The sequence below is a fragment of the Pangasianodon hypophthalmus genome, chromosome 12, assembly GCF_027358585.1.
Source record: "Pangasianodon hypophthalmus isolate fPanHyp1 chromosome 12, fPanHyp1.pri, whole genome shotgun sequence".
NCBI classification, from domain to species: Eukaryota; Metazoa; Chordata; class Actinopteri; order Siluriformes; family Pangasiidae; genus Pangasianodon; species Pangasianodon hypophthalmus.
In genome coordinates this window covers 7,860,041-8,144,931 of record NC_069721.1, presented here as the reverse complement: position 1 = coordinate 8,144,931, position 284,891 = coordinate 7,860,041, and the positions used below count along the sequence as shown (strand labels likewise).

General features: G+C 40.4%; 7 protein-coding genes across 19 annotated transcripts in view; 3 read left to right on the top strand and 4 right to left on the bottom strand.

The window, feature by feature from the left end:
• The first annotated feature begins 6,372 nt into the window (after positions 1–6,372).
• On the top strand, positions 6,373–9,564 carry LOC113527613 (cytochrome P450 26A1). Of its 2 annotated transcripts, none has more exons than XM_026915599.3 (7): positions 6,373–6,970; positions 7,073–7,297; positions 7,798–8,079; positions 8,173–8,328; positions 8,430–8,564; positions 8,651–8,803; positions 8,934–9,564. In XM_026915599.3, the coding sequence occupies exons 1-7, from the start codon at positions 6,782–6,784 to the stop codon at positions 9,270–9,272; spliced, it is 1,479 nt and encodes a 492-aa protein (XP_026771400.1). In that variant the 5' UTR covers positions 6,373–6,781; the 3' UTR covers positions 9,273–9,564. The 2 variants fall into 2 exon arrangements, with proteins under 2 accessions (XP_026771400.1, XP_026771399.1); XM_026915598.3 differs by having other exon boundaries at positions 6,377–6,970; positions 8,648–8,803; positions 8,934–9,561.
• Positions 9,565–30,381: 20,817 nt separating this feature from the next.
• Positions 30,382–58,430, bottom strand: reep3b (receptor accessory protein 3b). 3 transcript variants are annotated; one of them, XM_026915094.3, is made up of 8 exons: positions 58,050–58,430; positions 45,847–45,919; positions 37,050–37,126; positions 36,632–36,752; positions 35,317–35,430; positions 34,154–34,307; positions 32,349–32,485; positions 30,382–31,263 (listed from the first exon to the last, which is right to left on the bottom strand). In XM_026915094.3, the coding sequence occupies exons 1-8, from the start codon at positions 58,079–58,081 to the stop codon at positions 31,183–31,185; spliced, it is 789 nt and encodes a 262-aa protein (XP_026770895.1). In that variant the 5' UTR covers positions 58,082–58,430; the 3' UTR covers positions 30,382–31,182. The 3 variants fall into 3 exon arrangements, with proteins under 3 accessions (XP_026770895.1, XP_034165255.1, XP_053094683.1); XM_034309364.2 differs by lacking the exon at positions 58,050–58,430 and adding an exon at positions 46,216–46,911; XM_053238708.1 differs by lacking the exon at positions 58,050–58,430 and adding an exon at positions 46,001–46,108.
• Positions 58,431–66,737: 8,307 nt separating this feature from the next.
• jmjd1cb (jumonji domain containing 1Cb) lies at positions 66,738–185,938 on the top strand. 7 transcript variants are annotated; one of them, XM_026915091.3, is made up of 27 exons: positions 66,742–67,159; positions 115,063–115,227; positions 151,839–151,952; positions 159,762–159,867; positions 162,163–162,287; positions 162,411–162,554; positions 163,026–163,067; positions 163,582–163,834; positions 164,499–166,228; positions 166,585–166,757; positions 167,525–169,701; positions 170,966–171,167; positions 172,017–172,231; positions 172,538–172,690; positions 173,361–173,450; positions 173,915–174,039; positions 174,174–174,387; positions 175,058–175,266; positions 175,778–176,056; positions 176,760–176,928; positions 177,048–177,138; positions 177,236–177,366; positions 177,869–177,991; positions 178,945–179,084; positions 180,705–180,881; positions 181,112–181,243; positions 184,915–185,938. In XM_026915091.3, the coding sequence occupies exons 1-27, from the start codon at positions 66,980–66,982 to the stop codon at positions 185,008–185,010; spliced, it is 7,755 nt and encodes a 2,584-aa protein (XP_026770892.3). In that variant the 5' UTR covers positions 66,742–66,979; the 3' UTR covers positions 185,011–185,938. The 7 variants fall into 7 exon arrangements, with proteins under 7 accessions (XP_053094671.1, XP_026770892.3, XP_026770890.3 ...); XM_026915089.3 differs by having other exon boundaries at positions 163,582–163,846; XM_026915090.3 differs by having other exon boundaries at positions 163,023–163,067.
• Positions 185,939–188,240: 2,302 nt separating this feature from the next.
• On the bottom strand, positions 188,241–195,587 carry nrbf2b (nuclear receptor binding factor 2b). Its single transcript, XM_026915712.3, has 4 exons — positions 195,384–195,587; positions 191,842–191,926; positions 191,450–191,490; positions 188,241–190,360 (listed from the first exon to the last, which is right to left on the bottom strand). The coding sequence occupies exons 1-4, from the start codon at positions 195,411–195,413 to the stop codon at positions 189,743–189,745; spliced, it is 774 nt and encodes a 257-aa protein (XP_026771513.3). The 5' UTR covers positions 195,414–195,587; the 3' UTR covers positions 188,241–189,742.
• A 21,773-nt stretch (positions 195,588–217,360) lies between these two features.
• egr2b (early growth response 2b) lies at positions 217,361–228,788 on the top strand. 2 transcript variants are annotated; one of them, XM_034309107.2, is made up of 2 exons: positions 217,361–217,567; positions 225,508–228,788. In XM_034309107.2, exon 2 carries the CDS (start codon positions 225,528–225,530, stop codon positions 226,593–226,595), a length of 1,068 nt encoding a protein of 355 aa, XP_034164998.1. In that variant the 5' UTR covers positions 217,361–217,567; positions 225,508–225,527; the 3' UTR covers positions 226,596–228,788. The 2 variants fall into 2 exon arrangements, with proteins under 2 accessions (XP_034164998.1, XP_026771277.1); XM_026915476.3 differs by lacking the exon at positions 217,361–217,567 and adding an exon at positions 224,390–225,223 and having other exon boundaries at positions 225,508–228,782.
• Positions 228,789–230,270: 1,482 nt separating this feature from the next.
• adoa (2-aminoethanethiol (cysteamine) dioxygenase a) lies at positions 230,271–233,229 on the bottom strand. The gene has a single exon (XM_026914661.3). It carries the CDS (start codon positions 232,948–232,950, stop codon positions 232,195–232,197), a length of 756 nt encoding a protein of 251 aa, XP_026770462.1. The 5' UTR covers positions 232,951–233,229; the 3' UTR covers positions 230,271–232,194.
• Positions 233,230–268,884: 35,655 nt separating this feature from the next.
• Positions 268,885–284,891, bottom strand: part of arid5b (AT-rich interaction domain 5B) — an 85,935-nt gene continuing 69,928 nt past the window's right edge. For all 3 annotated transcript variants that reach the window (XM_026915042.3, XM_053238600.1, XM_053238601.1), the window contains 2 exons: positions 275,056–275,251; positions 268,885–272,480 (listed from right to left, as the gene is read on the bottom strand). In XM_026915042.3, the coding sequence (XP_026770843.1) occupies positions 270,345–272,480; positions 275,056–275,251 (2,332 nt within the window). In that variant the 3' untranslated portion in view covers positions 268,885–270,344. The remainder of the gene's footprint in view (positions 272,481–275,055; positions 275,252–284,891) is intronic.

Below are 284,891 nucleotides of genomic sequence, written 5' to 3'. Positions count from 1 at the left end.
ACAGAAACACAAACCTTTCCCTAAAGTCTCTGCTTACAAAGTGTTAAGCATCCTATAATTGGATAGTTGAAAAATTTAAATGAAATACCTGACAAAAGAGCAGGATCAGCAAGCATTTGTTTAAGAAACTGAAGAGATCATTTCTGAAATAGGATGAAAGCATCATCTAACAGTGATAATGTATTTAAAACTGTGCTGTTTAGAATGCTTTTGGCTGTTGGATCCATTCCTTCATTTTGTTGCATGTTCTTATAAACAAATGTCCCGAAAAGAGTAGGAATATCTGACAGTTTTGAACTTGTGGGGACACTTGGCAGGTCCCGATGAGGAAAACTGCTTTTTTCTTCAGCCTTTATGAAACAAATGTAGTGTAGTGTAAAAAGTTAGGTGTAGGCATAGCATCATTTAGCTGCATTAATAATTCTGTCAGTGGAAAGTCCTTACAACAATAGCAAGACCAGCATGTGTGTGTTCAGACTGTTAGCTCCAAAGTTCATTCCAGTTATAGGTCATATATTATATGTCACCAATATTCCTGGCATTAAAAAAGTGCACTAGTGACCTTAATAATGTTTCTTAATGTTGCATTTGAGCTTTTTTGTTACAAACCGCAAGAAGGAGCGGACACATTATCAGACCTAAACCTTTCCCTAAACTAATAGCCAGTATCTTAAAGGCTTGCGTATGCTCCAGAGCATGCAGGTGGATGTGACAGCTCGAGCACATCGATGAGAGTAGGCCAGGTGGTGTGCACACTCTCAGCGCATATGCACGCTGCTGGGGCTCAGGTAAGCTCTGCAGAGGTAGATTTATTCCACCAAATTCTAGCGATGGTCATTACGATTCACTTTACCGAGTCAGTTCTTTTGAACAGAGAACTGAACTATTGGAGTTTTCACCTCTAAGACCTATACATGTGTGTCAGATCAGATTTCATTCACTCACTCATCCATCTTCAGTAACCACTTTATCCTGATTGAGGTTGTGGTGGATCTGGAGACACTTCTGAAAAACATTGAGTGTGAGGCAGGAATACATCCTGGATGGTACGCCAGTGCAGCACTGTCAGCCCCACAACACACTGCTAAACTCTGTGGTGGAATTTCACAAGAGAAAATGCAAAGCAAGACATATCAGCGCTTGGTCATGCACATACACACACACACACACACACACACACATACATACATGCATACATATGTCAGGCACAGACTCACTGAAACTGGACAGGTGAAGACTGGAAAAAAAACAGATGATTTTTTTTTCCTAATTTTTCACCAAACTGTCCAGTGTGGGTGAGTCTGTGCTCATGATAGCTTCAGATTTCTGTTCTTGGCTGACAGGAGTAGAACCCAATGTGGTCTGCTGTTGTAGTCCATCCACCTCAAGTTTCAATGTTTCGTGCATGCTGATATGCTTTTCTGCTCACCACGGGTGTAAAGAGTGATTATAAGAGTTACTAAATCCTTACTGGCAGCTCGAACCAATCTGGCCATTTTCCTCTGACCTCTCTTATCAAAAGGACATTTCCACCCACAGAACTGTCGCTCACAGTGTTTTTTGTGTGTGTGTGTGTGTGTGTGTGTGTGTTTTTGTTTTTTTGGCTAGAGACTGTTGTGTGTGAAAATCCCAGGAGATTAGCAGTTTCTGAAATACCCAAACCAGCCCATCTGGTACCAACAACCATGCCACGATCAAAGTCACTGAGATCAAACTTTTTTATTCATTCTGATGTTTGATGTGAACATTACCTAAAGCTCTTGACCTGTATCTGCATGATTTTTATTTTTATTGTGCTGCTGCCACATGATTGACTGATTAGATAACTGCATGAATGTGCAGGTGTACAGGCTTTCCTAACAAAGTCGATGGTGAGTGTGTGTGTGTGTGTATGTATATATACTGTATGTATGTATGTATGTTTGTATGTATGTATATATGTAATTAATACACAGGTGAGTCCAAACTTATCTGCAAAAGATCTATGTGGGTGCAGGTTTCCGTTTCAGCCAAGCAGGAGCCACGGACAGTAACTGGAGCTCAGGATCAAATCCCAAAGCCCGGAACTGTGAGACAGTAACACTACCTGCTGCACCACCACACCTCATATGACCCACAGGAGTCTGGCCAAATTATGGGTTACATGGCATTACTCTTGTAACTTTACCCATTCTTAAACTCTGCCCTGATCACAGATCACAGATCATACCACCAAATTCCAAAATGTAGTACACCATATCCCAATCCTGGCCAGCTAGTGAAGTACCAACACCACTTATTCTACTTCTGTCTGTATCAGAGTCTGATTTCAGATACTGACCCGAAACTGACATCCTCTATGAACTCTGAAAGTTTTTGTTGCCGAGTTATGAGAAGTGCTTCAGGACATTTTGTGTCCTGTGCTCATGAACAAGATCCGACTTGTGTCACTCAACATCAACACAACACACATTCACCACATATGACTGTGGATTAAGTTATAAAATATGACAAATCCAGTTAAATACTGATCCAGCTTTTCAGACAGAATCAGCCCCAACACCAGTTCAGATCAGATCAGTACATCCCTATGGCCAGCATTAATCATGTTATAACCAAACAGTCAAGGTGTTAGACACAAGCTACTAAAGACATTAATTCTATAAACTGATCTCATATATATATATATATATATATAAGCTCACTTAATCCATCAAGGTTGCTCCTAACATAATTGAAATATTCTGGTTTTATACTGTACTAACTTATTATTGGAGTTTCAGTTACACTTCATTTTAAACAAGAAATTTATTATAAACAGTTGAAATAAAGTACAGCATCAGGGCACAGAGGAGACCTGGGGGAGGTTACACCTTAAAGACAGTGGCCAGCTGACCCTTTAGTGAACTGTGTGTGTGTGTGTGTGTGTGTGTGTAAAACCCCTCCCTCCCCCTCCAGTATACCGATAAATCAAAGACGCTCGCGCCGCCATTGGCCGCAGATTCAGTAGCTAAGTCGCGCCACGTGTCGCCTCTGAGAGAGAGAGAGAGAGAGAGCAGTGTGTCACACCACAGCCTGTTTATTTTATCATATCATATAATATTACAGTGTGGGAGTGAGAAAGAGCGTGCTGTGATGACTCCTCCTCCTCAACATCATCATCATCATCATTATTATTATTATTGACATTAATTTATTTGACGGTTTAATGAAGTTCATAGAAGTGTGCTTACTTTATAAAACATGCCCATCAGTAGCTCATATGCAATGAAATCAATTGTGACCATTTTTCTTTTTTTTATACTTTTAATGTAGATAGAGAATGCAGGAAGACAATGTAGAGGATTTACAACTTAACAAGTAAAACTCTAAATAACAAACAGGGACAGATTATAGGTGAGAAAATAAAGATCTTGTTTAAAATGACAGAGAGAGAAAGAGAGAGAGAGAGAGAGAGAGAGAGAGAGAGAGAGCAGGATGAATGGTGAAGAGAAGTCACTTTCAGAATCAGAGAAAATCTCCAAAAAATGTTTCCATGCAAGTGAGAAATCTGTTTTAACTCTGAGGATTACTGTAAGTGCTGTCTGCTCCCTTTCTGTGATTAGTGCGAGCGCGCGCGCGTGTGTGTGTGTGTGTGTGTGTAAAGATAATGGAGCTTATTCCCGCCGCTGTTAGTGGCGCTCGCGCTCCGTTATCTGCTCATTTGATGGACTGTGAACTTGGCGAGGCTTGGTGCCGGAGTTCACCCGCATGTCAGGGTCTGTGAGTGCGGGTCAGCAGCGGGTCAGCGGGGGAACGAACAGAGCCAGAGCCCGGGGGAGGAGGAGGGGGAGGAGGAGGAGGAGGAGGGGAGGGGGAGGGAGGGGGTCCGACTCTATCCATACACACACCAATAACATCATACATACAACACACACACACACACATTCACGCACAGCAGTAAAGCAGGACTCAACCCGAGCCACATTCCAACTTATCCACAGATGACGTTAAAGCGCACGAGTCACGTGTCACTCCCGGTAATAAACACTGCATTCACACAGCGCATGAACACTTAGTGCTTGATTAACTCTCACAGTGCGAGTGAATAACTGGACTTCTGTTTCACTGTGGTAGCCTAACTGCTGATTAAACCCAAGAAATAAGTGATAAGTTTGCAACACTCAGGTTCCTGGAAGATCTTCACCCTTCAATCCTCCAAGAAATTGATTAAGGTTCCTATAAGAACTATCAAATATTCCTGCAGGCTAGCTGAGGGATACAGACCTCTCAAATCACCATCACTAATTATTGTTGGGTTCTTTCAGTTATTGTCTGGTTTAACTTGAATTGAATGAGTTTAATCCAAACCTTAATAAAAAAAAAAAGAAGAAAACAGAAGTTGGGCCAATAAATAATAGCAGCTTGCATGATGGAAAGTTCAGGCATAACAAACTCTCTAGTTTCAATGAATAGCCAAGACATTATTTAAATAATGAGTCTAATATTTGAATAGTTGGATTAGGTTTGAGAGGGTGCGTGAAATTTCTTGTAAAGTTAAACAGATCCCTGGGTGCAAAAAAAAAACGAAAACTGATATATAGGTAGTGTAGAGATTTTGCTGTGTAAAACAGAGTGAATAATAACAGATCAGATCACAGTGTCCCAGTCAGGGGCAGATTTAGTGATTTAGTGATTTGGGGGCCCTGGGCAAAATACAGGAATAAGGCCCTATTCATCGATATTTAAATTTTCAGCATATGTTATTAGTATTAATAATTTAACAAAATATATAATTTGCATTTTTAGGGGGCCCTGAAAATGCCCACCTTTGCCTAGTACTAAGTCCGCCCCTGACCTCAGTTGAGCGAGCATACAGCTCATTATCCCATCATGCATTATAATACAATGTAGAAAATCAAGGCAAAATTACTTTGCCTTGTACAGAGCTGCTTCTTTGTCTCCTTATAAAACAGCGAGGAAGTGTTCAAACCTAATGTGCAGCTTAACATTAAGTGTACTTATGCCAATTTCTAGAGAACTGAGCATCTTCTAATCACGCACCGCCTCCCTGTTTTCAATGGAGGGTGTTACACATGAACGGTTCCTAACCTTATCTCCTTTACTGTGTAAATGAACTATACTTGAACTTCAGGTAGTGTGTCTACGGCACACACACAGGGCAAAGGACACTACTTTAAGCATTTCACACGTTGTTATGATTCTGACGAGGAACTATCATTACACAGCTCACAAGTCTGAAGCTTACCAGTATGCATTAAAAAAAGTCAACACTGCAAATGAGTGCCTGATGGTTTAGTATATAGAAGTGTCGCTGAAATGAGTGGTAGCTCCTGCCTAAAACAGAGCACAACATAACATGCATCCTGTGCGTGTAGTCTTCTCCAGAAACAAAGCTCAGGGCTGAATTAGTTCAACTGAAGTCCAGTTGGAGACATTAGAAGACGGTATGAGAGATTACACTTGGGAGTGTAATGTGTACTTGGTGAACTCTGCCACAATGAGGAAAAGGTGAACTACAGGGCAGCAGCAAAGTGCCACCACACATCAAAGAATGAGGAAAGGGGCAAAGCCCTAATGCGTCGCTGTAAACTTTGGAGCCATTCTGTCTCTCCGCTGCCTGTTTTTCCCCCCTCGCGTTATAGCTGTCGTAAAAAAACTAGCCTAATTCCGCATGCTGTGGGTGGTTCTACGTGTTTACTTTTCATGCAGGGCTACCGGTAACCTTGCTTTAGCTCCGTCACTTTTTAAACTGACCCACGGTTGAACCCGCCGCGAGCTATCATATTGGCCGCGTCCCAAACCACACACTCAATGGCATGTCAAAATAACACGCCATAATTGGCCACTATACAAACTGCAGCTAAATTATAACTAAAGATTTAACCTGAATCACATTTACCTGATTGTCTTCTGTTTAAGACGTCCAGATTCCATTCTTTTTATTCATTCATTCATATACTTATTTATACATGAATCCAGGTTAGGCAATGCGCATGGATCACACACCAACAAGTAATTTATTTAATACCACTGTCTGTTTTCACCTTGCACATATAACCACTTCATTCAGACTGTCCTCATAATACCTGATGTTATTCACCCTGGTGGTCTTTCAGTACTGCAATGTTTGCAATGTGTGTGTGCGCAATTGCGCGCAATGGTGTGCCTTTTTTTTATAAAAAAAAATGAAATGAAATAAAATTATGCATGCATTCCATGTTTCATGTGCACCAATATTTTTTCTCTGGAACATCAGTAAAGTTTCTGTACCTATAAAGTGTGTGTGTGTGTGTGTGTGTGTGTATGTAGCACCCATGAAAGATGGAAGAGAGACTTTTAGCAGGAGCTGAACGCGTTGAAATGCGTAATCTGCTGAATGAAGCCTCTCCCTGGCATTTCTGCATGGCACCCGAGCCCGAGTAATGAGTGTAAACTCCGGAATATCGGGAACAAAAGCAACCCGTGGACGCTTTCCTTTGTGCTGAGGAATTAACACCTTTTCAAAGTTAAATCCTCGGATTGTCCCGCTTCTACGGGAGGTGGTATTAAAATGCGCCTTCATAACAAATGGCTGCGAGTTGTCGGAGCGGCTTTTCTGGGTTCGTGGGCGGGGCGAGATGACACCACAATTAAAGATGAACTTTGTGTGAACTAATTTATCTGACCCAAGGTAACGAGGAGGCCGAGACAGGAGGGAATGTGTATAAAAGGCTGCATGTAACCCAGAGAGAGTCAGACACGAGAGAAGACCTGTGCATGCGCTGCTGTTCCTCGGTTGTTTTTTAAAAAGGTGCGCGTCATGGGTCTGTACACTTTGTTGGTAACGTTGCTGTGTACGGTCGTGCTTCCCGTGCTGCTGCTGTTAGCCGCGGTGAAGCTGTGGCAGGTTTTGGTGATCCGAGGACTCGACCCGAGCTGCACGAGCCCCCTTCCCCCGGGCACCATGGGTCTGCCTTTCATTGGAGAGACGCTGCAGCTCATCCTCCAGGTAACGCGAGGCTCCGCGAGATCATGGTTTTCTTTTGAATTCGAGTTGTTTTTAAACGCGATTCTATATCTGATGATCAACATGTGTTCCTTTACTTCACAGAGGAGAAAGTTTCTGCGCATGAAGCGTCAAAAGTATGGCTTCATCTACAAAACGCACCTCTTCGGGAACCCCACGGTGCGCGTCATGGGCGCTGAGAACGTGCGCCAGATCCTGCTCGGGGAGCACAAGCTGGTCGCTGTGCAGTGGCCCGCCTCTGTCAGAACCATCCTCGGCTCAGACACGCTCTCCAACGTGCACGGGTCTCTGCACCGAAACAAGAAAAAGGTAAGCACACGGGGTGCGTCCTAATCCGCGTCCTGGCGCACTAAACGCTATCCACGCAGCACGTCATCAACAGTCGCGGGTTTGTAATGTGTTTGTCCTAAAGCGAATTCTAGTGCACTATATAGTGCGACTAAATAGTAAGTCACTAAATGTGGCGTGTTAACGTGACGCGCTTTTTAGTGTGACAGTATGCGGTTTGAGACGCAGCCTTAAGCTGCAATATCATGTGTCCAAATAAAAGTTGTGCCAACTTGCTTAGTTCTCTTAGCAGATTAGAATTAAATTAAATTAAATTCTTGATTAAATTTGATTTAGAATTAAAATGTCCTTGGGTGAAATAGAGGACAGTGTGTAAACAGTGCACTCTTAACTGTTTACACTCCTGCAAAAGATCTGTCCAACCTGGCAACCCTGATTCTGCTCTGGTTTACACAATCAATCTTAAACTGTGTATCTGAACATTGTGTGTGTGTGTGTGTGTGTGTGTGTGTGTGTTGCAGGCGATCCTGAAGGCTTTCTCTCGGGATGCTCTGGAGCACTACATCCCGCTGATCCAGGAGGAGGTGCGGTGCGCAGTCAGTGACTGGATGGAGCGTGATGCACCTGTGCTCGTGTACCCAGAGATGAAGCGCCTCATGTTCCGCATCGCCATGAGAATCCTTCTGGGCTTTGAACCCGAGCAGATCAAGAGGGACGAGCAAGAGCTTGTGGAGGCTTTTGAGGAAATGATCAAGAACCTCTTCTCTCTCCCAATTGACGTCCCATTCAGCGGCTTATATCGGGTAAATAAGTGAAACACAATAAGTACACAAAAATGCTATAATGCTTAAAATCAATTCTCTTTACAAAAAATCTGATTCTGATTCATTTAACAGGGCCTCAAAGCACGAAATTTTATTCATGCAAAAATTGAGGAGAACATCAGGAAGAAAATCCAAGATGGTGACAATGAGAATGAGCCCAAGTACAAGGATGCTCTTCAGCAGTTGATTGAAAATAGCAGGAGAAGTGATGAGCCACTCAGCATGCAGGTACCTAAAACATTTTCACATTGTGTTTTAGTGTCACAAGGCGGTATATTAAGATCTGTCTAAAATTAGCTTGATCAACAAATCTTCTTTCCTCATCTCAGGCGATGAAGGAGGCAGCAACTGAACTTCTCTTTGGCGGTCACGAGACTACCGCCAGTACAGCAACTTCTCTGGTGATGTTCTTGGGACTGAATCCAGAGGTGATTCAGCGAATCCGAGAGGAGCTCGAAGAGAAGGTAAGGTCGTTAAGTTTGTAGACGACAGTTGAATTTATTGTGAGACATTTGCTGGATGCTAATGAGGGTATTTTTTTTCACAGCAGGAGGTTTCAAGCATGTATTTGCCTGAAAGAGCTCTTAATATGGAGCTGCTGGAACATCTCAAGTACACTGGCTGTGTCATAAAGGAAACCCTCCGAATTAATCCACCTGTGCCTGGGGGATTCCGTGTTGCACTTAAAACCTTCGAACTCAATGTAAGTAGATCTTACTTAAGATGCTAGATTCATTAAAAGTACATTATCAAAAATGCAGTACACATTTCATATGAGACATGATGGACACAAAGGCAATAATAATAATAATAATTTCCTCTTTGTTTTCCAGGGCTACCAGATTCCCAAAGGCTGGAATGTCATTTACAGCATATGTGATACCCATGATGTTGCAGATATCTTCCCACACAAAGAGGAATTCCAGCCAGAGAGATTCATGGCTAAAGGCTTGGAAGACAGTTCCAGGTTTAACTACATCCCCTTTGGAGGAGGAGCCAGGATGTGTGTGGGAAAGGAGTTTGCCAAAATGCTACTCAAGATATTTTTAGTCGAGTTAACACAGCACTGCAACTGGACACTTTTGAACGGACCCCCGACAATGAAAACGGGTCCAACTGTGTATCCTGTGGACAATCTTCCCACAAAGTTCTGCCGTTACGTCAGTAATTAGCGCATTAAATCAGGCATGAACTGTTGGCATGGGAATTGTACAGATATACATGTATATATTTTAATTTTGTTGATGAAATGTAATGTATGATACTTTATATCAAATCTGTATATAATTCCATTCTTTAACTAAGGGCACTACTCTTTTTATGAATCACTGTATTTCTTTGAGGTATATGATGTATATTTGTAATGTAGTTTTATATATATAGATATATATATACATATAGTGTGTTCTACTGAATGCAACTTAATTTAAATTTATGATTTGATGTATGAGCTTTATTTAATAAAACAATGATATTATTGAAAAAAAACGAGAACCTTTGAGAACTGTTTTGCAAATACATAAACACACAGATTTATGGTGAGAAACAAAAATAAAAGTACAATACCAAGTTTGATTGTGGTAGATCACACATAGAGGCTTCCTGTTCTTCTGAGGAAGTCATGTACAAGCTTTTTGCCTCATTGAAACAAGGCTGAATATTAGTCAAATATAAAAGCACCCATATATCTTTTGATATAAATAGGTTTCTCTGACCAACATACCAATTCAAATCTGAGTCTCCACATGCCTGTGGAGCACCACAGTAACAGTCATCAGTCCAAACCCAGACCAATCTCAGCTAAATAACTGTGTGAAATCAACGGAAGCACCACACGGATAATAATCATCCTGGTGTTACATCGGCAACAGTGGCTGTGAAAGAGGTAAAAGAGTGGTGGAGAGTTCACACCAGAGAGGGAAGTTGAAGGAGAAAGGGGAACGATGCATTCACGATATCGCAAGTGCTCGTCAAAAGCCGTATTTTCCACTAAAGAACAATTTCATGTGAATGCTGGGACAGGAGGCGACTTGAATGGAATGATGAAGACCCATTGCTATAGAATAACGAGCTTAACAGCCACCTTGGCCTCTTTTGCAAAAATTCACTAATTACAACATTAAAGGGAAAAAAGAAAGCAGATGAGGAGAAAAACAAGGCTGAATTGAGGCTGTTTGGGCGGACTTGTCTCCCGGCACACAGGGGTCATGTAGAAGAGACTTGTCCTTGTGTGACACTGGGAAAGAGAAGGAGAAAGCGAGGGAGAGAAAGAGAGAGGCCTGGCAGATGCCTGTGTTAGCCATTTCTCTGCCCTGTTCTACGGGCTCCTGATTTACATCCGCCCCACTGCATGGCTGACACCTTTATGTCCAGCCCTCCTATCCGCGCAGGTCCAGGCCCTGTGATAGATGCAGCTGAACTTTTCCTCCTATCACCTTGTAAAGAACCTCCGCCTGGCCCATTGTTTAACATTGAGGGTTGACAACGGAACTTTTTATTCTCAGAGCCATTTTTTGTCTAAATTTGTGAGTATATACCGAATTTATAGCATCTAAATGAAAGACATTTCAGACCCTCTTGTTTTTATGGAGTTCCCCAAGCCTGGGGTCAAGTAAATCAATGTAATTGCAGCTAGACCTGTATTGTAACAATTCCTGTGCTATTTGCACAAAAAGGCTACATTGTAGTTTTGAAAACAGAGTTTGACACAAAAGAAAAGAAAAAAAAAACAACATTCCTGGTAAATCCTTACAGCACTAGAGGTGAATTCTGAAATATATGGTGATGGGTTTTACATATGGCTAGACAACTGTGAAATCCCAGAAAATCTCCCTTTTAAAGTGCACAAGGCAATTTTGTGATTTGAACTCTGCTTGACTCTTGGTCGACAAGCACCTAAAAGATAACACCGTAGTACCACTGCCACTCAAATGTCCCTTGAAACATAAGTAGCTCTAACTAAACTTAACTCCACACTACAATAGACAGGACAGAGAGCAATCCCATTGACAAAGATACAGCTCTCCAGCACCAACGTGAAAATGGCTTTTTCATTACCACAAAAGTCAATGAGAATGTTCCTAACAGCATTTACATGTCTGCTGCACTCTTGCCCTCCTGCCGAATCATATCAGACCTTTTCAGCTCTCATTTGGATTACCTATTAGCGACCCACTGCTATTATTTATAATCAAGAGGGGGCTTTTCACAGGTCCCAAGGGTCAGGAAAAGTTCAGTCATTTACAAAAAGAGGCATGACCTCATGGGCACATTAAATTGTCCATTTCTCAAGAGTTTGAGCTTCTGCGATTCCTGTGTCTGTCTGTTCAGAAACGAATGAGGTTGAAAACGAATGTGAAATGACTCGTAATGCCTGGGGGACATAAGAAGAAAAGAACGTGTGAGACGATGGAAGGCAGTGAAATAGGAGAAAGGCATCATGCTGTAACTGAAAACTACTCAATTCATAATATGTGAAATAATAAAACTCCACAAAAAAACACAAAATAAAAACAGATTCATGTGGCTGGTGGACTGTCATTAAATGATTAAACACACCATAAATTATGAGCTTTATATACATAATATTTTTGTTCTTTTATGGCTATCAAAGTCTGTGAACATCCAAGGTGACGCAGTTCAAGTGTCATCCTTCAAATGGCCCGGCAAGGATATATGGCAGTCAGCTTTCTCAGTTTTCAGTGAAACTGTAGCCTGAATAACTAGCGTGTCACATTTAAGCTCTTAGAATAACAGAGGAAGCCATCAACGATAAAACCAAGCAAGTGAAAACCAATTCCTGAAGCCCTTTGGAATGAAAATGCTATTTCTGCTTGAATACCTCAGCATCACAAGTCCATTTTGAAAGACAAAGATTAATGGCTTGTACCTGTAGCTTGTCAGGTTGAGTCACCTTTGTTCTTGCTGGCTTGTTGGCTTCATGTCTGACCATGTGACCAACGTGGGAAAACACTTAGCTACCAACAGTAGTGACTCAGAAACAACAGTCAGAAAATGTAATGCCAGAAAATGTTCCTTATGAAGCCTCAAATCGTGGCACAGATTTGACAAGGCTAGATTTCCTGGCCTTCTCATCATGAGTGGAGTGAACTAACACTCAAATCTGCAGCACAATCACTGGAGAACTTAGGGCCTCTCTGATTTTTACAATTTTTTAAATAAAATATGGGTGGCACAGTCACATAACAGGTAAAGTTGCCGCCTCACCAGCCCCAGGGTCCCTGAGCTTGGTGTACTGTCCTGAGCTCAGGTCATTGTTGCATGTTCTCCCTGTGTTCTCCAGGTTTCCTTCCACCACCCAAAACCATGCCAGTAGGTGGACTCTCAATGCTAAATTGCCCTGTGTGGAATGTGTGTGTGTGTGTGCATGGTGCCCAGTGATAGACTGGTTTTCTATCCAGGCGTATTCCCATTTTATTTGCAGCATTCCCTGGTTAGGATAAATCAGAATCAGAAAGAGCTTTTATTGCCAAGTGTGCTCACACACATGATAAAGAGCTTAATGATAATAAAGATAAATGAATGCGTGTACTAAGATATTACACAAAATCTTTTTTTTTTCAGAATACAGTGGCCATTTTTGTGTATCAATTGATCAGAACATTAAAATTATTCTTGGTGAACACTCACTTGACCATGGACAACTTTTACTCTGCCAGTCTGTCCAGAATTAATATGGCCAACACTGGTCTGCTTCTGGATGGTCATGTATACGGACAATAGTCATCCCTTCCACACTATATGGCCAAAAGTTCATTGAAGCCCTTTGTGAGCCTTCCCCAAACTGCCACAAAGTTGGAAATACACAATTGTTTAGGATGTATTTGTATGCTGCAGCCCCATGAGCTCCATGAAGTCATGGTTTGCCAAGGCTGGAGTGGAAGAACTGTCCTGTGTCCACAGAGCCCTAACCTCAACCCCACTGAACACCTTTGTGATGAACTGAACTGAACCCTAGGCCTCCTCATCCTACATCAGTGCCTGATCTCACTAATGCTCTTGTGGCTGAATGAGAGCAAATCCCCACAGCCACGCTCCAAAAACTAGTGGAAAGTCTTCGCAGAAGAGTGGAGCTTATTATAACACAAAGGGGGACTAAAACTGGAATGGGATGTCTGCAAACATTTGGCCATATAATGTATATCTTTGAAAAGACGTATTAAGAACTTAAACTCTGACTGAAATCTAGACATCCCATTAACGTCAGCAAAGACACCTTCATGTCTTTTAAATGTCTTTGTGCTCATTGTTATGACGTCTGTTACGAGGACTGCAGTAACTCTTTCATATGAAGCTATTGAAAACTTCAGCATTCAATTACATATAAGTATAACACGATAAAAATAACAATTATCTCTGTCAGATCGTCTTCCCTCTCAAAAAGCTTTTCTTTTCAAAGCAGTTCTAAAACACCCCAAGATATCCAGGCAAGAATTACAGCAACCAATTCCACACGGGTCTGCCAAGGCGAGGCTTAATGACTGGCTTCCTAAGACACCATCTGCTATTGCGGCATTCCAACTGTAATGTCTGCCACGCTTCTGAAGGCAAGTTTAAACGTTTCTCACAGTTCACGACCGACAGTGGCCTCAAGCTGCTCCTCTTGAAGTTAGCCGCTTTCATATGCACCAAACTCCAACCTGGCACGAATGGGAGCAGAAGTACATGACTGTCTTTTCCTCAATACCCAATGCCAATGTTCCCAACAATATCCACGTCAAATACAGTATCTACCTGAATGCTTGCTCAGTACCTGTGCCAAAACCCATTACTGGTAATGATTATAATGAAACCAGAAAGAGTTTGATGAAACTCTTTCTGAAAGTTTCATCAGAAAGAGAAATTCAAGGACAAACAAGCACAGGCTATAAATATATAAACCAAGAAAATATTACGCAGGGTTCAATGATTGAGATACAACTGTAGGCCACATTTATTAATAAGCCTAGTCTTATACCTGCAAATTCAGAGGCATTTCTTTTTCTTATGATTTAATTAAAATGAAATCCAACGATGTCTCTTTCACACAAGGCTCTACAAATATTGCATGAGTCTGAATGCACTATATAATATTTAAGAGGGAACAGTTTATTGTTAATTAAAGAAAGAACTCAAGTGCTGACTCATCTGTGATTAGCTCGGGCTTATGAGTAACACCATATCTTCCAACAGGAATGGTTCATCTGTGCTATTTGAGAAATAGGGTCAAAGAGAGTTCAAACCTGTGAACTTTCATGAACCTTTAAAGTAGCTGGGTGTTTTTGTTTACTCAGAAAGCACGCGTGCTTGGCCTTAGCCGAAAAAAATCTCAATGGCTGGAACAGCAAAGCTCCTCAATGACCTGCTCCATCAGTGCCAAGTAGGCAAAATGTCCTAAACTGTTAAACTCTAAACACTTGATTCAGACTGTAGCACAATGTCACATACCACCAAAAGTTCAAAAGTTCACTGTAGCCATGAACTTTATCAGGACTCATTTGTTTTGCTCAACAAAGTTGGCACATTTCCTCTGATGGCAAGAGGAAGCAAAACATCAAGACATTTATTGTCTGATCTGTGGATATGTAACTTTCAGAACCTTGCATTAGTTTATAATCTACAGAATGCTATAAAGTTGATTTACCCTGGACGGCTACATCCCAATCCACATAATAGTTTACTAAAAGGTATACCTGTTCAACCACTAGTTTGTCATACTCTTTAGTACAGTACTAAGTGTTTTTTTTGGAAGGTTGAGCTCTAACAGTGATGCTGGGTTAGGACTTAGCATTGTCACACATGAGCAGAAAACTGTAAAATAATTGTTTGATTGCAAACTATTGTTCACATGGGTTACTAAATAAAAGAAAAACATAATGATGTGTAACAACCTCCATGTTTGAATAAATGCAAACATTTTTGGTGGGATTTTTTTTTTACTTTACCTTATCATAGACCATGCTCCATTAGATTACATATTACAGTATGATTAGTTAGGATAATAATCAATAATCATGAACCTAATAATCAATAAATACAGGTATACTGTATATTAATATAAATAAACTCCATATAAAATATTATATTAATTTGACATCATGCTACCCTGCATACATACTGTATTTGTAAATCTGAAGATAGAAGTAGCTTTAGGGTTGAAGCCATATTTAAAAGAATGTAACATGAAATGAGATGAAATGCTTATGGACCTGGTCATAAAAGATAACTGTATCTTGAGAGTCATTATGGCAATCATATCTCACATAAGTAAAGCTCATAAATGTACTAAGAATATCAGAACCTTTAGTAACACAAAGCTTCAGAGAAGAAGGTGATATGTTTTGAAATACATATTGCAGGGTTTGTCTTGTGTGCATCTTTCTGACTTGCTCACTCTGCACTGTCAATGTAAGTGCTGTCACTTCATCAATGAGAGTTGGAGTTCAGGTCAGTCAGCCTCATGGAGACTCTCTGCTAATGAGCCCTGAAATAACTGGGGCAGCCTTTGAGGAATCTCCACAGGCAGACTGAGACTGGAGTCTTCACAGCTGAAGAAAGGTGACCCAGCACTGTCTCCCTTCTAATCTCTGCATCAGTGCGGGAAACACCTCCAAACACCCTCCTTTCATTTTAATCCCACATGCTAGGAACATGGGAAAGCCAAAGCCATGTGTATATGGCAATATCGGTACCTTCATTCAAAAATAAATCAAGTGGAGGAAAAAAAAATAAATTGAATTTCTGAAAAATTCAGGAAAGAAAAGTTATAGATATTCATAGAAAAATGATAATATACAGTGTAATAGTTGATGTAGTTCATTACATCATTACAAACTCTTTTATGGGTTTGCTGGAGTGTACTGGGTTTTAAAATTGTTTCACACCTGATCAAAAGTATCGAACTCTCATCGCAAACACCCCCAGTTCCAAAAAACTGTGAAAACTGCTTTGAAAAAGTCAGTATGCTTTATACTTTTGAACTATGCTGCTGTTTCAGTGGTATTGTGTTTACTGCATCGTGTGTAGTCTTGCGTGTAATGCTCTCTTATTTATAAACCCCTGTTTACTTGTACTAATTGTATGTGTGTGGGTACTTTCTTAGAAAAACAGGTTCAATCTAGAAAACTAAAGGGTTTCTCTGTTTGTCTCTCTAGGGGAACCTTTAAAGCAAGACATGAAGATCCCATAAATATCTGAAGAATATATTTCAAAGACTGTATGTATGTGTATATGTATGTACTCACCAACCACTTTAATAGGAACACCTGTACCCCTGCTCATTCATGCAATTATCCAAACAACAATCATGAGACAGCAGTGCAATGCATAAAATCATGCAGATACAGGTCAATGTGCACATCAATGTAGTCTGGTAAACCATGTTCACATACAGTTTTACATTAACATCAAATGGCAATGAAACCTTAACTTTTTGAATCACTCCAAGCGTGCAGGGCAGTGCTGTGTGCGTGTCCACCGGATGCTGATGTTCCTCGATTGTGCTGTTGTTGTGCACTCATCCTTCCCCCTCCTTTCACTCCCTACTCATCTGGCCTGCACATGAACCCGCAGTGACTTTCTCCCCTCTGCTCCCTACCAGCTAAGAGCAAGAGCAGCTGTCTCTGCTGACCCCACTCCTACTTTCCTGCCCTCTTAGGTACAGAATGGAAAGTTACATGTGTAGGTTACATTTGGCCCTATAATATATCTGGTCCAGGAAACTTCAATACTTCATTCTCATCCCACATCACTGCTTACCAGTGGTCATCTTGTTGCTATGTTAAAATGATGATGTAAGACACACCTTCAGTTTTACCTTTTGAATGAATTTAGTGGTCACAGTGTCTGAGAATTATTGTTTGCTTCGTTTTGTATATGAATCAAAGATCTTGACCTTGAAACAGACACACTGAAAAAGAGAAGTGACTGTAATGGACTCTTGTTTGTGGAGAGTGTATTCCTTTCTCATGGGCTGTTTAAAAAGAAGACATGCTTCATTGATGGATCTGACTGCAAAGATACACTGTAATAAATCAAAAGCTCAGGTTAATGGTTTTTGGTATGTGAGAACAGGTAATGGTGCTTCTCAAGAGAGAGATAAAAACTTTTTCCATGTTCGTCAGTTCAAGTCAGTTGTGATGATGGGATTTTGAAAGCAGCAGTGAATAGTGAAGACTTCTACAGTTCACTGGAAGGGCAAAAGCAAGTAGCACGCCTGTGACACACACACATATGCTCAAAGAGTTACCTCTGTATGTCCTCTTACAAATTTCCCACTATGTCCATGAGGAAATGCAGGCTTCTATACAAGAGCAGTCATTATCGTCCGCTCTGATTCCCACAGGGTTCAATTCCACAGCGGAAAGAACGAGTCAGCTGCTTCGTTTATTTCATACGTCCATCATCACTAATAGAAAACACGAACCCTCTGGAAAGACTTACCCCACACTTACTCTTCTTCCTGCTTGCACTATATTGAATGAAACAATGAGTTATGATTTGTAAGCCATAGAGACAATATCAAGCACCGAACTCAGTTAGGACACACACTGCCTGGTATCTGGATGTCATGAGGACGATTTAACACTTTTTTTGACCTCTTTTAACTTATCAGTTGTGTAAAACACTGAGGGCCGATAGATTTACCTTAGACACCTCATCCTTCATCTGGTACATCCGTCAGCAGCAGCAGCAGCCTCTCTCTCGGCCATGTCACTGCTTAATCCTGCCTTTGATTCTGCTCCCAGGGTGAAAAAGCAGATGAGTGAGGTTCTCTCTGGGGTGGATCTCAGGACTGTATATATATACTTACATCTCATAAGTATTTATGATTAATAATCATAGAGGACTTATTAACTTCCAGAGAAAGCGAGAAAAAATAGTGAGGCTGGTGAGTGAGTGGATGTTTACAGCCATTATACTAATAAGCCATTTTCTATAAAGTAACTGAAGATGAATACATGAATTGATTTTACTGTGTAGCATGTCAATGAACTGTATGTTAAATGTGCTATAAGGATATAGCTCACTTAATCTGGCTATAACAAGCAAATAAGTGGTAGGGAGTTCGCATATTTAAATATAGATGACAACATAAGAATGTGTTCAAGTATCCTGTGAAATGAGCTTGAGTTAGTAAAACTGCAGCAGCTTCATGTGCTTTGATGGAATGGCATTCAGCTATTAGGTGGTGATTTTGTGAAGATTTTGTGATTGAACAAGCATACTGTTAGAGGGTTTAATAGTATCTTCAGAAAAGTATTGTTCAAAGAAAATTCAAAAGTAATAAAATTACAGGTACATAGTAGTAGGATTTTTATCTGAAGCAGTATAAAACGAACAAAATTTAAGAATACTGTACATTTAGCATACTACTATGATTATGTAGTATTTACTTAAAGCACTTACAATATATAACAAAACTGCATTAAAGTATACTATATTCATAAAAGGGAGCACTGTTACACTTCTGGCCGAGATTTATTTCTAAAAATCAGTTGTTTTAATAAAATTACATTTGTGATATGCACATAGGCAAAATGTAGACTTGCATTGCTTTTGCCAATTTAATTAATTTGTCTCAAAATACTTAATGGAAAGTTTCAATATAATTTAAGCCAGATCAAACTCTGTTTTTTTCATACTCAGCCCAGAGGTCAGGTTTTAAGGAATTGAATGACTCCAACGTCATAGGTGTGGAGGGCACGGGGCTCAGCAGAGCAGAGGAGTGGGCTCAAGCCATTCTGAGACAGACAGGGACAGATGAGGATAGGGACAGAAAGCCTCACAGCTGGGAAACCAGTCAGGGCCAGGGCTTACTGAGCAGAGTGACTCTGTGTTGACTCTCTGCCTCTCCACTCGGAGCCCTCCTGACCCGAACCTAACCTCTGTGATGCTAATGCTTATTTATGGCCCATTATAGTGCAATGCTTCATCCTCTCTAGTACCACCTTGATTTATGCTAGATTCATCACACCTCACGGCCACTGTCACACCATTCTGACAGGATGTCACACCAAGGAGCTCTTTGAAAACAGTTTTGTCTACGACTGAACAGAAAACAAGACAATCATATTGGTAATGATGACATGACAGATAGATGCTTTTTTTTGTCTCAACAGTGGTTCTCTTGATAAACACATATAGCAATGAAGCTATATTGGGTGCAATACGGAATGTCCTTATAAAAATGTCTTTTAAAAAAGAGGACTAGAAACCAAGGTAAATCAAATTGTGCTGTGATAAGAACAGGGTGTTGTTTAACGACGCAGGAGGCAGAGTCGTGTGAAACGGTACCTGTTAAGTGCCGTCATTAAGCTGGAGTCAAAGAGTCTAGATGGCTGCATTGTGTGCCGCTGGCCTTGTTTCCTGCTAGCTCTGTAGATGTGGATTGTCCTTGGGCCCTTCACAATGATAGGAGTGGGTGGCACGAACAGGACAGGCGAACACAGGAGACAATGGAGAGGTGACGGGGACATACCACTGCTGCAAGTCTGCCACTCCCTGCCATTAAGTCTAGTCATCCAGTCTGTCCAGCTACTGTGGCTGTCTCTCATGTCTTGTTGACTCCTGGCGCGAGGTTTACAGTAGTGAAATGTGGAGATGCCAAACCCACCGTTCACACTTTCAATTAAGGATATATTACGCAGGACGTCACCTCACCTCCTTGTGAAAAGGAGAGACAAAGAGGCAGGATGGCACCTCAGGTCCTTTGAACTGCCGCCCTCCCCTTCGTCTCTGTCACCAGGCTAGTTTGCATTTTACACCAGCGTGAGGGCAGCCTGACACACACACTCAGGTTGTAATGAGGCTCTGTGTGGAGATGGCTGCCTCAGATCTTCAGCCCCTTTGGGAACCATAAAGGTAGTGCGATCAAAGACAGCCTCCCCTCCATAAACACACTTTGATACACTCTTTATGAGCCATGATCTGCAGGATGAACCAGGCGGCTTTAGCCATAATACAGGTCATACCTGTTTAGGCCTCAGAGCTATTGATCAACACCTATGTAACAAAAGCCTTCTTTAGACAGAACAGGTATATTCCAATGTTTTCAAACCCCCTTTATCTCAGAATGAGGCATAGCTAAAGATAAATATTTTCACTTTTACCAATATTTGGGGGTCATAGTTTATCGTAATGTATATATTAAATGAATGATACCTGCACATTGTCTCTGAGTGAACACAAAGTGCATGCTGGAGGTGTGATGGATCATCATTCCACTCTTCCATACCCACTTTCCCTCCTGAGTTGCAGGACCAATTTGTGGCCTGCTTTTCTGAAATTGTGTTTCTTTTGAGACATCCATTAGCTTGTTCTTTCAGCTTGGAGACCTCCCACCCCTGTGTGCTTGGCCATGCATTCATCATCCATTTTCACTTTTGTTAAGGCCATGCATCAAATGATCAATCATAGCCAAGTGTTTGCTTTAGCATTGGCCATCTTTCATTGTCACCATCAAAGGACTGTCTTGTCTTCTTTGTAGGGGTGAGAGAACGAAAGAGGGGTTAAACAAGAAGAGTGCAGAAACCCATCCTGGCAAAAATTGCAAAGATGTTGACTATTTGAGAAGCCAGTTTACCATTGGCGGTGTGACGTGTCTCTGGAGCTCAGGTTTTCTCACCGACCTGCCCTCTGGTTCACCTTAGTGGGCTGCAGAGACTGCCATCCTTCTCCATCTGTCACCGGCAGAGGCGGTCTGTTTTACTGCTGCCCAAGTGGAACACTGCAGGTCCGAGTTCAGCCAGAATTCACAAGGAATGCACTTATACGGCACATACATGGCTGTTGACCTCTATTCTCACTCATCCATACTTTTAAGTGTTTTGTCAGAATAAGTATATAAAAGTCAGAGAATAGGTAGTAATGAAAGCTTCTTAGCACAACAGAGGAGACACAATGTTCTCCTAAATTGGAAACTTTCGTGTATGAGATTGATGTTTTGTAAAGCACAATAAGCACATCTGCACTAAATTCCAATCCTTCAATCTTCCTAAAAAGATTTTAAGGAATAGAAGTGGTTTTAAGGAACCAGTCCAATACCATAAAATATCAACAGAATTTAATGTTCTATTTGCAAGGGGTGAGATGGCACATGAAGTGTAGTGTGATTGATCAGGAGACTCAGAGACAGTAAGCGGAGTCAAGTGGACAAAGAGCTGATAGTGGGATTAGCAGGTGAAGGCTGAGAGGACTGAATGGAGCCGAGATGGCCAGTGATGTTGATAAAGAGACAAGTTCCAACCTGGAGTGACTGCGCTGCTTTGGCTAATATGTACCGTATGTTGGACATTCAGTAAAATGCTTTGAAAGTAAACAGGATTGAGGTTTGGTTTCACTGTTCTGACGGCCTTAATCCAGCAATTAAATGATGAGTTGAATCATATGTTTGAACCTTACAGGACCATCTGATCCCAGGTCACTGAGATGTTTACAAATAAGCACGATTGTCACTTAGTGTGAAATAAATCTCTCAGATTTTGTGGCATGTCTTCCAGGCATGTTAGAATTGAGTTTAAAGAATTCGGGTTTGTGCTGGAGGGGATTGATTATTTGCTTACGGGGTTATAGGGTACTTCTTTCTAGTATACTTTTCAAACGAAGACATTTTCCTGACCCACCTGAATCAAGTGACATTGGATGTACCTCACTGCCAAACCTGGGAAGTCCATTAATATAAAGTGTGAACTATGGATTAACCGAGTGCTGATCAAAAACAACTTTGTCACAATCTGATCCCGAATTAAAAGTACAGATTGTCTCTAATTTTTGCTCTGTTAAAAGTACTGATACTCCTGGAGTTTAGATTTACAGAGTAAGCTGAAACACACCTAAGGTACCAAGCTGGTGACTATGAAACCCTCCCCTAAGCAGGTGATTGAGATACACTATGTCCTCTTAAACCTGAGTGATGCATGGCATAGGTGTTCATAAACTCTATGTCTATGTGAGCATTTTGAACTGCCTTTTCCTTTGGCTCAGGGCTGCCTCTGATATTATGTAAAGCTTAGTCAGCATCTTCACAGTGATTCAGCTGATCCTTTACACATCCCAACATGTATTCCCAAGAGACTTATGCGAGTTTCCCCAAAGGCAAAAGGGGTATTTAAAACCAGGACCACATGGCTTCTGTTCAGCCAAGAGCCCCTTGAGATCTTGTATTGAGTTAAGAAATTTGAGATTTGGGTTTAATTTGAAATTAAGAAATTTGGGTTCCATGAAAATATATAGCAACACCTATCTATTGCTTTAAAGAGGCATTTTTGTGCAGCATGTAGTTTTTCAGGGACCCAAGAACTTTTTTTATGCACAGTACCACTTGGGGAACTTTTGCCTATAATAATTCCTGGGATGTAGTTGCAAGAACATTTTTAGCTCCTCATCCTGTACAGGAATTACTGGTATGGAATTTGTTGTATATTCAGTTTTATATCTGAGATGAAGGGTTCTGTGCTGCTTTTGTTTTTACACTAGTTGTGGGAGTGTACATGTTATGTGGCAGCAGCAAAAAGTCTCAAACCACGCAACATTAAGTTTATCATCATAATTCTACAATAAAATTTCAGACACTGGAAAAGGGAGAGACATTTTCCTTCTTTTTCTTAGCCTTTGCATGGGAAACAAGGTCACCATGGTATATGTGCATTTCTGATGGACAGATATTATCCACTCCATAATGCTCTTTCCCTCTCCCAGTCTTTGCAATAAATCATACAATAGAAATGGTTGTACATCATAGACATACTGTCTGCATTTACACTTTGCCTTGGTGAGTATTTCTAAACCACCCCAATTTGATATTAAAAAAGGGTCCCTGGAGGACTAGGGATTAGGCCTTAGCGCTTTCACCACCGTGGCCCAGGTTCAATTCCTGGCTAGGGAACTGACCCCAGCTACTGGGGTTATACAAGACTGTGCACTCCCAGTGCCAGTCCCAAGCCCGGATAAAACTGGGGAGGGTTGCATCAGGAAGGGTATCCGGTGTAAAAACTGTGCCAAATCAAATATGCGTGCCAATGATCCGCTGTGGTGACCTCTAATGGGAGCAGCCACATTTTCACAACAACAATTTGGCATTAAAAAACACAACCCTGTCATTAACTGTCCTGTTCACTGCTCCTCACTTAAAATGTTCATAGAGTGGGCCAGCATGATTCTTCGCCCCACGATTGTGCAACATCTAGATAGGTGAGCAAATCAATAGATCTTTGGCTAGCAGATAGCAACTTTTTTTAAAAAATTGTTGGTCAATGAAAAGAGGTAATTAGTATTTCAATTGAATTTAAACTGCATGGAGATTAACACTGATGAACAGCTGATATATATAGTGGAGCTCTGCCCAACCTGCCCCTACAGACAAGCCACCACTGATTACCTGCATATTCTAGTGTACTTGGCCAAAAAAGTACAGTTTCTATTTGATTTTGATTCTAACAAAAGCTCTATGTCCATATGTGCAGTGTGATTGGTTCAACTTGTCCTATTTCAAGTTTTGCAGGGAAAGTGTTGTTTTGGTCACTGGAAGAAAGAATGCCTTATCGATATACGAAGCAAAGAGGACATTCAAATGCAATTAGCCACAACACATAAAACCACAAGGTGTGAAAATGCCCTTATTGTTTGCAGTCTACAGAAGTTGAGCCCACTGTGTGGCAGCCGACATTTTTCTCTTAGGCCCCATTCACACATGGCAATAGCATGTGTGCTGGGTGATCAGATTGTAAGTGGACCGCACTAAGTACAGGTGTGAACTGGGGTAAATGCGTCTCAAGTGCATTGTGATCCGTCGCTCAACCCACATTCGGAAGTGGTCTGGGACACATATGGCCACATCACATTTGTAGTGTGAACGCGAATGCATTTTGATGTGTCCTGGACAGCAACGAAGGACCGAATAATTCACTGCCTCGTTGCCCTAGCCGGAAACTAGATAATCATTGTGAGACGGTTTAAAAAATCATGCTGAACGGTAGAGCTCGATGCTGCTAGGGTAATAGATAAAGACAATGGTATAAAAGCAGAGATAAGAGCAGCTGCCTTTCATAGCTTATCTCTCATTCATTTATAAATTTCATTAGCAGACCATACGATTAAAACATTTGAAAGGATCCTCGCTTCTCGGTTGGTCTGCAACACTTCCAGTCTTTTTGAATTTGTTAATAAGTTTGGCAACAGTGTTGTGTGTGATGTGCTTGCCATGTTTCCTGTTAAAGTCCATCACAACCTTGTGACAGCTTCCCCATCCAGCCACGGGAATTTCAATACGTTCTTCTTTTGTCAAGGTAGTCTTAAAGGCTATCTGAAAAAAATGCATATACGGTATGTATGAAACATTTTGGAAGACATTTTGCTAAAAAGTGTTAATTTCCCCTATGTATGGAGACTTTTGGGACACCCTGTAGTGAAAGACAGGTGTAATAAATGTGTGTGACAGCCTTTCTCCAGCGGAAACAATGTATGAAATCCAATCATAAGAAGACGCATTCATAGCCAGAACGGCTATGCGTCTCAGCTGTGATTTGATAATCCAGGACAGCCCACAATGACCATGCCTGCCTCGTACAAACCTTAGGCAGAAGAGAATCATGCCCTAATCGGCATCCATGTGCTTCCTTCCAAACTTGTCAAGCAGGCTCTAAACAGCATCCCTCACCATGAAGCAGGGTTGTGAATGGCAGAAGCTGGTCACAGGACACTTTGTAGCAGAAAACACCACCCACTGGGCTGCAACTACATAAGATCAGTGGGACCTGATGACAATGTCACAGGGATGCAAAGTTAAGTCCCGCCACTAGCCCCCAGCCATTTTTGAGGCTCAGGGTCTTGTCAAGGAAGGGTTCTTAAAAACCCTCACTTTTTTGTATATTAAGGTTGTCAGATGTAGCTCTGTGTAGCTTCAGGTCTGGTTCATGTTGTTGGACCTGTGTAATGCTTATTTTCAAGACCTCATCTCCCAGGAACACAGCTGCTATCTAAAGTTTGCTATCCAAGGGCAAGCATACCTACACCTACCCTTCGTTTCACTCTAGCACCATGGGTATTTTCAAGATGTATGTAAATGGCCTTGTGTCCACTGATGGCCAGTGGAATCAGTATACTGCCATACTTGGATTACTAGCACCTGTGTGCCCCACCATGGAAGAAATATTATTTATTAGTGTAACTGAACCACTATTTGAATAATTAATCTTCCAATGCCTTCCTACAGCCTGAGATACAGCAAGATTGTCACACTGTTGTGATCATTTACAGAATCTTCTTGTTGCACCTGCAGCATTGGACAAGTGACCAGCAGGCCCAGTGGAGGATATTTTCCGCCCATCGGCTTTTGACGTGACTGCCATTGCGGCCTCACCAAGGCTGTGTGTGTTTGGGGGGTGATGGGCTGTTTGAGCAGTGAGATAAGGGGCTTGCATTGTGGGGGTCCACTGACAGGATGCTCCATTACACGGTGTAATTACAACCAGAAGCTGCGTCGAGTGTGAAAGCGACTGATAAGATCAGGTCAAGCGGGCAGGAGTTCAGCTGGAGCGCAGGCCAGGGTGAACAAAACACCTCTGACATGTTTTCGTTGCCCCGGCCATTAAATCGCTGCCCACATGCCTGAAGCAGGCTCACATACAAAAACACACTTACCTACCCCCTTCTAGCCTCTCCAGAGTCATCCTCCTCTGCTGCTAGCATGTACTGTACTCCAGCGTATGGATGTGAGAAAACAGCACAAGTGGGATGGTGCAGTCCAACTGTGCACTCCACACCCACAACACACACCTCTCCTTCTGAGCAGATAAGGTCGGCAAAGGGACAACCACAGGAAACCTCTCAAAGACACACACAAGCAATCTCTCTCCCTCTTTTCTCTGCCTCTCTTTCTCTCTTCTGCCCTCCACTTACCCTTACCCCCCTCCAGCCCTGGCCCAGCGGCACGCGCTGATTCCACAATCAGATTTGTCTGTCTTATTTTGAGGTCCCGACCTCACTGCCTTTGGGAATGTGAACTTTTCTTGTTTATTGGTGGCCATCAGGCCGAGGCTTGCGAAGAACAGCTGTGTGTACACGTGTGTGCGAGTGTGCGAGTAAAATGCCTCCATTTGGCTGGATGTGGATTGCTCCTGTTGAGCAACAAAAGCACGAGGTGCTTGCCATTTCACAGACAGGACGAGAAACCCATCCAAATTTTCACACTTTGCCTAGTACACCTCACACACGCTCGTGAGCTGTCAATCCTAGCATCTTGTTCAGACTCGCTGGCAAAACCAAGACACAGCACAAGTTGGGTAAGAAACATCACCATCTGGACGTCCAGGAAAAAAACCCAAGTGAGAGAAGGGACGAAACAGGGGAGGCCATGCTCGTCTCCTACACCTGTGCCAGGGCCTGCTGAGTTATTTGTTTGCTGCTCGTCCACGGAGAAGGCTGGGAGGAGCAGTGTTTTACAGAAGCTGAGGAGGTGCTCTGTCTGCTGTCGCCGGCCTCGATTTATGACGCATCCTCTTGCTTTGAAGGCCAGCTCTGTTTGCTTAGCCCTCGCTAACTGCTTCGTGTAGCCTGTCTCAGCACATGTTCAATTACAGCCTTTAGTCCACTTCCTCAGAAGGCCATCCTGAGCCATGTAATAGGACTCTGGATCATTTTGTTTAATTCCAGCATTTTAAATACGTTTAACAGTATGTTCACTTCCGCCAAATTCAATTACACTGATGTGGGGCGTAATAAAGAGGTTTATGTCACACTGTGATTGCTGGAGACTGACCTCTACTTGCGCTGAAGTGGCCTGATAACAGGGTGATACAGATAGTATGCTGTGGACTAATGAGAGAAAGAAAGGAGGGATATCACCATCTGCACCTTTCTATAGCAACACACACACAATCTAATGCAGCAACAGGAAGTCTCTGCAAAGTTCAGCCATGGGTCAGCATAGACATCGCTCCTCCCCTTTTAGCCCCCTTCCCCCAATGCACCACACACACGCACACACATCTACACACACTCCCACCCACCTGAGTGGTCTTTGAGGGGTCAGGGGGACTACCAAGGGGGTGTAGGGCAGAAAAAAGGGGACAACTACCATATAATTCAGACAATTAAGGAAACATTTTGTGAGCAGCAGTTGACGGTGCTGTGCGTGTTAAGTGTGTGACTGACCTTCTCCTGAACCCGTTTATGAAGTGTTGTTTTGGTTCCTGGAGTTTGTATGCGTGGCACATGTGTTGCTGTGTACCCAATCATCACCCTTTTCTCTGAATCAGAATGCACAGTTGGTTTTATTGGCCAGGTAAGATTGTCTCAAGAGGAATTTGGTTTGTCAGTTAATGACAATATACAAATTATACTTAAAGTAAATAAAAGGAAATAAATGGTTTACCTAAGGAAATACAACAGTCTATATACAAGAAACAGCGTATAAACAGAACTGTACAATGATATAGTACACATATATGACACAAACTTTTGCCAAATATCACTAGGTGTGCCAACCATTTTTCAAGCAAGATGCTGTAAATGAGGATGGATGAACAAACCAACCAGGTGAAAGTAACTCCTCAGCACTAGTGTTGAACACACACTAGTTTAGGTCTTTTAGGAGTGGTGTTAGCATAGATTAGATGTCTAGGTCCTCGGTGTGTTTTTCTCCTCAAACTGACCCTGCTCTAGAAAAAAAAATCTCTCTACCGTATGATTCCATAGGGTCCCAATGACCTCTCGCTTATAACGGAGTCAAAGCTCGGTCACAGTCCTAACAGACAGAGTGCTTAAACGTGTGTGTGTGTCTGTGTTCAGAGCCTTCATTAACTATTTCAAGAATGTGCTATGAAAACATGCAGGTCTCCTTCTAAAAAAGCAAAGCTGGAAATTGAGTACTTAATGCTCACAGTGTTTTATTGTGAAGGATTTTGTAGAAGAAGATGATCATTGTAAGTCTGGTCTGTGGATTCCAACACTTTTATATCATGTTTACTATTCTTGGTAAATGAATATTATATATGTCCCTAGGCCAAATGACTAATGGTTAATATACTGTAATGCACACAACACCAGGTATAGAGATTTGTTCTTGAGTGGCTTTGTACCAAGGGAATAATAAGTGCTGTTGTAGCACCACCTAGTGGACACAAATTTCGCTGCTATTCTTTTCCACACTTCCACTATATGGCCAAAAGTTTGTGTACACCTGCCCATCACACCCGTAGGTGGTTCTTCTCCAAACTGTTGTCACAAAGCTGGACGCACACAATTGTATAGCTGTCTTTGTATGCTGTAGCATTACAATTTCCCTTCACTGGAACTAAGGAGTCCAAACTTGTTCTAGGATGACAATTCCCCTGTGCACAAAATGAAGCCCGCAAAGACATGGTTTGCCAAGGTTGGTGTTGAAGAACTTGAGTGTCCTACAAAGAGCCCTGACCTCAACCCCACTGAACACCTTTGGGATGAACTGGAAGACCAGCTGCAACCCAGGCCTCCTCACTCGATGATGAACTGGTGACCAGTGGTCTCAAGATACATTCTGGAACCACTGGTCAGATATTAACAGACACTTCCTGAGTAAACATGGCATGTTAAAGCGGGAAAAACACTATAATGTGAAGGCTGGGTTACTCCAGCACCATTAACCTACATAACTCCTAACAGGAGTCAAATGATTTGTGTCTGGTCTCTTTGTGCGTTATGGGCATTGAAGCAGCATATTCCCACACAAGATATGAGCAGAATATTGACACTTCACCGATTTAACTAACTAAAGGGAAATTATGGATCTTAAACAGGTAGAGTCTAAAACAGGTAGAGTCTGCCCTCTAGTGGTCAGAGGAATGAAAGTGGAAGGCCATAGCAAGGTTATGATGTTGACTAAATGAGCAACTCAACATAAAGCTAGGCTATACTGTTAAATCAACTAAGCTAATTTGTAGAATTATGTTATAAAGTGAGGTTTGTAAACAAAAACAATGTGCAAGGAAGCAGATCACAGTTATTTTTAAAGCATATTCAGCAGTATTCATTCTTTTTTTTTTAGAACATCTGTGTGTGTGTTTATAAATTCACTGACAACTTCATGAGGAACACCTGTACCCCTGCTGATTTGTGCATTTCAAATCCAATCAGCCAATCATATCAGCAGCTCAATGCATAAGATCTTGTAGATAAAGGGCAAGAGCTTCAATTTCACATCAGAATGGGGTAAAAATGTGATGGTTGATGGTGCCACATAGGTTGCTTTGAGTATTTCAGAAACTACTGATCTCTTGGCATTTTCATACTAACAGTCTCTGGTGTTTATACAGAATGGTGTGAATGGTAATTATGTGCATAGAAATGCCTTGTTGATGAGAGAAGTCAGAGGAGAATGGCTAGCTTGGAATGAGCAGACAAGCAAGCTATGTTAACTCAAATAACCACTCTATATAGCCATGGTGAGCAGAAAAGCATCTCATAATGCACAACATAGCAAACCTTGACGTGGTTGGGCTACAACAGCAGAAGACCACAACAGGTTCCACTCAGCCAAGAACAGGAATCTGAGGCTACAGGCTCACTGATACCAGACAGTTAAAGATTGTAAAAACATTGCCTGGTCTGCATAAACACATTTATTGACATCTACACTAAAGACATTTTCCCCTTTCAAAATATTCAATTGGTTTGCAGTGACATACTCCTACTAATGTAGAATACAAGAAAAGCCTAATTATTTTGAAAATCCTAATTTAAAGCAGCTGATTTTGTCAAAGATTCTGAAGCTTTTTGCCAGAAAAGTGTACAAAACATACAGACTAGTCAGAGGCTGTAGAAGTACAGACATTGTCAACCCATTTTGTTTCAAGATAACATATTAAAGTACAGTACCTTAAAAATAATACATTTTCATGATTATTTCTGTTTTGCTTCCAAACTTCTAAAGACCCAGAGTAACAGATTGATCCTATATTATTTACCTGCTCACACACAGGGCATGGCTCAGTGAGCTGCGATGGTCAGGAGAATACAGATATCTCAGATGTGCGGTTATTAATCCTCATCAGGCAGCAGCAGCCGTGCGCAGGCCACGGGGAAGCACAGAGGCCCTGCAGACAGATCTTGATGTCAGTCTGCCTCTGAAGCGCAGAGCTAGTGCTGATCTGATGCCTGGATTCTGTTAAATCCCTCCATTAATACTAATCAAATCATGAGCCTCTCCACTGCACAGAGAGCAGCATGACATCTGCTCCACCACTGAGGCGAGATTACACGCTCTTGGCCTTTACAGATTCAGGGCAATGAAGTGTTTTGGAGTCAGTGTTCAACTGCAAACTCACAAAGTTTATTCAGTCACACCAGGACATTAATTTAGAATGGAACATTCAGTTAAGCACATACACACCTTAAACTAGATTTAACCTCCACCAGATGTAGTGGATTACATCACTTTGGTATGAAGTTACAGCATGTGGTCCTTTTCCCAGTCAAGAATACATTCTCCATTGAGATGACATAAAAGTTTTAAATGTGCAAAAACGGTTTTATATAATCCTGGTAAAATCACCAATATTCATAATTACTTTACCGTCTTTATTTTCTTCTTTAATGATAAAGGACACTTTTGGTCTGATCGTATTCAAGTGTGTTGGTATCACAATGATTTAGATAATCAGCAATTGGAAAAATCTATTATTTAAAAAAAAAAAAAAACACACCACACCAAAAGGCAGCATAAGAAACATACAAATGACACTGGAGTATAAAAACCCACCTCCAAAGGAATTCACCTTTAGCTTTGAACACTTTGGAAAACATAGTAAATACAATTTAAAATACTAAAAGCCAAACTGAATATCAAATTCAGAATAGGCCACGCCATACAACAACTTCTACATTATGCACAAAATTTCACTCTACATTTTTTCTTACAATATTCTTGCAAATGTACAAGGTCGCATCGTTTGGGTAAGTCTGGAGTTCAGAAATAAATAGTGTTGATGCTGCATTAAAAACCTACTGGATTTTCGGCATGAAAGATGAAAGAACCCACAGCCGCTAAGAGGAGAGGAGAACATTAACACTCATTAGACTTCTGTAGATAAAGCTCTCCAGGGTCAGTAGTCACTGGTCTGTGCTGGTATACGTCATGGTGTTCAGTGCAGGCCTCCGTCTCCCTTTAATCTTCAGAGATCCATAACGAGGCTGCAACACATACAGGACCATGAGTTACAAACAGTGGTCTTTACTAAAGAAATCAGCGTTGTCCCATTTTATCTGTGATTATAATCTCCACATCCAGACATAACTGACTCTTAAAGCAACCGAAAACTTGTTTTTTAAGACCATAAAATATTTTCTACATTGAACAATGTTTCTTTACATGGTGGTTCTCCAAAAAAGTCACTAGACACAGGATTACACTTTTACCCTCATTATAAAAGCCTGCTTTTATAAATCCAAATGAGAAACACGCCACCTCCTTCCTGTGGCAAACTGCCTGCATCTGGATCCTGGAACCTGGTAAGCTCTTATATTTTATAACAGACACTCGCCTGTCAGTGGCTTCAACCAGAATTGCTTCTTAAAGGAATAATAATAATAAAAATGTGTTTATATGGTACTTTTTCCTGTTGAGTCAAAGTGCTTCACACACGTGTGGTGGTCTGGGGGAAAAAAACCTTCATCTGGTGAAATTTTCTACCATGTGCAGATGTGAACACTGCAGACTTTCCTGTAGTGAAATACATTTCCCCTTTGCATGTATCTCAACCACAAGTTCCACTGAAAACAGCACACTCACTCTCTAAAAAGCAGCTGCTATAGAAATGCTTTAATTTGCATTTAATTTAACATGTGATGTATAAAAATAATAAATGTGACCATGAAAACTATATCTAGCTGGGTATACAGCCTACAGCTGTTCTTTTTCAGCTGCGTGCTTTAAAACTGGCCATCTTTACAGAAAGTAGTCAAGTATAATAATTAAAAAAAAAGTAGAGATGCCAAACTGTACAACCATTAAAAAAAACTATAAATATAAATCGATAAATATTAAATATAAAAGATAACTACAATAACTACAAACAGGTAAGGCTGTAGATTTTCAATCTGGATTGAAAAAAAGGTGAAAAAAAAAACAAAAACAAAACCTTTTATAAAATTTAAAGTGACTTTATAGAAACTGAGTTGTGTATATTTGTTTGTAGTAGAGCTCTGAACATGGCTGGATAGTTTCATTTCTTTTTGCTACACAATCAAATCCAATATCACACTTTTAGCATACGTACATCTTTGCGGAGTTTGGAGCGTGAGACTTTGGTGCTTTGAGATCGCCTGATGCCGCGCTGAGTTAAGGCTTCGTCTTCGGAGAACACAGCCTCACTCTCATCATCACCTCGCTCCTCCTCAGCATCCTCGTAATAATCTGAGGCGGAGAAATACATATGTAGTAGAAAATTTGTTAGTCCAGAATACAGAAATACAGAGAATAAAGTCAACAGGAGTAGTATCTAGAGGCACGGATTAAGAAAGAGCGCGAGAGAGAGAGAGAGAGAGAGAGAGAGCGAGAGAGAGAGAGAGGGAGCCCTTTGTCCTAGTCTCAGACTGTTCCTGGCACAGCTTTCTCCCTGAGTGCAATCAAGACTCTGGAGCACCAGCCTGTGCCAGTGTGCCGTGTGTCAGTCCAGCAAATTCACATCAGTGCAGTCCGGGACACTCCACTCATCTCTCACCATACTGCAAATCCAACAGCAAAGCCCGCAAGCAGGCAGTGAACGTATGGCAGTGTTTGTGTGTCACATTTGACCACATGGGGGCAGAAGAGATACAGCGACTGCCCCAGTCTCGCCTTTGAGCTTCCTTTGTTTGACTGCAGAACCCAACAAATGTTTTCCATTAGTGAACTAGAACAACTTCCTCTGATTATGGTAGACACACTGTCCATTTTACATAGCTATTTTTGCTTTTTGGGTTTAAGCAATACAGAACCTAGTCATGAGATCTGTAATTACTGTGTCTATAAGAATACTTCAGACGTAGCCAAGAGATTATGAGAAACCATCTGCTGACAATACATACCAAGAGATAATGTGTCAGGATGAAAGTAAATACTTCCCTCACATTTAAAACTGCATTATGTTCTATAGTGCTCCATTTTGAGGGCTTTAATCCAATAAGGGGTAGTAGTATTCAGCCCTTAATGGCCACAACACCTCAGGCCTCATATGACTGAGGAATGTGACTAACAGCAAGAAAGGGAGGAGGGAAGAGGATGAGTGCCTGAAGCAAAGAACAAAGAGAGCCACTTGCCACTTTGACGGCATTCCCTCAGCTGACCCCATTCCTTTACAAACACCAAAAACAGGGCTCTTAATGAGTTCTGACTGAATGACACAGCCGCTTTTGTCTTCTCAGTTATCTTTCTGAATGAAGAAAAAAAAAATCCTACAATTAGCGGCTCGCTTCATCAGCAGACAACCTTGGCCATCTCTTTCTGGCGGTGGCATTTTGAAGTGACTCGCTTTATTGTGGCTCCATCGCAGATGAGATGAAAATGACCTGGATGCCAGCGGAATTTCAAATGTGACTAGCACATTAGCATACTGAGATAGAGTGCATTAGGTATTCCGCTCAGACTATGACTCACAGCGCCCCCACCCCCTACCACCGCAAATCCGCACAAAACACCAAGCTTTCCTGCTCTGAATGTGCTGCCTTTGCTTTATTATCCTCTACTGCTTGAGACAAATATGAAATCCATTCTATTTGCTGCAAAGAGCTGGGAGCGGATAACAATGAGCTTGTTGGATGTGGTCAAAATAGCCTCTGCAAGAGCACTGTGGGCTTTTATATTCTGCAGAGAGCGTTCTTCGTCACGCTAGACAAGGCTAGAACTTAGTTAAGCAAGACAGAGTTCATATTTACCACCTACAGAGGTGGCACTAATTAATCCTCAAGGCAGCAGAGAGTAGACCACCAGCATGGGGCAAACAATACCCGGTGCTTTGAACCAGAGAACTAACACTGAGCTGTGTTTGGAGAAGGGCAGGTTAATCATTAAGTCGACATTTACAGTAAGCTGAGATAACAGTACCGGCTCCGTCGTGCTGGGTGGAGGCTATTGCTCTCCTTGCTGGATTGGAGCTGGAGTAGGATGAGTACTGCTCGCTGCCCCCATCATCCTGCGAGATCTGGGTAAGGTCGGCCATGCTGAAACTTCTCAGCTTCTCCGTGATGGCACCCTGGCCCTGAGAATAGCAAACATAATATTAAACATCACACGCTAGCCTTTGCTGAGCACGACATGATTGCACTTTGATCACAAACTCACCAAATAAACATGCATGCATGTGGATGAACATTTCAAACGTTATGACCCAAAGTTTAAATGTGCTACAGAGATGAAGACCCGTTGCTAGTGTAATTATGAGACCACATAAAAGATAGGCTTTACTGTGCAGATGTAGAGTGTGCTATGATGGAGAGATCATTAGTGGTTAACACTGTATGTGTGAACCAGTTTGAAAACTTTACAGAAAAAGAAATACAACAAAGGATTTGTTTAAATGACACATCTTTTCCCATGCTGTAGACTGGATACCATTACCTCCACTGGAGAGAGCAGGAAGGCAGAGTTCCTATAGGACAGTATGTCAGTAAAAGGTGAAGAGAGAGAGATCAAAACAAGGGTTAGGAATCAAAAAGGACAAGATGAACATGGTGAGAAATAAGGATGAAGAAGAAGAAGAGGACAAAGACAAAAACCACCACAATGCTTAAACGAAATGGGAATTATCCCTTTGGGAAAAGCGTCCTGCTCCTTACTGGCACTTCCTCCTCTGTTCAGAAAAAAGTAAACCTGACGTGTGCTACTTTAAATCAAGACGTCAGCTGATTATAGACTGACATGTTTTGTCAGGATTATAGTGGAGATGTTTTCTCCTTACGAATGGATGTCAGTGTGCTTTATTTCAACCCTTTAGGGCCGCTGTGGATATGTATCTTTATGATTTATATTGCAATAAAGGAGCCAAAATGTTATGGAAATAAATATGAGGAAAATAATTCACTGTCTAAAATTCCATGCTAAGAGGCAATCCTACATACATAACTAATATAAACAAAACAGAACAGTGGCCTACAAATATGTACGCCCATAGAAACACCAGATACATTTACACAAATACACCCAGTGACAAGAGCTGTAGCGCACATGAGCGCACACACACCCACATGGTCATGCAGTTCATCACTTGCCTTGACAGCTGCAGAGACAGCTGCGGTAGCTGCTATACTTAGGCCCTGTTTGCCGAAGTGAAGCATTGTTTCATAGCTGCGCTCTTTAGCTTGAACAATGTAGTCATCGATTTCCTTGAAGCAAGACAAAGTGAAGGTTAGAGGTTCATACGAGCAAATTCACAACAAGATAGTAGATAAAATCGGAACATAAATCTTAGGTGTGCTGAAGTGGAATCTTGAAAACTTGAATGCCCTAAAACCTGATTTCAGAAATACCTCTGCAACTCCTACAGTGGATAGTTTTGTTTAGCTGACAATTCAGCATACTGCTACACCTCCATCATAACATATTATACATATATGAACTTGAACATTCTTACTAATATAATCTGTGTAATGTTAAACATTTTATGAATAAAAATAACCTACCAAGGCTTTATATTAAACACAAAGAACATACACTCACAGGCCACTTTAATCCATTAATTATCCAGTCAGCCAATCATGTGGCAGCAATACAATGCATAAAATCATGCAGACTCAGGACAAGATTTTCAGTTAATGTTCACATCAAACATCAGAAAAATGTGATTTCAGTGACTTTCTCAGTGGCTGTGGCATGGTTTTGTTGATGCCAGATGGGCTGGGTTTGAGTATTTCAGAAACTGTTGATCTCCTAGGATTTTAACACACACCAGTCTCTAGAGTTTACACATAATAGTGCGAAAAAACAAAAAACATCCAGTGAGCGACAGTGCTGCAGACAGAACGCCTTACTGATGAAAGATATCAGAGGAGAATGGCCAGATTGGTTTCGAGGTCACAGGAAGGTTAAGTCAAATAACCACTCTTTACAACTGCGGTTAGCAGAAAAGCATCTCAGAACAGACAACACGTCAAACACTGAGGCGGACGAGATACAATAGCGGGAGACCACACTGGGTTCCACTTCTGTCAGTCAAGAACAGGAATCTGAGGCTACAGTGGTCACAGAATCACCAAAACTGGGCAGTTGTGGCCGGTGAGTGTAGTCAAATTGAAAGTTTAAATACAGTGTACTTCTTGCATGTAGAAATTGTTATGGGTTAGCTATCAGTATTAGACTTATGGATTTATGAATAAATAATAAGATGGAAGTATATATTAAAAAATGCCTATAAGGACGAACTCACATTTTGTGTAATTAGTGAAGTTTGAGGCAGAACTACATTAGTGAACACTGTCATCCAAGTTCAAATACTGTTAATATAATGTAATATCTAATGATAATACTAATATAAGAAATATAAGCCATCAGTGGGAGCAATTAAGGTGAATTAAAAAGCACAATTACCCTTTCTTTCGAAGTCAGTAGAGGATGTAGGATCCTTCTGTAGATTACACTGGCTCCTCTAGTGTAGGGAGACACGAGCCAGATCACACAGGCAATCTTTATTTCATAATAGAGGGGAAACCTTCATACACAAAGATACAGAGACACAAATTGCATCCTATTAATCAGATGAAATAATTACACACATTAAAGTGTGTATTCCAACAGACTGATTTCAGTGAACCCAAATTAAAAAGGCAACTTAATTTCATTAAAACAAGATTGTCTTCCTGCATGCCTTGAGCTGGGACGACACCGGCAAGTCCCTAAATCAAAAGACTTGTTTGTTTGGTTTGACACCAATCACGTGCAATCAGGCAAATGAAGCATTAGAGTTAGGCGAGGTTAATAGGTGTGATTAGTGTGCTGTCAGTCTTACCAGGCTACAGTGAGGTCCGCGATGGTTTCCGCTACTGTGTAAAGTGCAAACACGATCCAGTACATCATCCAGCGGACCTGCGTTGAAGAGGAACACACAGAAAAAGGACTTGGGTCTATGAAGAGATTCAGAATGTACATACCCATGTGCAAAAATACATATATACGACCATAAGACCATCTGTAAATGTGTTTTTTTTTTTTTTTCTTTTTTCAGGCACTGTGTTGCACTTGCTGCCTTAATTAAAGGTGCATTAGGTAAGATTAGTCTTTTCCCCACAAAGATTAAGCTTCTAACGGTTAGACGGGGTCGACGTTTGAATGATTCCTGCCCATGTTCAAGAAGCTCCACCCCCAGGATCTACAGTGGCCTGTAGAGTGTCTATAAAATGACTGGCAGTAGGCACATCCAAACACAAACAAGCATTCCACACCGGAAATCCGTTTTCCGAACAGGTTTTCTCAGTGACTTAATACACTTTTGCTAAGACTCAATAAATTGGTTTCTTTTCATGTTCTACATTTCTTCCAGGTTATCTGTATAAGGAAAATATATATACAAAAAAAAACTATTGCACCATTAAATGTTAATGCTATGAAATTTTTCTGTTCACTTTACAAATGAATGCCAATGTGTACAACTGCGTACGTGAAGTCACTAAAGATATGAACTTTGCCTGAACACAGAATTAATTCGTCACATCTCAGAATTGCACCCATCAAAGTAGAAGAGTCCAAGTTTCAGAATATTAAAAACATGGCCTGCTTACAAGCTCCTTTACATTCAGTGTGGGCAAATGCCTAATCACACAGAGTGGCTTCCTAACGCAAATCCAATCACACCTCTCTTCCTGGCACGAGATGGAACACAGTCAAGTGTAACAGAAAATCATTACGGCCGTGACTTTAATTTCCATCCCTGTTTTCGTTCTCTCATTCATTTTCTCTCCGTCCTTGTCATTCCCCCTCAGTGTCTCTCTCACTCTCTCTTTCTCAGTGTGACAGGGCCTGTTTTGTATGCTCTGCCTTGTGCACCTTGTCTCGGCTCGAAGCAGCGGCAGGCTTTCACAGAGCTCCTTAGCATTTCAATTTCAAAAGGTAGCGGAGACGATCATGTGATCCCCCAGCCTTGGGCTGAGCCTCTCCGAAGTATTAGGTGATATTTTCAGCTTGGCTGAACAAAGTAAAATGAATCTATGCGCAGGCCACGTCACTAGTCTGACAGGCGGCATCATATTTAATTGCTGACCTCCTCGTGAACCTGCTCTGGGTTTGAGAATGATCGATGTATTGCATCAGCCCGGGGGAGATCGCTGTTGTGCGGTGGTGACGAATTATCAATTGAAATCAGCTCGCCATCATGCAGGCACATAGAAATGTCTGCTCTCCTTTTCACTGCTAACAGCAACAATAAAAAAATATGACCTCAATTAGGTCAAGTGGTCTCTTTTTTCCTCGTCATAATCCTCCGGACATTCACCAGTCAGCAATTACCCGGCTTTCATTACAGAGGTATGTGAGATGTAAGCAGAAGCAGAGTGTTCTACCTTACAGGAGGGGGAACGTGAGAGAACAGTGCTCAAGAGCTGCAGCTGTGGGCCGCCGTCCAACACAAGCATTCCTTTCCTGTCAAACCCCGCCTGAGGACTCGCACTGACGGCTCCTCTGAAAACCAGGCTTAGAAACAACCTGGTTCTGCAGCTAGCCTGCGCGTACAAACACCACACTCTGTTCAACATGCTTTATGATTGACACAAACAAATGAAAATACATACGCACGAGGAAAACCATAGGTTAAACACTAAAGGCCTGAGCTTCTGTTAAACCGCCTTTAAACTTCGGTAAAAACCAGTAATCTGGCAACTACCCTGTAAAAAAAAGACCCGAGCACAAAGCATAATTTGTCTGGGCTATTTTGGATATGATTTGAAGAGAGTCCCTGAATTACTGGTCTGCCTTTCAGTCTGCTCTCAAAGACAAGCACGACCGCAGTCAGGACGTGTTTGGGGAGTTTAAAAAACTGCTTTTGTGGTAGAATGCTCTTTATTCTGTTTTCCAGTGCCAGTTAAATTCGGCCTACATTTACTGAAATGTACTTTCCATTTGAACACTTAACATTTTAGGGAATGGCATAAACATCTGTAACCTTCAGCTGCACTTCCCCCGTTCTGTTAATTTGCCACTGCTGCATATGACCGGTGAAGTCAGGCAGCTCAAATCAGATTTTATTGTTTTTCTTTTTTTTTTTTTTTTTGGGATATCTGAATTGAGCAGGAGATTTTTTCTTTTTTGCAGTGTGAACAGCAACAGAGTGAAGCCACATTTGTATGTGGTTTTAAATCACTAATCAAATTTGGGGTCATCTGAGTCAAAATGGATTTCATGTGTTTTCTCACTATGCAGTGCATGTCAGATATTTGCAACAAAAACACAGATGAAAACCAAAGTTAAAGGAGGACCATAGACTGTATACATATAAATCACTGGGAAGAATCTCATATAGCTGCAGTTCCCACTGTGAAAGAAGCAGCACACATCACATTCCTTAGTTTTAGTTGGTGTGAACTGAGCTGAACACATGACTACACATCATCCGTGTGGAAAAACCTGAACCACTACAGGTCTGTTAGAAGAATGAATTTCAGCATCCGTATTATATATGCCTCTTACTATGGCAACCAATACACAAGCAAATGTGACAACAGTCCGAACAGACAATCTGTTTTGGTTACTTGTAATCTGCGATGCTCAAAATCAGGAAAAAAAAACCAACAACAAAAATTCAGATTTGTCCTGCTATCTGAACACAGCTCAAGCTTTTCCTCCTACCCTCAGCTTCCTTCACTGCCAAGTGATGTGCTTGAACCACCTGTATATTGTTTAGAGTGGTAACCAAAACAGAAATACACAAAATGAAGAGTGAATCAGAGCATCACTATGAACATTCATATCCAATTTTAAAGCTCATTCAGCAAGACTGAGCAATGCCCCTCGCTGACAACGATCTTGCACAATGTTTTTATGGTGTCCCAGAAAAACCTTGTGGGTGGAAAGAAACTTTTTTAAACATGGACTTTCAGTTTGGCTGTAATTAAGCTCACATGCAGTAGGATCAGAGAGAGGCATAGTTTAGCTCAAAAATCCAGCTTAGCTCAGCACTAAAGTAGCTCTAGGCTATAGAAATAACACAACAACTTGCATAATTTCAACCATTTTTAAAGAAACCTCTGAGCAAACACACATTTGTTTAGGAGAGAAAGCGAAGAGGGATAATGTAGACTAATGCAGTGTTTCGCAAACTGGGAACACGTACCACTAGGGGTAATTAGAGATGATACAAATTGTATTTAGCAAAAAAGGAAAACATTTCAGGGAATTTTTTCTTCATAAAATAATTTATTGCAGTTAAAAGTATTCATATGATCAATTGGATTTAATAGCTTTATAATTAAATGCATATTATTTCCATAGGGGAGAATGTAAATGTGATGTAGGCTTGTATACAATTTAATAGTCTCTACATGATATTTCACTGCTACAACATCCAGGGACTTTGATTACATTACATTACATTACTAGACTTGCCAACTTTTACGCATTTTGAGCAGGAGCTCTGCATTTTTACAATGGAGGAGGCTAGTACGAGTACACAAAAATACACCAAAGGAGCAGCCTTTTTGTCCCCAATAAAAAGGGAGATGAGCAAATAGACATATGAGTCTGGATGACTTGCCCAGACGTTTTGAACCAATATTAACACTGACACTGCCTGGAAGCCTTGTCCACGCCCCCCCTCTCCCCATCTCGCATACTCATAAGTGGAGAATGCTTTGAATTTTTAATATGAAACAAAAATCTATTAGTGCATATTTGACTTAAATAACATCAGATGAAAGAGAAAAGAGGACAGAAATCTGCAACTAAAAGGATTAAATTGGCCTGTCTAACCTAACACTAGACAGCTAATGTTAATGGTGATGATTAGAAATTGATTTAATATTCAGGTTTTTTTTTTGTTTTGTTTTTTTAAACTCTCTTGTGCCGGTCAGCACACGCGTTTCGAGCAACAGTGAAAATTGGCCGTTTGGACATTAGGTAATTTATAAAGGATAATACTGAAAATCTACCGTTTTGTTTCTTTTTAACTGTTTACTGTGCATTTCTGCAGAATCATTTAAAAATCCACCTTCACAACTGCCACTTCCGGCAAGCAGTTCCTGACTGCACAGTATTTTGCCCTCATTTACGGTCATAAAACCTGAAATGGAGGAAATGCTCACATTTCTGTCTTTTTGCAGCCTACCCATTCTGGATAATTTCATCGATTATCATGATTTTTATTTAAAAAAAAGGTAAATTGTAGGAGTGTAACAATACATCATGACTGGATCCATAATTGCGTCAATGTGGATCGTAGAAATATGCGACACACATTGTGTATATAAGCATTCAATTAATTATGCATTGAAATATTTACATAACTCACAAGGACAGACAAGCGTTATACATTATATTGTTACACAACCACATTATAACCATTAAAGAGCTCTTCAGTAGCTTTCAAACAACACCTCAGCTGTGGAAGTCGGGCATTTTAGCCAACTTTGGAGCTCTATTTCTGGTTAAAATGACAACTCAGGCGCTGCTACAGAGCTCATTATGTTTCAATCGATTATTTTCCCAATCAATCAAATTTTTGGGAGAATTTATAAATGCATTTATTTAGTTTTATATGGTGTAGTACACTTTGTTTACAATATTAAACCTATGTTTGTAGCAATTTTTTAAAATCTAGTTTTACACAGACAAAAATGCATAATGTTTTGCACTGCTTATAATTCAGAAATAAAAACGGAGTCTTTTCTGTCATAATTTTTTGTTCAAAATATTCTGAGAATCAAAGTGAATTGTGACCGGAGTGTATCGTTACACCCCTAGTAAATTTCGAGCAGGGAAAAATCGATATCACGCAAGAATAATGAGACATCTTGCTGTGAAAGCGTAAGGAACAAAACGCTTGATACAAACAACAATTCGAGACCAGCTAAAAGGCAAACCAAAGACTTTTTCACAATCAAAACTATCACCCATTTCAAGATGAATACGTAGGAATAGGGTTTGCATGAATCTAACTGTCTCATTTAAAATATATGAATAATAACTAAATTTTCCTTTATGCTTTATGTTCTTTCCCTTGCAATCTGCTAAAGGAGTAGCTGGCTTAAAAGATCAGTGAATGGGTGTAACCAAAAAAGTTTTAGAATCACTGGTCTAATTCACTGGAGGACATCTTCCAGATTTCTGCAATGATATCTCTGGCAAGAGAGACATCAGCAACGAATGAAAAACAATCGAACGAGGTAACTGCTGTGATACAAGGAATATTCCCATAGTGATGGCAACAGCCTCTATATGGCTTCAAAACATAAAGAGATAACACGGGCGCAAAACAAAACCAAACAAACCGAGAACCTGACACCCTCTGGCAATAACTTTCCACAAGAGATTATTTGTGTATATCCAAATCAAACCAGAGAGGCTTGAAAAGTAACATTAACTTCTAGATAGCAATGAGCTGTTTTTAGATGTTGGTGGTTCACAAGAGGCACGCATCAGTACACATCTTTGCTTTACCGCTCCAAGGTGTTTTCACTGTTCCATTAGTAATCAAATTCATGTGTTGTAAAAATGATTCATATTGATGGGAAAAGCTCATGACGGTAGCTTGTGGTCTGTGGCTGCACTGAATCTACTCTCAGCTACAGGAGACTGGTCGGACGATCACTAGCACTTTTCTACCACAGTGTGGTTGAATTCTCTTTCACAATAGCTCAGTCTGTAACACAAATCACAGGTTTATATCAAAGTACTAGTTATAATCTGCTTCAGTGTGGATTATTTTTGCATTTTCACCCATTGTGTGTTATTCCTTACATACCAGCACTCAGCATCAGTTATTACAACATACTGATGTCTATATTCACAGCACAACATGTACGGAACTGTGCTTTTATATATTTTTATATCAGTATAATAATCACAGCAAATAGTATATATAAATAGTATATACAGTATAATAAAACAATTTGATTAAACAAGTTAGAAAAGATGCTCATTTCTCATTCATAAACAGAAAAAAAACGTTCAGAATTACAGCTGCCACTGTTTTGTTACTGGCTTACACACTGATCCTTTCCAGGATTAGGAGGAGAAAAAGCAAAAGAAAGAACCGGAACAGATTTGGATTAAATCACCTGTTACAGACAAAGCCATATGGCTTATTTATTTTTATATATAAAAAATTGTATAGTTGCTAATAATGAAGCCATATTCATTCACAGCAAATGTAAGACTTATTTGTGCTGTATATTTCTTATATAAGTTTTCTGCACATTAAACAAAAAAAAAGAAGATAAGATTTAAATATAAGCACAATAAACCACAACATTAAGATTTAAAGTACAATATAAATTAAATGTAAAATTCAGTTTGCAGTTGGTATTTAGTATATGTACCGAGAATTAACTTAAAATGGCTGACTTTTATAGTCTAATGTGCATGTTAATAGGTTTATTTCTTGTTTGGTACAAAACTATTTTGCTTCCATCAATAAATGTTCGTTATGAAATTGACAGCTTTAGCATTTTAAACTACAATATGATTTACAACTTATCATAAAAGGTGATATGCCATTATATATCAAGACTTATCTTGAAAAATTGTATCATAATACACTTTTCTCAGATATTGAGGATATTGTCAGAATTTCCATAACAACTGCAAACTCTGAGAGAAAGCACTTGATTAGATGTTAGCATTTTGTATTGAATCTTTAAAAGTGTACAATTCAGAAAAGCGCTTGCCCTATTGTCCAGAGGTCGCGAGCTTGAATACAGACGATGCCACAGCCGTCCATGGCCAGGTGTCTAAGAGAGCAAAAGTGGCCGTGCTCTCTGCTTGGGCTGAATAGCAAACCTAGATTTACAGCAATTGTGTATCGTACAGATCTTTATAAATTTTTATCATATCTTCCACTTGTACTAGTTTGATATTAGGATTTGACACATATTTAGCATCAGTACAATATACGGTTAATTAACCCATGCTTCCAACGAGCAGACACACTCGCACCTCGTTTTCTTTTTTACTAGAACTAGAACTTGTGATTTGAATGTGAAACACAGCGGTTTTGTTTCTGGCAAATGAACCAGGATGTTATTTATGATCAGCCATATCACTCCAGCACAGGCGACAATGCTCAGTTATTTCCCTGTAGATGGAAATGGTGATCATCTCCGAATAACCACGTTAATGTATCACTATAGCGTAGTCACACTGAAGTTTGCATGAATGTTCAGATGAGTGTCATGTTATTCATGCTCATTTGTATATATTCAGGAGAGTAGTATACCAGTGATAACATACAAATGTGAGGCAAAAAATGCAAACACATGCATTATTCCATATTTGATGCACGTGCGCTAAAACATCAAAACATATGAAGAGTAGTAATTTAGAGAAAATATTTGCAAAATATGAGAATCCAAAATCTGACTGCTTCAGCAAAATTCAGCTTGTTGTCATTGTGTGTATGTGTGAGTTGAGCCATTGTTTTCTAAAAGCGCTGCCGTGTTTGACATGGTCTGGTTTAGCGTTCCTGTTCAGCACCTGTTCATCTCGCTGGCTTTAAACACACTGAAGACTCCTGACGCAAATCATCAGCACAGTGCGTCAATGTCAATCTGATCTGCGCCTGCAGGCTTCCGCCATCACCCGCCCTCACACATGCATGGGCTTGCATAAAAACACTGCCAGCAAGAAGAACATGTTTCTCACATAAATACTGGTACGAAACAAGCTTCCACTACAAGCTAAAAGTCACCTTAGGGTGCTTTCACACACATTATATAGCCAAAAGTATGTGGACACCTGACCATCATATTCATATTTGCTTGTTCAACATCCCATCCCAGATTTAGTCCCCTTTTACTGTTATAATAACCTCAACTATTCTGGGAAGGCTTTCCACTAGATTTTGGAGCGTGGCTGCGTTTTTTTTTTTTCCTCATTCAGCCACAAGAGCATTAAAGAGGTCAGGTACTGTGTTAAGAGAAGAAGCCTGGGGTGCAGTCAGTGTTCCAGTTCATCCCAAAGGTGTTCAGTGGGGTTGAGGTCAGGGCTGTGCGCAGGACACTGGAGTTTTTCCAATCCAAAGTTGGCACACCATGTCTTCATAGAGCTCGCTTTGTGCACAGCGGCATTGTCATGCTGGAACAGGTTTGCACCCTTTAGTTCCAGTGAAGGGAAACTGTGATGTTACAGCATACGAAGACATTCTGTACAACTGTGTGCTTCCAACTTTGTAGTACGTTTGTAGTTTTGTGAAGGCCCACATACAGGTGTGATGGCCAGGTGTCCACAAACCTTTGGCCACATATAGTGTTGGTTTGAAGTGAATCCTGGTGTTTTTCCCCCCCCATATGTGTAGATTGTTTGTGCAGGTGAGAACACAGCAATCACGCTCTAGCACAGTTCAATTCCAAAGTGATTCAACTCAGAATTGATTAAACTGCAGGACTTGAACAAACATGCTGTGTACTGTGGGTCTGAACAATGAGCGAAAGAGTTTTTAGAGTACGCTTTCAGCCGTACACATCCCCTCAGTCAGCTTTTTTTTTTTTTTTGCCTTTTGGTTCATTTAATTATGTGTAGCGTGAAAACAAACCAACACAAATACCAAACAAAGCAAAACATGTGCTAAAGCAAATCACAATAAGTGACTTGAGGCATTTACTCACATATTCTTTTACGTTTTTGGTTTTCACTGCTTTGTAAGAGTAGTACGCTGGATACAGGGTTCCAAACAGCAGCCTGTGAAGAAAAAAGAAAGAAATATTAGTTTCTTCGCATGACGAATTGCCTGCCAAAAGAACAAGTGATGGTTATGTTTACAATAAGTGATCCTTCCAGCCAGCCGCTCTGTGTGTCCTGTGCTATTGAGAACCACCCACTGAATTTCCTCCCACTGACTGCATTCACAAGATAAACAACGAGCTCCTTTTCACCTCTCTGATGAAAGCAGCTAAAAAAAAACTACATCACACATTGTGGAGTGAGCGGGAGAGAAAAGAAAAAGACAAAGGATCTTGTATAATCATGTAAAATACCTAACATGTAGCATAAGATCCAGCTAATGTCAGCCTGGTGCGGTATGGGTTCAGCTGATCGGAGATCAGCTCCACGGAGAGCAGATGGGCCCGGAGCCAGATTTCCATCTGGAGGCTGCAGCTCTCAGCTGAGTCTCATTTATTGCGTTTCACTTGGCCAAGTTTGCGGCCGAGCCTGCGGAACAATGCGCGGTGGAACCTGCCAGAGAAAGCAGCCCCTCTGCTCCACCCTCCCTCTTAAAGCTCCTCGGCACCATTTAGCAATTATCACACGGTGTGCAGTTTCCCTGCTGCCCCCACAAACCAACTTCTTCTTCTACAGGGATATAACGACAGCTGGACAGGAAATGTTAATTATTACTGTTGGTCTGATACAGAAATTTCTGGTGATAATTACAACAGAAACCCATTATTCATGCTCTCAAGCTGAGTAAACTTACTGGTGTTGTCCTCCGTTAAAACTTGCAAAACACATGGACGACAGAATCGCGGTAATGCCACAAAAGTTACAAGTTACAGCCAAAGAGGAACAAAGAGCGGCATTTAAAATCTGCCACACAAACACACACGCATCAGCTTTTCATTATTAGCATCTATATTTTAGATTTCAATTTCTAAATTTTACTTTAGAACTGTGCAGAACCTCATGAGCTGTTACTCAATACGTGTCTGACTGTCACAGCTGGAAAATCCATCAATCGTTAATCATCAGCATTTTAGCCACATGATCAGTGCATAGCATACACGTGAGGCGGTCTAGCAAAACCCACCAGATGTTGCTGTGGTTAAATAAAATTATATATATATATATGTATGTATGTATGTATGTATGTGTATATATATACACATACATATATATGTATAAACAATTTTCTGCCTACAACATTTTGACGTTTCTATACATACTTTAAGAAATCCAATATATTTTACCTATTTATTTTACTTTCTAACCTTTCTGTCTGCCTGCAAAACCAATTTGGGTTAAGGAGCCACTTTTTAATGAACGAAGTGGTAGACTAAATGCCAGCAGTCTGCTGGAAGATGTCTCGTACCGAACAATACAATACACCGTATCATTACAGCACTACTAGCTAAGCTTGGTTTCCACACACGCTCTGATCAAGTTGTTTGATAGCTACATGGTGTAGCAAATGGACACAAGCCCAAATAATTCAGTTTGTAATCAAATACTGACTGTCAAAATGTCCATGATACTGATACCTATCAAAACAGAGAAGAGAGCTTACACACTCCGTATCAGATGAAAGCGGATAAAGTTTTAAAATGCTTAAAAGACCTTATAGTCAAAGTAAGTATTCATTTTCTATTGCAAAATTAATTCTTTACAATTTGTCAGTGATGCCGTTTTTCCTTAAGTAGATTAGGTTATAAATGTAGAGGTAGGTGGGGTGTCTTTCAATGGAAATGGAATGAAATCTTTAAATGTGATTTTCTTCCTTTTTTGCTTTTGTTAGAACTTTCCTTGTAGCTCAGATCCACACATGCATTAAAGCAGAAACTTGTTTAGAACAGAAGAAAAAGCATAATATCAGCTATCATCCCAGATTCCATCCTGGTGCATCACTATTTTTCCTTGGCACGGATATAAACATTGGACTGAAAAGAAACGAGGGGAGTAAACATGGGGTGAGCAGTAATAACAATGGATCGAATCAATGTGCGGAACATGATGAAAGAGATGAGGCATTTGGGACGGGAGGGCTAAGCTGACAGATGAAAAAAGCCTGGAACACAAAGAGAAAGTCATCACTCTGTGTTCGCTTTAGCTAGGGATCAAGCCTAGACATCTCCTGCCTAATGATGGTGCCCTTAGAAACTTTTGCAGTGCCCCGAGTATAATGTGCTTCAAACGGATTTTGAGTAGTCTCACTAAAGTTTTACTTTCAGGACATGGCTGATTTGAGCAAGGTGGCAGTTGTGTCCTTCCTGCTCAGAGGCAACCTGGATACAGTGGCCTAATGTTAAACTGCTAAACTCTGAGGACTCTGAGTGTGTGCTTGACTCAGCAGCACTGCTACCAGATATAGACCTGGCAGCTCAGCCTGGTCTAAAAACACTGGCCTGTCAGTTATTCATAAAATGACTAGGTGTAATTAGATACAAAAGGACCTCATGAACCTCACCGGTACTTGGCCCATGTGCATTAATTCTGGTGTGTAAGACAATCCGTGTACTCCAATCCCAATTAAACAGTGCAAGCTAAAAATATACATAAATATATATGAACAGGAAATGATGAATATATTATAACATGCTTGTTATAATAACTAGGACATGAATACATGCTTGCGTTTCTGATGAAACGGCTTCACGTTTTCGACTGCTGTAGGCGAAGTTAGCTAGAGACAGCACATGATGAAATAGTAGGACAGGATACAAGAAGACGTGATAACACATTATGAAATAGATGTTTTCCAAACTGCCTACAAGACCTCTTGGCACTTGCTTGAGCGAATGTACCGAGCTCAGATGCGTATAAGGGAAAAAACTTCCCCTCGTCGTCTGTTTCATGGCCCACATCCACAGATCCACCTTGGCAGCGGTTTATTTTGCTGTTGCTATAGAAACAGCAGAGCCGCAGGGTTCCAACAATGGTGTTTGGTTTCCAGTGCGTTCACGCACACACCCCTCTACTTCCAACCTGCAACGCTGCAATTTTAAGGTCCATGTAACTGCTACTTCTTTTAATATGGTTCTTGGGGTTAATAACGAGTATTTTTTCACTCATTCGACCATCGACCTAATCAGCTTTCAATGAGAATTTATTCCACCTGCCTGGCGTCTGAACAAAGGGAGGTTTTAACAACACTTTGCCACCCAAGGATTTTCTGCCATCTCGCAGTTATGCAATGACATGATTAGACTTTTAATTTCATTCTTGTTCACTGCGCACGATCCAAACCGAGCACAGAGTGGTACACTCGTCAGTCGCAGAAGATTTTCGCCTATCTGAAAGAAGTCATTGCAGCTGCAGACGCTGTTCTCTCTTTACATGCATGTTACATGTAAAGGACCAAAAGTATGTGCATGTAAGGAGAAATTAGAGTCAGTGTTACCATAGCAACAAGAATCTTTAGGGTCCTTTCACAGTGTAACATGTATACAGTGCTAGTCAGCTGGATCCCCTCCCCATTGCACTGCCAGTGCTTTACCCCATTGCCAATGTTTTACCCCATGAGGTTCAAAGCTAGCTCATATTTCCTTCAAGACACTTGAACCCAAGCGCTACGTCTTTCCAAACTGCTGCTCATGCTACGCCACAGGGAAGCTGAACACACTCGCGCTCTCAGCCCTCTTCCGCATACGTGAGCTCATAGAAACCCGTGATTAGTTAGTGTGGCTCTGACTGACAGAAGAGAACACAGACCCTGAGAACAGGTTCAATCTTGCTCTCTTGGCAACATCAAGACTTGAACTCATAATGTTAATGACAGGGCAAACATTTCATTCCAGTTATATCACTCGAAACACCAGTTTGTCTCATTTACAGCGTCTTAAATAGTCAATCTCAGCAAAACATAAATCGGATGCCCTTATTTAACACAGGGAAAGCCAAAAATTTTGTGCTGTGTACTATATTTGTTGGTTGCAACCCACCTTCCCCCAATCAAAGCTCATAACCAGTTTTATTATTTACATGAAGGTTAGATGAACAATTCATTAGGTGTAATTAAACACAGATGATGTTACAAAAACATACCTTGGTTTTACAAGAGCATGGAAATGGATCTGTTTAATCACCACAACATTAATTACTGACATTTATCATCTTATACTCATTCTATGCCACAGCAGTAACCATGGGTGGGGCAAAAAACCAACTGCCACAATACCTGCATAATGTCCCAGCTAAAGGGCAACTTCAGCCCAATGTTTAATCTTCCTCACATTCTCATCGTGCTGAGTGATTCACATCATCGTCCTGCTCAATGTTTTTGCTGATTCATTCGTCATCGTTGTGTTCACAGTTAAAACAGTGGGAGAGAACAGGACATAGGAACAAATGTCTTTTCAAAAAATGACATGTCTAGGAATAAAGAAACAGCAGCCTCTAGCTATTTAATTGGAGACAAACCTGTTTGTTGGACATTTACACTAGCAAACCAAAAAAGAACGCTAAATTAGTCATCTCTTATTGAGTCAAAGTTACATGTTGGACAAAGATGAATGAGTTTGCTACACTGAGCCATGTGGGAGCAGCAGCGTGATCGTCAACGTGACAAATTAGTTACAAAATGGCGAAACAACATAAAACGAAACCAATTAAAGTACAGGGTGTCCCAAAAGTCTCCATACAACATTTTTTTTTAGCAAAATGTAACTTTACTTACAAAACATCCTCTACACATCGGATGTTATGCATGTAATCGCATGTCCACTGCAACCTTGCGACAGCTTCCCAATCCAGCCATGAGAATGATTTCAACATATTCTTCTTTTATCATAGGCATTATTAAAGACTATCTGAAAAAAAAAAAATTAATATAAATTAAATATTAAATTAAATTAAAAAGTGTTAATTTCCCCAATGTATGGAGACTAATGGGACACTCTGTACATATAGCCAATGGGGAGAAGAGGGAAAAATACTGGAAGCTGGTTGCGAATCAGCTGCAATCACTAGCGTTAACGTTTAGATGTTGTTTTTCAAACAATAACCCATTAACAAGGTCAAGAAAGCTTGCCTGAAGTCGGGATTATAAACAAACATAAGTTATTAGCTGTAGCTAAGCTCGTGATGAAAATGAAATAAAACTATATAAACTACATGTGCATGTGCTCTGTGGTGAACAGCAGCAAAGATACTTATTGAATTCTAGTTTGACTCCAGACAAGTAAAACTAAGATACATCAGAGAATGACGTTTTGTTGCTCTGCTCTGAAGTCAGACAGCAAGTTATTAAACTTCATAGAGGATCCAAAGCAGGCAAAAAGAAAACAAGACAACAAACTTTATTTTTTTTGTCAATCTTAAAGCTGCAGACAGCATGTTTTCCGGCAGAGATTTAAATCGGCTGACTTGATAGATTCCAATTATCATGATGATCATACTATCATAAATCGTCCCAAGCCTATTATGGCCTGAATTGTGGATGCACTTTCAGTAATTTCTTAGAATACAAAGTGCCTAGAGATTGTGCCAACACACAAATGTGTGGAGTGTCAATCAGTGATCTGTCAATCAGATTGCAAGCTTCAATATTCTGTAGCTTGTGGCCAGAAAAGTGTACAAAAAGATATCACATTTCTTCATGGGCTTTTGAGGTTTTGCTAGCAATATTTCTTTATCTACATTATAAAAACTGTAAATTTCTTACTGTTTTCATCATTTAGAAAGAATGGAGGAAAGGACTGAAATTTAAATAATTTCAACAAAAATAGATTGTAGCATCCAATCTGTTACTTATTTCAGTGATGGTTTTATAAACCACACAGCTGGTGATACTCACAGGCAAGATCTTGAAAAGTGTTACATGATGTTAATACATTGCAATAACAATATTATATTCCCCAGCCCTACAGGAAAGCAAAGAAGGTTCAAGACTTTGCCTACAAGAGTCGCGTCAGGTGAGAATTGAAAAGCAGTGTGGAAATGTTATGGCTTGCCCCGTCGCTTCTGGTGTAAATGGGATTAAGAATTCAGCAACAGACTAAAGACAAAGTATATATGAGCTCATACTTCAGAGCGAGTGGCTGAAGAAGGAGAAATGAGAAACTGAGAACCAAGAAAATGAACGTAGTCCAAACAGAAAGAGTAGCAGATTCTAATCTGAGGAAGAACGAAGGGAAACTGTAGACCAAACAGGATGAGGTGTGCAGAATGGAAAGGAAAAGTCGGTGGCTATGGTGAAACATTTCTATCATGATGTAGGAGTGGTCTCTTCCAGGATGACTCCACCCCCATCCACGCTGCACAAGTTCTCACTGAACGATTTCATCTGGATGGAAATGATGTAACTCATATGCTACGGCCTTCACAGTCACCAGATTTTGGAGCGACCATCATCAAAACACCAACTGAGGAAATTTCTTTGGAAGACTGGTGCTCTACGCTTCAGTACAGTTCCAGAGACGCGTAGAATCTGTGCCATGTTAATTCTGGCAATCCATCTCATCATCTTACTTACTAAGGCACTTTGAGTTTTCCTTTAATTTGTCACATGTCTATAGCTGGGAGGATAAAGTGACAGCACTATAAGGCTACAGCAGACAAAAACAGCACTATAAAAGGACGAATGGAAAAAAAACTACAAACGCAGAAGAAAAGTCATGACTTGCTTTTGCTTCAAGATTGCCAGCATGATTTTAGCAACTTTACAGCCAGGGATCAAGTCTAGACATCTCCCAGCTAATGAGAGACTCCAGCAGTTTCCTAAGTGTAATGTGGCTTATAGTGATTTGGGAGACTCACCAAGCTGCACTTTTAGAGGAGAATCCCACTGAGGTGGCCGAAATTTTCTTACAATACATGATATTAAACTGCATTCATACATACATAAAAATGTGTATTTCATGTTGTTCATTTTTGAAATATCATTTTCCTAAATAACAGGTGTTTTAGTGTGAATAAAGGAAGAAAATAAAATATTATATTGGAAATGTTTTCACACTAGCAAGAGACAAAGGCACATGCAGCCATTTTTCATGGACATGAGCGACACAAAGCCATGATTTCAGCGACATCTGAACCGAGACATTTCACGATTCTAAGCAAATAAGGTATGACATGTCAAAGTGACAAATCCACACATTTGGCTTGATTGATTCCTCGGACCTTACGGCGCTTGTGGTCCCGCATATCTTCAATTCCTCACTCACAACTTTACCAGCAATCAGTTCCCATTAATTGTTTGGCTAACGAAAATGGAAGAAAAACTTATGACCATGGTTTCATCTTATTCTGTAATATATGTGACCTCTCGTTAAATATATGTAGAGATATCAGGAAGAAAAATAAAGCCTGGAAGGTCGTACTGGAAGCAGTAGAGGTCGTTGGTGCCTCTGGTGATTGTAGGTAGCTAGCAGACTTATGCTGCATTTGAGGTGAAGTTGCAACTTGTAATTTCCCTCCTACAAGCGAAAACGCTCCTCAACTTGAAATTTCAACTTTTCAGCTCGGGGTAAACTTTCAACTCCCAGTTCCTTAACCATTTATGGAGTGACATAAAATCAACGTGGCCACACGCACTGTGAAAAGTCCACCTTCTCTACTTTTAAATTAGTTTATAGCAGTATTGGCTTTGGATCAGTTAATATACAGACACAGTACTTGGCTGAATCTATAACACTGACCATACTAGCTGCAGTTTTGAAAAGGTAATCATCAACTTCAGAGTTATAACTAACATTAGCTGGTTGCTAAGCTACACACGATTGTCTGTTGTCCTTGCTGTATTGCAATTTCGGTCCAAAATGTTGCATGAATGTTTGAAGCTCACTATAGTAATACAGTACCAGTATCCACTTAGGTCAGTAAGTGGAAAAAAAAATGCACTTAAAGTAGCTTTTTATTAGGGTTACATACTCTCACGGAGCAAACAAAAGACACTTTTTCGCGGAGACGTTTATTTTTTCCCCACTTTGCATGCTGAGCATCCTGGTGTGGAAAAAGACATTATTACAAATTGCTAATTACCACTTACACAGTACCACTAGCTTGCTTTCTTAATCTGCCAATAAAGCTAGTACGAAGCCTAGCATGTGACATGTAAATCAAACAAAAAATCCTCACACTGATCAGCGTGTTGTTAAATTTGTTTCACTAGTGAGTTTTTGGCACTATATATAGCCAATATCGGTTCCCGTTGGAAATAAAACAATAAAATGATGAACAATGTACAGCTACAAGTGACAAGAGTGACAAGAGACAAACTCTGAGCGAGTGAGCTGCTAGTGTGGACGTAGGTTGATGCTGTTCAAGGCTGAAAGAAAATAGTTACACCGCACACGAGACGGTTTGCTGGAGTAGAATTCTACAGTAATGCGCTCTAAATGTATTTGATGCTTAGCCACACATTATACTTATTATTAAGCTATAAAGGGGAGGCAGAAATACAAGCAGTCCAATGTATTAGTGTCTGACAGCCTCGATGACCTCTCGCAGATATTACGGCTTTAATATACATAATCATCAAATATCAAATGGCGCTATGAGAGGTAAAGAAACCTTCATACGTGCTCTTAGCTCTTAGTCACTGCCCATTAGACGACTTTATAACAAAGCTGTGTGCATGTTCCTCTCTCATATTAGTACATTTTCTCAAGGCCTTGCTCAAACTTGTGTCCAGTGATGGCCTGTGTTATGTCAGTCCCACAACAACAGAACTCGCACGGCTCCTGTTCCAGATAAATAAATGTGTCGCACTTCATCGGTCATTTCCAACGAGACAGACGAGCTCTTCTCCCTGGAGTCGCAGCTCGGGAGGAAACGGATCCTGCCGAGCGAGTTCTTGAAACAATTTCTGCAAAGCAGAATCTTGCAGCGGGCAGCTGAAAAAATACGGCTGGTAGACGGACCTTGGCTTTCTGTTTTAGGTCAACTCCGAGTTTCCTGCTAAGAAAGACTGATGCGCTCCACCCACTCGGCCTAAGCCAGATGGAGCCTTGTAATGAACTAAAGCTACAGCGCCAAAGTGCCTCTGCTCTACATCTGGTTCAGCTCACGAACCTGGACCTGGTTTTTCCCCTAAAAAGGCAAAAGAGTAACAAAGAGAGCATAGACCTACCCGGCTTTACAATTCGAACACACGGCTTTAGCGTAACAAAAATTCTAGGCTATGTCTCAATGGCCAAAGCATTAATATTATGCGAATCCTGCGTGCTAAGTATTTTAACCGAGTAGATGTCCTTAATAAAACTCTTATTATGCAGAGACTGTATGTGAGGAGAGGCTGGAGTTTTCATTACCACAGAGCACAGCACAGACTAAATCAAACCTCCTGTCATATTAACCTGATTTTCTCATCATAATACAATTGCATTTTTGAAATCTGACTCTGAAATCAACCAGCAAATGAACTGTTAGTCTGCTGCAGTCCTAGTAGTCAGCTACATGCAGGAGATGCAGAATTAAATACAAACAAGCATTTGCTCAATAACTTCTGTATAACGCAGTTTCAGAAACAATACTTAAATTGACATATGATTGCCCTGAGGCGACTGGTGCGCATGGCATTTTTCTCAAATTAATCACAAGAAACCGGCTGGACTTAGCATTGCACCACAGGATGCAAAAGGAAGCCAAAAGGTAATACAGACAGCTACAGAGTCAAGTTTGAGATGAGCAGTGCCGAGGCACCTGCACTGATTCAGAGCGGAAACAATGCAATCGGTCCTGTTCTTATTTTGCATTACTGTTTAACCATTGATCGGTAATAGCAGCGTCTGTCAATCACAATGTAAACAGAAATTATTTATGACTAGGCTTGAACAAACCTGTCTATCTAACGTGACGTAAAGATACTGTGGGTTAAAAAAAAAAAGGGCAGTGCAGTGAAACAAAAAAACAAGAAGGTTCCAGAGACTATGTGCGTCACCCTCTAATAGTAGAAGAAGAAGAAAAGGAGAAGGGGAGGAGAAGAAGAAGAAGAAGGAAAAAAAAATGGAGGAAGAAAAGGAGAAGGGGAGGAGAAGAAAAGAAGGAAAAGAGGAAAAGAAGAGGAATACAAAAAGAAATAGAAGAAGCAGAAGAAAAAGAGAAGCAACAACCTCATGTCCCCTAAAAATCCTAAAGCAAACAATTTGTGCTAATAATAATAATAATAATAATAATAAGTAGACAATCAGTAGCCTTGTTGACTGTGTATCCTGGTCCAATTTTAATTTTTACTTTACGTTCTGACAGTTTTACGATGTATATGTCCTAGACATGCCAAATCACTAGATCGGTAGAAAAGTCTTCTACCTGATGTATGGATCCTCGTTATAACATTCTAAACACGATAAACGACAAACGTTACAAAACGTCTCCTCGTAGAGCCCATATGTGTTATTAAAACCATCACTAAAACCTGGAAAGACATGAGAATGGAAAAAGGTTGAACAATTAACACCCATTAACATCCTCGTGTTCACTTCGGATCAATGTGTCTCATTTTAAAGCTTTACTTAAAGTAAGTACGTAGCCTTTATTTAACCAGGATAAAAACACTTTTACAAGAGTGACCTGGCCGAGAAGGCAGCAAAAGACACAAGAACAATTAAGCAAACAAACAACAACAAAATAATAATAAATAAATAAAAACACCAGATGGAAAGAATTAGTAGAAAAAAAAATCAATCAAAAGAAACAGGAAAATACATAGTAAAACAGTCAAGGATCGCAGAAGCAACTTCCAATATGGCTGTACTCAATATTATTTATGTGCATAGACTCGAGCGGCGAAGGCAGCACAGTCAGCTTTAAGAGTTCCTGTAAGTTCCATGTTGTAGAGGGATTAAATCTAAAACCTTAGCTCAGTTCTAACACGCGGAACAACAAGTTGAAAAATGTTCTCTGTGCCAAGATTGTAACGTCCGTTTTTTACAGAAACGATGGATGACAAATAATTAGGTAACAAACCACATATAGATTTATCAATAAAACAGCACCAGTGTGAACGCCGTCGTAAGTCCAGAGGTGGCAGTTCAGCTTTAGCATAAAGAGAACAGTGATGGGTTTTATAATCCCGTTATAAATTATTAAAAGTTTAATTTATAATTATAAAATGATAATCCTATTATGGAACTAGACTCAAAATGTAAAGTTTCAACTTGATGTACGTGGCTCAAATTCTCCTAAACACGAGGAAGGACAGATTTTCTTTCGGTTCATCTGTTGTACTTCAATTTCACTCGATGTTTCCTCGTTGTTTCGCTCGGCGTTATATTACCTCCGTGATTTATTCGCACTCACACACAGTAACCTCAGGCATGAGATGTAGATGTGTGTGTCTTTAGTGTTTCCCAAAAAACAACAACAAAACAAAAAAAAACACAAAGCTGTATTCAAGCTTGATCATTTGAAGTCTGATTTTCTGCCTCAGCTGCTCAGAGTCACTATGAGCCATGAACAGTCCACCTGTTGCCAAGCAACAAACATAACACCAGGGTTAAACCTACACAGGACAGTGTTTAACCTTGTTACCTGTGAACAAACAACAGCTACAACACGAGTTGCCATGACAACATTCATCAGATGACACAGAGTCTTGTGATGACTCGATGCAGCCTTCAACACACCTCACACACACACACACACACATGATGAACAAACTCAAGCACTGAGTCTGTACATGTCTGTGTGTCATTAATCTTACTGCAGGAACCCAAAACACACACACACACACACACACAACAGCACGGTGTTTAGGGTTCAAACTGAACACCTAACCTCACCAGGTCTCTTGACTGAACTCACAGTATTTGTTAAGTAAAACACAGAGCCTATGTAACGCTTAACACACCCAGGTCTGGTTATTTACTTGATGCGTGATGAGACAAGACACAGCCATAAGGCGCAGCCAGCTAGTCAGCTCTCCAGCTAAGCTAACGACCTGCGCACAAAGACTAGCTTTTCTCTCCTTTTCTTAGCTTCTGAGCTAACTGTATCAGGTTATCAGAAAATAAAAGACGTTCAGGGTTTCTATTTTACATGAATAAACTAGCTTTCTGACGCATAAATGAGTAAACATTTGGACCTCCGGGTTTGTACCACCTGAACAGAGATAACTTTCTAAACGGTTTAGCGAAGTTAGCTCGTTAGCAGATAAGATTAGCTACATGCTCAGGTTACAGATCCACCTGCGTTTTAATTTTAAAGTGACACAACTTACACCACGGCCCTCGATATGATCCACGACACCATGTTCCGTCAGGTCGCAGCAGGGCATGAGAAGGCAGATCCGGCCCGGACACACCACACCGCACCACGGCCAGCTAGGCTAGCGCTTAGCTCTTAGCTCTTAGCTAGCACCTACCGCGGTTTAAACTTCTCTAACAAGTTCAGCAGCTAAGACTCAGCTCCTGTGATACATTGTCTTAAAACCGACATTTCATAACCCACTGCCAGTGGAAGAGAACAGTACAGGCTTTGTCAATAACTAATTATTATTGTTTTTTATTTTTTTTTTTACGACTCTTCGAGCTCTTTCTCCGAAGCCGCGACCTAACCGACACCGCTCTGGGTGGAACAGCTCGCGCAGCAAGGTGCGCACATTGACTTCAGAAACAATTTGATTTACTAGACCCCGCCCCTGGCGTTAGGCGATTGGTCAATATATTGTGTTTACATAAATGTCGTACAGCGATTGGTGGAAAGACATGTTCATCAAAAAGCGTCGGTGCGTTTTTTAGCCAGATCAGCGCAGTGCTAATGAGTTCAATTACACGGTTCAAATTTAAACAACTCGTTTAACACTTCTGGCTTATAGAAGGAATATTTTATATTCCTTTTATATAAATGCATACAGTATACAAACTAAATAAACACACGCCAACCATATAGAAACAAAATAAATACATAGAATACTGAAGCAAAATAGACATAGTACAAACAAAATAAACACAAAGCAAATAGAAACAAAATAAAAAATATACCATGAAGAAACAAAATGAACTCATAGCATCTGGAGAGAAGATAAAAACATATCATATAGAAACAAAATAAACACAAATCATCCAGGGGAAAAAAAACATATCATATAGAAATAAAAAACACACACACACACATAGAATACAGAAGAAAAATAGACATAGTACAAACAAACAAAATAAACACAAAGCAAATAGAAACAAAATTAAAAATATACCATAAAGAAATAAAATGAACTCATAGCATCTAGAAACAAAATAAAAACATACCATAAACAAACAAAATAAACACAAAGCAAATAGAGAGAAAATAAAAACATATCATATAGAAACAAAATAAACACAGAGCATATAGAAAAATCTCAACATATAGAACAAAACTAACATATAAGATAAATAAACAAAATAAGCGCAAAGCAAATAAAAACAAAATAAACATATAAAATAAAAACACATACCATATAGAAACATAATAAATGCATACTGTATAAAAACAAAATGAACATATACAATAAAGAAACAAAATGAACATATACGATAAAGAAACAAAATAAGCACAAAGCAAATAAAAACAAAATAAAAATATACCATAAAATATAAAAACAAAATAAACACACAGCATATAGAAAACACACAATGTATAAAAACAGAATATAATAAAGAAACAAAATAAAAACAACATATACAAAGAAATTAAACAAAATAGAACTAAAATAAAAACATAGTATATAGAATCAGAATAAACACATACCAAATGAAAACAAAATAAATACACACCATAAAGAAACAAAATAAACAAATACCATGTGAAAACAAAATAAAAACATAGCATATAGAAATAAATGCATATCATATGGAAACAAAATAAAGACACACCATGAAGAAACAAAATATACACATAGCATATAGAAATAAAATAAAGACATACCATATAGAAACAAAAAACATAAGATATGGAAACAAAATAAAGAGAGAGCATGTATAAATAAAATAAACATAGAATATAGAAACACAAAAGACATATCATATAGAAACAAAAAAACAAAACATATATAGAAACAACAAAGAGATAGCATATAGAAACAAAATAAACACATAACATATAGAAACAAAATAAAACAAAGACCATATAGAAACAAAATAAACACATGCCATGAAGAAACTAAATAATCACATATCATATAGAAACAAAATAAACACATAACATATAGAAACAAAATAAACTGGAAAAAGTCCAGACGATTTCTTTTTTCTAAACTTCAGCTGTGGGTGAGTCTGTGCCCATGACAGCATCAGATTCCTGTTCCTGGCTGACAGAAGTGGAACCTAATGTGGTCTTCTGCTGTTGTAACCCATCCACCTCAAGGTTCATAGTTTTGAGCTGAGATGCTTTTCTGCTCACCACAGTTGTACAGAGTGATTATATGAGTTACTATATACTTCCTGGCAGCCCAAACCAACATGGCCATTTTCCTTTGTCCTTTCTTATCAACGAGGCATGTCCACCCTCAGAACTGTCGCTCACTCAGTGTTTTTTGTTTTTCGCACCATTCTGTGTTAATTCTCTTGTGTGTGAAAATCACAGGAGATCAGCAGTTTCTGAAACACCAAAACCAGCCTATATGGTACCAACACGTCACAATTAAAGTCACAGAGATCACACTTTTCCTAATTCATGTTTGATGTGAACATTACATGAAGCTCTTGACCTGTAGCTGCATGATTTTTTTTCATTGCGCTGCTGCCACACAATTTACTGATTGGATAGCTGCATGAATGTGCAGGTGTATAGGTGTTCCTAATAAAGTGAACGGTGAGTGTAGAAACAAAATAAACACAGCATAAGGAAACAAAATAAAGACACAGCATACAGAAACAAAATAAACACACAGCATACAGAAACCAAATAAAAATTTACAGTATAGAAAAATAAACAAGTACCATATAGAAAGGAAATAAACACACACCATATGCAAACAAAATAAATACACACCATATTCAAACAAATAAACACATTATATTTAAACAAAACATAACATATTCAAACAAAATAAACACACTATATTTAAACAAAACATACCATATTTAAACAAAATAAAACACACACCATATTCGAACGAAATAAAACACACCATATTCAAACAAACAAACACACCATATTTCAAACAAATAAACACACAGCCTGACAGAATACTTTGCCTGCTAAATGGATGCAGCAGGTAATCTGGAGTAGCATCAGGGTGCTGTGGCTCAGAGACGCCTCATTGGAGAGCAGCAGCAGCAGATAGTTGCTCAGTGCACGGCTCGCACAGCTCCACACCATGATAACCTCCGTGCTAGCTCTCTCGGCAGCACCCTCTCTATCAGCTTCTCTGCCTATTGCATGTCCAGATAAATATGCAGGTGATTCCACAGTCCGTGAAGGCTTCATGCTACGAGGGTTCACTATAGAAGTTTCCGAGCTACACAGAACCGCTCAATCCATCAACCTGCTAACCTGGTCCAATGCTGTTTGGGTTCAAGGAGGAGGAGTACGCTATTTCTTATGAGCGTTTCCTCCAGCTATTCCAATGGGCATTCAACCACTGTCCAGAAGGCAAGGAGACTGGAGCGAGTCCCCTCACCTTCAAGCAGGGTAATCTGATTGCTTCTGAGTTCACTCTCAACTTCTGCACATTAGCTGCCGTTATTGCCCCTTATCAAGGGTTGAATGCTAACATGCTCACCAAGCTGGTATGTGTCTGGACCACCTGCTAAGGAAGTAAGGGGAGGTTAAAGTGGAAATGAGCCTTGCCCAGGAACCCCACGCTAAGGCACCACAGCAGGCCCATGAGTGAGCTTCCCCAATCACGAGTCCCTCCAAATCTTTCTCCACAAAATTGTTATGCCAGCACAGATAAGGCACTCAGAGTTTGTATACTATTTCAGCCTTGATTGATTCTGGAGCTGCTGGAAACTTCATTGACCATGCCCTCTCTGTGAAGCTCCAACTGCCTGGGGGTGGTCTGGTCCATCACCCATTGTACCAAGCCATTCACGCTCCACATCAGTGCTCTTCATCAAGAGCAAATCTCTCTCCTTGTCATTGTCACGACCAAGTTCCCCATAGTGTTGGAATTCCCAAGGATGCATGCACACAAACATTAAATCTCCTGGACAGAAAGAAATCACATGCTGGTTATCACATTGTCTCTCCCACTGTCTCAAGGTCCCTTCTGTGTGCGTAGCCTACACCACTGTTGAGAGCCTAAAGCCAAGTCCAAAATGGAAATTTCCCCTGAGAATCATGACTTAAAGGAGGTTTTCAGCAAGACTAAATCCAGTGGGCTTCCACATCACTGCACATATGACTGCGCCATTGAGCCCATGGCAGGTGCCTTGCCCTGCATTTAGCAGACAAGGGGTAAAGAGACCTATGCTATGGATGAATACATCAAGGAGGCCAAGAAACAGGTTCATTCGCCCCTCAACCTCGCCAGCATCCAAAGGCTTCTTTTTGTTGGAGAAGAAAGTGGATGGCCTCTGGCCCTGCATAGATTACCGAGGACTGACTCAAGTCACAGTCAGGAATTTTTATCCTCTGCCACTGGCTCACTCTGCTCTGTGATGACTATGAGAGGCCAAAAGTTCAGATTAGACCTACACAGTGTCTACAACTTGGTGTGCATCTACAGGGGTGGTGAATGGAAATGGCCTTTAGCGCCACCTCTGGTCACTTTAAGTAGAGCGTAATGCCATATGGGCTCTTTTCAGCACCAGCAGTGTTCCAATGTCTCATCAATGACATTCTCCGTGATGTGCTGGGCAAATTCTTCGTAGCATACATTTATGATATCTTGATCTACTTCCCAAGTAAAGAGAAACACATCCAGCACATCTGAAAGGAGAACCAGCTCTATGTTAAATGGGAGAAATGTGAATTTCATGTTTAAAAGATCTCGTTATTTGGATGTATCAGCCAAGAAGTGGTATTTATGGACCCGGACAAGGTCATTAGAAAGTCTTTAGAACGCCATTACTTACTAGTCTGTTCCAACCATTGTTTAAGAGCTACAAAGATTCTTAGGGTTTGTGAGTTTTATAGGAGGTTCATCAGGGTTTTCGGCACCATCGCCTCACCCCTAACCGACCCAAGATGCTTTATTGGAGCCCCATATTGGAGACGGATGTCGATTCCCTGAGCATTGTCTGGTTTTGTTTACTGAGTTTGACTTACGATTTGTGTGCCAGCGTTTTAAACAAAACCTGCACTTGTGTCCGTGTCCCTGCCGCCTGACAACCACATAGAAACAAAATAGACATACTATATCAAATAAAATGCATATCATATGCAAACAAAACATATAGAAACAAAATAAAGACATACTATATAAAATAAAATGCATATCATATGCAAACAAAACACACAGAAACAAAATAACATATAGCATAGAGAAACAAAATAAATTGTATACCAAACAGGAACAAAATAACTGATATCGTATTGTGACTTGTGTGCATTCACATTAATATCCTAGTAGCCATAATTGTATTAGTTTAATTGTATTGCACATACTGTATACATTTTATATTTAAGTTTTTCAGACTCTTGTGTAGATAATTAGAAACATATACTGTATGATTTTCTATTTGATTAAAATACATTTAAGCATTTAAGGAGCACTTTAGGAACACACTTGATTATCAGATATTTGTAAATTGTACTGTAGCTCTACTGTCTTGCTATTATTCATGTGTATTTCCTTCCCTGCTTCTAATTTTCATTCAAACACTACATACACGAGCACTGAATACCTGCAGACAGCCTTGCAATGGAGCATTGTGAATACCCTAGCACACCTTCCATGTTGTAAAAGACCTGTTATTGTGTGTCAACTATTTAATTTCAGTTGAAAAGGCTAATTACACAAGGTGGGAATTCCATGTCCTTTTTTGTTCAAGGTAAAATGCAATTACTTCTTTTCACATAGAGTGTTTAATATTTAAATAGTACCTCATTAAACAGAGGTGCAACTGACAAGGATGTTACAACAGCCACACCTCCGAAGAACTAGATGCATTGTAATACGTGTTGTGAAAATTGAACACTGTTATTTTGCTGCATAGCGTTACTCTGGTGGGAGAAAAAAAAAGGCTGGAATATAAAATGATGTGTTAAATTGCACTGGCCACTTTGTTCTCGTGTTGATTTGCTGTGCTGCTTGCAGCGGAGCGTCTTCATGACCAGACAGGTGCAGTTTAACAGCCGTCTCAGGAGCACTATGATTTGTGATTCTATCAGCAGCAGGCTATCTTTCTCCATCTATTGCTCTGACCTGAAGGAGACACAGGGCTGATTGCCAGTGGACATGCTTTACATACAACAGCACCCCCACTCCCACTTTATTCCAACCGCTGCACAGCCCTTAGGAGCAATAAACCTACAAAGAGAGAATGCACATGTGCACATGACATTATCAAACACTCAAGAAAAATACAATGCATTTAGTTATTTTACCTTTAAGAATATTTTGAATAAATTGCATATAGTCAGGTACAGGATTATTGTTAACCTTGGTAAAGATAGTTAAAATCATTATGAAAAATGTCTTTTAATTTAACACTTTAATTGAAGTAAATTTAAACCCTTACCATAAAAAATAATGTGTCACCATTTTTGCCACCCTTTGTCCAACCCCCAACATAACAGCACTGAATCTTCCCCTATAAAGCTTGATATGATTTGAGAAAACACAGACCTGAATCTGTGGCTGTTTCTCAATACACACTCTCTCTACATCCTCCATGGTCCTTTCCCCTTCAGCTCACCCCACAGGTCTTCAATGGGGTTTAGGTCAGCTGACTGGGATGGCCATGTCAAAAGTGTTATTCTGTTCACTGAACCATTTTAGTGTAGCTTTGGACATATGTTTTGGATCATCATCCTACTGGAATATCCAAATATCTAGTTGTAGGTTCTTGGCAGAGGCTGACAGATTTTTCATTTAAAATCTTCTTGTACTTTATGGAATCCAGGATGTCAAGTATCCTAATAAGGTTCCCAGGGCCTTTGGTGGAAAAACAGCCCCAAAATATCACAAATCCTCCAGCATACTTAACAATAAGGATTAAGTTATTTTCTGTATAACTGTCCCTCTTTATAAGCCAAACCCACTCAGAGTGTTTGTCCCAAAAATCTCTATTTTTGTCTCATCTGAATACAGAACCAGGTTTCACTGAAAGCTCCAGCAGTGTTTAGTGACTCCATGCGCTTACGTTTGGCACTTTTATGCAATATTTTAGTTAGAAACCCTGTGATTAGTATGTGGTATGTAAATAACACATTTATTACATGTATTAATATTTTGTATATATACAACAGTTACCTCGGGTCCACTAATCTGATTGGTTGAGCTGCATTCCAAGAGTGCTTATATTTAGTATAATCACACAGGGACATTTCACTGTGTATATCACTCCACTCATCTAAAATTCCCTTTCCTAGTTTGAACCGTTACTATAGTAGCGTTAGCGACATCATCAGTGGACATGGCAAAAGCAAAAATTTTCAGGAATATAACTTTTGACTTAAAATATGAAAGCTCATCAGATTAGGATGAAAAGGAAGAAGGGACATTAGTTTTACCGGAAGCACCATTAACAGGAATGTACAAATCATTGTGAGCTAGCTAGCTTCTTCTGGATCTAGGAGCAAAAATAAACAAAACATTTGTCCATATTGTGTCTGAAATGTCAGTTACCTGATTTTAATTTCTTGTTATAGAATTGTTATATAAAAGCAAGCTGTGATTACCTCTGTCACTCAGCCGAATCACAGCCATGCTGATATTCAGTATAACTGCATGATTGTGAGTGCGATATTATGTATATACAGTATATATACCGTGTATATATACATACATATATATATATATATATATATATATATATATATATATATATATATATATATATATATATATATATATACACACACACACACACACAGTATATATACAGCACGTTTGCCTTGCACCTCTGGGGTTGGGGGCTCGGTTGTGCCTGTGTGCACGGAGCTTGCATGTTCTCCCTGTGCTTCAGGGGTTTCCTCCGGGTACTCCGGTTTCCTCCCCTAGTCCAAGAACATGCCCTGTAGGCTGATTGGCATCTCTAAATTGTCCATAGTGTGTGAATGAGTGTATGAGTGTGTGTGTACGACTGTGTACTGCGATGGGTTGGCACTCAGTCCAGGGTGCTCCCCCTGCCTTGTGCCCCGAGTCCCCTGGGATAGGCTCCAGGCTCCCTGAGACCCTGTGTAGGATAAGCGGTACAAAAAAAAAAACAAAAAAAAACCACACACACACATATATATATATATATATACACACACACACACACACACACACACACACACACACACACACATACATACATACATATATATATATATATATATATATATATATATATATATATATATATACACACACACACACACACACACACACACACACACACACACACACACACACACACACACACATATATATATATATATATATATATATATATATATATATACACACACACACACACACACACACACACACACACACACACACACACACACATATATATATATATATATATATATATATATATATTTCATGTACTGTGTGAATATGGTTAACAAAAAACAACGACATAGCACTGAGTACTATTTTCAGTAGTCTGTTAATAATAGGTGGTGAGTGCTATCAGTGAGACAGAATAATTGCTGTGCTTTACACCACGTGCTACTGTACTAATTAGTACGCTTAAACAGAGTACGCATCATTAGTTAGAGAATGCCGGTTGCCGTACTGTTTAGGACGGTAGTGTGCGGTGTAGTGCGCGGCGGAGGGATACAGAGTTCCAGGCGGCGGTGATGCGTCTCCAGTGTTCAGTGTCGCGGAGTGAAAGAGCGGCTATTTGCGGGCGGAGGCTGAAAGAAATTTAAATCCCCCCTCCGGGTTGCGGTCGACACGCACACCGACAAGATTCTTGCCTTCGTTTTTTTAAATTTCTTTCTTTTCTTTTTTTTTTTTTCTTTTGTTCTGTTTACCAGTTCTCCCGTAGTCAATGTCCGATCGGTAGGGCGTCGGCGCTGAAGTTTCCGAGGGGTTTTTGGCTCTCTCTGTGTGCCTGAAGGGCCATGGCGGCGGCGGCGGCGGCGGCGGCGGTTATGGAGCCGCGGCCGGAGCTGGTGGGGAAGCGGTTCCTGTGCGTGAGCGGAGAGGCGCCGCCGGAGCTCGCGGAGATCGCGCGCTGGCCGTGGCGTGTCGGGGTTATCCGCGCCGTGAGCCACCGCGACACCGACAATCCCGACCTGACGGTAAGAGCCCGCGGTGCGCTTATTATAACGCGTTATAACTCAAACCACACACCAGCTCTCAGGTTTGACATCTCGACCATTTCTTTCTTTTCTTTTTTTTTTTTTTACGACATTTCTATTGGAAACCTTTTCGTACTGGATGCGCTGCTCAACCCGGCGGTTTGGTCGCTGTCCTCGTGTTTGTGTCGGCATTTTAACGCGATTTTACTTCACGTTTCGTTGAAAAGTTGTCATTTTTCGTGAAAAAACCCCAAAACTAACAAACAAACAAACAAAAATACCGGACCAGACAGACAGTATGTACAGGCTGTATGTAGCTGTTAGCAAAGCAGAAACTAGCCAGCTAGGAAAATTTCTAGCAGATTACAGCAAAAAAAAACAGGCAACATGAACGTTAACCAGTTGTTTCTTAGGTTTATGGTAAATATAGACCAACATTTGGTCGCTCATGAGATGTTTTCATTGTAAAAATGACTCGAGAAAAGCTTTAAATGTGTGTTGAAAGGCAGACTGGCTTCAACAAGTCCAGAGAGGCATGTTTACATTGTGTGAGTTTGTATTTATAAACAACCTGCCAACATACAACTCTGGGTTTTATAGTGCTAACAAAATCAGGACAGACCCTGCAGAGTGTTTCTTCCTCTAATGAATAAATCTCATATCTCCTCTGTGCCTGCAGTTGAGCTGATATTAAACATGTTAGATCATATTTTCCCATTTCTCTTATTTATTTTTTTTTAAAGCGGTTGATTTTCAATAAATCAAGGCAGCTGGGATAAATCTTAGTTGTTTTTTTTTTCTCCCCCAAAATGTAGACATGACCAACGCTTGCTTCTTTTGTTCTCGTCTTTTATTCCATGGTTTATCCCATGGCACTTCAGACTGTAGTGAAATATTTAGATTATTGCTCATTCACCAGCACATATAAAGCTTGTGATGTCACTACAGATTTTGTTCACGCCGAGATAGATATGAGGTGTACGGATAAACATTTCTCCCTCTGCTGTGAGATCGAGGAGAGACAGTCTTCTTGACCTTTCAGGTTCCTTCACAGAGAGACTAGAAATGCGGACAGTCAGGAAGAAGTCCTGGGTCGCAGGCGACAGGGTCGGAGCGCTCATCTGGACAGAGATGAATGGAGCGGACCGTGCCATTGTGTACGCTGGTCTGTGTGTACAGTGTGCTGCTAGTTTGTTTTCAGGGATGTGGCCTGAGGTCAACTGCATTCACGCTAATCAGCAGAAACCGGGCACGGGACCGAATTTTCCATGCTGGACAGCCAAATCGGAGAGGTGCAAATGCACATTCTGGCATCCTGTCCTCTTAAACCTGTGGTATGATTAGAACAGGAGTTGGATATCAGGGGAAAAAATACTTTCATATTGAGGTGTTCATAAATGTGCACTGAATACTGGAAATGCTGGACCATCACAGCTTTTCAGCGTAAACTGCAAAAAAGAGACGACTGCAGCACCACTAGAAAATGATTTTCAAACCCTCAACCACTGTGGAGTTATTTTCTATTCACAGTTTTTATGCGTGAGAAAAGGATGCATGAGTAAACATCTCTCAGGAACAAATTTCAAATCATAGCAATTTGAATTCAAGGCATTGCAGTATTTTTGCATATTACTGAGTCTTTCAATTCCATTCGTCAACTTCTTTAAATCCTGAATCATATTTTTAACATTGATCAGTGTACAGTTCACTCAGTGAAACCACATGCACTAATTCTTTATGCGAGTTTAAAAATATAGCTTATAACCACATTATAACTAATGTATAACTGCAGTAATGACTAGAACCATAAGATATAAGTGTCTCTTCAATGCATCTACATTTTAGGCACCGTTCTAAACAAACTTTCAAGCTCAAAAGAGCTAGTAAACTGTATTTGCACATTTCTTTGCGGTTTATTTGGATTAGTTAGCGGACTGCCTTTGCAAATTTTCCATGTGTGCGATCAAACGATCGATATCTTGGAGGAACTAATTCTCTATGCTAATTAAAATCATAAGGTAAATGAAGAGCACAAAGCCTCAGATTGTAAATATCTGTGCTCGGTCCTCGGTCACAGAGGCAGCAACTGCCGGTTAAGTGCTGGAAGTGGGCATGTGATTTGTGGCTTAAGAAAACAGCCTGTAACACGAGCCCATGGCGGTCATTCCTGTCCCTCCCCCACTGCACCACAACATAAAGACTGCTATGTTCAGGACTTCTCCAACATCCATCTGAATCTGGCCTGCAAGTTAGCCTGCAGAGAGTTCGCTCTTTGTTCATTCGGCTAGTGTACACAAGCTATTCCTTTGATACAGAGCTTCACTTTGGCACTTACGTGCTTATAAGGCTTCTGAGCAGAGTGTCTTGTAAATACCGGTGTCTTCAGAAGGTCTCCCGTCTTAATTACGCCTGAATTACATCGAGCTCATGTAAGCCTTCTCTATTATAAAATAGTAACTCGAGATACGAGCGTTATCAGTGGGAGAGATTTACAGCTGACATGCTTGAATGGTCAAACGTTCAGCGGCTCACATAAGCCTTGACCTTAATGCAAATTCTAATCAAGCTGTAGCTTGTGCAATCAAAGGACAGACGAGTAATGAGTCGAGTGATCAGGAAAACAGCGCCAGAAAGATAATCCATTCAGTCAGTCGCTGTCTTAAAACATCTACAGCCTGGTGTTAGAGCAAATTAGTTTAAGATGATGCTTAACTAACATTTTACATTCAGAGACATTCTCAGTGCTTCTGTAAGAAACTGATTGGTGGAGCAATTCCTTATTCGGACTGGATTAGTTTATCAGCAGAACATCTGTAATTATTCCCCAGCAATCAAACTCTTGCAGCCAGACAGCTATAAAATGACCACAGGAAGAGTGAGTTATTAGTGGGTTGAAACTATGTTTCTATGAACCCAGATGTTTGTGTCACGTGGTCATATGATCATGCTCCATTCACAACATGGCATCCAAGCGCTCAAAGAGGCACTGGAGAAGAGAAGAGACGCTGGCTCTTATTTCAGTTTGGAGCGAACCAAAGATCCAGCACCAGTTTGAAAACACAATTAATAATCACAAAGTAGCAAGAAGCATCCATTTTGCGTTTCACGATTCAGAGTGTTTAATATCTGGGGGAGGGTCTCTGATACACGCTATGAGACTAAACACAGCAATTAGCAGCAGTCAAACATGGTGACACGAGGCGACATCTGCATAAAAAAATCAAGGACACGTGTATCCGGATGAGAATAAAATAATCAGACGACTACTGAGTTTGGTGAAAAACAGAAGGCAATTCGGCCTGTAATTTTCTCAGAGGAGGAAGGAGAAAAACACAGACATTGGTGATCCGGACGGAAATAAAATCACAGAGGAGCACCTGTAAAATAGGAAATTACCCCACAACCTCATGTAAATTTAATCCCATCCAGATAGGGCTTAATATGCAAATTAATATTAATTAATATCTGAGCATATGACAGTGTAGATAAAGAGATTGAAATCCTAGTTTACAGCTAGATTTATAGCTAGTGGTTGGCGGTATGATGGCTGATTCAGTGTTCTGGTTGAAATTCTTGTAAAATAGATGCCTTATAGGAATGTTATACTGGTAAGAAGCCGTGAGAAAAAACAACATATTACACAAAATCCACTCAGAAAGTGATGTAAAAGAGGAAAAGGCAGAACGAGAGAGAACATGATTTCCTAACGCTGTATCCACTCTCGTTACATGTAACAGTGAGCACAGCACAACGTCAATCTGAAAATCACTTGTGCTGTCTCTCTTTCAGTGACTTTTCACTCGTCAGTAATCGAATTCATGTGTTCCAGAAACCAAAATATTGTCAAAATCTATTTGTATTAATGGGAAAAGCTCATGTGTAGTCTCTGCTCTGTAGCTACACTTAAAAGACTGCTGGTAATATTGTTAGCTTAAATAATCACTTTTAACATTGGTTATTAGAACATACACATCAACTAACATGTATGCGTCTGTATTTTTATAAGGATATTATTATAAACAGTGATGCTCAGATTCATTCAGAAATGCGCAGTGTTGGAGCAGCTTCGCTTCACTCTCTCCTGATTAAATAACGGAAGTGTTTCACTCACGAACAGCATGTGTGGAGGAAGTGTTGGCGCCCAGCAAAAACAACACAAAACATCATATTTACTTCTACTTACAAAAATAAAACCGTTTAATTATTTTTATAACCACTGAACAAAGCAGTATTGATGAAATGATAAAGTAGTATTGATCGAGTGTTGGAGTGTTTCGTTAAAAAATCCTAAATGATATTTCCTACTTCATATTTATTTGCATATTACCAAGAAATTGGATTTAAAGGATAGTACAAATGTGTAGTGTAGCTTTGCTTTACTTATACCAAAATATCAGACCGTAAATATGGAGCTTTATAGACATTATACTGTGATTTATACTGCTATCATAATAATCTTAAAATATACAGTGATATAATTTTATGGCTGTATCATGTTCTAGCTATTAGGCATGGCAGGAGAACATGGGGTGTTTTAATAATTTATAGATATTCACAAATTATAAAAGTAACAGTGTAGAGAAGTTTTTGTTTGTAGCTTTTGCGACAGTAAGTCACATTATATAAATTGTAAATGATTTATTAGTTTAATGGTTTAACTAGTTTAATTAACGGTTTAATTAGTTTATTGATTTATTAGTTTAGTTGTTCAAGGGTGCTTTAAATCAGGCATTAAGAGCATTAAGAAGCAAAAACCTTATAATAGATAATATTACATCAAGAATCTCTGCCTAATTATGTTTGTTTTTCTGTGTATCTGTACGAGTGAGAGAAAGGGAGAATATAAACACGTCCTTCAGAATCGTTCCTGCATCGTGAAGAGCGTGACACGCTCAGCGGTTCGAGCCCCATTTCTCCTGTTAGTGCTCAGTGCTGAATGTCAGGATGTCGTCTTCCCCTGGACCGAGGTCTTGTTTTTGCAGTGTGGCTGTCATCCTCAGCTCTTTGCCTGCTGTATGTGTCAACACTATGACTCTGACAGGCCGCTTTTTCCCAGAATTTGACCTGGCTGACCTAGAGTGACCCGCTTCCTGCAGCAGGCCTCTCTCCTGGAAACACCCCGTTTCAGCTGGCTTCTCGCCGGGAACACGGACCTGGAGGGAGGAATTCTGCAGTCAGAGCCGAGAACAATAGCGCAGTCATGTTTGTTCTAGCCAAGTTATTTTCCAGCGGCTTGCTGCACTGGCAGACTGTAGGCTCTAGCTTTTCCAGTTTTACTCAACTTAAAATGCGTCAGAGGATCAGCATAGCCTTTCACCCACTTTTGTTTAATTAAGATAATCAGCTCTTATTCTGTCACTAAAACTCACCAGATTATGCAAATTGGAAGAGGTGAACTGTGGTCTGTCAGTGAGTGAACATGTTTTGTAGTCACGAAGGAAGATCTCCCATTAGGTGCAGCGTGTGCCAGTGGAGAAGGCTTTCATTAAGCACAGGTCTTTCTCCAATGACTGCGTCCCATAGCAACAGCAGCTGAGCCGTATGAATGATGAAGCCGCCGTGTCAAACAGACGTGCGCTTAACCCTCGGAGTGCTGTGATGAAGACGGCAGACTTGTTCGCTGCCACGCTGACACCATCTGTCTTCATACTGCTTCACTTACGCTAACACTGGTTTAAAATGCTGCTTTCACTTGGTTATTTTTTGTTGCAGAAGGACTTAGCGTGTAACAGACATAAACTTTCTCCAGCTCAGTAGATCCAGTAATAAATAAAACAGTAATAGTACGTACAGTAATAAATTAGGGTTAAATGTTGTAGGTTGCATATATTGACCTGTATTGTCTACTCAATACAGTAAAGTTTGTGGTTAACTTTGGTTAACGTGAAGCATTTGAAGGATAAGCTGCTATGTGTAAGCGTAGTTCAGAATATTACCTGTTAACAATTCAATCCCAATGTCTCTAGTTAAAATGCAGTGAAGGCTAACAAGTGCTTCCTCTGAGAAACGTGAAGCCAGCCATCTTTTCGCATCTCTGCTCATGCTGCGTCACATGGCAGCGTGAGACACTCGAGAGGAAAGTGCTATCCGCCCTCTTCTGCATACATGAGCTCACAGACACCCATGATTGGCCAGTGTCGCTGTGATTGACAGGAGAGTGAGAGTGAGAGTATGCCACCCCTTTCACCCAGAGGCCAGTGTTGCTTCCTTGGCTCCAGATGACAGTGACATCGACGGAAAGATAGAATGAACTCTGTTCTGTTGTGTCACTTGAGAACCTATAGATTTTTTCATGTATTTACAGCCCAAACTGTCGGACAGTTGAGCTAGTACTGCTTAGTACTACTTAATACTGCTGTTCACTATTGCGTAACTTACGTTACAATATTGCGTAACTCACGTTACAACTAAGTAAGAATTATGTATATTATGTATAAACCAAAATGTGTTCAGCATACTCTATTCTGTGCAAGCAGTTCCCACAGCGAACAAATTCATACTTACATCTGTCATCTAAATAATGACGTCCACAATTACTGCAATCCATTGTACTTGGAGCTCGGAAATTGTCGGAAAATCGATTTCCCCGAGTTCTGATCTAGAAGTGTTCCACTGTCTCCACTCAGAAGACCATGGATGCCAAGTGCAAGGTCATATTTGTATGGGTACTCTCTGAATTTGACATATAAAGAAGATCTACATGAATTATTTCTTAATAAGTGATTAGAAACAACATCCAAGATAGGTCAACCATCTGTCAAACATCTTTGCTAATCATGTTAGTAAAATGGGGCAGAAATCAACAAGATTATGTCACAATTTTACATTACAGGATGCAAATGATGCAAAAGGAAACCAGTTTACTGTGACTGTTGACTGTGACTCACCATTTTATTTTGACTTCAGGTGTGTTTATGTAATTGGAATTCTGAGTTGAATGACTGTCTCATTGCACTTGTCAGAGATCTGGTTTTTCCGAGTTCAGAGCACAATGGATTGCAGCAGAACTCCTCACTACGTGTGCGGAACTCACCTCTGAATTCAGCTCATGGTGAATATATTTAGCTTATATTATAAGCCTAAGTTATGGATGTCATCATTTAGGTTGATATCAAACCATCTAAAACAAACAGTCGTTTTGTGAAGCAGTAAAGATGGAGGAGATTTATCAGAGCCTTGCTGGTTGACCCCACTGTCTGAGCTGCCATGTTAATGTAACGTGATGCAACATGATAGCAGGAACATCTGTTATACTTAGCAACAGAGTGAAGATCCACACACCGTACTCTGAGTGACTTGAAGGTTGCCAGTCAGCTGAGTATTGCGATCCATGAATCGAATTTATTATTATAATACTATATAATATTATATAGATTATATAATACATACTCTCTATTTATGTCACTCTCTGTGTGTTTTAATGGTTCTTTCCATTCTAACATCACTTTGTACAGTTCCTCTGTTTTTTGGCGGCTCAGCCTAAGACAGCAAATGATGAGCCACGAAACACAAACACCGTTAGTCATTGCTCTCTGGAGGTGGACTGGACATCTGAGCCAGTGCAGACCTCCAGCCCCATCTCTTTGTACTGATCCAGCTCTGCTTTTGTTGAACACAGCCCTAAGCGAAACCAGATGGTTTTCGTTTGGACTGTACTGTATATTCGTTTTCAGCGCATACTTTCACAAATCAAATAAATGGACTGTTACCCCGAGGGCTTCGCTCAAAAGCAGTTTGGCAGAGGCTCAAAATGACTCCTGCGCCCTTTCCTCTCGGAGGTGGCAGCGTCGGTATTCGGCGAGCCTGTCGGAATGTGCCCTTAATTAAATTTGCTCCCAAAACAAGTTAACTCTTGTTACCTTGTGAAGGTAGCAGGGCAACAGGCAGAGCAGAGCAGAGCTCCAGCCTGGATTAAAGTCCTATCTCAGCGTCCTGTATGAAGCGTCACGCTCTCATTGCCCAATTATGTGGGTGGTAACGCTGCATAAATAGTGGCAGGAAATAGAAAGGGAGGCTGTAGTAATCTCGCCGAGCCCCATGTGATACATTTTATTGGCGTTGTCTACATGTATCACGATGAGCTGTCTTCATTTTTCGCACAAGCATCTGCTGAGTTTAGGCGGGAATGCGTGAGAAGCACATCTGGGAAACAAATGAGAGAGAGAGAGAGAGAGAGAGAGCTTGTTTTGTCTCTTTGTCACATTGTCATGGCTGCGTGGCTGTTTAGCAGGATCTCAGAAGGGCTGTCGAGTGCCTCTGTTTAATTCCTTTTGCTGTGCCCGAGGCTAAGAAAGCAACACCAGCGAGCGTGTGACTGAGCCATGGCTGTGCGACACACCTTGAAAGAGAGGCCCAGTGGGAGGCATGTACACGACTGGGAGCTGAAACAGCCTCCACACACACACACACACCCACACACACACACACACACGGTCATGTCTGTATTCTATTCCAGCATGTGAGCTATGTGATGTAGCTGCTGAATTTTGGACCGAGAGAAGACCTCCAGGGAAATTTGAATGCAATTATTCCAAACAGTGGATTGTCTAGGAACGATCTGGGTCTGTTTACCACATCACTGATCTGTCAATAGGACTCTCAAGAAATCTGTATTGAGCTAATGTTAAGAGTGAGATCTGTATTTTCCTTCTTAAAGAAATATTACTGCTAAATAATGTTTTTGTATCGAGATTCATGATAGGTACATTTCTTACAGTTTCCTGTGCTCTGATTGGCTGCGTTTGTGAAACGAGCTTATTCGAACACATGACTTCACTCTTTTGAAGTCCTCGGGGCTTATCTCGCCTAAGGGAGAGTGAATCTATAACACAAGGGCAAGGTTCTGGTGTGAAACACCAGTCTTTGTTTGCCGTTCTATGGGCGCCATTGATTGGTTCCATACAGTGGAAACTTGACCTTCTGCAGATGTTTGAGGTTCTGCCAAGGCGCAGCGTGATCTGCCCACCAGACAGCTTTTTCCTTGTTATGTCGACACACGGATAAAAAAAAAAACCCCTAACCATTGACGTATTCAAATGAGCAGACCGTTAGAGCTGGTTGGAAGAGAAGTGTGAAATGAGCATGGCTGATAGAGGGAATAGACCGCGCTCGCCGAGATTCTCATGCAAATGTTTTTTTTTTCAGCAGAGCACCGAAATGATTTTGAGAGCAAGCATTGCAGTGCACTGCGATTTATGCCTGAAGGAAATGTGTTTGGTGGAGAGGTTTCTTCATTAAACGAACCGCCTCCCAGCGGGCTTCCCAAGGGGTATGAAAATGCTTCAGGTCTCGGTGGAAAAGGCCCAGAAAACAAATGGACTCCAATGAATCACAAATGTGCTTTTTGTTAAAGAAAAACACCAGGATAAAGCAGGCTCATGAATGTCAGCGGTATTTCTGTACACCTAGACAATAAATATAGTATTGTTTTAAAGACTGAACGCACTGTTGGATATTGGTGGCAATGATTTTATGCAGTCCAAAAATTTATGACATTTTCATAAGTATGTAATTAATATTGTATGAATGTGGTAATAACAACGAAACAGAGCTTGTGCAGATTTCTAAAATTCTTGTATAGCAACACAGGCTAGTGATTTATCTTGTGCTGGTTAGCGGTGTCACGGATTGAAATTTCCCCAGTATCACGTGAAACAGTGAAATTTAAAAGAAAGTCTATTACAAAATCTTTGTCTCTTTGCACATTCTTGTAAATGTAACAGAAACCAAAAGGAAATGAAAAGATGAACTCTAATAGTTCTCCATTCTGCAGGATAAGATTTCAGTAGAATTAATATTTTTACTGGTCATTTTTTATAAAAAGTAAAATTCACCGTGTAAAAATTATGACATGACAGATTCAGACGGGTCTAAAATCCCAGAGATACTCGGGTAATAATTGCACTACTCCACCCCTCCATGTAAAACTAATCCGGTCTGAATAGGACTTTGGAAAGCTATTTTTGAGAAGGACATTTCCATAAAATCTCTTTCATTGGGCCTCAAGCTGGATACAAACAAATGTAATTCTGACCGTTCATATGAGCGTGTGCATGAGAAGTTTGGTATACTTGAAAAATCCATCAATTTGGAATAATGTTCATATCCTTCTCCTGCTCCTGAGTGTGTGTAAATTTTTACACGTAAGAAGACGAACTAATGTAAACCTCGACTTGTTCGACTTCAAATCGTATAATTTGCACGCATTACTGCACTTTTATGTCTGGAATATACTGTCGAGTTTAAATTGCTTATTTTTATTACATTTACAGCGTATAGCAGATGTCCTTATCTAGAGCGACTTACAGAAGTGCTTTGAGTCTCCATCAAAAACACATCCTCATGCCAGTTCACTAGGTCAGAGACTCATCGAGACCATCGAGAACATTTTGTGAAACCAGCATTTTATATTATTGGCATTAATTAAAGAATATTAAAAAAAAAATGGCACTGTATAAAGTCTGTCTGTGCAGAGCCGTAAGCTCTAAACAAAAGCTTCAGCTCATTTATTATTATTAATATTATACATTATTATTTTTATTGCCATAAAAGTGAGTCAAAATAACGGCCACTTCTGCCTTTCAGCCTTTACCCCAATCGTTCATGTCGTGCTCCCAGCCCTCTTTGTGCTTGACCTTTTATGGACTTTTGTGGGTGTCACTAAATGCAAGTAAGCTGAGGAATGCACTTTGCACGTGATGCGTGATCAACATACGCACACAAGTATAAAGAAAATCAGCCTTTCCAAAACTTTTGAAAATTCGGTGGAAAAATTTTCAGTTTGCTTTGGCTTGCGCAAATATTTACACACAACTTTTACACACAACTTTAAAAGATTGATAAATGAGGCCCACTGTCAGTATTTATCACGTTGTCATTATAAGATGAACTAGAGGGTGGCTGTAAGGAAAGAAAAAAAGAAAAAGATTTTAATCAGTATTTTGAAAAAGTCAGCAGTGGGGCAACTCTCTGATCGTACACCCTGACTAACCATGACACCGTAACAGCTCCAGTTCTTGTTAATTTCATACTTTAGGAAGATTAATTAAATAGCTTAAACAATAAATACAATCATCAATGATTTATAGCCTCGGCACTTCGTTTACGGTCAGTTTCCTGCCTCATGTTCTCTACATTCTCCATTCTTTACTATTAATGACATGTCTTTTATGTATGAAGACATAATGTACGAACGAGGAAAAGTCCAATCCCGGGATGTAGTGAGAGTGAAAGAGCGAGAGAGTTGTTGGAATCTCTGACTAGGATTCAAACTCACAACCTTCCTGTTCATTAGAGTGAATAAGTATATATTATAAGTACTGTACTGTACTGTATATGTACTAGAATAAGTACTGCGTAAGAGTACAAGCATAAGAGTACAAGAGTAATAGTAACACACACTATCTGCCAGCCGATTAAATGATACGCAAGACCAACATTCTCCTTGGTTTCATCCCGTTTTTTTCCCGAGCAAAATAAACAAATAAAAAAACGGTTTGCTTTTGCTGTGTGGACTTTGTTCACAAGCAGAAAGTAGATAATCAAACAGACTTGGTTATGACATGCCATTCGGAGGCCAGGCAGCCGAGCCAGAGAAACTGGTGCAGGATGTTGTGAATTTTATGTGAATGGAGGTCCCTGAAGGGCAGCTTAATGGGATGGGAGCAGACATGGCTGCCCTGTAGAGGGATTTGGGAATGAACAGTGTACTCTCTGTTTTCGCTTCTACTTTCACCCCAGCCAGGCTGCCAGACCAGGAAAAGGCCACGACTTCTCTCTGTGTGTGTGTGTGCGTGTAGGGCAAAGTGTCTGGATGCATTCAGATACTGCTGGAATTTTCTTTCCTGCAGGTGGTGGTTGGCGGTTGTTCTCTGTGTCAAGCAGAAAAAGAATTCTGTGAAAATATGGAATAAAAAATGGGCCCCATTGTTCTGGAGCGAACACAGCATGTCTTGTTCGCTTCTCCATTGTTGGTATTTCTCAAGCTGAAGCCTTCAAGGAATCAGAGTATATGGACCTAGAAAGCCAGGCCCTAAAAAAAAGTATGAGAGAGTATGAATTAAAGCATGAATCCTGACCAAATACAGGCCACGATTTAACTATAGAAATGGGCAGATATAAAAATGTTGGCTGCCCACAGAGAAAACAGCGAGCAGCCACTGTATGAGTGGTGAGGCTGAGAGTTAAGAAATACGGAGATACACTTTCTCCCTCACTGTGGAAAAACTCATGCAAAACATGAGGAAAATATTGCTTTTTTTTTTTTTTTTGCATAAAATGGCAGAGATGGCTTGTTACAACCCAAGGAACAGTAGAAGACAACTGATATCTAGTATACGAAACAAAATTAGGACACCTGGAAACGGCTTGAGTGCTGTGGTTTGTTTTCGCACGTTGACGTATTTCCTTTTGAAACAGGACGTTAGGGAGGGAGCACGCCGAATGACTTGGCTGATTTCCACAACACCCAATAGTTTTTGAGATGTGCCAAATCTCTCACAGAATCTAAACAAACTCAACAGTAGCTTAGCAAACTGGCTAAATAATTGCAACTTTGTCATGTTCGGTATCCAAGAGCAGAGGTTTCCAACCACCAGACCTTGGGTTGTACATCGCTGTTGGTCAGTACAGAGCTGCAACAGTTCTTCTCTTCCAAAGTGGTATGCTTAATGCATCAGGAAAGACCATTTTAAGTAGTGATCACACTTGATTTTCACTCGATGGAGCGAAGTCTGGTGATTATCCTGGTCCTGGTGTGACGTGTTTCTGGAGTGAAAGATGTTCCATGAGGTTGTGTGACAGCTAGCCTTACCAATCTAGCTAGTTTGTTGTTAGCGTTGTTAGTTCCTCCATGTTGAGTCTTCCAGAAAGACATGACCCCAGTTCTATGCTCTTGTGTTTATTGGCTCATGCTTCCAGATGTGTAGGGTTGAAGTAAATGTAGATGAACTCGATAAAAATCAGAGTACCGAGCAGCAAATCCCTGTTCATGTAGCACATCCTCTTCCATTCTACCGAACATGCTTTTTCACCAGGCGAATCTGATTTGCGTCGCACCCACGTTAATCGATGTGGCATTTTACAACAAACCTGGTGGTATGGTTGATGCGCACACCAAGTATGATTTTACGCTCAAGTTTTATCTGTGCTGCACGTGGAGTCTAGCTAGAAACAATATGGAATACGGTACTCCTGCTGTGTTACGCAGTGCGTGACCAACATCTAAACAGTACATGAGCTACAACCTGTAGGCGTATAATAGCAGCTTCATGACCATTCTAACTGACTCACAGTGTAAGATCTTGTTAAATGAACAGACTTTGTCATCATATACAGTGGTAAAAGATGTTTATAATAATCGAAGGGGCCAGTACAGCACATTATATTCACTATTATATTATTATATGCTATTATAGTTAGTGCAGGAAGGCACAGAAATGAATTCTCCTCTCCCTGTATACTTGATGTGGCTGGAGTAAATTGAAAAGCATTGTGGAGTGGTAAAACGGACATTAGGCTTCTCATGTGGGAGAAGGAAAATAGGACTTCCTTTGAACATGACGCAGTGAATTATAGAGAAACAGACAACTTCCGAACAGCTCCATTCAAGCCGAGATCAAGATTTTGGAAGGGGAATGAGCGCAAAACACAAGCGATGGTTTGGAAAGTGAATTTCGTGCAAGAAGCCGCATGAACTACATGAACGAATGTTTGCTGCTAATGATCTGCTTTTGTAAAATGATATGCTCAGTTTGTTAATGAGTGGGCGGGACAGATCTGTTCTCTAGTGCATCTGATTGGATGCCAAAATTGGACGAGCGAAAATCATTTGTTTTCCCAAAAATGATCAACTGTAATGCATATATACACACACACACACACACACACACACACACACACACACACACATATATATATATATATAATATAAATACATTTTTACAAATCATGCCAAGATACTTGTACAGAAAGCTTAAAAACATCAATGTTTATTTCATTTGCACTTTAATGTTTATTTTCTCAGCGTTCTGTAGTTTATATTGTTTATATCGTGATGCCAACATCTTTAGTTTTGTCGTAGCATGTATGCTTTTTGAGCCCTTGATACAGTGATGAGTTTTTTTTTTTTTAAAGTTATTTTTAATGTTTATGGTTTAATCAGTCATTCCAGTACTGCACACACTGAGTTAAACACTGCTTTAATGGTAGTAAGAAATCCGTACGGCGATGTACGCTGTCATTGTGGTTTCAGTGCCATGTTTAACGCAGCGGCAATAAAGATAAAAATAACTACTGTCAAAACGACTATATCTGAAATTAAGCTGGAAGACAAAACAAATGCGTCCGTTTCCCGCAGTGTTAGTTTGGTACTATGGATGATGTAATATTTTGGGCTTTCTGAAATCCTCATCCTTATGACAACATCTATAAAGATTCTCATCACATCTTCCAAAGAGGAATTATAACCGCTCACCAAATGGTTCAATTTGTTCTTTCCCTAAAGCTTCTAAACGTCCTTTTTGAAATTAAATGTAGGTCTTGGCTTTAGCTGTCTCTCCCCTCCCAGATGAAGATTGAGAGATTTCCATGGCTGTTAGTGCACAGGCGGCTGTGAGGAAGGGGTAAAAAAAAAAAAAAAACAGGAGGATGATATTTTTGTAGGCTTGCTCTGACATCTAGCCAGAGGAGCTCATCTGGAACTTTTGTTTGCTTTTGCAATCCCCAGTCCTCGTCCGGCTGTTCCCCCGAGGTCCTGAAACCGGGGGCCTGCTCCGAGTGTGAGCCAAGCGTGGGCGACCCGCTGAAAAAGCCCGCTGTTCCACAACACCGGGAGTGTAGAGCAGGATAAACTAGAATCCGTGAGAATGAGATCGCAGACTCTACTATACGATTGCGGTCATATCCGACTTACGTACTGAAGGAGAAGAGGTTCAAGTGGGGGTTGCTTTCCTGTAGATGTGTAGGACTGGGGGTAATTTAGAGCGTCTGTGCTCACATATAGAGGCAAGAGGCCTCCTCGGTCTCGAAATGGCCGTAGATCAGGGCTCCCAGGGGCTTCCTGCTCCCACTCCCTCTCTTCCCACCTTTTATACCGCTCTCTTGACCTCTGTATGAAAGATGTTTTCCTCTCCCTTACTTTCCTTCTCAACTGTTTTTATGACTCCTTTCTGTCTCACACTTTTCCTTTTTTTCTTTGTTAGTTAGCTTCCGGGAAGTATATGGTAAATATTTTGGATTTAAGTTTCTAGTAGTCATATGTGTATCTTTTATGACCAGATGTTGTTCGTGAAAGCCACATGTGCTGCTATTTCGTATCACTGTCTCAGTCTCAGCATTTGATTTTGCTATTCACACTGGAAATCTATCCCACTGCCAGCTCTGTGGAAACACCCCACTTTCCCGCATTCACGTCCTCATGGAATGCGACACAGCGATAATGGAATGTTGGATTTTTGTGAGCTGTGCTTGTTGGCTCTGCTTTGCTGGAAAATCCCATCACCGTGCATTAAGCCATGCCTGAGAGGAACGCAGTGACAGCAGGCAGCTTAATACCAGGCTGAGCCTGGACTTCTGCCCGTCTGCGCTACACAGTCGAGATGGAGAGGAGCGTAGTGGCATTGTGTATGCCACAGAACTGAAAGAATCCTCAGAGAGAGAAAAAAAGAGAAGACAATGTGTTTGTGAAGAAATGGTAATGAGAAGTGAAGTGCTCTTTTCCTCTTTTCCTTTCAGGTCATTATTCGCTCCACTCAGACACATTGTTTATAGATTCGCATTGTCCAAGACATCATTTTGTTGATGCACAATCCTCTCTTGACAAAAATAACATGCCACGCCAGCACTATAATCACACCAGAGATTTGTATAATTCATCGGGTTAAGGCACTGGGTGTCCATGGGGATGAAATTGGTTGTTAATCACGTGGGTTTGGTTTATTTTAGTGGAAATGTGGAAATAAATTTTCCATTGGCCGCTTTAGTTGTTTGTGTTTGGTGCTTTTGGCTGGACATCCTTTGCCCAGATGTCTGTCCCCTATAAGCCAAGCCACTGTGTTCCTGTCTTGGCAAGGCAATGTGTATATCTCCAAAATTTTGAAATGGCTCAGCTTGTGTTTGCCTGTTTATTGAGTAACACGTCTGTGAGCAATTCACAAAGATTTAACGACTGTCTTAAATGAAATCCAGCAGCCGCTTGCAGTAGTTTATCATAGCTTATTTTGAATGTAAAGTCACTATGTTTGAGTTTACAAACTACTGAAAATGTAACAGTTGACATCAATGTAGGATTATGTTATTACGTGAAAATGTACAACTACCCAAAGTATAACGACTATAAATGCATTTCTTTTGAGGAGGAGGAGGATTTCTTTATGTGGGAAGTTTTTCTTGCGTGGTCTATCCTGACTGGACGTGGCTATTTTATATGAGTCATGGCCATAGCGATCTTTGGTTAGTGCAAAATATCATTGAAACTGAGATACAGGCACGGTAGCATACATTAAAAAATAATTTAAACAGTTTGCCATTAATGTAATATTATCCTGATGTTCAGCGTATTCAAATGTAGATCAAGTCTGCAGCCATTAGTTATTTTTTATTGCTATGGTTTGCTACTAAAATGTTAATTTGTCGCAGAGCTGAAGCGGCAGAACGGTACAAGAGAAAGATCATTTGAGTCAGCTCTTTATTGTAAAGCACAATCCATTTGGATTTTGGTCAATGAGCTACTTGCACAAACACTTCGGCATTATAGCGAAAACAGCACTTCTGCTTCCAGCTCATCCACTATAATAGCGATGACGCTGTTGTATATGTTTCATCGTACATAAATATGAAGGTAAGAAAATACCTTTTAATAGAAACGAATACTCAAGCTAACTTTAGAACAGAAGTATGACTTTATTGTAAGAATGAAAAAAAATCTTAACCAAACCTTAGATGTTACTGTCTCGCTGTGCTGCCTGTTGTAAACAGCGCAACCAAAGATGCAAGATTCACGCTATTTCAAAAACGGAAGTTACGTCATTGCTCTGAGTGCAAGTAGCCCATTATGTACTGTTAAAATATAACTCGAGAAAAAGACCTGACTTGAAGTGAATATATTACAGTGAGAACGACGGTCGCTAGCCGCTTCCCTGCGTCTTGATCATCAATACTTCCTGTTTAGGTCAGATCATCTTATTGATTTGCTGCAGATTGAAAAACGTCAACGTTTGATAGAAGGTTGTTGTATACCCTAATAGTTCTGTACCCTACGTGTTTGTGGTGCGATTGAAATTCTACACCGTGCTAGTTTTTTTATCTTTTAATATAACTGTTTTTAGATAAACCCAATAGACAAATGAACAGGAGAAAAATGAGTAGAATCTCACATAATATGTACAAAAGAGAACATAAAGAGGGGAAAAAAGGCCCCCTTCCACAACCTGAACTGTCTCTCCCGCCCCAAATACACACCGGATACATGATTTAAACACCCTTAACAAATACACCATGCTAGGTTTAAGTGAACTGCTCTCAATGAATGGTTAAAGATCAACATTAAATGCAGCTGGTGAATAGAATGCAGCTCTATATGCAGGCAGAGAATATTAGCAGACAGTACAGTTAGAGACGTTGCTTTAAAATGATTATCCACCCATAAATAATGTTTGCATGACAATCAGGTCTTATGTAACTCTCAGTAGTTGTATTGTGATGTTGCGTAAAGCTCTGTAAAGCTCTGCAGCTTGTGGGTTTTCATGTTCTCCAAACGCTGACCGTTGTAGAAATTGCTCAGCCTGCCAGAAGATAAATATAGTCAATGATTAACAGTATATCCACACCTCTAAGCGCACTGCGTAAGATAATGAGAAATGCTGCATGTGCTGTGTAACACTTCATACACGAAAGGGACCTCATTTGAGCCACATAACTGAAACACATATATTTCTAAAGGTATTTTAGTTCATTATATTGTTACCCATAGCGCACTGGAAATACAGCCAATGCACATGGCTTCTTCACTAAAATATCACAATGCAGAGTGATTGGTTTTCGGATGGATACTGGAGCATAGCGGTGTGCAATATAACACAAATATATTGCGATGTTTGAAAACATTCCTATGATACGTGAAATGTACCGTGATATCTAGGCTAGCTAATAAACTGTGAGCGAAACAGTAGTGCTGCATATAGAAATAAACCATTAAAGAAATGAGTTTGATTATATTGTCATTTAATGTCTAGAAAAATAAATTGATACTAAACAAGAGGCGGACAAAATTAGTAAACTTTTCAACATTTTACAATTTTAAAGTTTCAAAATAGTGGTAAAATTTATGAGTGCTTCCAGGTTGTATATTTTTTATGTTAAAAAGTTGAAAAATCTTGAAAGTTGTAAAGTGTATATAATTGTGATATAATTTATCAGAATATCAATATTATATGGTCACATATAATACCTAATGTAGTGGCTAATATTTTGAATACTTTTATTCCTTTGTTTGTGAATGCTTTTATTTCTGTTGTTTAGTTCACCTGGTAATTTATAACATTTAAGTTGTTTTGTAATTGGTTACGATGTTGAGCGTTTGGATAATTCTGTACTGAATACACCACTAACAAGTACCTGCTGACTTGAGCAGCTGTTAAACAATATTTTTTAAATCTATATCCAAAGTTGTTATGTACAAAGTGTTGTCTGAATTCAGTCTGGTGTCGTCTTCACTGTTTCCTGCATTGTATATGTCTAGATATTTTTTTTTCAGTACTAGTTGAAACACATTGAGCAGTTTGCAACCAGGTAAAAACCCAGCTCTGAGCAGTAAGAAAGCAATAACAGCTGAAATTCATTGGCTTGATTTTCTCAGCCAGTCTCTCTCTCAGGTTGTTGAGAAATCTAGTGGCTTCTCAACAGGAAACATGGCCGATGCCAGTAATGATTGTGAAAAATAGAGAGCCGTTTTCCATGATGTCAGCCCCATGGCCCTGGCGTGAACTGGAATAGTTTGTAAGGGTGTGCGCGTGCGTGCGTGCGTGTGTGGGTCCGTTGCCTCAGAAGTCAAATTTCCTGTTTTGAGATTCACCTGGCGAGCACACGTGCAGATAAACGCCTCGCGGCTTGTAATCCAAACAACAATGGAAAGGACGGAGGTTGTAGAGATGGTCGTCCCCGTGTCCACAACATCCACTGTTTCCCTGGACAGCCTCTACATTGTGGAAAAAAAGAGAGGAGAAAAAAGGAAGTGGGTGAGCGAGCAGGGTGAGATTGATGCGATAGCAGCAGGAATTCACATTTCTCAGCACAGCTGAAAGACATTAAGTCCGCCGTGAAGCGTAGCCGCGGCTCTGGGGAGAGGAAACGGCGCAGGACGGCACTCCCTCTCAAACCTCAACCAGAGGTCACCCAGTGTGGGCTCATACGACACCAACGTGTGGGAAGAAACAAGAAACCCTGAGAAACCATCTTCACTGAAAATAGCCAAAGATCGCGGACATTTGGATGACGGATTTTATTTTTTTCTGTTTTTTTTTTTTTTTTTTTTTTTTTCGTTTCACGAATACTGCGGAATCTTCTGCAAAAGCATATTGTCATACTTCCAGTTTAATATTGCTTCAGATTCAATTCTCCGCTCTTCCCTTCTTACTGGTGTGTGTAATAAAAGCCACTGAAGCCAAGGTGGATAGATTACCAAAATGTCTGTGTCAGCTGCCTACCAGGCCTGGTCCAGCTCTCTCACTTTCTCTTTTTCCTCCACCACCCCAGGCTGAGCTGATTGGGTTTGTGGGCGATTACATGTCTGGTTTGAAATGATTGTGGGGGTGGAGTGGAGGACGGAACGCTACTGGGCCTTCTTGTAGCGTTTCACTATCCTTTTGTTTTTCACAAGGAATTTTTTTTCCCTCTAAATTACTAGCCTGTGTGGCTTTTGTAGCACACATATTTAAGATGAGACCCACCCCTTTTCCGTCACCCTCCATTTTCTAGATGGATAATGACTCTGAGACAAGACACTGAGAATGTACGGTGTGTGTGTGTGTGTGTTTGCATATACAGTATATGTGCATACATTACTGTACTGTTGTCTAATATGAATGAATGAACTAATTTTCAGAGCAGTGACATGTCATTGTACAAAGGGGCAGCTCTCATAGAGACATGGCTCTCATATTCTGAACACGACAGTGGGATTTTTGTTTGCTCTCATCCCTCTCGTAGTGTGTGTGGGTGTGGATGTAGGAAAAGAAGAGCAGAGGTTTGATGTGCAGCATGATGGCCTCCTGTGGCGTTCGCACATGTGGTGCTAATACTCAGTTAAATGCGTCTGCTGTTTAGTTCTGCTTTTGGACAGATGGCTAAGTAGGAAAACGCCATTTCGTTTCTGGAAGCAGTCTCGCTCCAGCTATCTTTTTTCCATCGCTCCCCTGCTGAATGACAGCGCAGAGGATGTTGCAATGCTACTGTAATCCCCGTGTAACAAAACAGGAAGAGTAGACCTCTGAAAATCATCTGGGATGGTTGTATTTAGCCAGTTTTCCATATTGGGTTGTCAGTTCTCTTCCATTCTTGTTTGTTCATTCATGACGTCTAACAAGTGAGGTTTGATGGAATGATTCTGCCTTGCCTCGTCTCAAATAAGGTCTGTGTTAGGGATGTATTGATACCCTTTTTTTTTCAGACTGAGTATAAGTACAAGTATGTTTTTAATACTCACTGATGCTGAAATGACTAAGTTACGTCGTATTATCAGTCAGGGACGTCATGGAACATTTTACGTTTAAAATTCACTCACTTAGGCTACTAGGTTTATTCTTTATAACTTTAGCTAGCTGATTTGAAATGAACTGCATTATCTAGCTACATTAGTTGCCTTGGATGGAGTTGGGTTGCAGTGGAGAAGAGCGGGTTACGTTTGATTTCTCTACACCTGTAAAATAAAGAGAAGTACATCATCAACAACCACATACTGACTAAGAGCTGTTATTTTCACTCACCTAGCATTTTTTTATGTCTCCTAGCTTGCATTTATGGCAGTGTGCTGCTAGCAGTGAACTCCTTGTGCTAGGTTTTAGGGTTAAATTGTTATACAGGTTATTTTTATTGTAATACGATGCAATAGTTCCTTCTATTGATCTTTTCACAGTCTGCTTTGCTTTTATTGCAGTTATTATTCATGAAATACGTCCAGGTCGCCTGTTCAGCAGTGCAACAACGTACACATAGTATCACATGGTATCAGAGCACTTGTTTTTTCTTTAATCAGGGCATGGTATTATTGACACCAGTATCAGTATCGATGCATCTCTGGTAGTCTGTGTGCCTGTTGTATGTAAGTGCTTTTAGTCTGGTATCCAGCAGTGCTGTTATACATTGAATACTGTAATTTCTGAGAAAAGCTTAGCCCTCTCCTTACACGTCTTTGTTTCTTGCAGAGCAGACATGTTTGAGTGTGTTCCATGCGTATTATACATCATGCTTGAGCAGCGTGTCTGAAAATTTGACAGTGAAAGGAGGAGTGCTGTTTGGACCTGCCCAGCATATAAAAACCCAGCCTCTTCCCTTCACTTCAGAGCCACGATCATGGCAGCTCAGACAATAAGTTCACTAAGAGAGACGATTTTTACATCCAAGTCTGTTAAAAAGAAGCTACAGCTCCAAACTTCCCCAAACTTCCCAGTGCTTATGTTTTTACTGGGCTTCACATGCCATTGAGCAAGCGGTGTAGGAGTGCAATATCATGAGATTAGCCTTCAGAGCACAGATGTTTTTCCCTCCTAATCCAGCCAAGGCTCAATGTCAGAAGTTTGCTTAATCAGGTAATCTGAAGCAGAAATCTTCCTGTGTTTCTTTTTTTTTCCCTTTTTCCTTTAGTGGAACACCATGATCTAGCTTTATCCTAGCTCTAAGCAGTTTCTTCTAAGAAACTTTTAAATAACGGGTGCCGAATTCCGGCTACTCAGGTGTTAGGATGGAACAATCATCGATCGGTACTCACTGGCCTTTAGGCTCCTGGTTGTCTGCACTCCTGTCTGTCGGTAGTGGCTCACTCCAGTCAGCTGTGCTGAAATGTGACCTTGTCTCATGCGCCACTTTGAATTATTGATCGCAGGCCGCCGGAGGAAGGTTGGAGAGGATAGCTTTACAAGGAAACGATGCTACATCCATGCAAAGAAACATCTGCGTGTTAGGATCTTGAGCCACTACACTCACTGATCCCTCCTCACATTTTTTAAGGCGGCTCTCAAATTTCTCACAGTTAATGTCTGTAACTAAAATTTGTAAAGTTCCAGCTACATAAAATTCCTTCCTTACAAAGTTTGGGATGAGCAAATAACAAGACTGAATGGTGACAACAGTTACCTTTTAATGCTTAACGATTAATGATTAGTTCATGAGTATAAATGTGGCATATTAATGGTTAAGTTTTGTTTCATAGTGACACTTCATATTGCCAATTTTTGCCACAGACTCTGAATGGATCTTTTTAAGCCGTGATGGTTGGAGTCGCTAAACTACAGCCAGTTTTTACGTTATCTTTTTGTGTCTGTCTGATTAGATTTTGGAATTGATCCAAACAGGGTCAAGTTCACAGCAAGGTCAAATGTCTGAAATAGTTTTTCTTCAATAGCTTCCTTCCTGTGTGAAGTATATTTTAAGGTTATTTCAGGAATACAAATTAGTAACAAGAAGGACTAGATTTGTTGCTGGCGGAGGCGTCCGTGTCGACGCCGTTAGCATCCACTTGGTTTTTCATACGATCATCATTTCTGCTACAGTATGATAAGTTTTCTAGTGCTTGGTACCATCTGTTGAAAAACTGAGGCCCGTCATTGGATGACCCCTGATCCATGTCTTTCCTCGCTTTCTAATACCACCCCAGTGTTTCTGTTTTATACTGCAGTCATGGTGCAGTGTCTTCTCTCTACATGCTTGGTCCCGTTGAAACGATCGCAGTCGCAGATTCTTTCATTTGCACATAAAATGCTTAAATAAACTGTTTTGCCTCTTTCGGATTAGATGTAAACGATGTGCCGTGCTGCTCGTCGACTGCAATCAAGAGTACATCTTGATAAACGACGTGGCTTACTTCAACTCTATCCATGCGCGCAGGATTCTGGCTATTGTTCAGCCACTTGGTGAAATGAATGCTTATGTGAATAAATCATTCTAATTAGGTTGGCTGCTATGTGTGGATTGCTACGTGGGCTTGTGTGAGATGATCAGCTCCAAACCAGCGGAGGATGTAGTGAACTGGGTAGAGCTTTGGGGTCTGAAAAAGGAATGGTGTTTGAAGCCTCTTTATTTTCTTTGCATGATAGTAGCCTGTTTAAGGCCTTATATAAACATATGACCATTATTTGTCTCCTTTTAAGAATGTGTTTAGCCCAAAAAATGTCACCCGACCATGATTAGCCAGTCTCCAGCTACACCAGTCTGTTTCCACTGTCTGTTTGTCTTTCTCTGCAGTCATGTAACCCAATGCTAATGGGATCCTAAGTAACAGGAGTGATGAAGTCAGTTGCCATTCATAGTGCGGTGGTGGGGGGTTGTTTCAATCCCATTTGTTGGATGAGTGACAAGCAATAGGTAATAAGAAGAAGAGCCTAGGACGCATTTTTTCATCTATTATTAATGATCATCAACACACAATAGTGTTAGAATAGAAACAAGGCAGGAAAGAAACTCTATTCCTATCCCCGTGCATAGATATGAAATTTCAGAAAATGTTTCTTTTCACGGTGTAAATTTGGTAAATATCCAGTATGAATGGTCTACAGTGCTCGCAGTACTGCACAAAATGTCAATTTGTCCTTCAGCATTTTGTTTTAATTCAACAACAGTAGTCATATTTATAACAAACCTGCAAATCTATGGTTTCAGAAATAAAAATATTTTACGGAAACTAAATTATTTAATACTATAACGATATGACAGAAACTGAAACTTAAATATTTGTAGGATTCTGTTGCAACATAATTTATCAGGTTAAAATCCGGTCCTGTTTGTTTACCGCTATTTTTAAATGCTCCGCTACACAAATCATTCCTTCCCCAAACCAAACAGGTTCTCAGTTAACGCCTGTTGGGGTAACGCGAAACTTCCATCTTTTGTGCAGACCTGAGCGTTTCACGTTCGGTGTAATTAACACGACCTGCGCGACAGGACTCGAAACTGGTCGTTGCCACGTTTGAGTTTAGGTTTCACAGCCCTAATGTAGGAATTCACTTTCCCAGGCTGCCGGATTGAGACGCCAGAGGACGAAGGGCAACGTGGGGGGATTTTATGTTGTTGTTGTTGGAAAGCGGCTCGGCCTTTGTGGTGAGGCGGGGCTTTCATGTGCATGGACAGGGACGGCGAGACTGAGGTGCGTGTGTGTGTGTGTGTGTGTGTGTGTGTGGGTGGGTGTGGGGGGAGGGGGTTAATGGCGTTCAGGTTTTGGGGGGGGGTGGGGGGGGGGGGGGGGGGGATTGTGGCGAAAAAAAGCAGCCACTCCCTTCACTTGTACCAGCCTGTTCCGTAATGAAGCTCTGCTGTCAACAGGATCATCTGTCTTCAGCCCTGGCTTGAAAGCCAAACAGCGGAAGGCGCCTGAAAAATGTGCTGTGCGCTTAAAGCAACACTAACCTAATACAGTCCTCCGCCAAGCATGTGCGTTATGAGAAACAGAGCTCCTCTTTGTTCACACACTGTGTGGAAAATCAAGCCTCTTTTCCCCCCTACTTAGCACTGTAAAAAAAAAAATTAGGTGTATTTCATTAGACTCTAGGTCACTGCAAGATGACGACAATAATTCTTTAATGCACGTTTAATAACTGCAAGCGTTGTTGTTGATTAGACTCTACACTCTTTGTTCTCACTCCAGTCATCTGCTGAATTTTCTGGAAGCTTCTGTATAGATCTGGCATCAGGGATTTCACTCATCGTAACACACACAGCCGCTCTGGTGCGCTTTTTCTCACGCGTAATCAAAGGAGAGAGATCCGTAATAAATTCAGAGTCGGCTACAAAAGGTCAAGGTTAGCGGGCAACGGCAATGATGTGCTCTCTCTCGAATTCTCTCGAAGCGGTTTGATAAATAGCCTGTCAGCTGTGACCCTAAATCAACCTGTACCTGTATGGAGAGGGAGAAAGGTATGCTCTGCCTTTTTTTTTTTTCTCCTTTATGTTCTTCTGTCTTCATTTATGTCAGCAGGTATCCTAGATCGGTTGTGTCCAAATGAAAATGCGGGTCAGTCTGAGGTGAGCCATACTCTGAAAGAGAGAGAGAAAGAGAGAGAGAGAGAGAGATCACAGCAATCTGTTTTTAGCCCTAACCTCAACCTAACAACATTTTCTTTTCTCAGATTTGCAAACAAATCTGCTGCAATGGTTAAGCAACCCTGTGTTCTGTGTTCTTCACTCCACCCTGTTGGGATCAGCCAGGCTGTCTTGTGGAAAACAGAGTGTGTATGTGTGTGTGTTTGTGTGTGTGTGTGTGAATAGTAGACCTAGTTTTTCCAGATGTTGAGATGACTTGGCGTGGACCTGAACGCTGCATCGTCCATATCCTGGATCGCCGTGACGCTCACATGAAGTCGTTATGGACACTTGTTTTATTGGCCCAGTGAAAAAGGAACATGAGTAATGTTAAAGAAAAGCACATAAAATAACACACCCCAAGTATAGCTTGCACTATGGATAATTAATATCTTTTTTTATTTTTCAAAAGACCTAAATACTGTTTATTAGACGTAAACAAATAGGCATAAAATATTCTCACTGAAGATCTGTCCATTAAATGATCGGTCCATTAACAAGCTCTTGCTCTAGTTAATGTCGTTATCTCTGTGTGTGTGTATGTGTGTGGGTTCGTGCGTGTGGCTTGTGTGCTGTAGGGCTTAATCGTGTCTCCTGGTGCTGCACTAAATCATGATTAGTAAATGAGGGTGATCACAGCAGAGAGTCTTGCCGAGATAACACCAGTCATTTCCCTTTAGCAAAATACCGTATTTCCGCAGCAGTGTTTACTGCTAGTCTTGACCCTCTCGAATGTTACACAAACCTGTATAAAGATAAGTTTGTAATGTTAGCTTGATATTTTCGTTGTATGATAGCCTAGAATAAAAATATATGTTTCACGGTGTCACTATATTTATTGATCAAGCATTTTAAAAAAGTACAAATTTATTAAAGGAGCGTCTGCATGACCAAAAGGAAACAAAATTCAATCGCTTATTGTTCTTATTTATTAGAAATATATTCTCGAGAGATTTTTTCATAAATTCTCTTGTCACACTGTCAGTATTTATCACGTTGTTGTTGTAAGATGAAAGAGAGAGTGGCTGTGAGAAAATGCAGTGTGTTATTGAAAAAATAACCTAGTTGTTTGTTTTGTTATGTGAGCAATGCCATGTTGTTCTGTTGTGTATGATAAAGTTAGTATCATGCTAGGAGTCACGGCAGAGGAATCAGTGTAACATGTTTATAACAGTAGAGGATTACACAGTTAAAGGGTTTTCAGTGCAGTCCACATCCCCTGAGCGGAGAAGCGGGAGCTTGCTGTAGTGAGATTTAGGACAAGTCCAGAGGGATGAGGTTGTGAAATTTTTGGAGAGTCACAGCCGGACACAACAGGGACGAGAACCAGCGGAGTCAGGAACGTGATCAGGTAAAAAAAAAAAAAAAGAAGGTAATAGACAGAAACACATTTTAATTGGTATTTTATTGGTGAGATTACCATCTGATTATACACTGTGACACTGTAACAACATGAAATGAAATGTTTAGTATGGTATAAGAAGCCAGATGCCTTGCAGACTTAGTTTAGTGTGTGTGTGTGTGTGTGTGTGTGTGTGTGTGCTCATATTGACCTGCACAAGCACAGCATCAACGAGACATACTGTATCTCATCGTGTGACCTTTCAGGAAGAAAGCAGGCCAATATTTAAGCAAAGAAAAAAGATTAATTTACAATCTAAATCTAAAATGTTTTTGTACTGAATCAATAATGTAGAAGTCATAAAATTCTATAACAAAGTTTGTACTAAAAAGTAGGGTGCCTAAGACTTTTGCACAGTACTGAATATATATATATATATATATATATATATATATATATATATATATATATATATATTAGAATTGTACGAACCATGTGACATGTCTGAAAGAGAAACACACTGAACACAGGAATCACTAATCTGTGTGTGATTGTTGTATAAAACAAAAAATTGGACTTTATAATAAAAAAAATTAAGTAAACGATGATGTGGCATTTCACATGAAAATAAAATGTTAAATATTTTTAAAATAAGTATTTTTAAAATTTTGCAGTCTTTAAAAAATGTAAAGTATTTTTTTCCCAGTGTGCAAACTTTTTTTTTTGGCATGTGATTGCCTGTGTGAGTGTGTTTATATGTTACTATGTTAATTTGTGTGTGTGTGTGTGTGTGTGCGTGCACATGCGAGAAGTGTATAGAAAGGCCCTAATGCATAATGCAGGCCAGTCCAGCTGAGCTTGACCAGTGTGTAGCGTTAGCCTCTCTGTCTGCATGCCTCTGAACTTCACACCAGGACGGCATTGTTATGCATTCGGACGTGCTGTGCTAGCATACTTCAATGCGGAGGTCATGCAGTTTCCTGCATTTCCACATCGACTCACTACTCTGGAAGCTTACAGGTGCTGAACAAACACATTTCTGAATGCTCCGAATGCTTCTCTTTCTCTCCTCCTGTAAATATTTCTGTAATGCTTTCTCTCTTTTTTTTGCCTTCTCTCCAGCAGCGAGTTTTAGGAAACGGCATTATCATGTGAGCGTGTACGTGTGTAACAGACGAGCCGAGCCGAGCCTGTGTGGCCTGTTGGTTTACATTTCACTCTTATCAGCTGCCTGTAATAATTCACTTTGCTCCCTTGAGGAAGTAAAGCATGAACTGTTCTGGAGCTTGGACTTTGCTAACGAGATGAGTTTTAGGTTAAGATGTAAGACTTTGGCAGCCTGAAGCAAAACAAATGGTCAGGTGTGAAGAGGAGAGGATTTCAGATTATCCATGTACACTCACTGGACTGCTGAAGATTGGAAAATCATCAGGCGGTCTTTTTTTTTTTTTTTTTTTCGGTAGTCTCTTTGTAGTTTCCTGTTCTTGACTGACAGGAGTGGAACCTGATGTGGTTTTCTTTTGTTGTAGCCCTATCCTTACGGTTCAATGTATTGTGCGTTCTGAAACGCTTTTCTGCTCATCATGGCTGTAAAGATTGGTCTCTGGCCTCTCCTCCTGCAGAACCGCCTCTGAATGGATGTTTTTTGTTTTTCGCACCATCCTGTGTAGACTGTTGTGTGTAAAAATCATCATCAGTTTCTGTTAAGGTATTCAAGTGGCTAGCGAGTGTACAGTATATCCATTCATTTGTTTCTGCATAGCATGTTTTGCAGCTCACTGAAAAATGTAGGCCAAACATTTGTAAGGAAACGTGTGTTTATGTGTAGAATATAAGTTGCTTTTTGCACTCTTGCTTGAGTGGAAAGCTTCAGAGGCAGGGGTTATTTTTGGAGACGCTGCATGAGCCCCAGGGCATTACACATCCGCCCCCCCTCTCTTTCTCTCTCTCTCTCTCTCTCTCTCTCTCTCTGTGTGTGTGTGTTTGTGTCTCTGAAATGGGATGACAAGTCTGACCTCGATGGGAAATAGCTGCTCCTTGAAGCCATCACTTAACATTATTTCAGCATTGTGCCCTCTCCAGACATTTCATTACTTCCCAAAACACTTTTACTAGGACTCTCTTTATTTCACAGTGGCAGTCGTGTTAGAGGAAAGCATGTGTTTGCCGTGGCACTTATTTCTCAGTTGTGGTGGTCGCCGGAGACAGCCAGGTCTGCTCAGGTGAAAAGCGCCAAGTCAGCTGAGCCAGGCTGGCAGTAATGAAATTATATGGATTTCCTTAATGAAATGCTTTGAGATGCCCTTATCTTGAATACCGTGCACCTTCATTGTTCAACTCAGTGGGGGCGTTTCATCTTGAGGCCTTTTCTGTTGATTGCTGCTTAGCGAGCCTGGGTCTTTTGCAGTGTGAAACTCAGCCTGCACGTCATTAAACTGCTAAACAGAGGCTAATTGTTTTCACTATTAGACAGGAGATGGGAAGCAAAATGCCCTTTTTATAATGTATCATAAATATGAGCACTAGAGACTATGCAGTGCTGATACAGTTTTGTGTAGAATGGCCAGGACTCGCCCTAAATCACGCTACAGCAACCTCTGTTTACCTGCATTGGGGACGTGGACTGTGCTGAAAGCCCTTTGGCTGTGTAATCCGCTACTGTTGTTAAAAAGGTTACATTGCTACCTCTGCTACCACTCCTAGCATATTCATAACCATATCATACACAGCGGCTATCAGACACTTAGAAGAACAAAGCATTGCTGATCAGAACAAACAACTATGGATATATTTATGGCCAAGAGACGCTACACACTGCCAAGCTAGCTGGATTAATTTCTTGGCTCAGCTTGCTGCTTTTAATGACACTGTGATAAATAATAAAAGTTGTGATTTAATTTCTTTGTTTTTTGTGTGTTTGTAGTGAACCAGTGATGGGGAACAAGTGTGTGTGTGTGTGTGTGTGATTATGTTGTGTTCAACTTAATTCAGAAAGGGGAGGCGGATCTCAGAATTACGTCATCGCTCAAGCTGCAAAGTGGGAAGAGCCATGGACGCGTTCATGTTTGTCTTTTGTCTAGCCGGCTAACTGCGATGAGTGATGATTTTCCTCCTCAAACAGTGACTGTATAGTCAGTGTTATAGATTTAACAAGCAAGTATATCTGTATGTTAATTGATCTAAAGCAAATACTTATATATAAAGTGTAACTCATTTAAAAGTAGAGAAGTGCTACTTCGTTTACTGTTACATGCTGTGAGCAGCCATGTTGATTTGACTTCATTCGCTGAACTCCTGGGTTGAGGAGACTGTCTCGAGTTTCCGAGTAGGAATTCCGAATTGAGGAGGGCATTTTCTTTGGTTTTCCAAGTCGGAGGTCAGAAATTCAGAGTTACGATTTTTAGCTGAATGCAGCATTAGAAGTGCAGGGAGTGAGAGCGAGGTCAGGTGATATGTCTTGCATTTTGTTATTTGGTGGAGGTTTCTGGAAAATGGCGTTTGTATTTGCAGAGATTATGTGACAGCAGTTTTGATAATAAGAGTAGTAAAAAAAATCTCTAGATAAAGCACTAGTAAAAAACGAATCTAAAGAACTATGCATAGAAAAAAAGCTTTCATTTCAGCGCTTACAAAAGTAAACATTGATGGTTGTTGGTTGTCACACGATCGTTATGTCTGCATCCTGTCTAAATCTCTTTTAGCCAGTGGTGTAGCAGTACTGAGGATATTTGGAGTATACTCCTAAAAGTGCATTGCATTGTAACTCTCACACACTCCTGAAGAAGCCACTGCAGAGGAGAATTCTGTGGGTTTTCCTCACACCTTTTGTAAATCCGAGCATTTCTCTTCCCTCTCTAATGTCCCCATTTACATGCACCTTGTTCTGAATAGAGATATTTTTTCTCTTTTCCTTCCCTGTGTGCTTTTCTCTCTTTTTTCTCTCTCGTATTGTAATTGAGAGGCCAGGCCGGCTGCTCCCTCCTCTGGGGCGACAAGCTCGTCATTGGTATGCCGCACGTGCCGTTCAGACGCCTGCACGCCTGCCTAGATACCACACTTCCAGCATAGTAACCAGGCTTGGGTGGCGGGAAAAACGCCGTTCGGCACACAGCGCTCATTCTCCTCAAACACAACATCAGCTGGCTGAATAAAAGGAAGCACAATAGGCATTATGTGAGTGAAGGTGGTGCCTTTTAATTACGTTCATTGTTATCTGTTAAATGCCAGTGTGCTTGAGACAAAAGTCAGCGAGACTGTGCGGCAGCTCTCTTTTATGTCTCCTGCTGTACCGCTTTAATGGCACCAGCAGCAGCAGCTGTCTCATCACCACTGCCTTTTGGGAATGACGAGGCTCTGGAGGTTGAACGAAAAAGTATTTAATTGGATCCGTGAGAATTTCTTTTATTTTTCTGAGCTGTCTGTCTATCTCTGTCTGTCTCCTTTTTCTTCCATTCTCCCTCAGTCAGTTCTGATGTATTTCTTTATAAAGGTAAAACACAGACCTAATAAAGCTAAGCATTTGTTTGCTTGCACTGCATCTCTGTCCTGGCTAGTTAAGGTTCACACAAGGCGTCTGCACCATTTCCTTCTTAATGGCCTATTTTTAGACTGTTCGCTAAAGGCATATTTGTCTGCTCATCGTCAAGATGAAACATAATCATAATTTAGTCTTCTCTTCTTGGCAGCTTGCCTCATACAAGTCCTGGAAGCTCTGATCATTTGTCTAATCCAGGCGAAGCCGGAATGTTCAAATGGTGAGTTCAGCCTGCGCTGAATTTCCAAGCATCTGTGCAAGTCACGCTCCTGAGGAAGTGAACAGAAGACAATCCTTTCATGCTGCTGTTTAACCTATTTTTATTTCTCGGTCATGTTAGTACGACATTCATTTCACGACCTCATCTCAGCTCTCTCATGTTCTCTCATGCATGTCACTTATTTATGCTCAGCACTATGCCGGGAGGAATCGGAAAAATGCAGGCAATCAATCCCTGGCCCTTATCGCCCGCAATTAGAGTCAGTAATGTGAGCAAGGGGATCCATAACGCTGAGAAATCCATTAGCAGTGGTGAGCAGGGTCACACATCCACGCTGATGGGATTCCTCTGATGTACGCTTGTGATTTTTGAGCCGATACCTTCTCAGCATTACTGCGGTCATCACTAATTGGGTTTTCACATCCTTTTTTGTTGAGTCGAGCAAGTTTTCCGTCAGACAGAGTCCGAGTACGAGGTGGGACTTTGCACCTTTTCCAGACACACACATGCTGGTACGCTGAATCGCAGAGTCGGCTGTGTTGGCTGAGGCTCAGTGCAAACATACTTATCTCTGCTGTGCAGGTGCTGGTCCTTGTCACTCGCTCTCCTTTATGACCACACACACACACACACACACACACACGCTGCGTTTACCTCCCATTAAAACTCCAGACTGCTGAGCCTGGTGAAACACCAGTGATAAATTGGACAGTAGTTTTAACAGCACTTTGAAGCACTGATATTAGACAAGCACACAGCTGCCTTCACATAATTCATCCCAATAGCAGAGGACATAAATGTAAATGACATAAGTGAAATCTGTAAGTAGATCTTGCAATTAAAATTTGATGAGCCATTTCAGGAATGTTGGAGGAATTCCATCTAACAGAAATGCTAACAATGCATGAGCTGCAGTTGAAAGCAGTTAGCATGAGCTTATTTGCATGTTGCTTACTGGCTCTTTTATGTATAAATCACAATTCTGTGAAAGGTTAAAAGATATAACTGTAACAAAGATATTAGGGCGTTGTGCTTTTTGTGAGTCTGTTGTTGATACACCTGCTTTAGCGCAAAGTTTCACGGTGAAGACAGATGAGCATTAATGATGAAACCTGAAACAAAACTAAAGAAGCAGAATTTAAGAAACACAGCCTGCCATGATAATAACGTCATAATATAACTATAATAACATCATGATACACTTTTTTAAGTATCATCTGTATTTTTAGGTGTCACTTTGTTGCTCGATGTGGAAAAGTATCTGATTGGGCAAATATTTTTGTACAAGTTGTTTCCGTCCTTCATGAAATACTTTTTTAATACACCATATGGCCAAAAGTATGTGGACACCTGACCATCACAACCATATGTTAAGCCTTTTTGCACATGATTGCATAGGATGTCTTTGTATGCTGTAGCATTACAATTTCCCTTCAAACTAAGAGGCCCAAACCTATTCCATCATGACAGTGTCCCTGTGCACAAAGCGAGCTCCATCAAGACATGGTTTGACAAGGTTGGAGTGGAAGAACTCGAGTGTCCTGCACAGAGCCTTGATCTCAACCCCACTGAACACCACTGGGATGAACTGGAACGCCAACTGCGCACTGTGTCTGTCAGTGCCTGATCTCACTAATGCTCTTGTAGCTGAATGAGCACAAATCCCCACAGCCACGCTCCATAATCTAGTGAAAAGCCTTTGCAGAAGAGTGGAGGTTATTATAACAGCAAAGGGAGGATAAATCTGGATTCAGAAAGCGATTATGAGTGTGACGGTCAGGTGTTCACAAACGTTTGTCTATATTGTGTTAATGCCAGACAAAAATTTTCTAAACCGTTTCAGCCCTTTGTTAGCAAAACATCATAAAGACATCTTTAAGCAGGTGATACGATATTTTTTTCAATATTTTTCACCCAAAGCTAGAAAAGACTATATATGGGTGTAAACCATGAAATCATTTCGATTTTGAATTTTTAAGGCTGCGATATTGCTGAATATGCTATGATATGATACGATTAGATGTTTAGTAGCCGCTGTTCTGTATGTATCAGAGTTACGGGCAAATCACCTTGCTAGCCTACTAAATTATCTACACATCAGTCTAAAAATATTAAGCTTTTTTACACAGTTATTTTATTGGTCCTTTTTCTATAGTGAGTGATTTGTTATTAATTATAATCAGTAATAATAATCGGTTTATGATTGTTGCATGGACCCCTGGAATAATACTAAGGTCAAGTTTGGGTTAAAAAATGAGTAAAAAACATGAAGATTCTCAGAGCTATTCCTTTAATATTGTTAACAGATCTGTGATTATATAAGAACATACTGATATTTCAGCTAAAAATCCTAACCCTTTATCATATGTACACATTTTCTGCAGCACATTTGATTTAGTAGCTTACGAATATGTTCTCTCTTTCTCTCCCTCTCTCTCTCTCTCTCTCTCTCTCCCTCCATTTTTATTCACAGTACAGCCTGGATAAAGGATCTTTTTTAGCAGTGCAGCTTCAGTCAAGCCCACAGATCATATTACACTTGGGCAAGAGGAAGTGTAGAGCAGCAAGCTTATTATATTATTATACATGCAAGGAATATACCGTTGTGTGGACTTACTAAGATTTCCCAAACACACGCGTATAAAGTGTATATGGTGAAGTCTGGGTAAATCAGCAGTGAGCTCATCAGTGTACAGATAGCTTTATTCGGCTGTGTGGAAATCCCCTGGCCGTTTGGCAGGAGCTGAGAGCATGAGAGCTGCTCCAGACTTCTCACGCGTGCTAATGCGAGTCACATTAGCGCAGAGCGGGAAAAAAAACATGCATTTCTCTCTCTCTCTCTCTCTCTCTCTCTCTCTCTCTCTCTCTCTCTCTCACACACACACACACACACACACACACACACACACGTATACTGTTTCTTTATATCAGAACGATGATGAATTCTCAAATCTGACTGGTCAGTAGGTGGCGATTAGAACGGCAGCTCTGAAAGAAGTTCCAGCTAGAATCTAGATTATATTAATGCACTTTGTTTTAATATGTTATTGTTTCTATAGTAACAGCTCATTCACGGGGACATGTATGGCGGACGCTACACATAATCTAAGACTAATAATGAACAGAAGACGTATAATCATTGACATAGTGAAGCTTTCATTGATATAGTGAAGCTTTCTACAGAACGAATTAACATTTACGGAAGTCTCCAGTCTCAGCAGGTTTTCCACCAAAACATTTTGTGCTTTCCGGTTTCTTTGTACCTTGACAAATTGCTGTAGTGTAAGAGGAATAAAACACTTCGAGAGGTGCTGTCGGAAAAATAATCACACCACCTCTCAGCACCCTGTCATTGATTTATTCCTTATTTTACAAGTCTCACTCTCGCTCTTCCTGTTCATCTTCTACCTACACCTGATCACAGATTGTAATCTGGAGTCGTAAATACCACAGTGCTCGCAGGATTCCACGCCAGAGCCTTGTTTTTCTTCCCCCCACTCTTTCTTTCCTGCTCTGATGGACCTCAGAGCTCTGTAAACACTGATTCTAGTACAGAGATCAAGATCAGTGATTTCTGGCTTCCATTCTCAGATTGCATGATCATTGTATCCTGGCTGCAGTATCATGTTTGTTGGGCTAGGAGGATAAAGATTTAGAATCATTTGTTTTTTGTTTATTTGTGTTAACATTTTTGCATTGCTTGGAGAGTGAGATGGAAATCTTTAGACTCACATGATTATTTCCATGCATGAGATTCACAAAATTGTGTTGGCTCGAATAACTAAGGAATAACACACGACAGACCTCGCAGTTAGACAAAAATAATCCACGCCGGGGTGTTGTGATGCGGCACGACAAGAAGCGGAGTGATGTTACGACCTCGAAGTGTATTATTTTCATATAACTACAGTCAGGAGTGTGTTATTCCACTGATACCGCAATGATTTGCTAATGATTACATTGTTTAATTTATTGATGTACAACATGTTGCACATTTTAACGGTTTATAGTTAGATTTAAGGTTGTGGAATAAGTTCATTCCTGTTCTCACTTACATTATAACCACATTATTCTTCATCAGTCTCTCTCTCTCTCTCTCTCTCTCTCTCAAAAAATGCAGCTTTTCTTTTTTGCCGAGGAACCAGAAAGTGTAAACTCCTCTGTACTGAAGACTTTCCCTTTCTGTACTGAAGCACTTTGACTGTTACAGAGCGCTGACACTCGAGACCTCTTCTAGAAATAATAATTAAATAGTTGTGTCCTAACAAAAAAAAAAAATGTCACCACAACAACAATTATAAATTTTACTTTGTTAAACAACACGTTTTTAAAAATCTGTTTATTATTAGTCTTAGATTATGTGGAGAGTCTGCCGTTCAAGTCCCTGTGTATGAGCTGTTACTATAGAAACAATAACATATTAATACGAGCGCATTAATTTAAATCGTTCATGTTACTTCTGGAACTGCTGTCTGAGCCGTGCTGTTATATAAAAATAATGCACACCTACTGACCAATCAGATTCGTATTAGGATGTATATACATCACATTGTTTTAATGTAGTAGTATACCAGTTTTTTTTCTTTTTCAGGATGTTACTACATCAGAAATCTCTATAGGTATAACATAGTTAAAAAAATGTTACTCTTAATTCATTTGTTATGTCTAGAAAATCTACACCTGTAAATCCATTCTTGTGAAGCCATATTTATTGCTGGAAATTTGAAATTCACTTTATATCTCTTTCCACAACCCACAACTGTTATAGAAGAGCATGTCTACCTTAAGTTACCTGCATTAGCCTAATTATAATGTGGCCATTTTGTTAAAGTGAAAAAAGATAAGTTGCAGCAGATAGAGGGAAAAACATCTCGTCCCAGAGTACATAAAAGTACAGCAGAGCTGAATGACCTCTGGTTGTGTATAAATCTTCTTGTGTGTGAAATCCTAATCTGTCATCAGTACAATGACATGCTGTGTTTGTGCGAGTGAGAGACAGAGAGCGAGAATGTGCCTTTTCCAGTTCTTTCACTGAGCTTCTGTCAAACACACCCACTTCCTTAATGGCTCTCTCATGTCTGGGTTCCAGTCCAGCATGCTGTAATAACTTTGTGCTTTGTACTGCTCTGCTGCGGTGCTTTGCTGAGAGATAAGAGCGATAGGCTTGGCCTACACCTCTCACACGGGAGTTAATGATGAGAAATCGTGTCTCTCTGGTTTGTCCAAAGCATTGTTTACAGCGTTGTCAGCGACACTGCTCAGTCTTAATCATAGTGTGAGGAATAGAACATGATGTGGCATGTTGTTATAGGAAAATAATCAACGATAGGGTGGTGTGATGCTACCTGACACGTAGTGGCGTTACGTCACGTCACGGATTGCGTTTAATATTGTGGAACAACATTACACTATATACTTATAACAGCTGTAAACAGTTATTCCATCATCAGCCTCTCTGTTTTCTTTTTTTTTTTTTTGAAGCTAATAAGACATATATACAGATGTTCCATCCTGTACATCAGAAATCTTATTGAGCTAGTAAGTGCTGACACTGGAGACTCCTTCCAAAAATGTTAAATAAACATCTGGCATAGATCAGATAAATAGAAAGCGGGAACTATCTCGGGATCTCAGGTCTGTGCAGTTATAGCAAACTAATCAACCCTTTCTGACCAATCAGAATGAAGCATTCAGCAGCGCCGTGGTATAAATTCTTCTGTCTAATGTTGGAGTGTGTTATTGCATTTGATGGTGTGAATGTGGCACTTGGAGCTCAGCTTCAGAGATTATAGCCCTGTTTACATCAGGGGTGTGAAAGATGTTTTATGGGCTGCAAAGATTATCTAATATTTTACCTTCTATAAAATGACCAGTAAAAATATAAATAAGGTAACATAAATCCCGTCCGAACTGCGAGAGTCTACTGCCGAAAGCAAGCCGCGCGTACACTGAAGACACTCCCGCTCTCTGTGATTTATACAGAGATCACTTCTCCCGTGCAAATCGATCATAATTACTACAGACGTCCTCCGGCAACATTACTCAACAGATATGTGTCCGAAGATCTTATCTCGTCTGAACTGTGCTTAATACAGACACTTCTTACTGAGCTACTTGTTATGTTTCTGTCAGATGTCAGTGACGCCGTGAAACATTTACATCACTTGAGTAACATGTTGTTCCAGCAGTTTACATGCTGAAGGGCTTCTTTTCTCTTTTGTGTGCTGACACTGGCTGCTTCACAATGCCCCATCTCCAGCTGTGAGGAGTGTGTGCGTGTGTGTGTGTGTGTGTGTGTGTCAGGGAGAGAGGAGTGGCTCCATTTGAGCGCCTGTAAACAAAGGCATTGTTTTAATCCTGGTGTAAAAAAAAAGGCACAGATCTCTCTCTCTCTCTCTCTCTCTCTCTCTCTCTGTGCTCGAGGTCACGGTTCTGCTCCCTCTAGCCTGATGATGTTTTTTGTTGTGCTCAGTCGTTTAGACTGAGAGGAAGTGCGCTCTGTCGGGGATTTGTCAGGAAAAGAGGTCTGACTGAGGATAATTTGAGCTGATGTGCTCTTGTGTTTACTGAACTCTCACAGACTTTCTTCGGAAGTGGGAAGTCGAACCGTCATTTTCGACCTGCATTCAAGCTACAAAGTTAAAAAAAACATGGACACTTCCTTTTGTTGGCTACTGTGATGTATATTTACCTCCTCAAAACTAGTCAGTGTTTAACAAGCTAGATTTAACAAGTGTTACTTTGTTTACTGTTGATGCTGTGTGCAGCCACGTTGGTTTTCCGATTTCCGATTTTCACAAAGAAACTTTTTAAAGTTTTATACTGAGCTATGAAACTGCTGTAGCTAGCCAGTAAGGGAAGTGCATGGTCTCCAGTTTGGCCATGTCTAAATCATTGCATACTTTCTTCAGGAGTTCGTTTCAGTAATGTCATCTGTACATAAGCAGCTTAATGAAATAGCAAAAGTCTGTACCTTTTTGTGATAGCTATAAGCTTCCTTTATAGCATTAGCCACATGGTTTCTTCAGAAGCAAATGTTTGACACCAAACATTTTGCCTGATGGACTACATTTGATTTTGAAATATCGATTAAATGAGTTGAATACACCAATCCCGCTCTTCTGTTACAGAAGTAACAGCAAAGAGTTAAAATGATAAAACTCTTCTTTTTCTCTCTGGGCTTCAAGCATTGTTTATTATGCTCTCTGTAGCCAGTGTGTGTGACATAGAGACGCAGACATGACAGCTTATGACAGGCTTGGAAAAAGAGGACACTGATATTCACAACCTTGCACAGCATGTTACAGGTGTTTTTTTTTTGTTTTTTGCCCCCGCTGTGTATAACAGATCATCTGAGTGACATGAACATCTCATTTCTTCATCGCTGCCACTAGGCATTATACTCAAAATGCGAGAGAGAGCGCCTCGTGTCGCTACATACCATGCTAATGTGATGAGGGGAGGAGGGGTCACTCTGTCTTTCTGTCTCTCTCTCTCTCTCACACACACACAAACACACTCATTTGGTTTCTCTCTGCATGAGTGATTTGAAAGGCAGATCGAGCCATGCCGGGGGAAGCGAGTGTGTGTTAGCCCTGTGTGTAAGCGGGTCCTCAGTGATTGGACTACGGCGGCCCAAGCCCAGCCAGTCAGGAAAGTCCTGCTGCCTTTAGTGACAGGCAGATTTTCCTCCAGCAGCAGCTCTGGGGATTGATAATCACACCACTGTCTGGAGCTACTGCAGGACACACACACACACACACATACACTCACCACCACTGAACATGATTTTTAATGCAGCTTCTTTTTTGTTTTTTTTAATCCTAATCATGTCTTGTCTACAGGAGCAATGACTTCAACATGATTCCCTGAACAGAAAACCTGTTCGCTCACTTATAATGGAGGAGCCTTTATATACAATGACAGCAGTTTATACAGTTATGTCAGACACATATTTTGCTGTAGATGGGATGTACAGGGTAAAGATAATGTAGCAAATGGCTACATTAACCTTAGGGATGCACTAACTCATTTTGTCATTTTTGGAATGATCCGGATATCAGAGCTCTCAGAATATCAGCCATACTGATCTCAGTGTTAGAGGTGGCACGATACCATGTTTTCTTTTCCGATACCAATGCTAAATCTTTGAATATCAGCCGATATCGATACTCATCCACTGTTTTTTTTTTTCCTTAAAAAACTACTAAGCATGAAAAAGCTAGAAGAAAATGCATAGCTAAGAACTTGCACAAAATCAGCTTTTTTATTCAGTTCAACTCTTCCACACAAACAGTACTTACATTTCATTTCAAACATAAATATAATAAAAATCAATTCTAACAAAATTACAGTCATGTTTATATGTAAATATCTTCAGTCCCAAAAATAAATAAATAATTAAATTATAAATCCAGTTCCAGTCTTTTTTCATTTGTTACATGATGGGATCAGGTTTTTTTTTTTTTTGTCTGGTATCAGATTGACAATTAATTATTTGCTGCTATCCTCTTGATACCGATTCTGGATATCGCATTGGTGCCATCTGTACTTAGGCCTGGGCAATATGACAATCTACATCGATATCTATGGAATTATTATTGTAACCAGCAGAAGAACTAATTAGATTTTGAAATTATTCCAAACAGGATCAACGTCACAGCAGTTGTTTTTCTTCAATAGTTCCCCTCCTGTTTGTCATGCAGAGCCGTCACATACACGTTCATGCTCAGGAACTCAATGCCCATTGTCTGACTAAGATTTTTGCCGGCGGTTCACCTATGCGTCCATCTGAGATTCTCATTAGTGCGATAGCTCGAGAACGAGTGGTTGAATGATTGTAGTATTTATATGAAATTATCACTGTGACCAGCAGATGAACTGATTAGATTTTGGAATTGATCCAACCACGGTCAAGGTCACGGCAAGGTCAAGTGTCTGATATAGTTTTCTTCAATAGCTTCCTTCCTGTTTGAAGTATATTTTAAGGGTATTTGAGGCAGACAAATTAGTAACAAGAAGGACTAGATTTGTTAGCGGCAGTGGCGTCCCCATATTCTAATTGTTTGATAACAATTACTAAACTTTCAAAACGTAATCAGATGTTAAAATCATCTGCTCAAGGTAGACGTTATATACTGCTTTGAACCTTTGAAATGTTTTTAAATTTTAAAAGTTTAGCGTATTTTTGTTTTTATTATTTTTTTTATTTCGTAGACCTTAAGAAATGCAATGCTACACTTTTGCAGGCAGTTTTTTAGCTCACTTCCCTATACCTCATGATACATATCGTGTATTATAGAACTGTCAAATTCATGCTTGTCATTTTTTGGCTTGTCGGTTTTTTTACAATGGTGGAAATCAAAATTTTTATTATATTCAGGGGTCAAAGCACCAAAGTCAATGTGTTCAGTCAGTGGAAATTTCAGGAAAGGAAAGCTCTAAGAAAATATTATTTGAAGAAACTACATAATGTTCACAAAATAAATCCATAATTGTTGTGTCCATGGAATTTGCAGAACAAAAGTTGAGCCAGAGAACAAACCGATTTAACATGTTGCTATGCCTGTTAACACAAGTGTAAACACTGATGAGTTATTATTAAACTGCAGTGAGCCGGCTGTCACTTATGCGCTTTATGTCACCAATATGGCTGCCATGTGACTTACCACATTAATCCACTATGATTTGTTGGCTCCTGTTCCATTGTGGCGTTGGTGGTTTTGAGACTTTCAGCTCTCATTTTGATTCATTTATTTAATAAATATTCAGGAGCCAGACCTGTGCTTTGTGTCTTCTGTTTGTGAGAAAGACGTGTTCGTATTTTTTTTCTACAGTGACATGAGCAATGTGTCCGTGTGTCAGTTCTGTTGCAGCGTTTCTAAACACAATCACTTGGATGTGAACCATCCACTTTCTCTCAGTCAGCAGCCTCAGAGGCTAAATGCCATAACACAGTCTTTAGCTCAAGGTATGTTCGCTTTCATTACAGCGGAAAAGACAGCATTTAAGCAGCGATTGAAAGATTTGACAGATGGATCAGTGTAACAGAGAGAAAATATATTTCCTGCCTGGTAATTCGCTAGAGGTACAAGAAAAATGGCTGGACTGTCTAAAGTTAATTTCACATTACTGTAATAAAAAAAAAAAAAATATTCCGAGTAAAATCTAACAGCAAAAATTTTATTCCACCCGCGTCTCTTAAGAGCAGATGTTGCCAGTACACAGCACAAACATCCCACTGACTGTCACTGCGTATCTCAGTTGCCAAGTCTAATATGAAGAAATATTTACTTCTCAGTGGAGAGATGTTAAAAAGTGTACTTATTCCATCATATTTGATCGATGTTTCCATAGCAGCAAGTTTCAATATTTGATGATGTCTTGCAGCTCAATATTCAATACTCAGTGCATGTTTTTTTATTCTGCAAATGTAAATGAAAACGTGTGTTTAAGTCGTCAGTAGATCACTAGGGACGTGGTCATATTGTGTGATTGTCTGTAATATCAGAAAGAAAGGCTGTTCATATTTATTTGCTGTGATGTGTTAATCCTGTTAATGTAACGCCACAAGGACGATCATTTTTATGGCTCGTATTATGAGCCTTCATGTGCACACTGTGATGATTGTAACGGCGATCTTCAGTGGCTGCTGTGAGTAGAGTCAAAGCTCTGGAGTTGAGGAGCATCAAAGTCGGCGCTCATTATCCTTCCTGACTCTTCAGTCGTCTCAGGCCAGAGGAGAGGTCTGTGCTGCCCTGAAAAATCCATCCATAATCTCACACAGGCTTTCAGCTGCTACACACTTCAGAGAGAGGAGTTCAGCTCTCCTCTCTCCTCAAGCTTCCCCTCCAGATAATGTCCTGTCGAGAGAGAGAGAGAGAGAGAGAGAATAAACCACCAAGAGAAGCAAAGAAGAAAGCAGAGGAGTGTGTGTGTGTGTGTGTGTGTGTGTGTGTGGCGTGTAGCGTGTGTGCTGTTAGTTGCATAGCAACCAGATCTTACATATCGCAGTGCCGCTACATTTGGTGTCGAGTCTGTCCAGAGCTGCCTCTCTCTCACACAGTGTGCGTGCGTCCAGTTAATTAACCCAAACTGAAATCAGAGAAATAAGATTTCTGCTGCGTGCTCAGGCAGCAGGCGATGTTCTTCCAGTCCAGTCTCAGTGAGCCAGTGTCCACTGTAGACTCAGATCCCTGTTCTTGGCTGACAGGAGTGGAACCTGATGTTGACATGCGGTCTGTGTTTTCAGGGTTAAACATTAAATAAAAGTATCATCAAATGTCTTGATCAGAGTTCTTTTTGAATGAAACACTACAGTTTTGCTGGAAGCATATCTTGTGATACATATCGTGCAGCGTAGAAATGTCTTCACATATCGTGATGTGATATTTTTGTCATATCGGCCGCTCTTAATAAGAATAAATGATACAGTCAAAGCCTGATGATTTACAGAACAAAAGTGGAGTTCATGGTGGAAAAAACACAACTCCAGAAGCAAAATGAAGCCAGTTTTAACATGTTGCTATGCTTGTTAACACAAGTGTAAACACTGATTGGTTATTATTAGACTGTGTATCTTGTATCATTGAGCCAGCTGTCACTTATTTGCCTCATGTCAACAATATGGCTGCCACGTGACTTATCACATTAATCCAGTACGATTTATTGGCTTGTATCCTGTAGTGGAATTGGCATTGTGGTATTCTCATCTTGATTTATTTATTTAATAAATATATTCATCAGCCAGGTCTGTAGTCCTCATTCTCCCTGCTTGTGTGTCCTACTTTAACCACTATTGCAGGATCTCCTGATTTGCCTTTTTCAGGCATTTGCACCGGTCTTGTTCTTGCTTAAAATGGCCGAAGCCTAGACTGGACTCTCAGCCAGTCCTGGCTCATTCCGGCCCCATCGGGCCGTTCAGGGTTCAGCGGCCAGTCTCTGGGCGTCCGACTTCAGTTATGTAAGCTGTCTCCAGACTGCCTGCTCTTGGAAGCAGTACAAGGCTTTATCCCTTATGCATGCTCGAGCAGGCTGCTGCTGGCCGCACTACACGCATGTATCTAAAGCCGCTTGCACAACAGCTCTCCCCTTCAGCTGTCTGGGTGATGGGTTTATATGCACATTTTTATGGATTGTGTATTCTCTTTTTCTGCGTCTTATGAAGCAAGAATGTTTTATTACTCTACTGTTACTGTTTTTTTTTTTTTTTTTTTTTTTTTTTTTGCCGATGATTCTAGATGTTTCTTCCAGCTGATCCCAGCGTCCTGAACTGTTTCTAATAATGCTAATTGGATCATTCTTACCTGTATTTTGTATTGGGTGTGTGTGTGTGTGTGTGTGTGTGTGTGTGCATTTGTGTACGTACTTGTTCCATGACTGTGTTTTGGCACAGAGCTACTATATAGCTGATTCACATTTTTATTGCGTAACAGCTGAGAAGATGATTGTCAGCTCTTGCTGATGTTCTGATAAGAACTTTTATAGTAAGAGCTACATGACGCAAGTGACTAGAGCTTTTCCTTTTCGCGTGTTATCTATCAGCAAAGTGACCTCTGCTCCCTCTATCACTGTCCTTGAGCAATCTGAATGCTAACGACAGGCTATGATAGAACACACGAGGTTACCCAAGTTTTAACAAAATGACTTATTGTCCTCGCCTCTTCTTTGTTTTTTATTCAAGTGCTGTATATAGAGGCCACTGCTTCAGGAATCACACTGCTTAGACTAAAATAGGAAGGAGTGTGAAAGCTGAGCATAGGTCAGGCCTTGCTCTTTAGTTTGAATCATGTTACTCTCAGCTGTCATCTCGTTCTGCTGTCCTTTTCCTCCAGTGAATGGAGCAGCTGCTCAGGGCCCTGAAAGTGTGTGACGTTTCTGAGCAATTGTATGTACAGTAACAGTGGAGTACACAGGGCTGTGGCTAAAGCTCGAGGCACAAAACATGTTCATACATGCACGTGAAGGCTGTATTTATGCTTTGTTTACCAATAGGGTTGTTGCCGCGTCGCAGTGTATGATTGGACCGTTCCCTCACCGTCCGATTAAAATGCATTTCCGTCTATTATCGTCCAAACCATTTCATCTAGTGGCTCTCATCCATTTTGTGTCCAGCTACAAATCTCCATCTGGACTCCCTGTAAATCATACTATAGCAATTCAATATGTTTTGATTAATACGTGTAAACTGTGATATTTAAGACTGGGTTATCGTCCTGTGAAAATTTCAAACTCTAACACCATTAATCATCAGTCCATGTCTTTGTCCATGTAGTGTGTTGTAAGGGTGTCTTTTCAATACAGAGCTCACAGAAGGTGTTCCGTATCAGGTTTTTCTTAGGCAAATGGTTTTGTGTTCTGTGTCTGCATGTGTGTGTGTGTGTGTGTGTGTATTTGCAGTTTTCAATATAGCTAAGCGGAGCAGTTAATATAGCTAAACAGGCAGAATGTTCTGTTCTGTAACCTGCACTGACCCAATTCCTGTGTGCTACGGATTTCATTTTATAAAAACACGACCGTGATATCGCTGGGTAACTTTTTCCGTCTGTTGGACCGTGGTCACATAACTCCAAGTGGACACTTCAACCCCTGCTGAATCGACCAGAGTCGTGCCATCTGTCTCCATAATATAGTCCAGTTAAACCCCAGAGGAGAGCCCTGTTTGTCTGTTTTGTCTAGCCACACTTCTTCTTTTAGATCTTTTTTTTTTCTTTTCATTTTTTTCTCTGATAGTTGTTATAACCAGAGGCACAGTCGAGCCAGCAGTGCCTGACGTTCATCAACCCCAGAGAGCTGGAATGGGTGCTGTGTGTCTGTGTGTGTGTGTGTGTGTCTGTGTGTGTGTGTGTGTGTGTGTGTGTGCAGGTCAGCTGGATATGACAGGATACACAGTACAAACACACACCATCCCCCTGTTTCTCTGACCTTTGTACCACACGTTAACTTTTAATGAGAATGATTTTTTTTAAGTGTATGAGAGAGAGGGAATGGGTGAGTGAGAGAAGCCAGAGCGGTTTTGTGAGGAAAGAGAGCCAAGTTTCTGCCATCTGACATGTTGGGGATGGGGGTTGAGTCACATGTGCTACTACAGGAATGTGTGTGTGAGAGAGAGAAGGGGAGGCAACAGTAGGGAAAGGTACTGGTCAGTTTCTTGGTTATGTCAGCTTAATCATTAAAAAAATTAATTGTCCACTTGGGTCTATATTTAACTGCTCTAACTTCTTAAGGACATCCTGAAAAGCTCAAAAGTGACCTTTTCTACCGTCATAGTCATATTGCACATGATTTATTGAAATCAATCACTTAAATGATGTTTTTCTTGGTTTTTAGTCATCAGTGAAAGTGCAATGACTTTTGCCCACCTTTTCTGATTTTAGACCATGTGACAGCTTATGCAGTTGGAGAAAAATAATATTAATCAATAATAATAATCCTGTACAATCGACTATAGACTAGCATTCATGGCTGACTCCGTGTTTGTTTTTGAACAGCTCTTTTCCCAGCTTAATCCAATCAAATCCTAAAAGATGAAAAAAAAAAATCCAGACATACATTATTGCCTGCCAGAATTGCTAATTTATATTACAGGAAAGAAATGTATTATAATTTATTCTGATTATAAACAATAGTCCTTCTGTAATAATGTGTAATTCCAATAAACAGTGTCCATGTGGTGCAACACTAGCTCATAAACTGCAAGGTCTGTTATATGTTAAATATTAGTCTGTTGTCCATGAAAGGACACATAAGTTATGCAAACTGACACTGATGCCATGCTTGCGCAGGCAGCGAGACACTTCGCAACTCAGTATGAGAATGCTGAAATGTTCTGTCCTAGTACAGATTACAGCTGAGGGTGAGTGTGCAGAGGGAAAGGTAAGGGTTAAGTGACGGGTGTAACTGTAACGGGTGACTGGAGGGAAAAAGAGAAGGAGGGACAGGGTGTCCATCTGACATCTGTCCTGACAGGACTGCTCCTCACCTGTTCCCCTCTCTCACTCTCTCTCTCTCTCTCTCTCTCTCACACACACACACACATGCACACACACGTTTATAAAGAGTGAGTGGGAGGCTCCAAAAGGCAATGAGTGATTAAAAACACAGCAGGCTTGTTGAATCATTTTTGGGTTGAATCCACATTATGCAAGCACCGTCTGTTAGCCAGCATGGTATCCACGCCTGCGTCCAGGGCATCATAGCCCATGTGCTGTAAGAGGAGGTTCCCTCATTTGACTTACCTCAGTTTACACACAACAGGAATTACAGGAATAAAGCAGGTTTGTCAAGGATGGTGATTCCATTTGCTGACAAATGCCGTGTAGGACATACAGCGTGTGCATAAGCTCAACTTTTTCACATCTTTACAGTGAAGCATGGTGGTGGTAGCATTATGTAAGTTATCCTAAGTCTGAATTTTGAATTTTGGTGGATGGCCTGATGTGCCATATTCTTCTCATTTTCTCTTTAAATAATGGATGTAATAGTGCTTCGAAGTGTGGGATGATTTCGTAACCAAACTCTGCTTGATACTTTTCCAGAACTTTGTCCCAGACTTGTTTTGATAGCATCTTGGTCTTCGTGATGCTGTTTATATGACTTGTGCCAGAACAGATTCAGGGGTTTCACAGCAAAGTGGATGAATACTTATGCAAGCCGGCGTGTGCAGATATAGTATACTGGTAAACATTTATCTCATTTACGCTAATGCTATGATGAAAGAGTGTAGATCCGAAGGAGAAAGGGAGAAAGGCTGGCTCGGCTCGTTAACAATTAAAACAGCTGTACTTGTTGACCTCAGTGTGTTAGTCATGCATGAGATCAGAACACGCTGGGAACAAGGTTTATATAAGGCCATAAACCGCTTTGACAGAGCTGAAGAACTGTTTCTGCTGAAGAACTGTTTATGTCTGAATCGCAAGAGGTACAGAACTGCACGATTCCTCGTTTGGGCCGTACATTGTTGGTGGTTGCTAAAGAAAGAGTTGTTTTTGCATCAGAATCGCTTGCCAGCCTCAGATTCTTGTCTGCTTCCCAAAGAATGAAAATAGCACTTGGTCCACAGCGTTTGGAGTTTTAGCTAATCATTAATGCGTGTCACCCACAAGGAGCAATTTCTTTCTGAAAATATGTGCCGTAGCAGCATTCATGCCTCATTTCGTCCTCCTTTCTCACCAAACCTCTCCATTTGTCCAGCTCCAAACAAGTATGTTGAGCTGCAAACCATGACTCAGGCTCCAGAAGCACTCATTCTCCTTCAAGCCCTTTCACTCTTTGTTTTTTTTTCACTCTTTCTCTGTCTCTGCTTTGAGAAATCAGGGAATCCCCAAAGGGGATTGTAGATCTGTAAAGCCCCAAAAAAATGTGTGCCAGCTTTGCAAACTTGGCTCATACGCTGCAACTAAGACAAATACTGTTTTCCCAGCACCTAAAATAGACCTGGTGGAGGAACAAGGAACGTGTTCATGATATACAGCTGTGTTTGAGTGGGCAGGGAGTAACAGTGTGATGCTTTTTCTTTCTCTCCTTAGGTATACGTGGAGTTTGATGACCTGGAGTGGGAGAAGCGCGAGTGGGTAAAGGTGTACGAGGACTTCCAGATCTTTCTTCTGGAGCAGCAGCTTGTCTGGGCTAAGAGGAAAGAAGGCTCGCAGCTGCAGGGCACCCGGGCCAAACAGATCCAGTGGCCTGCTCTGGTGAGTGACCCATCCAACCCCCCCTAATCCAACACTTTCCTTTTCTTCTTCATGTCTGTCTGTGTTTCTCTCCATCTCTCTTCTTCTCCATGGAGTTTGCATACTGTAGTGCAGGTGGGCCTGCTTTATCAGGCATCACAAAAGCTCGGAAATAATGCGGCTTTCTTTTTGGATGATTTGGGGTTCTTTTAGATCAATGCCTCGCGTGTGACAATAAAGTCAGTTTGTTTGGAGCGTTGGTAAGCCCTGCTGAGCAGTTTGGGAAAATAACAGAGGGTGTAACTCCAGCTGAAAGATGTGACTGGAAGGCTGTGTGTGTGTGTGTGTGTGTGTGTGTGTGTGTGTGAGAGAGAGAGAGAGAGAGAGAGAGAGAGGAGAACAGAGAACAGTGGTAAAAGTTAAACCGTGCTCTTAGTGGCTTGTTGCTGAGGCTGTGTGCAGTTTTGATTATGTAACGGTGTGTAGTACAGCGCCATCTGGCCCAGGCACAGAAGATAAGAGTACAAAATAAAACACCGACTACACACGCACACACATATACTAACACTAATACTAATACCCTGTAAACCCATTGTGTAGGCACAGATATTTTTGTCCTGTTGATCAGAAATTTGTAATAAAGAAATTTCTAAAGTGTTTAATGCTCTGCCTGTTGTAATATCTGGCAGCGTTTCTCTTTAAAACAGCCACATCATTGTTAGTAATGTTTCCACAAATACACCATTTAAGTGGAGAGAGATAACCTTATCTATCGTGAAAGGTAACTATCTGGTGGACAGAGAGCCAGACTTTTTTTTTTTTATCACACTCCAGCAAAATGAGTGTTATCAATATCTAATTATTCTATCAGTGGGAAATTGTAATGACAGTAGTTTCAAGCAGGCATCTGATTCTCATTCTGGTGGTTGTAGACTTGATGAATGGAGAAATAACTTAATAATGAGAACACAGAGATAAAGGTCATACACTATCAGGCAAAAGTGTGCACTAACAGTACATACAATATATATATTTTTCATTGTCTTTCAATGTAAATTGTGATGTATAAATTTCTTTCCAATTCAAAATGGATTTTAAGATGTAGTTTTTACATAAAATTAAGTCAGCCGTTCTTAGCCAGTGACCCCAATTTAAAGGTCCAAAATTTTCATGTAGTATTTTCACATCATAAACACAAAATATCGCTGTGTACTATCACATAAAGTTTCTAGCGTTCATGATGATTTTGCGATGTTCACACTGGTTATCATCATCATAGTTTCCTGCATATTCGTATCATTTAAATCCTTCTTGTGTGGAACACCTTGGAAAACGTGTTCATACCACTGTTTCTACAACCACAAGCAAAGACACAAACAGCACAACTGTCAATCAAACACAAACATGCACGTGATATTTGGATCAGTTGAAGAAAATCTCAGAAGGAAAGAACGTATGTTAAAGTGGTTTGTTTGGAAGTCTGTTCTTGCTGCACTGTACAACCTCAAACCACCTTATGCTCAAAGACATGTGTCTCTGGAGTCCACTGACTTCCACTGTTACAGCTTTATAAAGTTTCATTCAGTCATCATACCGTATTTCCCTAATTACCTCAGTCGACTCCTGACGAAACAGTAATTACCCAGCGCTCGCACATTCGGCCAACGTGTGGCCTTAGGGAAACTATAGTTTTCTCTTTCTCTCTCCTTCACATTTTCATTGCTGCTCTCTGTCCTATGTGTTGCTTCTTTCCTCCTAAGTTTCTCTTTTATTTGTTTTGTCTCTCACTGTCCCTCCCTCTGTTTCCCTTACACAACCGCATTCACGGCATCATTATTTATGGCTGCTGTTTCAGTAGAATGCAGACTTTTACTGCCGGCGGATTGGCCTTACTCAGCAGTGAGGCTCTCCGCTCTCTGGCACACTTTGGCCTTTGTCTGCACTGTCCTTTGATATATGCTTTCCCTCCTCCCCTGAACTGAACAGGCCGATTGTTCCTCTCCCCTCTGTCCTGACCGCACCGCCCAGATCTATTGACAGACTGTGACCTGGGAATTGCAGGCCAGGGGTAGCCGTGGCCGTCATTCTCCTCCGGCCCCATTAAAGCGCTTTTGCTTTTGGCCTCCTGCCCAGGATATTTACGTCCTGCCCTGGGCTTCAGTCTCCCTCTCTTTCGCCCCTCCAATACTCCTCCTCACGTCTTCATTTTTCTCTTTCAGGAGAAGCCAGTGTGTTCCTCCGTGATTCTGGTTTGCAGCCAGCACGTTTGGTTTTTTTCCCCCTCACCCTCTTGTGAATGTCTTGCCCTTCCAGCGCCACGTTTACACACATGCATGGAGAACAGACTGTCCAGCTGCAGATACAGACGAACTGTTCTCAGACTCTCGCTGTGTATTTTTAATAAGACAAAGTGCTCACAGTGACAGCAGTAGTTGGCTGTAATGTGAATGATTTTAAATGCGTATTGAGTATAGGTTTGAGGATGAAACTCATCCTCCTGTTTCCTTGCTGTACATATGCTAAAGATTCAGTGTAAATCTTCTATCAGTGTTGACATGCTTACTTGATTCATGACTCAAAACCATCAGTGGCTTAATTGTGACCTCTCTCTCTCTCTCTCTCTTTTGCTCACCTCACATCCCCAGGGTCAAGCTCTAAGCCTGATAAAAAGGTGCACAGGCTCACACCCTCTCTGATGTACCCCCTGCCTCGTTTAAACAGGCCTGCCATAGCGCCTGCTAGATTAAGCACCACGCATGTCACTCTGTTATGAGAGACAAAATCACTCCTGCGAGGAACAATGCGCCCGTTTATAAGCCTCAAAACCGTGGCATGAAAACCTATTATTTTCATCAGCCAGCACGGGTGATTTTAATGGAAGGCTAGGACCGCCCGTGTTTGGGATGATCACTATCACACAGCGTGAAAGGGAGCTCTCGTGCGGTGGAGTGAAAATGAACACGGTTGCTTCTCCCTGCTTTTCATTGTTGAAGCATGAAGTGAGTGTGTTGTAGACTGAAAGCAGAATCCTGTCATAATAACTGGTTACACTACTAATATTTACTAGTGGACAGTAATTCAAAAAGAGTAGTTGACTACTCAACTACTGAAAAACTGATCAGCGCTATATTAGACTGTTTTATTAGTGCAATTAAATGCTGATAAACAACAGCAAAGAATGTGTCAAACCACACTTAACAGCCATGCACAGACTACAAATTACATTTCCAGCTTCAGTGCTTCTTTCAGCTACATTGTTAAAGACAAAAATAAATAAATGTGCATGATAATTAATCCGTGTTTCATATTACACTATTTTAAAAGTTAATAACCCCAATAACATAAGATGTAAATAAGTTGTCATGTACACTATATGGCCAAAAGTTTGTGGACACCAGATTTAGGCCCCCTTGGCTGGTATAGCAGCTTCCCTTCTTTTAGGAAGGCTTTCCACTAGATTTTGGAGAGTGGCTGTAGGGGTTTGTGCTCATTCAGGCACAAGAGCATCAGTGAGGTCAGGCTCTGATGTTCCGAAAGGTGTTCAGTGGGGTTAAGGGCGGGGCTCTGTACAGGACACTTGAGTTCTTCCACTCTGAACTTCATCATGTCTTCATGTCATGTCTTCATGGCACATTATGTCTTCATGGACCTTGCTTTGTGCACAGGGGCATTGTCATGCTGGAACAGGTTAGGGCCTCTTAGTTCCAGTGAAGGAAAGCTGTAGTGCTACTCTAATCTAAAACTGTAATGCTGTAATGCGTAGACATAAGACATCCTTTACAATTTTGTGTTTTCAACTTTGTGGCAGCAGTTTGGGGAAGAACCACACATGGGTGTGATGGGCAGGTTTCCACATACTTTTGGCTGTATGGTGTATGACGAATTCTTGTAATGTGTATAGCCAGAGGTAAAATTCATAAAACCCTGCCCAGTTGTTATTTTTACACTGTGCATTAGGAAACCCTACTTACACCTGCTTACACAATGGTTCATCTCTCAGTCCAGTGGAAACACTGGTTCTTCAGAAGATTTTCTAAGGTTTAGCATGAACACAAACACATGTGCCAGAACTAAAAAATTCACCATTTTGTTTACAGAAATATCTACTTGAATATGGATGTAGGTTTCTGGGCAGCATGATGAAAACTGCATAGCAGTTCAGGGTATGTTATAGAGACAAACCTTCCCTTTGGCAAGTAGTGATCTTAAATCCAAGCCCCATTCTTATCCAAGTCTTATTTTTCGTCATGCTCGTTGGAGTGAACAGGAGTGAACAGGATTAATGTTTTTCATTAGTCTAAGATGTCTGCTGTGTTCTGGAGGAAATCGAGCCCATCTCTTCTTCGGCATTAGCTCACGAGCTGGTTGTCAATAACGCCTGCCAGCGTGATCCATGCCCTGGATGGATTTATATGCTGGGTAACAACACGTTAACTACACACAGTCCATCTGTACTGGGAAAGTAAATTGCAGCGTTAGCTTGATTTGTTCAGAATGTTGTCCGAGTTGGAGCAGTTTCTCAGGTTCTCCTGTGTTTTCGCCAGCGATACTGGTTCAACTCGTCTAGCTACTTGTCGTGCATATGAAATAATAGCATTAAGCCTGCCAGAATTGTCAGTGTGTGTATCTGCCATGTGCTTTTCTCTAGAGCTGGAGTGTCAAATGGAGGTCCTGGAGACTCAAAGAGATTTCCTGTAACACACCAGATTTACTCTGTAATTGTCTGTTGAGTTGAATCAGGTGCGTTAAATGAGGTAGGATGCATTGCTGTGACCCTGCAGGACTGCAGTCTGACAGGAATGTTGTGGAGAAAGAGGTGGGTGGCAGGATAAAGAGAGTGCAGATGATCCTTCACTGCCAGCTGCACAGCTGGCTTTTTAATAGCACCAATCATAGGCAGGCAGCTTTTACAGCCCAGGGCTGCTTTGTCCCGCCTGTGCTAAAAGCCCGGGGGAAGAGGGGGAAGGGGATGGTGCAGATCAAACAACCCTCCCTCTTCTCCCTCTCCACCAGGTCCCTTCATCACAGCTGGCTTTTATTTGGCGCTTTCCATTTTAATGTCATGTGTGTTATGCCACCAGATCCATTTCTGTAAAGATGCCAGAAAATCAACAAAACCACACAAGCTGTAATTAGTACACAAATGGAACTTCCATACCAGTTGAGTCTCTTTAGCCGGTTTGTGTTTATGCTTTAAGTGGAAGAACAGTACGATCCCAGATTCAGTCTCAAGGTCAGGCAGTGGCCATTGCTCACAGCCTCTCATTGTGCACGAGTTTGTTTATCCTCGTCATTGGAGCCAGGCCTGTGCTCTGCGCAGCTGTTTGTGAGGAACGCTAAATCCTCATATGTGGAAGCCTTTGTCTGTGTTGACCTTCTCGCTCAGCAGACACATAAAATGGTTTGTCCATACGGCTCACTTGTACAGTACAACCTCAGGCCTGATGGTTATGGCGAACAGTGGGAACTGGAAGAAGTGATTTAATAATGCTGAGCCTTTTGTGCTTATTATATTTCGACCTAATCTCTATCTATGGTGTCTGTAGCATGTGTGCTTCAAACTCATCTAAATGTAAGGGTTTAAAATACACAACAATACTCGTACACTATGACAATGAAGATCTTTGTTAAGGCATTCTCTCGTGTCTCTCTAATCCTATACTATTATGTAGTTTTTATTAGGGGATCAAACACCAAAACTGTGTAGGCGCCATATTGGATTTGTAGGTTTTCTTATTCCTCTTATTCTTATTCCTCTGGCAGCCCACAGAGTGCTTTGTACGCTTTTTATGAAATTTGGCACTGTGATAGACGGTAGTCTCTTACACAGCTTTAACACCACCAATAGGGCAAATTTGGACATATGTTAACAATAACGACGCCGTCGTAGAAGCATGATTCCATTTTCCTCTGATACCATGAATTTAATTTCCACCATTTTGGATTTTCCAGCATTTAAAATTTTTTTCAAAAGACTTTTTTTTTTCACTTCTCCTACCAATTTGTTCAATCATCATTAAATTTGGAACACGGCATTGTGAGACCAATTCAAACAAAAAATTGTATGCAGAACGTTTCATCCTTGACATATTGCCTTCAAATTTAGTATATCTCCTTGGGAACAAGCACCGATGGTCCCAATGAGTTCTTTGCTCCATTGCATAGTGGTCGGGCCAGAAAGTGCTTGGCCCCCTTAATCACTGATTGCAGCTGTATATTTAAGTCCTCTTTTTTAACATTCCAACGCAGTGCTCAGTATAACAAAAAGTAATTCCAGTTACTTATCCTCATCAGATCCACTACTGATGCTTGTACTGAGAAAATCATGAAAGCGTTCTACAGAAATGTGTTTCACATATACGTTTATTAAGACCTCAACAAATGCTTTTATACCTCACTGTAATGTAACTGAAGAGTAAACGGTTTTCCTGTTCTTTTTTTTTTAAACCAGGGAAAATTAATTATTGTTCAGGGGTAATCATACAAACGTGGTAGATGGAGATTAGATTGGGGGAAAAAAAACACCAAAATGGAGTATCGTCATAGCAACACACACAAGAACACAGACCTTTCTCAAACCCTCATTCTATTGTGTGATGAGACAGCATGGAGCCGCTGCTCCAGAACCCACGATTACATGAGCTTTAGACAGTATGAGGCTTTTTGATGTGAAGGCAACACTAGGCTGTGTGTTGTAATGGAAGAGTTGTGTGTTATTTTCACACACTGCTCACATGTGCTGGCCACGCACCAGTCACATGAGCAGGTCCTCTTTGCTCTCATAATAACTCTCTCTCCCTCACTCACTCTCTTAGTTATACTTCTTGATTTGCATTCTGTATTTCTGTAATTCTTCTTATTTGTTCCCTTCTCTGTCTGACCTTCTGATCTGTCTGATGCATTGTGTGTGTGTGATTGTGTGAGAAGAACAGCCACAGCCATGCCTTGTGTCATGGAGAGGGCATTTAATTCCCATGGCCTGACTCTCTCGCTATAGACATTGCATTGATTGGTCGCACAGCAAACTGTTAATCCTAGATAAGATTGCACTGTATTAAAGCACGGCACGGCTCATGTCTGAGAGATTTGTGCAGATTAGTCATTATAGATATGGCTTTTGTTTTACACTGACAGATGGTTGAGTCACGTAAGAATCACATAACTGCAGTCCGTGCTACTTTCCTTACTGTCCTGGCGTTTACCAGAACATAATTACATCCTGTTGTCAAAGTGAGAGTGTGTGTTTTGAATTGATTTTAGTGTCTATTTCTATACAAGTTCTTTTATATTATTAGAAAATGTATATATAATTGAAAAAAAATGTTCATGCTTTTTACATTTGCCGACCAACTTGGATAAAAAAAGGTTTCAGAATTTCAAAAGACTAAAACATTCAAATGTGAATTTTTTTGCTTTTGAATGCCTAAATCCATTCTGATAGATAGCTCTAATGGAATTAAGCTAAAAGATAAAACTAATATTGTGTGTTGAAAGAAATGAGTAGTCCTACTGGAACGAAAAGCATATTAATAACGTTGCCATATTAATGATGTTGCCATATTAATAATGTTACCATATTAATAGCGTTGCCTTTATGACAGTACCACTAAAAAAATAATTAAAATAAGATGCTACTAGTACAGGGAAATTAAATATTATCTTATAAACCCAGATCTGTTCCTCTTTTTCTCCTCCTGCTGTAAACTTAGTACTTCATCGCCTGTCTCATCGATATCCCTAGCCTGCGGTCTATCTGGCTTTCAGACAGAAATGGGGAAAATGCATGATTCTGATTGGTTAATCCTGTTTCTCACTGTACCTGCTGGCAGCCAATAAAATGCAATTAAACAAACAAACAGACGGAATCGTTATGACTTTGTTGTGCTCAATTACTGCACAAAAATCTATTGAACATCTCTGCACTGTAATGATGTTTGTAAAAGACATATATAATGAGCAAAATAATATTTCATAGTGGTTCAAACCCAAAATAAACTCCCTTAGCTATGCCACTGGTGCCTAGTGATTTCCACTGCTAAATTTAAAGTGCTGAAGATTTGTGCAAGAATAAGCTGATGTTTTTTGTGAATGTTTTTCACATACAGGCTTGGTATTCTGGTATATCGTATAAGTTGGATGCAGTGTAGTGTCCTCTACCGTTTGATGTCTCTGTCAGCTGTCTCGGTGAGGAATACAGATTGTCCTGGCTGCTTTTGAAAAAACCACGTTTCTGTCACAGGACTGCCGCAGTATGTTCTTGTAGGAAAATGGAGCTGCTATGGCTTTCCTGTCCTTTATCTCTACATCCACTCTTCCTTCTGCTGTCTGTGTGTGAGAGGGTGAGACTTGATTGAATTCACATATAAGGTCTTCCAGTGCATTCGGATGAAAGACGCTGTTTGCTAGTTCTTTGTTTGCCTTCTTTCTGTTTTGTTGTTTTTTAATGAATACATCATGTCTGCGTGCTTCTCTCTGGGTGGCCGCTGGCTCTTTAAACTCCAGGCCTGGTCAACAGCGGGAATTTCTCCTCCATCGGCTGCAACTTCTCTGAGGCTCTAGTGCATTTTCCTGCTATTAGTGGTTTATTTATAGAAAGGCTTCCGTCTGCATGGTTCCGGACCGCCGGGCCCCTCCAGGACGGAGCTGTTTACTCTAAAACACGAGACGACCCCGTGACCTCAGTGCCACCTGTAAACAGTGACGAATGGCGGTGTAGTTGAATCAGCCTTTGGTGAGAGGAAATCATAAAGTCTCTAATGGAAACAGGAGCCTGGATTGTTTTGGTCTGAACACAGACGATGATATCGAGGCATGGCTTTTTTTTTTTTTTTTTTTTTTTTTTTTTTACGTAAGCCGGCATAATTATTAAGCTTTGCTCCTGGGAGCTGTTGCCGTGGTGCTTGTTTACATTCAGAGGCACAGCTTTATCACTGCGCACACGATTGAGTATAACACCGGCGCTTTAGCGGTTTAATAAAAGCTGCTCAAGGTAACCTAATCTGCTCCTTTCATTTATTCACAATACTGTCTGGGCTCTCTTTTTTTTTGTTTACGACCCATTTAATTCAGAACTTGTCTTTTGTTGTTAGCGAGTGAGACTTTGTAAGCCAGCGAGGTAAGGAGAAACAGAGTGTCTTTGATTAGCGTCTCCCTCAGGGCTAGGCTTAGATCACCAAACTTGTTTGGATTGGAAGGCTCTCGCACTCTTTCTCTCTCTCTCTCTCGCTCTAACCCGAGCGAGGACGCTCCTACATTGTACAAAGCATATCTGACTCATAGAGACGGTTCAGTCTGTCCCTACACGCCCGTACACACGCGAAGACTTTCACCGCCCACTGTGCTGAGGATCTGTCTGTGCGATGTGAGTGTGTCTCAGATAGATCAATATGAGCAAGCAGGAGATACCTGTTCCCAAAAATGTTGAGGGCCCCACCTCGACAGGCTTTACATGCATTGACACTTTCCGAGCCTTGCTACTGCTCCGAGTGACAGCTTGCAGTCACGTTTTAATCTGACTGGTCAGTGTTTGCCCCTGCCTCATGTCACGGTGGCGTTAAACACTGCAGCGTGAGCTCATTAACCTCTAGCTAAGGTGCAGTGCTGTTTCCGCGGCTTCTGAGCTCCCAGTGTTAATGGCTGGGAGCGGCGTTTGAACTTAAGTTTGATTCAAGCTTAGTGCTTCAAGTTACCTACAGTAATTTGAATATATTTGAGTGTATTAGGAATGTAAGTGGTTTAAATGCTTTTAATGTAATCTAGAATTTACATGTATGTGCTATTATTGCACTGTCTGCCATTAAATCTGTTCAGTTTGAACAGATTTTTGGTTTGAACATCTCCAGTTTACACAGTGTAAAAAGATCCCTTACTCGAAGTAAATATGTAACAATGAATTATAGAAAAGCTTTGCTTCCTTGAGACAACATTTGGTTGGCTTCCATAAAAAAAATATGACATAATTGCAGAGCAAATGGACGTCGTGTGAAGGCTTCGCTTATCTTGTAGTGAACACCACAGCTGGATGAACTCCACAGACGAACACGCTACACGACCAAGCCAAATCATTCCGAAGTACACGCAGATTTCACTAGCATGCTGAGCTCGTCATCTTCAGCCCTCGATTTATATAATGGTCTCTCGTACCACCTATATCGTATTTCTGTTTCTTTTTATAAATATCGACCGAAAGAAACAGTTCTTCCTCTTCCTCATGTTCTGTCATTTGCTTATGTACTTCCAACAGTAGTTGTCGGCACTTTGAAGCTTTCCTGTTGTCGTAGGAAGTGTCATGAAATGGTAATAGCGCCACCTACGGTACCGGAGCACTCACATACGTTGGACAATATGAAACCTCAGAGAGTAGGCAAGCTTGTAAATCCACAGAGTTTGTCTCCACATTAATTATGCTGAAGCTTTTCTCTGGGCATTTCTTGTTCATTTTCAGTAGAGAAAGTGGCCTGTATTTTTATCTGCAACCAAAGTATATGCACTATTATTTAATGCACCTTAAAAGTCTGTGGTGAAATTGAAATTATGTCCAGGTTTTACATGAACTAATAGGGTACAGGTTAAGATCGGTCAGCTGGTACACCACTTATATTATAGCCATTACTGAATGCTGGAGAAATGGGTGGAGTCACCTCTGATCTCTCTCTCTCTCACACACACACATACATACATTTCACTGAACCACTCTCCAGAGAGCCTTGTTGCGTGAGCGTGAAGTCTTATTAAAGCTGCGATCTTCAAAGCTGTCCAATATGCACAGGCTGAGAGGATTAGGGGCCACCGTGCTGGAGCCCAGTTTTCTTACACACCTGACGCAAGCAGGAGCTGATCCTGTCTCACACACACACACACACACACACACACACACCTACACACATACCATTAAAAAATGAATGTCTGAATCTGTACAGAGTCTGTTACGCAAGCACAAGGCCAGAGATGTAAATACACTCTTACATCGCTCTTACAGTCAGAACAATCCCATCATCATGTAGCATGCAGACATTGTATTGATCTGCATCTGTAATATGCACAGAGAGGAAGGATTTGTATGCAATACATTATAGAGGCACATGTGTGTATATGACAGCTCTACACACTCGTCTGCACAGTCCACAGCACATACGGATTGCACGTGTCTGTGCACTGGCTTTGTTCTGCTATCTCTATCACTTTGAAAAACAAAACATTTGTATACATTGAGAGTAAGGCAGAGGCAATATGACAGATATATAACAATGATATTGTGATAGATTATGTCGCGTGTCTGTATATATATATATATATAAACTTGATTTTAAAATCTTGTACTGAATCTTAAAATAATTAAAAAACAATTTTTATGTAACAACACTGTTTTGCTGACAGAAACCTACATTTCATGATACGTATTGTGTAGTTTCAAGTTTATTTGTCATGCGCACAAAATGTCAGTGACAGTTGTACATTGAAATGCTTGTTCTGAGGCTCAGGTACTCTACAGCTGTGCAATACAAAAAAAAAGATAAAGGGAGGAGGAGAGAGGAACGAGGGGAAAGAGGGGAAGGGAAAGAGAAATGTATTGCAGAAATGTGATGTTTTTGTCATATCGCTCGCCTTTAATTAAGAGGCCTCTGATCATTCTGAAGCAAACCAGAAAGTCTTCTGTACTTCAGACTAAATGTCCTGTAAGGAGGCCTTGCATTTTTTCTGTGTGGATGTGAGAGAGAAAAAAGGGAGACAGTGATGAAGACAAAATGTGTGAAGGGAGGGCAGGCTATAAAACTCAGGAATATGTCTAGACGCTCTTGCCTGCATTTTTAATGATCCGAGTCATTGTCAGAGCCTTGATGATGAACATCCTTTCCAAGCGTCCGGCCTGATAGCGCATTGTGCCTCTCGCTTACACTCCACTCCGAGAGGAAAACACAAATGTGTGTGTGTTTTTTTTTTTTATCTTTTTCATTTTTATGTATGTACTTGTATTAGTACACTCTTGGAAGAAAACGTTACATCTAGCACGTTTAAGACACCTAGAAAGAAGAGTGCAGGGAAATGCGGATGTGCTCGTTACCGCTCAGCACCACATGTGACATCATCCGAGCTGCGGATGTTAGATGCTGACTCTTTAAGGTCAAGTAGCTCACCTTCTTTCTCTGTTTATTTGATCAGGCTGCATTGCTAAAGCCGCAGACACAGACATAAATTAATCCAGCTGCCCCAAGGGACATGCTTCCTGGAATTATAATCATTTAATAATAAAATCTCGAACCTCTTGTGTTAATAATCAACACATCATGTTTTTATACAGGACAAAAAAGCACACAGTTCACATTATTGTTCCACTGGTGGGATGATATTTCCATTATTGTTAAGAAGTTGGCCTATTTTCAGTTTACTGCATTACCCACAATGCCGCCAAACCACCTGCTGATAGTGGCACCGGTGGGATTTAGCCTTTGCTTCATATCTACCTGAAGAGAGTGATACAGCAGCACTTTAATCTTTCAGTCTGTCTAGCTCTTTTACCTCCTCATCTGTACACTCTGCTCAAACAGATCAGCTTCCAAAGCTGCCAAAAAGCTAGTACCTCCATCAACGTCATCATGCTCATCATCTCATAAATTGCTAACTAGCTGAGCCGAGTCTCTGCCGCAGCTCAGCGCAGCTGCATCATATAGCTGCATTACATTCAGAGATTTTGAGTCCAAAGTTTTCAACGTCTCCACTACTACTTTGACTAGAGAAATTCATTGGAATTTCTTATTAATGTGACATCGAACGTTGCTGGAAAATTGTGAGTGAGAAAAGAAGCTCTTTTTTTTGGGCGCTAACAGCAAAATCTGACTGTTTGAGATTGCTGAAAATCCATTGTAACAAACAAAATACAACACTGACCAACAAATCAGCACCAGAAACCTTAAACACATCACATCACAGTATTTCAATATAAACATATTTAATGACTTTCAGGGTGGCCATTTAGAGATATTGAGCTAACTAGCAAGCTTTAGTTTCTCCATGTAGACATTTCCTCTTGTCATCAAACTGCTACCTAAACATGCAGTGGGAAAAAAAAAACAGTATTTCTGTTCCACACACTTAAGCATTTACATTTACAGCATTTGGCAGATGCCCTTATCCGGAGCGACTTACAATTATCTTATTTATACAACTGAGCAGTTGAGGGTTAAGGGCCTTGCTCAAGGGCCCAGCAGTGGCAGCCTGGTGGTGCTGGGATTTGAACTCTCAACCTTCCGAGCAGGAGTCCAGCTTCTTAACCACTGAGCTACCACTTCCCCATTTAGTACAGAGAACAGTTTTATTCACCATCTGTTTCGGTGATGTATGAAAGAGGCATGTTTTTTTAATCTTTCTTCTCTGGAAGGTCGCACTGCAATGAATCAGAGATATTATGTTTATTATATTCACAGCTGATAGCAGCGACTTCTACAGGAGGTTGCTTCTGTTCTGATGTATGTCTGAAGCTTGTAAACAAGCTCTTAATGTAGAATCACCTTGAAGTACAGCCTCAGCAGGCACCGCGTAATTAAATAAAAAAGTTTCTGAAGTGAAGCCGCTGGGCTCGTGGACATATGGCATTCAGCCACAATGAACTCCTTATAATACAGGAACTATCGTACCCAAGAAATGAAACCCGAGAAACAGAGAGAACACGAAGGGCTGCACAGTCATACCACAAAGTCCTCTTTACCTGCTACTGTGTAACCAACAAAATCATTCATGAACATGCTGCCGTGTGCGTCTTTGCTCTCGAACCTTCCTGCGTTTGAAAATCCGTGCTTGATTTGTGGATGTCGCTCTAATGTTAAACTTCCTGGGTTTCCTTTCTAATGTGTGGCCTACGCTTTGGCAGTGCAGGCGTGATAATAATCGTCGTGCCAATAACGTGGACTGAAGTAAACTAGGAAGAAGGAGCAGGGTGCAGAGCTTGCATTAAACCTAATGGATGCTTGGCTTTCCTCTTGTTTTACAGATTTCTTTTTGGCTGCATGCCTAGAGTTTCAGAAAGACATTATTTGGCAAGCGGCACTGTCCTAATTTTAAAGCATTCAGGCTGTCTTGGACAAGGGAAAAAAGCTTATTCCAAACGAATTAAAAGAAAATGCTGCTTTGCAATTATTTTTAGCTGCAATTTTGCATGTGCAGTGTACATACATATCTGTCTATGAGGCAGTATGTTGGTGTTGAATCAGTGTTGTTTATTCAGTCATGTGAATGTGCTGGTGCCGTACAGATGTTTGTTGGATTAATATTTTCTCAATACTGTTTATTGGGACTGGGGTGATATTGAGCTAATATAGTTTGGGAACAGATCATATTTGAAATACGTACACTATATGGTCAAACATTTGTGGACACCTGACCATCACATTCATGTGTTTTTTGAACATCTCAATCCACATTTAGTCCTGCTTTGCTGTTATAATATCCTCCACTCTTCTGGGAAGGCTTTCCACTAGATTTTTGAGTGTGGCTGTGGGGATTTGTGCTCATTCAGCCAGAGCATTAGTAATGTCAGGTGAGGAGGCCTGGGGTTCATTCAACATTTCAGTTCATCCCAAAGGTGTTCAATGGGGTTGAGGTCAGGGCTCTGTGCAGGCCACTCGAGTTCTTCCACTCCAGCTTTGGCAAACCATGTCTTCATGGAGCTCACTTTATGCACAAGGGCATTGTCCTGCTGGAACAGGATTTGGGCCGCAGTTCCAGTGAAGGGAAATTGTAATTCTACAGCATACAAAGAAAGACATCCAATACAATTGTGGCAACAGTTTGGGGAAGGAACACATAGTCAGTGTGATAGTCAGGTGTCCGCAAACCTTTGGCCATTTAGTGAGCCAATCCATAAACGTGTGTAACGTTGACATGAACATTGGAGATAAACTGCCTTAATGTCTGCTTGCCGCTTTTGCCATCAGTGTTTGCCATACTGGTGGGTGGGAATTGGCAAAGATTAAATTAGGGAGAAAATGGGGGTGGAAAAAAAGGTCATGCTTGGTTACTGTGAGGATGTTGGTATTTGATATCAGGGGATACTCAGAACCGTATGAGTATTGATTCAAACATGAAAAAACTTTCAAAAACAAAAGTTCAGCATGAGCTCACTTCTGTAACTACCAGTTAGACTTGGCAGCACATGTCTGTTGGTGGTATTTGAGGTTTTAGCAGTCACCCAGTGCAGTGTTTTAATCTCTTCAGTATGATGTTTAGACGAGGCCCATGCTAGTTTAAAATCTCAAAAAGTATTCTGGCATTGCAGATCCTTCTATGATTTTCTTCTTTGTGTTTAGATGACCGTATATTTTTAGAAAGATATGTTTTTTTTTCTTGCCCAAAATGTTTATTTCCATTTTCGTTCTGAGACGACGGGCTGAAAATACCTTGTTCTCAGAATACCCTCACTGCGGTATCTTTACATTATTCATAGCTTCACTTTTCATTTTTTCCAACTGACCTCATTTTCGGTCGCTGGAGCTGGAGCGCACAGGATGATGAGTTTGACAGCGCCTGCAGCACAGAGCTGCACGATAAAGAGCCGCTCACAGAGTCACGGGGGAAAATAACTGGATCTTGGCTCGAGCGTCCACTCAGTATCCATCACTACTTGCTTATATTGTGTGTTAAAATGTGCGACAACAGGACAAGCAACCCAGACCGAGAAGCTCACAATGTTCTTTCTGACAGATGAGCATTTTTCCGAGAATTGTATTAGGTCTTTTTTAGTGATATTAATGAGAAATAAAGTGCTGCTAGTTTGAACAGAGAGTTTGGACTTGATTCAGAGGGGAAAGGAAGGACAGAGAGCAGGATGTCCTCTCAACAGCATGCTCTGGAAACTCTTTTCTTTGAAGTGGCTTTTGTTTCAGAGTAATGTACCAGAGAAATGCGGTACGGCAGTACGAAAGCATATACAAGTACGAACACCGACTCTACCAGTGTAGTCATTCTGCAGAGATGAACATGAACATACCGCCTCCTTCTCCGTCTCTAATCCATTTATTCTTTGAGGAATAAGCCAAAACCCACCAAAGCCACCTCCACTCTCTGCTACATACATTTTCCTCTGCAGGTTTTGCTGTCCGTTGTTTATTTATCTGCTTGATGTCATGATCTCACAGCCTCCTGGTGATCCACGCCTCCTGGTGGTGTGGAGAGTCCTAGAAAGAGCACGCACACGCCTGTGTATCTTCTGAAGTATACCACCGGCTTTAGCGTGAATTTGATTAATCCTCTCTGGAATTCTGAACCATAATCGCTTAATCCATTGATAAAATGAGCCGCTAATTGTTTTGCATATTTAGAAGGATGTCCTCCCAGGGCTTTCCTGACAGTAGTTGATGTAATTATTAATTGTGCTTTCTCGAGAGATTGCTCATAGCTGTATAGGTGGAGGTCCTCTGGAGACGGTGTTTCTACCACACTGGCTGGGAGATTGGAGTGATTATCAGCATGACTAGGCTTACAGTGCATTTCCACTTCTGCATTTGTGTCTAGAACGTCACTGTTTGGTGAAGAACTTTTTAATTTGTCATCTCAGTTCTTGGATTGTGTTCTGCATCAGTGGTGAGTCATTTTGGTTGAAATACATTTAATACATTTGTGAGCAAAGTAACTTTTTTAAACTGTTCTTTGTTTTATTCTTAATACCTATTTGATTTGTTGCACACAACAACTAACTAGGTTGTTGTGTGATTTCCACATGTAAGTGTGCTTTCACACATCTCAGTGTTCTTGTGATCTCCACTTACACTTGGCAAAGGTCTGTTTATCTGCTTTGTTTTGTTTTTTGTCGTTGTACTTCTGTTCGTTGTACTTTTTGGTCATTGTACGTTGTACCAACGAAGGAAAGAGGTTTATGTTTCCAGCCGTACACGCCCCTCAGCTTTCATTATGTGTGATGTGAAACCAAACCACCTGGCAAAGTATCAGTTTCGCTCTGATTCAGACTCGGCAAACGGACCTGTAGGCGTGAACGCACCCAAAAAAGACTCTTTTGCTCATGTTCTATCCAAGTCTATTCTCCTTGAAAGGTTGCATTACCTGATATGTAAACTGTCACACTGCTGCTAATCTCTTGCAGGCAATAATATAGACGCTGAAGATCAAAATGAGTTGAGACGCCATATCATAACCTACTTGTGTGAAATTTTTCTCTGGAAGCTTCTGTTTTTTTTTTGGCAATAGTAGAGCTATCCTTGTGTTTCATGTGATGTCACACTGTTTAATCGCTGCCATTTTGAGGACTGAATCAATGTTATTATTTCTGTGCATCATTAAGAAGATTCGTTTTCGTTTGTACGCATAATCGACTGCACTAGTGCACTTCACTACGTCTTCAACATGCAACAGTGCAGAGGATCGTCCCTGTCATGCCACATCGTAGCTGTGTTAGCTAGCTAGCTACTTTATGGGATAACTGGAAAGTTTGTTATATTGTTAACATTAAACTTTAGTTAGTTAGCTGATATTGTCTACCCTCTCTAGAGCAACAAAGAGTTTTTTTCTCCTTTGATACTTTGAAGAGCTGGTAGGAAATTTGGAAAGTTTTCTGCCTGTTTTAGTGCAATCAGCAGTTTGGGGAAAGTCTATTTTATCAACTCTGTTGAAGTACTATTTATTCTCTTTAGAGTAAGATGAGTCATTTCAGCCATCTTACACCTCTAGCCACATTCGTGTTGTGCAGCGAAGCCAGAAATTCAGTCCCAAATATGGTTAAATCACATGATTGCAATGCTAGCATAAGACCTCACATGGACTGCCTTGTTTTCCCATCTGACTGGAAAGCACGCACACACACACACACACACACGCGCGCACACACACACGTACGCACACAAACTGGCAAGGCTTGCTACATTTTCATACAGCCGTTGACATGGATACAAAGGAGCGAGTGTCCACACTGAAGTGATCTCTTAGCAAGGTCTAAAGCGGGTCTGCTGATGGATTCACAGATAGCCATGCTTCTGGGCTTTGGGGATTTTTTTTATTCTCTGTCTCTGCCATTCATAATCCTGTTACTGCAGCCTGTAGCCTGAGTGAGGACCTGCTGCAGTAACTCAGCAGCCATATCAACATAAATATCTCCTGTCACCTGAATATGGCTAACATGCCTTACACAATACCTGTTCTCCCTGGTGTGGTTCAGCTTGTGTGTGTGAGAGAGAGAGAGAGAGAGAAGGAGAGAGAGAGAGAGAGCTAGAGAGAGTGTGTTTTTCCTTATTTAGAAACCAGGCATGGTGATAGACAGAGCTGTCAGAGGCATGCCTATCGGCACTTATTTGTGCTCACATCTTCACAGTGTCTTCACAGCGATGTGCACGTTAGAGAGATTATTCAGAAAGCGTTGTTATTCTCCATACTCCATGCTCACAGTCTCAGAATATCAGCCTAGCCTTCAGGCACCGATAGAGACACAGAGCCCCCTTCTGCTGGAATCCTAGCTATTCTTATACACACACACACACTCGTACACATATTATTGCTACACTGCCATGTTTACGTGCAGTCAGATCGAAAATAGACGGGTCAATGTCCCTATAAAAGTTTGTGCAATGCAGATTGAGACATCACTGAACTTTTAAAGGGTTAATATGAGAGTGTTATTGTGAGTGTATATCTGTTTTTGTAATGTTATTGAAGTCGTAATATTTAGTAGAATGACTCATTTGGATAATAGTTAATCATGTTTTTTATAATATATATATATCTTGATATTAAGGTTGTCAGGTCGGTGTAAGCAACCAAACACTGATGCACTATGATGGGCTATTTTTCACTGCAAGTGGCTATTTTTGTTCCTGTTCTGAAATAAAAACTGAAACCTGCCTGCTGCCAGTTATGTTTGTTGTACACACCTGCACTGATTTATAATAAACCCACTTGGTCAAGTTGCCTAAATACATAAGCATATTTAAACACTAAGAGTTTTTTTTTTTTCCCCCGATGAACACGAGAAGTTGATTACAATTACGTCATTTATGGTACTCAGATTATACAAAGGACAAAGTAATGCTGAGATTAAACATGAAAAATATTTTTGGCAAAGACGTCAAACAGGATAGAACGAGCAGCAGAGAGCTAGCGTGACAACTGGTTGGATCTTAATACTCCCTGGGCAATACAAGCAGCTGCCAGCAGGCAAGTAAGCCATAATAATAAAGTACTTATTAATAATCACAAATCAGTCTTAAAGAAACAGGCTCGATGAATTAATGTGTCTAATGTGTTTTGTCATGTCTCTAATCATGTGTATTGAGTATATATGGTGGTTTTCTTAATTTGGGCAAATACACCATACGGCCAAAAGTATCCGGACCTGACCGTCACATTGATGTCACATTGACGTCACATTGACAGCGTGGCTGTGGGGATTTGTGCTCATTCAGCAACAAGAGCGTTAGTGAGGTCAGGCTCTGATGTTGGTGAGGTGGCCTGGGGTTCTGTCGCCATTTCAGTTCATCCCAAAGGTGTTCAGTGGGGTTGAGGTCAGAACTCTGTGCAGGCCACACAAGTTCTTCTGCTCCAATGTTGGCAAACCATGTCTTTATGGAGCTGGCTTTGTACACAGGGGCATCATCATGCTGGAACAGATTTGGGCCTCTTATTTCCAGTGAAGGGAAATTGTAATACTATAGCATACAAAGACATTCTGTACAATTGTGTGCTTCCAACTTTGTGGCAACATTTTGGGGAAGAACCACATATGGGTGTAACGATCAGGTGTTCCCACACCAGCCTCTTTTTTTCCCTCTCTCTCTCTTGAAGTTAAGACAAAAACCACAGCTTATCATGTTACCAAGAAACCGGAAATTGTAATTGCTACAGCGTTAGCTGCTTCCAACTTTGTGGCAACAGTTTGGAGAAGGAACACATATGGGTGTGATGGTCAGGTGTCCACAAACCATAACTCCATAACTTGGGTCAAAACACAGAGAAACTTGTATAATCTGCCTTGAATAACAAGCGAGGGTCAAAACCAGAAACTTAAAAACAGTGCACTGGGGAATGATGCAAACAAGGGAATCCAAACTTCCATTTGCAGAAATGTCTAAAAGTTTAAGTGAATAAATACATGATCAAGAAATATAGGTCACTTTTATTTAGGAAAAAAAAAGTCAAATAGAGTGAGTACTCTCATTTCCACTGCAGAGAATCATTTGCATTGGGTTCTAAATCAATTTAATTGATTTAATTTATTAATAATAACTGTAGTGTCTAAATGGTGTTTATATGATGGAGCCTTAATAACCTGATGCCAGGATTTACAGGTTCCCAGCCTTAACTAATGCCTTAACACTATAATTTGCCTGTGTGTGTGTGTGTGTGATGTGTTGGAGCTGAAGGTCATGGTGACTGGTGTAGAGAGCTGCAGTGCTGCATAGAGAGAGAGAGAGAGAGAGAGAGAGAGAACAAAGGCACTCCTGTCTGTCCCTTGCTGCCTAATGGCACAGATTGTCTGACACAATCAGACGAATGTCAGCATGTTCCGATTCCTGACAAACGAAAAGAACCAGCGAACAAACCGGCGCTTGCGTCGCTCACGCTGTCACACCGTCTCTCCAACATTTTTTTCCCAGCAAAAAAAAAAAAAAAAAAAAAGAGAACAAAGACACCAGTAGAGGAGACATTTTGTACTTTATGTCCCTCCTCTCTCTCTCTCTCTCTCTCTCTCTCCCTCTCCTTATCTGGATCGAGGTGTGAAATGGAACGGTGGACTTGTAGAAATGAGGGCGAGTGAGGAAAAAGAGCAAGAGAATAACAAGATTGTGGGACACTGCAGCTCTGAGCCTTGCAGATGGAGATGAAGAAGGCTTATCCCTCAGTCTCCTGCAGTGTGTGTGTGTGTGTGTGTGTGTGTGTGTGCGCTAGGCTACCTACTTGCTGGCGTGCCAGTTCAGCAAAGCAGGGATTTGTCTTTACATGTGCATTGTGCTCAAACACACACACACACACACACAAAACATCCTGTTTGTGACTGTGTGTTTGTCTATGTGGTATGGTTTCTTCCCATTTCATGAGCTATTGTTGTTGCTGTGCAGTAACTAAAGTGCACCGGGTTTTTAAGTGTGTGTTTGTGTGTGTGGGTGTAGGGTTTGTGTGGCAGCGTTAATCTGGGCGAGAGTGGCAGATGGAGAGTTGGGTGTTAGAGGGATTTCTGGGTCAGGTGAGCGGGGTTTCAGAACACAGTGCTCACTTCCTCCTCATACTTTCCCTTCTCTTCAGCCAAGTAGAAACTGTACTGTAACTTTTCCAGTCTTGGTTTATTATTAACATGTTCATGTCACTGTAATCTAGGTCCAGTAGTTCCTTTAAAATGATTTTTGATTGTCAGTGAAGTATTAATGCTCAAATGCATTTGTATGTTACTTAGGCTTTAATTTTGTGCAGAGCAAACATTAACACTGTGCATCTGTAACACATAAACCACAGAAGATTTCTTATGTAAAAAAAAAAAATTACACGATTTTGTGGTCTGTGTAATAGATTTTATTTTATTTTTTTAAATTAAGCCCTTTTGAAACACGGGTCATATTGCCAAAGGCTTCCTGTCCACCTTATTAAGAGTTAAGTTAAGCACGTTTACTGAGGATTTAATACCGAAATTGCGCACATCGGTATTCAGACCTCAGACATGACTATGGGCTTAAGCGCTATCTAGAGAGTTATATGAGAGCTGCATACGATGGGTGGAGATAACACAAAACAGAGACGTTTCTCACATACATGCAGTTCTGTCCTTGAACTTACTTGTCTGACAGTTTGATGTAACCACAAGAGATTAATGTGATTATTACAACTAACAATATTCACACAGCAATATTTTCACAATATGCTAGACTCCTGTTAACTGTTTATTTCAGTGCTCACTGTCTTCTCATTTGTATATCATCATATTAGTCATTTTTCATTTTTAAAGTGTCCCTTACTTTTATGTTACATCTTACCGCATTTGACAGCAAAGAGGAAAAAAAAGAGAAAGAGTGGTTGTGTTTAAAGATGTTATTGAAAAACTCAGATCAAGAAAAATCTAGCAACCATACTACATGAACTACATGCAGATGATTTGCATTATCTCAATTAGGCAACCAGAAATATGATTTAAACTGCGTAACCCGACTCTGAATACAAGTACCTTTTTTTGTGTAAACATTGACGTGACTTTTGGACTTAAGTTGTCAATGCATATGACCCTACATGCGCTCACTTCTTAGGGTGTAATATAATGGCATTGTAAAACCTACAGTAAGTTCACTAAATGCTCAATAAAAAGACATTTGAGATTCAAGTGTAACTACTTATATGTAATGTCACTTTGAATATCATTTTCTGTAATGGATTAGAAAAGTTATGCATAATTAAAAACGTGCAAATAAAGTAGGACGCATTTATGCAGAGATTTTTCAGTTTTTGAGTTTTGATGGTCCTGGGTAGAACATGGAATCTTTTAGATTCGAATGGGAAATTTTGCTTTCTCATAAATATTATGAAAATTTGAATAGTGTTTAAGGAGAGAGCACGAGAGAGTTGAGCTGAAATGAAATGATGAACTCAGCATGGAGGGCAGCTTTAGCCAGGTAACTGGTGCCCAGGCTTGTGGAGATTTGCTTAGTGGCATCTGAGGCCACGTTCATGCTAGTGTGTCAGGAAGCTGGCAGACAGATTAGCCGGCTGCGTGTCTCCACAATCAACAGAACAGATTTTACTGCACCATTCACTCCCGTCAGTCATCGTGCCTTAATCCTCCTCCTCTAGTAGGAGGTAAAGATTACACTGCAGTATTGATCAGGAAGGAGTGTTCAGTCTGTGAAACAACAACCCCTTTCAGTTTAACATGTCAAGGCCTGAACTGGTAGTGTTTTGTCTGGAGATAAGCTGTGCTACGGTCGGCTGGGCAGGAGTACCGCTGCTATGCTAATTATGCAAAGGCAAGTAATCACTGCACTGTGCAACTGCTACCACGGCATCTTAACAGAGCATGGCAATTTGACTAGTTCAAATGATTATGCAAAGATAGCAAGGCAGAAGGGTAACACTCTTATTAGTTGAAATGTCAGCGTGTGTAAAGCAGGTGCTTTGCATTGGAAAGGAAGGAAGGTAGCCACGAGGCTACAGCAGCAGCAGATTTTGTTTTTTGTCTCTACATGGTTGGTTTGGAAGCATTACACAGGCTTTTTTTAGCATTACATGATACCATTTGGTAGATATGAAGCCTATAATCTTAGTCTTTAATCTCAGGTTATCAGTATGGTTGCAGACTGACTGAAAAATGTTTGTTGTTTTGGAGTTCTTAGAATGTTGGTATTTAACAGTGCATTCTCTGTCTCTGAAAGAAAAAAAAAACATTTCATGTTAAATGTAAAACATCATTTTCAACCAACTCGCTAAGCTGGTTAAATATTTCTTCATTTCTCTTCATTTTTAATCTTCTTGATGTTTTATGACGAGTCAGTATGTTCCACTCTGACAGGCAAAATTACACAAGAAATCAATTACATTTCAGAATTTAAAAATATAGGACTATTAAAAATGATTAAGTTGAACAATGCTAATTTCCACTCTGTTACATTCCCCACTGTTATATTAGGCCTGTGTTGGACAGTTGAAGATTGTAAAAACATCGCCTGGATACTTTTCCTGTCTTTAGCTGTCCAATTTCGATGAGTTTGTGTCCACTGTACCCTCAGATTCCTGTTGGAACCTGAAGTGGTTTTTTGCCGTTGTAGCCGATCCGCTTCAAGGTTTGGTGTGTTGTGCGTTTTGAAATGCTTTTCTGCTCACCATGGTTGTAAAGAGTGCTTATTTGAGTTACCGTAGCAGTCTGAACATTCTCCTCTGACCTCTCTCTTCAACAGCGTTTCCACCCACCGACCTGACACTCACTGGATTTTTTTTTTTTATTATCTTGAGGACCAAAGGGAACCACATACATGGAATGACTCATATAGATTTGATATTTAAATTAATAAAAACCTGACTTGACTTGCCTAACTAACTGCTGCCTTAATTTTCTTTTGCATTGGGTTTAACTGTAGGTAAAAAGCATTCTAGCACATAATGTCATGTAAGGCAGTGGCTTTAGGAAGCTGTTGTTCTTCAGTAATCTTGTTCAATGAGAAATGCTGTGTTAATTATTAGCATATAAAGAAGCATATCATGGTCACTTTTACAACAATTCAGCGATAACGTTAAGGGTTAAAGTTCAGCTCAAGGGCAAAATCCGCACATGCAAACTGTTGGAATTTTTTTTTCACCCACAAGAGTTGACGCTTAGGATTGCACACATGCGTAATATTTGGACGCAGCTATTTCACACACACGTCTGTTAAGTAATGTTGTCAGACAATGTCTGTAAAGATTACATAATGATTATGTTTTATACATTATATAATGAATTATAGAGATGGGCGAACGTAAACATTGTCGTCACACCAAAAAGCAGGAAATATGAAACATTTTCTACCCGAGGATAATTACGATATTGGAAGACAGTGACTAGTTTTTGTGGCTAAGTACCACTTTTAAAAGCCACAGTGCAATCATACACAAACATGTATCTTTAATGCAAGCTAATTTTTTTCCCTTTTATTATAGACGCTTGTCATAGAGAGTGTGGGAGCTCAAGCTGAGCTTAATTAATAGTAAGCTACGTGGGCATAATGTATATCAACCAAGTCTCACAGGAAAAAAAAAACAAAAAAACATTCACATGTAACTTACCTGCAGCACCTTCAAAACGTGGAATAACAATTTTCTGGCGCAAACATACGTATCAATCTTTCACTCGAATGCTCTGCCACAGCGTATTTTAACCAAGCTAACCTCTAAAACTACGCTATTTAAGTAAGATCAATATGGAATAAATAATTTTACATTTTTTTTTTTTTTTTTTTTTTTTTTTTACATATTGGGCGTTACCCACTTACCAGGCTCATGAAACTTCTCGTCTTGGCAAACACTCAGGCTTGAATACGAAATTTATATTCTCAAAAGCGGAAAGAATTTATCACCAAAAAACTATCCACATTTTGAAAATACCTGCGTTACCGTACCGTGTTTGCAGAGAAGAGGAGATGTTTCAAGGCTAATCATATGTCGTGAAAAGCACAAACTTTACTCATGAAGTGGACACCGCTCAATATGTTAAATAAAAAGAGGTAACATTATTTCTTAGATATCGATCTTATACAAATAGTGTAGTTTTAGAGGTTAGCTTGTTTAAAATACGCTAACGTCTCATACACAATGTTCAAGTGAAACTATGATATACAGCTGCAGATAAGATGCTGCAGATAAGTTGCCTGCGAACATTTTTTCATCGAGACTGGGTTGTGTATATAAGCTGTACATATGCTAGGATAATAATAACGGAAATAGCTATATCTGCCAGAAATGTCATCTCCTCTGACATGTCTTTTTAACCAGTAATAATGTACTTTTTATTTTTTTAATCTTGTCTTTCTCACCATTTCCGTTCAACGTCAGATGATTTGAGCATAACGTGGGCTGTTTGGTGGCTTTGTCACACAGAATAAGGAATGTATTTTGCAATCTTCTTTTGATCCAGCCAGCATCACTGGAACTGCTTTCTTACGGAAACTCTGCTATTGTTTAACATGCACATGACAGTTATTTTAGTAACCACATTAGAACTTCCTCATTTACTGTCGCTGCTGCAGGAAAGGGAATATTATGAGTAGGCTGCTCTTTTACACAGTGGAGGTATTTGCTGTTTGACTGGAGGAGGTGTGTGGGTATAAACGGCTTGAGAAAGGCTGATCTGTACTGGAGCCGGTGCACCATGCTGCAGTTTGCCTCTGTGCTTCCTCATTCATCATCGTCGGCCGTGTCAGCGCGCGTGTTGTAGTTGACCTTGCTATGGGAGCATCTCAGAGAGCTGCCATCCATCTTTTAGTAGAAATGGCACCGAGCCAACATCCAGTATGTTCAAATCACACATGGACGTTTCATTCCTTTTTTTTTTCCTATATTAAGTATTTTAAATAAGACAGTGTCACAAAAACAATGTCATTCTAAGCAATAGTGCCAGGTTCTGTCGAGAATACTGGCTTGAAAGCTTCAGTGAGGTTTTGGTTTGGTGTTGACAGAAATGACGATATATTAAGTTGGTATAAAAATGATCTATGTTTGTTTTGATTGTCAGACTGGCACAGGACAGTCGTTGCATTGGGTCATATATATATATATATATATATATATATATATATATATATATATATATATATATATATATAAAATCAGACACTGGGGCTGGACAATATGATGCTTTAATACAGATATTATGTCACAATATACTTTTCTGAGATATCTTTGATATCATGATATCTTTTTATAACTTTTTGTTTTTAATAATAACAAACTAAATGGAGCTAAAAGCAGATAATTTCATGTGTTTTTATTTTTACTTCGTCTTTAAATTGGTAAATTTTGTTTTAAAGATTTCTTTTTCTGTTAGTTTCATGTTAGTGTTTGGTTTTATTTTGAGTTTTTAGTATTATTTTTCAGTTTAAATGTGATAGATCAATTTACGTCTTATGTATTTCAATTCAAAATTATTTATTTTAAAAGCATAGTAGCTAAAAATGTATCGGTATCGGAAAAAGGAAATAAAACAGACAAATCACCTATGAAGTAGTGAAGTAGTATGCCGTCATTATGCCCTGCATGGGAAAGTGGCTTTTAGAGATTTTATAAGATGTTAAGCCGGGATGTATCAGGGATAATCCCGCCTGTTTCAGATCTGAAGCTTTGTTTCTCTAGCTGTTCTAATGAGAGAGTGAGCATATAGAAAAATCCAGCGTGCGCTTGTGATTTGGGGCTCCTTCACATATCTGAGTGTGAAAATGGGCTTTGATCATGGCACGATGCTTTCTTCTGCGTGACAGCTCGGGTGCCAAGAACCAAGAGAGAGAGAGTTCATCCACTCTCATTTCCTGTCTCTACCTGCTCCGAGTCTGTACCTGAGGCTTCAGCTGGCGTTTCATCTCCATTCAGTCAGGCTGCAAAAATAAATCAGCTTTTAATCTTCAATAAACTACACATAATTGGCTGTAAATTTGACTAGTTATATCAGGTTAGATTGTTGGCTAACATTCAATATTGTTTTTTTTTTTTTTTTTTACCTTGATGTTACATCACAAGCTTTGCATCGATGTGGTGTGAAGGCATGTTCATTTATTATTTATTTTGAGTTTAACTGTGTTTGCTTCAGAAAGATCCACTCAGGTAATGTGACTAAGGAGCGATCTTATTTTTGTTACATATATTAACACAATTGAAGGAATAGGACCGTATAAAGTGCAAGCCTGCTTCTGTTTATTTAAAATATTTCTTTATGAGTTATGAGCAAATGATCACGATTTTGGCTCGTCATTCGGCAACATTGCTGTTAAAATAAAAAAAAGTTCCGCGCTTGAGATGGCCAGCAGACTACAGAAGAGTTTTTAAATGGTTACAGTTTGTCTCCTCTCCCTACACACACCTCTGTGATCTCCAGTACACCAAATCACTTCAGGCCAGCATTCAACTATCTTCCCGAAACCTCTTCCCTCCTCTTTAATATGTCTGGAGAAGCACGTCCTCGCGGCTGGAACAGCACTGTTCGGACATTGTCGTATCCTGTTCCTTTTATGTGCTCTTTAATTTACTGTATGTGTATGTGTGTGTGTGTGTGTGTGTGTGTGTGTGTGTGCGTTTGCCAAAGCTTTACTAAGTGTCGTGAGTCATGCTGGAAGTGGCTCAGCCACCTGTGATGTGGGAAGATTAGTTTCGCTGAGCACCACCCTTTTCCTGGTTCGGACTCATGCCATCACGCTGCCCCCTGTCTCTCTCTCTCTATCTCTCTCCCCCTCCTTGCTCTCTCTCTCTCTCACACACACAAACTCACGCACGCAGACACGAACTCTCAATCCCACTCTCACTCTACACTCTGCAGCACAACACAAACAAGTGCTTGAAGAGTTTGACACGTGCCTCGACAGCCAAGTACCGACTGAAGAAAACAGCGCAAACTGAAAAAGGGGGAGGGGAGGAAAAAGAGAAGAAAAAGGAGGGTCTGTGTTCTTTTGCGGTCTTGTTTCCCCCCCGTGTGTCCTGTTGGTCTGAAGAGTTTCCTGTTGCTGTGTGTGTGTGCGTGTGTGTGGGAAGCCTCTGGAGGCTGACCCAGATCCAGCTTTCACTTGGACTCTGTGATGCTAATGACAGAGCTGGACTAATAATCTGGCCTGCGCAGGAGCTGGGACACACAGAGAGAGGGAGGGTGTGTGTGTGTGTGTGTGTGTGTGTGAGAGAGAGAGAGAGCGAGAACAGTGAGACAGGGAGGGAGGGAGTGACTCGTTTTGCTTCTTCTTACAGTCGTCCTCCCTCTAGCCTGTTTCTGTGAGCTCTGCGGCACTCGTCTTCTCTCTCGCTCCCTAGTCAGATACTTAAAATGTCTGCCATGTGGCCAGCGACAGACTGAGTGCAGCCTTCTTCGTGTTTTATTTCTCCTCGATTGTTTTATTTTTCCCCTTCACTCGGACTGGAGACTTCTGCCATCGACTGAAACTACTGCATGGCCCAGATATGTGAGGCTTCAGATTTGGGAGGCTTGGTTTAAGGCCGGCTCGACAGCACAGAGGTAAATACGTCTTTTCCTGATTCGTTCACGTTATAAGGACGCTCTTCTTTAAATGATTAGTGTCTCATGGCATGTTTCACGGCAGTGTTGTGTTGTCTTTACGAAACACCGTGTTTTGGAAACAGTTTGGAAGCACGGCTTCTCACCGGATGTTTAACAGCCGCACGCTTACGCTTCACAGTCAGATGTGTTGTTCCTGTAGCATGCACGCTGTCCGAGTGTCAGCGCTCAAAGGCGAAGCTTTTTTTTTTTCTTTCTTTTTTCGAAAGCCCTAGAGAGGCCATGCGTCCTTATTCCTGAGCTCGCTTCCTGTTGTGGGTCTCTGCCAGGCTGCAGGCAGAGAGCCATGTTGTGTGCTCTTGAGTATGTGTACGGGCAAGTTACTGGGGACTTTTCCTGCCTAGCACTTACTGAATCACTGCAGTGGATAAATGAGCCGTGTGCACGCGCGCACACTCACACACACACACACACACACACTCACACACACACACACACACACACACTCACATACTGTATGGCCAGTGCAGCTGTGTGGAAAGCCCCTGATCAGTGAGTGAGTGTGTGTGTGTGTGTGTGTGTGTGTGTGTGTGTGTGTGCAGGAGGCTTGTCGGGTTGATACACTGGACCAATGGTCTCTTCTTCTGCGATTAATTAGTAATCCATCTCTTAACGTTGCTCTCTGTGTTTGTGTTCTTTTTTATGTTCTCACCTGATTCTTTCTTTTCTCTTTTTCTCTTCTGCACCAAAGGAAGGTAAAGTCTAGCCACAACGCAACTATGTAATCTGGCTGATTCATAAAGACTAGCCTTGCTGAAGTGTGTGTGTCTGTGTGTGTGTGTGTGTGCGCAGCAGAGAGAGGTGGGGCTGCACTCTGACCCATTTAGCAAACAGTTCCTCAGTGCAGCTCAGTGCAGATTGTGGCTGTTTGTAATTATGCCTCCTCACTCACTCAGACAAACAGGCAGACAGATAGACAGAGAGAACGAGTGTGTGTGCTCTTTGGACTCAGATTTGCTCCAGTGCGCCACTGATCTTTCAAAGCCGTTCTTCTTTTCATGTTGACTCTGCCGCTGAGGTCACCATAGTTCGCTCTGGTTGGAGAGATTAAAGTGCGTTTGTGCTGTGTGGGGAGGAGGTGGCTCATTGTGGCTTTGTGTACACTTCTCTGTGTGTTTGTGTGTGCATGTGTGTGTGTGTGTGTGCGGTAGCCTGATGCACCTACGCTAGAGGAAAAAAAGTAGAGAAAATTTGACAGCTCTGTTTTTTATGAAAGTCTTTTCATAACATCGAAGTATTTCAAGTTTAGAACTGGGCGATAATCATTTCGTTACTAATATCAACAATCTGTAAATAACTCGAATCTGATTCCTAGATATTAAGTATGTTAGCTTCTGCTACTGCCGTTTAAGCAATCATATTTTTTTCATCATCATATATCAGTCATAAGTTTTAATTTTAATACATTGGCAACACTTTATATTATAGTGCCCTTATACCAGTGTGGTGACTATGCTGTATCAATACAAGTTACACGTGATTATCTTGTATTAAATATGGATACAATGCTATTTACAACATGTAGTTACAAAACTGTAACTACACACCTATAATCCACAGTGTTCACTTGTTGTCTAAGAAATAAAATGCTACTATGATGCCATCCACATGACCAGATCTGATTCGGTGTGACTCAGAAAGTTTCAGGTACATTTTTAACTCAGTGCAAAAGAATACTTACAATTAAGGTTCAGGCATAACAAAATGGTGACTCCATTTTAAGTACCTGTTTGAAATTATTACAACTTTCATGTAATATCTCTGTTTCATTCAAATGAAATACACAAAATTTACAACCTATGTTCATAAAAGTAATAATAAAGCAAGCAGGCATTACGTGGCTGAATATTAAATCGTGTTTTATTGGCCATAAAGTGGTCTATAAAGGCTTTAGAGTGCCACTATACCCTATGTAGTGAGCTTGTACCATGAATAGGAAGCCATTTTGGGATCATGAATATGATTTTGATGCTCATGAATCTTGTGTAATGTAAAAGAAATAGGTTAAGGAGTAGGTAACTAACTAGTAACTGAAACTAACATTTATGGTAAATGTCTCCTTGTGATTTTCTTTTCAACTTCTGTGGATTATGTTTTGCTAATGCTTTGCTCTGTCTGTAGCAGTGAAACATTGTAGGCTCATTAATATTGCAAACATGTTAAAAGCCTAGCTAAGCATTTTTAAATCATTAGCATTTTAAAGGAATTTAGATGTGTAGGTCAGCTATACATCATGCCCTGATGTAAATATTCTATTATTCACATATGAATGTTGATTTGTGTGTCACGTTGCTACACAGACAGTGAATATGCAATGAGCAATAATTCGGCTTCAGTGATGAGTGAATCTGTGGTCTTTTAAGGTTTTAGGTTTGTAAATGCAATCAATTTACCACAGTGTCCCAGTTCACAGCCGGCCTATTCTGTATAATCGTATAATTATAGGTTCTCCGTGGCGTAAGAATGAATGTGAGATGAAACCTTACAATACTAAAGTCTTGATATGTAACGTTTATATTGTTTGTATGGAATTATCTATGTGTAATGAGAAATTTCTGCATCTAATCATAAATCTAACCATCTCCTTAACCTCCAGAACCACAAAGAAACGAATTTTGAAAAAAGTAAGCACATAGCACTTTTCTAAACCAGCGCTTTACATTGTAAGTCCTGGCATAGTAGGTTACCCCGGGTTATACACTGACATGCACACACACACACACACACACTTTTTTGGAGTGTGGGTAAAGTTCCCATGCCTTTTTTTAGGCAAGCAGCAAGAATGTGTGGCTGTCTCATTGAATCACGTCCAGCTGAATGCACACGCAAACACACATACACACATACACACACACACACACAAATCTCTGTGGCACCTCACAGGAACTCCAATCACAGTATCATGTCCTGTTGCCGATACAGTTGATAAATATGGACACCAGACATATTGTAACTTCATCCAAGCTACTATTCAGGTTCTTCAAGTCTCTCTGGGTTTATGAAACAAGTTAACATACAGTGCCTGAGTGTATCTAAAATAAACCATGTGCTGGAAAAGCCTGTGGAAAAGCTGCAACCCCGAGCCCGGATAAAGCACCAGGTTCAGCCTCCTGTCTGTCAGCAGGAGCGCGCTGTGTACGGGAATGACCTAAATATGGCCGCGCACGGAAGGGGAAACTCGCCTTTGCGTGTCCTTTTGATTCAGCTACAGCAGAAAAGTTGTTTCCTTCCTGTCCCTCATGAAGCGTCCTGTTGTCGCTGCCTTTCATAATGAAAATGTTTAGAGATCAAGAACGAGAGAGAAAGATAACAAAAGGATGTGCAGGATTTGTGTGTGCTAATGACAGCAGGAGGGCCCATATGAATGTGTGTGTGCACGCGCGTGTGTGTGTGTGTGTGTGTGTGTGCACTCAGGGTTTGTGTTGCATTGTGACCTTGATCAGCTTGCAGCCTCCCATTTCCCTTCTGACTCCTGAAACGTTTCAGCGAGTGATGGAAATGCCTGTGCCTGCAAACCACTTAGCTATGCATGAGCTCCAGCCGCCTTTCTTCTTTACATTCCAGTGCAGCCAGCCTTATAAAATATTTACTGCTGAGCTACAGGCTGCCTCACAGCACCCGCAAAGGACAATATTTTTGAGGAGGCTTTGTCTCCAAGCCTCTGCTTTCTCGGAAAAGCTCCTTCCTTCATTGTTTTTCTCTCAGTTTTGTACTGGACTTGCTAAAGAAACATTTACATCCCTGTGTCCTGTCAGTGTAATTTTTTTAGACTGACATCCTAATGATGACGTCCTGATATTCCTTACATGAAGGATCTCTTCATTTCCATAAATCCATACTGTATGATCATTTATACCACAGCTCTGTGAATTAAACAGCAGTTATAGCTGCAGTTCATATCACAGGTTTATATTAACTTTATACATCATTGCTTCTATAGTAACAGCTTATTCGCATGACCTTGTATTTTGAACGATCCCCACAATATAAGTGTAATAATTAACAGAGTAAGAAAATGTGTCACTATTTAACACAGAATAATGAAAGATTGCTGACGTTGTGACGTTTTCTGTATGGAGATGTTTATTTAACCTTTATGGAAGGAGTCTCCAGTGTCAGAGCTTTGTATCAGTCAGAAGGTTTTCCACCATGGGAAGGTCTTCAGAACAGACTGCATTTTTTATTGACTTCAGGAAAGAGGAAAAAATGAAGGCTGGTAAGGGAGCGACTGTTTATAGAGTGATAATAAGGGATAACAGGAGCTAACTTGTGGATGTTCTTACTATAAATGGCATTGACTTGTTATTTAAAAACATCATGATATGCAGTTTTTGGAAAATAATCAACTTCAGGGTGGTAAAATTAATTCACCCTGCTGTGGATTATTTTCCTATAACATCACTCCCTGTTGTGTTTTATTCCTTATATAATATGTATATTGTGATATATTCTGTCACAGTACATCTTTAAAAGGTATTGCACATATAATTAGCACTTTTATAAGACTGACTGACTGCTTATATGTTTTTATTTATAAACAGTATATATCCCGAGTGTTTCATTTTCCTTGTAATTACTTTTAATAGTTCATTTTATTTCATTCATGTTATTGTATTACTTAAATATCATGATTGTGTAAAGTGTCATAATTGCGGAAGTATCTTGAGCTATATTTGCCTTTTTGTGTCACTGCATAATCAGTGTACCCAGTCGAGCGTTGTGTGTGTCACCCAGAGGTCAGGCAGATGTTGGCAAACTTCAGAAAACACTGTCACACACAGCAAGTTGCAAAACCACATTTCCACCTACACACACCCTCAGCTGAAAAGATGAAAACAGGCAGAATTTTTGTTTAACGCCTCAGGTTTTCTTTGACACCTTGTGCTCTGTGTGCCACTCGCACCTGTATTTTTTACAGGGTTTTATGGTACGTGTAAATGTTTTCATTACAGTGAGGAAATGCAACTGCTTTTCCCCTTTAAGATCCGTAGATCAGATGTGCTGCTTCTATATTTACCTGCCCTAGAAACAGGCAGCGTTACTATAGCCTTGTTTCAGCTCCCCAGCCACTGAGCTCTCGAAACGCACATCAGCTTTACTTGGCCTGCCTTGGCTTTCCAGAAATATGTTCTTTGTCAAAAGCACTTGTGTGTTAATTTCAGATTGAAATTGAACCACGAGGCTGAGCTGTCGTTCACCTTTGCCAAAATATTCCCCCCAGGACTATATTCAAATATCTAATGAAAGCAGCACAGTGTAATTAAAGCTGAAGCAATAATCGGGAGTTATTACAGTGTGTCAGTATGTCAGATATGTGCCAAACTGAGCCCTGCGCTCCTCTCTCTTCCCCACGCTGGCCGATCACTCAGTCTATAGTGCTTATTTTAGCAGGGTTAAATTACTGCTTATCCTTCTTTTGGCTCATCGGGTTTCCATTTTCTTATTCACCTTAGAAGGCTTAGAATCTCGATCAGCTGTCCCTTTAGGGTTAGTGATTAATCTTGAACACGATAAAAGGAAATTGAATCATCCCTGGCAAACACCATGTGGCAAGAATACATTTTTACCAGTGAAGAGTAATGACCGTATGTAGTATTTCTTGTAGGCTGTGTCATAACACCCCAGCTCTAATGTTTGGCAGTGGAGTGTGGAATAGGCCATGTAGAATTTTAAGAGACGAGGCAGAGCAAGAGATAATGTCCTCTCCTTTTTTATTTATTTATTTTCTAAACACAACTATAGAACGTCTGCTATCGGTCCCCGCTGTATTCATTTTCTACTGTTCCAGGCTCTTTCACAAGCACATTACACCTCCTTAACAGCTGCAATCTCAGCCATGGGTCATTACAGGATTTTAAATGACCAAAAACACAACTACGCAGAAAACACACACCTCTTATAAAAGTGTAATGGAGTAGAAATTGCATGCAGAGACTGCTTGAAACCCCTTTCTGAAACCCTCTGTAGTGTGTTACTGCCGCAGTGGATGGTTCTAATTACAGCTCGAGCTCAGCATCTCAGTAACCTTGCGAGTATGAGTAATACACTGAGGGCTTAACACACCACCCCACTGCAGTATTGTGATGAGATCTTTCATGTATAAGTATCCATGGGAAAGCTTTATTTCATTGCTTTAAATGAAATAAGAGTAACTTACTTACACAAAAGCTGATTGGACCCTTATAAATCTCAGAAAGCTCAGAATCGCTGACCAGATCACACTACACGACTTGCGATTGTTTGGTGTTTGGTTTGTTTTGTGGATGTGGGGGTGTGTATACTATATGAGCGATCGCAGACGAGGTTCACACACTACGCTCCAGCTCCTGATTTCCAAATCCTGCCTACTCACGAAAATAATCACAAGCGTGATTGTGATTTATATTGTGACTTTATGACTTTGTCACTATTTTGTAAGGAATCAAGAAATTAGAGAAAAATGTGGTTAGGAGACGTGGACACTGAGGATTGTCTGTTCTGCAAAGAGAACTGGAGATATAGTGAAAAGTAGCACAACCAAGAATAATGTTGTGTTTGTTTTTATTTTTGCTCCTAATGACCATTTGGGTATGACCTGCCAAATAATTCCTTATAGAAGCATTATTATTATGCGTACATTTTGCTTTCAACACAAATAAACGGATGATAGAACTGGATTCAGACATCTGCTGCACATGACAGCAAGTGAATTTGATTTCCTGTCAGACTTTCACTGACTTTTTCAGCGCTGTTCTTGCTACTAGTCACAGAGGGGTTCACACTACATGATTCATCACAGAGAATATGTTTGAAAACATTTTTCTCTGCAAACTCAGGAGTCACCATTCTAGCCCAGTCTATTAAAAAAAAAAAAAAAAACACTGGCTACTGGATATTATGGAGTCAGATGGCAGGACTCAAAACAAAATATAAAGGTTAAAAAGATGATGATTCAGATGTTAACTGCTGAAAAACAAAAAACACTTCTGATTTATATATAATTATATTACGCTACGCTTTTCTGCTTTTTTTTTAGCTAAAAAAAAAAACATAAGACATTCGCTTGTTAAATCTATAACATTGACTATACAAATCACTGTTTGAGGAGGAAAATCTGTCATCACAGTTAGCTGGCTTGATTGTTGCTAGCAAAAGACAAATATGGAGGCGGCCATGTTTTTTCCCACTTTGTAGCTCAAACGCATGGAGTTGGAAGTTAACCACTTTTGAGTTAACTCAAACACAGCATGTGGTCTCTTTGGTTGGTTTAAAAAATGGAGAGCCTACTTATTATTAAGTAAAGTTCACACTGGTTCACTGTTGTCGTACTGATGCACATCTAGGGAGAAAACACAGATTAGCTATCTAACACTACCCCTGCATTCTCTCCAAACTCTCACCTGCCAGGACCTACGTGCCTTATAAAGGAAGCTCATACACTCAGGTGGTTGCTTATAAGTCTAAACATTTCCTTTAGATTGTAGTTAATTTCCAATTCATTTCATCCAATACATTTTAGAACTTATCCTGCCAGGATATTCCTGTTATTAATGCTGGCAAATCAGTATAATGTATGCCTAGCTGTGGATAGGTCACAGATAAATAAAGCACTGATGCCTTTAACAGAGGTCTGTTTCTATCTCCTCCCAATCTTAGAGTAATATTATAAAGACTTATCTCCTCCTTTCTCGCTCTTTTCCTCTCTCGGGTGCATGTTTGGTGACACTGAGTCTCACCGCTGCGATCACGCTGATATACGGTGACATCAGAGCTGCTCAGCGGTAACTCAGGGCTGGCGGTAGTGGGCGGGTGGGTTTGGAGAGCGACACATCAAAGTTATCTTTGCTGCCTTTGAAGCACTTAGCCTGCCACTCTCACTTTTTCTTCTTGACGTTTAGTAAGTGGTGCACAGGGTGTAATGCAGTGTGTGTTTCTCTCCCCACAGACATTCAAGCCTCTGGTAGGAAAGAGTGTTCTGGGCTCCATCACCGCCGTGGAATTCTTCTCCGACAGACAGCTGGACTTCCTGACCGATGACGGAGCATGCCAGCCCTATCAGGTGAGAGTGTGTGTGTGTGTGTGTGTGTGTGGCCTATATTTCAGTGCACTGTTTAAAAAGTTGACGACGGAGCCTCAGTGAATCAGCCTTGTGTTTATTCAGCGATGCTAGGTAACCTCATACCATGGAACAGTCACGCCGGCCCACAATTTACATTCGCCTGTCCTCCATGATGGATTCTCCATCTCACTGCAGAGGAATTAGTTCTTTCTGGAATAATATAATAGCATGTGATTTTTTTCCTCAGCTTTGCACAGACGTACTCGTTGTTACAAACGTGGCCTACAGATGACAGCGTAAATAGAGCTCCAGCTCTATTGTTCCTCGCTGCGCCGCTCTCTCAAACTCCTTAATTATCACTGTGTTTGAGAAAAACGCAATGACAGAGCGCAATGACAGAAGCAAACACATCAGACAGATGGGGAGAGGGAATCTCTGTAGTATTCCTGCGCTGCTTGATTTATATGCACGTCGCGTTTTAGTCCCACTATCTTTTTGCGCTTGGCACCATTTCGCTGAAAGGATAATGAAAAGCCATCTGCCAGCAAATTAGAGCCTCGCCCTCCCTCTTCCTAAAGTGGCCATAACACCTGACTGCACGTAGAATGGAGGTGTAGCAGATCTCTCGTACATCAGCATCATGCACTTTCCGATCATATGAGTCCTATGTCCTTTTATAGTGGTAATTACTGCAGAGGTATCCCAGCTCCAGCTGTGTACTGTGAAACTGCTTATGATCTTGCTGCTAGTAATTACGATTTCACCGAGGCTCACCCTTAATCTAGTGCATATAGCCGACCGCTTGCTATTTTGAGGCTACGTTTTTAAAAAGGAGAGAGGAAAAAGAAATAATGAGAAATAAGCAGCAACTCTGCCATGTGAAGGTTTTATAACAAATGAAGCAAATCGATGTGTGATGTGCCATCCCCTGCAGGGCCAATTTTAGACCCTGTTTTCATTCGAGTTTCTCCCGGTGCTCAGCAGAACACTATGTTCTTGTCAGACTGCCTGGCCTTTAAAAAAAGGCTTGCGCACGGACACTCTCTCTCCCTCTTTCTCTCTCTCTCTCTCTCTCTCTTTCTCTTTCTCTCACACACACAGAAAATCACCGCAGCTCCTCGCCGACTCACAATGGATGAGTCTGTAATGTAAAAACTATCAGGCTGGGTAATGAGAGAGCTAGTGAACATGAGAAAGCATACCGCCTCTGCATCCAGAGGCACAGCGTGCACACCAGTGGGGAATGTGATCACTCCATAGGGCATTACAAGTAAACATGGTGCTGTCTTTCTCTCTCCCCATCTCTCTCTCTCTCTCTCTCTCTCTCACACTTCTTTCAGTACATTGGTAATCCAAAGCCTGTAGATGCATGTTCCTCAAACCCTTCTTTCTTATAGCTGTTTGTTTGCAGGCTGCGGTAGGAAGGTGTCATCATATACTGCGGCGGGGAGCGTGACATGCTCCTGCCCTTGCTCCACATTGCGGCACTGAAGGGTTGGGGGTTGGCGGGAGGGCTGAACCATTGCAATCTGTTCGGCATAAAGGCTACAATAGAGCCTCTGTGTATGAAGCCAACTGGCTGGAGAGCTGGAGAGCTGGAGAAGGAAAGAGAGGGGGGAGAAAAGAAGGAAAGGGAACCGAGTGTGGTTAGGGAGGAAAAAGTGAGCTCTCGTGTTGCCGTGTCAAACCCGAAGAGTCCATGATTATATCCACTTCAGAATGCCGCCTCCATATTGCAGAAGAATATAGTGATGCTTAATGTCACAATGCCAGGTAGTCACACCAGAAAACTTTGTGTGTGTGTGTGTGTGTGTGTGTAGGTGTGTGGGTGTTCGGGTTTGCAGCAGCTGCTGTAGTTTGAGATCAGCTCGGCAAGGCAGGGCGCAAACACACACACACACACACACACAAAACAGGCTTTCTGTGTCACTATTCACTAGTTTATGGGACGGCCAGACACTTGTGCATTCCCACACACACACACACACACACACACACACACACATACACACACCTCATTTACAGAAGAGACATACATCACTCTGGCACAGGCTCTCCCTATTTAATGAAGAATCATACATCACATACACACGTCCTCACTGTCACAGAGCCCTGAGTCTCGTGTTACTATGACTTCATGCCACATTCACAGCCTGCCCACAAAATAGCACAAAATATCTCGAGAAATGTCGTACACTCCACATCGAGATCTGTTTCCGTATACTTAACACTCCATACTGTCATGTTGCACCTTATCCTGGAAACCGCTCCTATTTCTGCCTTATACACACACATAGACAAACACACACCTTTATTACCCCAGCAACAAGCCTTTCTCACACACACCACATACATAGTATTGCCATAGCAACAGGAGCACCGAGTATCCATGATGTCAGTGCGCTCCAACAAAAGCTTCATCGAGCACATGTACGATTTTTGTCCTCCTTATGTCCTCCGACATTTACCGTGATATTGTAATGTGCCTCCACGAAGCTTTTAGTGCTATTATGACGCGATTATTCCTGATTTTGCTCCCCACTTTTCTTTGGAAATTTGTCATTTTCTCTGTGAGTCATTCTTAGCCAACAATTTTAGCAAAGTGCTGCCGCAGAAGCGAGTGGTGAAAGCACTCTCAGTCTACTCTCTCTCTCTCTCTGTCTTCTCTCTCTTTCCCTGTTTATTCACTTGTCTGATGCAAGCATTGTGTCAGCTCTCCCATGCTGCCTCCTGCCATGGTAACAGTCCCTGAGCCTATTCTTCTGTTTACTTTCTATCAGCATTTACAAGATACTAGTGTATTTTTTTTTTCTTCCACCACACAAACAAAAGTTATTTTGGATTTCTGTCCTGCTCCAGTTCTCTCTCACGACATACGCAAAGTTCACCATCGAGGGCAGAGGCGGTTTAGTAATTTGGACTAATTGCATTTCTCTGAGGCTGAGGCTTAAAGAGGTCACGCAGTGCAGCTGTTCTTCAGTTCTGAGCCAGACTGTTTTTTTTTTTTTCTTTTAAATTTGCTACACTGATTACTAATATAGGCTAACTGTTCAGCAGAACTCTAGATGTGAAATTGACCTGCTTATTAAGACGTGTTTAGTTTCCATGTCTCGAAGAGCAGCTCTATCAGCTAGGAATGAGAAAGCAGGAACTGAAACCAGAGCAGCACCATCAATCAGGCAGCTTGATGTGGAGGAAGGAGGAGGCAGGAAAGGAGAGCAGAGTTAGAAAGAAGAGAATGAACCAGGGGCTGAGAGAGAAAAAGAGAGAGGAATGGAAAAATAAACATAGGAGAGATAGAGAGAAAGGAGATGGTCATGTTGGAGAAAGAGAACTAGATGGAGCGATTCCTGTGCACTCTCACCCTGACCTGGAGCCGTGAATCACATGCAGGCAATAAAAACATAGAGACACACACACACACACACACACACACACAGAGTGAGAATTAGCTGATAAATGTGAGCAGGGCTCTCAGTCATGCAGAGCCTGTATCTGTAATGAGTGTGTTTCCCGAGTTATTCTTAATGAACATGATGTTAATTTCACTAGCCAGTACTTAGCAAACTCATTATAGCTACTTCCCAATAAAGCCTGAGCTCCGTTATGCCATTTTTAAACGTTGATAATTTAATCATGCTAATATTCATTCCACACTAGACATCAAGCACTTATTGATTTAATTGTCTTCCAGGTTGAGACAGTGACAACACCGAGAGTCAGCAGAGCAGTGATTAGCGGGGTCACTAGAGTTTATTTCAGGACGCTATTCCAAAACCCGTTCCTGTAAATAGCACTCACTTTGGTGTGATAATGTCAAGCATAATGTGATGGACATTATTTTCAGAGTGGATTTTTTTTTTTTTGCTCAGTCCCTGAGTCAGTGCAGTATGACCACTGGTGAAAAGAGCCCTCACCTCCCCAGCACCCAGATGGCGCAGGCACGTGGCCACAGGGCTCGCCAGCAGGCTCCACGTCATCCCTGTGTGGTTTGGTGGCCCGCCATGGAGGCGAATACTAATGGCTCCGTTCTGTTTCAGCAGAAGCCCTGCTGCTCCTCATTTACCAAAAAAGGTCTTCTGTATCTGGAATTGAAATATAACAATGCACAGTCTGTCGCTTTGTTGTTGTTGTTGTTTTTTTCAGAGCTCGCTTGTATGTTTAGTCTTTTCCAAAGCTGCCATTTTATTCTGAGAAGCATGGAGGTGTTTAGTGTGGCCAGGAACTGGCTCTGAGAGCTGTAGGAGACTGTGTTAGAAAAGCTCACTCCATTTCATCATGGACAGAGAGAGAGAGAGTGAGCGAGAGAAATAGAGAGAGAGAGATATGGATGGGGGGAAGGCCGGTATCTGGAAATGCTTTCCAAGTTTCCAAAACACGGCACCGCCCTTCTCTCTCTCTCTCTCTCTCTCTCTCTCTCTCTCTCTCTCTCTCTCTCTCTCGCTCACTCTCTCCCTGTGTCTTCCACGGCTGGCCATGTGGAAAATCCTGCAACACACTGCTGTTAAAGTGATGGATGGCAGCCCGCTGCTGCAGGAGAGTGTAAAGCACACATACACACACATACACACACACACCCACACACACACAAACACACGCATACACGCACACACAGGATGTCTGCTGTACCCTTCACAACACGGCCTGCATGAGTGTGCACAATATACGTTAGAAGTGGGGGTGAGAAAATTGACGGAAGACACTTGAGATGGATTACAGTGCTACATCCATTAAAAGAGGTCTGCTAGACGTTATGGAGAATCTCTCAGCTCTTGTGAAATTACTCTGTTCAGAGAATACACTCTTTCATCTGCACAGGGATTCCACTCAGCATTCACGCTATCACTTACCCAAACAAGACATCTTTGCTCTTTGTTAAGAGAGAGAAAGAGATGGTGAGAGATAAACAGAAGCAATGAGAGCAAGAATGTAAGTGTGCTCGTATGAAGGGAGATGAAAGAAATCTTTTTTTTCTGCATGTGTGTTTGTGTGTTTTGAGAGAGAGAGAGAGAGAGAGATAGAAACGCTGTGATTCACACACATGCCACTCTCACACAGAGGCTGCCCAGGATGCAGCTCGGTAAATAAATCCTGTGTCTCTATCCCGAAAATATAGAGGTGTTTGTGTTTTCTCAGAGGAAGAGGAAGTGACACGTATGATCATATCCAGGTTAAGTCACGACGCCGCTGAAATGTTACATCAACACCCATCTGGTTACGAGTAACCACGGCCTGTCTATATGACGCAACCGTGACCTGACCAGCTCCCCTCGCGATCACAGCGAGTCATATTCTTTTATTTATGACTTCCTCTTTCTGCTTTCGCTGCAAAGCAGAAGTGCGCACTTTCTAGTGTGAATCACAGCCCCGATTTTCCGACCTGTGAGAGACATCGCTGTACAAATTTGTGCTACAAGTGTTTGCTGGGAAGCAGCTCCACCCAACAGTGGGCTGTATTTGCTTTGTACCATGGTTATGGGTTTGTGTGTGTGTGTGTGTGTGTGTGTGTGTGTGCGTGTGTTCGTCCCTTTATCAGGCACTCTGTGTGCGCGTGTAAATAGTCTGGCTCTGCTCCTGCTCCTGTGGCCTCCTCCCACTTCTCATCACCAGCAACAATTAATGGAAGTGGTGGGCGGATTTCCCTCTCACCGTCTGACCCTTGACAACTGCACACACACACACATCACACACATGCATGCACACACTCCTTCACACACTGACTGCAGGGCTACTACAGAAATGTAGCATTCTGGATTTCCACTGAGGAGCTATTAGCTTGTCGAATGTCAAGGCTGTGTGTTTGTGTTCAAACAATGAAGCCATGGAGATTCACATGATTTCTTGTTTGAGATCACTTTTTGTATGACTACATACGCATGTTTAATTGGCGGATGTTTCCTGTATAATTGGTGGCGTATATTTTCTGAGAGATTACGGAAGCGGTGTTTGAGAGCCTGTGAGCCGAGGGATCAAATCTCCCTTTCAGACAAGTGCTCTCAAGCTTCATTTATTGCATGGCAGTTATCTGAGAATATCCAGCACACTCAGAAGAGTATAACACACATCAGAGGGTGCAGTTCTAGGAAAATAAAGTCTGGATTGCATGATACGGCCCGGCACGAAGCAGAGAAAGGCACATCGTTTATATTAATTACCATGAGTAAATTATTGTTTTATAATAATTTATAATAATTTTTTAAATAATAATTACCATGAGTAAGTTATATCCTATAACAGCACGGCCTGAAGTGTTTCATTCCTCTTTTTCCACAGCAATTTGCCAATGATTATAATTTTTTTTATTTATTAATAACAAAACATTGTGCTTTTTATCCATTTATAGGTACATATATAGTTACATGTAGCTACAAACACAGAGAAACTGGAAAGCGTAAGACTTTCCTATGCTGACCTTTACAACTGGAGACTCCTTCCATAAATGCTAAATAAACGTCTCCTTAAAGAAAACGTCACCATGTCAACAATTACATGTTTCTCTCTACTAAATAACACCATGTTTATTATTAGTTTTAGATTATGTGCCACATTCACTATGCAAGACCCTGTGAATTAACTAATGATTACTAATTAATTAATTAGTAACTAACTAATGAATTAACAAAAAAGTAATTAAACGGTGACATATTAGAATGAACGTCATTTATGTTACAGCGAAAATACTGTCAGAGCCGTGCTGTTATAGGAAACTAATCCAAACTGTCTCAACAGGACTGATAGGATAATTAAATGTTTAAAAATGCATTTTTAAAGCTATTGTCATCATCTGGGGTTTTAGGTTTTTTTTTAAATGAGCTGAATTTTATAAGTCATTTGAAGCTCTGATATAAAGCAAAAATAATAAAATGTGTCAACAGTAGAAGACAGTATGATAAATACTGAATTAAGACTTTAATGAGAATTTGTACTCTAAAAGAAAAGAACCTCAGATTTATCTGGTGCAAGTGTAAATATGACAAAGTGTTATTTACATTTAGAAAAGATGTTCCTAGCATGATTTGGTTCTTACTATATATTTTCTGTGCTCTATAAACATTGAGTAGGTTTATACACCTACTTGCATGGCTTTGAAAGATTGCCAGTGGGAGAAGGTTGCTCGCTGTGTGTATTAGCAGTGGCTTTGGAGTGCACGAGGTCATGGCAGCCGAAGTTGTGGATGAAAGTAGACAAAGCATTTTCACTTTGAATGAAGTCAGCAGAAATAGAGGACATCCTCAGGAAATAAGCTGAGTACAGAGTTAAGTTCTTCTGCGAAGTCACTGTCATGACCTAGAAGAGTAGTCTACCATCATCTGCAATTTACCATCTGAACCTGAACCTTATAGACTTATCTTCGACTGGAACACCACCAACACACCTCTCATAGTAACACCTTTGTGAGGTGTGTGAAAAACAGTGCTGCGGTGTGGAGAGTGCCTGAGGGACCAGTACAGAGTGCTGTAGAGTCCTTGATTGCTGTGCAAAGAGTTTGAGGGGGAAAAAAAACCAAATAGCTGCAAACAAATAGCTATATGGCTAATTTGCAGGTAATGTGCACCAGGTGCTCTATAGCTAGCGTGCAGTTAGCAGGTGACTGGAACGTCTTCGTCTCTAGTAATAGGAGGAGTTCAGATTTTGGGTTTGGGTTGATGTGCTGTCAACGGCTGTACTATAAGTTAAACGCTATACAAGTTTTCCATAACTAATGAGCAAAAAACAAGAAGCAAGAAATTACTATAAATCATTGTGATGCATCATGAAATGATAGTTTGTTGATTACTAATGTGTGTGATTGTTGCTTGTGTTGTGCAGGATGAAGTGGACAGCTTGAGTCCTGTTCTCAGGGACAATCCACAGCTTCATGAAGAAGTGAAAAGCTGGGTAAAAGACCAAAAGGTGCAGGAAATTTTTATGCAAGGTAAGATGCTATAATAGAATACAACTGAGTAAATATGGCATGGTTCTTGCTTTCTAACAAATAAACTAGCCACGTTTCCCCTTTTTTTGGTATTGTGTGTGTGTGTGTGTGTGTGTGTGTTTGTGTTTGTTTGTTTGGTCTTTCTTTTTTTTATCTTGGTTGGGACCAAACATCCCCACAAGGATAGAAATCTCTGGCAGTTTTGACATTTGGCTGGTTCCCATGAAAAAAAGCAACAACTACTTTTTGTATAAAATTTGCAGCTTTTATTAAAAAAAAAAAAAAAAAAAAAAACATAGAGTCAAAGTGTTCCTTTTTGGTTACTGAGGTTAAGGTTAGGGTTAGATTTAAGGGTAGCATGAATAATTATGTCAAAGGAAGTTCCTCACAAGGATAGTAAGACGTGTGTGTATGTGTGTGTGTGTATGGAGCCAGAAGACTGTTCTGGTGGCTTTTGGCATGAGGTCTTGTTTACAAGGTCCGCAGCAGCAGCATTCCAGGCCAACAATTAGATATAATTGTTAAACTTGGCAGCTGCCAAAGGACGGCAGAATGGAAAGAATCTCCAAGCCAAAGGATTTGGTGGAGGATTGGGGTGGAGAGGGGAAATGAGAGGGAGAGAGAACAGAAAGTGCAAAGTGTGGTTTGGTTCTGTACTTGGACTTTTGTTTGTGTGTGGGTGCACATGCGTTATGTGTACATGCATCTGCTTGGAGAGCTGCAGCGTTCGCTGGTTTGGACCAGGGCACAGCAGCACTATTGAGCAGTAATGAAAGGAAATAGTCTGGACTCCTCTAATGAGCTGCAGCACTCGAGCAGAGAGATGACAGGCCAGCGCACATCGCGGCTGGCACACTTTCCCACCACTGCCTGGCTCCCTCAGCAGAGCACGGACCATCATGCAAACGTTTCATGACTTTAGTATGATAAGGTTTTATCCGGGGGAAGTTTTGAGATATTGAGCATCAAAGTATCGATATTTCTTCAGTTGAATAAATGTAGTGTAACCCACATTTATAGCTTAAAGTGCTATAAAGCTGCATTATTAAAATCCTGAAAGGTGTTTTACATTAAACAGTTATCAGTATTAGTTGATGCATAATAAAATAAGATCTTATCTAATCTTAGAAATCTTAATTTATCAGTATGATGGTGTTCAGTCATTTTAAAATGAAGATGGCAGATAATCGTATTTGTACTACAGTACACTTATTTTTGTGTGAATGTTTTTTTCTAAAACAATATATTTTACTTTAAGAAGTAGTTCCTATTAAAATACATGAAAACAATAATTTATAATTTTGTTACTTCAGTCAGATTCATAGCAAATATAGACCTGGTGCAAGGCGGGAGCTGGATGGGATGTGTGTGATCTTTTATTGGCTAGTTATTTTGATGTTGTGGTGTGAATTACGCCAATGCTATACACATGGTGATCATTAGCTAGGTAGCAAAATAAGGAGTGGTGGTACATGGATGTAGCTGAACCAGTCCATGTTAGATGTGTGTCATTTAGTCCCGCTTACACTGAGAGCTGATTCAGGTAATAAAAACATCCCACATAGATGGCCAAGTTATTAGGCTAGATTAATGAGACTAGCATAATACAGGATGTTTTATGGTAGTCTCATTCAGCCAAATTAGCACACTTAAAGCACCCTTCTTTGTTCTCCTGTGTGCTTTAAAAAAGCTTTATTTTTTCACCACGTTGAACTAGACAGTGGACTTAAACATTAAACTAGAAGCATAATGATACTGTTGGATACAGAAATTATTATATTATATTATATTATATTATATTATATTATATTATATTATATTATATTATATTATATTATATTATATTATATCAAAATAAATTGTCATGAGTGTTATGGGAATCATTTTGGCAGGTCTGATGTTTAGACAGAGGCTCAAGGCCAGACAGCTCAGGTTTTTGTTCTGTAGCAGTTTAACTCTGTTAAACAGTTAATCGTAGCTGTACAGTGATCATGATGCTGTGTCTCGTGTATCTTGGGAAACAGAGTATTTAAATTGTTGGCTGTCTGTGTGCCCTTGACGACTGGGCTGAAGCCCTGAAGGAAATGCACCTTGATCATATTAATAGTCTTTTAATAGTCTTTTCTTATGATATGTTAATATGCCCGTGTGTACTCAATTATTAAATGTTTATTGTTGTTGGAAAGAGAAATTACGCTGATATGGAGTGAAACAAGTCTTTGGTACTGATCTGTTTTTCTTTTGCATCTTCTGACGCCAGCATTTGCTTGTCTATCTTCCGTCCATTCTTTCCAGGTCCTTATTCTTTAAATGGATACCGCGTACGAGTTTACAGGCAAGACTCAGCCACCCAGTGGTTCACGGGCATCATTACTCATCACGATCTCTTCAGCCGCACTATGGTTGTGATGAATGACCAGGTACACCCAGTTAAGCCTGCTGTCATTATTAAGCCCACCTATTTTCAAATACGTCTATAGTAGTAACCTGTATCGAGGCAGATTGTGTGCTGTTTCCTGACTGTCTCCCACTCCTGCCTGTAGGTACTAGAGCCTCAGAACGTTGATCCTTCTATGGTACAGATGACCTTTCTGGACAATGTGGTCCATTCTTTGCTGAAAGGAGAAAATATAGGCATCACATCAAGAAGGAGATCACGCTCTAGCCAGAATAGCAACACTGCCCACGTGAGTAATGCAATTGCTGCTTCTAAACACACACACTCACACACACACACTCACTCATGCTTACTCACAATTGGTAGCACTCACTTTCACACACTGTCTGTTTGTGTGCTGTTTGGTAGTAGTAATTCAGCATTCCTACCTTTCAGCAACCCTTTTATGTACTGTGTTGAAATGGTAAATTCACATTGTCAGTGTTTTTGTTTGCGTGAATGCTTTGCTCTGTGCACTGTGTGCCATTTGCTGGCCATGTGCTCTGTTTGTAGCTAGCTTTTAAAGTAAAGTTCCTATGTGCTTAGAAGTCTTGTTTTTTTTCCTTCATTTCAAGAATAAAAGTCTAGAGCCTTATAGTATCACTGGTCCCTTTATTATTAACAAGACGTCTCTGTTCCATTTTGTTTTATTTTCTTTTCTGTTTTGTTCTCTTCTCTTTTGTTTCTTTGTGAAAAACATAAATTGGGGATATGCAAGCAGACCACAGGAGGGAGACCAAGCGGCAACACAGGAAGCACTCAGGTACCGGGCCGCGCCCCCCCTCTCAATAGCTTTAGAGCTGTTTATCTAGAATCTGCATATCCCTCTGTAATTCTGTAGCCATAGTACTGTTCTGGCTAGCCTCTGCATATCCCACTTGTACTGTTTTTAGTTGTAGTTCAACAATAACTGCGTGCTTTTTTTCTAGCATAAATGAGTACATTATGGCAGAGTCTATTAAACTATGGAGCAGAGAAAAGCCATAGGAACTCTCCTTTTAAGGCCAGTGCTGTGACTCCATTTTTTGATAGACTGTCTGTAGTGCAGTTGTTGACAGACAAGAATGTGTTGAAATGGAGTTCCCTTTCCTTTCCTTATATTTCTTGTGAAGTTTTGGTATTTTATATTAGTGGTGCTAGTGGTTGTGGTGGATTTTGCACCCAGTGCTGGAAAAAGAAACACATGCCAAATTTAATCCTAATCCAGTCCTCCTCACGGTTGACGTCCGCCATCATTGGTGTCTTTGTGTGTCTGCTTGTCTGCGGATTGCTCACAGGGTCATTACACACGTGCCCAGGCCAACAGTCCCAGACCGGTGATGAACTCATCAGGCTCTGCCACCAAGCAGGGTTCACAGGCCCAGCAGCAACAGTCCCAGCATGCTCAGCAGCAGGTATCCCAGCAGCACCAGCAGCAGCTGCAGTCATCACCAGGGCAACAGCGCGGGTCACGGTCAACACGTAGGAAGGGATCAGATAGCAGTATCCCGGATGAAGAGAAGATCAAAGAGGAAAAGATGGACTCTGGAGGTGGAAGAGGAGGTAACCTCGTACTACACTATACCTAGTACTGTACTGTCTCTGTTCAGCTGTAGCTAGAACAGACCCTTCACTAACCCTTCCTTTACACTTAATTATTCTGTTTCTAATTATGCTATTATTCAAAATAGCATTGCATAGCATTGTCGCAGTTTTGTTTAAACACTGACAAATAATAAATAAATACTTGCACTGTCTACTCCATAAAGTTGAAATCTGCTCTCTTATTGGCTTGGATTTTCCACCAAGCAATAGAACAGAGTCTGAATTCCATATACTGAATGATGTATTTTTGGTATGTTATATTTGATGCTGTTCAGAGGTAGTCTGGATTTTGCCAAGTAAAGTAAAAGCTTGTGAAGGCAGTTGGTCATTGACCACAGCCACAGCAATTAATGTATATCCTCATCATGTATAGAAGATGGAGTAAGTACACACACTGCAGTCAAATGGACTTTTTAAGTGTTCATAAATGCACCGGGAGCTGCTCTATCATTTCTAACGCAGCACTCAAGACATGTTTAACCTAAGTAGAAAGTGACATCAACCCTTGGTTGGAACCACTCAAAAGCGTGAGGGTTTTTGTGCATCTTTCTTGAAATGTTGAAGTTTCTGCCCCAAGCTGACCTCTTATATGTGTTTGCTTGTGCTGCAGATGTTCCTAGGAACAAATCAAAACAGATGGTGAGCAAACGGAGGAAAGCTGAAGACGAGGAGAAGAAGGCTGGCCTTAAACGGATAAAGATGGAGGCATCAGATCTTTCAGAGAGCGACTCTGAGAACTCCAATAAGAGGCTCTTGGACTCATCCTCAGAGCCAAGCTCTGAAAACGAACTGAAAAGTAAGGGCATTTCAAAAACCAATGAGGAAGAGGAAAAATCTCAGAGCTGCAAGGCTCTAGAGGACCCGGACACCAACAGCAGGGTGTCTCCCTGGGAGGAGGTATCTACGGTGGATAAGATTGTCAAGCCGACAGCCATGGAAGTGTTGCCCTCTGCCAAGAGTGAACATACAGGGGAGAGGAGGTCCCCGGTGCAGCCTTCCCCACTGCCCCCTCCCAGCCCCTGTGCACAGCCTCAGAGCTTGGGTTCTACTGAGGTTCAGGGGTGCATTGTGGAAATAAAAAGCACTGTGAAAACTCTGCCCAAGGACCATTATAGCACAGGGGCACCCAGAACACACACACCAAAGTGTGTGATTGACATCACAGAGGACTCCAGCTCCCACCCCACCACCAGAGAGAACTCAGAGGCTGTATCTGCCCTTTTGGCCTCTCAGAAACGTGAAACCTATGTCCCTGAAGTGAGACATTTGGTGCTAAACCCATCAGCCTCTGAATGCAGGAAGCCAGAGGGTGAGCTGCAGCAGCAGCTAGGTCAGAGCTTGGGTAGCAAGATTGAGTTTGCCCACTCTGAGGTGATCCGTCCTGTGGCTTCGGTAAGCGAGTCAGCTGCTGTGGCAGAAAGGGAAAGGGAGAAAGTACAGCAGCAGTACCCTTCAATCATGCCTTGCATCAAGAACGCCTCACTCGCAGAAGATGTGCGAAAGCCACAGAAACTTAGCTCATCACCAGATGTGGCCAAGTCCAAGTCAAACCCTTCACCTGACACATTTAAGCCCAAGTGCAATCCCTCACCTGACGCCATGAAGTCAAAAACCCACAGTGTCCTGGAGGCCATGAAGCCTAAACCAAACACTTCCCCTGAGGTGACCAAACACAAAGGACGACACACCGACAACCCTCCATCCTCTGTTGCCCGGTCAGCAGCCAAACCAGACACAGAAACCCCACGCTCCAGCTTCAAGCCTGTTCCTGCTCGCACCACTCCCTCTGAGTCCACCAAGAGCCCTCTCATCGTCGACAAAAACGAGCACTTCACAGTGTATCGTGACCCGGCACTGGTGCGGCCCGAGGCCGAGACCAACCACGTTACTTACCTTCCTCCCCACCTCCATCCACTCCACAGCTCCTCCCACGCTACTTGCCTGACACCTAGCTCTCACCACCACTCCCACCTATTGCCCACCTCTTCCCTCAGCCCACACCCCTCGGTGCACCACCCCTTGCTCCCCACCGTGTTGCCTGCCATGCCGCCGGCCTCTCTGCTGGGTGGCCACCCTCGCCTCGACTCAGGTGGACTCAGTCATCTGGCTCTAGCTCACCACCACCCACACCAGCAACAGCAGTTTCTTCAACAGCAACCGCCCCCTCCGCTGCTGCCCCAGACACATGGTGGTGCCAGCTATAACCAGCTGGGCCTATACCCCATCATCTGGCAGTACCATAATGGCACGCAGCACTCCTATCCACCCGGACTTAGCCTACCTGGGTCAAAGTGGGTGCGTCCAGAGAATTCTGTGAACTCAGATGGTAGCCTGCCAAGGGTAAGGATATCACAAGACCGGCATTATTATCATTTTTATTAAAATCAATGTGTATCCAATAGATTACTGAATGGAAGAGGTCTTTTTCTACATAGTGTACTGTTTAAAAGGAGATACTGAGATTACTAGAGTCTGTTATAAGTACCGGTAATCTAGTCCCTTTTCATTTAGAAAGTTGTAGTGGTGCATCAGCTTTATTTTATGACTCAGACAGTGAGACAAAGAAGCAGGAATAGGTGATGAAACCAGTAATAGTGTGTGAAAGTCAGTTGTGCTTACATTCACACCATGTTGCTACCGTTGCTAGATGGATGTATAGGTCTTCATGTGTGTGTGTATGTGTGTGTTTGCTACAGAACACCTCCAGCCCCTGGCTCCATCAGCCCACCCCTGTGACCTCAGCAGACAGCCTCGGGATTCTGAGCCATGTCCCGGGTAGACCAGCCAGCGCTGATCCCCACAGGCCCCTTAAAATCACCTCACACTCCAGCCCACCACTCTCTAAAACATCTGCAGAGCTGCACAAAGGGTGAGTACACACACAAAGCTCTGTCTGTTAAAATACCCTGTGACCTGAAATGAAACAAATTCGTGCTCATTTAGCAACCATGCTCATAACTGAATTGTTTTGGTGTCAATCAGTAGCTGTCCTTGGTTTTCTAAAGCCAGACTGCCCAACTCTAATCTACTTCCATAGTGTACCTGGTAAGGTATAACATAGTATAGACAGTAACACAGAGGCCAGTTCAGTTCCTGCTCTGTTCTCAGGCACCAGCTCCTTTTGTTCGAAGCATGTTTTGCTTTTTTAACTGAGCTGTCTCTGCATGGCCTGCTTGTCAAATATGTTGGCAATGGTAACATAATGATATGGTCTAGATTTAGATTGAATAGAAGTATGAAAAGGCCATGTTGCAATTTAGGGAAGTAAAAATGCCCTGTATTATATCAGTCTAAGAAATGGCAAGGCTCTTCTTTTGCAGAAACAATATTTTCATGAAATGTGAATTGTGTTTGAAATCAGTTTTTACCATGGGGTTTGGGGAAAAAACAATATTTATCTTGTGGATTTGATATTTCTTTTAAACATACTCCAAAATAGTATGAAAAACATGCAAAAATATGCAAGTATAATGCTTCTATACCTGGTCAGGGTCATAGCACTGAATGCAAGGCAGGAATGCAAGGCAGGAATACACACTGGATCGTCACTCTATCCTGTGGCATTTGTTGTACTGTTTAACTTATTTTTGATAAAAGCATCAAAATTCTCTATTGCTTTTTTCCCTTTCTCATCAGGGAGCTGGAAAGTAAGATGTTTGTAGATCCCATGCGTGGCCTGGTAACAGCCCACCTGAAGCAGGAGCCGGACCGAAGCCGGACACCCAACAGCAAAGAGTTGCAGCGCCTCTACATGGATTCATCTCACGTGAAGCAGCAGACACATCCTCCCCGCCTGCCGCTGGACACGCCAGATCGGGCCGTTAAGTACAAGGAGGAGAACCGCCGCATCCTACAGGAGAGCATTGAGGTGGCCCCCTTTACTGCCAAGATCCGGTCAGGAGAGCCAGAGCGTGAGCCCTATACCCGCATTCCCTCCCTTCCCATTAGTGGACCGCCCAAGGAGAATGAACATTCACCCTCTGATCTTTACAAGTACAAGCACTCTGCTGCTCAGTCACTGCCGCAGAGCAACTATTTCACCACCCTGTCCAACAGTGTGGTGAATGAGCCACCACGTCTCTACCCCTCCAAAGAGCTCAACTCCCTTTCTGTCTCGAGTCCCCTGCCTCTGGGCTCCTACACTGGTGGTGGGGGCAGCGCCAAGTCCCTGTCCAAGCCTCCCCCGCTTATCAAGCACCAGCCAGAGGGTGAGGGCCTGGTGGGGAAGATCAGCGAGCAGCTCAGTCAGCAGGTGGCCCTGAACCCCCTCAGTACCCCAGCGGTAGCCAGTGAATGCCGCAGTCCAGCTGTCTCACCCTCAAACCAACTCAGGAGCATGCCTGCCCTGCACAGGGCACCTGTCTTTCACCCGCCCACCCAGCAAACACTGGACCGCAAGGAGGCTGGCTATGGTCGCCTCTCGCCACCCACGCTCACCCCCATTCAGCCGGTCAGTTTGGCTGGGAAGGTGTCGGAGCAACAGAAACCTCCCACTCTGCTGCCAGAGCTCAGGGAGGTGAAGAGCAATGTAGAGCTGGGCTCCAGCGAGCCATGGAGGCCCAGTTCTGACTCACAGAGCCACGATAAAGTAGCTCAGTGGCACTCAGACAAAAGTCAAGGGAAGCCACAGGCAGCCACAGCCTCTGTTATTGTTCGCTCTAGAACCTGCATTAAGTATGACAGCTCACCGGGTTCCAAGTCTGGCGCCAAGGAGACGTCTGGCAGTAGGCCACATACAGGCAAAAACCAACTGGACTGCACCAAACTGGCTGAGACCAGAGAACCTGGCAGAGTTATCCAGCAAAACACAAATAGGGAGGATATTTTTTTGCAGTACAAAAAGAACTTTGTCCGAGTCTCCCAGGGCAGCCTTCCCAGCTCTTCGGTAGCTGTTGTTAACTCTGTGTGCAATAGCAGTACTGATGTAACCACTTCTGCCTCTGCTGCTTCCACATTCAATGTGCTGAGTCGAGGCACAGCTGAGCTACCTTATCCCAACTCAGCCACTCCAAGCAGCAGTAACATTAATAGACTGGAGGGCCCTTTACCCAAATGCAGGACTCCCACCGGCCCTGAGCTGCAGGAGTGCAATGCCAGGACAGACTCCCCCAGTGGCCAGCTGCCTCAGCCTGGTTTGGCCCAAGCTCCTCAGCCCTACTCTGGGAACTTCATCCACCTGAAGAAGCACAAGGCCGCCCTGGCTGCTGCCCAGTCCCGCGGCTCAAGCAGTGCCTCAGAGAGTGAAGGCAGCTGTCGATCCTCTCAGGAATCTCCCACCATCATCACCCAGGACCGTGCCTCGCCAGGCAATCTGGCCAGCAAAGCCAGCCCCCTACCCAATGGTCAGCCATCACAGATGAACCAGCCCAACTACCACAAGCTGAAAAAAGCATGGCTCACTCGCCACTCTGAGGAAGATCGCAACACTAACAAGGTGGAGAAGACGTCCAGTGCTGTCTGTGAGATCATTAAGCCATGCACGGTGAACCTAGTAGCATCCACCTCCAGCGACGCGGAGATAGGCAAAGATGGCAAATGCTTAGAGGATAAAATAAGCCAGGAAGACAGGAAGCCACGACGAGGTCCCTCCAAGCGGCCACATGAGTCAGGCTCAGAGAGCGGCGATGACTCAGATGGCAGCGACAGCAAGCATGAGCAGAGGGCAAAGAGGCAGCCTAAGCCCACCTACAAGAAGAAGCAGAATGACATGCAAAAGAAGAAAGGGGAAAATGACAAGGACGAGGACGATGTCAAGCCCAATGGCATTTTCAGAAGCGCCAAGGAGAAAACCAAACTCAAATTGGCCAGCAGCAGTAAGTTTTTATCCTTTGAGTATAGGATTTTAATAGCATATAGAGTTTTAGAAAACCATAGATCTTGTATCTTTCAGCTCAACATAACAAACCTTGCTGTACATTACAGTCGGGCTGCAATGATTAGTCAAAAATAGATTATGGCAACTATGATATTTCATTAAAAATTCCAGGTTCTAAATCACCGATACCACATTAGGTATTAAGTCAACCAGATAGAGAACAGTTTGGGATTTTTCTGATCTTCTTCACAGGAAAACTAGAATCAAAAACAAGTGTGGACAGTGCATATTAAAAGAGACTATAAAATATGTATACTACTATATAGCGTCTGCATATGTGTAGGATAGTAGATAGAGCGATCCATTTCAATACATAAATTACAATATTGTGTATTTATTTTAAATTTTCAAAAACCTTATTTGTAATTTAAATTATTAATTGTTAGATTGATCAATTATATAAAAAAATGTTTTTATTATATAAAACTAGCTTTTAGAATGTTTAAATGTCTTTGACACCCTACATATGATCTTCTTAATGGCGATATTGATTCCTAAAGAGAAAGATATTGTATGTCAGAAATAGATGGGGATTGTGAGTGTGGGGGTGGTGGTGTGCTCACATCTGGACTGCAGCTGTGGAGGTTTCAAAGCTGCTATAGGAATGTTCAACTTTTATGTGAAATAAATCTTGCCAAGGCATGTTAAGTGCTCTTCTAACCGGAGAGCTTTTAGCAGGCCCCTCGTATTATTGTTACATGGAGAGAGGAGCCCCTTTGTAACTCAATATATGTTCTAATACACATGGTCACTCTGAATTGTCATGTTTCATAACTGTAGTCATAATACTGAGACAATGGAGTCACCTGAGTGTGACTAAATGGTGAAAGCGTAGACCTCACCCTCTTAGACTCATACCGTCCTACTAATGTTTCATTTATTTGTTTTCATTAAGTGCTTAGTATCACACATCAGCCTAAAGCACATCCTTATAACAAAACATGATAGGAAAGTTTAGCATGATTGCTGGAAGTGTTAATATTTGTTTTGGGATTTACTTAAATCGAATGTGTTTTTTCTCTTGAGACATGCATGGAAAGTTTTTACTCACTTCTACGCCTAGCACAGTAACATCACTATTTGCACAAAAACTTTTTTTTACCTGCAAAATATACATAAAGGAAAAAGATCAACTATCAGTCAACATTGAGAAGTCTCTCAATATATTTGCGCTTTGTGTGTGTGTGTGTGTGCATGTTCAGATGGTATTCCTCGCTCAGTGCTGAAAGACTGGAGGAAAGTGAAGAAGCTGAAGCAGACGGGTGAGTCCTTCCTGCAGGACGATTCATGCTCGGAGATCGGCCCCAACCTGCAGAAGTGCCGCGAATGCCGCTCGATCCGCACCAAGAAAGGAGAAGAGCCCACTCACTCTCCCGTCTTCTGCCGCTTCTACTATTTCCGCCGGTAAGAGAGTCACTGACATCAGCACACACCAAAGACTGTAACATTTACTTTTTAAGTTCAGTGATAATTTACAAATGTGAATTTACACATAAGGTATTATTGCTAATTTTGAATTGTTGTGATTCTAACTTACACTGGAAAATTGTATTAAACCTGGCTTATCTGGATGCAACAACAGAAAACACCACTTTATTTGGGCTACATACTGATATTATGAGCTACTTAGTCATAACCAAGACTGCCTGTAATATCAAGGGAATCAAATCAAAGATCCTTTTTTCCACTCCAGGCAGCAAAAGTCAAATCTAGTGCTCTAGTACACCATAGCTCTAGATGAGGAATAGCTCCAGTGACCTGGGATAGCCTAGATTGGAAGACTCGTCATCTGTATTCTAAATATATTCATTTTTACATTCCTGTGCTGTTTACTGGCCATCTGTAATCCTCTATTAGAAGTCTGAGAGGACAGGATCTCTGCCAAAGAGGAGTTTCTCGTGCTTAATCACAGGCAATGGCAGACCTGCTCATGTTGTCATAGTGACATCACTCCAGATTTGGGCAATTTCATCCATTTGACCACTCAATTCTTTTCATAACCTGAATTGGCGTGGATATTAAAACTTGTGCAGATTAAGCAGGGTTAGGAAAATGTGGTTTTGGGGCCTGTTTAAAAGAGCTTGTCTTTCCATTTCTTACTCTCTCACACACAGTGCACCCTTTCATTATGTTAACATTCACTTTGATTCTCAGAGAAGGAAGAGAACTGTTCTAGCTATTTCATCATTGTCTTCCATGTCTATTTCATCCATTCACGTACCCCTCTCATTTTTTCTGTCACTCTTCCTGTAGCCTTTCATATAGTAAGAACGGAGTTATCCGGATCGACGGCTTCTCATCCCCTGACCAGCACGACGAGGAGGCCTTGAGTCTCTGGGCTCCAGATGCATATGAAGAGAATGATCTGGACCTGGAAACCTCCAAATACATTCTTAGCTACATCGGAGACAAGTTCTGCCAGCTGGTCATGAGCGAGAAGACTGCAGCCACATGGATAAAGAAAGATGGTACTTTCACATATCAGATTTTCTTCTTTCTTTGTTATGACATTGCCTATTTAAAAATTATATTTAAATATTTCAAGGCTGACCTGATTTATCATTTTAAATGACAGAAAATGTGGCCCAGATAAACTCCAGAAACATTCTTGTTACAACATTACACATATTGTAGCTTTTGTCTGCTGTCTGCTGACTGAGGAATATGAAATTATCCCATCTGTCAGACTGTTGTTTTTAACAGAGAAAGAAAATTCTAGCAATCTGCTCCATGAACATCCATTTTATCCAGACTCTGTTTGCTTTGCCTCGCAGCCAAGATAGCCTGGAAACGGGCGGTGAGGGGGGTGCGTGAGAGCTGCGACGCATGCGAGGCCACATTGTTCAACATTCATTGGGTGTGCCAGAAATGTGGATTTGTGGTGTGCTTGGACTGCTACAAGGCGAAGGAGAAGAAGAGCTCCAAAGGTCAGTTTTTGTTTTGATATTCAGTTGAGCTTGGTGAGGGTCGCACACCCAACCACACAACCAGTCTCTACATCATGCCTGCTGTGAACGGGCCAGGGCAGATGGTGCACTTTCCCGCCGAGTCTGGACAGTTTATCTTCTTACCTTCTGTTTAATAAGGACATTTTCAGGAGACTCGGCTAACATGCTGAACTAATGCTCTGAACTTTATGCTGTGACAGAACTCACATGATGCCATTCCTTACATGGGCATACATTTATTTCAGGTTACATCTGACATATTCATTATTATAAAATGTAAACAGGTAGCAGAGTTCACGGTACATGTGAAGAGTCAGACTGTACATTCTTTGCACGCAAATCATCGTCTATCCCATCCCCATTCCCAGACTTGTTTGTCTCTGCAGTACATTGAGTCACTTCTATCAAAAGCACTTGCTGATTGGTTTCTTCAAGCCCTGACATTATTTCTGCTGATTCATGTTCATGTTCCACTTTGTATTAATTAGAGCTATAAACACCATGGCTCCTCAACTCCAATGCAGGCTGGAGAGACAATCTGTGCTGTACTGTTTTCATTTAATTATTGCATGTGTCTGGCTTTTTTTTATGAGAAGAAAGCTGTCGCAATTTCCCTCTTGTGAGTAATGTTACTTTTATTGTTCCACAGACAAAGAGCTGTACGCCTGGCTGAAGTGCGTCAAGGGACAGCCACATGATCACAAGCACTTGATGCCAACGCAGATTATACCAGGAACAGGTATGGAACCACACAGAACACATTCCTGTTGCCAGAACGTTTCCCCTTTTGGAAACTGGGAGAGAGAAAAGAGAGAGTAAAAATGTATTCTGATAGATGACCTTAAATTAACTGAGCTCTGTATTACCTAGCTAGAATAACACATTCATATCCTGGCCACAGTCCAGTTCCCCATGCTTTCCCTCTTTCCAGAGTGAAAAAACAAGCCTTTGCACATAGTGGGCACTCTGCGAGTCTGGAACAAAGGGCTGTTGTGGGGCTTGAGGCATACTTGACAGAGTGCCGAGATAGCATATTTCATAGATCTCGAGGTGTAGGCGCATGCTGAATTCAGCAAAACAGAACAAAGTCCCATCGACCTTTCCTTTGCACATCCTCCTCTTCTTTTTAGGAATTCACTGGTTGCATTTAACTCTTCGGTATGTGAAAAGTGACCAGAAGTGGCTTTTTGTGTTGCGTTGCAGTCTTGACGGACCTGGTAAATGCCATGCACATGCTCAGGGAGACGTTTGGCATCAAAGCGCACTGCGCCTGTGCCAACAAGCAGAACATCCTCAACAAGCTCCCATCCACTAACGGCGTTTCTCAGGTCTGTATCCATGCTGTGTCCTATTAAGGAACCACCTCAACAGCTCATAAGTGCTGAAACAATATCTGCTTTTACATGTATACTCCAAGCTTTTCCTTTTTCCTCTCTGACCCTCCATGCGCTTTCTCCCTCAGGTCCTCCAGAACGTGCTGAACCACAGCAACAAGCTTTCCCTGTGCAAGCCTGAGGCTGGCCAGCACAACTTGGGACAGAAGGTGGAGGCGAACGGGGGCAACAGCCCAGCCAGTGATACCAGCACTGATAGCAAGCTCACGCCACCCGAGTCTCAGTCACCACTGCACTTTCTGGCTGACTTGGCCGAGCAGAAATCCCGGGAAGAGAAGAAAGGTGAGCAAAGAGAGGGCGAAACAGAATGAGAGAGACATAATTAGGAAATATGTGAGTCCTAGAGCAGTCACATTTCTTAGTGTGAGTGTACACATTTGACAGGCAGCCAGAATACCACAAGCCTCATATTTAGCGGTATACATAACTGCTGCTCCCAGTCCCAAAGTCCCAAGAGCTCACCTAACCAGATGTTTATCCAGCATTTCAGTTGGCTTTACATGCTACACTGACAGGCTACTCTAAAATGGAGTGTCAGTTAGATGAATGTTGGCTATGTGGGCTTTGGTCATTGTCTTGAACTGCACAAAGCAGCTCATTCACAGATTTCTACTCAGAGTGCCTTTTCAGAACTGAACTGGGTCATGTTTCGTCTGTTATTATACGAACGACAGGCTCTCAGTCACAGTTCTGGCAATGAATGCAGTGCACATTTTCTGTGATTGCTTGATTTAATGTGTCAGGTAATTAGAAAGTCCATTCATGAGCTTAGTCATGTGTTATACAAAGTAAAGCACAAGCTATGCAGTGCACAGGGTTCTCCTTTTCAACGCACGATCCATTGTGAGTTAACAGTATGTAACATGCCGACAAATTTCTATTTTTTTAATGAATATAGCATGTTTTGAATTAATGTGTTGTTAATGTTCCTGCATGGTGTCTCATCCTGCAGAGAATAAGGAGTCGGCTGCAGGGAAGGTGAAGGAAGAGAGCACAGATGCTCTCGAGACTTTGCACTGTAAAGCTTCATCTCTGGTGGCCAACAGCACGGAGCAGGGCTCCACACTGCGAGACCTGCTCACCACCACGGCTGGAAAACTGCGCTTGGGCTCCACTGACGCCGGCATCGCCTTCGCCCCGGTCTACTCCACAGCCTCACAGGTCTCACAAAACATACGATCACACAATACACACACACCTTACGTTGAGAGTAGTTTGCTGTAATGTGATCATAAATCTAAAGTTATTCATACAGAGAAACGTATTTAACCATCTGCAGCCTATCAGTAACAAGATCCAACATAAACAGGAAGCTTGATTTTAACAAGCAGTAAAATAGCTGGCATTTTCGTGTCACATAAGTACTTTGAGTAAAGGATGTCTGTTGAATTAGTCATTCAACAGTAGATAAATGAACACATGGGAAACTATGACTTCTGTTTCAATTTCAGGCAGTTCATAAACTTGAATGTCTGGCAGTTAAGACTACAGGAGTTCAGTGTTTCTTTCTTGACGGGGACTGCTTTTGTACTGTATATTTCTGTCAAAATGTGCCTTCTGACCGTCACATGCCCATATTCATGCTAATTGGTCCTGCTAAAAGAGACAGTAATAATAATAATAATAATAATAATAATACTTCATTCTCTGTCTCCCATGTGTCCCTGCTCAGACTGGGAAAAGTGGTCGCACTATGCCTAACATCCTGGATGACATCATTGCTTCAGTGGTTGAGAACAAGATACCGGCAGACCGCAGCACTAAGCAGAGCCCAAAGGCTAAACCCCCGGAAGAGGCCAAGGCTGAAAGGAGGAAACAAGCCGAGGACGTTCCTGAGCAGCATGCAGACATCCCCCACTGCTGGCTGTATGATCGTAAACTGCTCTGGCTCAAAGACCACCGCAACAGCAACAACTGGAAACTGTTCAGAGAGTGCTGGAAACAGGGACAGGTTAGTCACGCTGCTGCAAACCACTCAGCTCATCCTAGTTAAGCGTGTACCATGCACATCACAAAATAGCAAGATATGTCTGAGAAACAAAGAAGGCAAGAGCAGAGTATGAAGGTTATTTATACAGTACATGCTCTTTTCCTCTTCTGGCTTTCAGTACTTCAGCACCCCCTGCTGGGGAGGTGTTACAGTTGTATTATTTTCCTTTCCTCTGCCTTCATTCTTATCTTTTCCTGTTCCACGACTCAATATGGCATTTACAGAGCTCCTGCTCTCAGCGCCATGAGTTTACAGCTCCAAAGGAGGCATACAATATTAATAAAAACACAGCTCTTCTGGTGGACCATGCATGTTTTTTGAGCGGCAGCCAGCTGTGCATGTTGTTGTCTGAGAAGGCTGCAGGGCCATGTATCAAGGAGGCACGTGGAGGTGTTTATTATACGTCGTTTGGTGAAGATGTTTGTGTCAGCAGGTTTGAGTCCCCCCCTGAAAGCAGGGACATTGCACATATATAGGAGTGCTGAGGCATTTGCAGATAAAACTAAAGTGTGCTGGTTGCTGATGTATTACATATTGTAGTAGTTAAGGTTTTTCCCCTTCCTCCAGGCTTCATATTTTCCACTGTGTGAAAAGGGAACGGTCTGAGAGTTGCTGTGATCCTGGCTGTCATTAAAGGCCCATTTCCTCTGTGGTGTTTTTCCAGCCTGTGCTCGTCTCAGGGGTTCACAAGAAGCTCAACGCCAGCCTGTGGAAGGCTGAAGCTTTCAGCCAGGAGTTCGCCGACCATCAGGGGGATCTGCTGAACTGCAAGGACGGCGTGGTTTCCAACTCAGGCATCAAAGAGTTCTGGGACGGCTTTGAGGACCTGACAAGTTAGTAGTCCTGAAAACTATTCACCTGGGTGAACATAATAACTATTATCTGTAATCAGATTCTCCAGATGTATCACTTGGTCTTAATATGTTTTTCTTTATCTCTTTCTCTACTTCAGAACGGCCCAAATCCAGAGATGGCGAGGCGATTGTGTACAGGCTAAAAGACTGGCCCTCGGGCGAAGAGTTTATGGCTCTAATGCCTTCTAGGTACATTACAGATGTTATGTTGAAGTGTGGAGTGTGTTTTTTTTCTTTACATGAAAGTTTGCAGGAGAGTGTTAAGTGGATGTGTGTATCTGTGTAGGTATGATGATCTGATGAAGAATCTCCCTCTGCCTGAGTATTCAGACCCAGAGGGGAATTTGAACTTGGCTTCCCATCTCCCCTCGTTCTTTGTGCGACCTGACCTAGGCCCTCGTCTCTGCTGCGCATACGGTACTGCAGTTCTGTCTGTTACTACATCTAGCTTCTCTTTTTTTAATTCCTTTTATTGATATGGGCTGAATGAAGAAAATATTGCTCATGAACTCTCAAAGATAAGGCACATTAAAAAAACAATTTAAATCATGAATTAGCTAGAAAATATAAATCTGTGACAATATCTCAGTGTATAATAAAATTGAAGTAATATGCTGACTTTCTTCTCTTGGTACGAATACAGGCTACAAATTCTGAAGTAGCTTACAAACCTAGCTGAGCTGCGCACTCAGTGAGGACAGAGAATTATCTATATGTATCAGTATATTTATATCCTCATCACCTGCACATCTATGCACTATGATTTAAGGATTTGTACTTGCATAATAGTTGTTTCTCCAATCTCTTGAACAACTCGGTAGAACAGATTACAGTGACTCTTGTAATGGTTTGACGTGACTCATAACTCCTCATGACTGAGCGATGAGTATGAAAGTGAGCGTGTTTTTCTGTGCTTCAGGCGTTGCATCATCTCAGGAGCAGGACTTTGGCACAGCCAACCTGCACATGGAAGTGTCTGACGTTGTCAGCGTGCTTGTTTACGTTGGAGTGGCCAAAGGGAACGGCGTACTCTCCAAAACAGGTAAGCCTTTCTACTACCTTTGTCCTTCCCTTTTTAACAGAATGGCCTGAACTAGGTCAGCCTTCATTTTCATGAAGAGAGCCAGTAACAGAGGGAAAAATCATTGTACTGCTTTTCTCTCCCTTTTTGGGACAAATATGGGCTTGGTATACCTCTCGCTCTTCTCTGTATCACAGAGCTTGGAAACACACACACGGTACAGACTTTAAGGAATTCTGGAAACAATATAGTGTTGCTTGGGTGGGGGTTATGAGCATCTGGACGAGTTGCAGGAGCCTTTCCCAGTGATCACACGGCTAAGGCTGTTGTTTGAGTGAACAGACGCTGAGAGCGTGCTCTCTTCAGACACATTCCACAGAATGCAGCGTAAAACTCCACATGTCCATGGCTGAAACGCTGCCCGATTTCATCCTCCCAGCACAGAGCAGGCACAGAGATTGACTTTAAGTGAACGAGTGCTAATGCCTGCAGCTGTCGTCTTCACTAGGAATTGTGCAGAAAGTTCCTTTTAGAAAACTGAAGGATTACAGCAGAGTTGGCAAGAGCCAAGCCCACACCTCCCAGCATTTCAAGCCCACACCTCCCTTCCTTTGTGTCTTGGCAGAACTCAGGTCTGGCACTATGCCTCAGCTGTGCCCTGTCTCCTGTCAAGAAAACTTTACTTTGCTGCTTCATTCCTTCCTTTTCTCCCACCTTCCCTCCTTCTTCCTCCTTCTTGTCCCATTCTGGCCGGGCTCTATTTATAGCGCTCTGTCTCCTGGGCCTAATGCAGAGGGAACTGCGTTAGAAAAGCTGACGCCCACGCGCTTCATCAGAATTAATTTTTAAACATTACGACCTCTTCAAAGGAGGATGCCAGAGCTATTGTCAGACAGCCTGTCTTTGTTGTACGTTAAGCTGACCGTGTAATATTTTGCGTGTGTGAGTTAATATATTCATGTGTTTGTGCTCAGGAGTGCTGAAGAGGCTGGAGGAAGAGGATCTAGATGACAATGTGAAGAAGAGATTAAAGGACTCGAGTGAGACTCCTGGAGCCTTATGGCACGTCTATGCGAGCAAAGACGTGGAGAAAGTTAAAGAATTTCTGCACAAGGTTACTGCATTACTTCCTTTTCATGGTGTATCATGTTAACAGTGCAGCTTTCTCTGTCTGTCTCTTTCTCATGCTCTCCCTACCTTGTTACCTCCATCTGTCTTGTGCTGTGTTAGTGGATGTCCTTATAAAACCCTGCATTCCTCCTAAGGGAAGTTTTATAGGGTACATTTAATTACCTTCCTTCCTTTAAACTGCCTGTTCTGTTCTTGTGGCTCTTGGACGGATGTTGTCATGCAGAAGACGGCAGGGTTAACAGAGTGATTCTCAGAGCTCTCCTCAGTTTGCCCTTGCCGTTACATGCAGCAATTACAGGGCAAATGCGAATCTAAACTACTTTACAGCATGCACATTTTATTGTAGGGATTGTTGTCTGGTATTCACGAGCGGTATTCATTAGCTGATTGGCTTCGCATTGGTTTTGTTTCTATCTATTAGATGTGGATTTTTTATGAGTGAATAAAGCTACAAGCAATATGAGAGAAAAATTAGGGTAAAATTTTTAATATGATATATAAAAGTGAGTGTGAAGGTCATGTCCTTTACTGAGTTATGAAAATAGATTTTTGCCTTTATAGTCATCAGTACAATTATCTAGTTTGTGAGGATATATGACTTGTTTATTCATTAAGGCTTGTCATCTTAATAAAATATATTATGATTAAAATTCTCCAAGCCTTATGATATATTAAAACACATGAATGAAAGCACTGTGAAATTGAACCGGATTCTACATGGAACCAGACTTGAGTGACTAACTTACACTATGCAGTCAAGGCTGTCATGTGTCTAGTCAGTTGTCCAATGACTTTTAATACACCAGAGTCAGTAAAATCCAATATTTATCATCAACCAATGCTCACCAACATTGCAGTCAAAAACATTTTCTCAATTTATTGTCACCTCTCAAAACAGGCCCCATTCACACCTGGCATAAACATGCGTCCTGGGTGATCGGATCGTAAGTGGTCAGCGCTAAGTACGGGTTTGACCGGGGTCAAATGCGTCTTGAAGATCACTTAAACCACATCTGGAGGTGGTCTGGGACGCATATGTCCACATCACATTTGTAACGCGAATGCGTCTTGATGCGTCCTGGACAACATAACATATGTAATCATTGCGAGAGTGTTTAATCAAGAAGCGTAAAATACGTAATCATTACGAGTCTGGAAATGATGCTGAACTTTAGAGCAATCCACCGCTAAGATAATGGATAAAGACAAGGCTATAACAGCAGAGATGAAAGCTGTTGCTGTTTGTAGCTTCCTTCGGTGTCTCATATCCCGTTCATGTTCAAGTTTCATTAGCAGCCCACACGAGTGAAATGTTTGAAACAGTCCATAAAGGTAGATATGATGGGATTCGTGGGACGTTTCTGCTTGAAAATAAATGCAGCGGAAGGCTGGTGTAATAAATGTGTGTGACACCCTTTCTCCTGTCCAAACAATATATGAAACCCGAACGCAAGTGGTCACAGGAGATGCGTTTTAGTGCCCGGTGTGAACGGCTGTGCATCTCAGCTGTCCACTTGTTATCGGATCACTCGAGACGGATGTTAATACCAGGTGTAAACTGGGCCACGGTTTCTGACCCAGTATCATGTTTTGTGGCTTGCAGATCTCCAAAGAGCAGGGTGTGGAGATCCCGCCAGAGCATGATCCAATCAGGGAGCCGGGCTTGTACCTTAGCCGCAAGCAGAGACAGCGTCTGCTTGAGGAGCACGGCGTACAGGGCAGCACCATCGTCCAGTTCCTGGGAGACTCTGTCCTTGTCCCTGCTGGAGCCCTGCACCAGGTCACACACCTCATCTCCCTTATACATATCTTTGCTTCAGAGGACATGGGCAATGCTTATGCCTTACACCTTTGTGGACAAAAAAGTCAAATTATAAATGTCACAGGACACCCTTTGTAGGTGTAAATGTTAAATGAAAAGATAAGTTGATAAATGTGTGGGAGGGGAGGTGCGGTGTGTCCACTGACAGTCCTGCACTCATCCTTCATCTCACTTTGTCACCTCTACAGGTGCAGAACCTGCACAGCTGCGTTCAGGTGATCAATGACTTTGTCTCGCCGGAGCACGTGGTGCACTCCTTCCACTTAACCCAGGAGCTGCGCTCCTCCAAAGAGGAAATCAACTACGAAGATAAGCTACAGGTACGAGCAACTTCTCTCGCAGACCTGAAGGGTTTCTACGCTCTACACACCCACATGCCAACGCAGGTCTTTAGGCCACTTGATGTCGTTATCTGATATCTAAGCATGCTTCTAGAGTGAGAGCTTACTGGTTTAGTGTACTCAGGGGTGGACTCAGGTTCCATTTCAGTGTCTCTGTTACTTCCGCTAAGGTCTAAAGACCCAACTTTGTGGGATTTTTAGGGGGGGAGAGGGAACTGCGAGAGGGTGGAAGAGTCACAAATGGAGTAGTTGAACTTTTTTGATAGTAAAATTCAACTTCTAAAATGAATAAAAGTAAAATTCAGCTAAAATCTTTAATATCTTTACCTTCAAACACATAAAATGTTATTGTACTTATATCAAGAATTACTTCTTACTATTAGCTGTCTCGTTTGTGATAAATTTAGATTTTGTCTGCAAAATAGAGGAAGTTGCTATTTTTAATGCTGTTTTTTCCCCCAGAGATTTCCTTATTTATTTTTTTCTGATGTTGTCTTCAGGCCTGTATGAATTGTGCAGGACTATATTTACTAGAGGTGACATCAAGTGTACCAAAGACTCAGCTTTACCCCAGCCACAGAAACTAGTGACTTCCTTCCTGCTCTCTCAGCCTCCACACCATATTAGTGTAGTAGTTGATGTGTCATAACCCCACACTTTTTTTAAACAGTGAAATGAATGAGAATTAGTACAGTAGCTGCACTACTGAGATAATCATGTTTTATATCTAATACTGTAAAGAGGTTGTCACACTAAAAATTCCATGCTCATTACATGCACATAATTTTAATATGAACTGATTGATGTGACCTTTATTATAAGCGCATGCTGTGGGGTTGTGATTGATCAGTAGTATGTCACATGATCATAACATGTATGTAGGCTCCTTATTTGCCAGGAATTCAGTAACTTACCTAAAACCCCAGAATCATTGCTATACTTTATTGTTCTGTGTTTTAAACTCAGCCAGTACTTGATTTCGTTTTGGTTTCAGCAGGACATGACAGAAAATGACAGACATTTATGGAGTGCATTTATACTCAAGAAAAAGCTCTCAACCTCTTTTCCTACAAGATATAATGGAATCTTTAGCAACATGTCAGTTCAGATGAAATGTTTATTATCTGAGATTATTTCTTCCGATCATTTTTATAGAAGGTAAATCTTTCCAGACGTGTACACGGAGTCCATATAAAACTACTGATGTGACGGATTCAAACAGGAGTAAAATCCCTTTACATTACATGGGATTTATTACATTACATTGCATTACCGCCCCTCAAATAAAACTAATGTAGTCCAAACAGGGCTAAAATTAACATGATCTTGCTGGCAGAACTCAGTAAATGGTTAATAAGCTTTATGATAGTAGGCAGTTAAATGAGAGGAGAGTAAATCTAGTTGTATAACATTTAAACCAGGCATCATATGCAGCTGTGCAGGTTTTTAAACTAGCTGCTGAGTAGATGCTGACGTTAGTCAGTATGTGATCTGACACGTCCACACAATTCTCATCAGCCAGAACGTAGGATTTTCTGTAGCCTTTAGTTATAATTAAATTGTAATTATGGATATATTTCTTTATTCTAGCATTGGTACACAAAGAATCTTTTAAAATTTGAAACTCTTGCCACAGGCTTGAAAGATAAAGATGCCAGAAAAGGTTCTTTAGAGTGATGCTACAGAAGAGTCATCTTCTGGTTTCCTAAAGAATCTTTTTGATTGATGGATCTTTTGTGTTTACTGACAGTCAATTCAGTTTTATTTGTTTAGTGCTTTTAACAATGAACAAATGTCACAAAGCAGCTTTACAGAAATATATAAATTCCAGATATAAATTTTAAATTTATAAATTTCTGAGCAGGGCAGAGGTGACAGTGGCAAGGAAAAACACTGTGAAATGACATGAGGAAGAAACCTTAAAAGGAACCAGACTCAAAAGGGAACCCATCCTCATCTGGGTGACACCAGATAGTGTGATTGTACATAATTTCCCTTTTATAACTGTGTGCTATATAGTCAAAAAGTGCAATTGTGTAACCAGGAACTTATGAGCTTATGAGCAACTTATGAGTATGAGCATCAGAGTAATTTCTGAATTCATTTTAGTTTTAATTTGAAGTCTATTTTGTTGAAATCAACTGTTGAGTGATGAAGACTTAAGTGCAAACTGTAGGTAGCAGTTGCAGTCCTAAGGCTGATAATGGGCCTAATAGAAAGTTGAGACTCAACAACATACAGTCATCCAGTGTACAGTCTAGCAGATTGTTTTTAGATATACCTTGTTCACGGTAATATCATTAACCAAGGTTGCCAGGTTTCAGCCAAATTTCAGCCCAACTACATCTCAAAATACATAAAAGACCTGAAACTAGCCTAGACATTTTAGCCACTGGAAAATGGAGACATTTTTCTTCTTGTGCTCAAAAATTTTAAATTAAAATGAAAAAAAAATTCACACCTTATGCACTCTCTATACCCCTTTCCTTCTCCCAATCTCTGCAATATATCTTACAGTAGAAATGTTTCTGTACATCATAATAAAAGCACTGTCTGCACTTATTCTGTCTTTTTAGTGGAAATTTGTTAGATTTAATTCAGATGATTTGCTATGAAAGAACATCATGGTGGCCAAGGAGAATTTTTGAACCAGCCCAATCTGTCAACCGTGTCATTGTCTACTTGCTGCTCCTCCCCTAGTGAAAGTGTTCACAGACCGAGCATGAGGCACTGTGATTCCTGCAACCATGGACCTCTATTAGCACTTGTTGCAGTTCCCTAGTGGTTGCAGAGCACTAGGTACAATGATAACTGTGTGGAGCGCAATGGGGCAGTGAGCACGCTGCCTCATGAGAGCACAACATCTGGAAAGGGGAGGAAATCAATGGAACATCAATTTATATCTGTCAAATAGTGACACTTATTTGAAATTAGTATTTCAATGAAATTTAAAATGTAGGTAGAATAGTTGTTGAATGGCTGATATTTGTGGTGGGGCTTTTCCCCACCTGCCCCTACTAGGACAGTGAAAACCATGAAACAAGAACATACAAAGAGGAGGTACATGAACCTGTGTGCACTGTGTGTATGTGGCTCGGGGTGAGAGCATCTCCCTAATGACTAAACATCTCCAAAAGCCTTCACACCACCATCAGTGTCGAAAGTGTTCTACATCCAGTATCTAAAGCATAGACTCCAGTCTGAAATCTCATCAGCTTATCAGATCTTATTATCTGTCTCGATTTTATATTACAAGTCTCTGTGCTCTCTCTCTCTCTCTCTCTCTCTCATTACAATCGTCTATACTGCGTTTTCCTCCTGCTGCACACAGCGCCCTGCTTTGTGTTGAGTTTTTCTTGTATGTATTTTCACCTTTAATAGCTGAGCTTGTAGAACTCATTAGTCTTTCAGCAGACGACGTCTAATAGATGTTTTTCAGCAGTGGTGCTCGCTCTTTACTAAGTGCACAGTGCCCATTAATGAGTTGCTGTGTAATTTAGTATTTTAGCCCTTTTTTACCTCTCAGCAGCTATTCAGCCTATTTAAAGCCCATGAGTCAGAGTCTGGCTGTAATCCATAATGTCACTGACACTCTCTCTCTCTCTCTCTCTCTCTCTCTCTCTTTCTCTCTCTCTCTCGCGCTCTCTCAGGTCAAGAACATCTTTTACCACTGCGTAAAGGATGCTGTGGGAACATTAAAGCGGTGCAGTGCTGAGGCCCAGGAGGAAGAAGAGGCGAACTCATGACCCTTCCTCACGCCGCTGTCAGCACGCCTTCATCACTTAACCCCAAATATGCACACTAACCTTCATGTCCTGAACCTCCAGTGCCAAGCAGACTTTAAAAGAAGACAAAAGAAAGACAAACATTATTTATTTGTTACTGACACCACAGCAGTATAGCCCAAACGCATCAGGATAACTGTGATTTTACAGAAAAGAAACAAAAACTGAAGATAATCCGCAAGCAGCAGCAGCACTGCTGTTCAAACTTTATTCAAACTGTATTTGTTTGTCTGTTGTTCGGTTCGTTTTTTGTTCTTCCTTTTTTTGTTTTCTTTTCATACTGTATATTGTTTATGTGAAAATGATGTATTTATTTTTAGGAGGTCTATGCTCTATGTTCTAGATCAAATGTAAATGTGACTTGTACAGTTTGCTAAATGGGATCCTAACGCAGCTCACTACATTGAGACAGTAACTGTGAGACGGGATCCGAACACCAGCTGTTGCCTGTACTTTTGGGAATCGTTGCTGAAATTGCAGTCCTCATGCCATATCTTTTGAAAAATTTTAACTGCCAAACTATTGTAAACATTGTAAAGTTATATTATGTAAAGAAAGCCTAAATGAATAACACACTTCAGCATTTTATTAAGAAGTATTCACTGTAAAATGGAGACATTTACAAAAAAGTTGTAATTTATTTAAGACAAATTGTCGTTTCTTTTTCTCTTTTTTTGTTAAGATTTACTATGTTGAAGTTTTGAAGTTGATGATAAAAAAATGAAAGACTTACTATGCTGTGTAAATATATACATATATACATTCACTGATGTATTTTTTTAAAAACACAGCTTGCTTCAATTTCAAATTTTAAAAGTGCAAGTGTTACATGCTTTGTACATTGAAGTTCAAAGGGTTTTACATTTTCCATTAAAATGGATTTATCAAACGGTTGTCTTTTGTCTTTTCTAAAAGCAAACCCGGATCAATGATTTACTGAGGAGCTGCTAATAAATGATCATCCACCTGCACTTCCTTTTTCACCTCCTTCAGTCCCAAACCCAAACATGTCTGTGCATGTAAATGAGTCAGTCCTGGAGAGACAAATGCACGGCTGCCCTGCGTGCTCTGGTCAATACATCTCCATAATGTACACGTATTGATCTGTGCAGTTCAGAGAGCATTCGTGCTGCTAATAGCTGATGGCGTGTGTCTTTATCTCAGCCGTGCAGACATGTTTAATCATTAGAGGAGCTCACAAAGAAACTCTCTGACTCTCTGCTCATCTCACACAGGCATCTCTTCTGCACCTCATTGTGTGTGTGTGTGGCTTCATTAATGAACCTCAAACATCAAAGCATTCAGCTCTCGGCACACACACACATCGTTGTGATCTGCCTTATCCCTCCATGAGAAAATCTAACCTTATTACACTTTTATAAATCTCACTCGTCTTCACTACAACATCCACAGTAGATGCAGTTGGCTGTTCACATACAGATGCAATGTCTGGGTGATAGATATGTTTCTCTCTCATGCAAAGTCCATGTGCAGCCTCATTTGAGTACTAACCACAGCTGAAAGGTGAAATGTGGTCTGAGAGTTGAACTGGAATTGCAGTGAAAACATTGACAAGCCTTCCTCTTCCTCTAACAGGACCCAGCCCCCCGCCCTGTTAAAACTGTGTGGCAACATGGGAAAATCCCTCAAACTGTAAACTTTTCACATTTTCTATTTTCTATATAGTTCTGAAAATTATTTTACAGACTTTCCTGAAATGAAACTGGTGTCTCTTTCATACACACAGATGACAAATGAAAGGAAATAACACTGGCTCTGTTATGCTTTGGGAAGCCAAGGTCTGGCTCCACTTGTCCCCTTAGAGAGAAGAGTCACTGCAGATCATGAAACATTTCTATGCTGATGGGAGTGGTCTCTTCCGGGATGACTCCGCCCCATCTGCAGTGCATGAAGGCTCACTGAATGGGTTCATGAGGATGAAAATGATGTAAATCATGTACTATGACCTTCACAGTCCCCTGATCTCAACCCAGGGGAGACTTTAGTGTCTGTTGAAACTGTACTGGCTTCCGAACCTGCTGTCTAAAAGCAACTGCTATTGATTTCATTTGCATTTAATTTAATAGATACACATTATGTCCCTTACCTTACCTTAAATGGCCAAATAACATTTATAGATTTTAATCAATCATTACCACAGAGGCATCGCCACCTCACAACTCCAGTTTGATTCTGAGCTCGGTTTACTATCAGTGCAGAGTTTCACACGTTCTCACCACGTGTCTGCATGGGTTTCCTCTGGGTTCTCCGGTTTCATCCCACTGTCTAAAAGCATGCATGTAGGTGGATTGGCTACGGTAAACTGTCTGCAGGTGTGTGTGTGTGTGTGTGTGTGTGTGTATGTATGGTGGCCTTTGATGGACTGGAGTTCCCTCCAGGGTGTGACCACACCTTGCACCCAGTGTTTCTGGGATAGACTCTGAATCCACCACAACACTGACCAGGATAAAACGTTAAAGCTTTGCTCGCCATCATCTGCACAGCTCTTCTCTGTTTTGATGATGATGTGACTGGGGCTGAGCTGAGCAGCTCTGTTGAGGCTGATGACGAGGTCATTTCCATTTTAAGGTAGTTCTGAAATTATATGATTATACCAAGTCTAGAACTACTACTTGAACTACTTTAAATGAAGAAAGTCCGGTTATTATAAAAAAGAAAAAGAGAAAGTAGTAGTAGGGCACTTGGTTATCTATAGGTGCATTTTTTTTTTTTTTAGGGCACTTGGTTTTTTTTTTTAAATAATGGTTAACCACAGAAGCTGTGCTTTCACCTCAGCTCAGTGTTAAACCCTGTTGCACATGTTGCACTGAACTGTTTCACTGCACTGGATGTTTCAAAATTGTTTTCATAACCTTGGACTTTTTTGAGGGGCGTGCATTTTTAAAATGCTTTAAAAACATTTTTTTTTAAATTGATTGTATTGCTTAATTTAAATTAGGTATTTGTTTCTATATAGCAGGTTTGATCATGAAAAAATCCCTTATATACCCATAATCCCTTGCACCAATCATCATGCAGAAATATTTTTTAAAAATATATTTTAGGAAGGATGCTCTGTTTTGTTTTTTTTTGTCTCCAACATAATGTCATACACTGATCCAACACTAGAGGGGGCAACTCAGTGTATTATTTAAAACAACACAAACAAACAAAAAAAAATAAATAAAAACTTTTCCAGATCTACATTATTTATTTTTTCACTCTTGGATGTCATTATACAAAACACAAAATCTGATTAAACAAGCAAACTGTAACATAAATCCTTCTTTATAATAATATCTGAACAATCATACACTTTAGAGCTACAACAGCCATTCATGCATGAACAAAACATTACACTTTCATCATATGACTTTTTGTTCTTCACACACACACAAATGGAAGTGAAAAGGTTCAGATGCACCCAGTTTACATCTGCAAAAACGATAAGTACATTTAAACGTTAAATTAAAACAATGATTTGGTTCCCTCTTCATGAGACACACACAACGTCTCTACATTCCATTAAAAACGTTCAGATTAGTTTTCCTTTCACGTGTGGCACGAGTGGATTTGCTCTGGATTAGTGTGACGTAGGAATAGTGTAAAACCGGCTTATTGTTATATCCTGTATGATTGTGTATGGATATTCAAAGTATTCCTGCATATTCAAAGTAAAAATCACACATTTACCTGAAAAAATATTAACTGTGTGATCACTTGCTTGATTACAGTACAACATCTGAGAAACAAAAAACAATTCATTAAACAAACATTAAACAAACATTAAACTGACTTAATGATTGGGAAAGGTTTGAGATTCTTCCATCGAGATGTGCGTTTGGATCTGAGGCTCCTGTGCAGAAAAATCGAAGACAAACACCAGAAACAAAGAGAAGAGGAAAAAAAAACACAGTGGAAACTGTAGCATGTGTTATTGCTTGCTGAGTTGGTGGCTGGTTTTGTTTCATTCTTTCTCGGAGCCACAGGAACTGTTCAGAGCGCTGATATCATGACAGGACACACAGGTTTCTGATCTTCTCACATGGGTTATGGTGTAAGCCGGTTAGCTCTGCATCTCTAACAGCACTGAGTCAGGAGACAGTGGAAATGACGGGACACAATCCGAGGCAGTGAAGCTGCGTGTTCGTGCTTGTCCGCATGCCATCATGACAGCATGTCTAACAACAACAAAAAAAAAATCAAGAAGCCACGCAAACACATGCATGATCTCTCTCTCTTTCTCTCTCACTCTCACACACACATACACACACACACACACACACAGTTCACAGTGCTTGCTGTCCATGTCTGTGTTTGGGATAAAGTGGGTTCTTCAAGACGCCTGGGTCTCCTCCTGATAAAGACCAAGCTTTGATATTTTCCCAAAAATACTCAGTCATGCGCTCTCAGAGCTAGTCAGACGATCATGGCTTCCACCATGAGATATTTTTCTCCTTAGACTTAATTACACAATGGAAATAATCAAAAAAGGCACAAGACCTGCAAAAGTCCTTTTTTGTATCAAATAGCTGCAGTACCTAGGATCATTAGAGAGACAGAGAAATAAAAAAATTAGCATCTGATGCTTAAAAACAAGCCGTTTATGCCACCAACACCACAGTCAGGAACCTGAGCGGTGTGACCGTGCTGATGCCGATGTTTTTTCCCTTTGGCGAGCGTGTGTGTTTGCTCACAGCTTCTCTCCATCCAGCAGCTCCTGCAGCTCATGCTGGATGTCTTCGGGCAGCTCGAGCGCAGGCAGCTCCTCCAGCGGGATCTCGTGAGGGGGCATCTCGAGCGGGGGCAGGTGTGGGATGGTGATGCCCGCAGGTTTGCGCTGGTCAGGTGCAGAAGGCAGTAGCCACAGCTCCGAGCTCTCCACCAGATGGGCATCGGCGTCGCTCTCCCTGCGCAGGCGCGCGTTCTCCTGGCGTAGCCGCTCGTTTTCCCGCGTCAGCCGCTCGTTCTCTGCTAACAGACGCTCCAGCAGCTGGCGCAGGTCCTCGATGGTGGTGCGCTGCTCCTCCAGGCGCGTCTTGTCGTCTTTGCGAGCCTTAGTGCCTGAGGTCGGCTCGGCCGTGGCGCCGGAGGAGCCTCTGTTTCTCAGCAGGTACAGCCAGGTGTCGTACTCACGCTCGGGGCAGGAGGAGGAGCTCAGCTGAGCGTGAGGCACTGACTCTGAGGATGAATGAGGGAGCACCTGAAGGACACGGGGCTTGTTTTCTCGCCTTGCTCGCTTCCACCGCTCCTCAATCAACCTCTGCTGCTTCACGTGGCTGTCTCGCTGCAGCTCTAAAGACAGGCGAGCCTAGGAAACACAATTTGATCACTCAAAAAAAAAAAAAAGAAAAACTTGATCGAAACGAGATCAGTAATGTCTAGCAGTTACTTCACATGTAACAGGACACTTGCAGACAGCATGCTACATAAAGTCAGGAGGGGTGTTTAAAAGGGTGCATCTCTTTTCACAATCACATCCAGTTTCAAACGATACATAAGGAGTAAAACATAACGGCCATGTTGATGTGGTAAAATAATGCATGCTGGTTTGGTGTGATACGCCTCGGCACTAAGTAGAGGAGCCTGGTTTATACTTGAGGCATAATTTTGTGTGCGTGTGCAGAATCAGCAGCAACGCGAGCAGCACTATTCACACACACATTCAAATTGAACCCTGACCTTAAATTCAAAATTATTTGCTAATCTAGAAAATCTAGAAGACTGGCATGCACAACAGATCTTTAGGAAGGCTTGAAAGCAAAATGAGAGATTTTTAAAATGTATAAACTAACTGTAAAATAGCATGTACGCATTGAAATGTGGCATGAATGCGACTCTCAGTAACATTTCAAAATACAGAATCTATTTTTACAGTCAGAGCGATATTTCTGATATTATTTTGTAAAATAAATGAATAATCCCAAAGAGGAGGTTGTGAAACCTTGCGAAACCTCTTTGTGAAACCATCTGTAAATCAAGCCGCCCCTAGTTTGGGAACCCCTGCGCTACACAGAGTTCAGGATAACGTTACTCATTACATTACAGCAGACACTGAATAGCGACAGAACACTAGGCAACTCTTTAGCTGTGAAGTCCTGATCCATATATAGCTCAAATAAACAGCCAATGTGTATTACACTGTTCTTTTACAAACATACCTCGAGGCATAGGTACATGACCCACAAAAGCACTGGAAAAGTTACTATTCACCAACAAGTAAGGAATAAAACATGACAGGGTGTGCTGTTATAGGAAAATAATCAACACCTTCTGAATTCAAGTGTTGTGGTATAAGTGCCTTTAAACCACTGAAAATGTTCTTCAAATTGTTCAGTACAGCTACATGAACACTGGTGTACATATGAAGTGGCATGTAGCAGTGAGAAAGCAGGTGTACCTGTTCACACTCTGTGAGCTTCATGGCCTCCTTTAGCAGTTCTGAAACACGGAAAAAACATGTTACACTAAAGGACCACTCACTATACTAAAGGTTACTACAGGTCATATGCAAAGCACACTAGATACTGAGGCTTGTACTTACTGTTGGCCAACACTCCACAACTACTGGGCTTTACACTCTTCCCTAACATTTAAATCTTTTCTACAGAAATAAATGAATCACAGAAACAGCAAGACAGGCTCTTTTTATTCATAGTTATTATTTATCTGCTTTAGGTTACTGAAGGCAACAGTCCTGAATGTGGAGTCATAGCTCAATCCCAGGCCGTACACATTAGCACAGGCTCTGGCTCGTGAGGAATGAAATCATATAATTGAATGATGACTAACCTGCGGCTTTGCTGTGGCAAGAGATAGCCTCTTCATATTTCCCAGCAGCAAGCAAGCGGTCTGCCTTCCTGCACTGCTGATGGGCCTGAGAGGAGAGAGAGAAGGTGCAAGAGTGTCAGGATGGAGTCATAAAGAAATAATCCAGCGGACATTAGAGATGGGCAATACAGGAAAACAATCACAGCACTTCACTTAAAGACATTTGCAGAGCGCCAAGAAATGGCAGTGCTACTTGGAAAAAAGTTCTGATTTCACTGTAAACAGAGTTCACTGACACTTTTATTTAATGTGTAGAGAATTAACATGAAACAGGCACACACACACACACACACACACACACACACACACACTCAACTGACCATCACCCCATCCTCTTCACAATTTTTGCACATCTCCGTATTCAATTTCTGCTGCTACAAATATTTATAATATACTGTATATAATCTTTATACTTTCTACCCGGCTGCTACTCCTTATGTTTACATTTACAGCAACTTGTTTGTTATTGTTACTCTTTTGCACTGCTGTCATCTGATTCACTTCCTACTAGAACTGTGTACTAGTCAGCACTGCACTGTAACTTACTGTGTCCATTGTCTTGTTTTGGTAGTTTTGTACTGTCTTGTGCTGTCTGCACACGTTTGCATGTGCACTTTATGTAAATATATGTAATGTCTCCTGTAGTTCTGTGTTTGCTTTATGTAGCACCTTGGTCCTGGAGGAACGTTGTTTCGTTTCACTGTGTACTAACTAGCTGTATATGGCTGAAATGCCAATAAAGCCACTTGACTTGACTTGAGAGAAAAGAAAACATTTGCTGGGTCAGTGACACAGGCTGAGTATGGTCTGAGTAACGTTAAAATAATAGCTTATAAGGAAATCATTTACATAGCCCATTTACACATAACAGAACCAACTTCAGCACAATTTTTCAAATCAAATTGAGTCTAAAGTCTAAATTCATAACTTGATCAGACTTAGGCTTAAGTCCATGTCTTGAATACATCACTGTTGTGACTCACAAAGCAGTCAGTCAGAGTTATAAAAGTACTGAGGATACAGTACATTCACAAAGTATTCAGACTCTTTCATCTTTTTCACATTTTATGTTGCAGTCTTATGCTAAAATGCTTTACTTTTTTTTTCCCACATCAATCTACACTTCATACCCCATAATGGCAAAGCAAAAACCAGATTTGTGATAACTTTGCAAATTTATTAAAAAGAAAAAACTGAAATATCACCTTGACATAAGTATTCAGACCCTTTGCTATGACACTTGAAATTTAGCTCAGGTGCATCCCATTTCTCTGGATCATCTATGAGATGTTTCTACACTTTGATTGGAGTCCACCTGAGGCAAATTCAATAGACTGGACATGGTTTGGAAAGATATAAGGTCTAACAGCTGAATCTGTATATCAGAGCAAAAAAACAAACCATGTGGTCAAAGGTTCCCAAGAGCACAATGGCCTCCATAATTCTTAAATGGAAGACAGCTGGAACAACCAGGACTCTTCCTAAAGCTGGCTGCCGGCCAAACTGAGCAATCAGGGAGAGAAAGGCCTTGGTAAGAGAGGTGACCAAGAACCTGATGGTCACTCTAGTTGAGCTCCAGAGATCATGTGTGGAGATGGGAGAAATTTGCAGAAGGTTAACCATCACTGCAACACTCCACTGATCTGGGCTTTATAGCTGAGTGGCCAGACTGAAGCCTCTCCTCAGTGTAAGACACACGAAATCCTGCTTGGCATTTGAAAAAAAAATTTCAAATTTCATGTTTTCATGCTTCCACATATTTCTAGTTTCAGTGGATAATTTTCATTCGTAGATTGGATCTTGCCTATAAACTCCATACAGTATAAAGTTGTAAATGTTCACCTCAGACTACATTATTTAAAAAAAGAAAAAAAAAAAAAAATCAGCCCTAAAAGACACCACGTTAGTCTCAGTTCAGTACACAGTTACAAGCTTGTTTTCCCAATTCTAACTCACCTTATTCACGTCATAAAAGGTTTGGTATTGATCTCATGGATTCAGGCTTGCATGTAATAGCATAGGTTCTCAACTTTTGGGCTCATCTGAGATGCTGGCAGTGTCACAGGAGATTATTATTAACTGACTTGGTTTGGAGAATATTTATTAATAATAATTAAAACATTCATTAGACTTCATTCAGTTTGGAGTTTCTCTTAAGCCCAATTTACACCAGACTGCACCAGCGCTGTGTCCATCACACTGTCATGTTTTCACACAGTCATGATTTCTAGCTAGAAACAATACAACGTACAATATTCATAATCTAAACAGCACATGAGCGATATTTCACTCTGTAGCACCTACAGTAACATCACACAATCTGATGCTGAAGTTCTAACCTGCCACAGATGATCAATCTCACTGGATTAGGCCTAAACTCATTGGAGTATCTGACTTTATGCAATCATATACAATGATAATGCATGTTTATCATATTCACTCATATTTACTAAATATATTTATATAGTAATATTTACAAAACCAGAAATAAACGCTTGATTACTTGAAGAGTGTAGCCTGCAATCCTTTTGATGTAAAATGGGTTTTATGCTCATGACATGTTCATAACATTTTATGAAAAGGAATATGTGAAACCAACTAAAATAACAAACCCAAACATTTGTTAGTGCTTATTTACAGGATTCAGGAGTCAGTACTTTTGTGTGTATCAAATCAAAGCATGTTTTCTCCTGCATTTCCTGACTACTGACTGACAAGCTGCAGTGCGACGCACAAGCCCAGTCCTCTCATTATGCACAGTGAGTGCAGACTTACAAGCTGTCTAGCATTCTCTGCATTCTGCACTTATTTACAGTCATACACTGAGATTTTTTTAAACAGTAGGCCTATAATCTGTACGACTACTGGGGTGGTGTTGGAGTCAGTGAGAACAGGAAAAGACCAACCTCAGCCGGCAAGCTGACTTCCTGTTTGACTAGACAACTAACTAAACATTAGCAACAGCGTCGAAATGTTAAATATAATGAATATAAAAGAATGTATAGAGATATATAGATAGACTTACTGTGTAAAATTGATGACAAATACATAAACAAGTATAATAATAATAATAATAATAATAATAATAATAGTTATGCTATGCTATCATGCTAAGCTAAGCTCAGAGCCCGTGATGGATTGAGCAGCAGTTAAAACATAAAAACAGCCGTGATATATGAGCTGAGAGAGGAAGAAGCTCGTTCTCACACACACACACACACACACACACAGTGACAGGTTCATGACTCACCTCAGCTTTGTTAGGGCGTTATTGCTTCACGGCTAACGCTAGCGACAAAGCTAACTAGCTTATAATACAAGGCTGAATCCCAAATGATCCTCTAACCCCAGTATAAGGGCACTACTTGGTGTATGAAATACGGGATTCTACACCCTATGAAGCGCACTAGCTTTTGATTTAACGCTATTTGGGATTCAACCCCGGAAAGCTTAGCTCCGTTAGTCATTTCTAACGCTAACTGGAGCCATAAAGAGAAACTTACGAGATTTACAGGACTGTCCACCACCTCCATGCTTTATTCTCCACGCGTTTTGGCTACATGAGAGGATTTTGTTGATGTTCAGAGGCGGTCAGTGGCACATAGTGACTTTTCTTTTAAACTCCAGACTGTTCACAGAAAATCCGAGCAGCGAGCAACAACATTGTTCCTCCTGTGACAACAACACAGGAGAAAAAAAACACATGACGTGGACATAGTACTGTCGTCACTTCCTGTGTGCTTCTGTTTGCTTGTAATTTATTTATTTATTTTTAAAATTTGGTTTACTTATAATAAATACAAAAACATATCAAAATCATAAACAATGAGGAAGTGAAACTGAATCAAATGAATCACATTTTTGTGTGAGTCACTGTTTCTTAAGGCTGCAGTTGTTTACATTGACCATCAGGGGGCACCAGAGCTCCATTTTACCCAGCAGCAGGCACAATGACAAATACAGGGTAAAAAAAAAAAAAAAAAAAAAAAGACCTGCAGATGTCTTTACACCAGGACAAGATACACTCTATGGCCAAAAGTTTGTGGACACCTGACCATCACATGCATACAGTACGTGTTCCTTCCCCAGACTTTTGCTACAAAGTTGTACACACAATTTTATAGGATGTCTTTGTATACTGCAGGATTACAATTTTCCTTCACTGGAACTAAGTGGTCCAAACCTGTTCCAGCATGACGATGCCCCTTTGCACAAAGCGAACTCTATGCAGACCTGATGTGCCAAGGTTGGAGTGGAAGAACTCGAGTGTCCTGCACAGAGCCCTGACCTCAACCCCACTGAACACCTTTGGGATGACCTGGAACCATCACCATCAGTGTCTGACCTCCGTCCTAATGTACTAATGTGTACTAATGTCCTAATGGAAAGAGTGGAGGTTACACAAAGGGGGTAATAAATCTGGAATGGGATGTTCAACAAACACACATGGGTGTGATGGTCAGGTGTTCACAAACTTTTGGACATATAGTGTATTTATTACTTATTACTCCTCACCTTCCCTTCATATAGTGAACTCCCTATTTCATAAAGAAAACAATAGGAAGAAGTATAGGGGGAAAAAAGAAACAAAGGCCTACACTTCTCCTTGTTAATTATTAGCTCTTCTTTTATTTATACAGTAAAAATCCCATTTCACAAAAAGATAAGAAAATAATAATAGAAAAATGTCTACCCTTCTCCTTAAACCATATTATTTATTAGTTCTTTTTTCTTTATACAGTAAAGTCCCCAGCTGGCCATCTCTGTACATATTAACGAAGGGAATTTTTGCTGTGTAATAACAATAAACCAGACACTCATTAGTAGATCACACTGCTTATATTACAGGTAATATTATTCTGAGTTTTCTACACTTACGTTTCATTTGAAATGGACAATAATGTCTCCATGACTGTTTCTCTCATCATGGAAACTAAACTGCTAATTTCTGAAATAACAGTTTTTATGTGTTATGTATTATTTACCAGTGTATATTATACTAATCCAACTATTGCATTATCTTGTTACCGAGACTGTAAACAAACTTTCATTTAGCTGCACAGCTGTTTTATATCTGCAGACCCTGACTAGGTAGGATTACATTACAAGTTGAAACCTTTACATATAAATAAAACTCACAAATAAAAGTGATGCAACATTAGCGGTAAAAGAGATCTGAAAACAGACATGAAGTATTTGGCACGATATGCAAAGTTGTTATGTTTCCATGGCCTGGAAATTCCTTTACAGAGAAATTCAGCCTCATTAATGCAGCACTGTGGTCATTTTTATCAGGTGACATCATCTGCTCGAGTACTTTGTTTGTGTTGACCAATGCTGTGTGCTTAAGCCAAGTGTTTTGTAATTATTGCTACCAGAGAGTAGAGTAAATCTGAGGTACAGCATGATGACTCAAGCTCTTCAGCCGTACGCTCACATACAGGGCCATGAAACATGAAACTGGTAATGAAATTAAGAATGAAAGCTTTAATAGACAAACATTGTTGTCCTGTTATTTTTTCTTGTACTTTATAAAACACCTTTTTTACAGTTCTGACATCATTATGCATAGATGCTATATGGCAAATTGTACGCTTCCACCTTTGAATGGTCCAGGAAGTCTTTTTTACCAACAGAAATCACCCTGTACAATAGTTCTTCACTGTGCCAGGACATTATTGTGCATTAAAGCCTATTTCTTGAATAAGCTCTTCAGATATCTGTTTGCATTTTTTGCACTTGGTGGCATTCTGTTTACTGTATTATGGCTAAATCACTATATAATTGCCCTCTACAACTTACCGTGGATGCTCTGCTGATCACATCTACTTTACTGCATATCTGATGTTACTACTTGCACTGTCTCTTACATTTACTTAGAGAACTGGTGTTTACAGTTATATTTACTTTATTTTTACTACTATTTATAATTTTACTGAATACATTTAATTTTATTACTCTTGATTATTTCTTAGTGTAAACTCTATTTTTTGCTGCTGCTGCTGCTGCTGCTGTGAATTTCCCTCTGGGATTAATAAAGTGATCTATCTATCTATCTATCTATCTATCTATCTATCTATCTATCTATAACTTTGTGGCAGTAGTTTGACGAAGGCTCACATATGGGTGTTATGGTCAGGTGACCACAAACCTTTGGCCGTATAGTGTATTTCTCCTTATTTCAAGCCTTATTCTTAAGACGAAGCTGCTTTTTCAGGGTTTTGCACCCCTGTCATGGTCTGTAGTGTAAGAAGGGGGGCAAGCTGTACCTGCATGTTACTTAATCTCATGATGCATAACCAGCTCAGCGGCTGGACATGTGAGTCCTCTAAAGCCTATGAGACTTGAATTGTTCCGAGTCTCTGGAATTCACATGAATATCCTGATTTAATGAGTCCTGTGCAAAGCCGGTTCTGTTCTCAGTACAATGTGCTCAAGCAGAAAGAAAGAGCTCAGTGGAACTCCGTGGGTGTCCAGCGGGCTAACAGACAAATGTGAATCGAGTCATAACTCATTGAAAAAAAAAATTACAGGGGAATAGAAATGGTCTTGTTCTGTCTCTCTCTCTCCAAAGCTGGCCTGCTTTTGTTCATCTAACATTATTTATTTATAAGCAGTAAAATTCCCTGTCATTAGACCTGAAAAAAAAAAAACCCAAAAGAAAACAAGATCAAAACATGATTTATTGCTGAGTTCAGGATCACTGACATTACACTCTACTTTCTGACCTCTTTGTTTATTTCATACTGGTAATCTGGCATCATGAACCACAGAGTGTAAAAGTGGAAATCATCTTTCACATAATAGCACTAATTTGCATTAACTTCGACAGTAAGCATCTGCCCACACTACTTGAGCCCCTCGACTCCTCGACTGCTGTCATGTCTCTTACAGAGCTCTGTCCAACAGCTGGGAGGTCGACTGGCGTGAATATGGTGGAATTTGGGAGTAGGAGGACGTGGCTTTCACCTGGCTGAAAAGTAATGATGAGCCAGCTCTGCTCCCGAGCCCCCGGGACTCCTCAGGAGGCAGGATCCTCCAGCCCACACTCTGCACGCCGCTCTCCTCTTTGTCCTCCTCTCTCGCCTCTGTCCTGATGGCAGGATTGTGCTTAGGCCAGCCGTTTCTGGGTTGAAGAGACGCACAGGAAAGTTCCTGTCTGCTTTAAGAGCCACTGTATTGGGAAGCCCACACAACCTCCCACACAGACAGTCCCAAAAGAGAGAAAGGGGAATGCACAGGGCTTTTGAGGGCACTCCCCTTGCTGACAATGGGAACCCCTTGGTGAGCTAATGTGCTCGACAAATATTCCTTTCTTTACACTACACATGTTAGGCTAGCACGCTGCTCTGAGCTTCTGCACCACTGTCAGGTTTTCCACCTACTCTCCAGAGGATTCACTGAGACAAATAATAACACTCTTTCATCCAAGCTAAACTTGGTCTTTTAGTGAAAATTACTCAGACACTTATTTAATCTGCCCAAGAGATCTAAAGAAATGAACTGTTCCTAATGTTTCTATGAATAATATTGTTTTCCTATGAAAAGTTCAGCAGTTTAGCATCAGAAATCATCCAGAGACAAATATACTTTTAATAAGTCTGTGAAAAGAGGAAGTGGTTAATAGAAATGCCTGCTGACAGACACTTAGCCGAATGAACTTTAGTTGACCACAAGGTCAGACTAAGGTTTTTGGAAAAGACCTGTCTAATGCTGTCTTATTATGAAACTTGCAATATTCAGTAAGTAATAGTTTCAATCCACCAAAAATGGAATCACTGCACTATAACATCCAAACCTAAACATTTGAAAGGTCATATCCATGCCTATGACACATAGCACTCTTTGTTTTTCTTCCAAAAAGGCCACCTGTATTTAATATAACAAAATGTTTTTGTGCACTTTTTGTAACCACAAGTGACTTTTGAGAGTCTGCTGCCATAAGAAAAGATGAATCATACTTTCTCTTGTCACTGAATATGAAATATGAGAGATCGAGTCTCCCTCAGGGACTGACAGATATCTTGAATTCTTACCATGAACTGTTAGAAAATTCATGATATTCAATTGTTAAATAGTTCCTGCGCCATTTTGTCAGGAGAATAAAAACCTGTGCGTTGAACATAACTCATAATGCTAATGATTCCATAAATGGCTTTTCTATATTGCACTTGAGAAAGATACATTTACAGTGCTGTTGGTATTATTAGAGTCATAACTCTACAGACTGGAGCGATAGTAATGAAATATGAATATGAAAATATTTTTTAGAATCCAGAATAAATCTCATTCCCTAAACAGATGGATGCATTTCAGCGTAACTGTGTCAAAGCAGAGAGAAGTGCTAAAGTAAATCTTGTGCTGATGGGTTAGCTCTCCTGCAGGGAAGAACAGCAATCCTGCAGTCTTAGTGAATAGTCCACGAGCACCATCATGTAGGGTATATGTATGTATTTTTATTACTTACAGCATTACACCCACTATCACCTATGATAAACTCTCAAATCTCAAATATTCCAATAAGTCTTAGGCTTGCGCCAAAATAATTACAATAAGTATCACGGCTAATTACTGGCTATGTGAACGATACTAGTATTCTTTGCTTCCACCTAATAATGCAGATAATAAATCAGACTTTAATCAGACACGTTGAGTTCATACTGTTTTTAAGAGATTTCCACAGCTTTGGCAGGAAGATGACGTGGATAGATACTAATACCATATTTACTTTGAATAATATTTTAATTACTAATTCGTCTAATAGGGACACCTGGACACCTGCTCCTTAATGCAATCATCCAATCAGCCAATCACGTGGCAGCAGTGCAATGCATAAAACCACGCAGATACAGGTCAAGAGCTTCAGTTAAAGTTCACAACAAACATCAGAATGGGGAAAAATATGATCTCATAGACTTTGACCGCCGCTTGGTTGTTGGTGCCAGACAGACCGGTTTGAGTATTTCAGAAATCTCCTGGGACATGTACACGTAAGAGTCTCTAGAGTATACACAGAATGGTACAGCAAAGAAAATACATCCAGTGAGCAGCAATTCTACAGGCGGAAATGTCTTGTTGATGAGAGAAGTCAGAGGAGAATGGCCAGATTGTTTGGAGCTGACAGGTAAGGCTACTGTAACTCAAATAAACACCTTTTACAACCGAGGTGAGCAGAAAAGCATCTCAGAACTCAGAAAATGTGATGGGCTACAACAGCAGAAGACCACATCAGATTCCATGTCTGTCAGCTAAGAACAGGAATCTGAGGCTGCAGTGGACACAGTCTCACCGAAACTGGACAGTTGAAGATAAACTGTGTGACGTGTGAGTACCATTTCACATTTCCAAAGAGGACGATGACATAACTAAATGACATCACGAGTATATAGTTACTGTATTTGTTTAGGGAACTACTAGTATGTAACTATCAGAACCCTCTTTGTTCATAACCTTTATCAGTTTATCATAACAATGGAGAAGTTGTCTCTGGGTTTTTTTTTTTTTTTTGTCAGCCTTAGTGTAACATTAACAATAATACTATTTGAGAAATCTTTGTATACCAGCACACTGGTACAGTATATCATCACACTCCTGTCAAACGTGTCAAATGGAGAAGATTAGAAAAAAGAATAACATTTTTTAGCATGTTATATATGGTACTATATATTTTAGTGTCATAGGTTTCACAGATGTTCCTTCAATATTAAGTTAAAAAATGTTCAAATAGAGTTGATAAAGGTTACATTTTATAGTGAAAAGCTCTGAATGTGATTGTAATATTCTCAAATAATGTATGCATGTTTTATAATGTAAAAGGCATGTTTTGCCACTATACATGCCTCCAACCTTCTTGTCCCACAATTTCTATGTGTACAGATTGTAAAATTGTAAAATTTTTTGTATCTTTTTTTACATTTAAGAAAACCATGGGGTGCAGACTTTTGCACTCATCTGTAAACAATTAAATAATTTTTATTCTTTGTTCAAATATTTCCAGGTAATGTCGTTCATGAGAAAATACACCGAAATAAGATTTGAACAGGTTGCGTGGTGAAGAGCATGAAGCTGCTTTGACTACATGATATGCAGAGCATCTCAGCTAGAGGGAAAGTGAGTAGGCACACCGAAAATAACGCACCAGCAATTCCACTAGGTAATTTTTGTGTGTGGTATTCAGTCTGTTCTGAAAATTTCAGTGTATATTAATACATTGCTGCATGCAGATATTTGAATATATGTCAGATATCAATATCAACTGATACTGAATGCTTGATTAATTGATTATTTATAGACCAGCTGACTAATAATTGGTGACTTTGCAATACTTTAACTAAATATGTTCCTGACAAATTTTTCATAGTGTTACACCACTAGTAGCTAGGAAGCTATATATTTTTTCTTCTAACTGATATGTCCTACTATTTGATTTTGTCATGTCTTTCCATCTTTTGTGGAGATAGATAGATAGATAGATAGATAGATAGATGTAGATTAGGGGAAAGTGACAGAGAAAGCAAGTGAAAGTGAGAGAGAGAGAGAGAGAGAGAGAGAGTGTGTGTGTGTGTGTGTGTGTGTGTGTGTGTGTGTATTATTGAGGTGCCTTGAGGACTTGAGGAAATCCCCACACTGACTGGCCTCCCACTGCTGTTGCTCAGAAGTCTTGCAGTGGACCATCAGTCTGTGTTCAGTTGGAATTTTTCTGATGCCTAATTATGTTGGCTGATCAGAAACAGCACCCTGAATGTTTGATCTGCTGCTGAGATAACAGAACAGAAGACATTTTCTCTTTATATGCATCGAATATACATTTCAGGTGCTAATTTAACTTCATTTAAAAATGGTTCATGTTACACACATTCAGCAAATGCTAGAAATAGTTGTTTTTTTCATTTAACATAGTTCTGCCCCTTTTATGAGAACCTCTTATGAGAAGTTGTTGGCTGTAAAGCATGTTTTTGTAAAGAAATAGTGACGCATGTTAAATGATAAACAAAATTTACATTTTATAAAGAAATTGTGAAGCATGTTAAATGATAAAAAAAAATTCAACAGATATCGTCGTGCAATTGCAGAGTTGTCAAAGCCTTGCCCAAGTAATTTGCTGTAAAATTTTAAATTCCTGTAAACCCCATTCATCCTCTTCGAAATTCCCTGTGAAGTATTACCGCTGAAGTGTGCTTGGCCCCTGCTGGTGTTTTTGAGTGTGTTTGTCAAATGCAAGCTGAAAAACTCCTCTTGAAGACAGTTGAATAAACAGAGCTATGTTTATAATATGATTCCAACATCTACTTTAATGTATTTCTAATATAATTCTATAAATATCAGAATTATCAAATTATTTCTCAAATATAAATTACAGTGACACGTACGCTTTTCATTTGGCTGAACCTTTATCCAAATCTAATCCATATATAGATCCATGTTTAGGAGCCAAATGTCATACAAGAGCCACAAAATTGCTTCCATAAACTACCCAGGAATAAGAGCAAGAAGAAAATGATTGTAGGAAAAACAGAGATAGAGAGAGAGAGAGAGAGAGAGAGAGAGTGGAAAAAGTGCTCTGTGTCAGGAGTGCTAATAATCACAAGCACTCAAAGCCTTCCAAGATGCTAAATTGCAGTATTAACACTAGTAGTAGACAATAATATCAACAATTGTGTATCATCGTGTATCTAGGTGTGTTCTCTTTTGTCAACAATCAACAATTGTGTATCAGTGTGTATCTAGGTGTGTTCTATTTTGCCATGTAGACACACTTCTAGATAGACAAAGACACACACATATTTCTGTTAATATTGTCTATTACTAGTTAGTTATTGTTGTTAATTAATTTAATAAAATAATGTAATAATAATAACAGAAATAGAAAACAATCACAGTTAGTGTAAAAGAGATGTCCATGAAGTATGTGGGTCATCTAAAAGATCAAGAGGAAACAGCATGGTAAAACATATCACACCTAGGCACACACACACACACACACACACACACACTCATAGATTGAAAGCTAAGGGTATTTCTCAGTCGATGTACATTTGCTTTTGGCAGGGCTGAGCAGAATGAAATAGAGTTTTAAATGTAAAAATGAGTGTAATAGCTCAATATAAATAGTTTCAATACAGTTTTGAAGACCTTTACAAAATGGTGTAAAGCTGGATGTAAATATTAACAACATTAACTTTACAGCTTATGGGATTAAAGTGCTGTGTGAAAAGTAAAGACAAAAAGTGAAGCAAAGATGCTTTCATAATAATGAAATGAAACGTTTCTGTATATCCAATTAATTACTATGAAGAGCAGTACACAGTAATATGCACGTATTTGAATATATAGATATCAGATATCATCAACAACTGATACTGGATATTTGATTAATTGATTATTTATTTATTAGCTGCCTAATTATTGGTGACTTTGCAATACTTTAACTAGAGATATTTCTGACAAATTTTTCATAGTGTTACACCACTAGTAGCTAGGAAGCAATATATTTTTTCTTCTAATCAATATGTCCTACTGTTTGATTTTGTCATGTCTTTCCAACATTTGTGGAGATAGATAGATACATAGATAGATAGATAGATTGATAGATTGATAGATACATCTTGATAGATTGATAGATACATCTTGATAGATTGATACATCTTTGATAGATTGATAGATTGATAGATGAAAAGTGGTCTATTACTTGGTCTATGCCATCTTTATTTAATGGCATATATTTACTTTTTTTTTATAAAATCAATTTTTGGACATTGAAACTTTGCTCTTTAGTATTGACACACTAATGCAGAACACATAAAATAAACATTTAAAACAAAATGTTCCCCAGGACTTACTGCACATTCTACACACACTGTAAGTTAAATCTAGAAGCCTTAAGGGTTATTTTGTTGTCCCTCTGAGGAAACCCTTAATGGTTCTAAGTAGCATACTTCAACTATCTATCTATCTATCTATCTATCTTTGGAAGATAAGAACTCTTAACTATCCACTTGATGAACTCCTGAAGGCTTCTTTTTTCTAAGAGCGTATAGGTGTAGGAAGATGTGAATTTCTTTAGTAACCAAAATCTATTGTAGAAACAAATGTGGCATTGACTTGTACTCTTGGACAAATGTGACTTTAATTGCAGTTCAAAAGCTGAAAAAATTAGATCAGATGATGCAAATAAGAGTGAGGGAAAGCAGACTATAAAAGTTTATCTGTAAAACTTAAGTTCTTTAAAAGTCGGTCAGGTGTGGGTGTGTTTATCAGAAAAACAAAAGCTCACCCACTCACTCATCACTATTATCTTTACTATATTCCCAAATTGCATTACCATATGTCTGTTCAGGCTCTGTGCTTCAGTTTGCGGCCTTCGCCCCAGAGACACGGATACCTGCTCGTGCATGTATTAGTCCGACAATTAAACTGACGCATGAGTGATAATCAAACAGTGACCTTTGACCCTGAGTCTTAGAGCCTGTCATTTGATTCGCGAGCATCTGAAGCTAATCAGCCCTCTACAGACAAGACTGGAGGTAAGTTCACTTTTAATAAGCCGCAAGATTACGCCGTTCCGAGATCCGGCATGCATAAACACCTTGTATGATTTCATTAACTGCTTCATAATGACGCTCGCGAGCTCACATTTCTCCTGAATAGAATTGATAGGAAACAATATCGGCCCTAAAGTACAGCTAATGCTGTTAGGGGAGAGTGGGAGGAACTGGGGGGAAATATAGCCACCAAAGTCTTTCATTTAGCCACAATCGAGTGGGAGGCAGAGGCATTACCACGTCCAACCTAAAAACAAGGGAAGAAAAAAAGGATGGTTGCTAATGTTTGTACATCAGAGTAGGAGTAAATTAGTCAACGTGAGTCCCGCACTGCTAATATCGCTTAAATTGAATGCTGATCAGTTGTTTCAAATAACAAACTAGATACAAACAAGAACCTTCAAGCCGCACCTTGGAGTGTGTGTGTGACAGGAATTACTTAAACGACTCCTGCACACATGTGCAGTTTACTTAAGAATACATGTATATGTGTGACTTTAATGTTTCGAAGCATAAATATTAAGTATTAAGGCTATTTCAACTTTTTTAACACATTTCTTGTGAAATCACTTCCTACTCCGGATTTGTTTTTTATTTTCTGTGTGTGTGTGTTTTTTTTAATTCAACTTCTATTAGAGATCACATCATATAAGATTAATACAACAGTTAGCCAGCACCTGCGTCCTATTATTGTGAAAAAAAAGGACGGTGCTATTTATTAGATTTGCTGTCACCAGAGAACAGGCTGAATTCCCATCATTTGCACTGAGAAATATGATGCAGCTGGCTGAGTTCTCTTTAACTGTTTTAATTGGTGAGAAATAGAAGTCTGAGGCCAAAACATGATTACAGGATAAACTTCCACATCGGGGTATTACTGATTTTATTACACGCTTTATTGCCTCATTTTGCATTTTGTGGAAGATTGTTGGTGTGTTCCGCTTTTCCACAAAGTTAAGCACTGCTCAGCCGTATACGGTATACGTCCAATTTAGAACTATCACATAAAGACATGATGAATGATTTTTCAGTGGTAACAAAAAATATGATCGTTTTAGAGCCATCCTTTAATTTTGATCTGCAAATGGCAAACAGATGAGAGATTCTTCAAACTCTAAAAGCAGGTCTATCATTAGACTGATATTGATATAATTTTCCACTTTAGTTATTCATTATATACTGCAGAGAATATCAACTGTCTTCTCCGCTTAGCAAAAGCAGTGAATTTAGCCCCGTCTATAAGAGAGAAGTACTGATGCTTTTCTCAAGCAAAGCAGGCACAACTCGATCACTCTGTAGCAGGCCTAGGGGTAATAAATGGCCCAGTGCCTATTCTCATATCCCTGGCAGGCAATTTACGCTTGTAACGATCCTCCCAATCACTGACATCTTTATAGATGTTGCAATACGGGCAATTGTAGTAGACCTAATTCTATTTAAGCTCAATGCAATGCTAACTTTTTGCACATTAATCCATCCCAGCAATATTTTCTCCTTGAGTCATTCAGCTGTCCTAAATATATTTTATTTCTCCATTGACACTGTCAGAAGCTGTCTCTCCTTTCCTCTGATTTACGTGCGATGTGGCTGTGCTGAAAAAGAAAAGGAAACAAACTTCCTCACAGGTGCTAACCATCTTTTCCAGATTAATTTTCTTATTAATTCCCAGTGACATTATTGCATTTTATACCGCATGCACTATTGAATTCTCAATTCTGATTGGTCGAATTGATTAATTTTCTATGACAGCAGCTCTGACAGTAGTGCCAGCTGCAAGGTTTATATTAATCCGCTCTTTCTAATCCATTATTGTTGCTATAGTAATGGCTAATTCACACGAACATGTATGATGGATGCTCTGCATAGTCTAAGGCTAATATTAAACAGATTCTGAAAGTTTATTTAACAAAGAAAAGCTTTCTTTAAAGAAGATTTATCTCAGATTTATGGAAAGAGTCTCCAGTGGTGGCGTGCGTTGTAACAGTGAGGGGTAATGCTGTAAGGGGAAAGTCTTCAGGACTTTTTTTGTCTAATTACTTTCAAGAGAAAGTGAGGGAATGACTGTTCATAGCTGCTATAACGTAAGTGATAACAAGAATGATCTTGTCTCACGGACATTCCACAACATCATTAAATGTAACTATAAACTGATAATAAACTGATATAAACAATGATGTTTTTTTAATAAACAAAAAATGTACTTGTTGGCAAATTGCTGTGGCATAAGAGAAATAAAATGCTTCAGGATGTGCTTTATTGGAAAATAATCAACTCTGCTTAGTGTGCATCATACAAACCTGGTGCTGATTATTTTCCTATAACAGCATGGCCCATTGCATTTTGTCACTTATCTGTTGAACAGAAAAATTCACAGTATTGTAAGTTTTATGTGAAATTCTTTTATACAATAGATATCATGTAAATATAGGCAGTGTCCAGATCAGCAATGCTTTACCAACTCTCACAACAATTTTATTTATTAGAACTCCTTCAATTGTAAATTAATCATCAGCAGGTCCAGACTTACATATTTTACTTGCAAAACAACATACACTCTCTATTAGTGTTACTGTAGTTACTGAATAATTCATATTATCTGGGTGGACATCAATAAACTACACGTGCATTTTTTTTTACGGTACATGAATACACGTTTCACTGTAATGGTACTGTTTTTAGTAAATTAAATCATAGTACTTTCATTTGGGTTTAAAAAAAATCAACTTTGTTAAATTTATTTTTGATCACAATTACAGAGTAAAAATAATAATAATAATAATAATACATTTAACCCCAGAAGACTGTAAGCCAATTTAAAAAATTGCGTGTGCATTGAAATAATTCAATTTTAAGACCCAATTAAAAATGAAACAGGAGTTAAATGTTTAGTCAGCAGCAGAAATATCTGAGACAGTGGAGACAGGAGAGCATCTCTGCCCCAATTTATCAACTATCTTCCGTTTTAAACACTTCAAAGGAAACAGTGTGATAATAATCTGCAAATTAAACCAAAACCTGCATTTCACAGCCCAAAATCTAACCCACGGAAAACAGGTATATTAGCTGGCTGAGTGAGCTAGACTAGCTAGGCAGATCCTTTGATGTTTTACAGTATGAATGCTGTGTATTACACATAAGATGTCACTTTGATGTTCAGTAGCGATTGCCTGTTGGGTTAAAGTGCTGAAAGGTAAGGCTCAGGATAATGTGTAAGGGGGATGTAAGGGGGATCTTTGCTAGACAGCTAACTATATAGTTGGAAACGTGTCGGAATTACCTAGTTAGCTAGCTAGCGAATGAACTTAAGCAAGTGAATATACCCCCCTCCCCCCCATCTTTTATAATGTTAATAATAGAGGTTAAAAATCAGGTCAATAAATTCACCTGAATCCAGGTAAGCAGATTAACAGGAAGCATGTTAGCGTTTATGATTTCTGCATATTAGAAATGTACAACATGCTGAACCATGCTCCATGCACAACAATAAACACCTCATTGAGCCTTTTTAGATTGTTATTAGCAATCCGTAACTGTAAATTAGTAACTGTAAAATCTATTTTAAGAAAATACCCAATACAATTCCTCACCTTAATTATTAGCAATACAAACAATTTATGCAAACAGACTCACAAAACCTTCTGGTGGTGGTTGTGTGTGTTTGAGTGTGTGCACATGTGGGAGTGTAAATAAGCGATGAAGGCTTTGTGACAGTGATTAAAATAGATTCTTTTGTTCTGTATTTTACAAAGACCTACAGAGCTTCTGAAGTGACATGGCACTTGTTTTTTCTTTTTTTTAATGAAGCATGGCCATGGATGAATATATTGAAGCCACCAGTTAATATTTCAAGACCAAAATTGTGATCATAAATTGCGTAACTAGTATGCAGTGGCAACGTCATACTTAATACATGACCTCCAGTTTATTATTTGGCTGGAATGTGTGAAAAACTCTATTTGCTACTATTTGCTTTGAGAATCTACTTAAGGTGATGCACGCTGTTATATCCACTTTGCAATGCCAGTGACTCTGATGTGATGTTTTTATGCATCATGTCATAATGTGGAATATAATCAATCATCTCCATGCTTAGGTTCCTGTGAGTGCAATGGTCTAATTCTATTGATTTCTCCGTGTCTCACTCATTTTAAAGTACAATAGCTGTCACAAGTTAAGTATTTTGTGGTCACAAAATAGATTTTGAGAAACTCATGGCCTTAATTAACTCACGGCCACAAGAAGCTTGACTCAGCATATTAATTTGTCGCCACACTTTATTAAAAAATACCCATCACATCACGTCAGCGGCTCTAAAAAAGAACCATTTCAATCCTTTTTAACACATTCTCAATTCACGACAACCTGAACAGTTTTTAAAAGGACATTTTCATATTTTGTGTTCATGTTGAATTTAAAAATATATATTTTACGTATGTTTTATAATGTTTTTCTGTGCCAACATAACATAAGTGTTAAGATGCACTGGGCATTTGAGGTGTAGAGGTATAAACGTGAAATAAAGAAATAATGAAAAAATATTCAGGAGCACTGAATGTTATAATACAGTAAGTAACTGGTAATTAATAGGGAAGTACATAGTAATTAGAAAGTAATAAGAAGTAACTATGTGGTAAGTAGCTAGTATGTAATAGATAAGTATGTGGTAATTTGCTTATATTTAATAACAAATTATATGTTAAGTGTCTGATATGTATGTGGTTATTTCAAGACTTTTCCTGTACATACCAAATAGCACTTTATTAGATATTTAAGTACATAGTAACTTGCAAAAGAGATCTGCTTCTGTAATAGTACTTGGTGCCATAAGACAATGATTACCCAGAAAACACAAGATAATTGTTAATTAGCAGTAACTGCAGTCCCAGTTAAGAACTTACTAGCATATATACCTCGTAGAATTGACTGGTTATGTTCTTCTTGTGACAAAGACAAAAATTATTTTACATTCCTATTTCCATTACAATGTCAAGATGTTTATTGTGTATTTACCTAGTAATATTATTTATCTCTGGTTATGGTCTGAATACAACAAAGATATTACTACTTTCTACTTACTTAACTATTAATTACCAGTTACTTACTGTACTGTAAAATAAAGAGTGACCAAATATTCTTTTCTGTATGGCTGCATGGCTGTCTAATGACTGCATATCCTTTTCATTATATGATTAAAGGATGTTCTTGTCTCTGACACCACACAGGGTTATGTATAAATGAGTCAACTGCTGAAAAAGATAAGAACTGAGTCATTTGTTAGAGCATATGTGTTATACACACACCTGAGAGAGCCATTTTACTCTTTGCATATGGCAGGGCCAATTTTGTGGGTCAGGCTACCAGGGATGAAGAGACACTAGAGAAAATAGATGACAGAATCTGAGTCATTGTGAGGTAGGAATCACAGTTTTTTATTTCGTAGGGTTCACTTATAGCATTTTTCTCAACTTTTTTTTAATAACGTCAACTTGAGATCCAAAGGGGAAAAATCCCCTTATTCAATTGGTAATTTATTCATTTGTCAGCAGGACCATGTATCCACTCTTAGGATTTTTCTTTCTTCGTACAGCTTCCTGGCACTTCCTCTACCTTCTCATTCTCTAATCAGTGCACCAATGTCCCTCATACAGTAAAAAAAAGTACAGACCAGGCAATTTTCGTTGACATTCACTGGCATCTTGTTGTGCTCATTAAAACAAAGAGAGTTTGACTGATGGCTTTGTGTGGCCACACAGACCCCTGACAGACACCTCTATATTCAAAGTGGTTACTTCCTCTAGTAGGCTTGATCTCCACATGGATCTGCCGGAGGAGCCTTAGCCTGCGTGTTAATGTTTGACCAGGAGCAGGAACTGACGTTGTGCTTATGTAGTGGAAGAACTCCACCCCAACTGCAGGCTAATCAGTCTCCTCTGACGGCCAGCTCCACTTAGCTTGTTCTCTGCTTGTAACGTGCCATGTCCAATTAGCTTGCAGGGTGCTCCGTCTTCATCCCTACACACTGTTGATGGCAGAGAGCCACTCGCAGCGACCATGATGGAGGAGGCCTTGATTGGACGACAAGGCGTCCTGTGGCCTGTGGTCCAGGCTGAGTCGGCTAATCATCAAACCCTCCGTCCCTGTGCTGCGCTGAAAGCCTCTGAGCCAGGCAGGAAGTGTCAAACCGGGCCCCCAGTGCCAGGCCGAGCTGGAGGAGAACTCCTGCTTTTGTCTCCCAGATCTGGAGAATGAATTTCTGCTGATGGAGACGTGAGTGTACTGTGTCGGTGGTTTCAGCAGGAAACTGAAACAAGATGTTGACAATGACACCAGGGGGGTTTTAGTCAGTATTCTTGTCATCTCCTGTCCCCAAAGACTGCCATCATCCAGTGACGTTGCATACAAAGTAGAATTTGAGTGCAGTGTCAAACATTTTGGGGAATCTAATGAATCTTTTCTTTTTCTTATACATTTCTGTATCTACATAATTATTTATCTAGATAAGAATAATAGAAGATAAATTATTGATGTTATATCAATACATAACTGGAAACATACATTATCATGAAAATATGACACCAATGACATAATCCTTAAAAATGACAAATATTCTTTATGCAAATTTAGGCCATTAATTAAACGTATCAAAAGCTTGAGTTCTACCTTTCTCTACATAACACACCCAGATGATAATAATGCAAATGCACAGTACAGCATGTACAGGATAATTAATGACATCTATGTTTATTCGTTGTTATTATAAGAATACACTTAAGAGTGTGGGCCATTACTGAATACTTTCTATGTCTTTAAATTTAAATCAACGACAGGAAGCCTAAACGGGGTGCTGAGCCTCAGCACAAAGGAGAACTGCACAGCGCCTCTTCTCCTCTTTTGTTTAATTAACAGAGATGGCTCATTAGGGGGATGGCGAATGAGGTAACTGAACCCCAGATTAAAACAAATTTAAGCCGGTGAGGCCAACACACACTCATTTGCTGATAAACTTTCCGCATTAATAGTGTCATTAAAGAATAGGACTGTGAAAGCAATAACAGCTTATAGAATTACACAAATGTGTGTGTGCATGTGTGTGTGTGTGGATGGGGGAGATTTCAACATGCTAATGAGCTTCTCTACTGAGACTGCTCTTAATGGGCTTCTGCGCGAGCATTATTACCCGCTCCGCTCCGCACCGGATCCGTCCGTAAGGAGAAGAGGAGAGTCCGATAGCTGCTTTGATGTAATTGTCGGCCTGGAGTCTCGGTTCAGGCTCCGTGATGCATCTTCATCCAAATGGGCACAGACACGAGCTATAGCTGCATCTCCATCATCATGTGGAGTGCTCAGAATTCCCTGGAAAATAATGAATCGGGGCTTCATTTGTAACTGTCAGTGAAGCTCAGCGCTCCCTGCTGAAGGTGCACGGCGACCAAGTGAGCGAGATTGGGTACAGCTGTAACTTGAGCTGCTTTCTGGGATTGGTTTTGTTCTGTTATGGCTTTGTCGTGATGCTTAATAACATTCAAAAATGTCATTTGGGCTGCTTGTTAAGCAGACAGCACAAACGCACACTCACACACAGAAAGAGTGAGAGAGAATGAGAGAGAGAGGGAGACAGAGAGAGAGAGAGAGTTGCCCTCCTTTTTGTTGTCTGTTTTTCTCTTGCTAATGACAGGACTCCAAACCGCCGGGCCCTCACAGAGGTCGTCCATCTTCCTTAGACATCCACCCACTCGCGCAGGAGCGCTTGCACCCACTGATCCTGCCGGCCTATCGCGGCCCTGCTGACCGCCATTATGGCTGTGTCAGGGTGTGAGCCCCCCACCCAGCCCCCAGTGATTAATCATCATTTACAGAGTGCCGGCGGGCTGTGCAGGAGGTGCTAGTGGCTCTGGGGGAGAAAGGGCCCTGCCGCTGGGCCTTTGTGCCCTCTCCCCTGGAGCACTGCACTGCTGCTGGGATGCAACGCTGCTCCCAGAGCCGGGAGAGAGAGAGAGTGTGTGTGTGTGTGTATGTGTGTGAGAGAGAGAGAGAGAGAGAGAGAGAGAGTGTGTGTGTGTGTGTGTGTGAGAGAGAGAGAGAGAGAGAGAGAGAGAGAGATGACCTGGAAGAAGGCCATCAAATTGAAGTCAAAACAGTGTTTGGTTTCAGTATGTAGGTGAACTACTAGGGTTTAATTTGTGTGTGTGTGTGTGTGTGTGTGTGTGTGCGTATGTGTGCGTGTCCTCAAATAAACCAAATCATCCACTTTGTAAAACTGCAAATCTTTATCATCCCCTTAGGAATAATTTTATTATGTGATATCACTTATCGCTTATCTATTAGCATGATTTTAATTCTATGCATATGTGACACACCAGGTTGCCGTCAACGTATCGTGAGTTCTTCATGTCAAACTGACCAGTCAGGGCGAGGGCATGTGCATGTTGAGGAAGCAGGCAAACACTTTTCATTGATTCAATGACCATTTTGCTGCTGCAGTTTCAGAAAATGGAAAAGTGAGCTCAACAGCATCTAAGGAAACACTTATGAAACCCAGCATTAACCAGTGAGTGAACAAAACAAATAAAAGTAAATTTGATTTTATAATCTGTAGCAATTTATATCACAGTACCATCAGTACCTAGTAAACCTAAGTATTTAAATGTATTCTGGATTCTAAAATTTATACTGTATATAACTTGAAGATTTGCTGGGAAGTGCTGAGTGCCAAAAAGAAATAATTAGTAATAATTTATAGTAACATTGAACTCTTGCAAGTAAAACTTTGCATACTTCAGTATTTGGAGATGTAATTACTTAGTAACTAATGTGAAAAATACGAGGCATATATCCGGCACTTGCTAAGTTGAAGGTACTACCTTCTTCAAACTCATTCAGTAAATGCATTCATATCTAACTATAAAGAGTACGTAAATACAAGTAACAATTGTTATACTGCTTGTAATGTTGCATATTTATTCAACATTTATCTGAAATCCTATCAGTATACCTTATAATTGTCCATATTACTCACTATGTACGTGCAATGTATGTGACAACTATTTCAATTCAATTCAAATGTATTAGTAGAGTGCTGTTAACAACAGACATTGTCACAGAGCAGCTTTACATAAATACACCCACAGACTTATATAAGCCAGGGGTGACAGCGGCAAGGAAAAACTCCAGGGGAGGCCATGAGGAATAAATCTTAAGAGGAACCTGACTCAAATGGAATCCATTCTCTTATGAGTTACACCAGCTTGTGCAATTATGAGTCTACAACTGTATATTGTAACATGTGTCGAAAGAATGTTCAGTATGACAATGAGTCATGGGATGAGCACAGGATAGTCTGTATGACTACAGCAGCAGTTGTTAGGTACAAGTCTAGAGTGTCCAGGTGAGATTATAGACTGAATCATTGGTGAAGAAAGTGCAGAAGTGTCCCATTAAATTCTTGAGCAATTATTGCACTGTACCTTTGTGTCCTGATGTAAACAGTGTATCCAACTTACAAGTGAAGTAGGAGTAATTGTTTGTAATTACTACATACAGTATTTACTGTTGATATAAATTTCTTACTCTATTACATTAGTCATCTATCTAACTGTTTTTTTTTTTTTTTTTACAGTTTGGCACCTGTAAGTGTAAAGTGCAACTGGAGCTGTAAATACACTTTCTTTTTTAAGAAAGTTTTTTTTTTTATGGCTGTTAAAGATAGAAAATACACAGAGTATATTAAAGAAAACAAAACAAAAAAAGCAACAGTAGAAACTGCATATTGTGTTTAGTATTTAGTATAAATGTATCCCAATGTTTTATAGCAAAACAAACCCATTATACTAAAATAAATTCATACAGAAGACAAAAATTGAATGAAAATCTTTTTTTTTTTCTAAGCTAACAAAGAAAATATAGCTCCAGTTTAAATGGTGAAGTAACAAATCATCATACACCCCCAGCCTCTGGCATATGAATCCAACACCCCCTTGGAAATATTTCAGAATTTGACCACTGTGAACCACATCACTATGTAGGTGGGGTTTGGACTCCTAGTGAGTGGAACATTGCAAAAATTAAAAACAAAAAAACAAGACAAGACAAAACAAAACAAAACAAAAAAACTTACATAGGTTTATGAATAAAAAGAAAATAACTATGTGTGTGTGTGTCTTTTTATCTGTGGTTTTGTCTTTTAATGTTTTTATTGCTTTATTAATATACTGATTATTGATTTTATTTCTATTTTACACTTGATACTTGTCTTTAAATATAAATATAAATAAAGCTATATAAATATCTTGACTCTGTATGTGTGTGTGTGTAATTTCTATGGCAAAAGTCTTTTGCTCTTAACTGCAGTTCAATTACAAAAACATTTTCTTTGATAAACATTTCTCTCTTCATTTCTGTAATGAATCAAAATCAACACATTTTTTCCAGCAGGCCACTCGAGTCTATTTCCCCCATTAACCTGAACACATCATTAAGAGGCTCTTTAATGACAGCGTTTAATATTTCTAAGCCTTCGGTTCATAAAGACCTAATGACACTGATGCACACAATTCATTACTGGACACATCGAGACATGATGGATCTGCTTCCTAATGGCTAAACTTTGACTTGGTCTGCATGAGGCTATGGCTGTAACAAGGGTCTGCCTTTCCAAAACAGTGGCGCCAAATTAAAGGATGATTTAGCTGTGCCATTTATTAGTGCAGTTTGACACGCAGCCCTTTCCACCGAGTCCTCCGAAGAAACAGAGGCCCCATCATTCCTGCACCCTTCACAGGTAAAGATTAACGCCTTTAATGGCACCATTTGCTTAATGTTCTGCTGCATAGTTTTTCCTCATCAAGACCTGTGCTGGGTAGAGCTGATTTTCTGCCCTTACACTTGCTGGAATATTTAATGTTTTCGATATGCCAAGCTCTTTACTCTGTTGTACATTACTTAACAATTCATTAATTTTGTGATTATTTATGAGTTTATTTGTCAGAAAAGCTTGTGTGAGTGTGAGAAAACAGTAAGCAACCATCGATATTCCCTTGTTTAAATTTGTTGATTTATTCTGTGATTTATATTCATTTTCAGGGAGAGAAAGCTTCTGAGAGTTTGCAAGTCTCTCCGAACTTAATGAAAGTGAACTCTTGAGGATTCCCAAGTCAAAACCATTGTAGTCCGACTGCAGTGCCTCCTCTCCTCTAGGTGAAAACCAGGGTCTTGTGTCTTTACCACCGAGCAGAACATTAGTGTTAATGGCTTCTGATCCTGAATGAGGAGCCAGAAGTCAATGATGGAGCGAGCGCTCAGTAATGAGGGAGACAGTGCCCGGGTCCGACCCACGGCCCCTTGGCCACGTGCCTCTGCTCTGAAAGAGGCCTGGGCAAGCCCTTGTGTGTGTGTGTGTGTGTGTGTGTTTGTGCATGTGTGTGGGCGTGTTCGCTGTAAACATCTGCCACCAGTCATACTTACTAAGACATTATGTTAGGGTTCTTCTTCCACACTTAAGCCTGTATGCCTTATTTAAGAACAAATAAGGTCATAAATAAGCCAATATAATGTCTGTTAGCAAAACGCTTCAAATAATAACCAAAAATAACACTGTTTAAGTCTAAAATGTAGATGCTCCACTCTGTAGTGGCTAACATTATGTTAAAAGTGCTATTATGTTAAAAGTCTGAGTTAGAACGGGGAGGTGCACGCTGCTACATGTGACACGTGAGTGACACCAACACCTACAGGTCCTTCCATCAAATTATCCCAGCTCCCACACCTCTCACTCAACATTACCATGATAATTTCAATGTCAAAGATGTGGCGTGCACAAGGAACAGTGCTATTGTCTTGAGTTTCCTTGATTTTTTTTTTGTTACACCCCCTTAAAGAGAGAGAGAGAGAGAGGGAGAGAGAATGAGAGAACTCCTCATATAGCCCCTTGGTAGATTATAGATAATCAGTTTGGAGAGCGATCCGATCGGATGAGGAGCCCAAGCTATCCCAAGAGCGTGTGTGTGTGTATGTGTGTGTGTATGTGTGTGTGTGTATGCCGGATAGTGTTTGTGTGAGTGTGTTGCTACTGGATCAGTGTAATGCTCTTGGAGGAGCCCACTCATGTGATGGGATTCACAAAGAGCCACTTCTCTCCAAGCCCTGATAATGTGAGTATAGCACGGGCCACCGCGCAACACTTCTTCTTCGTGGGTTTTAGTGTGTGTGTAAGAGAGAGGGAGAGTGAGTGTGTGAGTGCTTTTAGGTCCTGTAGAACTGCATGATGTGGTGTCTGTTAGATGTGCTGCACTCTGCACTGAGAGCACAGCCCTCTTCATTTAGATAATGCAGGTAATGTGGAAAGTGAATATATTACAGGAGCAGAAGGGAAAAAGGGTTTTCCTTTTCTAGCAGTGCTGTATTCAGAGTAGCTGAGGGCTGTTTTGCATGCAATTAGTTTCTTCTTTGCACTTCAAGTGATTTTGATGGAACACTGTGATTTGTTGCAATTAACAGGGCCGGCTAAGTAGGCAAAACAGGAGGATGAAATTAATACTTACAGCGAGTTTCAATTTTATGTTATGAGAAAAAGCAATATTTAATTGACATTTTAAAAAGTACTTTGTTTAAAAAATATTTTTAAAACAAAGTTAACAATAGATTTAGTGAGGCAAATTTGTGAGATGAATTTTTTTTTTCAGACAGATTGTAATATGCTCCAATCCTTACGCTCTAATCCTCCAAATGATTTTAAAGTATTACTCTTTATCAATATTAAAAAAAAAACAGTAAAAATGTTTGAGATCCTCTGCTTCTTAAAATCTCAGTAAAGACTTGTGTGTATAAATAGGACATTGTTTAGAGGCAACACTAAATAATGCAACTTAAAAGCTAAAGAGGGAATTTCTCACCCCACATACCACTAACGCAAACTGCTGAGTCCTTTGATGGTGAGCATCTATAGAAAAGTAACACCTACGCAAACTCAGTAAGAAAAACAGCCTCCCACTCGATAAAGAGAGAACAATTCGTGTTGTTGCGGACTCTCCCACGGCTTGTCTTTAGATCTTAGCTGGTGCTGGAGCAGGTTGGTGTCCATTCACTCTTCTTTGACGGAGCTCATCTGAATATTGTGGGTGGAACTTGACAGGTTGCTTTATGCTGCCTTGTCATATGCCTGACCGGCGTTTCGCGGCATTCCGCTCCCATTGCGGTTTTCTCTTTCCCATCTCGGCCTGCTCTCCTCTCTCATGTAGAAATAATGCTCGTGACCTCCTTTGTGTATCAACGCAGAGGTTTTTGTGTTGACTCAGTGTGGTGATTCACAACACAAAATAGCAAATTGTTCGTTTTTACTGGATTTCTAGGGGAACACTGACAAAGAGCTTTTTTGTTAATTCTTTTCTGAATAGCATAAAAGTCACACACTGTACAAGAGCGCTCATCATTAACAGACACAAGAGGAGGACATACTGATGTTGCATGCAGGTGTGCTGATGAATTATCGCATTCAAGGCCATCATAGTCAGTGTGCTTGTTATGGCAACCGAAAAATGAAAATGGCTATGTAAGAGAGAATGAACAAAACAAAACAAAACAAAACAAAAAAAAAGGAAACACGCACAAGGGCAGGAGTGAGGGGGAAAAGGTCATTTGATATATCCTCATATGCAGGAGTCGTTTGACCCCACGTGACCCTGAGCACATACAGAAGTGAAAGCTCCTGAATTCAGCGGCTGCTTGCCGTGGGCGGCCAGCACACTGAGTCCCATCATTCCCGCCAGGGTCGGCCATATCCCAGCAGCCAATGGGCACTGGGCTGTACCAGCCCGCTGCGCCAAGCTGCACCACTTCTGCAATGTGTGCAAACATTTTTGCATCTGTGGGTGTGCAACAAAGGACAAGAGCATCTCAAGAAGCTTCCTTCTTTCCTCTGTGGGGGAGGATGCAAGAATCCCTAAAAATGTGAAACATTCTGCTTCAACAATTAACGGCAAAAGATCGTCGCTGTTCTGGGCTGACTTGAGAGCTTTTGTGTCTCTTCAAGTTGTCATATAGCCACAATTATCCATTGAGAACAAACGGTGCTGTGGGTCTTACAATGGAGTTTGCAATTATAGCAGCTGTAAAATGTGAAAGGGTCGGTTCATGGCCCGTGGCGATGACTGATAACAGCATCTTGATCTCTTGCTCAGTAGGGTGGATTTATTCCGCATTCATTATGCACCTGCATAACCCACCACTCACTCACATTGTAGATGGCCAATCTTGTTGTAGCTCATAAAGCAAGAATCATTTACATGTAAAACTCAAATTCTCGCTCAACCCAGTGCTGTCCTGACCATTGGAGGTTTGTCTATGGCTGGTGCCCTGCGTGACGCCTCGCTATTAATACAGGCTTTAAAAACCAGCCTGGCTTCATTACCTACCCCCTCATTATGGAGGTTCAGGTACTGGGACAACGTTTAGAGGACTTCCCCCATTAACAACGGCTGACGCGTGGCCCTAATCGGCCTGACCAGAGCTGCTCTGTCACCCGCCTGTCACATTACCGTTTATTCACACCCGCCTCGCCTGGGCTGAAAAATGCCTCTTTGGTTCTAAACGTCTCTGGGAGAGGATGTAAATGTGACATGTCAGTGGCTCAGGCTCACTATCGAGCGGCAAGGGTGATTTGCGGAGCTGCTCTCCAGTCGATATCCAGCAAGGTGTCATTATGACGATGTGGTGAACACGACCTCTTAACTAATCGCTGGGCCTGGTGACAGAGGTGATGAAAAAATGCAGCTCAGTGCAGTGCAGGCTGGAGGAGAACCCAGACAGGAAAAGGATGGAAATGATGGTAAATCACAGGCTTAAGCACAGCAGTAGGAGGCAGATTTCTCAGTTCAGATTTACTGTAGAAATTGTGGCAACTTTGCAAACACAATTAGACACACGTGGTCGTGCCTTTTCTACTAAACTTCACCATGGTCAGAGTAGAATTAATCAGACTTTCCGTATACTTATATGTTCATACATATATACTCTGTTGGGCTTTTCCCTTGTTTAATTCAAAAACGCCTACACCAAGAGCAAAGCAAGACACCAAGCAGGCTGTTTTTTGGCTCTGATAGTATTTGATACCATCTGAGCAACACCAACCCACGAGCGCAGAACCGATGCAGTGACAACAGATGGCTCCATTTGTACCATGGTTAAAAATCGTTATGACGCCATGGTGTCCTGAGTTGTATTAAGAATCATGACCTGTTCATCAACGATGGCTCTTGATGATGACAGCAACACCCCTACAAAAATAACCATTGCTTGTATGGGTGGTGACAAAAATACATGTGACTGAGCAAGATCAAACAAGATGGCTGGTGATATTTTGTTTGAAATAAAGCTCTGAGGTTTCCTGTGTTCTAAACATATACAGGCTTCCACTGATGGGTTAGATAATTGTGTAGTCGCAGAAAACAACACTACAGGAACTTGCACATGAAGAACTACATCACTATAAAATTCCCCCCAAAATGAACCTGTTTAGATAATATCCACATAACAACACTTCAAAGACATGCTCTGATCTTATATCAACCCATTCTTAAAAGATATCATAAATCAAGAATTTTTATCAAAGATAATATTAAAGTCAGTCAGATGCAACACAGCATAGGCTTCTTTGAACTAACCCCACAATTCTGACTTTATTTTCCATTACGTTTCTGGTCAGGCAATGTTGGACATAAATTTAACCGTCCCATTTCATCGTCCCTGTTCCACTCCTTTAATGTTGCTTAAAAGTGAGCATGAAAGTGAAATCTGCCACTGACTAAGCACAGAAGTGACATTCATACTATTACAGCTGAGGTCATACACATCAAACTTCTCAGAGCATGACTGATCCAGGGTCAGCGTTTGCCTTTTATATCTTAAAGTACAGGATTGTGTGATGAGTGGAGAGCTGACCCCTCATCAGAGTAAAGACCTCTGAAGACCTCTGATTAGAAATGTGTGGTGGCTGGAGTTTATTGGAACTTTCATAAATTCTCACTGCAGTTTACTGGTATTTACACAGATTTTTTTTATATGAACCCATAAAACAATTAAAACTATTCATCTAGAACTTATTTTTCTCCCATTTTTCCTATTTTTTTTTGTTACTTCAAATACCAGAGAATGTTAAATATTTTTACATCGATTTCAGCACAGTGATGTTATGAGCAATGAAAAATAAAAACGTTAAGAGCTGTAATACTGATATTATGCAAAGCTTCCCATAATTCATTTTTGTCAGCCTGGAAAATTTCAAATACTAGGCTATGATTGTTGCTAATACCTCTACATATGAGTCACTGCTGTAAATACATGAATAAATGATTAGCATTAAACACATTGTGAACAGAACAAGAAGCTTAGCTGCTCCAGGTGTTAAATGGATTTCTTGTGGTTTGTATAAATATATACACCAAAACATACAATATATACATTATATATCTAAAAATATATACAATAAAGAGGAAAACTTCAAACAGACATATAAGCCGTGGCATAAATCTCAGCCATGAACATATTTCCACGACTTGCTTGTTTCTCCAACTTGCTCTTGCTAAGCATGTGGTTATCTGCCCCACATCTAACCTGCGCCTACATCCACGTGCCCTGAGGTGCGAGGAGTACGAGTCAGCATCTCCTACCTGTATCCAAACCTGAACCGTTATAAGAAAAACCACAAGCCAGAGTGCAAAAGGGCAACTTCAACCACAACACAAGGTGTTCCATAACTTTCTTGAGGTGCCAGAGGCTGGGCAGAGTGTAAATGGAGTACACTGCCCCCTAGTGAGGAATGTCAGGGGTCTGCATTATTTCCCCTCCATGTCCAGAGTTAGGATCTCTGTGGGTTTAATCTTGTCATGAGAAATGTACTTGTGTTTTCTTTATAGAAAAATGCACAACAATGTTACATGGACTTACAGGGGTGAATTACTACCTACAGTGTTTACTTGTGGACTTTTGTGCTACAGATTGCGCTGTTAATTGTGGATTTTTGTGTACAGAAAGAAAAATTCAGCAAGAATGTTGCCTATCTTATTTTCACTCCTCTTTTCTTTCTGGGGTCATTTATTCATTTATTTCCTTTATTCACTGACTATTTTAGATTTTGCTCCCAATAACTTTTACTATGTACTACATAATTTATGACAATATGTATGGCATATTTCATATGTCAACCGTATGTAAGTTTGTCTATATAATAAGACTCTCCCCCAGAAAAAAAGGGTACTAAGCTATACCCTTCCTTGTCGCTAGGATGGTACCATAATGTCCACATCTAGAAAAGTGCATGTAAAGCTTTACTCTAAAAGGTAATCATGCGCCATAAATCATTTTTAAAGGTGCACTATATCCACTTTCCGTGGTGAAGGATGCGTAATAAAGGTACAGAACATGTACCCTGAGGGCGACAAGGAAAAATACAGTTTAGTACCTATATTTCCAAAAGTATAAGATCACATGAGTTTAGAATTTGCTATTTATCGTTTAGATTATAGGCTGTTGATTAAGGCTAATAAGATTGTATAGTATATATTATGTGAAAGCGCCATGCAATAGCCACAACAGACTTTATTTGCTCAAAGGCGAATTTATTATTTATTTATTTATTTTTATTATTACTGAATTGCCGTGTCCAAAAACCAAAATGCCCCTAGCAATGTTGATGCATTTTGCCTGTAGTTCAGCTTCTGTTAGGGTTATTTAGCGCAAAGTGGATGAACTGAAAGGTTAATGTAAAGCCGATATTAGACCTGTATGATGCGCTGTGCATGGATGAGTCTACAATACGCATAATGCGTACTGGCATTAGGGCAACTTATCCTCATTTTTATTACCAGGATTATCTGTTTAGAAACTGACATTCAGTATAGCACACCTTATAGTGCACTAAATACAGCACTCACACCACATATAATCAATCTCCTGTATAAAACAGTCCTGCGTAAAAACGACAAAATCCTTACAACCCTCTGCATGTAAGGGGTTAACATTAATCAGCTATATATTCTGGCCTTGCATTAACACTGCATGTGTGGAAAAGAGAATAATGACCTATAGTGCACTCTATATTGCTCTGTAGGCTGTAACACACTCTGTATTGCAGTAGGCCTGTAGTGTACAGTGTGACTGTACATGCTGTACATGTCTGGTTCCTTTATTCGTTTATGTGTGTCATGTTTTCTGTGCTGGTCTTGTCATGGGCTTCAATTCCTCCCCCATGGCCTTCCTCCTCCAGATAAGTTTCTAAACCCACGGGGGAAATTTCACCCCAAACATAGTGTGTCTGCTCGAGTCGCATCTTATAAACCTTACAACAACGGAACATTTCTCTTTAGCCTATATTTAGAGCCATGGTCAATTTGGGGCTACTTTGGAAAATTGTGGTCTGTGTAGTTTTGGAACAAACCATGAGATGCAATCAAACAAAAACAAATTTGTACCATCAGTGGGCCTATAGCTGACCCATAAACATGATGGGGTTTATTTGGAATATCTTTCAATCTGTTTGTGAGTTTCTGTAACAAACCACTAGAGGGCAATCAGCTAAAAGTATACAAATAATAATAATAATAATAATAATAATAATAATAATAATAATAATAATAATAATAATAATGAGTCAGATAATAACCTATGAAGAAAATACTGTGGAATAATGTGCCCTTAATAAAAGTAGTAAATTATGAATGATGTGATGATTATGGCAACACATGGCGAACCATAAGATCAATAAAGCTGAATGTTCCAGCTGAACACTAAATATAGAATAGAGTTACTAAAAACGCGTTTCCCTCTTTCCAACAACACACCACTGGCTATTCAAATAGCTCTAACACTTTCCGACAGTAAGACAGCAAAGCTAGAAATTCCGTGATTGTGCGTCTCATTTGTTTGTGGTTTTAAATCGGCTCCTTTTTGCTCGGCAGAATTCGTCAGTTTCCGATGCTCATGCTCCGGAATAAGTCTCATCCATATATGTACGCAGAGGCGTGGTTTCATTCACCGGATAAAAAAGCCATGTATGGGGTTGAAGAGAAACCGGAATTCCTGATTCAGAGTGATACATGCACCCGAACCTGTCGATTTCTTTTCATTTAGTAAACTACATATGTGTCACTTTTATTCTGGGACTGAGTGGTGCTTTTTTGCGCACCAGAAAATGTTCACGTTAAAACTATTTTGTTTGCATGCAAACTTTTCTTCTTTTCAACCCGGAATAAGTGCGGGCTGTAGCAATTTTCCTACCGCTGGCCCATCGGTGTAAGCAAAAGAGCGAAGTCTCCATTGACAACTATCGCTTGGTTCGTCACAAGGCCGCACAGCCAATCAGATCTCGCGACTCCACTGTTCCTTATATGGTCAGTGACGTAACGGTACATCAATGGCTCTCCATAAATACACACATAGTACCAATAAGAGGCGCCGTGAGGGTCTGTCATTCAACAAAACACACACAGCCTGATGAGAGGCTCGCTTTCCTGGTCACATTTGAGTGAGCGCTAAACACTCCCTAGGTTAAGTGACAGCCCTGCTGATGTGAGTTTAGTGTCAGAGGTGAAAAAGCAGAGGGTCATCCGCACGCAAACACAAACACTTCTCTCGCGACTGAACGATGACCGCTAAAACTTTGGAGAAAAGCCCTGTCACTCTCGGCGGCTTCGTGCACCCGCTGTCCGAGAGCATCTACTCACTGGACGACACCACACCGCTGCCAGCCTCGGTCGCAATTTTTCCAAACAGTGATCTAGGTGGACATTACGACCCAATAAATGGACTTTCAGCAGGTAAGCTGAGCTTCGGGTGCGCGCACCCTCCTACTTGTTTTCGCTGTCACGTGTTCCTAAAGAGCTTTTAAAAACACAAGTTTTATAAATACGTTTCATATGTTAAAGGTGGTATTTGCTGTATTGTCGACTTGATGTGTAAGTGCTTATGGCTTTGACTGGAACTGCATCGCAACTCGTTTTGCTCGTGCGTAAAATGCAACTTCCCAAGCGCGCACGAATTCCTCGTGTGTGCATAAGACGTGCTCCTATTAACAGCATTGTTTATTTTCCCTTTCTTGCAGATGGCTTGGTTAGCGGGGATATGAGCGCAGAGAAGCGCGCCGTCGACCTGCCCTACTCCAGCAGCTTCGCGCAGCCGGCTGGTCCTCGCAGTCAGACGTTTACCTACATGGGCAAGTTCTCCATCGACTCCCAGTATCCGGGCAACTGGAACCCAGAGGGCGTGATCAACATCGTGAGCGCGGGCATCCTGGGCATGACCCAGGCCTCATCGGCGTCCTCTTCGCCGTCCTCCTCCTCCTCGGTGTCTCCCGCTCACTTCTCCAGCACGCTCAGCTGCACGGTGGCTCAGGGCCAGACGGACATGGAGCAGCAGCACATCTACTCCCCTCCTCCGCCCTATTCGGGCTGCGCGGAGGTCTACCAGGACCCGTCCGCATTCCTCTCCACCTCCACGTGCCCCATCTCCTCGTACCCGCCGCCGGCCTACTCCTCTCCTAAACCGAGCGCTGATGCCGGCCTCTTCCCCATCCTCCCGGACTACACCGGCTTTTTCCAGCCCCCGTGCCAGCGGGACGTGCAGTCCATCCCCGAGCGCAAACCTTTTGCGTGCCCTCTAGAGCCTTTCCGGGTGCCGCCGCCTCTTACGCCACTGAACACAATTAGGAACTTCACTTTGGCTGCACCGGTGGCCGAGGGAGCACGCTTACCCGCCGCTTACAGCCCGCAGAACCTGCCACTGAGGCCCATCCTGCGCCCGCGGAAATACCCGAACAGGCCCAGCAAAACGCCCGTGCACGAGCGCCCGTATCCATGCCCGGCTGAGGGCTGCGACCGGCGCTTCTCGCGCTCTGACGAGCTCACCCGGCACATCCGCATCCACACGGGCCACAAGCCCTTCCAGTGTCGCATCTGCATGCGGAACTTCAGCCGCAGCGACCACCTGACCACACACATCCGCACGCACACCGGCGAGAAGCCTTTCGCCTGCGACTACTGCGGCCGCAAATTCGCGCGCAGCGACGAAAGAAAGAGGCACACCAAGATCCACCTGAGGCAGAAGGACAGGAAAGCCACGGTGTCCTCATCCTCCTCTTCCTCCTCGGTTCCCGCCGGTGGCTCAAACTCCACGTCCGGAATCAGCCAATGAGGAACCGCGGCGCGCAACCACGACTAGGAAACGGTCGCGATGGTAACCGAGCACGCGCAGCCAAATCCTCAGCACCGAACTGAGTTAAGTCATCATACAGTGTTTACTTTGCAGGTGCACATGGACAGGTGTAAACAAATCAGGTGTTCAATTCAAAGCAAAAAACGGGAAATGACCTGAAATCACTTTGGATGAGGGACACTAACAGTGCGCGTCCTCGAATGGCACGCTGTTTTTCTGACTTTCTCAGTCACATGTTGACTGATCAAACGCACTTTGTTTGTATATTTAGGTTAAATAATTTAATGGAATAACCTTAAACAGCATGTGGGAGTGTACGTATTCTACTGACAGTGTGAGATGTCCGTGTTGGCCACATGAGAGAGTGGGCTTTAATGCTAAAGCCGCTTTCTGCAATAAGTCGGAACAGTTAATCTAATGTGTGAGATGAATCTAACTCTCTCTTTCCTCCTGTTTATTGTGCCTTCGTCCGTTCTTTTATTGTACATAACTGCATATGTGCGGAGGCATTTAAACAGTGTACAGTGGATCCTTTAATAAGTTTTTTTTTTTTTTGAAAAAAAAAAAATCTCTATTTTTGTACAACTTGTTTGGTGTTGCATTGTTCCATGGTGGCTAAAAAAAGTAAATGTAAATAATAGATCTCATTGTTTTGTGAATGTCATATATAATTGGAATGAAATAACTAACGCAGGTTAGTAACTTTCTGTCATCATTAAAAAAAAACATAATCAATAAAACCCAAAGTCTGAAATGTTTGTTGCAAGCTAAAATTCATTTTCATATTCACATTACATATTATATAGCAGTAGGAAAGTCTGATGTACACCTGAATAGGAAATTCCCAATTTCACACCAGTCAGATCTGACTCACTGTCTCACAAGGACACACACCCACATACCCACCCACCCACACACACATATACAAACATTACACACATTACATTATCCTTGTAATGCAGCAAACTAATGCCATGCCTACACTTAACCTTAAGCTTAACCTCAGAAACCAAAAGGATGCCTTTTTGCTCTTTTAGTTTATTTACACAGTGTCCCAAAAGTCTCCATATATAGGGATCTATGCTTGCCAGCACCACATAGGTTGTGCCTTCATCAGTGGATGTTCGGATATCCACTTCTCAGTTGGTCCGCAACACTTCCAGTCTTTCTGAATTTGTTAATATGTTTGGCAAGAGTGTCGTGTGTTATGTGCTTACCATTTTTCCTGTTAAAGTCCATCGCAACCTTGTGACAGCTTCCCGATCCAGCCATGAAAATGATTTCAATAAGTTCTTCATTTGTCAAAGGCATTCTTAAAGGTTATATATATATATAGATAGATAGATAGATAGATAGATGGATAGATAAACTATGTATGAAAAGCTTTGGAAGACATTTTGCTAATAAGTGTTAATTTCTACTATGTATGGAGACTTTTGGGACATCCCGTATTTATTTATTTTTAAAAAAAAATGCAGTTCTTTAGTACAAAAGCTGCATTTACTTTGTGGGGATGAGCCAAATGTCCTCACAAGGTCAAAAGTGACAGCTATTCCTATCCTTGTGGGACATTTGGTACTCATCAGGATATAAAACATACCAAGACACACACACACTGTCAGCTTTTCAGTAGGCTCCTGACATTGTGTACAGCGTGTGTTAATAATATTAATATATGCTGATATTTCCTGAATTATTCGGTAAACAATGTTGTGTGTTAATGGGTGGAGGGATGGACAAGGTGTCAGAGCTCATTCCTTCTTTCACTGGATTTGTTTCCAAGATTTGCTTAAGATTTACTTTAAAATGATAACCGTACTATCTTTACATCTATCTTTCTATCTTTCTTTGAGTTCAGTCACTTCCGAGGATTTCAGATTAACACAGTGCAAAAGCACCCGTGAGATTTCCAGGGAGCTTCATATGCATGTTGTTCTCCGGTAATCTGAAGAGAAGTGTATTTTTTTTAATGACTTTAATTAGGCTGTTTATATTTTTAATCTTTGTAAACATCCCAGTCAGGCCACTATCTGTCCCATCTATTTTGTCTGTCTATGACATTTGGTGGTCTTATATGATCCACAAAATGAAAGAAAAAGAGAAGTAAATGTTCTCTATGTAAATAAACATGACTTTATAAAGAACTGTCTGTGGATTTCATTAGCTCATGAGAAGTGGAAAGAGGGATTGTTGTGACCTGTCTGTGGTTAAAAAAAAAATCACACCTGCAGAGGTGGGGACAGTCCCTGGCTTACAGCAGGAAGTTGTATTGTTGATGGCATCCAAATATATAAGGATGTGTGATGAGAAACAGAGGTCAATACATCACTGATGTAATAAAATGCTGTTTGGAAGTTACTATGATATAATATCTAAAAAAAGTAAGTAAGAATATGTTCACACAAAGTACAAATGCACACGGACTTCAGCAATAATATGGATCTTAAGAAAATATTATTCATCTAGGTTTAATGCAATGTAAAGATGCTCATGCTCAGCTTAGGCTGAATAAAACCTAATCTACTGTATATTGAAAGAATTACTGCAAGCCCATCACACAGATCTGCGTCTCTGTAGACCACATATCGTTCAAGCTTTTAAAGTAGGACAGCCATAGAATAATGAAAAATCATTTTCAGCATGTCATCTAACAAAATGTCCTTGTTTCACTCGAGCTATGGACTGGAGCCAGCACTCAGAGGAACCTCGGCGCAATCTTCAGACTGACAATTACATGCAATTACTGTCCAAAGAGCCCGAAATCAGATTACTGAACCCCAAGATGGTCTGAACAGTAGCACGCTTAAACTTAGCACAAGAAAGCCTCAAAGAACATAAGAAGTTTTATTCAGTTCACAGAAGCTGATGTACAAACTCAGAACAGGACATAAACGCATTAAATTATGAAGGTATGTGCTAGGATCCTATTTGTCCCTTTCACACAAAAAATTCATACCATTTATTTTTACATTTTATTTTACAGCTTGACAAAAATTGGTATATGTCTTGATTTATTTATTACTGAAAAAAAAGATCATAAACTCAAACAACTGGACAAATCCCAAACCAAGGATATGTAAATACAGGTTACTAAAGGTAGCACAAATAGGCCCAGGCATGACATTCCATTCAGCGCAGATTGTATACATGATTTCAAAACAGAGATCATCAGGATTGATCAAATACAAGCCAGTCAGCCTCAGCTATAAGAACTATTGCTCAATGATGCAGAGTTTACTATAGATTACCTCCTCCTCAATATCTATGCCATGACTAACCAGCTTCCCCCTTTTTTTTTTTTTTTTTAAAAATACTATTCATGCAGTCAGCAATAATCACACCACCCATGACAGCTCACAGACAATTCATAATGACAAAGTCAAAGAAAGGAGGAGAAGTCAGTTTACACGCAATGCTACAATTATGCAACAAATGTTCACAAAACGCCATAGCGGGCATGAGAAATGCAAATCTCATTTACATACTGCAGTCACCGCAAGTGCTACTTGAACTAAAGAGAATGAAATCCTGGCAAAATCAAGGATTTCCCCTTTCTGATTATAATTAGGCTACAGTTGGTGAATAATCTATTGTTTTCTTTCTTCATGTGAGATAGTACTGAACACAGAATATTTGAGACCAGAAAAAATGGAGTGTCTTATAAACATTTTAATTGTGTTTTAAAATCAGAATATAATCCATAATCAAGAATACACATAACAGATTGTACAAACTTAAATAAATATAGTACAAGTAATTAACAGAAGCTACATATGTAGTGTGAACTTAGAAGAGCATACGCTTTTAAGGCAAGACTACATTCAATATTTTATCAGAAAGGCCACAGATGTTTTAAAGGTAAAATGTCAATATTATATAGAAAATGTTACTAACTCACGGGTCACTGAGATTATTTGAATATTATCAGGAATGTACTGTATAGATGGGAGCAAATTGTTCTTAGAAACACAGTAAATCTTGGTACATGTCACAGTTTAGGATTTTTTCCTGCTCTGATACACCTGACTCAAATATTCGTCTTACTAACACGTTCATACAGATGTCAGAGCATGAAAAATAAAATAAATTGAGCATTGTAGGGACACAGGACTGAGAAACACTGGGCAGATGCTTAGAAATACACCTCTGTACTAGAACCTTCTCAGAAATAAAGTTTTTTTTTTTTCATCTTTATACCTTTAAAATATTTTAAGATACATAACTGGATGTTAATGACCACTTTTAATGTAAAAGCTAATTAAAGGCACACCACATGGAAGTTCCCAGGTGAAAGACACACAGTAAAGGTACAAAGATGTACCCTTTATGGGACAACACCAGCGACAATGAAAACTACAATTTGGTACCTTATTGACAGTATACTGACCTTTTTTAATACTATTACAGAAGGTTAAATGTGTTGGTGTGCGCTCTGACTGAACACGGAAACACCGGATAAGTGTCTGTCCCACAAACATAAATAACTTTGGTCAAAATGCCTTTCTGCCAGTTTTTAGTCAACAGGATCTCATTCAAGTAGTATGATAAGATGCAAAGGTTGAGGTTAGGGTTTAGTTAGTGTTTATATCTTTAAAAAAATTTAATGTGAAGTTAAATGACATGCAACCATATCGCCCTTCACTCATTTGAATTTCTATGAATTACTAATGAATGCTTTAACCATGTCATAAATGTTAAAAAGTGCATTGCAATTGTAATATGTAGCGATTCAATGACAATATGAGGGGTGAAGGATATGTGCTTAATTAATTACTGTATCAGGATAAAGGATTTTTTTTCCCAGAAAATACTGGCTTTTTGTCTAAAGTTTAAAACACTGACAAAGTGCACATTTCATTTAAAAAAAAAAAAAAAAGGATTTAAACAGATTATCGATTCTGTAAACAACAACCGGTAGTGTTTCACTGTCACAGTTATAACTGAATTAATAAGATGTTATGTCACATGAACAATTATTAAATTGTCCCTTATTTAAATTGTTCAATGCTGTTAATACTGTTCACTGTGTTGTTTGTTTTGAACTTGTGAAAAAGTCACAGCAACATTAAATACCAGGATAGGAGATATCAAATACATATTTGCCACTTCGCCCAACTCTACGCAACAATGGTACACTCTGTAGAAGAAAGTCGTACTAAGCTGTACCGTTCCCTGTCGCTCAGGTGTTAAGCTCCAGGGGGTATATTTTGTACCTTTCACTTTTACACCTTTAAAAATGATTTAAATGGACCACAATTAGTTTTTAGAGCGAGGTTTTAAAGATACACTACATGCACCTGTCTAGGTAAGTTTCATACTAGAGGAATACATACTAATGGTATAATGAAGGTGAGTGTATCATGCCAGTGAGAAGGAAAGGTACAGTTTAGTACTCTTTTTTTCTGAAAGCATATTTTGTGCATCAAGGATCCAATGTCACTGGGTTGTCTGATTGTTTGCACTATTTCTATCCCAATCACAGTTCTTCATTTACTATAAACCTTCTGTAACTTTGACAAATTAGCCTTCATCTCTCATGCCAGACAGTACATACGCCCAACAGTTCAGTAAGGCGTTCCTACACGGTAACTTTAGGGCCAGGGTAAGGCTCGCCCCCGCACCAGAACTCCTCCGGTTGGGGGATCTCTAAAAGCCAGGCGGTCTCTTCGCCCTGTTTATCGTCTCCGTTCTTGCTGGCCGTGCGTAACACTCGGTAGTAGTGACAGTCCCTGCCGTCATCCGGGTCGTACGGTGGTGCCAGGATGTCCAGGAAGGCGGCGGGTCCGTCGAGCGCGTCGATCTGGTGCAGGTTGTCCCTGAGGGGGCTCAGCACGCACGGCGCGCTCTGCTGCGTGAACTCACCGCTGGAGCGCAGCGCGGCCAGGCACACCGCGTCCTTCTGCACAGTCTCACTGCCAGCCCCGGACACGGTACCAGGGTCAGGATCTGGGTCAGGGGCCCCGTCTAGCTTGTCGAAGCAGCGGATTCGGACCTTGCCGTAGAGCACCTTGAGCATGCCGTTCATTCCCGGGTGGTCATGCAGAGGGATGGAGACGCCGCTCCGCAGCGCGAACACGCCCATGCTGAACGCCCGCGTCTCGCAGATGTGCATGTAGGTGACTGGAGCTCTGCGGCGCGCCCGCGTCCCCGAGCCTGAGCCCTTCCTCTTCGGCGGCGCGATGTTGAGGTCTGCGGCCCTGATGTCGCTCAGCAGCGCGCTCAGTTCCGCCAAGTTGGCCAGCAAATCTTTGCCGTCGTCGCAGTTTTTAAACGTAACCTGCGCTTGGGTTGCGATTTTCTGGATGAGTGAAGGCTTGCTGCTGTTCCGTGGCATTTTTCGCTTTGCGACACACAATAAAACCCAGGATGTTTCTTTCTTTCTTTTTTCTTTTAACGCCCAAAAACCAAAACAGCTGGCTAGCCAAAATTAGCGTCCAGATGTTGCCTCGTGCAATACCATGACATTCCCGACATCCGCAGCAAACACTGTAGGTCACGAAGTTAGCATTTAAAAAAGAAGGTGTAATTATTTATTGCTTTAATTTATGGTTGAAGATCTGCACAGCGGTTCCTTCCCCATCTCTCCTCAGGTCTACCAGTAGGCTAGTTCACGTCCGCTCCTACTGCGCATGCGTCAAAACGTGAAGCACAATGTGACTTGTAGTTTATTTACAGTTAAACGCTGCAGTTGAAAATTAGCCATATCTGTAAATATATAAGTTCACTAAAATACATTTTGTCACAAAGGTGGCTTCGCATGACGTAAAAGAAAAAGGGCTAGGGCTTTTAATTTAAGTATGATTATAAATTCACACCATTGTTGTACTACAATACCCAGAATTCCCCTCTCCCAGCTCTAGTCTCTGGTGAGCAGGGGGAGCACTGGGAGGACCGTCGGGCCATTCAACCCTGTCCCTTCCCCCCATCATTACCCTGGACCATAACAAGTATTTTTCATCCTCTCCTTCCTAGCTAGTTGATTTACTACACAGAGACACATGTACCATTTCCATGAAGTAACATCTGCTCCATTAGCTAAAATACTGCTGAGATCATAAAAGGCACTTAAAGTGACACCCTGTGTGAAGCATTGATGCTCATTTTCTGTTATATGTTTGGAATCTTTTTTGTAATAGTCATAAATTCTTTAAAGCAACTTTTTTTTTTCAAAACAACAGCTCAATATCATTACGAGATACAGTGTACACTGATGATAATGCATGCACACTAAGCCCTGAAGAACCCAGCCATCTTCAAGATGCAGGATGCCCCTGATTATCATCTTATTAATCTTATTAATCAAGGCACAACGAAGCAATCATTTAGAAAGAGAGAGAGAGAGAGGGAGGGAGGTGAGGAAGTGTGGCTGGACAGAGCACGGCTCTCTGAGTCGGTGAAGTGCACCCTTGCATGGCACCACAAAAGACCATCCTCTTGAGAAATAATGAGGCCTGCTCATTTACTCCACACACAAGCACTTCTAAATGCCACTTCCAGCAGGGGTAATTCAATTACCCCTCTCTCCACAGCCAGGATATGGAAATCAGCTACAGTTGACACATACTGCATGGGGAGATCTGTGAGGTAAAAACATAGATTCTGTGGTGAAAAGATGATGGAACGGAGTGATAAATCTTTCTTTCTTAAAATATTATTTATTCGAGGGATCATATTTCTCCATTCCTAGCTTCCCAGTACTGGCTCTAAATACACTTTCATGTATAAAATGAAGCACTTTTAGCAATAAACATTGTCACAAAGCAGCTTCACAGAAATCTGGATGTAGATTTATATGTAGATCACTAATGAGCAAGCCAGAGGTGATTCCCCAAGATGACATGAGCAAATAGTATAGAGGTGTAGAAGAATAAAGGCATGTTGTGAATAAGAGTCCTGGGATATACACGGGATAGTCTTTATGATTACAGCAGCACAGGTACAGGTTTTGTTATTTGTTTTCAGAAAAGTTTGTCTCTCTCCTAAACTTTTCATCCATAGTTAAGATTTCCTAGATCAGCCAATCATCTTCTTCCGGCTGTTGCGCAGTCACTGATAAATCTCAAGGGTGAGGCGAGAGGCTCAAAGGCAATAAAGGCAAAAGCTACCTTTATTTTATTTGGAACAGCTTACCACTCAGCATTAGATGATTCTCTTCCGTATTTGCCTATAAATCACAGATTAAATCCAGCATTTGGTAGTGTTTAATTTATCTATAAGACTGTGTGTAGGTGTTTTACCACTGTGTCAATTATTGTTCTCATATTATGTGAGGAATAAAACACAACGGGGCACAGTTTTATAGGAGAATAATCAAAAATGAGGTGGTGCGTTGCAGCTCGAAGTGAAGCAGAGTTATTTTTACCACCTCAGAGTTGATTATTTTTCAATAACAGCACAACCCAGTCAACAATTTGCTAACAATTATGATTTTTAAAAAAAAATTTACTAAAGAATGACATCATACTTTTTATCCATTTATAGTTGCATTTAAGGTTGTGGGATACTTGTAGAAGTTAGTTCCTTTTATCGCTTGTTATAGCAACTATTCCCCCCTTACCAAACACTATTTTTTCTCTCCTTTCAAGTTAATAAGACAAAAATTCAGCTTGTTAGTCATGTTACCAAGAAATCATAAAATTCTGACAACTTCCCGGTGTCAGAAAACCTAAAATTACAGCTTTGACTGTCACAAAATGCTGACAACTTCTGAAATTGCTAAATAAATGTCTGCTTACAGAAAACCTCACATATTTTGATCCGTTTATGTGGTGCATCCACCATACAAGGCGTGTTCAACTGTGTTAGTTGTTAGAAATGATGTGTTCTGAGCAGATTAATACAAATCTGTGAATTACACGTACTTGCTGTTATAGAAAAATAATCAACACCTGTTGACCAATCAGAATTGAGAATCTGACAGCACTCTGGTATAAATCTTTATATTGCTTTATATTGGTGTGTCTGTGTTTTAGTTACACTTGTCTATTTCATACAGCACATTTAGGTTTTAACATGCTTTATAAATAGTTTTTTAAAAATATATTTACTATAATATTGCTGCGGATGAATGTGAGAGGCCAACATGGACCTCAGTGGATTTGCCCATAATCTCATAACTCAATATAACATTATTTCATTATGTAGCTGTAAGTTATGTATACAGCATTTCTCTTACAGTCCCCTCCATTGTTATCAGAGACATCTGAGACCAGCATGTGTCCACTGGTTGACAATAAACAAGCTTTTCCAGGCCAGATAAAGGCAACATTATTCTCTGATGTTTAAAATGTGCATGACTTACATAGCGCAGGAGTCAGATAGACTGGAGTTCATACTTCTCAGAAAATTCCAGCTAAAGAGCTTGAATGAGTGAAGTGATTCTTCCCCTCTAAGCAATCTCCATAGAGGACAATAAGACCAAGAGCTCACACATCTCGTAATAAACGTCCTTTTTGTAGTTCTGTTCTGATTAGATTGTTAGTTTATTCATACTGTTTTCCATGCTGGAACTATTTTCCCTTAAACAAATGACTCCACCAGTGATCCTTTCATCAGACCAAAGGAAAATGTTAACAAGGAACAAGGATTATAAAAATGTATGAGATGGCATTATGCCGAATAAAATATCTGCATTGCTAAAAGGAAAAGTCCAATGAAAATATTTTTTCTTTACATAAATAGGTTCTGTGTTATTTCTATACGATTTGAGAACACTGTGAATAATTAGCTTTTTTCAAATGCTATACATACGTACTATTTACGTCAACAGTTCATCTTTCAAAATGACATCATAAATCATGACACTGTTTTCAAATTTCATTTATTCAAATTTATAACAATTTCATAAATTTTCAGCTAATAAAGGTATTGAAATGGACATATTTTAACAATAAGATTGGATGGTGAGTTAATTTGATGTAAATTTAGTTTAATACAGAGAAATAGCCTATATCTGTATTTAACCCTCATTTCAGTTCAGTACTTAGCAGCGTGGCTCATACTGACCCAGTCCAACATGATTTTCTATAGTTAAGCTATTTAGATATTTTAAATAGTGAGTATGTATTAAATTACTCCCAGTTAAAAGCTCACATGTACACATTTTCATGTTCATTACTGTACCTGAGCCTAGCATATAGTCTGAGTGTCCAGTTTATTACTTACTTCATCAGTATAGTTAATAAACTAGCTACTCAATATATATATATATATATTTATGCTTTCTGGGTTTCCATTTTAAGTATACCAGTCAAATAACTAATTAATTTGGCATCTTCGTGTTGGGGAAAAAGAACACTGTTTGCATTGTTGCACATTTTAAAAATGGTGTTTTTGACCCAAACAGATTTATATGGAAGTATCTTTAGTTGAAAAGAAAATACACTCCGTGCAATAAAATTACAGCTGCTCTCTGAATCATTTCCCTACATTCTTATATCAACATTAAAGAAATCTGGGTCACTAACTGTTCACTTCCTTCCAACGTCATTGGGGTCTAATGTTGAAAACAGACACAGAGAGTGTCTCAACCTCGAAAGACAGAATTGTTTCCCAAGTGAATTTGCCACCAGATATTTCTACAGCCTGTTACAAAGCTATTAAACTTGTGTGGTATAATGCTGCTGAATTTTATTTTGGATCTTCATTGATTTTGCAGTATACATACAATTAAAAATAAGCTTTTCTCAAATAAATTGTTTAGAAATTGTTGGCATTAGAAATGAAAGGCAAATTCAATGGGATATTTGTTTTTATAATATAATCATGTTTACACTGATTAATTTGACGAGCCTCTTGTCTTAACTTTAAGCTTTAAACTTTAAGCTCTTATTTTTGACACTTGGACACGTGGATGTATGTGTGTATACATAATATGTTGTATGTAGAATTGTATGTTGCTGTCTAATGCTGTTATGAGTCCAAGAACAATTTCCCTGGGACAGTGGGACAATGAAGTATCTTAATCTCAATCTACAGTACATGTGAGGCAGAGTCCAATTTAAGCACAGAGCTGGAATGTGTAGGGCTATATGATTTACTCAAGGGTATAACATCAGCTCTCTGCCAGTCCTGGGATTTGAACTAGCAATGTTACAGATAAGTTATACAGGACAGGTGATCACTGATTGGTTGCTGAGTATTGAAAAAAATTACTATGAACAAGCTTTTACACTCTTGCTTGAGCTGCTGCTTTTGCTACAAAGAAAAACAGAAGCCTACCAGATCCTCGACATGTTTATGGACGATGAAGTTCTAAAAGGCTACATGCTTTAAGCAACAGGTACTGAGAACAACAGTAACCTGCTATCTATCACCCAATGAGGATCTTACAAGCTTTCGTGCTTGATCTCTGAACTGGAACAGGCCTTACACAGAGCTGAATTAGAAAGAATGAGGGCTGACGTTCTGCCAGCTGAGGAAGGTGTAATAGGGGTTTTTCTTATCACTTAGTGGGCCACAGAGTTGACAGTAGCACTGTGAGAGGGATGAGTCTTGGTGAATGTCTTGCCCCCAGAATCAATATGGACCAATCATTTTTGGATGAAGACAGACATGTTTTCGAATCAATCTGCAGAGCAGAACCACGGCAGCTATTAATGCTGGGCCACAGCTGAGAGCTACAGCCCCTCCACAAGTACTGAGAGAACGTGAGGTCAAGATTTTCGTTTTTAGTGAACATGAGTCCGAGTTAAAAAAAATTTCATTCCACTAATATTTCCAAATTTGACAGATTTGATGGAGTTTATGTCCACCAAGCTTCATTTTGGCTATATCTTAATTATATAGGTACAGACATATTACATAATTAAATATGCAACAGCAAAACATCAGCTGAAGAACTCAATTAGCTGCAAACGTCTACCAAGATTTTATTAATGATTTAGTTTAAGTTTTCATAAACATGATTCTGTGAAGTATCTGTACCTGGATGCCATTACAGAGGCTGTTTGGTAGTGTGGAGGCTTGACTGGATGTAAGGACTGCTGTTGGATGTGGCCTGGACTGCAGTGTCACTTACAATGTCCATCCCTGTCAGGCCTAAGGAGGTTCCCATTGCTATGCTAATTTCCCCCTTGTCAGCGGAAGCTGCCCCGTCAAGGTGGACCGACGTTGCAGGGAGGGGCTGGTGGGCAGGAAGGAGCCATCTCGCCACTACAGGGGGCTTTCAAGCTTTGTGAGGAAAATGATGTATGAGACAGCGTCTCCTTTAGATCCCGAGGAGAACACGACAGAGAGGGCCGATGCGAGAGAAAACACTGTCTCCATAATGGAGACTGATGGCCTTGTCCTGTCTCCCGGTTATTGTCAGGGATCAAGATGGAAATGGGCCCTTCGTATGAAGGACCTTATCCAGCTGGCGGCTGCCGTCTGCTGGGCACGCTGCCCTGACCGGTGTCCTTCCATCCACAGCCACTGTAAGTGACAGCTCACAGGGCCACCGGTGGGCCCTTGATGCCTCTGTGCCACTCAGAAGCATTCCTGGCATTTTCCCTGCATTGCTTTCACATCCCAGGTTTGCAAGGCTTGCGACAGGATGCATAGTGCACAGTGACAGCTACAGCTGCCCACGACGGGCTTTCACTTCCTTCAGCTGATGAAGCAGAACATGTCAGACTCTTTGCATACATGTATGTGCGTGTGTGTGCCTTTGTGATAATAAGTGCCTTCATGCGAGACTGAACGTGAGTAACTGTCGAAGAATAATAGATATTTACCAGAAACCAGATATGAACTTGGAACAATGTAGTGTCCTATGCTTCGTGACTCTAATCAAACAGTCCTCTAAGGGAAAAAGAGAGAAAAATAAAATAATGGCAGCACAAATGCATGAATAAGAAATGTATGAAAAGCGTTGAGTTGATGAATCATTTCCTGTCATCATATCAGAGTAGGCAATGTTCCTATTCGACCGATTTTTTGTCACCGGAGGTGTGTATGAATTAATTTTGAGTGCAGTAAATGTTTTCTAATGGTCCATGAGAAGATAGCTAGTGTCCATTACCTGTCTCTAACAGCTTCCCCTACTTTTACGCTTCCTTATTGTATCACTACTTGAGCAATAATGAGAAAAACAACCAAAAATGGATAAATTGGTTGTGCAATACCGTATTCATCCGTTCATCACTATCTATCCAGCCACACACTTTTGCCTTCTTATGTTCTCTTCACATGAAACTGACTAGTTCTCTTCTTATTACTCATTGTTTATATTTCTGTATTGTCCCAGGAACATCTGAACAATTTGTCCAACATTTCACCGAGCACATCCTGTGATCAGGTTTCATGACTTGTGTGATGGAAGCCCAATAGGACATTAACGTAATATTCCACCACAAAGCACCGTAATTACTGCTATACAGATAAAACTGAATTATGGTAAATAATTGACGTATGTAAACGGTAACGCAATAATGTTGGGATGAAATCTGAGGTATGGAGCAGTTCCCGAAATGCTGAATTGATGAGGCTGCTTTAAGCTCTGACATTTTTATTGACTTGGCATAAGTCCACAAATTTTTCTATGTTCCCTTTTCATATTAACTGTAGCAGCGCTTTACTTCCCTGATAGACTCAAATCAGACATATCAGTTTCACTTTTGTCTGTGGCACACAGAATCTTTTTCACTTCTTTCAAATTATTCACAGGAAGTGTCCTATCACAGAAAAGGGAGATCAAGGTTGAAGTGTTATGAGCTGTGCAAAAAAACAGTATCATTGTTCAAAGAGACGATTCTCATGAGCTTCTCTCTGGGGAGGGATCACAAAAGCAGGGGTAGAAAAAGAAGGAGAACAACACAGAGAGAAGAGTGAAAAAGAAATTATATATCTACACCAACCAATACAAACATGGATTTTGGTGCATCTTTCAGTGCCCCAAAGAGGTAATGCGGGGGCAGGAAATCAAGTAAAGAGCAGAAGGGCATGTAGCAGTCAGGGGGAATCCACAGGCCTCTAAACAAGGATCTGAAACCCGCCAGGCAGAACTCTCAACGCAAAAGGTCAAAAGCTGCCCTTTTAAGGCTGTTTCTGAAGCTGCACATGTTGCTAAAATTATGATTATAACAACTATGACTAACTGCACCATGGTTTAAAAAACAAAACAAAGCAAAAATGCTGTCATGATTGCAAAGCAATCATCTGGCCACCACATTATAGGAAATGTAACACTGTTGTAAAATTAAAAGACAAAAATGATTTCTAAAATGAAAACAAAATTATTTTTAAAAATATGCCACAGAGATTTTATTGTGACATTATGTTTTTTTATTATTCCATTTGTATTTTTTTCCCTGTAAATACCTTTGTGAGACAACAGAGAAGTATAAAAGTTTCCAGGGCCTTTGCTGGAAAAAAGTCCCATAATATTACAGATACTCTACCATACCTACTGGGGATTAGGTTATTTTTTGCATATCACATTTTTGTCTTAATTTGACCCAGATCCAGTAGCAAATAGTGAGCTCCAGATGCTTATGTTCCATACAGTTTGTTGTCAGGGAAGTGGCGTCTAATTGTAGCTAGGCAGCGGCCTATGACCATAGACTTTGGTGGGGCAGGATGACATTAATAACAACATAGCCTCAAACTTCGAGGCTATAACACTTGACTTATGCTACAGGCTACTATCTAGTGAACTTTTACGAGTATCCCCTTAATAGGCAGTTGAGAATATAGCATACACTCTAACAGCTCACTCCGAGACATTTTAGATGTTCCTTTTCAATTGTGTTTGATACAGCTGGTGTGTTTCCGTTCACCACAAAGAAGGCTGCCAGGTTCAGTAAAATTTCCAGCCCAAGTAAATTGGACAGTTGAAGATTTGAAAAATGTCAGCTGATCTTTTTCCAGTCTTCATCTATCCAGTTTCAGTGAGCCTGGTCTCGGTTTCAACTCAGATTCCTTTTCTTGGCTGACTGAAGTGGAACCTGAAGTGGTCTTTTGCTGTTGTAGGCCATCCGCATAAAGGTTCGGTGTGTTGCACTTTGTGAAATGCTTTTCTGCTCACCATGGTTGTAAGGAGTGGTTATTGAGTGGTAGCTGAGTGGTTAAGACATTGGACTTCTGATCAGAAGGTGGTGAGTTCAAAACCTCCAAGCTGCTGCTGCTGGACCCTTGAGCAAGGCCACTAACTCTCAACTGCTCAGCTGTATAACAATAAGATAAATGTAAGTTGCTCTGGATAAGGGCTTCTGCCAAATGCCATAAAATGTAAATTAGAGTCTAGTTTGGCCATTCTTCTCTGACATTTTTCAAGGCCTTTCCACCCACAGAACTGCTGCTCACTGGATGTTTTTGTTTTTCACCATTCTGTGTAAACTCTAGAGACTGTTTTGCGTGAAAATACCATGAATGAGCAGGGGTATGGGTGTTCCTATTAAAGTGGCCAGTGAGTTTATATACATACATATATATCCTAATCACCTGATGTTCCATATATATACTTGTGTATATAATGGATAGTGATATTATATATACGATGTTATATATAATACACACTATATAACAAAGCCATTCACTTAGTTTTCCACCATTAAGCCCATATAAAGCACTTATTTTGGTTTATTTGGAATTAATATGCAAGTAATAAATTAATATTCATTATAATATAATTGGAATAAATGGAATTGTGATTTTTACTTATTACTGTGTAGTGATACTTCCGTATAGACATGTGAGCTATAAATAGTACAATGTGATATGTTAACTTCCCTTACTTGCCACATTTAGTGCATTGGCCTGTCTTCATTCAAAGCTATGCTGTGCCCTGGTCAATGAGGTGGAAACTGTGTGCTGTGAGGTCGACTTCAACATTCATCTCAGTACATTCTCATCTCTGATGGAGTTTGGTCATCGTAGTGAAATGAGTGATCATTCTCCCTCAAACTGCTACTACAGTGAAAGTGGCCCAATTCATCAGGGCAAGTTTAAAGGGTTGCTGAGGTGGGTGAGGGGGGGGAGTACAGACTTTCTTTTCCGTGACAAAATGGTTTGATCCTCCCCCGAGCATGCTTCTGATGTATGAGTGTTGTTTTCTTGAGACTTCTGAGACTCTGTGAGCACCCCTTCCCTGTCTCAGTGGACATATATCTCAATGAGATGTGATCTTCTGGGGAAAAAACAATCATTTTTCAAACTGGGTGCTATAGAAACTGCTAACTCAGGTAACATTAGAAGTTACAGGTTGGAGAATAGTTTATATGTTTATGTTATATCCTGCTCTGAACATCCATTAATTTTTACAATTAGATTTAATAATTATATTTATATTCACTTGGTTGATATTGTGATTTGTTTTTTGTTGTCTGTTTGTGTACAAATCCTCACTCTAGCACAGATGAGCATGAGACCTGATCACCACAGTTTAAAGATTCCTACCAGAGACAGAAGTCAGTCGTGTCACACAAGGAAACAAGTAATATGTAATACAATAAATAGTTATGCATGATCATTGTTCTTTTAAATGTTTATTAACATGATGGGGGAGTTTCATTCCACCACCTGGATGCCAGTATAGCAAAGTGCAGAAAAGAATTTTTAAGCAGAAGTGATGCTTGATGCCTATCTTCCTGGCATCTTGTGAAGGAAGGGTGATGTGTCAAGCTGAGCTGTACTCATGATATAATTATCATATTTATTTACTTGATCATTATTATTTACTCAAGTAAAAGTGCAGTTACTCTTTTGAATAAATACTCTGGTAAAATCTTACATACAGCTTCAAATTCTTCATCAAAATTAAAGTACAAATGTATAAACTTTTAAACTGATTAAAATATGAAAGTAAAAGTACAGAAAAAACTGACAAAAGACACCTGACACAAACCACACACTGATGATACTTCCTGATGCTAAATTAATGCCCTGTTCACCAAGGAAACCACCATTAGCTAATTCTAACTAACTACATACAACTGCTTTATTGTAATCTCTCAAATGTTAGCTAGCATGATAATATCTCTGACAATACAAATTAGCTTAATGCTAATAGCTAGCTGTCACAATATAAACTACCTTGATGCCAGTATGATGCTAGTCACCTTATGACTTTACAAATATAAGATTATAGTAGAGCTTTTTCTTTTGAAATTAAAAGTCAAAAGTATTAGGTGAAAGAAAAACTCAAGTAAAGTACAGATACTTAAAAACCAGACTTAAGTACAGCGACAAAGTAACTGTACTTTCATCCCACCTCTGATGTCCATTTCTGGACCTGTAGGCAAACACTAGCAATGTATTGTGGGCGGATATGCATTTCCGCTCATTGAAATACACTTTTGATCCAATTCAAGTGAAAATTAACGATGATCAATAATAATAATAATAATAATAATAATAATAATAATAATAATAATAATTCATCTTCAGTAAACGCTTTAACCTGGTCAGGGTCATGGTGGATCTGGAGCCTATGCCAGCAACACTTGTTGTGAAATGGGCATCCACCCTGGATGGGAAGCCAGTCCATCACAAGGCATCACTTTCGCACACTCATTCACACTTAGTGGAAATTTAACATAACCTCTCCACCTATTAGCATGTTCTTGGAAGGTGAGAAGAAACCAGAGAACCTGGAGGAAACCCACAAGTACACAGGGAGAACATGCACGCAAACTCTACACAGACACTAATCTGAGCTGAGGACCCTGAATCTGCACCACTGTTCCACCAATAATAATAATAATAATAATAATAATAATAATGTATTTCTCTGAGAAAATGTTAAATGAGCTCTAAATAAAAAAAATCATGCTTTAAAACCATCAGGGATCTCAGCTGAAGCTGCATATCGTGCATTTTAGCATGCAGCAGTGTAAAAGAGTGCATTGTCCCAGGCTGAGACAGATAGCTCCACTGGGTATATGCAGGAAGCAGAGCTGCTTCAGAACTTATGCATTCATGCTCTGGTGTCCCCAAAGTGATTTTTTTCCCCTCACAATCACTGATTTGCCTTTCTCACATCATGTTGCTTAGAGTTTTGTTTATGTAAATAGCAATAATAACCATGGAAATCACCTGAATGACATTATGTTCTAATAACAGAGAAGTGGAGAGAATCTGTTAGCATGCCTAGCTTGTTTTTTCCCTTCAGCATCCTGTTAATGGTCACACAGATTTTTAAAGCTCAAACAACTTTGTACTGTTGTTCCTACGCTTTGAACTTTTCTGTGTTAGACAGAACGTCATAGTGATGCCCACACAGCATGCTAATCACACTCTGTCCTCAGCAATAAACAGTTCAGGTCTTTTTCACCTGACTGATATCTGCAGGAGACTCTAGGCCACGAGAACTGATCTCAGTTTGATATTACAAACCACTCCAGTCTGGGGGGCTGTTTGGAGTTTACGTGTCACCAAGGCTGCAATGTCTCATACTCAAGTCACAAATATTTGCTTTTCTGAAAGCCTGTCTTTTGTGTCTGTATATTCTAACATGGAGCAAGGCCTTTCAGGTCATACTGTTGGAAAGCAGTTCATATCTCAAGCCATTTATTTACCCTGGCTCAGAACCCTCTCTCTTTTTGCGAAGTCCCTGAAACCCCTGCCTGAGCAACTGTCAGAGCATTCTTGTACAATTGTAATACATGTACTGTAAGTTTGTATATAATAACACAGCAACAGCTTAAATACTTGGACTGCTGCCAACAAAGCAGCAAGATACTTAACACTTCATCTTATACTGTGCATGTTATAAAAAAAAAAAAAGGGCAGATAAATCAGTAGCCTGGGTGGCCTGGACAAGCTGAATTCAAGTCTGGGTTTTTTATTCATAGTTCTTTGAACAACAACCAGACAAACAAAAAAAAAACCCTTACTCCTTATTGACTTTCCCAAAACAAAAGTTTTCATTTGATTTGTATTTTTAAAGAAATTGCACTTCATGGCATGTGATGCACCTTGATGCTGAACTATAGCTCATGTTACAGGTTCTGAATCTCAAAACCTACTGCAATACATTAGCTGATGTGAGATCCGACTGACAGTGGAATGGTTTTAGTTGGTGGATTAATTAGCGTGCATGGATGACATGGAGACATGCATGTGAACATACTGATGAAAGAAAGCAACATAAACAGCAGTGTAACTCTATCATACTGTATATCTCTCTTCCTAGCACAACACACAGTCACCTAGTGCTTAAACATGTCCGGAGAAAATAATGATGCTAGTCAGATCAAAATAATATATTTGGCATGCAATATGAGGACAGGAGACCATTCTCATAGCTGAAACATTGGTTGATGACTTGCTGATTTTTATTGAGGGCAATGACACAATGTGCTACATGATCATATTCATGTTAATTTCCCTTAGTTTGTATTAATGTATAATGCTAACTAGCTTGCCATACATTATAGCATTATGTTCACTACCCTAGCCTTAGCCCTTAATTAGGTAACCAAAACATGGGACTAGGCAGCACACTGGAGCTTTCACTTGTCCAGAGGGCTAGCCAACACATTTCTGATTCGTCAAGCCCAGTAAAATAGAAAAATAAGAAAGGGAATAATTATCATTCAAGGAGGCATGGTGGCTTAGTGGTTAGCACTGTTGCCCCGCACCTCTTGCCTCTGCCCTGTGTGTGCCGAGTTTGCATGTTCTCCCCGTGCTTTGGGGGTTTCCTCCGGGTACTCCAGTTTCTTCCCCCAGTCCAAAGAAATGTGTTGTGGGCTGATTGGCATCTCCAAATTGTCCGTAGTGTGTGATTGTGCCCTGCGATGGGTTGGCACCCTGTCCAGGGTGTCCCCGGGCTTGTGCACTGACTCCCCTGGGATAGGCTCCAGGCTCCCTCGTGACCCTATGTAGGATAAGCGATATGGAAAATAGCTGGATGGATAATTATCATTCAAATCCCAACAATGCCACAGTCATCCGTGGCAGGGAGACAAGGGAGCAAAACTTCTGGGTGGAAGGTATGGTATACTCTCTCTTGCCTGTCAATCACAGCAACACTAGGCAGGTGTAGGTGTCTATGAACTCATGTATGTGGAAGAGGGCAGACAGCTCTTTCCTCTGAGTGTGTTATTCTGCATGAGCAGCAATTTGAAAAGATGCAGTTGGCTGGCTTCAGGTGTCTCAGTTTTAGCCTTAACCCCTCTGTGGTAGCTGTTGCATGAGGAGAGCTGGCCAGTCAGTAGGATTTGGTAAGTGATAATAAAAAACCAGTGAGAATAATTATTAAAATATGTTTTAGCAGTCTTTTAAGTCTTATTTAACAATTTAGTCAATTTCAAGTTAATAACAGTAGATACACTGAAAATTAAATGTTACTGTATGACTGTTTACTGTGCTATAACTTTACTATACTGGCTTCCCTCCAGGGTAAGTACACAGGAAACTGCTGCCAGCAGTGACTGCAGGACCACAGGCTCCTTTTTAAAAAAAAGTGTATTTACAACTGTTTAGACTGAGCCATATTCCAGCACTTAATCACCCAAGTTCTCATGACCGACCCTCTGTGCGACTGCCATTCCATTTTCAGGGTCAGACAAAGCAGATGTTTTCAAACTAACAAATTACCGACTAACTATCAATTAATTGTTAATGCATTTGTTTTAGAATTTTACAGTGAAATGCAGAATTGGCTTATTTGATATGTTATATATATACATATATATATATATATATATATATATATACATATATATATATATATATACATATATATATATATATATATATATATATATATATATATATATATATATATATATGTTGAAAAAAAATCAAGTTGTTGATTAATTTTCTCTGAGTAGAAAGTAGCCTTAAATCAATCACCTATGATGTATCACAGTGATGTTGACTGATTGCAGTAGTGTTGGCTGATCGCACTAGCGTTGGCTGATCGCAGTAGTGTTGGCTGATCACAGTAGTGTTGGCTGATCGCACTAGCGTTGGCTGATCGCAGTAGTGTTGGCTGATCACAGTAGTGTTGGCTGATCGCACTAGCGTTGGCTGATCGCAGTAGTGTTGGCTGATGGCAGTAGTGTTGGCTGATCGCACTAGCGTTGGCTGATGGCAGTAGTGTTGGCTGATGGCAGTAGTGTTGGCTGATCACAGTAGCGTTGGCTGATCGCACTAGCGTTGGCTGATGGCAGTAGTGTTGGCTGATCGCAGTAGTATTGGTTGATTGCGGTAATGTTCGCTGATCGCAGTAATGTTGGCTGATCGCAATAGTGTTAGCTGAACGCAGTAGTGTTGGCTGATCGCAGTAGTGTTGGCTGATGGCAGTAGTGTTGGCTGATCGCAGTAATGTTGGCTGATCGCAATAGTGTTAGCTGAACGCAGTAGTGTTGGCTGATCGCACTAGCGTTGGCTGATGGCAGTAGTGTTGGTTGATCACAGTAATGTTGGCTGATCGCAGTAGTGTTGGCTGATTGCAGTAATGTTGGCTGATCGCAATAGTGTTAGCTGATCGCAGTAATGTTAGCTGATCGCAGTAATGTTAGCTGATGTACATGGCATTTTTAAGGTAAGATTTTAATACATGTATTTCACTCAATAAAATGAAACAGATTAAGCTGAGTCAGAGCAGTTTATCGAGGAATGGATGTATAACATAACAGAGATTAGAAATGAACAGTTGCTGTACTCACATTTCTGCAATGTGGACCTCACTAGAATTTGATCCTGGATATAGCCCTGGTACTGAATGCTGTTTAAAAGTGATATAAGCTCTGGTATATCTGACAACTGCTCAAAAATCCCATGGATACTGATCATAAGAATTTACATCCACTCTAATTGGCTATCAGAGCTGGAAAGGCAGACAAAGCTACAGCTGCCTGGTGGCTTCAGGTGCTCATCAAGCGTTTGCCTCATTAGCACAGTGCTATGAAGACTTGATACTGCTGTTCTTCTTTCAATGATCAGTGTGTACGTCAGACATTGTCCCAGATGTTGATGAATGCCTGTCCTTTTCACTAGGCTTCAGTTAGCCATGCTAGTGCTAATTATCTGAGGGCCTCTTCAGAGATGAGATGGGTGCATTCAGTTTCCTGACGGAAAACATGAGCTCACAATGGGCCTTCGTAGGAGTGTGTGCTTCACACAGAGCCCTCAAAGCGAGTTAAGGACAGTTCTGAGAACAGCGTATGAGCTTCAGAGAGCTCTCGTACAGAAAATTCGACTGATCTGTAAGCCTGCTTGTTTGGCTCACACTGTGCCGTGAAGGACTAGTGAGGTTAATGACAGGCTAACAAACGAAGCGGCCTGCCATTAGCATCATAGATCTACACAGTGTGTAGAGAATGCAGTGAGTTTGTCTATTAATATACCTTATTTCATGTGCGTTTTTGCAAATGAGGGAGACTAACCTCTGCTGGTTATACAGGGACATCTGCAGTTTGTTGCTTTATAGTATTTAGCTGATTTATTGCATTGCAGAAGGTTGAAATGTAATTTGGGACAGGACTTAGTGAAGCAGGTACTCAGCAGGTTCTCAACAAGCAGCGGGGCAATGGAGCCCACAGTTTCAGGTAAAGTAAATAAGAAAGAACTGGATGATCAGCAGAAAAGCAGAGTCATGAAGGGTGATTTCACTGAAATATCAGGGAAATGGAGCTTGTACTAGTGTGTATATGGCTGTGAACATAAAATGATTCAATATTCAAGATTTTATTTGCCACATACACAGTTATATACAGTATATAACTTACAATGAAACGAAAACCAGGCCTACTCCTCCTTAGACTTTGCATTAAAAATAAGAAATGAATAAGAAATAAGTAGGAAAAAAAAAACTAAGAATAGTGCAAAAAAGACAGACTGTGTACAATAGAAGATGAAAGGATGGGGTTCTTTTTATAAGCATGTTATAAGTTTCCTATCACCTCCTAAATACATGCTAGTAGGTGGATAGTTTCATGGTAAACTGTCCCTAGGTGTGAATGTGTGAGTATGTGTGTGTGTGTGTGTGTGTGGTGCACTGCGATGGAGTTCCCGGATTCACTGTCACCCTGACCAGGATAAAGCGGTTACTGAAGATGAATGAATGAATGAATTAATGAATGAATGAAGTAAAAATATAAAAGTAAAAGCTTTTCCATGACCCTCTCTCCAGACCTGAATGGAAGAAGGCAGAGATGGAGATTTGGGGGAAAATATTACAGCTGAGAGAATTTAAAAGCTTTTCTGCAGATACAAAGGTTTCAGAGGTGGTTATAAAGGCAAAGGATGTCCATGCCAAGTTATGAGATTATAGGAATATAAATATATCATCATAACATTAATGTCTTAACATTTCACCATTTGACCTTTTAATGTATGATAACATAAATTATGAACATCTGCCAAAACTAGCACACTAATATTTTGGTATAAATTTGTAAGTCATTTTTTGTCATAATTCATAAGACATTAAAATATAGTTCATAAAATATACAACTCAAAAGCAAAGGTGTTGAACTTTTGTATTTGAAGCAGAACGGCTGTTTTTCCTCATAATGTTATCCAGTAGCGCCACCTTCTGGTCTAAACTCTGAATTACTAAAGGTTTGAATTAACAGAGAGACTGCAGAGACATGAGTGCATATTATTCACATAATATATGCCTATCCTATAGTCTATACTATTTTAAGGAATACTTACATTTTTTTTTTTTTAAGTAAAATGTCCAGCTTTATTACAGTTAAATCAGCCCTTACAGAAACTCTCATTTATATTTTATGGTTTTATTAAAGCCATGGACCCTAATGACTGTGCAGTTTGTCTACTATTTTCTAATAGCTGTTTGACTATCAGTAGTGGGCTTTGCTCTGTGAAATGCTTAAGATGTGGCGCGAAGGATAACATTGCCACCTCACAGCTCCAGGGTTCCCGTTTCTATCCTGAGCTCTGTGCATGTTCTCCCCGTGCCTGCCTGGGTTTCCTCCAGGTTTTCCGGTTTCCTCCACCTCCCAGAAACATGCAGGTAGGTGAATTGACTACACAAATTTCTTCGAGGTGTGAACGAGAGTGTGAATGTGTGTGTGCGTGTGCATGGTGCCTGTGACGGACTGGGTGTATTCCTGCCTCACGGCCAGTGTTCCTGGGATTGGCATCAGATCCATCATGACCCTGACCACGATAAAGCATTAAATAAAGATGAATGAATGTATGAATGAAATGTTTGAGACTCGGGACAGCATTTATACCCAATGATAAGTCTGGCGTTCCTTAGTCAGAATAATAAAAGTCAGCTTTTATGTCACATATGCATGTGGAATTCTTTTGTACTAGTTTGATAACAATGGCAGGGGAGCACACAAGGGTTAAAGACCTTGCACAAGACCCCCAGAGTGACAGTTTGCAGTGTCAGGGTTTGAACTCACAACCTTCTGATCAGTAACCCAGAGCCTTATCCACTGTAGGCCTATCCCTTTTAATGGCTCAGGCCATTAAACCCTACAAAACACATTATGCATGCAGCTCTAATGTAACTACTGAGAATGAATGTATTTTTTTTAGATCACAAAAGTACAGCTCACAAAAACATGTGCAGTAACATCAGTAAATTTTCGAAGTAAACAAGTGTATCCTGACATACATGAGTTATGTGTAATTACCTACATTATGAGCTATGCTAATTTTGTTGTGTTAGCATATTATAAGCACAAATTTTCTACAGTACAAAATTACACTTTAGAATAAGTAGTTCCTGTGTCATTAGAATGTAGGTACTGTCAAATTATTGATGTGAATCCTGAAAATGTTATTGGTTTATCTACAATACACAGAATCTTTTGTTAAAATTATTCAAATAGCTTATGACACAATTAAATACTTTATAATACGATGTTCCAGAGCTGCGGTGAGTCCCCCTGACACCCCTGTAATAGAAACTCACAGTCAGTGCTGTGTCATTTCAGAACTGGGGAAAATTTGTGCGTATACGTCATACACCAGTCTAGATACATCAGTAACCATTACTGTCTAAATTTTAGGCATAAAAGAAATCTGATTGTATGGTGACAGGCAAGAGCAGGCAACCAGGCAGTAGAGAGAAAGAGTGATAGAATGAAGGTATAAAAAGCAAACAGGAGTGGAAGAGTCCAATCTTATACTCTTAAAGGACAAAGCATTAAGGACTATCGTGATGAACATGTGAGGCATTTATTTCTTCTCTAATTGGGTGTGAAGGTGGTGAGTGATAGTAGCTGATTTATTTTTGTTAGAGTTTGTATTGTCACCCAGCTGAGAAGTTAGCAAGAGAAATCATGATGATTTTATGATTCATGATCATGATTCTCTGTATTTCTCTATAATAAGCTCAATTATGTCAGGTGGGAGTGAGTCATACAGAACATCTGCTCATCTGCTACATATTTAGAGAAAGAAGCCTCTATTTGTCACATATACATTACAGCAGAGTGAAATTCTTATATTCACATATCCAAACTTGGTAGGAAGCTGGGGTCAAAGCAGTGTCAGCCACGATACAGCATCCCTGGAGCAGAGAGGGTTAAGGGCCTTGCTCAAGGGCCCAACAGTGGCAGCAGCTTGAACCCCAAACTTCTGAGCAGTAAACTAGAGCCTTAACCACCACTGGCTAGCATACAAACAGCTCACTCATGTCTGGTGTGCTTATCAGGCTAGAGAACAAATACACAGATTAGATGATAAAATACACAAAACACAGCATGGTAATAAAAATATACACACCAAACATTCCCTTTACCATATTTAAGCTAAAGGTACAGAGCTGGCTCGCATCAGAGATGCAGCATATCCTGTGAGTTAGGGCTGAACAACCTGCTGGTCCTCAGTAACCCTGACAATCACTCTGATGTGAACAATAAAGTTCTTGTATTTTTCACAGTGCTTCTGAAACAGCAGTAGTTAGATATATACTCAGAGTCACAAATAATTGAGCTGCATCCCAAACTGTATACTAGTTTGTCAGTACACCGTGAGTGTCATGAGTATTTAGGCATACTGCTTACTACTTAGGTATACTATAGTGTGTGTTTGAGAGACAGCCCTGAATTCTCTCTGAATGTGTACTTTGAGAGTAAGCTGTGCACTGGAGAATGACGCCATACAGCCCACTCTGGTAAATATGTTTCCAAAACAGCTAGTAATAGCATTTACAAAAAATTAGCATTGCATAGTTTATGCTATAAAGAGGAAGTTGCTATAAAGAGGAAGTTCAGAATCTTATTTTTTGCATGAGAGACCATATAAGTAATCTTATTCCATGTCATGTACTTATACATAATTTCCATTGTGGGAAATATTTACTATACACACAGTTTAACCCTCTTACCATATTTTATTTATTCATTCATTCATCTTCAGTAACCGCTTTATCCTGGTCAGCGTGGATCTGGAGCATACCCCAGGAACACTGGATGTAAGGCAGGAATACACCCTGGATTGGGACGCCAGTACATCGCCAGTACATCGCAAGGCACCATGCACACATATAGTCAGACCTAAGGGCAATTTAGTGAAGCCAATCCACCCTCATGCGTGTTATTGAGAGGTGGAAGGAAACTGGAGAATGTGACCAAATTTATTATTATTAAGAGTGAAAATGTAATAGTTGCAAAGTAGGACTGCTAACCTCATTTTGTCCCATTTAAATTAGCTAATATCAACAATATCAACAAAATATTTATTGAATATTTTAAAATTATGACATTTATTATCTTATTCATGGTAAGATCCCCATGTTATGCAGTTTAGATTAGTAGTTACCTTGCTCCTTTCATCTATATTTTATACATTAATGTCCTTAGACTTTCAACCCTGTTGCTCTTTGTGAACATTTTACCACATTTTTGTTATAAATAATAATAGCAATTTTTCTAATATTAATACCAAGAATTAGTTATATTTATTCATTTTTTTCCCCCCATTTGTTTCTGTTGTTTTTATTTTGTTTTCTAAATATCAATAGGTATTTAGGTCACATAATAAAGTCTTTAGAGTAATATATAAAACATGAGGGGAAAACAGGTTTCGAATTTTGAAATCAGTTTTAGAATAAGATTTCATTATACTATATTTGTCTTGCTAGAAAGCAATGAATACACTTTTAATTAAAGAATTTAAGTGCTGATCAGACCTGTCTCTAAATGCAGCACAGTTTGGATGAAACAGCAAGGTTTGATATCCTGTGGTGAAAAAAAATTGTGAAATTAAGCAACCCTTCTTACTGATAATTTGCTGAAAAAAAGAAAAAAAAGAGTCCTCTGATTCATTTGTGGAATGTGTCAATTTGCAATATAATGCCAAATCCGTCAGTATCAATCACCCTAATGAGTAACAGTACAGCAACAGAAAACACACCTACAGGTGTGTAAGGAGCTCGAATTCATAGCAATTCACCTTTTATTTTCTCCCTGCTTATATCAGAGTTCATCAAAGACAATGGTAACAAAAGCTTATTTTTTTGTCATTAATTTCCTCTGGACCTCTCAAAAACATCCCAGCAGGTGGATTGCTGGCTCTAAATTGCCCCTAGATGTGAATGAGTGTGTTTAGTGTGTTTGCATGGTGTCCTGTGATTCAGGGTGTATTCACGTCAAGTCAAGTGTGTTTTTATTGTCATTCCTCTATATAGCTTGTATACACTGGAACGAAATATTGTTTCTCCAAGACCATGGTGCAACACAGAACAATATGCAAGACTACATAAAGTGCCATACACAACAGTGTGAGACAAGAGCAGGACAATAAATTCACAGAACTGGACAATAAATACACAGGACAATTCCCACCTCACACAGAGTTTTCCTGGGATAGACTCTGGATTCTCTGCACTCCTGACCACAGTAAAGTGCTATGAATAAAGAGGAATGAATAAACGAACAAACGGCACCTTTACTATCTCCTTTTGTTTCACTTCACCTCCCACTCCTCAGTAATGGACCAAATGAACAGGGCATGCATGGCACCTTTACGCCTTCACGAGCAGCAGATAAGCTCACAGGCTTTGTGTATCAAGGTTATTCACGGTGACTGTCCCATTAACCTGATCGCTCCCTCAGCAGTGCTTATCACATCCAGTCTAGAGCTTAGTTTTAATGCATGCATTCTGATAACACTGGAAGATTTTGCAATTTCAGGACTGAAGGTCGACTTGTCCTTTTGTCTGAAACAACATATAGGTACAGTGAATAGTCCTGAGGCCAGACCAATAAACTCATATCATATCAGTTTAATGCAAAACAAGATTTTTCAGTTGTATTTTAGTATGATTTAAAGCAGCAGTTCTCAAATGTTTTTATAGTCAGGGACCCCTTAAAAAAATCATGGACCCCCTCAGTAGATAGATAGATAGATAGATAGATAGATAGAGTACTTTATTGATCCCTAAGTGAAATTGTTTTGTTGCAGCAGTACAATAAACAAAAGAAGGACACAGACTATGCACAGAGAACACAAATGACAGTACCTAAAGTAAGTAAAGTGTTGTGTGGAGGTGATGATCATAAGGTGACTCTCATTAGAATGTGTCTATGAGAAAAAGAATAAATAATAATAACTACAGTGTGGCAGAATGTGAAAAAAATTCCCATTCACAGAAGACTGCATTACTCATATGTGCACATATCTTTTTCCATTTAACCATTAACTTCCATAAAAATGTTTATAAAAATTAGGCACCTTGTTTAAATGTGTGCAATAATATTTTGGCTATTTATTGGAGCCAGAGAGTTTTTTTTCCCCAAGAATTTTCCACCCAAGGGACTCTTTGGAATTTTTAAACTAAAATTATCACTAGATTCCAGATATTATTTGTTAATATCTTTAATAAAGCTTAATATCTTTGATAATGACGGGTTGTGGTTTCTACCACTGTAAGAAAATTTACCCCCGGCTATGTTTCATCGACCCCTGGGGTCTTTGACAACCATAGATTTAAAGAACAAAACTGAAACAGTGTGGTGATGCTTAGATCAGTGTTTCCGTAGTCCAGAACTAATGGTTCTTAGTTCGCAAAAATGTTTTCCTTTAGCTTCCCTAGGTTTCCCTTTCTAATAGGGAAACACACTGTTGTAGAATTTTATTACCTTTAATGATTCCCCTAAAGGGCCAAACGAAGAAGCCTTAAGCGCTGTAAGAGTGTAGCTATGTGTTAAAGTTCCTGTAAGAAACTGCTAACATGACATATTAGATTGTGATACTATGGACTATGGACATAATGAAATAAAACTAAGACAGTGACTAAAACTTGATTTACTTTGCTGGTATATCTAGCTGACATGAATGTTTTTATGGTGACATCTACTGGTTACTTCAAAAAAGAGAAAATCTGGATGTTACGTAAGATGTTATTGTGTATATCAATTAATGCTTTATTATTATTATTATTATTATTATTATTATTATTATTATTGCCATTACTGGAGAAAATGTTCAGATTATACAGTATACAGAAGTAACGTACCATAAAAGCCACTGTGTTGTTTTTAGGGAGCAAGATCATAATAGTGACAGTGAATGATGTTAATATTCCTCCTGGAATTTCATCTAATCCATTTTTCAGGAGTTACTCACCACATGGGTACTGTGTATCGCACATCACAAATCGTTTAGGGCAAAAACAAGAATACATACATATTATTAGAATCCAACTGCAATTAGTTGTCAAAAGCTATTCACTAACAGGATGCTGTCATTCAGCCCATACACAGCTTGTTTTGGTAATCTAAGACTGATTGCTCAGTTGTTTTATAGCTTTTTTGGGCCAGGAGGAAGGCAATCACTGTTCCTATAAGGAGTAATCATCCTTGTATGAGTTCATGGATCATGTACCCTTAACACTACGAATATGAATATCTAATCTTGAAATATGCCACTGAATGCATTATTGGAAGCAGCTCAAAACATAATGAAAGGTTATAGATGTTTTTTTTTCCATAAAGGCCTTTCAGTAAGTGTATTATGTAACCTGGTCAAATGGCATTAAATGAGAGACACACCCATTCGCATATGCCTGAGCAGTGAAGCATTCGGTGATGGGATACATAGCGTCGGCGGCATGACCTGCCAACACAGCTTCAATCCTAATTACATGAAGAGTGAAATGAAGTGATTTATGCCACCGCACCCCAGGCAGCCGGGAACACGAGTCGTAACCTGTTCAGTCGCAGTTTCACATCCTGACACTGTATTATTCTCTGGGTCTTTAAAATGTCAAATGTGAAAGAATCAGTCCATAGGTCAACACTCCCAGCACATATTAACAAATATTATAAAAAGAAACACCAAATTCACTTTTCTCAGTGTCAACAGAAAATTATATAAAATAAGGCAGTTTACATTAATAGACATTTTTGGTATAAAAGTGAGACATTCCTGTGGCTGTGCTGTGAAAAGGAATTGCCTCGTACATGGAGCTGTGAGTATATCTGTACTTTGTGGTTTGTTTAACTGCTGTGGGAACCTGATGGAGTCCATACAAGATACCCGCAGCTTGCCTACCAACACAGCCCTCAAACCCACAGCCGTGAGCCTTCAGGGTCTAATAAATCATGTATTTAGAGAGCGCAGAGCTATAGTGTTTCATGGATTCTGTCTTAAGTTTTCTGTTTGGATAGTGTGTTTAAGTGATATTGGAGCAGGCTATACCACTGGGGAGATGAACATCTGCTAGATTTTTGGACAATTTAGGAATTTAAGTTGGAAGCTTGGAGCTTGGATTGTGTTGACCTCCTCTTATCATCATCATCCATTTCAATCAGATTATGACAAAAAACAAGTGAATCCAGTTCTAGGAAAAAAATCAAGGACTTGATTTGACAGTCCTGGGGTTTGAACTTATAACCTTCTGCTACCATCCTATAGGCTTATGATCATATCTATAAAAGTGGTTAACAGTGATGTGAGGCTTTTGTGTGAAGCAGAGGGCAAAATGAGGAGGGGGGGTGGAGTACGGAGCTAAAGGGTGCTATTTATTCCAACAACCATTCAGTATTGTGGAGTAAGCAAAGACAGAAAGGCTCAGATGGTGCTGCAGCCTCCTCAGATGTCCAGCCAAGCCAATATGAAAGAGAACAAACTAACAACACTCTCATTAAGTCATGACATTTCCAGCAGGACTCGTTCAATGCCATTTCTGTTATATTCAACTGTAGACAAGGACCTTCTTCCCCTTTCATTCTGCTCTCTTTTCTGTTCAAATCAATTTAAAAAAAAGGCTGGGGATGTGACACCATGGCCACACTTGTGGAAGTTTTTAGAAATCCAAATCTTTGAAAGTGACCCTCTTTAAAAGGTACGGGAACCTTGAGAAAGGGCCGGCAGTGTACCTTAGCTCTCTGTGCCTCTATCTACTCCATGCTCAAAGGAAGGCGTGATAAAAGCTGGCATTGTGATGTACAGTGTGGGAAAACACTTCACGTCCGGTGCTGCTGAATGAGCGGCTTGTAAAAGAGCCGGACTGTGACTCACTATGTTTTTTTTTTTCCATTTCCGCTTGCTAGCTCACTTCAAACAGACGGCTTTACCTGCACATACATATGAATGGGTAGCAGAAAAACAAATCAGTCCAGTTTGAGACCAGCTTTGAAAATATTTGAAACAAAAAAGAGAACAGTCCTAATATAAGCTAATAAGAGGAATGATGTCGTTTTCATTTCCAGCGGACCACAAGCCATAATACACACCAACACAAGACAAATAATAGTCCAAGCTTGAAACATGTGTCTAACAGAGCTTGACCTAATTATCAGGAGAGCTTTCCAAAACAAACTCAATAACCAATGTGAAGCTTATGCACAGGGTCACCTGAAAATCCGACAAAATGATGGTAAATCATTTCCTTCATTCCGGCAGTCCCTAATAAAGAACAGGGAATTTTTTTGGGGGCCAAACAGACGCCTGGATGAAAGGCGAGGTAATAACAAAGAATAAGTGTTTTTGGCTGCTTGACTTTTTTTCCATGAATTTGAGGGAGTGAACAGAGAACGCTTTCCAGACCACATGCATCAGATCCTAGAGCCAAAGCCCAAGCCCTTAAGGGGAATTACTCAAATAACAGTAATTGCACACTGTTTTTTTTTTTTTTTCCTGAGTCCACATATGAGCATTTTATTCAAATTGTTCCACATGTTTACGTCTAATAATGCTGTCAATAACAAGTGTATAGTGAACAATGCCTTACAGCGTGAGTGCTGCATGCTGTGTTTAATATCCTCCTGCTACGTTCATGCTGGCAGACTGCAGTGAAGAGGAATGACATAACTCTGCAGAATGGTCCATGTATTGATAGATCACGTACAGAATATGTAACACTTAAAATGATTTAGACGACTGTATGACAGCAAGAAAAGTTTGGATAATTCAGTGCTGTGTTTTAGATAATATGACAGTAGACAGGAAAATGAGGCAGCTGAGTCTGTGCAGTGTGTGTGTGTGTGTGTCTGTGTGTCGGGGGGTTGGGGGGGTTGGGGCATGTTTTCATATCTTGGAAGGGACCAAATGTCCCCACAGGGACAGGAATATCTGACAGTGTTGATACTGTGGCTGGTCCCCATGAGGAAAACTGAAGCTTTTACTTTAAAAAACTAAAAGAGCCAAAATGTTCCCTTTTGGTTACTGAGGTTATGGTTAGAATTAGATTGAGGTGTAATTAACTACATTAATAATTATGTCAGTGGAAGGTTCTCACAAGGATAGTAAGTCAACTGTGTCTGTGTGTATATAGAGTGTGTGTGTGTGTGTGTGTGTGTGTGAACAGCCTATAATACCCTTTATGACCAGTGACTCTAATTTCACGATGTTCTCCGTTGGGACGTCCCTGACTGACGAAAAGCTGCATTTAGAGGGTTTTGGGATAATGTTTCAAAAGCAGAAGTGGGGTGTGACGTTATTTATGCTTCCAGAGTACCACAATCCATTCCGACACATTTCCCAGTCTCAAGTTTCCTTGCAGTCCATCCCAGTACTGTGCTACAGTGCCTATGTTTCAGTGTTTTAGATTATGAGAAGCCCCCCTCCTCCCTCCACCCAGCGGCCCTTTGGGAGTCCTCATGATTGGTTCCATATGTCAGTCCACATTACTGCATGGAAAACTTTACAACAACAGTACATTTTTCTTTTACAGATCGTCGGATACACTTTATAAGGATTGTGCAGCTTGTAAGGAGGGGAAACATTGTTTTTATCGGGTGCGATCAGCCTGCTACAGTCTGTGAACCTGTATTAGAAGCAGCTTTCATTCCCACGTTACATTGCAGTGTTTGACTTTTAAATGTCACTCGCACCCCATTTGTAGTTTCATATCATTTCTGAAGTGGAACCAGATGGGGGAATGTTGTACTAAAGACAGTTCAATAGCTCTATTTAACATTTTATCATTCAGTCTATTAGCTTTCTAAACTTTGAGGTTACACATATGAGTGCTTATTATATTACTGATATGAATAAAGAAAATAATATATAAGCCTAAATACTTTTAGTGTGTATATATGTGTTTGTGTGTGTGTGTGTGTGTGTGCATGTCCAAAAGAGCTGATTGATCCAGTCAGATTTAATTCAAGGGTAAATTTACAACAGATTCATTGCCAACACCTTGAGTCAACACCGGTGATTGAATTATCAAACTGCTTATCAGTTTGGCAGGTATTCGGACCAACCATCCCACATATCACCATTCTGATCTCAATTCTCAAACACAAACCCTGAGATAGGAGGAGAGGAGAAGGAGAGAGATACATACACTACATATAGCATAAAAAAGTATGAACTGATATTTTCCATTTTTCCCTGATGACTCAACTGTTAAAAGCATTAGGCACAGAGTGTGGGATGCTGAAGTGGAGGATCCTACATCCAGACAAAATTATTGAGCAGAAAATGGAGCAACAGAAGAAAGAGGAAGCATACACAACCTGAAGCACTTGTACTTCACAGGAAATTCTTCTGAAAAGAAGAAGAATAAGAAGAAATTTACTTAATTTACCATAAATGAGAATTTATTTGAAGAGTACACTGGAATCAAACCCTGTAGTTCACTGAAGCAAACATAATATATGTTGCATTCATGTGTTGTAGCTCACATAACTGAAGTATAAATGATCACATTCTAAGCATTTAAAACTGCATTTTTACTTAATCAGTTCTTTCCAAAATGCTACTGGAATATCTACATATTGTTTTGCATACATCAGATGTTCACTTTTGTAAGTGAGGTTTCCTTCTGATGACTCTTCCATGCAGATCATATATGTGCAAGCTATGCTATGCACAAACAATAGCAGAATCATTACGAGACTGTTTGGAAATAACGCTGAATGGTAGAGTTCTCCACAGCTAGGCTAACAGATAAAGGTGATGCTATAACAGCAGAGACAAAAGGCGCTTCATTCATCTTCTCAAGTTAATTTATAAGTTTCATTAGTGGACCATGTGATCGAAACATTTGAAACAGACTGTACAGGTACGTGAGATATGATTCAAATTTCTTCCTGAAAACAAATGCACCAGAAGATATAATAAATGTGTGAGACACCTTTCATCCAGCTGAAATGAAATATGAACACAAGTGATCACTGGAGACACATACAAAATGCCAGATGTAAACGGCTATGCGTTTCAGCCGTCCACTTGTGATCGGATCACTCGAGACAGATGTTAATAAGTGTGAACAGGGCCTGAGTGTCATATGGGGGTTTTGCTTTGCCTTTCTGACCAGCATACGGGCAGTTCTATGTGACAATTTTCTTGGTCCTGCAATTTGAACTACTGACCTTGGAATATTGAATTAGTGCACAAACCTGTTATGTAAATATCAGTCTGTGTACGTTAAATACACAGTGTATATCTGCCAAATGCCGTAAATGTAAACGTAAATGTAAATATACTGCAAGTTATATTAAATCTGTGTCTTCTAGCAAGTTGAGTGTAATCTCTTTATCAATAAGTTTACTGCAGGCATTTAGTTTAAATAAATAAATAAATAAATAAATTCTATGCAATTAAAAACTAGAATGTACTAGTTTATTTTTCTGTTAATATTTGTTAGCCCGTGAACAAGTGAGAGTGCAGTAAATATGCAGCGCTCTCATATGCAGACGTCTTTCACAGTTAATAACAGACTGTGACTGAAATGACGCACGACATGCCATCAGATCCTTTTGGAATTTTTCCTCAGTACACTGACTGCAGTATCACTTCAGCCTACTAACAAATCTGTTTGTAAATTTGGCATGGAATTTGATGCATTAGACAGAGATTATTTCCTTTGCTTGTATCAAATGGTGCAGAATGACTCTCTGGGTGTGCGCACTGATATAGCAGAGGCAATAATACGAATCGGACGTGATCTGAATGCAGCTGCGTTCAATAACACAGAATACAATTTACCCATCCACAGCATTCAGTATCCTGTGATCGGTGTGTGAAATCAAAACACATTTTTGTGTAACAGACAGTAAGGCTCCTCAGTTCCTGCAATGGAGTATTAACACACAGATTAACACACTTATTAACACACAGGTGCTTTTAAAGAATAAAATTTAGTGAATCCAAATATTTGTACTAGCCATCATGCATAGCAATATTCATCAAAGATTAAATGATCACAGTGGTACTCTAATTCTTACACGTTTGACCTGAAATTAATAGTCTGTTAAATGAGAACATGAACAAAATATAAGGACCTAAAACGACTATAGATAGAAGACAAGGTGTGCCAGTTTAGTTTTTTGTTCTTCTGCACCAAGGTCAGCCAAATCTAATCTGTTTGTATATTGTTAGCAAATTTGCTGCATTAAAGAGAGGACAAGGTGTCAGAGACTAGAGACTATTAATATTATTTTGCCTGCAAGTGGTGTAGAATGACTCTCTGGCTCTGCCCTTGACCAAGAACTCACACTTATTCTCTACCACGCTGAGTTATCAAGGGGAGCTATAAGGGGATTTGGCATGCAGTCAAAAACATTTTGTGTTTTACATAACAGCTTCTATGTTCTACTTCTTTGCACAGGAAATATAGCAACCTCTTACACCATTCTACCACTTCCAGGTACAGCAGCTATATTTATACACACACTGCTGTACCTTTCTGTTTATCTTCTCTACAAGGACTTTCGTTTCCCCTCCAGGTTGTTTTGCTTCTTCTACCAGAAAGCCATTTGGTATTATTCTTAGTTCAGCATGAGTTCATACACCACATTTTCCTTCGCCTATACTAAGCTCAGGTTGGTGTCTTACTTGGACAATGAGCTCATGAAGATTGAGGTCATGTCCCCAAGGAAAGACCCCTCCATCTCTATAAACACTAACTTCTACAGTGTATCACATGCACACGTGGGCACAGTGAGGCAGCGGTCAGAAAGAACAGAAAGTGTTGACTTTCAGGATATCCCAAGGTTAGGGGATCTGGCTTACTACCGTGCCCAGCTGCACAGACTCCCTGCATATGTAACATCTGGATAAATACATTATGAACTGCACTCATTCAGGACAGAAGTAATGCAGGACCACGCCACAGTCAAACACACCAGTGTGTCTTAAAAAGGGGCTTTAAGACACAAACCTGGTAGCTTTAACTAACAGGCCATGCTAATAATAATAGATGAGGAGTGTGATTGTCTGCTGCTGTGATGTGCCACATCACAAAATGCAAAATATGCAAGCAATGTCTGGCAATATATACAACTACAATGTAAAATTTAAATATAATTTAACAAGACTGCATTAAAACAAGACTGATCACTCCACTGATAGAAGACAATGGGTGTATTTCATCTGATTTACAGCTTTCACAATTCCTCTTCAAAGTCAGTCTTATCATATATTTTAGCACAAAAGACAACATAAAGGCAACATTTATAATTTTTATGAGAAGGGGAAAACCAAAAAAAAGCCATTTTCACTATGAATGTCATATTCCCTGGGCCTCAAATGCTCCTTGATAGATTTACTGGCCTTGTTAAAGTCTTGGCTATTTTTGTGCAAAATACATCTGGCATTCCCCATGAGCTTATTTTTCCTGCCTGGCGGTTTTCCTGTGGTTCTGCGAGTCAATACTCGCTGAATGCCTTCCACTCCGCGCAGGCTCTTCATTAGAAAACATACTTTTGCTCTTGCATGAGCCAAGCCATCGTGGTGAAGTTGCACTTTTACTGGCATGGCTAAATCCGGCTGATAGGTGGCTTTTAATAACAGTCTGAGTATGGAATTTTGACGCTCTTGATGGTTTTAAAGTAAAAAAAAAATTGTGTCTACTCTAAAAATCTTGATAGCAGCAGCTGTTCTATATCATTTTTATCCGCAAATAGTTGCAGGAGTGTTCAGCTAAACAAAGCTCTTTGGAAAGCGCATTGCAGTGTACTTGAGGAGCTAAAGTTGCCTCATTTTCTCCACGTCTGGAGGAATTAACACTGAATAAAGACAATTGGGAGATGAAATTATATAGCATAGAATGCAGCACTGCTGATGAATAGTTGGTGCAGTATTGCACAAGCCAGCAAATTATGAGAGCACAGCTGCTGAGTGCAGGCCTAATGCGAGCAGCTGGGCCATCAGGCAAACACAATAGTGTGTCACAATCTGCAGTGTGTGTCTACAACAACTGCATTCTGTACTGGACCCATGTTGGACAAATAGCTAACTAGCAAAGGCCAAATCCACTGGGGCCTTCAGGAGTTCTGCTTCACACACTAAAGTTGACCTCATTCCAGCCAGTGCAGTACATCGCAGCTTCTTAACTTTATTCTGCCACAAATTCGATGAGTTCTGTAAATTTTAATGATTACATTGTAACCATAGTAATGTAATAAAATTCAGTTGCTTTTCACAAAACATGCTGTGGTTGTTTTGAATGTTTTCATCCAACTTTTTTCTTCCCACCAGCCTCCATGAACATGCTGATACAATCATACCGCAGTTAATGAATGACTTCACTGGCTAAAATTATGCTGCTTTTGGACTTGCCTTTGCTGTCTGTTTTTCCCCAGAGGCCATGTAGTGTGATGTTTCCAAGCTGATGTCTGCAGTTCTGCAATCTGTAATGTCCTGTGTCAGTCTGTAGATGTCACTGCAACTCAATCTCTTGGCAGGTTTTGTTTCAAATTGCCTAGGGTAGTGGACTGATTATTATCAGCTTTCACACTCCACAATTCTTTATTCACTAATGAAAGGAGATTAAACCTTTTACAGTATTTACCATCCTTACAGTGTAAAATATATTATTGTTATTATTATTATTATTATTATTTGGAGTAGTAGTAGTAGTAGTAGTAGTAGTTTCTTCTTCTTCTTCTTATTATTATTATTCAAAGATTCAGAGAGTTCAATGGCTGCACTGGCACTTGAGTAAATAAGATTGCTGCCTCAAGATTAATTAGCGCTTGCTCCCACTAGGTTTAATCATTCTACATTGATTCATAGATTATTACTGACACAATATTTTTATTTTTATCCCATTTATTTTTGGATTTTTTTTGGATGGCCTTTTTCCCCCCACAATGATACAAATAAAATTTATGTCCACACAAACTAGCCTATATGCTCTATATGACCTAAAGTATGTGGACACGTGACCATCACACCCAAATATCGTTCTTCCCCAATGTGTTGCCACAAAGTTTAAACACAGTTGTATAGGATGTCTTTGTATTCTGTAGCATTACAATTTCCCTTCACTGGAACTAAGAGGCCCAAGTCTGTTCCAGCATGACAATGCCCCTGTGCAAGTGAGATCCATGAAGACATGGTTTGCCAAGGTTGGTGTGGAAGAACTCAACCTCACTGAACACCTTTAGAATGAACTGGAACACCAACTATGTGCCTTCACCTGAAATCAGTGCCTGACCTCATTAATGCTCTTGTGGATGAATGAGAACAAATCCCCAGAGCCACGCTCCAAAATTGTTCAACAAGCACATATGGATGTGATTGGTCAGGTATCCACATACTTTTGGCCATGTAGTGTAGCAAGTAAAGGAGAGGTTTGATGTGTCTACATTGTAAAGCATCTTTTTTCAAAGAAAAGAAAATGTATTAATTGCAGTGATACAGTGATACAAGTTGAAGAGTTCAATGAGTTATTACCAAGAAAATAAGTGAAATATGACAAGAAGAAAAGGGGGAGAGAAAATGTGGTCATAGAATGTCTAACAGACATACTCCAGGTGATGACAAAATATATATTACAGGTAGGCCCTAGTGCAAGTCAGAGATTCACCACAGCGACCTTGTTTCCCACGCACCAGAAAATGCAGCTCTTTTCTAATGCTTGAACTCTGCATGCTCACTCAAACAAACACCTTCTCTCTCTCTCTCTCTCTAATTCCTTCTATGCAGAGTTTACAGTCAGCTTGTGTGTGCAAGAGATATGCCTCCTGCAGGGGTGTGGAGAACAAGGACATTTCTTTTCTTTCTTTTTTTTTTTTTTACTGTTTTTACTACTACAAAAGTGCATATTATGGAACATTATGGAACAAAACAATACAAAGGAAAAAATCCTCCCTGAGTGACTTGCATATTAATCTTTATAATTAATATGGAATCTAATATTTACTTTCTAATGAAATTCTGAATGTCCTATTTTTAAAGTTCATACATTGGCTAATGGTTTTCTACATCACCCACCTGCTAATGGCGGCACCAATGGGAATTTATCTGTACATAAAAGGACAGATGCAGCAGTGCTTTAGTGCTTCAGTCTATCCAGCTCATTGATCTGTATACTCGGTTCAAACAGATCATCTTCCAAAGTCTTGTTGATCGGTAATTAGCTGAGGCATGTCTCTGCTGTAGCTCAGTGCAACTCTGAAAAATTTAGCATAAAAAACGTCAAATTGTGATATGAAACTAATTTTCATCATCTGGAACACATTTTGAATTGTGCTCATTTTTGTGTGCAAATGAAACGAAAACTGACTAGTGTTGATCAGTGTCTCACTGACTATCAGTTAGCGTGATAGGTGGTTGACAGTGCTAAACTGGTTAGCTATCATTTCAGATTTCAAGATGGTTGCAAGTGTGGGTCAGTTGTAGCAGTGCTGTTTAGTTATATAAAAGAGATTCCACTTACTTGAAAAAAAAAATGGCTTCCTTCCTGGAAATTTTTTGTGGCCCAGGCACGAGCTGTTATTCAAGCGATTGACATATTTGTGTGTCATGGGGTGCCTATTTATGCACCCATTTAAGAATAAGCTTTAGCAAAGAAAGTGCTTTCATCTGTCCCCAGCCATTATGTCCCTTGTAACATTTTGGTGTTTTGATTTAATTTTATATATCCTCTGATATTAGCATGAAAATGGTACTGCGTTAGTATGAACAGTTAACAGACTTTAAAAGTAAATTATGTGTAAAAAAAAAAAAAATGGAATATTTTATTCATACCAAAAAAATGTGAAAAATGTTTCACCCAACTCTCTCCTCCTCTTGGTGTCTGGAGGAGATTTATAACGTCACTAGTGTGTGCTGGCCGGTTTCAGTTCATTCACACTCGCTACAATTCTTTTACATTCTTGGCTAATCAGTTTGTCTTCTAACTTAACACGGTATGGTCACATCTTACATAATTCTGAAACAATAATGTTGGGCCTCTGCAGTAACTCACACAGCCTGTAATTAAGCTGTTGAACCTTTGACTAGAATTAAATCAACCACTAGAGGGTGCATCGAAAGCTAGGGAAACATTTTTCTAGAGTGTTTTGCATTTTAATGACGAGTCTCTGTTTCAAAGTTGGCATGCTCGAAATATTAAATGCATTATTAAGAGACTTTTACACTTAAATTCACCATGCTTGCTGTGACCTGGCCACATGCCTGTTATTAAAACATGATGCATGTGATATTACGAAGCAGAAGTACCAGTTTGCCATGGTGTGATCTAAACAAGACACAATATATTGTTTAATTAAGAAAAGCAGAAAAAAATAACACTCAGCAAGACAATTACAATATTTAACAACCTAAGGTAACAAATTTGGAAAAGTGTGAATACATAGTTAATATCTCTGTAATTTGCTTAGGGCCTCCTGGAATGAGCATTTCATGAGCAATAATAAGGGCATTTAAAATCAGCATAATATTTACCCAGTGTAGTGTACAATGTCCCTGTAGCAAACATCCAAAGATTTAAATAAGAGCATGGAGAAGCATGTCACAAGGGAGGCACTATTAGCAGCACATTTAGAAGAGTTAGAACCGGAACAGCAAAGGTCTGAAGTCTACCCTCCATAGTACAGCTGGTTGTGACAATTTAACACTGAAAAGAGACACTTTAAGTGCTCCTGACAAACATTCTAATTATGGGGGCCTCAAAATTCCCAGCGCTCATTACAGTTATAATGAACATTGTAAACTAGAGCAGATGTGCTCTGGTAGAGGGTTCTTCCAGTGTGTGGGTGAATATTCTATAATACTATGCCAGAGGTGACTTTCTCTTTCTGTGAAAGCTACTAAAAATAAAATTTTAACAGTCTTCCATGCTCTGTGTGTAGTATACACTGAGGCCCTGATTTACTAAAAGTCTGCATGTGTAAAAACACACTCAAAAAAACATGCAAGCTGATTTAAGAAGATTGCTGCAGAGAACTGTCTTTCATATGAGCAAAATAGGATGTGTTGTCCGGTATTGCATATTTGCCTTAATGAATATACAATTTGGGACATTTCTGCCAAAAAGGGCAAAATACAGGATGGTGTACATGCAAATGGCCTAATAGATTAATAGATTAAGCCTAAATGTGTGCAAATCAGTACAACTGAAGAGCAGGTATTATGTTTGCAGAGGTCCATTTTCTCATGGTTGAAGACAAATTATAAAATTCACTTCAAGTTTTAAGGTTCATCATTATTATTCCATAATACAGTATATCAAAATGTTCAGAATGTTTCTTAAAATTATGGCTTTTAATATTATTGCAGCAAGGTTTCATTAAAGTTAATTTAATATAAACAGAGCCTGAGAACAGGATTTTAATCACATGTATCTTAAGAAAAGAACATCCGCTATTTTATTTTGCTTTGATATTGTTTTTTTGAAACTGATTCAAATTTATTCTTCTGAGAATCTCTGAGAGTTTTTGCTGCATCTTTCAGGAACAAAAAGCACATACAAAACACTATTATACATAGTTTTCTAATTATTCATTGTAACAGTGCAATAAACTTTTTGAGTGCACAATTTATGCCATTGCACACGCAAATTAGAGTGCATTGTTTGGGATCTTAGTAAATCAGGGCCTACGTACAAATAAAAGGCAAGGCAAAACAATCCTCTGCTGTTTTTCAGGCAACTTGATTGCAATTGTGCTTGAAAATTACACCATGTTCATTAAGGATGCAGTACATAATTAGATAAAGTGTAGACATCTTCAACTTATAAAATGGTTTATTTCTCATTAAAAATGTTACATAGCAACCTTGAGTGCTACTCCAAACAGCTGGAGTAAATACATTTCTTGAACTTTTAATTTCCCTACTAATACAGAAAGAAACAAAAACCCTAAGAAGATTGTGTCACTTTCAAATTGTATTGGTACTTTTCCAAAATTCTTTGTGCAAAGAAATTGTAACTTTTTTAAATGACAACCTTTTTTGGTGTTACACATTTTACACAGCTTTTAAGAACTGATCACTGCCATAACACTTCTTTGCAGAATATTTTAAGCTAATTTTGACATCCACTGCTATACATCTTTCAGCAGGGGCCTTTTGTGTGTGCTTCAGTAAGTGCTCCTAAAACTCCCCCACACCACCCCCACATCCCCGAGTGTAGCCTGGTAAATCTCTGGTAAAACTCTTGAAAATAATTGCTCTGAGTAAACTGTGATCACAAGTGTGTCTGCAAAGACAAAAGCCACTTTCTGACACCAAAGTAGTCCTGAAGCTTCATCCCGTCTTGAGCAAAGTGATCCGATCCCATTTTAGAACTTGTGGTTCAGCGCAGTCAGAAATTACCATAGCCAGTTAATATAATACAAAGTGTTTTCAGTTAGCTAAGGTTATGTACAAGCACCTCGGTCCTACATTTGACAAACACATTCCACTTTGCCCTGGCAAATGGTTGGGAACTTTGCTAAATGTGAGAAGAACTCAAGGGGATGCCAGCGGATAGGTGGTCAGAAAAGCGTGTGAAACCTAACTCACATTTTATTGTCAAAGGTTAAGATTCTTTCCAGGAAAGCTTAGTTAATTTTATTTACATGTAGCTGTGTAATACAACCAACCGCACTGTTCAGATCTCTTGTGATTCTTGTAAATGGAGCAATATTTAGATCTTAGTAGTTTAACCCCTGCAGGCTTGAAACACTAAGCTACCACACAGATACATAAAAAAAGATGCACAGTAAGGATTAATATGCAAACATACAATAGTTCACCAGGCAGCTTCTCCTGTAAATTTTGTCATGAATAGTGTTTCACATCAGAGTTCTACAGATTGATTGAAATAGCATTACTGTGATTGCACTGATTTGTCACTTGTTTAGATCCACTGGACGCTCAGATCTTCAGTGAGAGTTCCTGCTCTTTCATCGGTACATACCCTTGCCAAAGCAACATTATTCAAACTAGACAACTGATACCTGCAAACAGCGCTGTGAGAACAAGACACAATCAGCTCAGCTGGCCCATGTTCAAAGAAATGTGCAAATCATAAACTTGAGTGGCAAAAGGACAAATAACAGAAACACTGCTCCTAAAATAAAAGCATCTAATGCCGCTAGCTGTGTAGTCGATGGCATAGCCATGCTTATTGGGAATAGGGACCATTTGGGTTTAAGTCAGGAGTGTGGGCAAGGCCACTCCAGCTAGCGGAATGTATGGTTCTTTCTAAGAGAGTTTGGTGCTAGGATGAACTGAGGAGAGCTGTGAAGGACTGAAAGCTGGCTGGGGATTGAGGGCTGTTATGGGGTAAAGGCCATGATGGAGAATGTCTCCGTATGAAGTCCCCATTGGGTGCCTGTACAGGTGGGCTGGATTGGCCGCCTGGGCCAAGAACTGTCTCTGCATCATTATGGAATGGATGGCGAACTGGGGCATGAGTGGTGAAATGACAGCCTGGTTCTTCAAGTACTGCAGTGGATGCGAATATCCAGGGGGGGCATGAGGGCCCAGGCTGTCACACATTTCCTGAACCTGAGATACAAATGCCCCAGGATACAGTCCTGGGAAGATGGAGGAGTGCATTGGGAACTTGTGTCCCTCGGCAGCGTAGCTGTTGATGTGCACCCCGTGTGCCGGCTCAGCCGGCTTCATGGATTCATTGTCAGGCTCTGGGGTCCGCACTTTCACTGGGATATCTCTAGGTGTGGAGCAGTGCATTGGGGTCACAGCCCGAATCTTCTTCTCTGTGGGTCCATTCTCCAACTCCTCTAGATTCCGTTTAAGTGGCCGTGCTGCACCAACATTTTGTGGGCTACTTTTGGTGCTTAGGATAGGCCGAGCCAGTTCATCTATCTTGTAGCTAACTGTCTCTTCTCCTCGGCCACTGTGTGCTTTGAGCTGGGGTTCAACCACCTTTTTTGGAGTAGACACAGTCATAGGAGGAACACGACAGGCTCTGGGGTGATAGTCCAGGCTTGAACTTTGACTGCTACCTGCCTGAAAAAGAGGAGTGTTTTTAATGTCCTGCTGCATCATGGAATGTGAGAGGCTGCACAGAGATGAGGTGGAGTGGGGCAATTTGTGTGAAGAGGGTTTTGGGAGGCTCAGATCTGTTGGTTGCTCCTCTGTCACCTTTTCACTAGGAGGGCCTTTTTCTTTCTGATTCAGACGGGGTGAGTAAGTTAGACTTCCACCGTCAGGATGCTGACTCTGAGGGAAACCATGTGCAGTTTCACAGTCCCGTGGGTAAGCCTCTCTATTTAGGTACTTGCTTAGCTGTTCTTTGCTTAGATGGTGCTCTGTCTGTCGGTAGAGGCTGTGCAGGTGTGGTGAGGAGCAGAAATCACCCAGGAAACTTGGCACCTGCCCAGGGCGAGGTACCTCACTGGATTTCTCCACACTGGAATGAAGATTGGTTCTCACAATGTAGGGCTCTCCTGTAGGGCTGGGCTGTGGCTGGTGCAGAGGCTGACGTTGGGGTTGTTCAGATGAGTATAGTTCCCTCTCTCCACACACCTCTCTGTGAGAGGTTTCAAGAGCAGGTCTTCTGTCCTCACTGCTGCGAGGCTTGAAACTCTGAGCATGCTGGATGACAGATGGACGCTTGATCACAACACTTGCCTCACCTGTAGAGGAAGGGACCTGGGGTCCCTGTTGCTCAGAAGCTGTTTCTTCTATACTACTGCTTGATGCCTTTTTGTTGACTAATGGGGGAGGTGGACCATAGGGGTAATTATTGGCCAAGCCAGTGCCGCTTACTTGTGACAGCATCTTCTTCTTAGCTAGGGGGGACATAATCCCGGGGTTGCCCCTAGGATACAATAGTGGATTGTAGCAGAAGCTCTCCTCCTTGGTGGGGAGTTCAGCCCTCTCTGTTGGGATCTCCGGCACTGAAAGGGGGTGCAGAGGTCTTTGCTTCAAGGTGGGCAGCACCATTCCTACATGATTCTGGCTTTCTTTTACGCCAGCCTGTTCTGTCTTTCCCAGGGTGTATGGAGGTGCCTTGTATTCTGCTGTCGCATGCTGCCACTGGTCCTGTGTGTAACAGTTGGGAAGGGGGTGGGAATGCCGTAGTGGCATAGATGCAGCAATGGGAAACACCTCAGAGTCCTCAGATTTGAGTGGCATGCCATCCTGTGGAAGTGATGCATGTTTGATTGCTTCATGTGGACCACCATCCCAGGATTTCTTGAGCACTGGTTTCTTCTCCTCCTCCTTGAGAATCAGCTGCACGTCCCCATCTTCTGTGGTGGGACTCTTTGCCTCGCCATCTATCTTGGCTGAAACCTGGGACTGCTGTGCCTCTTGCTTCACCATCACTTCTTCCTGAAGCTGCTCCTCGTCCTTTATGTCCTCTGCATCCTATAGACATAAAAACGGATGGAGACAAAGGTACAATTAGTATTGATCTGGGTAATACAGTAGCACATGCTCCAGCTACTCTGTGCACTTAACGCAAATGCCACCATCAAAACTTACAAACGATCTCTTGGACGAAGCCCTTCCAGGAAAAATGAGTTCAGCACATTTGGCTTCTGTGTGCAGTATCACAAATAACACACCAAGTTACAAATGGACAGCATCAAACCCCTTGCAATAACATGAGTTTTATGAATTATTGAAAGCTAGTTGATGGTCTAATATAATCTACAACAGATCCTAGGCTTAATAACATTGACAACGCTATACTAACCCCTAGATGATTCCCCTCAATCACTCGCAAAAGGGGTTCACAGGCCCTGCTGGACCAAATCAATCACAAAATCCTCTTATTTTGAGGAGAAAATAACAAATCTATTCAGGGCCATGTAAGTGACATAACAGATCTGCTGCTGACTTTCAGATCCAATGGCAGTGCTATAATGTCAGATGTTTTCCCCAGGCTAACATTTCTAAAGGAGCACACACATGCTAAAACACAAGCCCCACCCTACCATTCCTTTCCAGTGTCAGTGGGAAAAAGGCATAAATGCTTGACTTCAGTCAGGTGAAGTGCTGGCTCATCAATTTATCACCTTACACACCCTTGTTAAAATTGTAGGTTTCTGTGATGTGAAAAATAAAACCAATATAAATCATGTCAGATCTTTTCCACCTTATTGTGATATAGCAACCAACAAAATTCAAGTGAAAAAAAAAAAACATAAATGATTTAGGGAAAAAAAGAAGAAAAAACTTACAATGACGTGGTTGCATAAGTGTGCACACCCCTTAACTAATACTCTGTTAAAGGATCTTTTGCTTGTAATACAGCACTCAGTCTTTTTGGGTAAGTGTTTACCATTCTGTGTAAACTCTAGAGACTAAAGAGTCTAGAGTTGTGTGTGAAAATCCCAGGAGATCAGCAGTTCCTGAAATACTCAAATCACCCCATCTTGTGGCAACAACCATGCCATGGTAAAAGTTAAAAGTTACTGAGATCACATTTTTTCTCTATTCTGATGTTTGATGTGAACATTAACTAATTAACTGATTTTATGCATTGCTCTGCTGCCACATGATTGGACAATTGTATGAATGTGTAGGTGTACCAGAGTTCCTAATAAAGTGGACGGTGAGTGTATTGAGCTTTGCAATGTTGAGAAACCGTGACCTGCAGGATCATTGAGTCTCTTGCCCTGGAGGCTATGTTCTGACATGCACTTAATACACTGTCGAATGGGGGTCTTAGAGGCTAGCGACTAACAGCCAAGATTACACAGTCCTAATGGGGTGTGACTGCCTTTTGGCAGGGTATGTTTCAATCAAAATCCCTGACTGTCTTTGGTGATGGAGGAAGTACTGAATTAACAGACAATGTTCTGATTCTTACCAAAGCAGCATGCCTATATTTGTATTCAAATGGCATTTGAGCCAAGAGACAAATCCCAGCATCTGCCTCTTAGAATTTCTGCTGCATTTTAGATGTGTAACTCTGGTTGAAATATTAATTTTTTTTTTCTCCTTCTCCAGCCTTTTGAGCTGGCTCTGCCTCAAACACGGAATTCCATTTCATCCCTTGTACAATGCACAATCAATTATCTGGAGAGGGCTTTTAAATTACACAACATTCCAGACAGATGAGCTAGGCATGCCACTGGAAAAGCAGTCAGCCCCTACAACAGCTCTCTTTGTTTCCACACCACAGCCGATTACTCATTTCATGCACAGCAGAAATGAATATGTGCCGTGTAGCAGCTCTGAAATGTGTCGAAATATGACACTTCAAGAGAAAAATTCAAACAGCTCTTTCATCCCCTCTGTAATCATTTTGTTATCCGTGTGAAAATAGCAACACAATTTTTATTCCCCTTACAGAGTGTCTCTCACTCCCACATTTTTTTGCCCATTTTTTTTTTAACATTTGCAAATTACAATGGATTTATTGGTTTTCAGGGATAATATAAGCCTACAGTTTACACAAGAACTCAAATATGGCATCAATTCACTTGGCAAGCAGTGGCCAATCAGATCTGCTAGCAAGAATTTCCAGCCCAGACCTCCCTTTAGTGTTGCTCTCAGCACAATAGGTCTTGTCAATAACAGCATTATGGACATGATCTTTTCTCCTTCACTTGATTTGTGAGGCTGAGAGCAGGCGAGAGAGAAAGCCTAGTGTTTTCCAGTCCAGCACATGTTCACACAGAGAATATAACTGAATCAGGCAAAGCATAAAAATTGGTCTGGAGTCAGTGAGGCAGGGAAATACCATTTTGATTTACCATGCTGTAGCACAGCACTCATTTCCTCCAATTCAGCTTAAATAATTATGTTAAAACCAGATGCTCCTGACAGAGCGATTCTTACAGGCCTTTGACAACTTATTTGTTAAAGAGACAAACGGCAGTCGGCCAGAAGTGCCTGGTCATGTTTTTCCCCCATTTCTTCTGCCATGTTGTATAAAGGAAAGTGTTGCTTTTGAGAAGCTCTGGGTTAAATGAAAGAATTGGTGACTGACCGGCTCGGGGACTTTAGCCGAGGCATCCTTTTCATTCCAGCCCTTTGGATTTTGTTCATCTTTGTGGCGCTTTGTGGATGGCACCTTTGACTTGGTGCCCCCCTCCTGGGTACTGGCCTCTTGCTTTCGGGGCTTGATGGGGGGTAGTGGCTTGTCCTCCTCTCCTTTCGTATATCTCTCATAGGGCAAAATTAGCCTGCAGAGAGGGAAAGTGACAGAGTTCAACTCCAGTTTAAATATCCCACTGACTGCTTTGCATTCTTTCCTTCTTCTTCTCTTTTACTAACAATAAACAACTCAATCTTTCTACAGCAGCAAAGGTGGATGAACATTTAGATGCTGATTTAGTAAGAACCCAAATAACTCATGCTAATTTGCAGGTGCAATGGGATAAATAGTGTGTGCAAAATGGGTGATTTACAAAGAATGATTGTGTTAATTAGATCACGCACAAAGTAGGGGTAAAAACAGTATGTAAATTAGGTTTTTGTATGTGACTTTTTGTTCTTGATACCCGTGACAAGTGACTCCCACAAGGGTCAAACTGGAAATAAACCAATGCACATGAGCATAACTGTGTGTCCTGTATAACACCAGTTAAAGAGTGGGATGCACTGAAAACCTGTTCAAAATAAAATAAGTACAGAACGAAAGAGTTCTGTTCATAACGTACTTGTGAGAGAAAAGCTTTGTTTAATTATCGTTGGCTTCCAAGGTATGAACCTGTGGTTCATATATAATCCAAAACCAACATTGCCACTATATTAAGTCATCATTAAACTTTCTGATCATTTTGATATAGCAAAGCATAAGCTTGACAAACTTGATTGATCATGCAATCACCATTTCCAAAGTAACTTTCAGTATTAGTAATTCACATAATGGATCCTAAATTAGTCTATTTGCCTTGACTCCACCCTGTAATTCGCACTTTTTTGGTAAAAACACCCGAAATTGCATATTAATTGCGGTAAACACATGAAATGTGAAACGACAATATGTGCTATTTTGCTCATTTGAATGTTTTTTTGTGTGTGTTTTTGCATGTGTATTTAGCTGATAACACAAGACCAATCCTTTGCACACTTCTCAATTAGCAAACGAGCTGCATATGACGTTGTTGATATGTAATTTGAGCATGCTGTGCTGATGTTGGCTAGATTTGTGTGTGCTCTCTGAGCTCTTTTAGATACTTTCAAATGAAGCATGCAGGCCAAATGGGAGATAACACACGCAATCCTAATTAAAAGCTTTCTGGTTGCAGGTGATGTCACATGGCCTGCTTAATCCAGCTAAACCCAAACAGACACGATACAAGCATGACTAATGTTACAAATGCTGCTGAATGACTTATTGCTCTTTGGCTGAACATGAATTTAACACAAGGAGTCTCAGGCTGCTGCTTTACTCTGATTTCTGCTGATGGAGAAGCTTGATAAACGGTCTGGTAATTGGATGGGGTGATATATCGTGCTGTAATCTGCCACTCTGCTCATGTGGTTTGAAGTTTTAATAATGTGGTTTAGTATATTTAATGAGAGCAGTTGGGAATGGTCAGAAGCATGCAGCATTACAAATATCCACCCTTATGACACCATCATTAAAATGCATTTTACATGTCGTGAACTAGGAATGCACAAGAGGAGCCAACAGAACCAAAGATGCACTAAATATGTGAGCACTCTCTGTCTTAATTATTTTGAATCTCTTCTTTCCCCCGTCTTCTGTGATCGTTTGCCCGTTCCCTTTATCTCTTATTTCTTTTTGCTGTTTAATAAAATCTGCAAGGCACCTCCAGAGGAATTCGTTTCCGCTATTTTGCTCGGCCGGGTGTTTACTCAACAGCGGGCCGTCCAGGCCTCTCGGAGCTGGAGCAGGGCCATACTGAGCATGCTCAGGCAGGGTCTGTATAGGGGAGGCATGTAGAAGAACTATGCTGGCTGGGGGTTTGGCTGCTGGCCAGCGGCAGAGCTAAGCAGGAGCCCAGAGGGAACATTAATCTTCAGATCCCATTACCAAAAGAGTTTAAACATGTTACAGCTGCTAAAACTGGAAAACGGCTCGCTCCACGTGGTCAAATCAAAATAGCGAGCAGCTGCCAAATACCTGATTCCCACTGTAATGTTTCAGTTCATGTTTATATAATAAGGGTATAATAATGCGCACAATGACTTATCTTGTTTGCAGCTAATCCTCTGAAATCTTCCATACCCCCTCCCATGCCCCCAGCTCCCTGTGTGCACTCCCCAAGCCATAAGCACGTCTTATGATGGCCCATTTTAGTTTGTGTAAAACGGCTAAAATTAGGTATGTGTTGACCTTATATTCCCCTGTTTTAAGGGTCCAGGGAATAATTGATATCAGATGTCACTGCTTCATTTGTGTATTTATATATGGGTACTTTTTTATGTTTGACTTTTGAGATAAGAATGAAAAAGGTCCCTGCTGTGAAGTCTGCGAATAAATTCCGAATAAATTTCCTCACCACCAGTCTTCCACTTGGCCATATATGGCTATTCCATGTTACAGTTCCCTTCCTTTATCATGTTACCGAAAATAAATAAGAAAGAAGATCTTTCACTTACAAGTTAGGCCATGGCATGTTTCCCTTAGAGAAAGAAAAATATTTTTAAGACGCTGACATGGTTCAATCTTTGAAATTTTCTTGTTTTTCTCTGAGCTTTCATTGGCAGCTAGACAGCTACATTTGATAAAGGTAGTAACTGGCATCATGCCAAGAACAGGAACTCTGCAATTAAACCTTTCTTTATAAGAATGAGGGAGTGAGAGAAGAAAAGTGAAGGAGGAAATGAAAGAACATGCAAGGAAAAAGGCACAACACAATAGAAATGAGAAATATGGATGAAATTAGCAGGCCCTTTAATCAAACTGGCCACAATAAAATAAATAATAAATAGTTTGCGGATTTTCGGAAAAGGGCTCCTTTCTATCACAAAGCAGGCTGCAGGAATCCATTTCAGAGAAATAATGGTCCTAATGTGAATTTCCTTTGGAGGAATAAAAAATATCTTGGAAAAAAGTATTTCTTTTACTTTCCTGAACAACAGCCTGAGCAACAGGTATTCCTCCTCCTTCTCCTCCCCATGCTTTCAACAACCTCCATCATATCCAGAGTGACTGATTACATCTCTGAGCATGAGCTTAACCTAATGGTGATGCCAGGGCCTGCTAGCAGTGTTTGGACAGGGGAAGACATGCTGAGTGAGTCTTTTACATCAGCCTACGCTTGTCAGTCCATTACAATCGGCCTGCTACTTCAATAAAAGCCCTCTGATGCTGCAGAACTCCCTTCTGTATTGAAACAGGCCCTGGAGATTTCCTTTATTTTCCTTTCCCCTACCTCTATAATCAGACTTCTCCACTAGAAATGAGCATGACAGCTGAAGAATTCTTAGTATAGTGGAGGGCATGGCTTTAATAAAAATGATAACAGAAGATGAAGGTCGACTGCAGCCGAGAAACCATCTGTAATCACACTGCGCTAAGTTATTTTAGGTCCTTCAATTTGGACACTCCGTCTGGCCAGGTTCATCTTCAGGCCAGATAAACGTGCAGCGCTGCCTCAGGTCAGACTCAGGTGTTCCTACAACCTGGGCCAAGCAGCTGCTCCTGTGCTGTGATGCTTATTTAAGCAAGACAGCTTTTCTAATGTGCAACAGCTTATCTGGGTTCCTCAATCTCCTCCTTTGTGAAAAGAATACACTCAGGTTTAAGAGGCGAAGGACAGGAATGTTTTGGCTTAGATATTGAGTTAGTGCTGATTAAACAGGGCTTTAATAAGGTCAGCCTGAGCAAAGCCTTGCAGTCTGTAGTCACTAATGATCATTGGGTAGCAAAAATGCAGCAGACATGCCCATTCATATAAATAATTTCCTCCTTCAATTGGGTAAATGTATGAGCATGACCATATGGAAAACATCTCATCTGAACATACAGTATATTATCATATACCATATACAAAGTCCCATTCTGTAATCAATGCAATATCGTAACAGGAAAATTCATGCTCTCAAGCTTAGAGGCTATTTATTAGGCAGTGAAAGTACCCACAAGGGTAAATAAATCAGTGTGACCAGAAGAGCAATTTGAGTCTACGTATGAATACATCTAATTAGACAAGCAAATCGGGTACACACGCATATTATAAACGCAAATAAATATATTCATGGCCTTTGAATGATTAGTTTGACTACGTGAATTTGTCCAAATTGAATTAATCCTGCAAAGGGAATGATTTGTACAAAACAGTTCTCCATCATTAATTCAACATGTAATTACTGTGGAACTGTGGGGAGAATAAAGGCCTCTTCATAACACTGACAGATGAGGGCATTGCCACAGAGATGGCAGAAAACCATGAACAAGTGTGTGTATGTGTGTGTATGTGTGTGTGTGCCCATCTCCACTGGGAGTGTTGCCGAGTGAGTAATAAGATTCTGTTGCAGCATATCTCCTGGTGGCCTCTAATCTGGCCTCTTACATAACTCTCATTTCCATAGCAAGCAATCTAGGCTCTTTTCGAAATAATCACGCTTAAGGAACACAATAATTACACAAAGTGGCACATTTACCCTCACTGTCTCTGCTGCTGTTTACAGCCCCTGCTTTCTTGTCCCTGAGCCGAGGCGTCCCCAAAAGCCTCCAAAGGCCTCTCTGAAACAAGGAGGCCATTGAGAAAGAGCGAGTGTGAGCATAGACATGTTCAGTATGACTTTAGGGATTCAGTTCCATTCAACAAACTCATTTATTTAGATTTTTTGGCATTTTGCCAGATCTTTTGTTCAGACCACACAAAACTTATGCTTCCGTAGTTTGTTCATTCATGTAATTTGTACTTTGTTTGCTTAGTCTATTTATTTCTAATTTCTCCTCCAAATGGGAAAGTAATCCATCGCATTCACAACTGTAAATACATCCACGACTGTATTTCATGTGTGTCTTCGCAATCACTGCTGATAACAGTGGACAAAGCACAATTAGACTTTTAACCAAGTGCAATCACTTGACATGCTGTCATTGCTACTCCATGAATTTATAGTTTGGGCTGGAAAGAAATTAGCCCCAGCCTCTACTTCATACCATTCTGAGTATTATTACTTAAGACTATTGGTGGTGCTGTTGTTCTTTATTCTACAAAAGTAAAATAAATAAATAAATAAAAAATCCACCTAAGCCATTTGTTAACAGCAAATAAGCCAATGTGGTAATTGAGCCTTACTAGGGGTGCTTGGCTACAGTGACCTACAGTATGTGGTTAACCAAGTATTTCATTCTGTATAACAATACACTACCAATAATAAATAATACAATACAACCAGTTAGCATTCTGCGACTGAAGCATGTGACAAAGACAATGCATGTCAGGTGATAGAAAAGTGAAGACATACAGCCTTGTCAGATGCATAAAATATCATGAACATATATATATATATATATATTTTAGTGTGATTTTTTTCAATTCCCTTAACTCAATTAAAAGTTTGTTTTAAAAAGAATCATTCACAAATCAACCATCAGTACTTATTAATAGCCATGGGTACTGAGACGGCAGGTGACCTTGGTGTTTGGTTGGTTCAGAAGCAGTGCTGAGTTTAGTTCAGTGCTGTTCTTCCTGTGTAAGCGTCCACCTACAATCCTCCTGTACTTATTTACGAACGCCAGCCAAAAGCACATGGGCTTGGCAGAAGTGAAAAACCTCAATAGTGCCAGTTAACAGACAGAGATAGTACACTTGAGATCAGATTCAAAAAGGGGAAGCCCACGCCTGCCTAAATTCAGCCCAAGAAGTGCCGGCATCAAAAATGGCCCTGTTCAAAAATCCACACAGACCCATAAAATAATGATGGCAAGTTTTATTGTCTGTTTTCATGCCATTTTTTATTTACTACTAGCCTATGTTTTTGAAAATGTGATGGGTGGGGGAGCCGTTCAGGACAGAAGCTGTGTTTCACATCTCTGCATTACAGCAAAGCTCCGCGGACTTAAGTTACTAGCATTTCACAATATTATTGGAAACAACATCTCTGCTGTTAGTGCAAGCTCCCACAATCAATACTGCACGATGGCTTTATCTGAACCATTATGTAATCATATCTAAGGATAAAAAATATTGGATGTTGCCACAGTAACAAACAAATATTTAGCATCAACAGCAAATTTATCAAAAACATTGCATAAACTCACACCTGTAGGAGAAGGAATACAACTGTAACAAAGATAATTACAATTCATAGATTGTAATTAAAAATCTGACTATTAGGAAAAAATACACTCATCAGTATCCGTAATTGAACTGCTAGCATTGCCTGAGTCTCTGAGCATATAATTTCTTCCTTTTCTGTCCTAATGGAAATAAATAAAAGAGCAAATACAGTCTGACTCAATGCCAGCCTTTTTACTCTTACTGCAATGCCTCACTCATCCTGATGCTGTGATTCTAACCCATGGGCACAAGATGGCACACTTTCCAGCACTGACAGCACCTCAGGAAGGAGAATAAAATATTATAACTCCACATCCCAAGCTAATCAAACCTATTTTCAGCATCACTGTCTTTCAGACTCACACAACGGCAGTGAGCGAGTGAAAGAACTTCTTCTCGCTCTCCCTGCTGCGCTCTAAGTCCCGCTACAATAATATCTGAGACAAATGGATGTGACACCAACAATTTTATTTTCCCATCCATCTCATTGTGGGCCTTTGGCTCCGAGAGGGGAAATATGCTTGGGATCAGACACGACTGCATAATAAAGAAGTCATCCGATCGAGTTCAAACTTCCACGCAAAAGAGGCTGTAATGACCGGCTACTAAAATGCCACAGCTTGTAAATCATGCCGTGAGGGAGGGACGGCAATGTAGCAGGTTTTCCTCGGATGCTAAATGAAAGCTAAACAAACAGCTGGAGGACTGTGATTAAATGTAATGGAGAGAGGAGTTGAGTGCCAAGCCCGAGGTAATGCAGCAGAGTTTGGGGATGCTTCGTTATAAAGAGAGAAAGATCCCAAGAGCGACATTTTGGGTCAAATCAAGCTGTCGAATTTCTCACTCAGTCAAAATTAGTGTTCTTGTGGGGGGGAAGCAGAGCAGCATGTTTCAATTAATAGGAGAGACAGATGAGAGAAAATGCTGCACTCACTCTGAGTGTGTGTTTGTGTATGTGTGTGGAAACAGACATTGTTCAATAAGCTCTGCTGGATGCCTGAAAGGTTTTGTAAGAAAGTTGACCCTTGTACTAATCTACATTCACACAGTTAAACAGGCTGATGAAGGAATGCCAAGGCTGGCCTTTTTGTCGTTCCTGGCTTTCAGACCTAAAATTACCTCATTCTCTCCCTTAAGGTCCAAACTCATTAACTTCCAAAAGCCAACTTCAATTATGCTGCCTGGCAAATAATTCATAACAAGCACTGAGTTCTTGTACTGTACGCCCTACACTTTCAGAAATTCTCAGCAGCAAAATATTTCACTGCTCGGACACCGTCCAAATGAGGGCCAGATTCTTTAGCAATGATTTAAAGACGAGGCTTTTGCCTTTTTTTCCAGCTTAGTTCCTTTGAATGTACTGGTTCCCTCAGCCCAAAACAAACACGGGCCTCTCTCCTGCTTTCCCTCTCTCTTTCTGTCTCTCTGAGAATAATTCAAAGTGATAAATAAGCATAAACAAGATCTCAGATGAATATGAAACTACATCAATACTGCAGTTGCTAATGAAGGAGAAAAAAAATCCTTGTTCCAGACAAAGCCTTGAAAAGAGCCTACCTTTCTCATCTCATGCGCTTTATAAATAGCCGAGGAACCTGAGCGCGAGGCAGCGCACCTATGAAAGCAAAGGCTAACCTTTGTAAATGTTTAATATGGGTCAGTCACACATCCTTGGGCAGGGTGAATAAGGAAATCCATTACAGCTGCTACACAAACCTAGACGACACCTTGATGGAGCTCGCAGCCTGCAAACAGCTGAGTCTACAGATTTACACTGATGATTGGCACGGCCGTTACTCTTCTGCACGCCGAGGAAAAACACACAGCACAACATTATCTATATTGAGAATCATGCCTGACGTAATTAGTCAAACTCGGGCTGCTGCTATAAATCAGGCACTTTTGTCTAGTGAAACAATAGATGTGATGGCATCTTACTAGGGCAAATGAGCCTGTAAATCTCCGTGCAAACTGCAACGATAAAATAATTAGATCAATCAGGGATTTAATTAGGATTTGTCAGCTTCAAACACCCAGCGTGCCAACCAGACTCCTTTCCATTAGGTAAATTTCATCAAGGGTGTAAATACAGATACAGAGATAAACGCAAACAGACGACTATTAATATCCATCAGTGCAAATCCCTCGGATTTCAGTGCACAGCAGTGAGATTCGAGGATTATGTATAGAAGCTGTACGCTCTGCAGAATGATTGCGTAGGATAATCCGTTCAATATTGTGATTGTTTACTGCAGCCTGCAGTCTCGAATGAAGCACTGACCTCTTCAGGGACACAAACAGCTGATGTAATGCCCAGAGGAAACGGTGCTATTCCAAAGACACACCATTAAAATTTACTTAAAGGGCTTGCATTAAAAAGCTGTCATCCTGGCTATAGTTTCAAGGAAGCGATCCGTGAAGCGTGGCTCATTCGAATTGAGAGCAAACATTAATTCCAAAGAGGAAAGAAAAATCAATAAAGCACTGGGAGGAACTGATGTGTTTCTTTTTGCACCCCCCTCCCCCTCCTGGGAAAGCCACAATACACTTTATCATGCACCAGATTAACTTTTTTTGTTTTTTCTTTTTTCAGTTGATCTTTCTAAACGAACAGCCAAATAATGTAATAAGGTTATGTAAATCTGCAATCTTTATGCAAAGCAAAGAACAAATCCTTTGCAGGCTAATTACAGAATAGAGGATGCAAATACAGAGCCGTTAACAAGGGATTTACATGGTACAATATAAGCATCGAAGTCACGAGATAAGGAGCAGGGAATGCGGTTATCTGCAGAGCGGAAATCACGGACGGCCCGTTTCTGGAACAGCGATCTCCCTGGGAGGAGGAGGAGGATTAAATAAATAAGCGCGGCCTGATTGATCAGTGCCACTGACCTATATAATTAAAAAGCAGCAGGAAGGGAGGGAGGAATGCCGCAGTCTCTCTCAAGGTTATTCATGTCGTTTTTATGACCCAATTTGCAATCTATGTTTCTTTCTTCCTCTTTTATCCTGCCCTCCTCTCTTCAATCACCAGACATTTAAAGAGATGAGAGAGCTAAATAAATATTAGGAGTCATTCTACTCTGATCGCCAGGACTGTACAGGATGTTAAATATTGATTTGAAGCTTTTGTGCTTTGAGCAGTTTTAGTGGCCTAAATGGAAAAGCCTCCACTGGGATCATGTATGAAATGACCAAACATACCCTAGATTACATTTAAACATAAGCAACACAAGTATCTCTTCTCCTCCTTGCAGTTTATAACTTTGTTACTATGTAACCTTACCCCAAGCCACAGAACAAAGTGAGCGCATTTAGCCTGGTGCCCTTCACAGAAACACTAAATACTTAACAGAAAACTTTCTGAACAAGACAGAGGAATCGAAACAAATTATCCAACAAAAAAATAAAACATGAATCGTTTATGATTATTGTTTCCAGGCAGGAGAAATAAAAAACAGGTCATTTTTTTCATTTAGATTATAATTACTAGCAGATACAAAAATTCAAAAGCAACTTATGTTTCTTTTCATTCTCTGTAAAACAAAAAAAAAGAAATCGTAAGCAAACTAAAACAGACATTTTCCCTGAAACCTGTGGTTGTTGCTGA

Excerpts from the sequence above, each read along its gene's own strand:
- jmjd1cb (XM_026915088.3), top strand. The coding sequence starts at position 66,980 with ATGGCGGCGGCGGCGGCGGCGGCGGCGGTTATGGAGCCGCGGCCGGAG. Across the intron at positions 151,953-159,761 it reads GAGCATGCCAGCCCTATCAG|GATGAAGTGGACAGCTTGAG; the intron begins GTGAGAGTGTGT and ends TGTGTTGTGCAG. Across the intron at positions 177,139-177,235 it reads ATGGCTCTAATGCCTTCTAG|GTATGATGATCTGATGAAGA; the intron begins GTACATTACAGA and ends GTATCTGTGTAG.
- adoa (XM_026914661.3), bottom strand. The coding sequence starts at position 232,950 with ATGCCACGGAACAGCAGCAAGCCTTCACTCATCCAGAAAATCGCAACC.
- nrbf2b (XM_026915712.3), bottom strand. The coding sequence starts at position 195,413 with ATGGAGGTGGTGGACAGTCCTGTAAATCTC. Across the intron at positions 191,491-191,841 it reads TTGCCACAGCAAAGCCGCAG|AACTGCTAAAGGAGGCCATG; the intron begins GTTAGTCATCAT and ends TCCGTGTTTCAG. Across the intron at positions 190,361-191,449 it reads AGCTCACAGAGTGTGAACAG|GCTCGCCTGTCTTTAGAGCT; the intron begins GTACACCTGCTT and ends TGTGTTTCCTAG.
- reep3b (XM_026915094.3), bottom strand. The coding sequence starts at position 58,081 with ATGGTGTCGTGGATCATATCGAGGGCCGTGGT. Across the intron at positions 45,920-58,049 it reads ATCATATCGAGGGCCGTGGT|GCTGCTGTTTGGAACCCTGT; the intron begins GTAAGTTGTGTC and ends TTTTCTTCACAG. Across the intron at positions 34,308-35,316 it reads CTGTCTCTGCAGCTGTCAAG|GGCCAGGGTGCCATCACGGA; the intron begins GCAAGTGATGAA and ends TGCTATTCTCAG.
- egr2b (XM_026915476.3), top strand. The coding sequence starts at position 225,052 with ATGACCGCTAAAACTTTGGAGAAAAGCCCTGTCACTCTCGGCGGCTTC. Across the intron at positions 225,224-225,507 it reads AATAAATGGACTTTCAGCAG|ATGGCTTGGTTAGCGGGGAT; the intron begins GTAAGCTGAGCT and ends CCTTTCTTGCAG.
- LOC113527613 (XM_026915598.3), top strand. The coding sequence starts at position 6,782 with ATGGGTCTGTACACTTTGTTGGTAACGTTGCTGTGTACGGTCGTGCTT. Across the intron at positions 8,329-8,429 it reads ATGAGCCACTCAGCATGCAG|GCGATGAAGGAGGCAGCAAC; the intron begins GTACCTAAAACA and ends TCCTCATCTCAG. Across the intron at positions 8,804-8,933 it reads TTAAAACCTTCGAACTCAAT|GGCTACCAGATTCCCAAAGG; the intron begins GTAAGTAGATCT and ends TTTGTTTTCCAG.